At 36.2% G+C, this 288,358-nt stretch overlaps 2 long non-coding RNA genes and 2 pseudogenes across 4 annotated transcripts; 2 read left to right on the plus strand and 2 right to left on the minus strand.

Moving 5' to 3' along the window:
• The first annotated feature begins 34,827 nt into the window (after positions 1 to 34,827).
• Positions 34,828 to 35,875, plus strand: LOC101148361 (NIF3-like protein 1; annotated as a pseudogene).
• A 10,656-nt stretch (positions 35,876 to 46,531) lies between these two features.
• LOC129531640 (uncharacterized) lies at positions 46,532 to 174,755 on the plus strand. The gene is made up of 3 exons (XR_008676940.2): positions 46,532 to 46,637; positions 146,080 to 146,175; positions 174,707 to 174,755. It is a non-coding gene; the product is annotated as an uncharacterized lncRNA (long non-coding RNA).
• On the minus strand, positions 95,743 to 113,066 carry LOC115933557 (uncharacterized). Of its 3 annotated transcripts, none has more exons than XR_008676937.2 (4): positions 112,972 to 113,066; positions 108,083 to 108,174; positions 102,736 to 102,857; positions 95,743 to 98,154 (listed from the first exon to the last, which is right to left on the minus strand). It is a non-coding gene; the product is annotated as an uncharacterized lncRNA (long non-coding RNA). The 3 variants fall into 3 exon arrangements; XR_008676938.2 differs by lacking the exon at positions 112,972 to 113,066 and adding an exon at positions 110,725 to 110,789; XR_010135185.1 differs by lacking the exon at positions 112,972 to 113,066 and having other exon boundaries at positions 108,083 to 108,466.
• Positions 174,756 to 180,265: 5,510 nt separating the features above from the next.
• Positions 180,266 to 181,045, minus strand: LOC101147998 (farnesyl pyrophosphate synthase-like; annotated as a pseudogene).
• Positions 181,046 to 288,358: the final 107,313 nt, after the last annotated feature.

Raw genomic sequence — 288,358 nt, forward strand, 5'->3', positions numbered from 1 at the left:
GTGAAGACCTTACTGCACATGACTTTCTTTAGAAGCATAGGGATGAAATTACATTAACGACATCATCTTCTGAGAACATCCATTTGACATACTCATTCAGGATATACAAATGCTCACAAACAGTGGGTGGGCCATTTTCCCACAAGTAGTACAAGAGCCTGCCACTTTAGCTAAATATGTGAAAATTACTTGTTAAAATAAAGGACCACTCCATCTATGACACTCAAGAAATAGCTATTAATCACCTCAGCTCTAGAGCATTAAAACACACTTGACATCTATCAGGCCTGTTGGGGTTCTAGAGGCAACATATTCCTTATTTACGTATTTCAGGTAAGTCAGTTTGTGCTGGTGCTTGCAAATCAACCCACATTGAATAGGAACACCTCCAAAAAAGGAATATATGATATTTCCAAATTGCAGTACAACAGGCAATCCCATTAGTGTCCCCAGATATACCTTTACTTCAGGGATTTTAGCCACTTCCTTTCATTCCTCCTGGAGACTCTGTACCACTCATGATGGTCATAAATTTCCTCTGGACTTCTGAGGCATGAAACAATTCTCCTTTGCTCTGCATTAGACATTTTTAGAACATAAGTTTCTGGAAAAATACTGGGCTTTCCTGAAAACACAGGCTTTCACAGACCCTGAGCAATGGCTGACCCTCTGTATCTATCTGTTTGTTAGCCTTGGGTCATGGAACAAGTATCTCCTCAAGCTTAGCATGATGGAGCAAAACCCGGGTTCTCCAGCATACAACACATGTAGTAAGTGGTGCCTCCCCTGTGCTTAGCACCCTGTCGTATGCTGGGTGCAAAAGAGGACTGTCGATTTTCTTAATTCTTTGACAATGTGAGGGGTCCTTTGGGTTAAATTTAGTGAACAGTGATTTAGTCTATTTTCTGTTGCTATAACAGAATTCCACAGACTGGGTAATTTATAAAAATAGAGGTTTATTTACTTCACAGTTCAGGAAGCTGGGAGGTCTAATCCCAGAATTCTGGGAGGCCAAGGCAAGAGGATCACAAGGTCAGGAGTTCAGGACCAGCCTGACCAACATGGTGAAACCCTGTCTCTACTAAAAATACAAAAATTAGCTGGGCGTGGTGGCATGTACCTATAATCCCGGCTACTCAGGAGGCTAAGGGAGGAGAAACTCTTGAACCTGGGAGGTGCAGGTTGCAGTGAGCCGAGATCGTGCCACTGTACTCCAGCCTGGGCGACAGAGTGAGACTCTGTCTCAAAAAAAAAAGCATGACACAGGTATCTGGTGAGGGCCTTTCTGCTGCAACAGGACATGGCAGGTGGCATCTCATAGCAGGAGGGCAAAAGCATGCCAGCTCGTGTATCTCTTCCTCTTATAAAGCCACCACTCTCATGATGGGGGCCTGACCTTGATGACCTTAGCTAATCCTAATTACCTCCTAAAGACCCCACCTCCAAATGCCATCAACATATGAATTTGGAGATTAACTGCATGATACACAAAATTTGGGGAACATATTCAAACCACAGCATTTCACCTCTTAACTTGTGCCAGCACCCACTCAGAGTCCAAAGCTCAGAGTCTTATCTACATCAGATATGGGTGAGATTCAAGGCATGATTCTTCTCATGGCAAATATACTCCAGCTGTGAACCTGTAAACTGAAAACAAGTCATCTACTCCCAGAATGCAATGATGAGACAGACATAGGATAGACATTTCCATTCCAAAATGGAGAAATAGACAACAAAGTAGTGACAGGCCCCAAGTAAATCCAAAACCCAACAGGAAAAACAACATTAAGTCTTAAACCTCCAGAATAATCTTCCTTGACTCCATGTTCTACAACACAGCCTTCAAATAGCCTAATCCTTCGGATTCTTCCAGCCTTTACTCATTACCCAGTTCCAAAGTTGCTTCCATGTTTTCAGGTATTTATTATGGCAACAGCCTCGTTTCTTGGTACCAATGTTCTTAGTCATTTTTTCTGTTGCTATAATAGCATACCTGAGATAGGATATTTTGCAAAGAAAATACATTGATTTCTCACAATTCTAGAGGCTGAGAGGTCCAAGGTTGAGAGGCCATATCTGGTGAGACTTTCTTGCTGTGTCATAACATGGTGGAAGACATCCCATGGCAAGAAAAAGGAAGCATGTAAGAGTCCTCTTTCTCTTCTTATAAGGCCTCAGTCTTATTGGATTAGGTCCCCACCCCTATGACCTCATTTAACCTTAATTACCTCATATAAACCTATCTTTAGATATAATCCCATTGGGGATTATATTTCCAAGGCAAGAACTTTAAGGGGACACATTCAAACCATATCGAGGGGCAATGAGAGTTCATACACTGTATTGATGGCATCCGCACTATGCTTACTGGATGGCTGCTCCTGTTTATTCTCCAATAAAGGACAGACATAGAGATGAGTACAATGAAACAAATATTAGGCTGTCATCATAGCACTGATGTCTTGGACAACAAGCTGCCCCATCTGCACGTTTTTACTTACTTTTGGGCCATTGCCAATTATCTCACTGCTTAGTCTGGCTAATGGCAGCAGTAGCAATTCTTTGTCCAATTTGGGGTAAAAAAAACTCTAATAATTTTTTGCATCATAGATAGCCAAATATAAATGCATGTTACATATATCTATATACATATTAAATTCATTATCCAGACCTTATCATGACACTACTCATCCTCCTTGGAGTTTCAGGCATTTCTGGTAGCAACTGAGGCCCTATTTTCACTTTCCAGAATACACAGTGCTGGGCTCTTGAGTGAAGCACTGAACAGAACTTTCACCTTTCTTACTGGACTAAGTCTACAGGCCATATAAGATTGCTTACTTATAAAGTTAATACTCAACTAAACAAAACATGGTACATTTTAATCATCAGTCAAAAATCATGGGTGAACGATAATAGTCTGATTCCAATTTTTGATGTCAGACTGTTGCTATCATTTAAGTCTCATCATTCCCTCTTCCTTTCTGCTGCTGAACATGTTGGCAAGTTAGTGAAAAATCCTAGGTGCTCCTTCTTTAAACACCTGTGGAAATTTATCATTGTGCAAGCCCCCACCTGAGTGAGAACTCTCACTGCATCCCCATTACCTAAATACCACTGTAAAACCAAGCCAGTATCTCTTCTCTGCTCTCTCAAGCCATGCTCAGACCAGTTTTGAGGTCTGTCCTGCTCTACCCAGAAAGCCTCATTATTCATATAATAAATGTTTTTATACCCTCCTGATGTGTATGTAGTACCATCAGTATTGACATCCAAACCAAATTTAGGGTAGGGATATATCCTGCTTCTTTGGAGAGACTACAACAATCTTCTTGTTTCATTTTTATGAAGACAGTATGATATAGTAAAACAACATACACTTTAAAGTTAGACAAACATGGGTTTTTATTACTGACTCTACTACTTCTTAGCTAGGTAACCTTTGAGCAAGCTGTTTAATATGTTTCAGGCTGTTTATGAGACATAAACATTTCCAAGATCACAGAATGTAGAGCTGATTTCAGATGCACACTCATGTAAATAAGTGAGGACCAAAACAACATTTTCCCACTTAAATGATTTTTTTTTCATTCATTCTGGAACGTGCATGCAAACATGTTCAAATTCTCAATACCAGGTTAAGAAAGAGATTCCATAGAACTAATAATCTTATTTCATGTGGCTATCAACCTTGAAAGAACTTTTCTCACTTTGGCCCTTATACTATTTTCTTCATTCTCCCTCCTTATTGTCATGGCTAATTAACAGCTTCCATCCTTTCTTTTCAGTCCCCAAACCCAATATATACCTTTCTTAACTTTTCTAACACTAGTTTTTAAAGAGTGTTCAATTCTGTTGACCTATGTAGGTGGGCTATAGAACAACTTACAGAGGCTGAGTATAATTTGCACAAGTTAGCAAAGAGATCATTCTCTAGTGGTGGGAGAAAGAAGCTTTCTATTGATATGATCTGGAGAAATGTCAAATCACATAAACATCTCTTCGGTAACATTCAAGAGGGAAGACAAACTTACTGGTTAAGAGGTAAGACTGCATTTCAACCTCTGTACCTCTATTTATTAGCTAAGACTTAGGGTCATTTATTTAATTCTTTTAAGCCTGGGTTTCCTCATCTATAAAATAGGGAATATATTGCAACAACTTAGGACTGATTTGATCATTAAATGAAACAAAGTACTGAAAGTATTCAGCACAATATCTTATATAATAAGAAGAAAATAAATATAATGTTTCATTACTACTCAGTGAATGAATAAGAACACCCCTTGAAGAGAAATTCCCTGTGTCCTCCTCTAGGTTTCCTGCTAGGATACTCTATCTGAATAATAAAATGACAGATTCTTCCATATACACACAGATTGCATCAGAAATACAGGATGAAAGTTATTTTCCTTCTCTTATTAGGTGAAGTACAGCCTTTCTATGCATAAGCAGCGTGTAGGAAAGATTTTTATGCAATAGGAAAATAAAATATCTTGGAATATCCAAAATAGTAGTATTTAAGAATCATTACTATGACCATAACATGTAGTATGAGGATGGTAGCTTTAAAAACATGCCAACAAATGCATTGATATGCCTCCCTTTAAAAGACAAAGAAGGATTTCCCTCTCTTTGGGTGTGGAGTGTATTTAGTGATTTGGTCTATTGAATAGAATATAGCAGAAGTGATGGTATGTTACTACTGAAATTCGTTTATACAAACATTGTTGCTTCAGTCTTGGGTTCACTCACTCAGATCACTTGCTCTGGGGACATAAACTGCCAGGTCACGTCAGGCAGCCTTTCAAGAGGCCCATGTGTGAAAAACTGAAGTGTCTTCCAAGTAGCCAGCAAGGAACTGAAACCTGAAAACCACCATTTGAATGAGGTTGGAAGGGAGTCCTTCAATAGTTGAGTCTTCAAATGAGACAACAGCCCTGACTGACAGGTTTACTACAACTTCATGAGACCATGAACCACAGGTATCTAAATTAGCTGCTCCCTGATTCCTAGTCCACAGAAACTGTGAAATAATAAATCCTTACATCTGTGTTGTTTTAATCTCCTAAGATTTATGGATGGTTTTTTTGCATAGCATTAGATAACTAAAATAGATTGACTTGAGGTTGCTGTATTAATTTAAGTGTAATAAAGCAAGGAATTAGAACAAATAAAGTTAGTGAGAATGGATAGAGAATACCTTTAATGAGAGGTTAGAAATAATCAGCATGCATTGTAGTCATTATCAGAAAAGGTTATTAGTAAATAAATTAATTTTAGCATCTAATTAGATGAAGTAGAGGTATGAATGCTAAAGTTTTCAGCCTAGAAAAAAAAGGCAATGATATAAATTGCTGACTCAATTTGAATTTAAAGAATCACAGCAGTTCTCACATTTGCATTGTGCCAAATATGTGGCTCTAATGATATGGGCAACGACCTCAATAATTTGCAATAACACAGCACAGAGCAAATTGCAACCATATATTTGTTAATAAATATACCTTATATGATAATACATTTTTGTGTGGGCTTATAGATAGGGGACATTTTAAAGGATTTGCTAATATAATCTTTTCTATATTTTTAATGACAAAAACTATAGATATTACATTACAAAGGTTTTGCAATGTGTGTAAGTTATAGACAATTTGAAGTTTAGTGGCTATAGTGTAAAAATTTAGGTTTTATCAGAACATGTATGGTAACCTGACACCATAAAACCATAAGATGAACCATAAAATTTCTAAAAGAGTAACTTCTGAGGGAAGAAATAATCAGTTCATAAATTTTGTGGTTCTGCAATTCAGTTTTGGTTGATGGAGCAGGCTAAAGTTTAAAACTGAGGGCTCATGACAACTGAAAAAATGAGAATTTGCAACTAGTGTTGGTTAAAGGATTGACTTTAACATATACAAACATAAAATGTACATATTCCAACATAGAGTCACCATATTTTCCTATACTGGATAGACCATAACCTATGAAACTTAATGTTTGTTCCCGGAGAGAGGCTATTACAAAATTTTCCCATATATCTATGGTTTCATTTTCTAAATAGAGATTTCAAGAACCTGTATGCTGGAGACCCTCCAGCTTTTAGGGGTCATAAGCCTTGTGCACAAAGAACTGAAGATTTTCATAAGGTAACCCTGCATTCCATGACAAATAATAAATACACCAAAGAAAATATCCATTTATTTACACAGAGTTGTCTATTTTTCCTGCTTTATTGAGGTATAATTGGCAATTAAAAATTGTATATAAAGTGTACAACTTGGTTTGATATATACCTACATTGTAAAATAGTCACCACAATCAAGCTAATTAACATATCCAACACCACAGCTGGCTACCAGTTACCATCTCCTTTCTTTTGTAATGAGAACACATAAGCAAATTTGCAAATTTCTTAGCAAATTTGTTATATACAATAAAGTATTATTAACTATAGTCACAGTGTTGTACATTCGATCTCAAAACTTGTTCATCTTGAATACTGAAACTTTGTGCCCCTTGACCAGCATCTTCCCATATTCCCCTCTGCCTAACTCCTGGTGACCGCCATTCTCTGCCTCTGTGAGTTTTAACTATTTAAATTCCACATGTAAGTGAGAGCATCCAGTATTTGTCTTTCTGCAACAAGTTTATGCCACTTAGTATCATGTCCTCCAAACTCATCCAGGTTGTTCTAAATAGCAGGATTTCCCTTTTTTAAAATGCTGAGTAATATTTAAGCATGAAGTGTGTGTGTGTGTGTGTGTGTGCGCGCGCGTGTGTATGTAGTACTAGTCAGGGTTCGCTAGAAGGACAGAACTAATAAGATATATGTATATATGACAGGGAGTTTATTAAGGAGAATTGACTCACACAATCACAAGTTAAAGTCTCACGATAGGCCGTCAGCAAGCTGAGGAGCCAGGAAGCCAGTGGTGGATTAGTCTGAGTCCCCAAACCTCAAAAGTAGGGAAGCCGACAATTCAGCTTTCAGTCTGTGGACAAAGGCATGAAAGCCCCTGGCAAACCACTGGTGTAAGTCCAAGAGTCTAGAAGCTGAAGAACTTGGAGTCTGATGTTCGAAGGCAAGAAGCATCCAGCACAAGAGAAAGATGGAGGCGGGAAGACTCAGCAAGTCTGCTCTTCTATCTTCTCCTGTCTGCTTAATTCTAGTTGCACTGGCAGCTGATTAGATGGTGCTCACTCAGATTGAGGGTGGGTCTGCCTCTCCCAGTCCACTGACTCAAATGTTAATTTCCTTTGCCAATACCCTCACAGACACACCCAGGAACAATAATTTGCATCCTTCAATCCAATCAAATGTACACTCAATATTAACCATCATATTATATATATACACACGCTTATATATGTAATTATATATGTACAATTTTCTTTATACCTTCATCCATTAACAGATATGCAGGTTATTTCCATATATTAGCTACTGTGAGTAATGCTGAAGTTAACATAGGAGTGCATACATATCTTCAAGATAATTACTCCATTCCCATTGGATATATACCCAGAAGTGATATTGCTAGACCACAATAGTTTTATTTTTAATTTTTTGAGGCATCTCTATACTATTTTTGTGGAGGCTGTAACAATTTACATTTCTACCAACAGTGTATAAGGATTTCATTCTCTCTAAATCTTCAGCATAATTTCTTATCTTTTATCATTTTTGGTAATAGCCATTCTAACAAGTGTGAGGTTTTGTGCATGGGAACCCTTATACACTGTTGGTAGGAATGTAAATTGTTTTAGCCTTTACAAAAAATAGTATGAAGGTTCCTCAAAAAATTAAAAATAAAACTATTGTGGTTTTAATTTGCATTTTCCTAATAGCAAAGCTAAGAACCTTTTCATATATCTATTGGACATTTTTTATTTCTTCTTTTAAGAAATGTTTATGCTGTTTTTTTTTTTTTTTTTTTGGGAAACAGGGTCTCACTCCATCACCCAGGCTGGAGCACGGCTCACTGCAGCCTTGATCTCCCAAGCACAAGTGATCCTCCTACCTCAGCCTCCCCAGTAGCTGGGACTACAGGCATGTACCACCATGCCCAGCTAATTTTTAAAATTTTTTGTAGAGATGGAGTTTTGCCATATTGCCCAGGCTGGTCTTGAAATCCTTGGTTCAAGTGATCCACCTGCCTTGGGCTCCCAAAGTGCTAGGATTACGGGAGTGAGCCACCCTTTTAGCAACTGATTTGCATGAGACCCTTATATATTTTGGATATTAAATCCCTATCAGATATATAGTTCGCAAATATTTTCTCCCATTCTGCAGGTTATATTTCTACTCTGTTGATTGCTTCTGTTGCTGTGCAGAAGCTCTTTAGTTTACCATAGTCTCATCTATTTTTGCTTTAATTGCCTATGCTCTTGGTATCATATCTGAAAATCATTGCCCAGACCAAGTAAAAAATGTTTAAGCTATGTTTTCTTCTAATAGTTTTATGATTTCAGGTCTTATGTTTGTTTGTGATCCATTTTGAGATGACTTTTGTATATGGTGTGAGTTAAAGTTTCAGTTTCACTCTTCTGCCTGTTGATATCCAGTTTTGGCAACACCATTAAAGAGACAGACTATTGTGTCCCTATTATGTGTTCTTGGCATCCTTCCCAAAGATCAGTTGACTGTAGATGTATGAATTTATTTCTGAGCTCTCTATTCTTTTCCATTGGTCTACATTTCTCTTTTTATGCCAGTACTATACTTTCCTAATTATTGTAGCTTTGTTATATATTTTGAAATCAGGAAATACAATGCCCCCAACTTTGTTCTTCTTTCTCAGAAATGCTTTGGCTATTTGGGAATTTTGGGGGTTCCATATGAATTTGGGGGTTATTTTTTTCTATTTCTGGGAAAATGCCATTGAGGTTATGATAGAAATTGCATTGAGTCTGTAGCTTGCATTAGATAGTATGGACATTTAAAGAATATTAATTCTTCAAATCCATGAACACAGGGTACAGAATATCTTTCTATTTATCTGTTTTCTTTAATTTTCTTCATCAGTGTTTTACAATTTTCAGTGTACAAGTCTTCCACCTTCCTAATTATTTCTAAGTATTTTATTCTTTTTGTTGCCATTGTAAATGGGATTGTTTTATTAATTTTCTGTAAAAATATTTCATTGTAACAGAAATGACTAACTTTTATATGTTAATTTTGTATCCTGAAAACTTATGGATTCATTTATTAGTTCTAAGAGTTTTTCCATTGAGTCTTTAGGTTTTTCTATGTACTTCATTATATTATCTACAAACAGAGATAATTGTACTTCTTTTCTAACTTTGATATCTTTTTTTCCTTGTCTAATTGCTCTGGCTAGAATTTTCAGTACTATGCTGAAAAGAAATGGACAGAGCAGGCATCCTTGCCTAGCACTGAATCTTAGAGGCAAAGCTTTTAGGTTTTCCCCATTAATTAGCCATAGCCTTCTCATATTGAATAATCAAGAACCTCCCAACAAAGAAAAGCCCAGGACCAGATGGTCTCACTGGTGAATTCTACTAAACATTCAAAGAAGAATTAATACTATCTCTTCAAATACTCTTCCAAAAATTAAAAGAGGAGAAAATGTTTTCAAACTCATTTTATGGGGCTGGCAGCACCTTGATACCAAAACCAGAAAAAGACATCACACAGAAACAAAAACAAAAGCAATATCTGATAGAAAACCTGTATAAGGTACTGGAAAGGCTTACCTAAGACTTCAAAAATTATAAAACATACTACTATGTTATTTATTTTTGAGCTTATATTTCCCATAAAGAAATATAATTAAATTTCTCCAATGACAAACATAGTTTTACTCGCCTTTTTGGACAGCCAGGTACACTTTTGGTTCTGGTGGTGGGTGGAAATTCTAAATCACATGTTAAGGGGAGAAAAATGTCAAAATATATAAGAAATTGTGGCAGCTACTGAACAACAATAAATCAGTTTTAGTCCTTGGAGTATGTGGCAAAAAATAAAGAATCTCTGGAAAGTTGATGGATTTAGCTTTCTCTTCTTCAGAGCAGATAAATACCTATGTTATCTTAAACATGATCTTACGATCTTAAGATACTATGAAATGCAATGTTATCATTTATAAAATAAAGATATTAAGAATATTCACCTCAAAAAAGTATTTAGAATATTAAGAGTGATGGTATATTTTAAGCACACATCATAGAATCTGGCAGTCACCATAGCACTGGCATAATTCATATATGTAATGTTATCTATTTTATTATTATCACCATTATTAGTAGTATAATTTGTTAAGCAGAAGACTTTAGACAAATTACATTTAGGAGCTCATTTGAGCAAAGAATAATTCATGAATTGGGCAACATTCAGAATCAGGAGCAGTTCAGAGAGCTCCAGGCAGCAGTGTCAGCACTGAGCTTGTATAGGGAAGACACAGAAGCAAAGTAGAGAAGTCATCTGATTGGACTTTATTAATTTTACTTATATTATGTAGTAGTTGCAGCAGTAATAACAATAGTTGGAGTATTAGCAGTGGAGGTGAGTTCATATTTTATATGCACAAAACATGGTGTTAGCCTTTTTTGGACATGGTGTAATGAGGCATTTTTGTTATTTGGGCATGGTATGATGAGTTGGCTACTTGTAATTGGCTGAAACGTGGCTGTTTGTTTTACTCCTAAGTTTGATTTCAGTTTATTTACATGCTAAGTTAAGTTGCAGTTTATCATGTAGGAACTCAGAATACAAAGGAAGCCTCAGGTAAAATTTAAGTTAATTTAACCAATCAATACTCTCATGGTCGTCAATACTACAAAATAGGTATTATTGTTTATTTTGAATTCATAAAGAAGCTGAGGTGTTCAAAGTTTAAACAATTTGCTTATATTCCCACAGCTAGGCAGTGGCAGAATTGTGACATAAATTTTCAGTTTTCCTGACACACAACTCATGCTCTTTCAATACACCATAATACTTCTATCTCTCTTTTCAGAGGCAGAGTAGAATCCATCAGTTGCTCAGTATTGCACAGCTTACCTGTGTTGAGAGTGAGGTTGTCAAAATAGATGTAAATTGCTGAGATAGTTATCATTTTAAGTAGATAGATTTTAAACTACCATGAAGAGTGACCATAAAATTAAGGCAGGATTATGTATAGTGTCTATCTATCTGCCTATCTATCTATATATTACATGTGGATATGTTATTATATCCATATGTATATGAGAGTCAAGATGAATGACAAGCAAGATATGCCAATTGTTGCACTGACAAAATAGACAGTATTATGAAAGCTTAAAAATCCAGAATATATATTTATAATAGCCTTTTTCACCATCTGTCTCACAAGTGTCAGACTTGCTTAGGCGTCTGACATACACAGCTGGTGATAGGCTGCTGTGATCCATCTGTATATATGCCACATGCTAGTTGTTTGACTGATACTAATTTGAGGTGCTTATGTTCTAAAAATATTCACACATCAGTTAACAAGTATTTATTCACTGATATGTGTATGTGAGCATGTTCAAATATCTCATATTTTTAAGTTTATTTCTACCTCCCAAAAGTGTAAATTCAGCTGATCTCTATCTTCCTAAAAAATGTCTTTTAAAAATATTGTCAAAAATTAAGACCATGTTACCATTGCTCCAAATAGTGAGAGTAGACTGATTATTGAAGTATATCACTATTAACTTTGAACCCCATTTAACTCTGAGGATTTGGTCAAAAAATAAAATTTAAGTAGAATAGCAAGAGATTTGGCCTTGCACTGCTTAAAGCCTTTTAAAACCTAATAATAATGAAGCCATGATATGCTCAATGAAAGTTAAACAAGAAGATGAGAATAGATGAGAGAATGGGTAGTAAAGAGATGAATATATGTATTTAACTTTGATGAAGATGAGTATATAAAAGAGTGCTGATATGGTTTGGCTGTGCCTCACCCAAATCTCATCTTGAATTCCCATGTGTTGTGGGAGGGACCTGCTGGGAGGTAACTGAATCATGAGGGCCAAGTCTTTCCCATGCTGTTCTCATGATAGTGAATAAGTCTCATGAGATCTGATGGTTTTAAAAAGAGGAATTCCCCTGCACAAGCTTGATCATTTCTTGCCTGCTGCCATCCATGTAAGATGTGACTTGCTCCTCCTTGCCTTCTGCCATGATTGAGAGGCTTCCCAAGCCACATGGAACTATAAGTCCAGTTAAACCTCTCTCTTTTGTAAATTGTTCAGTCTCGGATATGTCTTTATCAGCAGCATGAAAACAAACTAATACAGTAAATTGATACTGGGAGTGGGGCACAGCCATAGAAACCCAAAAATGTGGAAGGTAATGGGCAGGGGTTGGAACAGTTTGGAGGGCTCAGAAGAAGACAGGAAAATGTGGGAAAGTTTGCAACTCCTTGGAGACTTGTTGAATGGCTATGCCCAAAATGCTGATAGTGATATGGACAATATAATCCAGGCTGAGGTGGTCTCAGATGGAGATGAGGAACATGTTGGGAACTACAACAAGGGTGACTCGTTAAGATTTAGCAAAAAGACTGGCAGCATTTGCCCCTGGCCTAGAGATTTGTGGAACTTTGAACTTGAGAGAGATAATTTAGGAAAACTGGTGGAAGAAATTTATAAGCAGCAAAGCATTCAAGTTGTGACTTGGGTGCTATTAAAAGCGTTCCGTTTTAAAAGGGAAACAGAACCTAAAAGTTTTAAAAAATTGCAGGCTGACAATGTGATAGAAAAGAAAAGCCTGTTTTCTGAGGAGACATTCAATTTGGCTGCAGAAATTTGCATAAGTAACGAAGAGCTAAATGCTAATCCCTAAGACAATGGTGAAAATATCTCCAGGGCATGTCAGAGGTCTTCATGGCAGTGCCCCCATCACAGGCCAGGAGGTCTAGGAGGAAAAAGTAGTTTTGTGGGCTGGGCCTAGGGTCCCTGAGCAGCTTAGGGACTTGGTGCCCTGCATCCCAGCCACTCTAGCCATGGCTGAAAAATGCCAATACAGAGCTCAGGCTGCAGCTTCAGATGGTGCAAGCCCCAAGCCTTGGCAGCTTCCACATGGTATTGAGCCTGTGGGTGCACAGAGGTCAAGAATTAAGATTTGGGGAACTCCACCTTGATTTCAGAAGTTATATGCAAACATCTGGATACCCAGGCAGAAATTTGCTACAGGGCCGGGGCTCTCATGGAGAACCTCTGCTAGGGCAGTGCAGAAGGGAAATGTGGGTCAGAGCCCCCACACAGAATCACTACTGGGGCACTGCCTAGTGGAGTTGTGAGAAGACGGCCACAGTCCTCCAGACCCCAGAATGGTAGATCCAGCCACAGCTTGCACCGTGCACCTGGAAAAGCCACAGACATTCAACATCAGCCAGTGAAAGCAGCCAGGCGGGAGGCTGTAGCCTGCAAAGTCACAGGGGTGGAGCTGCCCAAGACCATGGGAACCCACCTCTTACATCAGCATGACCTGGATGTGAGACATGCAGTCAAAGGAGATCATTTAGGAGCTTTAAGATTTGACTGCCCTGCTGGATTTTGGGTGTGCATAGGACCTGTAGCCCCTTTGCTTTGGTCAGTATCTCCCATTTGGAATGGTTGTATTTACCCAGTGTCTCTACCCCCATTGTATCTAAGAAATAACTAGCTTGCTTTTGATTTTACAGGCTCATAGATGGAAGGGACTTGCCTCGTCTCAGATGAGACTTCGGACTGTGGACTTCTGAATTAATGGTGAAATTAGTTAAGACTTCGGGAGACTGTTGGGAAGGCATGATTGGTTTTGAAATGTGGGGACATGAGATTTGGGAGGGGCAACAGGCAAAATGATATGGTTTGGCTGTGTCCGCACCCAAATCTCATCTTGAATTCTCACATGTTGTGGGAGAAACCTGATGGGAGGTAATTGAATCATGGGGGCAGGTCTTTCCCATGCTGTTCTTGTGATAGTGAATAAGCCTCATGAGATCTGACGGTTTTAAAAAGAGGCATTCCCCGGCACAAGGTCTCTCATTTTTTGCCTGCCACCATCCATGTAAGATGAATGACTTGCTCCTCCTTCATTCCCCCATGATTCTGAGGCTTCCCCAGCTACATGGAACTGTAAGTCCAGCTAAACCTCTTTCTTTTGTAATTTGTTCAGTCTCAAGTATGTCTTTATCAGCAGCCTGAAAGTGGACTAAATACAAGTTCCATTAGGAGAATGAAAAGTATTAGAATTTGAGGCTCGATTCATACTGCTTGTAGTATGTTTCTAAATACTGCAAACAAAATTTGCTCATTTGTAAAATAGTAAAGATAAACTTCCAATTGGATTATTAGATTCATTGAAGTAACACAAGTAATTCACCAAACATCATGTTTTGTACATACAAAATACGAACTAACCACTACTACTATTACTCCAACTATTGTTACTACTACTGCAACTATTACATAATGTAAGGAAAATTAATCATTTGTGATAGAAAATTAAACATAACAAAATCAATTAGAGGTTGATTAAAGAGTTTAATGTAAATAAAATGGAACTAGAAGATATAAGTGTGTTGTAATCTATAAAGCAATAAGAAAAGTGACCAAAAAGTCAATTGATTTCCAGGTATAAAATACAAAGCATTTTCATATTGAGAATCATCAAAAGCTAAATGAAAAAAAAAAATTTTGAATCTCCAAAATTTATTTGCAACAGTAAAATAAATTATGAATATCCTTAATATGGAGAGACTTTTCAACCAACAAGTAAAACACTAAAACTTCCATGTGAAAAAAGCAATATTCCATAAACTTAAAATGTATAGAAACATTAAAAATAGTTGTTGAATACATAAAAATGTTTAACTTTACTAATAAATTAAGGCAGTCAGATTAGCACAATAAGAATTTATTTTCATTTTATCAATTAGAATCTATTGTCAAATGACGTTATACTTAGTGTACAGTAGGTCAGGTTGTTCAATACCTAAAGAATGGGAGTATAAATTTGGCAATATGTATCAATAAATGTAAAAAAGTTAGTAATTTAACTTCTAGCTATCTTAATTTAATAACTAGCAATTCAGATAAATGTCTGTTTCTAAAGTGTTGATCTCAGTATTTTCTATATCAAAAATGAGAAACAAGTCAAATATCCCTGAATATAACAGTAATCTAATACATCATATCATTTTATGTAAATTTATATTATTACATTTGTCCATTACAAAATACAACTACTCATAAGCATGAAAAATTGTAAGTGAAAAAAATGGTTACAATACAAAATTGCAAGAAAGAATCATAAGGCGAAAGGTTGTATTAACACCTATTTTTCCACTTATGACAGGACCCATTTCCCCAAGCTCAACTTCCACTCACAACTTTGTGATTCAATGACACTCTGCAGAAGTAGCTGATGATGCAAATGCCAAAGATCACAGGCGCTGGCCTTGGGGAGGGCCACGCAGAGGAACTCTGCAGAATACCTGTAGGGCAGAGTTGAGGCCTGCCAGTGCCCAGTCAGCACACTTCCCACTCCAGTCTCAGTCAGCCTTGCCTCCACAAACTCTTCTCTGGCTCTCAGCAGTCTAGACTTAGTCTGTGTCTTCAGCTTTAGCGGCTTATTTTTGCCTTCACTAGGAGCTGAGCCTCACTGCTTACAGCAGGCACCGGGCATCTCGTGAGACCACTCCAGCCCACCACCTCTTTCATCAGTAGTCAATGTGGAATTACAGATGATTTTTATTTCCTTACATTATACTTATATAGTATACTCTTTATAATGATCACAAAACTGTGTCTATAATTAGATTATAATTAAACAAAATGTTGGCTTAAGTCCATAGAAACTATTCTGTCAACGCTGGAGTGTTGTATGGACTCTCTACATTAAAGGTACATTAAAAAATTGATGTAAAAATAAATGAAAAAAAATTGATGTGGAGGATTTCTTAATGTCCAAGCCTGACCCCTAAATGAATAACACTGTCCAGCCCTAGTGGAATGAGTGGTCAAAAGGCAATAGGACAAGGACAGGTATTTATGTCCTCATTTGTTTCCAGTGAGAGCCAATTCATCTCCAGCTTGAATGAAGCGAGAACACTGATTTTCTTACAAAGGTTAAAATGAAAGAAAATCTTTGACTAGTTTTTTTGTTTCTATAAACCAACAGAATGAATTGTTTGATTCTAATATGCTGCATAGCAATTACACACAGTGACAAATTGTTTCTTGAGATTGGTTCCAGGTGCTGCACCTGATGAATAATAGAGGAACGCAGAGAAAAATGAACAGTTTTCATTTTTCATAAGGTTTATGTGAACTAAATGATTAGAACATCTTAAATCCAACGCACTGTGCTCGCTCTTACTAGCACACACTCTCTCTCACTCTCTCTCTCTCTTTCTTTTTCTCTCTCACACACACATATACACACACAGAGAGTACAATTAAGGCAGCGTAGTCATGACACATTTTCCCTTTTCCAAGAAGACTTGTGTATTCAGTAAAAACAAAAAGAAGCAATTTTAAAGATGTCATTTTTTAAAAAGGTAATAGTAAATGACACATTCTTTTTCAGCAAAGAAAATAATTGCGTTTGTGGGAGAAAAATGAAGGGCTCTAAAGGTTTATAGTAATTGAAAACAAAAAAGGCAAACTGTGACCTGAAGAAACTGCTACATCAGCAACAATAAAACCCTTCATAGATAATATGACAGCTACATGATATTTTTATATATGCATACATACACACTGATACTATATATACACATACATACATATACATGTGTATGTCTGTCTATATACATATATTTCTTTGATATGTATATATACACACACATATAACTGATATATATGTATGCATATATGTATGAGTATGTATATATGTATATACATGTCTTCCTTCATCAGGATTAATAAATAGCAACCTGATAGAGAACTATATGAAATGCATCATTTTATAATCCCTAGGGGGGATATTGGTATGATATAGGAGCTATCTCTCCTTGTGTATATGGAGAATTAATAAAGATAGATAATATTTTATCTCATTTTACTGCATCATTCACCCTTCATCACAAGAAGAAATTATCACATTACTGTTTGCAAACTAGTTGAAAACTCACATTGGTAAAGTTTAAGGAGTAAGCCAATATTAAGCTGTTAATTTTATGTAAAACATATTGTTTATCCTGTGAAATGTAATGAAAAGTTAGAAGAGAGAGAAAGGAAAAGGAAGTTTTCTTGTGTCTCCATGACTCTTCATTTATTCATTCTCATATTCAGCTATTCAGCAAGTACTCATGGAGCTCCTGCTACATACTTGGTACTCTTCTAGGCCCTGTGGTACATGCATAGGAAACAAAGCATCCAGAAATAGTTATGTTCCTCCACTCTGCTTCCTCTGCACAAGTGTACAAAACTCATATGAAATTAACTCAGGTATATGGACATGGGATTTCATTGTTTTAAAAAATTTTATTGTCATTTAATTTATAATCTAAATCTTTTTACTACTCCACACCACTTAGCCACCTAGTGTCAGGATACCAAATATGGATCATATTACGCACAATGAAAACTTTATTTTGGAGGGCAGTGAAGGAGATAAGGAAGTTGTTTTAGCCTTCACAGATGTCCAAAAAATTTGTTTTGAATATAAAAGATTCAGTAATAAGGCATTCAATGAAGTTTAAAAATATGTTCATGTTTACTTTTTTAAAATGATAATTCTTCCTAAATAAAGGAACTGACAAGTGATTTTTAAAAAATCCTTAAAAGTTCTTGATATGGTTTAGATTTGGGTCCCCACCCAAATATCATGTTGAACTGGAAGAAGGTCCTGGTGGGAGGTGATTGGATCATGGGGGCAGGTTTCCCCCTTGCTGTTCTCATGATGGTGAGTGAGTTTTCGCGAGATCTGATGGTTTAAAAGTGTGTGGCACTTCCCCCCTTGCTCTTTCCTTCTCCTGCTGCCGTGTAAAGAAGGTGTTTGCTTCCCCTTTGCCTTCTGCCATGACTGTAAGTTTCCCAGTCATGGCTTCCCAGTCATGCTTCCTGTTAAACCTGTGAAACTGTGAGTCAATTGAACCTCTTTCCTTCCTAAATTACCCAGTCTCAGGTAGTTCTTTGTAGTAGTGTAAGAATGGACTAATACAGTCATTAAAGAAATAGTTACTCTAGAATATATGTGCTTCAGACATTTAGAACTAAAGTAGGAAAATCTTGTCCATTGGCAAATATTTGATGCCACTGGGAATGCTTTTGTTGTTTTACTGAAAGCTTACATTATTTTAGTAAATTATTTGGACCATGGCTCAAGATAACCAAGCCTCTTTTGTTTAGTTTTATATTCATTTACAAATATATATATATTTTTTATTCTTGTATCTCAGCTATCTTTTAGATTCTTGAAAAGTAGAGCAAAAAGAGCAGTAAAATAAAATTCCTGCCTTTTACTTGGGAAAGACAAATAATAAACAGAATAGCAAGTATTATTTCAAACAAGAGTAAATAATATTGAAATAGTTAGATAATACTGTGACAGGGACATTTGAGCAGAGATCTGAAGGATTTGGGGTCTATCTGAAAAAGACCATTATGAGAAGAGGGAGAGCAAATGCAAAGTCATGAGTCTAGAGGGTCCTTGATTTGTTTCAGATACAGTGGAGAGGCCCATGTGGCTGGAGCAGAAAGAACAAAGGTGAAATTGTGGGAGATGAGGTCAAAGCGACAGATATTAAAGGTGAGGTTCAAATCATATGTAGCTTTTAGTCATTAGAAGACTTTCGACTTTTATGCTGAGTAAAATGGGGACTCACCAGAGTGTTTCAGATGGAGGGACATGATCAGACTGTTTTAGAAGAGTCACTTGGAGTTCTGTGCTGAAAATACACTGTGTCTACAGATAGAGGATATTAATCTGCAATTCATAGGCTTAGAGATGACATTTAAAGCTGTGAAGTAGATTTAATCCTATTATGTCTAGTTATAATGTAGAAAGTCTCAAGTAACTGTTGTTTTTAGGCTAACAACAAAGCACACTGGAACTACATAGTAATTTTTCCCCTTTATCAATCAAAGAGCTAAAAATGCATAGAAATCATAACTTTTTTAGTCTGACTTAATCATAGAGATGAAAATGCATGGAAATCTAACAAAACTATATTTCAAAAAGGTGCGAGCATTTCTTAGGAGAGAAGAGACAGACACACAGCTACTTTCATCCATATTGAAGCATTGTGAAGAGAGAGAACCCAAAATAGAAGTTAGGGATTAAATATTGACCACTTTTTCTCCAAGATTAGTAGCCATTGCAAAGATGTTTACCCTCAATACATTTACTCAACATTGTACCAAAATTGCTAGGCAGTATGATGTAAGTAAAAGAAATACTACAAAGGAAGACTGGAAAAAGTAAAACCTTTTTTATTTTCATACATTAGTATGTAGAAAACTATGAAATATACAAAAAATTCAAATTAATACATGCATTGGGAAGGTTGCAAGATAAAAATGTCAATATAAAAATCAATTGTATTTTTATATACTGGTTACAAAATATGGAGAAAAACAAAAAAGATACAATTTAAATTAATATCTAAAAATATAAAATGCCAAGAAGTAAATCTAAATAAAAATGTAGTGTAGGAAGACTACTACAGTGAAAATTACAAAATGTAGTTGAGAGAAATTTAAGAAGACCTAACAAATGGAAAAATATTTTCATGAATAGGCAAACTTTCTTTTTCCCAAATTGATTTTTAAATCCAGCACAGTCTCAGTATAAATCCAGTTAACTTTTTTCTTTTAAATTTTTATTTATTTATTTATTTATTATACTTTCAGTTCTGGGGTATGTGTGCACAACGTGCAGGTTTGTTACATAGGTATACATGGGCCATGTTGGTTTGCTGCACCCATCAACTCGTCATTTACACTAGCTATTTGTCCTAATGCTATCCCTCCCCGAGCCCCTCACCCCGTGACAGGCCTCTGTGTGTGTTGTTCCTCTCCCTGTGTCCATGTGTTCTCATTGTTCAACTCCCACTTTTGAGTGAGAACATGTGGTATTTGGTGTTCTCTTCTTGTGCCAGTTAGATTTTTTGGGAAGAATTTGATGGGAGAATTCTAAAATATATATAGAAAATCAAAGGGACTTGAGATAGAAAAAAGTCTTGAAAAAAAGAAAAAGTTGTAGAACTTAGAACACCAAATTTCAAATTTTGTTCTAAAGTTGCAGTAAGCAGTTTACAGACAGATCAGTAGAATATAAAGAATAGAAAGTCCAGTAATAGAAGCACACATATATGATTTATAGATTACTAAGCAAGTTACCAACTCAATTAATAGGCAAACATGTCTTTTTAAAGTGTGGTAAGCTATACAGAATATAAAATTGACTCTTTTAACCATTTTTTTTTTTTCTTTTTGAGACAGGTTCTCACTCTGTCACCCAGGCTGGAGTGCAGTGGCAAGATTTCGGCCCACTGCATCTTCAACCTCCAAGGCTCAGGTGATCTTCCCACCTTAGCTCCCCCAGTAGCTGGGACCACAGGCACATGACACCACACATGGCTAATTTTATTTGTAGAGACAGGATCTCACTATGTTGCCCAGGCTGGTCTCAAAGTCCAGGGCTCAAGCTATCCACCCACTTCGGTCTCCCAAAGTGCTAGGATTACTGGCATGAGCCGCTGCAGCTTCACTATTTTAACGATTTCTAAGCATAAAATTTAGTGGCATAGATAGTCACTATCTACTTCCACAACTTTTTTATTATTCCAAACTGAAACTTTTTCCCCGTACAAAACAAATGCTCTTTAACCCTTTCACCCCATTTATTCTGTAGTAACCACTACTCTACTTTCTGTTTCTCTGGATTTAACGTTTGACTTTTCTGGGTATTTTGTGTAAGTGGGATTATACAATATTTGTCCTCTGTGTCTGGCTAATTTCACTTACAATAATTCTTTTAAGTTCCATTGATGTAGCATTTATCAGATTTTCATTCCTTTTTAAGGCTGAATAATATTCTATTGTATGTATGTACCATGTTTTGTATATTCATTTGTCTATCAGTGGACACTTGGGTTGGTTCTACCTTTTGGTTATTGTGGATAATTTTGCAATAAATACAGGTGCACAGACACCCATTGGAGACCCTGCTTTCAATTATTTCAGGTATATACACAGAAATGAAACTGCTGGGCTATGTTTAATTTTTTAAGGAAACATCATATTGTTTTTTACAGAGACTTAACCATTTAACACTGCCACCAGCAATATACAAGGGTTGCAATTTCTCCATATCCAATGACAACTGTTGTTATTTTTTATTATTTTCTTTTATTAATAGCCATCATAATGTGTTAGGATGGGCCTCCATAACAAAATACCACAGACTACATGTTTTAAACAATAGAAACTTATTTTCTCACAGTTCTGGGAAGCTGGGTAATTCAGTTTCAGGTAAGGTCTCTCCTTGGCTTGTAGAAAACCAGCTTCTCACTGCGTTCTCTCACATTGTTTAGAGAGCAGAAGAAGGCAATGTCTCTCTTCCTCTTCTTACAAAGTCAAAGTCCAGGTGAATTAAGGTCCCACTTTTATGCCCTCACTTACCCTTAGTCACTTCCTAAAGATTATCTCTCCAGATACGGTCACGTTGGGGGTTAAGGCTTCAAAGTATAAATTTTGTGGGGACACAATTCAGTCTATGACAGATGTAAAGTGGTATTACATTCTAGTTTTGATTTGCATTCCTCTAATAGGTAATGTTGGGCATTTTTTCATGTAGTTATTGCCATTCTATATCTTCTTCAGAGAAATGTCTGTTCAAGTCCTTTGCCAAAGTTTCAACTGAGATGGTTGTAATTATTGTTGAGTTTCAGAAGTTCATTATATATTCTGGATATTAGTCCCTTATCAGATATATGATTTCTAAATATTTCTCTGTATTGATAGTATCCTTTGACATATATATATATATTAAATCTATATAAAATTCAATTTATCTATTTTTCTTTTATTGTTCACATTTAGAGTGTCATATCCAATAAATCATTGCCAAATTTTATGTCATGAAGATTTTCCCTTGCATTCTCTTCTAAGTGTGATCATTTTAGCTCTTACATTTAGGCCTTGGTCCCATTTTGAGTTAATTTTTGTGTATATTTTAAGTAAGGTCCCAATTTTATTCTTTTGCATGTAGATATTCAACTTTCTCAAAACTTCATTGAAAAGACATCCTTTCCCCACTGAGTGGAGAAACTCCCCAATATAGGGTCAAGTCATTTTTTTTTTTTTTTTTGGTTAGGTTAATTCCTAACTTTGGTATTATTTTTCATGATACCAAAGTCAAAGACTTTTATAACGAGGACTGTAAAACATTGCTAAAAAAACTTAAAGAAAACATATATAACTGTGAACATTTCTCATATTCATAGTTACTCTGTATTTTTGCATGTTGACTTTATATCCTGCTACTTTACTCAATTTATCAGTTCTATTAATTTTCTTTTGTGGAATCTTTAGGGTACTCTACATATAAGATCATGTCATCTATAAACAGAGATCAATTTACATTTTTCTTTCTAGCTTGGTTGCCTTTTATTTGATTTTCTTGCCTAATTGCTCTGGCTAGGATATCATTAATGTGTTGAACAAATATGCTGTAAACAGGCATCATTATCTTGCTCATGATGTTAGGGAAAATCTTTATCTTTCATCATTGAGTATGATGTTAACCGTGGGTTTTTCCTATAGGACTTGCATTATGTTGGTGTAGCTTCCCTCAATTCCTAGTTTTTTAGTGCTTTTGTCATGAAAGAATATTGAATTTTGCCAAATGCTATTTCTGCACCATTTGGGATGATCATGGTTTCTTTCCTTACTTCTGTTAATTCAGTGTATTATGTTGATTGATTTTTATATATCACGTTTCAGGAATAAATTCCACTTGATCATGATGTATAATTATTTTTCTATGCTGCTAAATTTAATTTGCTAGTACTTTGTAAAAGACTTATGCGCCAATTTTCATGATAAATTTTAATATGTAGTTTTCTTTTTTTGTAACGTTTTTGTTTATTGAAACAGGCCTTTTTAACACATGAAAACACAAACCTTGATTTTCATCTCACTTTATACAAAAATTTGATTTATATAGACTATAGACCTGAATGTAAAAACTTGCAAATAACTTCTCAGAAAATAAAATAATAATATTTAAATGATTTTGGGTAGCCAAGCATAACTTATGCAGGACACAAAAAGAACTAACTATAAGAAGGAGGAACTTAAATTCCAAAATTTAAAAATATATATATTCTGGCTAGCAAAATGACTATTAATAAAATTAAAAGGCAAGCCAATGTTCGAGAAATTTGTTCAAAATATATATAGTAGAAAAAGCACCTGTACCCAAATCATGTGAGGACCTTTTGGAAGTCAACAATAAAAAGGCAACAACTCAATAAAACATGAACAAATATCTTCAATGGAACTTCTCTCTAAAAAGAATTTAAACAGACACTAGAATGACTAAAATAAAAATGACAAATAATGGAGCATATTGGCAAGGATATGGAGGAGTTGATCACACATTGCTGGTGGTATTATAAAATGGTTCAACAATTTTGTATAACAGTTTGGAAGTTTGTTGTAAAATTTGTTATATCTACACTATAGCCTAGCTTTTATGTCCTAGATACTTATTCAAGATAAATAAAAATGCGTCTACAAAAACAATTTGGAAAACAGTATCCACAGCAGCCTTATTAATAAGAATATCTAATTGGAAATAATCCAAATTTCCATCAACAAGAGAATAATTAAAATGCAACATATTTTTGAAATTTAATACTGAGTTATCAAATTGATACCTATTGATACCTGCAACAATATGGATGATTCTCAAAAACATTAAACTGAACAAAATAATCCAGGCACAAAATAACACAATTATATTCATTGTTATGATTTCTAAAAGGCAGAATTATTCTAAGGCAAGAGAAATAATAAAATGGATCCCAAGCTTTATATTGGGGCAAAAATGAGGGACTGATTGAAAAGGGAAAGAACGGAACATTCCAGAATGATAGAAATATTATGTATCTTGTTTTTGCTGGTGATTTCCTGGATATACATAATTGCCAAGATTCATCAAATTAATCACTTAAACATGAGAATTTTCTTTTATTTAAATTATACCTTACAGGTAGTGAGAGAAATTCCTTTTCCATTATAGAACACTATGCTACTAAGTCCAAGCTTTCTGAGTATAGGTAACAATTATAAATTCTGTACATAATACTAAAACACAACTGTCTGAGGACTCAGAGAAGCGAGTCAAATTAGGCAGAGTTGGAGGAAAGTTAAAATTTGGGGACTATATTTGATTGAAATGAATTTTCCATATGTGCAGCTTTATCATGAGAGATACCACAGCTGTGGCTACAGCATGGAATTTCCCAAAATCTTCCTAGCCAGAGGAATCAGGGGAAGAAACCTGGGGGAACTAGGAGTTCCCCGTAGAGTGAGGGGAGAATTTCTAGAATGAAGAGAACCGGAGAAAAAGAATCTCAGATTTGGTGCCCACTATATATCTGGCTAAATCCTGAACTATTTATTTTATGGGAAGACAGAAATTCCAGTTGAAATCTGAGCCATTGCCTACCCTAGTAATGGCACAGTAAACAAACTCTGAGAAATTAATCATTTGCTAAAACAAAAACATTAGCACACTTTAAAGGAATACAAGTGAATCGATAGTTACTACTACATAACATTAACAACTTCTAAGATACGATAACAAAAATTTTAAATTGTAAAGAGTTGGAAAAATGCAAACTGTTCTCAAGGGAAAAGACAACAATAGATTCCAACTTATAGATGAACCAGATGTTGAAATTATCAAGCAAGGACTATCAAGCAGATACTATAATGATGCTCAATGATGGAAACTCAAATGTACTAGTATTAAATTTAAAATATGGAAATTTTAGGGAAAATATGCATGTGAATATGAAAGTAAACTAAATACAAATTTTAGAGCTGAAAAATGTTGGAATTAAAGAAAAATATATTTTATGGTCTTAAGAAAAAAAGGGATGTGACAGAGAAAATAACTAGTGAATTTGAAGATAAATTAATAGAAATAATTCAAGTAAAAAAAAGAAAGCAAGGTATATTAAAAGTTAACAAACTTCAGGAACCTGTTGAACAATGGTCTAATTGTTCAAAATGTCTAATATATGTGTATTTGGAGAGCCAGAAGGAAAGGAAAAGGTAAATGTAGCAAAAATAAATTATTTGAAGAAATCATAGAATAAATTTACAGATTCAAGAAGCTCAGCTAACCTCAAATAGAATAAATGCAAACAAAGACATTTCTAGGTATAGAGGCAACACTGATGCAAACAGATGTGGAGTTTCTATCAGGAACCATAGAAGCCAGAAGTCAGAGGATGCAGAAAAAAAAAATTGAAAATTTCATGCTTATTCGTGATTAAAACTCTAAGCAAACAAGGAAGAGAGGGGAGCTTCCATAACTTGATAAAGGACATCTACAAATATGTTATAATATTGAACACCTTCCCCACCCCAAGATTTGGAACAAGGCAAAACGATCTGATGTTACTTGTTCTATTCAATATCTTATTAGGGGTCCTAGACACTATAGTAATGCAAGAAAAAAAAAGTTAAAACAATAAAAAAGTAGGAAGGAAAATGTTCTGTATATGTAGATTACAGAATTGTTTAGATAGCAAATCTTAAGGAGTCTACCAAAAACAAACAAACAAATAAAAACTATTACACTTAATATGTGAATTTAACAAGATCATGTGATACAAGTTTAATATAAAAGAGTTACTTTATGTATAAGAATTAAGCAATCCTAAAATAAAATTTTAAGGTACTTATTTTTCACTAGCTACAAAAGCATAAAATACGAATAAAATTAACAGTTTTGCAAAATCTTTCTACTGAACACCACAGAGCTCTACTTAGAGAAATTAAAGTAGATCTAAACAGATGTTTACATAGATAAACAGATGTTAGAACAGACAAACCATGTTCATCAACTGCAACACAGTGTTGTTAAGATGTCAATTCTTTGCAAATTATCTATCACTATAATCAAGTGCCAATCAAAATTCAAATATAATTTTGTAAATGAAGTTGACAAATGTACTCTAAAATTTATATGAAAATTCAACTCAGATTACCAAAACAAGTTTAAAATTGAAAGAGAAAGTTGAAAGACAAACTACTTGATTTTAAGATTTAAATTAAACCTATAGTAATCAAGAGACTGTGGAATTAGTGAAATGATAGGCATAGAGGTCAGTGGAATATAAAAAAAAAGAACTCAGAAATAAACCCACATATATACAGTATTGAAGATATGTATCTCCAGAAATATATATATATACACATAAATATGTGTGTGTGTGTGTGTATGTATTTTCCCCTAAGGATTACCCCTGTATATCCAGAAATTAGAGAAAAATTAGCTAAGAAATTTGGAAAATGTAAAAAAAAATAAATCTGCAAGCATTAAGCTTACATGAAGATAAAATTTGAAGAAATCTACTAACAACAAATCAAGAGAAATAACAGAAAACACTAACACATGGTCATGAAGTTTAAGACCAACATTTGCGTGAACTGGGTCCAGAGCATGTAGGAAGGAAGGAGTCACAATGTTTGTAGCAGTCGCCATGTTTTATTTGTGGGTCTGTAGTCCCATCTACTCCTAATGGTGAATCATTGCAAATAAAATAACTGTTGATAAGTTTAAATGCATGGTATGCTTTTTGAAAGCATACACCTATGAGTGGTGTTTCCAAGAAGTAATATGTTTTGGGAGAAGAAAAAGTCTTTAAATTGGCAATTTCAGCAAGTCATTTTGTATAATGCATTAAACTTGCTAGGAGATCCAAATGTTACATTATTCAAATGCTACCCAATAAAGTCCACTGGTGTTTTTCAGTGTTTGAATATCCACTATAAGCTAAAATTCTTTATAAATACTGTAAAAGAAAACATTGCAAAGATAAGAAGATGTTATTGTGGAATACTTCGTCAATACTTTTAGAAACTGTCTTAAATTCTGAATCATCAAAGCAAGATTACTTTTTAGGGCAAAGCTAAATAAAGGCAAGCAGAAAACAGTTTCCTAATCTAAAAGAGAAACAAGCTTATGTGTTGGTAACAATTTTCCATTGATCTCTAATGTGTCCACATGTCAAGATAATAGCTCATTTTCTCCAAATAGTATTTTTAAGATGTTTAAATACAAAAGTGTCAGGGAAGACAGAGATATCTCTCCACAAAGGATTTCCTTACATCTCAGGATATTGAAGATAAAAATCTCTCTCACTTCTTTCACTGGTGCATATCTGTTATATTCCAAGGTAATAAAATTAATGTCTCTCTCTGAAGGGGAGAATAGGCAGATTTGCCAATGGCCTCCTATATAACAATCAAGCCTTTCTAATATTAGTGATTCTCTGTCCTAACATACTCCATCGTGTGTATAGACAACAGCCACCCCTCATCACATCATCTTCTAAGGAAAGGAACTAGGGTAACTGACACAGCAATGCTTCTCTGGCTTCTGCTATTGCTCTGAATAACAAGCTGTCTTTTATCTCTGACCCAGGATTCTCAAGTCTTCTGCTATTGCTCTGAATAACAAGCTGTCTTTTATCTCTGACCCAGGATTCTCATGTCTTCTGACATATATGAAGCAGTGCCAAGCTACCTTGTTAGATGCAAGCACTGTAAAACCTCAGACCTTTTACATTTTCTCAAAATATAAACATGTATTCTAAAATTTTAACTTGAAAATTGTTTTAGATTTTTTTTTTTGGAAGAAGAGAATTTGAAAAGAAGACTGAGAAAGAATAGCCAGTGAAGTAGGGGTTCCACCAAGAGATAGTGGTTCCATACAAAATCAAGTTAAATGAGTTACACTCTGTAAAATATTGTTGGCAAACAAAATGTGGGAGGAGATTTGACCATCAAATGTATTAGTATAGGAGCCATTAGCAACTTTAGCAAGAGTTCTTTCAGTGGAGTGGTAGAAATGAAAGTATATCAGGGTGTGTTCAAGAGAGAAGAGCAGAGAGGGAGCTGAGATGGCAAGTATAGATATTCCGATTTTAGAAGTAGGAGAACAGGAGTCAGGAATTTAGAAAAAAAATACCCTTAAAACCTCACTGGTAAGTAATGATGCTGAGATCATCTGGTGCTGTTGGCTCCCATTCTCTTTCCATTATAACGTGTAGCCTACCATACAGAATGTTAGAGCTGTCAGGGTCTTAATTTTCTTGACAGATGAGAATTTAGAAGTCAATTGTGAATTAATAGCACTATTCTGAATCATGATTGAGAGGGACTCTGCATTGGCTAGCTATACTTTTATGTAAACGAAGATATATTAGATTTAAAATGATGGCTAGGTGATTTAGATTTCAATTGACTCTCAGAATTTAGGGTTTATTGCCTAGGGAAAACTCTAATTCTCATATATTATGATTGACTGACTGCTCTTTTGTTATGGGAATATAATTTGATTTTAGTCAGGTTTTACAATGGAGTTTAGCTTTTTTCTTCTTATTTTTTTTAATGTACAGTAGTATCTATTTTGGTCCTTGCATAAATTTTGTGCCAGAATGGCCATCTCAAACCACACAGCTGCTCTCAAATTTCAGTGAATTTTGATTAATGCAACATCTGCCCTGTCTGTCTTGTGCTTGCCCATGTATTAATACCCAGCTTTGTATGGCTCCAAGAGTCTCTCAAGCATACAATAAATAAGTTCCAATGACTTAGAACCTTCTGCTTCAGCTGATTGTAAAAGTTTTTGTTGTTGTTTTCCCTTTTTTGGCTAGTTTAAAATTTCTCCTGTTCTCTCAGAACAGCTCAAATAATCAATGATTAAAATACATATTTCAAAAAGGTTAGTGTTTCTGTGTTTCCCCAAGAAATATAAGCTTCCTCTTTGAAGAAAAAGTAACTGATTTTGAAACAACTTATAGCTAGATATTATAATAGGAGTCTTACGTCAGCTCATTAAAATGGTTTCCATTTCACAGTGAGCTGAAATACTCTATATTGAGGTTATTCTAAAAATCAGAATTAAAAATTTTAATTGTATTACATTACATTTTGCTAAGTATATATTTTTACTACATACTTTAAAACAGTTCAAAGCTAAAAATATTTATAAAATATGATTTTCCTTAATGAGATTTCTATTCAAAGAGGCACAAAGAAGCAAAAAAAGAAATAAAGAACACTGCTAACTTTAATCTTCTACAAGGCAGATTCCATGTGAGCGTTATATTTTAAAAAATCAATCAGAAAAATAGATATTGCTGAGTCAGAATAATTTATGGACATACTAATTTCAGCCTTGACTTTATTTTTCCATCATATATCCTCTTGCCTGTTCTAAGAATTTTGCTGCAGGCCAAGAGCCAAGTTATCAATAGACTACTTGGCAATCTGTTTTTTCTCTTTCAATTTTCGCTCTAACTTTATAGGATTATATTAGACTAGAGAGGTGAGTGGTCAAGGCATTCAAGAAAAAAGAAAATCTCTCTAATTTTTAGAGGAACATTTCTGTAGGTGGATGGTATGGACTGATGGGCCATGTCTTTTCATTTCCCTAGGTTGGCAGCATATCCTCCTGGTGGGGAGAAGTTTGTATGTAGCACCAAGGCAGTCTGAACCCTAGGTATGAGGGTCCCCAGCCTCAGCAAAAAATCATGGGGTATGAGAAAGTGACCAACTTCAATCTCAAAGGTAAGTCTTAGGCAAGAAGTATGTCAACATGGGAGTTCTTATAATCTCAGATGCTCTAAAAAAGTCCCAGCAATGACAAATTGAATTTCACTAACCAGGAAATAATAATGGCTTACAGTCTGATATAATAATATTTCAAGAAAATAAATATTATGACATTTCCTATATGAAGTGTCTCTAACATATTAAGTATAATATTGAAAACTGTTACTAAATTAAAAGTTAAATTTCACACATGAAACGTTTTATGCAATAACAGATCAAATATTTTATTCTCATTTCATATAACCTTCACAATAATCACATGAATAAAGATAATCATTCTCCATTTAAAAAATTTATAAAATTATACTCAAAAAGCTAGATTGCTTATCTAAGAGGGAAAGAATGATATTCAAATTCTGTCCAATTCCTGTCTTTCCACTATATGCTACAGTTTCAAGAAGATACTTTTATTTTAGGAAGTAACCACTATATCACTTCCTCACAAGAGACTTCTATTGGAGTAATAATGCTAGCTTTTCTTTGAATATTTCACTCTGTCTTGCCTCTAAGAGGAGGCAGAGGGGTCCTTTTAGACTTTGTTTCTGAGCCAATCAACCTGTCTATAGAACACACACGTTTTGTGCTACTCTTTCTCTTAAGTTAAAGGAGGCAACTTTTTGGAGGTCTCATGGCTTCTCAGCTCTGACTGAGACCAAATGGGCAACTTAGTTCTTGAGTCCAGAGTTGGAAAGACCATGCACATCCTATCAAGGTTGTTGGGTTTTTTTTCAGTAATGTAACTCATATTTTTATCTCTTTCTTTTGAAAACTTGTGCTCATCTCTTAATTGTTTCCAAACTTATAAAGGTAGAAAGGTATTTGTTGGTCCCCATCAAAGTCTACCTTCTGTGCTTGAGTAGCAACTTTCAAATTCCTTTACTTAAATTCACTCAGTAGCTCTTCATGTGGACTCATTTGGCTGAAAATAGTAGCAATCCAAGTCAATCTAAAGTTGATTAGGAGAAAAAGGATAATGAATAAGATCAGAAGATAGTTTAGTGTGCAAGCAGGTATCAGGAATGCTGAAATCCTGAACTCGTATCTTCTGGTCTTTTATCTGGGTTTATTTTTATGTTGCCTTCGTTACTTTGGCTGTACAATTACTTTCCCCACATGGTGAGTAACATGACCATGATACTCCCAATGCTTAATTCTTTTTTTTTTTCTTTTTTTGAGATAGAGTCTTGCTCTGTCACCAGGCTGGAGTGCAGTAGCATGATCTCGGCTCACTGCAATCTCTGCCTCCCGGGTTCACACCATTCTCCTGCCTCAGCCTCCCAAGAAGCTGGGACTACAGGCACACATCACCACGCCCAGCTAATTCTTGTATTTTTAGTAAAGACAGGGTTTCAGCATGTTGGCCTTGATCTCTTGAACTCATGATCCACCCTCCTTGGCCTCCCAAAGTGCTGGGATTACTAGCGTAAGCCACCATTCCCGGTCAATGCTTAATTCTTTACTTCTGACTTATAGGTCTCATAACTGCAGACATAGTTGCTATCTATACTCCTTCAGATGTTTAGAAAAAAATCCCAGAGAAAAATGCTGACTATTCCAATTTCATTCAGGCACTAGACTGAACTAAGCAATTGTGACTAGTGCAGTTAAGTTTTATAAGAATATGACCGAGCCAATGGTGGCAATCACATAAATCAGGGAAAAACAGACAATCCAAGGGTAACTCATGCTGGTTCCTCTGCCTGACATAATCTTCCCACGTATGTGCATTTCTTTCTCCTGCTCTCTCTCATTTTATTCGGGTCTTTTCTCAGCTCATTTCACATTGAAGAGGCTTCCCTGACTACCCTAACTGAAATAACACCTCTCAGTCTCTGGCTATTTACTTGGCATTGCCTTTCAAAGATAATACACCCAGCATATGCCTAACATATAATAACTGCTCAATAAATATTTGTTGAACAAATTGATGGAACAAAATATAAAAAGAAGAGAAAGAGGAGGGGAGGATCACAGCATCACAAGCAGCTTTCTCTTGTCCTTACTAGTCAGGTTCCTCTATAACTTTGTCACACTCGGAATGTAACATCGTCTCAACTTCTCTGCAAAGAAACCAGTTTTCTTCACTTTCTCAGTGAAATATTTTAAAATTAAAATCTTTGCTTCTGTGATTTTGCCACCACACTCGAAATGCTATCTTTAATAAATATGAAGATATATTTAAATAAAATATTAGTCATTTGGATTGATGCATGGAATTTTATTAAGAATCAAAGTTGTATTCCTAGGTATTTTATTCTCTTTGTAGCAGTTGTGAGTGGGAATTCACTCATGATTTGGCTCTCTGTTTGTCTATTATTGGTGTACAGAAATGCTTGTAATTTTTGCACATTGATTTTGTATCCTGAGACTTTGCTGAAGTTGCTTATCAGCTTAAGGAGATTTGGGGCTGAGACAATGGGGTTTTCTAAATATACAATCATGTCATCTGCAAACAGGGACAATTTGACTTCCTCTTGTCCTAATTGAATACCCTTTATTTCTTTCTCTTGCATGATTGCTCTGGCCAGAACTTCCAACCTATGTTGAATAGGAGTGGTGTGAGAGGGCGTCCTTGTCTCGTGCTGGCTTTCAAAGGGAATGCTTCCATCTTTTGCCCATTCAGTATGATATTGGCTGTGGGTTTGTCATAAATAGCTCTTATTATTTTGAGATATGTTCCATCAATACCTAGTTTATTGAGTGTTTTTAGCATGAAGGGTGTTGAATTTTATCAAAGGCCTTTTCTGCATCTATTGGGATAATTACGTGGTTTTTGTCATTTGTTCTGTTTATGTGATGGATTACATTTATTGATTTGCGTATATTGAACCAGCCTTGCATCCCAGGGATGAAGCCGACTTGATTGTAGTGAATAAACTTTTTAATGTGTCATCATTCTCAACAAACTAACACAGGAACAGAAAACCAAACACTGCATGTTCTCACTCATAAGTGGGAATTGAACAATGAGAACACATGGACACAGGGAGGGGAACATCACACACCGGGGCCTGTCAGGAGGTGTGGGGCAAAGGGAGGGATAATATTAGGACAAATAGCTAATGCATCTGGAGCTGAAAACCTAGATGACGGGTTGTTGAGTGCAGAAACCACCATGGCACATGTATACCTATGTAACAAACCTGCACATTCTACACATGTATCCCAGAACTTAAAGTATAATTTAAAAAAAAAGAATCAAAGTAATGGTTATTGAATATGGCTGATATTATTTAAATAATTAATATTCCATTTATTAAAAGTAATTTACCTGAAAAATTAAACACATTTTTTTTTCTTCCAAAGACATGGAGTGAAACTTTATTGCCATAAATCAACTAAAACACATGAGAGTAGATTTTAGGTGCTCTTGCCACCGAAAAAGAAAAACATGAAGGGTATGTTAATTTAGTTGGTTTTCAGGACCATTTTTTGTGTACAAGCATGTCAAAACATCATGTTATGCAACTTAAATATATGCTGTAAAACATATGACATCTACAAAGGCAGAAGCATAGGACAAGAGAGGAAGGTGGTAACACTGTTGCTGTTGTTGCTAACAATTGATGATGATGAAGACAGTAGTGATTATTTGCTGCTGTTGCTAACAATCAATGATGGTGATGACAGCAGTGATTATGACTAGTTTATTTACAATTTCAATCGAGACTGTCTGAAAAACTTAGAAAATGTATTTGCTATATATAAATTGTAATTGGTTATCCACAAAGATTTAATAAAAATATTACTTAGGTTTTTGTTTTTTCTTTGGAGTGAGGCAGGGAGGGACATTAAAATCATTTAAACAAATAAAGTTTCAAGAAGCAAAAGTGGAGTATTTCTTCAATCTTGGCAGCATCAATTAAATGTCATCATGAAAAACATTAATCCAAATTCACTTTTATTTTTTTTAGTGTCAGCAGTTTTCCAGCTTGTGTTACTGCCTATTCAAATGAAGCTCTATCAATCTTTTAATTCATTCCTCTCTTCTGTGCCTTTGACATAAGACTGCTGTCACGGAATTATCTTTTTGTTAGAAACAAAAATAAAACACGCAAGAAAGAGATATAGAAAGGTGACTTCATGTGTAGCTTTTTGAATTAAAATTTTCATGCTCCAGGTGTGCTCTGAATATTTCCACAAGCAAACAAAATTCTTCTATAGTTGTCATTCCTAAATGTCCACGTAGAGACTTCAATCCTTTCACTCAGATGAGTTTGGAATATCAAGCCTTTTGCTTCACATATTGTTTCTAAAACATGTCAGGTAGTGGCAGGTCCTGGCTAGAGCAGGTTATGACTGTTATGGTGGTGCTTCAGAGAAAGAGGACAAAAAAGAAGATTGGGACAGAAAACTGCCCGCCACATAAGAGCATGGGGCTAACAGGGCAGGAGTCAGGACTCAAAGATTTACTAGCTGTGTCATGTGGCTCTTGACTGACCTAGAAAAGGCTTGAAGTAACACTGAAATGAGGGGTGAGTGAGGCAACATAGAGGGAGCAGTTTGCAGGTGTAAAGGAGCCCTACTAATGTTACTTAACAATCACAAACATAGTGCTTATTCTAGGACAGGCACTGTTTTCAGCTTTCTGTGGAAGTCTTGCAACATTATCTGCTGGGTACTATTATTTCCATTCTTCAGAAGGAGAAACTGCAGAGGTTATGTAATTTGCCTGTGGTTACACAGCTGTGGTTCTGGGATTCAGTTTAGCTTCAGAGTCACTTCTCCTTAAGAGAGGCACTATGCTGTAGTGACTCCCATTGTTGTTAACTGGGACTTCAAGCTATATAGCCTCACAGTTTTCTAATCTGTGAAATGAGGGTGTTCTATTATGTTATTTCCAAGGGCTCTTTCAAATGTAACAGTAAATAACTCAAAGCCAGTGTGGTGGCCCACAAGGGCTTCACTTTCAAACTTGCCAGGTTTAGAAGAATCTAGAGAATGGCGTAGTATCAGGACATGGAATCTGTTCTGCTTAAAGATTCCCTGATCTGCAAATCTCATTATTTCATGGATTTGAAGGCTCTTCTTGCCTCCTTGAATGACTTTGCATCCCTCTCATTTGCTGAGGGTTGTGACAATATTGGATTACTGGTGGAACCAAGAGCATCACATAATATAAACACGCTCTTCCAGACCAATGACTTGACTGAGGGAGTGATGGAGGAGGTGCTGTGAAGGAAGGCAGACCTCATTCTCTCCTACCATCCACCAATTTTCAGACCTATAAGGCACATAACCTAGAAAACCTGGAAAGAACTCCTGGTAATCCAGGGTCTGGAGAATGAAGTTGGTATGTATTTTCCTCACATAGCCTATGATGCTGCACCCCAGGGAGTTTTCAACTGGTTGGCTAAAGGGCTTGGAGCTTGGACCTCTAGGCTGATGCATCCTTTCAAAGCTTCCAACGACTCCATAGAGAGAACCCACCGAAGACCTGGACAAAGTCACGTCTGCAGTGAAAAAGAGTTGTGAATATTTCTGTCGCTTCTTTGTCTCCTGGGATTGATGATGAAAAACAAACATGACTCAGTCTCAGTTATACTCAGAAGACTTTGATGCAGGTAGTGGCTTTTCTCTCCCAGAGCATAAAATGACATCAGAAGACTGAAATTATGTACTGGAGAAGCCTTTGCTTCTACATACTGGAATGGGATGGTTATGCATACTGGATGAATCTATCTCCCTGACAGCCATGACTGAGCAAATCACAAGCCACTTAAAACTATCACATATGTGCTTAGTTCTTAGAGTAGCGAGGACTGAAGAGTTCTAAAGTCAAAGTTGTGGCCCTGTGTGCTGGTTCTGGGAGCAGCGTTCTGCAGAGTATAGAAGCTGACCTTTACCTCCCAGGTGGGATGGCTCATCGTAATATTCTGAATGCTGCTTCCTAAGGAATAAATGTCATCCTTTATGAACTCAGCAACACTGAATAAGACTTTCTTTCTGACATTTGAGATATACTGTGTGCTTACTTGAAGACTAAGATTAATATTATCCTTCAGAGACAAGCAAGGACCCTCTTTATGTAGTATAACGCAGGCAGGAACATCAGGATGATACAGTCTACAAATCGATTGGGCCCTTTCAGAAGAGTGTCTTAAAATTTATTATAATTTCTGATTTGTTACACTGGTTCACCACATGTTTCATAGCTCATAAGGTAAAAACTGAAAAATTACTACCATGTTAAAGAACAAATATTTATTATAAACTCTACAAAAGACTGACTAAAATCTATTTACTTAAAAAACGTCATGAATTGGTGAATACTTTTATCATTCCAGCTTTTTAAATATGTGCTGTAGATATATTAAATGCTTTTGCAATTTAATCCAGGATATATGATTAGGTGGTTGGGTACCAACACATATACCAGTCCTGATAGCCCTGCACTTTCCTTTGTATTTTTTCAAGCTCTATATGATGTTAGTATGTCAATTATCCTTTAAGAAAGTTTCTCAGCTGGGCATGGTGGCTCACGCCTGTAATCCCAGCACTTTGGGAGGCAGAGGAGGGCAGAGCACGAGGTCAGGAGTTCGAGACCAGCTTGACCAACATGGTGAAACCCCATTTCTACTAAAAATACAAAAATTTGCTGGGCATGGTGGTGCATGCCTATAATCCCAGCTATGCAGGAGGCTGGGGCAGGAGAATCACTTGAACCAGGAGGTGGAGGTTGCAGTGAGCTGAGATCATGAGATCATGCCATTGTACTCCAGCCTGGGTAAAAGAGCAAGACTTCGTCTCAAAAAAAAAAAAAAAGTTTCTAAATCCATTTCCTTTTCCTGAGTTTTTCACTCTTGTACTACTAGGAAATACTTCATATACTTCACCAAGTGCTAATTCTGTAGACAGTGGGTGTCTACTTCTCCATTTCTCCATTTGTGCCAGGACTGTGACTTAAAGATTGGATATTCCTACAGTAGTAATGAAGAAGAGTAGGACTGGGTGGGTTAGCACAATCTGAATACTGAAAAAAGTCCTCTAGCAGTACAAAGCATTCCTTTTTTTTTTTTTTTAACCACCCAGGACTCCAAACCTTGGGTTTGTCTTAGTACAGGAAATTAGAAATATCTAGAAGAGATTTATGGGCACTAGGAGGAATTTTCAGAACTAAACAAGGGTAGTGGCTCAATGAATATATTAATTCTTTGTTATATTCATTTATATGTATATTAATTAACTCTGTTTATTGACTGACTATTGTAAGGCACAAGACTAAATTCTATAGGTGATGAATTAAAAAAAATTAATAAACTAACATCCCAGCCTCAAGATTACTAATAAGTAGGTTATACACAATTGGGCAAGTAGAATTTTAAAGTCTCTTATATAGTTTTTAAAAAGATCCCTCATGGGACCAAATGAAATACTTGGTCCAGACAGATCAGAAAGGGAGAAAGAGAAATATCTGATATGTATAGCAAGCATGGAAGGGTTTAGTGTAAACCCTGGGTAAGAGTGGAAGAAGTCAACATCTTGAACTAAATATGTTAAAAAACGTAAGACACTACTAAAGTTTAGAGAAAATCTAGAGCAGTCTGTAAAAGGAATTCCAGTTGACTAGACAGTAGTTCTTAGAAATTGTGGCAAGATGCACTAAGAAAATTTAAAGAAAAGCAATTATGATTAAATAAATACAGCAGAAGTCAGCAATGTGTCCATTAACATGACAATTGGAAAACAAGGATCAAGAGCTACTTGGAGATCCAAATGGGCAACAGGATGATTTCCAGCAGAAATATGGTCTTAAATACAAAGTTTGGTATCAGGGGAGGACTCAAAGTTCTAGGTATCAAGATTGGCTTGAATAAGTTGCAGCTGAAGTCCTAAATATGATAAGGAATCAGGCTGATGATCATCATGCACACTGAAATGCAAGAGAATAAAATAGGGGAAAGATGGTAGTAAAAAATAAAAATGAATCTCAGTCACTTAAGTGTGATAAATAGTTGGAAATAAATACAAATAAAGATCATTAATACTAAGCAATCTGGATATAAATGGTGCTAACTTTCCTGTTATCTGGTACATGACTAAGGCTGGTATATATCCCAGCTCTTAAGATAAAGCTGATCTTTTCCATGACAGTCCAAGCTCCAGCTACAGGGAATTGAGGAATGTTGAAGCCATGAAATAAGATAGTTTCATCAAAGATCTATTCAAAAACCTGGACACTGCCTTTGCAGCATGTATTATCTAGCCCCATCACCACAACTTTTCCCACTCTAACTGAATCCCAATTTTGATGCAAGATTTACTCCTCCACTGTGTGACTCCAGAGAAGTTGAACTCATTCTCAACTCTAGGAATAGTTCTGAATTAGTTGCAGCCAATCAATGGCTGGCAATCCCCAGAAGATTAACATTGATCCAAAGGATCCAACATAACTATGTTAGACCAATTAGACCAGAGTAAGGACTTACATTCCTTCCCTGGGAGATATATATTTTTCTCTCTGTCATGACCAAGAAAGAATGCCCATTGGAGCTACCTGAGGGTCACAAAGAAAACTAGTCTTAGGATGAATCGAATATCCAACATAGTAAAATGGTAATATGGGAAAATAAATTACTTAGTAGCATCATTGAGTCATTGTAAATAAACTTACTCAACCTCTGAACTTTTAGACATGGGAGATAATAAATATCTTTATTACTTAATTCATTTTGATTTTAATATATATTCTTACTATGTAATGTCATTTGTGTTCGGGGTTTTTATTCTTGCAGTCGAAAGCATGCTCACTGATTTTCAAGGTTCATTGGTGATTCAAGTGCTTAATAGTAAATAGTAACAGTGCACATGATTTATCTTCCCTTCCTGAATCTAAGATTCCCCTTCTCATCCAACATTATTTGTTTCACCCCGTTTGATCTGTTCATCAGCTTTTGAAAATGTTCCCTTCAGGTTTTAGAACAATTTTTCCTAATCTAGTTAAAGGTTCAAATATAAATGCCTTTGAGGGCAGGTTAGGTAATGAAACGTGTGGCATTTGCCAAAGGTAAGAGAAGAGACTATGCTTTCAACTTCAGGTTGAATTTGGTGGGCCAAAGGCAGCACTTTTCAAATTAAAAAAAAAAAAAACTAATAGAATAAAATACAATAGATCAATCAGAACATACCCCACAAATGTAGTAAGCAGTAAACACTGTGTATGTGTGTGTGTGTGTGTAACAGACAGTTTGTGTAACAACACAAAATGTGTCTCTTACTATAAAGATACGTGCACATATATGTTCATTGCAGCACTATTCACAATAGCAAAGACATGGAATCAACCCAAATGCCCATCAATGATAGACTGGATAAATAAAATGTGGTACATTTACACCATGAAATACTATGCAGCCATAAAAAGGAACAAGATCATGTCCTTTTGCAGGAACATGGACGGAATTGGAAGCCATTATCCTCAGCAAACTAATGCAGAAACAGAAAATCAAACACCATATGTTCTCATTTATAAGTAGGAGCTGAATGATGAGAGCACACGGACAGATGGTAGAGAACAACACACACTGGGCCCCAACTGGGGTTGGGGGGATGGAGAGTGTCAGGAAGAATAGCTAATGAATGCTGGGCTTAATGCCTAGGTGATGAGTTGATCTGTCCAGCAAACCACCATGACACACATTTAGTTATGTAACAAACCTGCACATCTTGCACATGTACCCCTGAACTTAACAATTGAAGAAAGAAAAAAAATATCTTTCATACTGGACACTTTCACAATTTAAAAAACACTGAAGCAGATGAAATATGCTCCATTTAAAACCATCACATTTAAAACAAATACATAAAACACTATCCTAGGAAAAAAAAATTTTAATGCAGGTGCAACTCATCCTAGATACAACCATCTTGTGACTCCAAGTGGAATTCTGCATGTATAATACTAATTTCTATTTATGTATTTATGTATTTATATTTGAGATGGAATCTCACTCTGTCACCCAGGCTGGAGTGCAGTGGTGCGATCTTGGCCCACTGCAATCTCCACCTCCTGGGTTCAAGTGATTATGCTGCCTCAGCCTCCCGAGTAGCTGGGATTAGAGGTGTGTACCACCATGCCTGGCTAATTTTTGTATTTTTAATTAGAGACAGGGTTTCACCATGTTGGCCAGGCTGATCTTGAACTCTTGACCTCAGGTGACCTGCCCACCTCGGCCTCCCAAAGTGCTGGGAATACAGGCGTAAGCCACTGTGCCCAGCCAGTCATTTCTATTTTAATTAAAGGTGATCGAGAATATATAATCTGGAATTGAATTATACTGAATTTGCCAGTATTCATTACATTTCCACCACAACCTGAACTTACTGAGATAATTATAGCTCTATTACCAAATCACCTTTATTTATATGGCGCCATTTCTCACTTTTTCCCTAAATATTTTTCAAATCTTATCACCAGGTTACAACTTGATAATCTTCTGATAAAATGCTGTCTTGTCAAATATGGAACATCAGATTGTTTTTACTACTTTTAAAGTAAGATATCCATCAAAAATGTGTTAAGATACTTTGAAGGCCACATTATGTACCAAAACTTCCTGATCTCCTGAATTATTTCCTTTCAGTAAATATACACTGTTCTTGCCCACAGGTAACCTGAAAACAGATACTTTTATTTTCCTTTAAAAGAAAACAATGTGCATTGAAATTATTTATCTAATATGCATTTTATAACCATAAAAAAACTGTAAATTCCCAAAGCTCTCATAAACATTATAATTCATGAATTTTATTTCCAATAGCATTTTAAATCAAATATTTGAAATATCTAATATAATAAAAATCAGTTTATACTAGAAAATTTCAAAAATAGTCTCTGAATCTACTCCCTTACTAAATGAGAAGATACTTGTAGCCTAGTAAGAAAATATCTTACTTTTGTTTTATTATAAAATTTTAAAAATTAGAAGAAACAATATACTTGAGAAATAGAATCATGAGCTCATCATACCAAAGTGTTTCTTATCTTTTCATGACAATTTTTTTTGCCTTCTCACTTTAGTAGGGTCAATTTTCTTCATTTGTAATTCTCAAGATGCATTGGTTTCATTTTTGTATATGTACACACAAACACCCTTAAATATAAATACCAAATTCAGAAGAATCAAACGGATAAATTTAAGAAACTAAAACCATGGAAGAAAAGACCAGTTACCACATTTTACAAATGCTCTTCTGAACACCTTCTCTGACCATTCACCTCTATATACTCTATATACTATCCCAAATATATATATATCTCATGCCACTTGGTCTACAAGTTCTTCTTCTAGAATTCTCTGAAGCAATCAATGCTAATATTTTCATGAAGATGGATCCTGCTATCACCGTTTTGGAGTCAGGGAGGACTCATCCATAGTAACTGGGATCATCTTTTGGATATTTCAGGAAAAATGTTGATTTAAATTTGTTTGGATGACCAAGCATGGTGGCTCAAGCCTCTAATTTCACAACTTAGGGAGGCCGAGGCGGGTGGATCACCTGAGGTCAGGAATTCGAGACCATCCTAGCCAACATGGTAAAACCCTGTCTCTACTAAAAATACAAAAAATTAGCCCGGCGTGGTAGCGTGCGCCTGTAGTTCCAGCTACTTGGGAGGCTGAGGCAGGAGAATTGCTTGAACCCGGGAGGCGTAGGTTGCAGTGAGCTGAGATCGCACCACTGCACTCCAGCCTGGGTGACAAGAGTGAAAATCTGTCTCAAAAATAAAATTAAAAAAATAAATAAATAAATAAATGAGTAAATTTGCTTGGACTTGAAGCTTTTTTTTTTAATTATCTTTGTTTTTCTCACATTTATTTTTTTGATGCTGGGGGTTCCTTGAGTGATGAGGATGTTTTGCTAATCTCTTGATAATAATGCTTCTGTTTCATCTGGCTGAGACCTATTGCCATGGTTTTCTATTTCTCGAGAACGTGTGAAATCTGGGAAATACCTCATTCCCTGCACTGACTATTCTGGCTCTAATTTTTGCTCCAGCCTACTGCTTCCATACTCTTTTTTTTCTTCTCATGCGTTTTCTGTTCCTTTCTTCCTCCTAAGCTTTCTTTCCTCCTTTTCAGGCTCATCTTTCCATTAGAATCAGAAGTGCTTGGTGAGTAAATTCTTTACTGTTCCAGTTTTTAATTTCAATTTGCTTCCTGCTTTTATGGCCCCCAAGAGAGTCAATATAAGCTTTGTAGCTTTTCGTCTGTGTCTTTAGTCTAATTTTCAATCATGTTTAGTTCTGAGGTCTCTGCTGGCTTTACAATTTTTATCAATCCTTTAAGTCTCTATAGTTTCATCAGTTCAAAGTTCTCAAAATTTCTTCTGGGACATACCATTTAATGAATGAATTTGTCTATTTCACTTCTGACATGAACACATCTAAAGAAGCCTGAGATTGTGATTCTGATAGAACTTTGCTTGAGGCTTCAGATTTCGGCATCATTTAACTTTGCAACCAGTAATGCAAAGGTCTCTGCCTTCTCATCAATCTTCCCAGCCTTTATAATTTGATTCAGACACTTCTCAACCAGGTCAGCTGAATGAAAGAATATGTCATCATCACTCTCATAAAAGTCTTCATCTTCCCAGTTCCGAACTTTCTTTTTCTGATATACTGCCTCCTGATGCAGTGGGAATCTCACAGTACAGAGAAACGAACAAGCTTCGGCTGACCACTGGATCTTTGTTTCCTTTTTTCTCTCCTAAGTGAATGGCTTCAGCCTGGCGTTGTTTTCCAGATGAATCAAACCTCATCCTGCAGAGCCAAGACCTGCCTGTGCCCCGTTTATCAAATTCATATTCTAATTTCTCTCTTCCTTGGTTTAAAAAAATGGTGGGGGAGGTTTGTTTGGTTATTGATATAAAAGACCTCCCTTTTCTCTGAAAACTCTTAGACAGTAAAGTTCTCTTCAGCTTCAGCTTTCACAATATCTTCTCTCATTCTTCGTGGACAGCCCATCTCATCGTTTTTACTTGTATTTATTTTCCTTCCAGAGGCATCCATTTCTTCTTCTAAGTCTTCTACTCACATCTTCTCCAACATCTTTCATTGCTGCTTGTCTAGTTCCTTCAACTGCGCTACTGTTCACTTGGATTCAGTCTTTCAGTCTTCTTCTGGTCCTTGCAGGATAAAGTACTAGTGATGTCTCCCAAGCAAAGAGCATGCCCCTCATGGACCCAACAATAAGTGCACTGTGGGATACCAGTTTTGCGGAGAGAAGTGTCATCCATGGGTGTTTCACAAATCACTGAAGCAATGGCAAGTCCTTGGTGATACCATTACCTTTCAGGGCCAGACACATACTGCAGCTAGATGGTGCCTCAAAAAGCCAGTGACTCATCCTTTTCAATCTATGGGGTCTAAGGATGGTTCTTCTCTTCAGAGTGTCTAGGCTGTAGGGAGTGATGGATCTGCCGCTAGGAAAAGAAGCTGCTGTGGGTGGGAAGATGAAGCTGCTCCTCTTCTAGGTTCTACTCTCCCCTACTGTCTTGCTAGACATCAGGTTCCCAGGAATCAGGGTACAGCAGCACCACGGACCTTTCCTTCTTTACCTCCTCAGGTTTTGAGCAACTGGTAGCCCCATGCCTTCCCCTGCACCACCTGGACACCCACCAGGCTAGCTTCTTGAAGTCACCATGGAGTGTTTCGATGCCAGAGAATATGTCTGAGAGGAGAGATCATAACTGGTTTTTGATTCATCAGTTCTCTCAAAAACAGCAGAAACAAAAACATCAAAATCAGAGCTTATGTTCATTTGGTAGTGTCATGCAAGACATACATATTGTATTTTTTTCCAAGGATGGAGTTTGATTTGACTTTTTCAGAATATTTCATATGTAATATCCCAGACTGGAAATCATTTGGCCCTTAAAACTCTTTTTGTGTAGCATTTATCCTTTGTAATGGGATAAGAAATTTGAATAAAGCTGGCATGTTGGGCTTTAATATAAAGTAAGGGCTATGAGGCAGAAAAACAATTACGTATTCTTTATTTATGTTTTATACAAGTAATACCAATCACATTCAGTTAACATAAAATATAATCTTAAAAAGGTAAATATTTATTTAAACTTGATATATGAGAACAAAAAGTGCAATCTCTTCTACTGACATTGTTGGTATGAGAAGATGAGGTCTTCTCCAAGCCCACATATGGGAAACTAGTACTACAAGTTAAAATGTAGTAAGTTAACATGATTTATTATTAGTTTCTATGTAGGGGAAAGCTAGCTATGAGGTTTTATCAGAAGCATTAGTCTTAAACTCATTCTGTTGGCTATTCCAAAACATTAACCGTGTTTTCAATTTTTGCTCAAAGCCTATACAACCCATGAGAAATCAGAGGCAGAGACACTAAGAAGATCTGCCTTAAGCTTAGACAGGATTTTGTCGGCACTTTCCCTTGCTCAGTAACACTCTTTTATACCCACTTCACAATGAGGCAAATGTCACGTACAAATTCAGAGCAATTGAGCCTCCTGGAACAGCAGATGGGTGAGGGAAGTGTCCTTGGATGATGTCCCTGAAGCTGGTGGGAACAACCTGCCTCTATGGGGCTGTGTGTGCCTGTGAAAATGCATGCATGGCCAAGTATGCTGCAGTGGATCTGTGATGATGGGGATCTCCACTGTATAACTCCACAAGCTCAAGTTTGCAGGACTCAGCCAGGAAGCCAGGAATCTATCTCTGCTCACTTGCACTCATATAGGTTAACAGTGTTTGCAATGTAGTATCTTTCTCCTTAGATACAGTGCCCTGTGAGTGTACCACCTGAGCTCCTTCAACAAGCAGCCTTCAGAGTGATGGATGGGGACTTTACATTATTTTAAGCATATACAATAGAGCCATTTCATTCTTCCTCCACTGGCCGTCCCATGAATTATTGTCTGAGTGCTTTGGTATCTTAGTGTAAAGCCAGAGCTTGGAACATTGTCCTAATTTGCTGTATCTTAGGCATAGTGTGGCAGAAGCCCATCCAAATAGGAGACAGGAGACCTAGGTTTTGTCTCCACTCTGCTAGAACTTGCAGTTTGTCCTTGGAAAAGTTACTTCAATTTCTTTGTGCGTGTTGAGAAAACTGGGCTCAATGATCTCTAAGTGTCCTTTCAACTCTGAGATTCTGTAGTGGGAAGAGCTCATTGTTAACACAAATAGGATTTCTGTAACTCAGGAGTTGTTTATGTGGAATGAAGCTGGAGTTTTGCAATGCTTTGTTTTATTTCTAATATTTCTTTAGACCTTATTTGGTTTATTTGGTCTAATATTCTTAACTACATTTCATTGCCAATATATTTTCTGTATAGAAGTAAATTATCCTGAATTTTTATCTGTATGACATCAAATATATTTGACTGAAATTCTAACTGTGTCCCGAATTGGTGGGTTCTTGGTCTCACTGACTTCAAGAATGAAGCCGGGGACTCTCACAGTGAGTGTTACAGCTCTTAAGGTGGCGCATCTGGAGTTTGTTCCTTCTGATGTTCGGATGTGTTCGGAGTTTCTTCCTTCTGGTGGGTTCGTGGTCTCGCTGGCTCAGGAGTGAAGCTGCAGACCTTCGCGGTGAGTGTTACAGCTCTTAAGGCAGCGCTTCTGGAGTTTTCGTTCCTCCTGGTGGGCTCGTGGTCTCGCTGGCTTCAGGAGTGAAGCTGCAGACCTTCGCGGTGAGTGTTACAGCTCATAAAAGCAGGATGGACCCAAAGAGTGAGCAGTAGCAAGATTTATAAAGAACAAAGCTTCCATGGTGTGGAAGGGGACCCCAGCAGCCTGCTTTCATTCTCTTATCTGGCCCCACCCACATCCTGCTGATTGGTAGAGCCGAGTGGTCTGTTTTGACAGGGCGCTGATTGGTGCATTTACAATCCCTGAGCTAGACACAAAGGTTCTCCACGTCCCCACCAGATTAGTCATATACAGAGTATCCACACTAAGGTTCTCCAAGGCCCCACCAGAGTAGCTAGATACAGAGTGTTGATTGGTGCATTCACAAACCCTGAGCTAGACACAGGGTGCAGATTGGTGTGTTTACAAACCTTGAGCTAGATACAGAGTGCCAATTGGTGTATTTACAATCCCTGAGCTAGACACAAAGGTTCTCCACGTCCCCACCAGACTCAGGAGCCCAGCTGGCTTCACCCAGTGGATCCCGCACCGGGGCTGCAGGTGGAGCTGCCTGCCAGTCCCGCGCCGTGCGCCCGCACTCCTCAGCCCTTGGGTGGTTGATGGGACTGGGCGCCGTGGAGCAGGGGGCGGCGCTCATCGGGGAGGCTCGGGCCGCACAGGAGCCAATGGAGTGGGTGGGAGGCTCAGGCATGGCGGGCTGCAGGTCCCGAGCCCTGCCCCGCGGGAAGGCAGCTAAGGCCCGGTGAGAAATCGAGCGCAGCGCCGGTGGGCTGGTACTGCTAGGGGACCCAGCACACCCTCCGCAGCCGCTGGTCCGGGTGCTAAGCCCCTCATTGCCCAGGGCTGGCAGGGCCGGCTGCTGCTCCGAGGGCGGGACCCGCCAAGCCCACGCCCACCCGGAACTCCAGCTGACCCGCAAGCGCCGCGCGCAGCCCCGGTTCCCGCTCGCGCCTCTCCCTCCACACCTCCCTGCAAGCTGAGGGAGCCGGCGGCTCTGGCCTTGGCCAGCCCAGAAAGGGGCTTCCACAGTGCAGCGGCGGGCTGAAGGGCTCCTCAAGTGCTGCCAAAGTGGGAGCCCAGGCAGAGGAGGCACCGAGAGCGAGCAAGGGCTGTGAGGACTGCCAGCACGCTGTCACCTCTCATATCTATGCTGACTGATGGAGTCAAGTGACAGGTAAGTTTTCTCCTAGACTCTTGGATTCTACAAGGATTGGATCAGGAAAACTCAAGGTAGGGGCACCAGCACATCTCTACACCAAGACTGTACCAAGCACCCACCATTATTCCTGGGCACATTTCATAGTGCACAGGTGGGTGGGGGAATTGGATGGTGGCACACACAAAGCACAAACAAAAAGCATACTTTTTATTATATTTAGATCTAATCCTTCACATGTGAATTACATATGAAGAGGAAACATAGCATAAACTGAGTAATATATGTACACTAAAGGTTTACCCCTTCTTCATTTGTGAATAAATATGCAGAGAGAGATATAGAAGACAGAATGGGAGAAAATAATAAAAGATTTTTACTCGTGGAAAAGAGTAGCTGTGCAAATAAAAATAGTTTAACAAACATGAGTCTGAGTCAGTTCGTTTTAGCATCAAGTAGATAGATGATAAATAGGTAGATGAAATAATTTTGGCTACTAACCAGCTTTAGAATACAAATATATTCTTTTTATTATTTTGATCAGGTTTAAATTTGCACCAAAAACAAGTTATGATTTTTTAATTGAAATTTCATTATTGACTAGTATACATAAATGTAGGTTTAATAGATGATTGCAGTGGCTAGTAAGGAACAGCTAATTCTTTCACCAGGCATAGCTTTTTCTTGAGTAATTATTTTATAATTAGTACTAATTTATAGTAATGAAATGTCTTCCTAGTGAAGGAAATACTGAATAATGTATTGACAGATAGCAAATGTTGAATAAATGATTGAGTATAATTTGAAAGCAATAATTAAATTCATGTTAGTTTGACAGTGAAATACATCGTGTACAAAATTTTTGGAATACATGGCGTTTTTTACAGAAAAATTATGCATTTGTATTCCAAACACAGAGATAGAAATACTCCAAGTATATGATAAAAACAGTATATTTTTCTGCTGATGTAATGTATGTTTACGATCTATGAAACTAGGTGAACATTTCAAACATTCAATCTACTTAACGTTATTAAATATTATACAGCTTAAAAATATATTCCATATTTGAACAGCTAATGATGATAATACGGTTCATCATTAGAATGTCACAAGTCAGGGCATGACTAAAGTAAGGAGCTAACTAGAAAGTTCTGCCCTAGATTTATTTTAGCACTGATAGTCAGAAATAGGTTGCCTTTACCAGGTCCTATCATTTCAACCTATGGATTTATTATTAAGGTGTTTGTATTATCACAGATAAAAATACATATCTATGTTTGTATGTAGCCTAGAACAAGAACTAAAATATAACAAATTAGAGAACAAAAATTATCTATATTATTTACCAAAAAGATGTTCTGAAGAGAACAACAGAGAACAAAATATCTCATGTGTCTCATGTTCTAATTATCAGTTTATCAGAGGCATTTGGGAAAGCAGAGGATCACTGTGAATTGAGGCTGTTGAAGTTGGCATAAAAAATTATAGCCTCTGGCCAGGCGTGGTAATCCCAGCACTATGGGAGGCCGAGACGGGTGGATCACCTGAGGTCAGGAGTTCAAGACCAGCCTGGCCAACATAGTGAAACACCGTCTCTACTAAAAATACAGAAATTAGCTGGGCGTGGTGGCACACTCCTGTAATCCCAGCTACTCCGGAGGCTGAGGCAGGAGAACCGCTGGAACCCAAGAGGCAAAAGTTGCAGTGAGCTGAGATCGCACCACTGCACTCCAGCCTGGGTTACAGAGTGAGATTCTGTCTCCAAAGAAAAAAGAAAACTATAGCTGCTGAGCTGGGATTCAGTGGGTATGTAAGAGTCACAGGGTAAACAGATCTACCCTGGATTTTGTGAAAAATATAAGCAAAGGGAAGTAAGCACAGCTTGGAGTACCACCATCTAATAGAAATGTCAGCCACAAATGCAAGCCACATGGGTAATTTTACATTTTCTAGTGGCCACATTAAGAAAAGTAAAAACAAACAAGTGAAGTTAAATTTAATAACATATTTAATGTAACCCAGTATATTCAACATATGATCTGAACTAGTAATTAATATAAAAATTATTAATGAGATATTTTACATTTTCAGACAATGCTTCTGAAATCCAGTACGTATTTTATACTGATAGCCTGTCTCAAAATGGACTAAGTGCCCTCCAAGTGTTCAATATCGACATATGGCTGGTGAGTGTGGCAGGTCAGCTTCATTCACTCTCCTCAGGCCTGACTGGCTGTGTATTTTCATAAGTGAAGAATTTTCTAGTGAATTCATGTGATGCGTTCATCAGAGAATAAGAAACGCAAACCATACTGATAGTTTAGAATAATGTACACATTTTATAAAAGGCTAAGCGAAAAGACCCCTGTCTCGTTAGGCCTCTCTGCTGCATTTGCCACTGTAGACTACTTCTTAAAACTACCCACTGATGCCTTCTCTCCTATTTCAGTGACGAGTGCACATTTTGCTTCTCAGTTAGGTCCTCTTTTTCTGCCCTTCAGTGTTAGTGTTTTACAAGGTACTTTTTTTAAAACCCCTTCTTTGTTCTCATTCTACAGGCTTTCCCAGGAGTATTTCAAGCTCTCATATATGCTGATGTTACTCAAGTCGTACCTCTAAGCTTTGCATCTGTTTTAAACTCTTCACAACCTCATCATCCTTCCTTTGCCACATATTCCTCTAGTCCATATTTCATGTTGTCATCACCATTTGTTCAATTAGAAACCCGATGGTGAGCCTTGATACTTCCCACACTCTTGCTAATAATCAGCAAATCCTGCTTATTTTACCAACTAACTATATATTGGTCCTTCTGTTCCTACATTTCTACTAAAACTGTTTCACCTCCTTTCCCTACTATCTATTTCTTGGAATGAGGCAAAGATCTTCATTGATTCCCTGTTCCGTTAATCATATACCCTCAAACCCATTCTCCCAACTTCTAACAAGGGGATGTAAAATGAACGTCGATCATCTTTACTCTCTTGCTTAAAACATTTCAGTGGCTGCCACTGCCTAAAGAAAAAGGTCCAGGGCCTCTAGTCCTCTTTATTCCCTTGTTCTTTAATTTTATTCCCTTATTACTTTCTGAATCAAACTTCACACCCTATCAATACAGAACTCCATGTAGCTTGCCACAAACATCAAGCAGTGTGTGCCTATTGAACCGTGTGAATCATGTTTACATATCTCCTTTTGCCCTCCACTTTCTTCAGCCCTGGACTCTTATTCAGCTATCAATAGCCCACATGTGTATCAAATCAATTTTTAAGGGTTATAAATTGACCACCATCAAAAACTGCTTCAGACTAAAATGGATTCTCTTGTTACAGCTATTGCAGTATTCAACATATATATTAAATTATCTTATGTAATATGGCTCCACCACTAAGTTGTACATATGTAGAGGGTAGTAATCAGTCATGTCCTATCTACTTTTGTATCTCTGATATATAGCACAGCGCTTTTTATAAGGATTTTCTGAACTCAACTGCAATCAGGCTAGAAACACAACCATTTTGTATGTTCACTCTCACATACAAACTTGTGTTCACATGTACATGCAAACAGAGTCAGGGCTACTTAGGTTAAACACAACACATATGAAGAGACCAAAATATTTTGTCAAATTAAAAGTTGAATATATGTGACAACGATGCAGCTCCCACAAAACTTGATTTGTGTTTCGACTGCCTTATTTAAAAATTATATGACACTTTCAACTCTAAAATTCCTTGTCTGCACCTGAAACATTGCGTTTAGTTCTTGGTAAACAGACACAAAAAGAGCCATAGTGATTAGTGTTGAAATATCCTCATACAATCCACGGTACCAATTAACCTCTCTAACCCTCAGTCTCCTCACCTGCAAAATGAGGAAATTAGGCCTCTGAGAACCTTCTTGGATCTCAGATTTTTTTAATTAAATGCCGTGTCAAGATAAGGAATAAAGAACAGAAGTAGAGTGAGAGGAAATAAAACAATACTTGCTTACCTCTCAATGTGTGCTTCATGCACCTATTAATACACAGATACATCATTTTGATTAAAACAATTTTATGAATCTAAACTTTTCAAAATGCATGGGTGTTTATATGACATTACAGAAATACAGGAGAAAGTGAATATGTTTTATTCTTTATAAGTCCAATAGATATTAAGTAACAATGCCCATAAACATTAATAATCTTTGTTTTATTTTTCTATCCCCAAGATAGAAAGAGTTGCTCTAAGATAATGTTGAATCTGAAAGGAATTTAATTCCTTATGTGGCCATTCCCAGAAAATCAATGGGATAATGCTGAGGTGTCAGTGCACTTTCATTTTGTTAGTCATGTCATGTATTAAAATCTTCATATTATTGTATGTGAAGTTCTGAGAGCCATTAAAAATATATGAACTCACTATGGCCTTAAGTGGTACCTAGAACATTTTTGTGTGCATTGTTAGTGTGCAATAAATTATTATTAGCTGAATTATGAACACTCTAGTAAAAAGTGTTCCATAAAGCATAATGGTATAGTTTTAGAAACATCACCAATGACCAAAAATACACTGAAAAGCAAAGTTTATGATGACAGTAGATAGAGTGGTCTGTGCTATTTTGGCAGTTTCTGTAGGTAAACATTAGTTTAATTAAATATTCTTTTATGTAAAGAGCAGTATTTATTGAAAAGATGCTGACAGTACAGTATGAATAAAATAAAAATAGACAGCTCACTCTTCTTTTCATCCCATGTCCAAAATAACTTCCTGGATGAAACCATTGATCATAGTTTGGTATGTAAAGATCTCCATACTTTCTGTGTTCTTGTAATGGGATGTCAAGTGTAACTTTTCCCATTCTACTGGAATTATTAGAAGCCGGAAGTGAGAGCAAAAGGTTACATGCTGACAATTAGAGCAAATGTCTTAACCTCTCTGATCTTCAGCTTCTTCATGTATACAGTGGGAAAAATAATGCATTTTCTTCCTAACTCATAGTATTTTTTCTTTTAATTGATATAATGCATGCAAAAGCAGTCTATAATTATAAATCATTACATAAATAGGGTATTATTCTGATTTATGTAGAATGAATATAATGCCACAATATAATGCCACAATATAATGCCAAAAACAGGCAAGGAGTCCTTTAAACCTATAAAAATATAATAGGCTTAAATACATTAATTAATTTAAATGTAAATTTTGTGTTGAAATAAGTCAAAATGCCTGTTCAACTGAAGAGCTTTTACTAAAACCAATATTTTTTAATATTTCAAAAACTATTTATGAAATTGCCATATATTATATAGCCTTTAAAACTTATAATGTTTTTTCTCTTGTTTCCAAATAATCCATTAAGTGAACTTTAGAATATAATCACATGCTGTACATTACCCTTATAGCAATAAAAGGCATGGACAAATACAGAAAATAATGTGCCTAAAATGGAAATAGTTGCAATTAGCTTGTGGAACTGCAACTTTTCAACACTTTACAAGTTTTTTGTTTAAAACATGTATTATTGTGTATCTCTTAATTTAAATACAGGGAAAAGTGAGAGAAAATCGAAGTTCTAGATGTTACTTCTTTACTACTTCTACTATACTTCTACTATACTTCTTTTACTTCTACTGTACTTCTACTATACTTCTTTTACTACTACTTCTTTACTATAAGGAGATAAAAAAATCTGCATATACCCATATAAGAAGTTATCTCAATGATCCTCTTTGTCTTACTTTGTTCCGAGTGTTATAACAAAATGCTATAAACTGAGTGGGTTACAAACAACAGAAATCTGTTTTTGAAAGCGTAGAAATCCAAGTTTCGTGTCTGGTGAGGGCCTGCTTTCTGATTCACATATGATGTCTTCTTGCGGTGTCTTCCAGTGGCAGAAGGGGCTAGCTCTCTCTCTGGAACCTCTCTCATAAGGGTACTAATCCCTATCATGAAGGCGGAGCCCTCATGACCTAATGACTTCCCAAAGGCCCCACCGCCTAATTACCATCACCTTGAGGGTTAGGATTGCAACATGTGAATTTGAACACTCAATCTACAGCAGTCCTATCATAGCACATCTCTAAAAACATAGTGGGAGTTAAAGGGGGAGAGGGATTCTTTCCATAGTGGCTTTGGACTTCACTAATACTGTTTATTTGTCTTTGCTTTTTAACATTATTTCTTCAAGACCAGAGCTCACAGTAGCTTGAAGAATTTTGAACTCTTGCTCAGACCCTCCTTAATTTGGGACAGGAAATGTTTTTTAGCTTTGTAGGAATCATTACCATTGGATACAGTGTTTGAAGAAAAATCGTGTTTACAGAAGTGTCTGTTTTCCTGTCACTTCTCTTCTTTCTGTCAGGGACATAGAGAGGACCAGGCCCAGACCTACCTTCCCAAAAATACAAGTCTAACAAAGAAGGCGAAAGACTTGGATGTCAGCATGTCAGCATGAATACTGTCTTCAACGCACGCATGCCAGCTAGATAGAGTCTTCATTCTTCATGTTAAAATTGTAGCAGCTGTATTGAGTGGGGGGCTGAGGGGACATAGCATGGTGAAAGTTGAGGCTGAAGGGGTCAGAAAAGCCTAGAGCAGCACATCCAGAAGCTTCAGAATTGTTCTGTGGGAAATAAGTAGCCATGGAATGGTTGAAACAGGAGGTCACCCAAGCAACCAAAAAGGATAGGCCAAGGAGGGGGCCATAGAAACAGGAGAACAAGAATCCCAGGGATTGGAGAACACTAAGTCCAGTCAATTTTCTTTGCATCTAGGGAAACTGAGGGCAAGAGAGGAAAAGAGACTTGTCCATGGTCACCAGTTGGCTTCTGAGGTTCAAAATAAGGGGGATGGGGAAATCCAAAGAAGATCTGTTCTTACTCTCTGAAAAGGACAAGCAAGTGATCATGGGGTCGCTAATTGGAACAACCAAGGACTAGATGGGCCACTTTGGGGGTTTGGTGGGTGGGAAACGGCAGCAGCAGGAATGTTTATTTTGATCAGCTTCTCTCATTTCATCTCCTCCTCCTACCCTCTCCCACTGAGAAAGCTTCCCTATGTGCTGGCTGTAGATGCCACCCCTCCGCCCCAACACACCTGCCCTGGCCCCACACAGCCACAGTGCTGGGTCACTGCCAAGGCACAGGACAGCCAGATGATTCATGCAAATGGCAAATCTACAAAGAGTACATTTCTGCTCTTAACTAAGGCCTGCAGAGGCTGCAGCAGCCCAGAATCCATCTCCATAAACATCTTCCTGTAACTCCACCTCCTTCAGACTGCAGACAGGGTTAGCAGGTCTGAAAGGGGGCAAAGCAGGGGCCTGCAGGGCCCAGGCATCGGGGTCAGGGTGGCTGTGCCCTGCTGCTGTCCCAGCCTGGGGAGATGCTGCCTGTCTTCACATCTGATCGCTCCCATCTTCCATTAAGCTCTGTCCATGGGCTATTTGTATTTTACTTTTCAGTTGAACTGAACATTCAACTTAGTAAAACTATATTTATCACTACATTATGTTTCAGGAATTTTAGTTTTATGTATATATAATGCACTAGATTAAATTCCAAAAGCTGCCATTTTAATTGGATTTAAATATTACCAAACTTTATGAAAAACTAGAAATTTTCTTGTTCACAAATAGCCAAAATCGACAGGGATGATACATAAAATAGCCTTAAAATGCTATTAAAAGCACATCTTTTCCCAGATAATTTTACTTCATGAGACTGACCTGGAACTCTGATCTCTATAATCTGTCTAGTTTTTAGATACATTAATGTTTAGTCTTTAAACTGGACAAAAAATATTGTGAAAGATAATTCCAAAATCAGCCTGTAACCCATTGCATCTCAGTGGATTTGGCAGCCTGATCTTTTCTCTGGTGTAACCCTGGCATCCCTGGTTTATTTAATTCTTTAAACTTTAATTAAAAAACAGCAGGAAAAGCCAAGAAGATAAGGCAGATGAAAATCCCTTTATAGCCTGAAATACAGTGAATACCAGTTTGAGAGAATGAGAACAAATTCTGTTCAAAAATGAATGTGACCCATGAAAATGTATTTCTTGTGGTCTATCATTTTGCAGAGAAAAACCATACCAATCTTTTGTCTTGTTGCACTAGAAATATCAGAATCAAGCATCTGAAAAACTTGTTTATCAGAAATACAATTCTTTAACCTAGCTTTTTCCCCCTTTTCCAGTATTATTTAAGCTTGTTGTTAAATCTACTGTATTGTGGTGTCAGGTTCATAAGCTTGCAATGCAATCTCCACTGAATGATGTGGCCGTTTCAATAATGTAGCAAATATGAGAATTTTGCTGTTGGTTTGTTGAAGGGCAAATTAACCTTCTAGCAATCTTCTGTGATATAGAAGTGATCTATTTGTAATAAAACTATAACCTGAATTGGGATCCAGAGGTTAATAAAAACAAGACACACTACCTAGCCCAGTGCCCTGTACATCAAATGCATTGAATACATGTTTACTGCATGTATAGATGAATAAATAAATAAGTAAATGAAAAAAGAAAGTGTTTGGGGAGGAGGAAAATAAAATAATGACTTTTAATACTAAAGAATATTTCTAGAAATTAATCTTGATAAAAAATTTTTAATAATTTCCATCTTTTCCACTGGTATAGTTAGTACATTTTAAGCTCAATTTCTTTATTGGGATAGACAAATCAAATATGCAGGTTTACTTATTTGGTTGTATTAACTTATTTTCATGAACCAAGCACAATTATGGACCATCACAACAAGGCAGTTTTGCTGTGTCTCACAAGGAGAATTTTTGGAAGGACCAGTGGTCCCTGAAAGTTTGCAAACTAGAGGCAGAAAACAAGGAAAGAGTGAAACTATAAATCACAGGAACAAATGCATTCACCCAGGACATGCACTCTGCTTTTTCCACAATAGAGTGAAACAGCTGTCTTCTGTGTTTACCTTTCCTACTGTTGGTGGCATTGTCATTCTCCCAGTCATCCCATCACAGAACTTGGAGCTCATTTTATAGCTTCCACAAAACACTGCCTGACTGCTTTAGTTTGTCTTCTCCCCTGGAAATTCTGGCTTAAATTTTTATACCCCAAGAACATAGTTCCTTTAAGAGAAAGGTTGACTCTCTGACCCATGCTTCTCCTTCTCCCTGAAAGTTGTATAAGTTCAGGTAGTTTTGAGTCATGCCAGGGTCCAAAGACCTTCAAAGAACAATTTATCTGTGACCACTCTATCTTCACTCCACCTTATTTGTTTGATGCTCTTAGCTGATCTTGATTTCTGACTTTCTTACAAACCTAGCTTTGTCTCAATGTTCAGACAGGTGTCCCCCTGCATTCTGCTTATTCCAGGGTGGAGAACCTAAGACACTGCCCTTCTTGTTCTGATATATGACATATGTGTTCTAATATATGACATATCTCCTATCGTTTTTCCATGACTTTACAATTGCTGGTGGCACACCCCCTGGCGTGTTAACCAGAACTCATAATCTCTGCTGAGGTTATCCTGCTGTTCTTTAAGATCCTTCTTTAAGTTATATCTACTAAAGTCTCCTATTATGACTCCACAACTCTTCGCAGCTCTTTTTATTTTTCTCAGATGCAAGTGAATATTGGTCTCTTGTACTAACTAGTGTCAGTGTCAATGGTGCAAGACTGGTGATGGAGTAATAACTGGTGCTGTAATTGTCATTTTCTGAGTACCAAAAGATGTTTGTGTGGTCCTGAAGTCTTCAAGTGCACTGTTCATTATTTATATACTAACTAAATAGGACAATTTTACTCCTTAAATAAGCATATAATGTTAGGATTTATAAAATAGAAATGCTTCAGTTGTGGAATTCAGATTAACTTGTGTCATTATTTACTTCTTCCATAGGTGCACAGTAATAGTACTAGCAGCAGAATTGCTGTTATGTGCAATTGAGACATCCCACACACCTTTTCCATATTGATATGGGTCATCAAATATACCCAATGTATGATGAGAGACTTTCTGATTATTCATCATTATTGGGTCGACTGCTGCTCATAGAATTTTGCTTGTATTTTCTTTATTTGCTCTCACAAATAGAACCTATTAGCAGGATTTATTACTATCCTTGTTTTGGAAATGAGAACAATAGAGCAAAAAAGACTTAAGTAATTCACCTAAGCTCACACTATAAGTAATTGAAGAGAGACAGGAAATCAAGCAGTTTTACTGGAGAGCCAGTGCCCTTAAGCACTTTACCTCATAGAGTTTTTTTCCCTGTATGCCAAGGTTTGTATCAAATTCACTATTGGCTTATGTCAATTTGGCTATTAATAAATATTTTTTGACAGTAATGATGAGAATACCAAAAGATATCACAGATAGTTCTGGCAGCAGGAGAAAAAAAAGAAAAAAAGAAAACTCAAGGCTGTGTGTGTGTGTGTGTGTGTGCGTGTACATAAGCCAAAAAGCAAACATTACTTAGAAAGTTAATCAATATTTTGTTAAGCACCTAGTAGACGTTGGCATTGTATTCACTGGCAACCAAACATAGTTGCTTCCCTGAAACAGTGTCTAGTCAAGTTAGGGAGACAGTCAAAAGTAATGTTTTGTTCGTAGTAGAGGTGTCATAGGACACCTTATGAATCATAGAGCATTCATAGCAAGGAAGGCTTCTGGCCATACATAGCAGGGAAGACTTTTGGAAGAACAAAACAATTAAGCTCAGAACTAAGGAGATAAGTCAAACTTTTTCACGTTAAAGGGTCCTGATGGAGAGTGATCAGTCCATGCAGAGAGAGAAAAAAGTGTATTGGAAATTGTGGAGGGTTGCTGTTGTGCAAAGCAGGAGTGACAGGGAGGGGTCGGAAGTGATCTCCTATTTATGAGATATTTTTATAACTTTCTATGAAAATCCCTCATCCTCTGGGAATGAGTCTGTAGAAATGGTGGGCACAAGTAACAGTGTTTTTCCCACCTGACTCTGCCCTGTAGCCACTGTTGATAGATCTAAGGGTGGGCAAGTGACCCAAAGTGCCACATTTGAAGTCTTTCCTAGGATTTCTCAAACTGGCACCAATAAGAGCAAAGCATTTCCTTCCCAGTGATTTGAACTTCTAAGTCAGTGTAACATAAGAAGTCTTTGTTTCTTCTCATAGAATAGAAGATGATTTGGAGTAAGAGAGAAGCAAGAATAAGAAACAAAGTGAGTACTGGAAAAATGTTTCTCCCGAGAAACAAGGTCCAGGAGAAACCGTGGATATTTATGATGCTCCAGGTTTATCCTTTCAAATTTCCAATTTGCCTAAGTGTTTAGGGTTGGATTCTTGCTCCTTGAACCCAAAGAATCAAACAATAAAATGATTTGTTAAATTGGTGCAATGTGTGTTGTATGTGTGTGAGACTGGAACCCTCTAAGAGCTCAAAGTGGCAAGGGGCAGAGATAATATAAAGGTATGTTTTCTAGTTGGTCAGTACATATCACAAGCATAGAGGAAAAATGTTGATTTAGGACAGAACATCCTGAAATAAAGAAATATCATGAGATCTCTTCTTAAAAGAGCTTCAGAATTTGTTTTTACTATCAGAAATTCTTTGGTGGCAAAAGCAATTCACAACATCTGGAGCAGAATGTAAGCCATAAGGCAGACATAACCTTCCCCTGTACTTAGAGTCAAGGTACAGAGAATGTTCGTATATCGCTTACCCTCACACATGTGTAGCCTCCTTGATTGTCAACCTCCCCCTCCAAGCAATACATGTGTTTCAGCAGATGAATCATACATTTATACATCATTATCACCCAGAAAGCATAGTTTACCTTATGATTCACTCTTGGCCATGTACATTCTGTGGGTTTGGATAAAGGTATAATGACATGTATCCACCATTATAGTGTCATACAGGGTAGTTTCACTGCCCTAAAAATCTACTGTGATCTGCTTACTCATTTCCTCTTCCCCCAACTTCTGGCAACCATTGATGTTTTTACTCCATAGTTTTGTCTTTTCCAGAATGTCATATACTTGGAATTATATAATATGTAACATTTTCAGATTAGCTTCTTTTACTTAGTAACATGCACTTAAGTTTCTTCCACGTGTTTTTGTGGCTTGATAGCTCATTTCTTTTTAGCACTAAGTAATATTCCATTGTCTATGTGTAGCACCATTTTTTAATCCATTCATCTACTAAAGAACATGTTGGATACTTTCAAGTTTTGGCAATTATTAATAAAGTTATAAGCATTCCTGTGCAGGGGTGTGTGTGTGTGTGTGTGTGTGTGTGTGTGTACACTAGTCTTCAACTCCTTTGGGTAAATAGCAACGAATGTGATTAGTGAATTATATAGTAAGAAAATGTTTAATTTTGTAAGAATCTGCCAAACTGTCTTCCAAAGTGGGTGTACCATTTTGCATTCCCACCAGCAATGAATGAGAATACTTGTTGCTCCACATCCTTGCCAGGATTTGATGTTGTCAATGTTTTTGATTTGGGCCATTCTACTAGGTGTGTGATAGTATCACACTGTAGTTTTAATTTGCATTTCTCTGATGATCATATGATGAGGAGCATCTTTTTATATGCGAATTTGTCATCTATATATCTAGAATAGTGAGCCCAGAAATAGACCCACATAAATACATACTTTCTCTACTGGTCTTTGACAAATGAGCAAAGGCAATACAATGGGGAAAAGGTAGTGTTTACAATAAATAATGCTAGAACAACTGGACAACCACACTCAAAAAAAAAGTGAATCAAGACACATACATTAAACCCTTCACAAAAATTGACTCACAATGGATCATAGAACTAAATATAAAATCCCAAACTGTAAAACTCCTAGAGGATAGCATAGAAGAAAATCGAGATAATTTAGAGTTTGGTGATGACTTTTTAGATACAACATCAATGGCATGATCAATGAAATTAATAACTGAGATGGATGTCATTATAACTTAAATTTTCTTCTCTGTTGAAGATATGTCCAAGAGAATAAAAAGAGAAGAAACATACTGGAAAAAAAGATTTGCAAAAGACGTGTCTCATGAAAGACCGTTATCCAAAGTACAAAAGGAAGTCTTAAAAACCAAGTTACCAAAGAACACACTTTAAAAATGAGCCAAAGACTTTAATGGGTACCTCATCCATTATATGATTACGTTAGGCATAATTTGAATTAGTTTCCTTAGACACAGATTTTACTCTGCTTAGTGTCATTAAATAGCCTAGTGTCTTCTGACACTGGGAAGTGCTCAGAGATGGAGGTGTGTGCTGTTACTGGAACTAGGAGTCACAGAGTCACAGAGGGTATTTTCCTCCTCTACAGCCCAGTTGTATCTATTAATGTACTTTTTACCCAAATGGCTGACTTTGCTTGCCCAACACAGAAAAGTGGTGAGTTAGAAAAGTGAATCAAGTTCTGATATTCAGTAAAGCCCGAATTGAGAGATGGAAGAGTAAGTGTTATTGTTGAAGTGGTGGAATTGGAGCTGAAGATGAACTTGTCAAGGAAGCCCCTTGAAGTGTCTTTGGAATACATGCTAGTTGATGTGACCAATAGACAACTGATAGATAGATGGTGTCTAAATCTTCAGAAGTGATGTGGCCGGAGGTGAAGAATCAAAACTCGGTGCACGTAGATGATAATTTCTGCAAAAGGACTGTAAGAGATTGCTCAGGAGAGGACACGGCACATCAACAAACTGGAGAAGGGCAGGCATGACCAGCCTCTTATTAATATAAACAAAAATCTCTTTTTTAGGTTTCATGGAAGAACTGCGTAATCTTTAATAATAATAAATGTGCTCTTTTAAACATTTTTACTGAAGACCCTTGATGTTTTCATTCTACTATGACATACACACCACTATCTTCTTTTGTCAGGAGCCCAGGTGAAATCTAACCACCCATGACTAAAATAGTGAATTTAGGAAATACTGTCTTCACCTTCTATGTCCATTACTTTCCTGACTAATTTCCATTCACTGGTATCCTTCTTTGACTCCCTGTCTACCTAGAATGACTACAAAGTAACAAGCTTGGGAAAAAGCTGATACTTTTAGTCAGATAAGTCTTCCAATGCCTTTTAAATGATACTGCAAAGAAAGCTGTAGAGTTTCCCTGGGCTTAAAGCCAGCTCTGCTAGCATCCTTCCTAGACTATTTTATCTAAAGACATTCTCTCATTGGATACCCCTCTGTTTGAACACATTTCTTTAGACTTGGCACAGAAATAAAAGAAAGATTTCACATGGCATAGTAAGCTGAATAATGGTCCCCAACGGTATCAGGTCCTAATCCTTGGAAACTGTAAATGTTACTTAACTTGGGGGAAAAAAAGTGTCATTTCAGATGCGATTAAAATAAGAATTTTGAGATGAGGGGGTTATCCTTGATTATGTGGTTGGTCCCTAAATGTCACCACAAGTATCCTTATAAGCGCAAGGCAGAAAGAAATTTGACGTATACACAGAAGAGAAGACAATGTATACATGGAGTATAGAGAAGTGATATGGACATACATCCAGGAATGTTGGCAGCCACTAGAGGCTGGAAGAGAAAAGGAAGGAGACTTCCCTAGAGCCTCCAGAGGAAGCATGGCCCTGTAACACCTTGATTTTGGCCCAGTAATGCTGACTTTGGACTTCTGGCTTTCAGAAAATGTGAGAGAATAAATTGCTTTTGTCTTCAACCACGAAGTTTGTCGTCTTTTTTTACAATACCCACATGAAACTAATATACATGAGACCAAAACCTACCTTTTATGTGCTTCTCTGTCCCCTTTGCCCATCGTTTATATCTAGTTGGTCTTGCTTTCTATATGACCTTCCACATGTATTTATGTAAATTTTATTTTAATTGCAACCTGTCTGTATTTCAGATTCAGCCCTGTGCTCTGTTCAATCCACAATATCATCCTAGAGAAAAAAAGAAAAAAGAATGCATGAGGAGCAAACTTTATCAAGCAGTAGCCACTCACACTAAAAATGAAAACAATAAATCGGTGTGTATTTTTTAGAAATAAAATTGTTATTTAAAAAAATTCAGGTTAAGTTAAACAAGAGTTAGATATTCTATAGTAGAAAAATTATTAGTTCCCAAGTTTTCAGTTATGATTTTGTAATATGTGATCTTTCCCATAGGCACTTGAGTTTTTGTTTGCATATTGTGACAGTCAGGGTGTCAGTGATAGCAGATATGCATGTAGCAGGGTCACTGGTGCTTGCCAACTATTTTAATCCTCCAAACACACATTTCCTGGCACCCTTTCATTTAAGTATGCCATGCCCATGTCAATGAAATATAAGCAGCAGTTACACATGTCAATCTTTGCCTGAGGCAGTTAAATTTCTTAGGGCTATTTTCCAGGGGCTCTGCTTCTCTATAGCAGTGACCAAGGAGAGCATGGGTAGCAGACAGTGTATTTGGAACATGATGGAGCCTCCATCAGCCAGAGGGTGAGTCCTGCTGACCTGTGTGGACCTGTAATGGGAGAATTAAATTTTCATTGTGTTTAACCACTTTGATTTTTGTGCTGGCTATTGCAGCACATCCTAGCCTACTGTGATAAAGGGAGGGTGTTTCTTTCCTGTTCCTAGGTTTCTGAGAATACTAGTGTTCATATCGAGAACTGGTAAAGAATTTGAACTTACTTATGATTTCTTAGTAACTTCTCATGAAAGAAATTCAAAATTCAGAAGAAAATACCTCATTAGCTTAACCTGAAATTTAGCACAATCTGAGATAATGAGAAATAGTGGATTTTAAAGAACGAATGAGAGTACATAATTTATATGCAATAGTATATACATGTTCATAAACACATTTTAATTATGACTGTGAGACACATACACTCATCTTATATTCCTTTCAACAGGTTTAAACTCTCAATTTCTTGCCAAAAGTGGTAGCTGGAAAATGTTGTTTTTAAAAAGTACAATATAAAAAATGTTGTTTTAAGAAACTATAACGCAACTTGTTTTGCTTTAAGTAACTACATTGATAGAATTTTACAAATCTTAGGAATTTTAAATAGAAAAAGTCTTAGAAGTTTGATGATGTATTTCAGTATTAAAAGTTATTTTCGTTATGGTTAGTAATACACTTGAAATAGAGCTATACAAGATCATGGTTAATAATATATGCATAGTAATAGTTTTATGTCAAGATATTTTAGAGACAAAATATTGCTAATATAACTAAAATATTTGACTGATTCATTTAGCTAAAACAACAAACTGGTTAGGAAGATTGACTTTTTATGTACGGAAAGATAGTTACTAATTCATCATATCTTCTGAACCATAGATAATCTGTAGTTTCTTGTCCAAGAATTCCACATTAAAAATGTTCTCATTGAAGTTCTCCATCAGATGTGAAAGCTTACAGAATTCTCCAGAGAGCTTTATAACAATCAAACTTACAACCGCTTAAACAATGTGTCATTATTTAAAATCTTTAATAGTAAATATGAAATGCACACGATTGAAACAGAAAATAGCAAGCAGAAATCCCTCAGGAAGTTGACTATAGGGATCATTCTGGAATAGAAAAATTTAATGATCCATAAAAATAGAATAATAATCAAATTTCTAGACATAGGAAGACATTAATATAATTATAGCAGAGGTACTAAGAAGATCATAGTACTGTGGGGAAAGGCAACTGTGTTGATAAGCAAGTAAAATCATTATTTTGAAACTAATAAAAATTCTTCCATTTTATTGAAAGTCATGTCTATCTAAAATCTATTTCTATTAAAACTTAACTGGAAATCTGATCTATGAGGTTGTGTGTGTGACTGAATTGCACCAATTTCCCACCGGATGTATTGCAATGAATATATATAGCAGTATTTCAAAGTCAACATTTATTTATTTTAAATAATCTTTAGTGTATTCAAGGGCCAAAATGAAATATCAAAAGGGATATTGAAAGATAAAATAGCTTACACAAATGGAACAAATTGAGGTGAGAAGAAAGTATCCCCTTGATTCCCTTCATCTTGTATTTAAAAGTAACAAATCTGAAGTCATTTAGTAAAACACATTTCCAGCTCAACAAAATTCATACATAATTTTCACTTCCATATGAGGCTTCTTATATTCAGTCAGTTTAATTATCTACAACCCTTGAATGACATTTTTTAATCCTCTGTGGTTCACTGAAAACCCTTGTAAAATATAACTAAGTAGTGTGTTCATTAAAATGTCAGAAACATTTTCAAGTCCAAGTAGTACAGCATATTATTCCTAAATGTAGTAATAATACAATAACTATGCCAGGAGGGTGTAATTAGCAACTATTTGAATGAACAATTGTCTTAAATTATTCAGCATCTTCATGCATAGCATCTTAATTAAGAAACAAAATTATTTTTAAGTTCATCCATAGGAAAAAATATGAAAATAAGCTTAATAAAGAATGCAAGTTGGATGAGCCTATTTAATATGTTTTATACATAAAGTAGCTGCAATTGTTTTGACAGGACACTTCAAATGTCATTAATGTTGACAGAATATTACAGTTTACACAGAATTTCAAAAAATGTGGCAGTGATTGTATTCTACTTGTATCTTCACTGTAATTGTTGAGAATATAGAATTGAGAGTACCAATTGCCATATTCGGTTGAGTGTGCATTAACTTTCAACAGAGGTATAATCAAATCCTTGGGTGACAATCTTGTATCTCTTCATCACCAGACCTTGCTCAAGTTTTGCTACAGGGGCTACAAAGACTATTGTTGACACATATGTGAGTTTTCCAGGGGCTCTGCTTCTGGAATCATACAAAACATGATCACTAACAAATATAATAATATTACATTAGAAATTAATAACATTAGGATATAGAGCAAAAGAAAAGTGAAAACATATATGAGTCATTCAGATGGCTAGCATTCCTTAGCAGCTACTGAGTGAGTTTGTATAGGAGTAGATGTTATTTTGAAACACATAAACATCTTGAGCTAAAACTTCCTCTCTTGCCTCTGCCTGAAAAAGAGAAACTGGCCTTGTTGCCTCTCTGTTTACCCTACCACAGTGGCTGGACTATCTTTAGGAGACCATCATGTTCCCTAAGTAAAGAAATTTCTCCCAGTCTACCTTAAGTAGCTGGATTTTGAAATAATTACAGTAAATGTAGGGGCACCAAAATGTTCCATAAATAGACTAAACACTACAGTGAAAAGAAAGAGATTGAGAAACTAGAAATTTTAAAAAGGAAGATACAATTATGTATTATATTAGAGAAACAGTTTAAGGATAATACTAATTGAAAATATAAGGGTATCATTATGATACCCAAAGCACCAACAATAACAAAGCTGATGCAACTGATGTAGACTTCAAAACAAAGAGGGATATTTCATAATGACAAAAGCATCATGTTATCAAAAAGACACACTTCTAAATGTGTATGTACCCCCCCCCAGAAAAAGCTTTAAATGCATTAAGCAAAATTTGACAGAACTTAAGGAAGAAATAAATCAACAAACATGATTAAAGACTTTAACATCCATCTCCATGAATGATAGAACAAGTCAAGGGTAAAATAAAGCAAATGTATAGGATATTTTAAAAATGCAATCAACTAACTTGGCCTATTGACATTTATAGAATATACATCCAGCAATCAAAGAATACACATTTTTTTCTATTGCACAGGAAATGCTCATTAAAATAGATTATGTTCGGCTATAACATCTCTAACATGCATCTTAATATATTACAAAGGATTGAAATCATACAAAACATGATCACTAACAAATATAATATTACATTAGCAATTAATAACATTAAGATATAGAGGAGAAGAAAAGTGAAAACATTTCAAAAGAATTCGTTAGTCAAAGAAAAGGAAAAAGGAAAAATATAAACATCTTAAAAGAATGTGATTAAAATATAATATAAAACATTTAGGGGTTACAGCTAAGGTTTAATAATTAGAAGAGATGTATAAAATCAGTTATCCAAGCTCTTTCCTTAAGAAGATAGAAAAAGAAGAATAAAATAAATGAATAGTGTCAGAATAACAAAATTTTTTTATGAAGAAAAAAGGAAACCTCGACCCCTTACCTCAGTTGATAAACAAAAATTAGTTTGAGATGCCTCTTAAACCTAAACATATAAGCTAGGACCATTATCCTTCTAAACGACAACATAGGAGACTATCTTTTTCACTTTGGGGTAAAGATTTCTTTAACAGAACACAAAAAGCACTAATTTTGAAAGAAAGAAAAAAGTCATATGGAATTTCATCAAAATTTAAAATTTCTGCTTATCAAAAGTTGCCATTAAGAAAATAAATAAGCCACAGACTGTAAAACATATTCAGAGTTCATATATCTTCAAAGGATTCATATTCAAAATACATAAAGTCATTTAAAAAAACACTTAAAAGACAGCCAGCCAAAATTTGAAATTAAGCCAAATATTTAAATGAACACTTTACAAAAGAAGATACATGAATAAGCAATATACGCATGAATAAGTGCTCAATATCATAGTCAATAGGGAAACACATATTAAAAACACGAGATCCCATTTCACATTCACTAGAACATTTAAACAGACAGACAATTCTATCTTAACGTCAGTGAGCGTATGGAGCAAATGGAACTCACATCTATTGCCATTGAAGAACAATCGGTAACTTCCTATAAAATTAAACGTCACTTGACCACATGACTTAGCAATTCTATTTTGGGGTATTTACCTAACAAAAATAAAAACACATGCCCAGAAAAGAGATGTGAAAAAGAATGTTTAAAGTAGCCATATTAATAAATAGCTAAAAATTGAATCAAACTCCCCCCCATAAAACTCCCACAAACAACAGAAGAATATACAAACTATACAATCAAATATTACTCAGCAATAAAAATCAATGGACTACTGATACATCTCAAAATAAAAAATGGTATAAGGTTAGACACTCAAGTATACTCACCCTGTGATTACACACACACAGATACACAAGCATATATATTTGTAGCTATAAGTATTAGAAAGTGGTTGCCTTTGGGAGGGATTTAATTCACTAAAAAGTGGTCTTGTATAACTTTATGAATAGAAATACACCAATACACACTATATACATGTAGGATAGCAATCAAATGCATATATGCAATAGTCAGAACTCAACTTGGATTCTTAAAATCTGTGCATTTTATCATATAAAATTAAATCAATAAAAATTTGAAACTTGATACGTGAATTAAATTGATACATCCAATAAAAAAGAGAATGACTAAACTGAAAGTGAAGTCAATAAATTTATAGTGACCTGAAGCACAGAATAAATATACACACAGAAACACAATTTTATATATATATATGTGTGTGTATATATATTTATAAAAAAGCATTTGAAACATATAGGAAACAGAGAGGAAAAGGGATAAGGCTGGCAGTTTTCTTATCAAAGGAATTGATGGAAGCAAACAGACAAAAGAATGTCATTTTTAAGTACAAAGAAAATCATTGCCAACCTAGTATTAAACTGATACCTAACAGATAAAAATTAATTTTCAGAAAAACAAAAATAAAGAAATTTATTGCCAATAGGCCAATACTAAAAGGATTATTAAAGGAATTTCCTTAGAAAGAAGAAATGTAATTTGACAGAATCATGAAAATGCAAAAAGTAAAGAAGAGTAACAGAATGCTAGCTGTAAGTGACTATTGTCTGTAAAAAGCAATAACAAAAATGTTTTGTGGAATATAAGATAAATTCAGAATCAAAATTCACAACAACAATAACATAAAAGGCAGGAATAATTCAATAGAATTAGAATGTTCCAAGGTTCTAACACTGTCAGAAAATTTGTACATGTAATAAAGCAATGTAAGTACAACTACAAGGTAGTAAGCAATGTCTATTGTGCATGTGGTAACTTTAGAGTAATTCAATGTACACAATAGTGCATAAAAATTACAAGTATAAAAAGCAAAAAGAAAAGAAAAAATGAAATGTTAGAAATTTTCAGTATTCTAAAAGAAGGAAGAAAGAGACAAAAGAACTTAAAACATGAGACTTGAACAGAAAGCAAATAGTATAATGGTAGTTATGAACCAAATATATTAGTAATGACATTAAATATAATTAGACTACTAAAATTAAAAATATATTATTGTAATAATAGATATTTCTAAAATCTCAACATGTATTACTTAGATCCCTCTAAAATATTAGTAAATTGAAAAGTTAAAAGCAAAAGGATAAAAAATGTTATACAATGCAAACCCTAAACAAAAGAAAGTGGCTATAGCTATACTAATATCAGGCAAAATTATTTCAGTCAAAGGTTTTACTAGAGATCAACATGGATATTTCAGAGGGATAAGGGTATTAATTCTCAATAAAAAATAGCATTTAATATTAAATATGAAGGTATCCAATCATATAACCTTAACAATATAAAACTATAGAAATTTTTTCAAGATAATCCATGTTAAAGCATCTAACAGTGTATAAGAAGATGATGCTCAAATGTTCATTCTCAATCACTCACATAAAATCAGAAAATAATTGGAGTTCAGGAGTACTGGGATGTGCCTCCTACTCTGCAACTAGCGGGCTGTTAAGATTTCTGTCTCTCAATTTAATCAATCAACAATTGAGTGATTTGATCCTATGTAGTCCTAACATTTCATGATTCTAAAGAAGGAAAAGTACTAGTAATGTTTCAATGGATTATATAAAAAGGCATTTTGATTTTTGTTAGAGAACTACCTCACAAGCTCTGTCTCACAAACTCTGGAGCAATGTGGTAGCATGAGATAAAACTTGGTGTTAACATTTCTGTACACCGACTAGCCTCCAAGTTTGGCAACAGTGAGATGCTGGAATTTGTGGTGCCAACTCACACTGGCTCTATTATGTATTATACTCCTGCTGTGTACCATCCCAAATGTTCAGAAGAAAACACTGAAGCTCAGGGAATTTGGTTATTTGTCTAAGTCCTGATGGATACCAGGGCTTCTGAGTTCTCATCTCCCTAAGTAAATTGTCTCAAGATTTAATTCAAACGTCTGAAAAATTTCATGATCAATTAAGTTGTTAGAACGATTCTTAATTTGTTTCACAGAGAAAGAAGATTTTAGAGTTCAAGCATTCCTTATGTAATGTATCTATCCAATCTCATTTGATAGACGTTGACATTGATTGACTGGCATAGAGCGATTGCTAATAAATGTTTGTTGACTGCATTAATGTGGTATAATTGAGTAACAAGGCACAGAGAGTTCAGATTTGGCCACCAATTAGCTATGTGATTTCTGACTTCAATTCCCCTAATTATAACTACTTCAAATTTACTAGTTTCAGATACTAGTTTCAAATGTCTGTGATTGTATAAATCTAAGTGACTTGCCCGAGGTCACTTACCCATCTGGTGATAGAGCTCGTACTGAGACCTGCTATTAAAATAAGTTTTCTTTTAAAACAATTATCTTTCATGCCAACTACATTTTTGAACTGCAGAATATATGCTTAAGGGATTCATTTTATAGTATTGGCTGCTATTGATTCCTCAAGCCAGTTTCAATGATAACAGCCTACAGTGCCATCTTCAGATTAAATACTGCAGCTAGGACTCCAACTAGCACATAATGCCTAGTGGAGGACCTCCATTTACTACACCTTTACTATGTGCAAGAAAATATTCTAAGTGTTTCACATTGACCTCCTGAATCCACACAATAATGCTGGGGGTAAGTCCCAGTAGTACCTCCATTATACAATAAAAAATCTTAGGTACGTGTATACACACACACACACACACACACACACACGTTGCCCAAAGTTATATAACTAATAAATGCCACAGTGAGTATTTCTGTTATCATTGTATAGTTAGTTGTTTTGTTTTAGAATCAGGATAATAATTACATTGCTTTTCCTAGCAGGAAAGAAAATACAGTGCATATTAGGACAGTTTTAAAAATACAGACTTTATATACAATAAACAGCTATAAGACTAAAATCCTACATGTCAGACTGAAGTAAGTACTAAATGCAGATTTTAGATCAGTAATAGCAATCGAGGGTTTAAAACATTTCTGCTGCACTTGTAACTGTAAATAGATGCGGTGAAGGAACAAGTCTAGGTTAACACAAAACTATTTCTCCTTCCCTCAACTCCAAAATAGAAAGGACATTTTTCAAGAATGAGAAGAAATGAAGCTTTTAGTTTTGATGAAATCAAGTGTATTCAGAAATCAAACGTAATGCATTGTTTTAACAATCCATTAGACTAGTGATTCTTTCCTCTATTGCACCTGACATTCTTTTCAAAATATCACCAAATGCTGACATGCCATCATTTGACAGAGATTGCTTGTCAAAAATGAAATATATTCTTAGAGTGTCTTTCACTAATAACAGTCCTCACAGCTGTGAGAACAAGTAACAACGTTCCACTCCTCCCATCCTCTTTTATTATCTCTCTTTTCTAAAGTGTCAACTTGCAGAAATCTTTAATATGTGGAAGATGGCTCTATTAAACCATAAACACCCCTAAATTCATAAGATGGCACAGCCCACTGAAATACCAGTAAGTTAAGAATGAGGTGTATAGTTCAATGCATTAGTAAAAATCTGCTTATATTTTTCAAAACCTACCAGCTAATCTATTTTCAGCTTGTAATATTTTCATTCGAAAAGGACTTTGTACATTTCAGTTAGAAACAAACCATTAAATCGTGTGAGGATTATTGCATAAATAATAAATGAACAGAAAAATTGGGTCATTTAATTTTCTTCACAAAGGAATGGACTCTGGATTAATATTAGAAAGTTCTTTGGAAAGTGAAATTCACTATTTTGTCAAATAATATTCACAGTCTTTCTGTTTTGATTTTCCAAAGCACCCATAGTGTAATTTTATAACCTGCATGCATCTAAATATGCATGCATATTTTAAATACAATTAAATAAATTTAACATAGTAAATAACATTCTTTAAGAACACAAAACTTTTAAAGGCACATGTTTGCTAAATAAATATATTAGAATGCAATCACCTTATATTACATTAGCCAAAAAAAAAAACTAGGTTTAAACATGACACACACACACATTCATACATACAAAAAAAGTTTAAATCAACATTATTCATAATATTGAAACATAGAAAATAAGCCAGATAGAGACGGACTGATTAAACAATGCTGGTATTTATTTAGCAAATGGCAACATAGCTATTAAAATAATGGTATAGATCTGTATTTATTGAATAGGCAATTTTATGACATATTACAAGATAAGTAAATCAAATTTCTTTTGTACATGGATATATAGATATAAAAATGGCATAGATATATATTTTGTTTTATAGGCTGATATCTGCAGTCTAACAATTTTTTAACTCCTGTATCAGTTTGGGTTCACCAGAGAAGCAGAACAAGTAAAATAAATGTGTGTGTGTGTCTGTGTGTGTGTGTCTGTGTGTGTGTGTGTGTGTGTCCGTATAGAGCGAGAGATTGTGGGGAGAAAGAGAGAGTAGGGACAGAGAGGGAAAGAGTTCAAGGAAGTGGCTTTTGTGATTGTGTGGGCTGGGTATGCAAGTCTGAAAACTGTAGTGCAGACTGTCTCGAAAGGAAGATCACAAGTATGCTGGAAATCATGTGCATGGCCAAAGCTATTTTCCCACAAGGAGAATTTCTTCTATTCCCTCAAGAAAAATTCAGCACTACTTTGAATGTCTTCCAACTGATTAAGTCAGGTCCATTTGTGTTATCCAGTACAGACTCCCTTACTTAAAACCAACTGATTAGGGATTTTAATTACCTCTGCAAGCTCCCTTCAAAACAACTAGACTAGTGATTAATTGAATAAGTGAGGGCTAAACCCAAATTAAATTGACACATCAAAAAAGAAACCACATCTCTCAAGCAGTTATCATCTCTTGCCTGGATTATTACAATAAGCTCCTAACTGGGCTCCTTGATTCTGCTGTTGACCTTATTTAGTTTGTTCTTTTCACTGTAGCCATAGTGATTCTGTCATTACCAAAGACAGATAATGATACCCCTCTGCTCAAACCCTCCAATGGCTTCCCATGTTGTTCAGAGTGAGAGTGAAAGTCCTTATTACATATAACAGAAAATCTTTAAAGCAGTGAGGGAATAAAGATGCATACATAAGAACAAAAAAAGCTAAAGGGAAAAAGAAGCAGAATTCTCATCTGAAACTATGTAAGCTTGATACCATTTGAGACATTTTTAAAAGGTTGAAAGAAAAAAATCATCAATTTGTAATTATATATCCAATCAAAATATATTTCAGAAAAAGTCTACATACAAACAAAACAGGGAATTCATTAAAAGGAATTCTTGAGGCAGAATTCAGAGCACATAATTGTATCTATATAAGAAAATGAAAAACTGGAAAAGTTAGAAATAAAGATAAATATAAAAGACACTGTTCTTTTATTCTAGTTATTTTAAAAGGCAACTGATAATGATATGCCAATGCATGCCCATCAGTTGTAAAAAATACATCGATCTGATGGAGGAAGTTTATGGGAGGAGGGCTATACATGTGTGGGGCAGAGGTATATGGAAAATCTCTGTAAATTTTGTTAAATTTTGCTGTGAATCTAAAACTGCTCTAAAATGAAGGCTATATTTTAAAAAGATAACTGACTGTCTAAAGTGTATATAGTAGCAATGTATTCAAAGTTTATAGCATAAGAAAAATAAAATGTATGACAATGATAGCAAAAAAGATGGGAAAAAAGATTTGGAAATATACCGTAACAGTTATGCACTACATAAAGCCATACATTATTATTTGAAGGAAAACTATGATGAATAAAAGATATATATTTTAAACCCTAGAGCAACCATAAGAGTAATGGTAAAATAAATTTTAAAATAATACTAAATACAAATAAACAAAATAGTAAAAATAATACTAAAATGAATAACACTGAAATAAATGAGAAGCCAATGGTAGATATAAAATAGAATTATTTAAAAATACTCAACAAACTATAAAATCTTTTTTTTAAAAAAGGGAACAAAAAACAGAGGGAAAAAAGAGTAAAAAACTAGGAAGATGGTAAAATTCAATCTAACCATAGCAATAATTATAATAAATGTAAATGATCTAAACATATCAATTGAAAATAGTCAGTTTTCTAGACTGAATTACAGATCAAGATACAACTCTATGCTGTCTATGTAAATGCACTTAAACTATAAAGATATGGATAGATTGAAAGCAAAAGAATAGAAAAAGATATACCATATAATACTATGCAAAAAGATGCTGGAATAGCTATACTAATAACACACGAATCAGACTTCAGCACATGGAGCACTATCAGAGTTAGTGTTATTATACAATGAAAAAAGTATCTATTTACCAAGAAGACATAACAACCCTGAATGTGTTTTTATCTGAAAATAGAGCTCCAAAATTTGTGAAACAAAGCATTATAAAACTGAAAAGGGATCAGGCACATACACAATTAGCTGAAGATCTTAACATTATTTTTTAGTATTTGATAACAGAAATGTAAACAGAAAAGCAAAAAGGTTATAAAAGATGTGAGTGATACTCTCAATCAATGTAATCAAATTATTATTTATGGAACATTTCATCAAACAAAATCAGAATTAACTACTTTTCCAGTAGCTCATGTAATATTCACCAAGATAGATGCTATCCTGGACCTCAAATCAAAAATCTGCAAATTTTAATAAATTGAATTTGCCCAAAATGTTCTCTCCTACCAAAATTGAATAAAAGTAGATATTAGTAACAAAAGAAATAATTGTAAAATTCCCAAATCATTTTTCTGAAGAACTCATTGTTCAAAGAATAAATCATTATAAAAATTAGAAAACATTTTGAACAAAAAAAATGAAAATGAAACATAAAAATGTTGGTATAAATTGAAAGAAGTGCTCAGAGAAAAATTTGTAGCATTAAATTCCTATATTAGAAAAATATAAAAACCTTAAATCAATAATCTATGTTTCCACCTTAAGAAACGAAAAAAGGACTATAAAATTAGTGCTAGAGCGAAAAAAAAAAAAAAGAAAAAAGAAAATAAACAATTATAAAGACAAATGTAACAATGCATTGGTAAATAGAAAAAAAAAATGAGCAAATTCCTTGAAGGACACAAACTACCAAAGTCTATGAAAGAAGGGTTTTTTTGGTTTGTTTTTTGAGGGTTTTTTTTTTTTTTTTTTTTTTTTGAGATAGGGTCTCACTTTGTCATGCAGGCTGAAGTGCAGTGGCATGATCACAGCTCATTTCAGCCTCAAGTTTCTGGGCTCATATGATCCTCCCACCTCAGCCTCCAGAGTAGCTGGGACTATAGGCATGTGACCACCATGCCTGGCTAATTTTTGTATTTTTTTCTGTGTATGGAGACAGGGTTTCACCATGTTGCCCAGTCTAGGCTCAAACTCCTGGATTCAAGCAATTCACCCGCCTTGGCCTCCCAAAGTGCAGTGAATACATGCACCACAGCACCTGGCCTTATGAAAGAAGATATTAATAATTAGAATAGTCTTTAATGATGGTTATTAAATAAATTGAATTTATAGGCAAAATTCTTTCAAAAAATGGCAGAACAAGACAGCTTCATTAGAAAATTCTACTACACATTTGATTAGAAACAGTTACCAATTCTATATAAACTCTTCCAGAAAACAGAAATGGAGGTAATATTTTACAACTTATTTTATAATGAGAGCATTGTCATTATCCTAAAGTCAGACAAATATATTACGAGAAAACTACAAACTAAATATATTATAAAAATATATGCAGAAATTCTCAATAAAATATTCATAAATTAAATTCAGCAAGATAAATTATAAATTAGATAGATCGATAAATGGATAGATAGATAATACATGATGACCAAGTGGAATTTATGCAGAAGTGCAATCTGATTCAACGTTAAGATTTCAATGGTAAAGAAGAAAAAGAAGAAAATGCATATTTATCATCTTAGTAGATCCAGAAAATGCACCTGGCCAAATTCAATATCCCTTCATAAAAAAATACTCTCAAACTAAAAACATTTTAGCAAACTAAAAAAATTTCTTGTCCTGATTAAGGACATTTACAAAACTTTACAACTGACATCACACTTAAAGTTGAAAGCATGAACACTTTCTAAGACGGAAACCAGGAAAGGAAATTTGCTTTCACCACTTCTATTCAACATGGTGTTGTTGCCTTATTTTATATAAGGCATAAAAAAAAGAAATAAAAAGTGTGAAACTGGAAAAGAAGAAATGAAATTAGCTCTATATTCAGATAACATGCTGATTGTCTTAGAAGAATTTGCAAATGTTACTCTACCTGATACACGGGTTTTAGCAATGTCACAGAATAAACAAATGGTTAGGGAGAGAAATTACAGTACCATTCAACATAACACCAAAAAAAAAAAAAATCCTTGAAATACTAAAGTCTGAATTTTTGAAAATATTTTCAAATTTTGTAGGCTAAACATTACAAAACACGAATGAAAGAAAATAAGCCTCAATAAATTACAGTATATCCCATGTTTATGGATTGGAAGACTCAATATTGTAAAGATTTTACTTCTCCTAACTCATCTGTAGAGTCAATGCAATCCCAATAAAAAAACTAAAGCAAATTTTTTAGTAGAAATTAGCAAGAAGATTCCAAAATTCATATAAAGAAGCAAAATATCTGGAACATCGAAAGTATTTTTTAAAAAGAAAAGCAAAGTTGAAAAACCTATACTCATGTTAAGTAATTATCATAAAGCAAAAATAATTGAACCAATATCATATTGACAAAATAATAGGTACAGAAATCAATGGGACAGTAGAGACCAGAAATTGATCTACAAATATACAGTCAATTGTTTTCCTGCAAGTGCGCAAAAGCAATTTAATGAAGTCTATTCAACAAATTATACTAAAGTAATTGGACTTCAACTTACCAACAAATAAATAAATCTTAACACATATATCACAACTTGTTAAAAAATTAACTGAAAATAGATTTTAGACCTGGATTTTGTATCTAAAATTTTTAAACTTTTAGAAGAATATTTAGGAAAAACAATTTTTGACCTTAGGTACATAAAAGTTCTAAGCTATAAGACATGAAATACAAATCATAAAAGACAAGCTTGATAAATTGGACTTCATAAAAAACACGTACGCCCTTCAAAAGTCATTGTCTCAAAATAAAATGACAAGTCGCATACTGGGAAAAAATAGTTGTAAAACATGTCTGACAGACAAAATTATAGGGGAAGAAAACATCACTAGTTACAAGAAGTTAGTGCTAGTTTGGGGACTGGTTGACTGCAAAGGTGCATAAGGAAAGTTTTGGGGAAAATACAAATATTTTCTGTATCATGATTGTGGTGGTGATCACAACAGTATATAGTTTAAAATACTACATAACTAACCACTAAAAGGAACAAGTTATACAGCATATGAATTTCCTTTTTTTTTCTTTTCTTTTCTTTTTTTCTTTCTTTTTTTTTTTTTTTTTGAGATGGAATCTCCCTCTGTCACCCAGGCTGGAGTGCAGTGGTACAATCTCAGCTCACGGCAACCTCTGTTTCCCTAGTTCAAGCGATTCTCCTGCCTCAGCCTCCCAAGTATTTGGGATTACGTGTGTGAGCCACCATGTCCAGCTAATTTTTGTGTTTTTAGTAGAGACAGGGTTTCACCATCTTGGCCAGGCTGGTCTTGAACACCTGACCTCATGATCCACCTGCCTCAGCCTCCCAAAGTCCTAGAATTACAGGCATGAGATACTGTGCCTGGCCGTGAATTTATTTCTAAAGTTTTTTTTTTATTGCCAGTGTATTAGGAGATTGATTTTTAAAGATTTTTACATATATGACTGTTTACTTGAATTTCAACAGACACAGAATTCTTAGTTATAAGTTATAGTGGGGGAAAAGTGTCAAACTCAATTCTAAATTTCTTGTTTTGATCCGCTCAAAAAAAATGAGAAAATATCCATTAAAAATTTCTTGCGTGACAGATGATCTGCTACACAATTTGACTCTATTCAATATCTTATCAAAACCTTGAAACAATTTTATTAGGTCTTATGGCCATTTTTAAAGATATCTAAAACTCAAAAAAAGTTAAATAGGATTTTAGTGGTGATTTAATGTCTCCGTTCTTGTAAAGTGAAGTGGATAATACTTACTTCTCAGGGCTTTGCTGCAGATTATTCATTTAGAACATTCTTCAACAAATAATTATTAAGCAGTTTCTATGTGGCTGGCACAGGTCCAGAACTAGGAATGAAGAAGATGAGAGAACCAAGGTCTCCTGATCATGAAGTTAAAATGCTAGTAGAGGAGACAGACTATATTCAAACAAATGAATAATTTTAAGAAGTAGATATATGAAGTTGTGATAAATAATGCGCAGAGAATTGTGACAAGAAGGGCAGGTTTCTTACTTTCTATTCAATAGTTAGGAATGTCTATCAGAAAGTGACAGTCAACAAAGATATTCAAGATGCAGCTAAGATTTTGGCTTGCACAGCTAAGTGGATATTGGTGGCATTTACCAAGATGGAGAAAACTGTGGGAAAGGCAAGTTTGGGGGGGAAATTAAAAGTTCACTCTGGGCTTGCTATGGGCTAGATAACTTGATTACTGCTTTACAGGTAATCTTACCTAATGAAAACATCTTTCTCTGAACTCAAAACTCATGACCAAATGAAACTAGGGTCTAGATTTACCACAAATCTGCATTCTATAAGTAGTGAATGTCTTATGAAGCATCAATATTATAAATTAAAAAATTATAATTCATGTTAAAAATTTATGCATCAAGTTTTCAGGAACCATGAAATATATATACCAATAAAATGGAATAGCAAGATATTCTGGGTATGAGATTAACTACTAAAAATGATCCCAGCCGCTTTAGCTTTTACAGTGTGTAAGTCAACTCAGGTTGCCATCACAAAATACTATAGACTGGGTGGCTTAAAAAAAACAGCAATTTATTTATTCATAGTTCTGGAGGCTTGAGGTTCAAAATCCTGGTTCTGGCCAATTAGGTTTCTGGTGAGACACTCTTCCTGGATTCCTGATTGCTGCCTTCCCACTATGTCTTCACAAAACGTTTCCCTCCATCTGTGCACCCTTTCAGGGATGGAGCTCTCCGGTGTCTTTTCTTATAAGCCCACTATTCCTATCAGGTCAGATTCCAACCCTATGACCTCATATAACCTTACGTATTCCCTGTAAGCTTTATGTCCAAATGCAGTCATATTGGAGATTAAGGCTTCACCAGTCACATGAAAATTGGGGGAGGAGGGATACAGTTTTGTCCATAGGTCCAACTTTGTTGTTGCTTTTGTTATTCTTTTGTTTGAAAGCCCATAAAATTCTTGCACAAATAACTATAAGTTTAAATAATTCTATATCAGTTATTTTAAATCCATTGACAGCTTTACTTACATTGCCTTCAACAAATTATAATTTTCAATATACATCAATAAGAAAACTGTTTATGACAGCTAATTAATGGAATAGTACACTGAAATTTTAAATATGTATAAAACATTTCAGTGTCCTGATTTTCATATGTTATATATGAAAAAGGAAATGTTCTTATACGGAAAAATTATTTTTTCTTACAGTACAAAAGTTGAAGAAATCCTAAGTTGTAAAAACGTATCCTAATTTCTCTTTATCTTTTTCTCTCTCTTATAATCCGCTATTCACCTAATTGTTAGTATTAATATCTAAAGTCAGAAACTTTGTAATTAGCAAAAAAACAAAACAAACAGAAAACTCTTTACACCTATATTTTAAAATAAAAATGTAAACAGATATGGCATTTCATTTGCTATAAATACATTTAAGATCGACTTCAAATTTTCTCACCCACACCGAGAAATGTTATCTTGCAAGATAAAAAGAAAGTAGCTATTAACTGACAAATAAAAATAAGGTACTAGATTTCAAATTTAAATGTGTGATAGTTGTATAGTTTGTGTGTGTGTGTGTGTGTGTGTGTGTGTGTATTGAATTATTCTTGAATCCATCCGTGGTGGTTAATTTATATGCCACTTGACAGGACCATGTGGTGCCCAGATATTTGGACATACACTTTTCTGACATTTCTGTGAGAGTGCTTTGGATGAGATGAACACTTACATTGACAGACTGAGTAAAGCAGAATGCCCTCCATAATGTGGATGCACCTCACCCAATCAGTTGGAGGCCTAAATAGAACTAAAGGCCCACCCTTCACAGCATAAAAGAAAATTATCCTTCCTGGTAGCTATCAAACTGAGATATTGGGCTCTTCCTGGTTCTACAGCAGCTCCCAACCTTTGGACTCTAACTGGGACATGGGCTCCACAGATTTTGGACTTCCAGTCTCTATCATCATGCAAGAAAATTTCTTCTAAATCTCTCTTTTTCTTTAGAGGCAGAACCAATAAAATATATGTGAGCCAATTTCTTCTAACACTCTCTTTCTAGAGAGAGTAATATATATATCCAACTGGTTCTGTCTCTCTGGAGATCCCTAACCAATACACCAGCCCCATGTCTGCTTTTTTCATCAAGGACTGCAGCTCCTATTTCCATGTAATGCATATCAGGTATCACTAGGATTTCCAATTGTCAAGTTGGAAATTTATTATATGAAAGGAATTTAAAATTGATTAGCAACTTATTAAAATGATGATTATATAGCCTCCTAGAAAAGTCAGGTTTTAGTTAGGAAGTGGAATGAATAAATAGAAATTTACGTCACATTCAGTAATACTGGAGTCAATCAACTTTTGTTCTTGCAGCTTCTGTTTCTATTTTCATCCCTGTAATCTTGCAAATTGTTTTTTATTCTTTTGCCATTTTAATGAATGCTGGCATAAAGATTTCCATTTTAATACAAGTTTTATAAGGAATCCATTTTATTTAATGGCCAGTAAGGTAGCATCATTCTATAGCTAAAAAGTGGAAACTTCCAAACTGTGATTGTTGTAAGTTATGTAAATTAGTTAATAAAATATTAACCTAAAATCACTACTAACTTGTATCATGTGTACTACCTCAGGGGTCTTTTAACTTGTCTCGACATATCCGGTCTTGCTGCACTCCAACTAGTTATTCAGAATACAAGCAAAGTGGATTTTTCAAAAGACTAGTTAGATCATGTCAAGCCCTTGTCACTGGTTTCATACAGTTCTCAGGGTACTTCAGGCATTCTTTACACAGCCTGACAGTCTGCTTATGTCTCCAATTGTTTTCTCTCCTCCATTTCCCTGGTCTCTCAATCTAGTCAAGGCTCTTTTTCTTGCTAGACTGTGCCATTGTCAAGCTTCCCAATTTTCTACATTTCTGCTGCTCCCACACTCTTTTCATAAAATGATTCATTCTTCAGATTATTCCTCAATTTCCCTTCCTTAGGTAGCATCTTGTCAATCTCTCCGAGTCATACCTGCACAGCATGGTGTACCACAACTTGCATAGTTTTCATTTATACTTGTCTGATTTATGTGTCTCCTTCCCACTGGATTGTAAACTCTTTGGGGGCATCAACATGCCTTTATTGTTTTTTTTTGTCTTATTTTGCCATCAAATTATTAGTGTCCACACAATCCTTGGCACATACTAAATGCTCAATAAACAACTATTGAGAGAATAAATAAGTAAATCCCATTGGTGTACAATCTACTCAAATGATAACCTAATTTGTCTTAAAAGTTACAAGAATTCTAATGAGAAAAAAACTCATATTGTGAGGGTCTGATGTGAAAAAAGCCACATTACTTTAAAGCATCAAACTTAATTAAATCTGTTTTAATACATATAAAATAATACAGCATTTAAATTTTAAATAGACCTAGAAGTTAGTGTGTAATTTGAGTAATTTTTAGTGATCAGTAAACTTTTTCTTCCTAGACTTTTTTCCCCTCTTTTTACTCATTCATGAATATAACTAAATAAATATAAAGACATATGATGAGTAGAAAGAACAAAATAAATACTCAATAGACTGTGGGGGAAAGCTTAACTTTAAAAAAATCGTATATAGGGAGAGGATGTAAAAATTAATATTTTCGCTAAAAGTTCGTAAGCTATAGGTAGTAAACCCACAGACATAAAAAAATTGCTATTGGAGCAATATTTTTCAAAGCACTATGATTTAAAGTTTGGGGTGAATTTTTTATTGTGACTGAGAGTGTATCAAATAAGATAAGGTATTTTGCAGTACTGGTAAAATAAAGTACTTGAATATAAAAATAAATGTCACATGAACATACTTCAAATGGAGCAGGAGCCTACTTTTACATATTCTTTTTTCCTACTCTTTTTTCATCTTTTGTTGAGCAAAAATTACATTTGCTAATAACAAATGCACATTCACCAGTTACTTTATGTATAATAAAACATTTTGGATAGTGAAAAGAGAAAACTATACTTTATCAGTCAGAATCTAGGGAAACCAAACTGGGATTTTTCTATCAGAAAATGTTAGAAGTCTGTGGGGGCCCACAGTGGACTAAAGCAGCGGGCTCTGTTTTAGTAGCCACCTCCTATCTATTGCTGGAACAGGACGTTTATATGTTTGTTCAGGTGAGCCTGCTTCACAGGTGGGCTTCCATTGAATCCGAATTTTATCTGCCTCCTGAGCTAATTATAATAACTTTAATTAGGTTCAAACTGGTGTAGACTTCTTACCAAAATGTATCACAGAAACTTCCCGCTTCTCCTCCTTGTACTAATTATGACATTTGTGCACAGCCTTGATTCTGTCCTTTCTCTTTTTTCATCAGCCTTGGTAAGTGCTGGAGATTCCTCAAATGTGACTTCACAAAAAAACTGTGGTGAACAGAGATTGAGAAAAGTTTGTAGAGATTGCACTTTATAGAATCTGCTCATTCACCTTGCCTTGTTAGTTCTTAAAATTGGCTACACATTTTAACCTCCTGGCAACTTTAAAAATAATATATGGGTCTCATCAGTAGAGATTTCCATTTATTTTGAGAAGGGTGTGACCTGAAGATCAGGATAGAAGACTCTCTCTAGAGGTTTTTTATGTGCAGCCAATGTCCAGAATTATTGCCTGGAATATTTTTTATTTCAATTTCCTCAACTCACAGGTGCCCTTAATTTGTATGTTTTTGAGTTTGATATAAAGAAAAATTGATATTTCATTATTACAGCTAATATTGTTATTAATGTATTTCTAAAAATCTGTAACTTTTGAAAGTGCAATAAAGGAATTTGTGATGTTAATCATTCTTAGAAAATATTGTAGGTAATAGGAAATGCTTAGAAAAATATAGGACTGAGAGCTCACTACATGTGGAATCAGCAATAAAGCAATGTCTTGATTTATAGATGGAAAACAATCTGAAGAAATTATTCCATAAGTATTGATGCTAACATATAAACAACTGTGAATATTTTATGGAAAAATGTGCAGATTGTTTCATCCCGCAGTACCTACCCTTACCATTAATTACTTATGAGGGTTGTTTTATATACCTTTATTTGTTGGATTTATGGATATTCATTTTGTAAATTTATTTTACATAGGAGAAAGACAAAGGCATTGCAATTTAACCGTTCATTCCAAAAGGAAATGTTGGATTTGCACTTATATAAAGCCAAAGGGCTTTATCAGTTAAAGAATAAATGTTTGTGAAATACATTGAAAATGTATAAAATTAAAAGTAGAAATACTTTTTAACAAAGAGAACATCCTTGAATATTAATGCCTATGCATAAGCTATCAACATTAAGCATATTTTTAGTAAGGTTGGCCTGGACAGGTCAGCACTTAATGGAAGATTTTTTAAATCCATATGTAAGGAAAATAATGGATTTTTCTAAGTATAAAGATATAAGTAATCTGAGAATAAATATTAAGTTCTGATTACTATATTTAATAGTGAGTGGAAAAGTAGCCATTCATAGTTCTCAGCATAGTCTTTATGACTGCTGATATTGAGTGTCAACTTGATTGGATTGAAGGATGCAAAGCATTGTTCCTGGGTGTATCTGTGAGAGTGTTGCCAAAGGAGATTAATATTTGAGTCAGTGGACTGGGAGAGGAAGACCCACCCTCAATCTGGATGGGCACCATCTAATCAGCTGCCAGCATGGCTAAAATAAAGCAGGCAGAAGAAAGTGGAATGAGCAGACTTGCTGAATCTTCCAGCCTTCATCTTTTCTCCTGTGCTGGATTCTTCCGGCCTTGGAACGTCAGACTCCAACTTCTTCAGCTTTTGGACTCTTGGATTTACACCAGTGGTTTGCTGAGGTTCTCAGGCCTTTGGCCACAGACTGAAGGCTGAACTTTCAGCTTCCTTGCTTTTGAGGTTTTGGGACCCGCACTGGCTTCCTTGCTCCTCAGCTTGCAGAGGGCCTATTGTGGGACTTCACTTTGTGATCATGTGAGTCAGTTCTCCTAATGAAATCCCCTTCATCTATACATGTATCCTATTAGTTCTGACCCTTTAGAGAACCCTGACTAACACAGTCTTGATCCTTGATAGAAGGAATAGAAGATGCAGGCAATGCTGCTTCACGTTTTAGCAGATTCAGACATGCAGTAAATATTCTAGTTGCATCTGTCTCCTCTTGGCAAGTTCATTCTTCTTCAAATATTGTTGACCCCTCTCCAAATTTTCATTGACCTTCTAAATAGTCTTTTTTCTTCATCCATTTTATCTTTTGTTAAATCAGTAAAAATAATCATAGAAATTAGATATGTCCTCTTATATGGGACTTTGCCTATTTTTTGTTTGTTTGAGACGGAGTTTCACTCTTGTTGCCCAGGCTGCAGTGCAATGGCATGATCTCAGCTCACTGCAACCTCTGCCTCCTGCGTTCAAGTGATTCTCCTGCCTCAGCCTTCCAAGTAGTTGGGATTACAGGCATGCGCCCGGATGATTTTGTGTTTTTAGTAGAGACGGGGTTTCTCCATGTTGGTCAGGTAGGTCTCGAAGTCCCGACCTCAGGTAATCCACCTGCCTCGGCCTCCCAAAGTGCTGGGATTACAGGTGTGAGCCACCTCGCCCGGCAAGGACTTTGCCTATTAGTACTAAAAGCTGCATTGAATGTCCTATTTACATTTTTATTAAAATATTATATTACTATATTCAATAAAAGAACATAGTTATTGGAAGTAGCCAAAAATGGACTTGCAGAAAGTGGAGAAACCTGGCTTGCTGGAACCACAGGGATGGGGGCAGGAAATGGAGTGCCCTACCCAGTCTGTAACTGTGCCACCAATATAGGCTCTGTGGTCCCAGTTGCACTACCTGGTTCGGTACTGGGGATGGCTTTCCCAGCCCTGATTCCATTTGTGTCCCTGGTTACAACAGTCCCATCTACAGCCACAGACTGAGTGATAGGCTAGCTTTAAGTTTGTTTTTGTTTTGTTTTCTTGAGCTTCCTTAATATAATCTTCCAACTCTTCTAATGGACTTTGTAAATTCTGTTTTGGTATTTTAAAGTTCTGATGACTCTTATTCTTTAAAACTTCTTCAAAACAAGCATTATGTTATTGTTTTGTGGCAGCCAAATTTTTTTCTTATCTTCAAGATAATAAGGTTTATTCAACAGTTTCTTCTTCTATGTAATAGCACTAAGACTTTTGATTTCCTTTTTGCTGTTTTTTCAGATTCAGGCTTACCTCACATTTCTTGGTTCACCATTCAGATTTGCTATTGAGGAATTAAAATGTCTATGAGAAGTTCTATGCTGCGTATTGCTAATGGGTTTCACTGGCAGGAATTGGGCTCACTGGCGGGAATTGGGCCCACCTCTTCTCCTTTTTCTCCTCTTCCTCTTCCTTTTTTTTTTTTCTTCTTCTTCTTCTTGGAGGAACTACAGAATATCATGAAAGAAAAAAATTCTATGTGATACTAGTTAGCATGATTCTCAATATTTCTGAGAATATTTTGGCATCATTTTACTGAAGGGAATATAGCTGACAGAAAACCTGAAGGTGATAAGGGAAAATGCTTTTTACACTAAATATATGATGTCTTGCAAACATATTATGCAGTACTCATTTCAGAGTTAAGAGGCAAATCATCCCAGATGTAAATGTTTCTTCCAGGTATCCACTCTTGACTATATGCTAAATAGTTATTTAATGTTTTATTCAGGGTAACCATCAGAAAAGTATGCCTAGGATAGTAAGATTAGATTTTCTGTAATAAAATATTTTAACAACACCATGTTTTATTAATAAGTAAGGTGAAATAAAAGTATAGGCAACTATTTTCTGACATATAAGAAAAACAGGGGTCAATATTTAGCCCTAAATTTACTCAATATTTTGCAAGTATTATTATAGGTACTCTTCCCACTTACAAAACAGTGATTCATGTATTATTTGGTATCCTTTGATTCAAGTGAGAAAAGCACACACTGAACAACGTAGGCAATAAAAATAAATGGATCACCTCTCTGAAAGGCCTGATATTCAAATACGGTCACATGGAAGATATTGATTATATTTGAATATCAAACCTTTTAGAGAGATGATTAAGTTAAAATGAAGCCATCAGGATGGACCCTAATCTAATATGACTGGTGTCCTTATAAGAAGAAGAAATTTGGACACATAGAGATATGCCAGATGTGTGCATGCACAGGAGAAGCCCATGTGAGGACAGGGTGAGAAGACAGAAGACGGCCACTTGCAAACTAAGAAAAAGGTTGCAGAAGACATCAGACTTACTGGTATCTTGATCTTGGACTTTTAGCCTCCAGAAATATGAGAAAATAAATTTTTGTTGTTTAAGCCACCCAGTCTTTGGTATTTCATTATGGCATTCCTAGCAAACTAATTCAAGTTCAGTGATTGGCTTTGAACCCTGACTCCCCCTGTGGCCATGGGAGCAAAATGTCATAACTGTCAGTTTCCATTAGAGGCATGGGTATAGTGGTGGCAAGAATAGTTCTATAAATTAAAAAAAAGGGGGAAAGAACATTTCTGGGAAGGAGAAAGGAATCCTCAGCAAACAAAAAAAAAAGTCTGTAATTTATCTAATAATATTAAACTATATGGTAAGGATTATATTTTTATATTTGAATTATGAAATATTCAAATATAAATTATATTTGAATTATGAAATATTCAAATATAAATTATATGTGAATTATGAAATATTCAAATATAAATTATATGTGAATTATGAAACATTCAAATATAAATTATATGTGAATTATGAAATATTCAAATATAAATTATATTTGAATTATGAAATATTCAAATATAAATTATATTTGAATTATGAAATATTCAAATATAAATTATATTTGAATTATGAAATATATCACATATGAGTAAAATCATAAAAATGGTTTGAATGACAATAATAAAATGAGACACCATGTACTCACAATCAAGATAAAGAAATTGAACATTACCAATGTTTGAAGTTTATTATGCAACTTTGATCCTATATTCTTTCCTCCCACCATTGCCTTGAGAAATAGTCATTATCTTGAATATTTTGCTTTTTATTCCCTTTCTTTTCATTATAGTTTTATCAAGTAACAGAGATAGATAGATAGATAGATAGATAGATAGATAGATAGATAGATAGATAACAGATTTGGTCTTACATCTTTTCATATTTTACTTAAATGGAACAAAACTAAGTATTCTTCTGAAATATTCTTGTTTTCTCAATAGTATGAGTATTAAATGCATGCATGTTATTGCATTTAACAGTAGTTTGTTTCCTTTTGTTTAATACAATAGGGAAATTGTGTAATATTCCATTGTATTAATGTGTTGTAATATACTCACAGATTTTCTAGGATTATATCTAATTTTCTGTTTTACAAACAGCACTACTCTGATTCATATGCCTGCCTCCTAACACAAATATACAAAAGTTCTTCTGCCATAAATCTCTAGGGCTAGAATTGTGGGCTGTACAGCAGTAACTTCTGACCAGGAGTGATCTTGCTCTCCAGGAGACATTTGACAATGTTTGAGGACAGTTTTGACTGCCGCAGCTGGAAAGGGAGCAGGAGGAGTGTTAGTGGCATTTAGTGGCTAGAGGCCAGAAATGATGCTAAGCATCCTACAATACACAGGGCAGCCCTCTACAGCAAAGAATTATCCAGCTCAAAATGTCAATAGTGCTGTGGTCGAGAAAGCCCAGTTCAGAAGATGTGCACCTTCAAATTTGTGGTCCTACTGTTTTACCAGAAGGCCATAGCTTATAAGAGTTCCTTTTGCTCCATATCCTGTCAATATGTTATATTGACAGACTTTAATTTTTTATAATATTCTTCATTTTCTGAAGTCTTTGAGAGTTTGACTCAATTTTGTGTTGTTTTCTTGATGACCCTGACTCTTTGTGATTTTTTTCATTGGTTTTGTAGTTTTTTTATATCTGAACTTATGCATGGTATTTTCTTACAATACAATTTCCCATCTTTCCCAGGCCCCCAGCTTTATATTTTGCCTCGTGTTTAGAACTATTAGAAACTAAAGCTCTCAACTGGCCTGGGCAACATAGCAAGACTCCATCTCTATATAAAATTTTAAAAATCAGACTGGAGTGGTGGTATGAGCCTGTAGTCCTAGCTACTCAGGAGGCTGAGGTAGAAAGATAGCTTGAGTCCAGTAGTTTGAGGCTGCAGGGAGCTATGATCACAGCCTGGGCTACACAGTAAGTGGGACCCTGTGTCAAAGAAGGAAAGAAAAAGGAAGGGAGGAAAGAAGGAAGGAAGGAAGGAAGGGAGAAAAGAAAAGAAAGAAAGGGAGAAAAAGGGAGAAAGGCAGAGAGAAACTAAAGCTCCAGGCCAATAGGGACAGCAGCAGCTGCAATTAAGGGAACCAGCCACTGAACCAGCTGCAACACTTGTGATTTGCTCCAGATTTATGCTTTCTTTATTTATTTTATTTATTTCTCTCTACTCCATGTAATTTATTTCCTTTTCTTGGCTGTGAATTTATAAATATTTAAAACTATATTTTATTGCATATTTTTGGTGTCTTATACTAAGCAGATTTCACCGGCTATCTAGACTGTAATAGTAGCTGAAATAAAAGTTTGGGATCATGTCTTAAGCTTAGGTCTGCATTTTGTAAAACTCAAAGTGGTATACATAAATTGCATTTTACATTAATGCTATTTTTTCTCCTAAAATCCTATGGTACTTACTAAATGTAAATGTTTTAGACCTTAATTACATGTTTGTAAGGCATAATTGAATATGCATAAATATATTATTTGCTGAATGTCCAGAAGATCTCCATTACCATCCAAACTGCCACTAAACCCTAACAAATGTACTGTTATACTCAAAAGGTATGTGAATTTTATACCAGATCTTCTCTCTATCGTCTTTCTGCAAATTCCTTCATTTGTACTTTCATCATCTCTCTCTTTGGTCGCTGAAAGAGGCTGCTTTTTTCTCTCCCCCAAAAAGGGGCCATTTTTTTTTCACTCTTTTGCATGACTTATCAGTTACCTGCAAGATTGACCTTTGTTGTTGAGTCTATCTAGACTGAGAACAGATCAGAACACATTCTTTCATTCAGGTGACCCCATCTCAAAGAGGAAGCAGGGAGGCTGAGCCATGCATCCTCCTTCTCAAAACTTACGCAACTACAAATGAGAGAAGAAACTGAGAAGGCAGAGGAAAGAAAGAGCATTGTGTTACTGAAACACAAAGCGGGGAAAAGACTTCCCACTACCTATGTTTTGCTGTTTTTGTTATTTTCCCTAGTAAAATGTTTATTTCCAAGACTGCATTGTTTGAAGGAAAAACCATATTTATTCATCCCTGTAACTTGTATATCAACCCTTTATGTAGTATTCTGGCTAATATCGTAGCCTTTAGAGCTAAAATAAGAGATTTTAAATCCCAATTTTTTCATATGTAACATAAAGATAATATCATACAATATTTTTACAAAGTTTACATAAATTAATATAAATAATGCCCTTTTTGAATGGCATATAATAAGCCTCAGGTAATGCTAGTGAGTATGACATATATTTAATTGTTTTCTACAATTGATGTATAAAAGGCTTCCTTTCCCCATCTTCCTTTGTTCCTTTCAAGAGTTTGGATTAAACAATTTCAGATATTTTGTTTTGAAGGTTGGCTCGAATCAAATGATTAGGAAGACAGAGTAGAAGTTCGGAAAAACTTGAGGAAAATGGAGAAATAGTCCAATATGAACATGCGAAGGAATAGAAAATCTTCCTTACTTTTCTGACTTTGGGAAATGAAGTGCACTAGTTAAGTAAATTTTCATCATAACTGAGGCTTAACTGATGGTCTCAAAGGCTGTTGAGGAGATTTGCAAGCCTCCAGGACACTCTCCTTTGCCACCTTCCAAAAACACTGATCTCTGAAATTCTCAGTGCAGTTGACTACAAAGCAATCACTGATAGTTAACTGGAATTCAAATCTCTTAATGGTTTTCTTCCCTTTGCAATGTATTCTATTATTTTTAAAATACCACTCATATCAAAATGGGACCTTAAAAAAGACAATCATGTATTTGGGCTGTGTGTTCATTTTTAAAAATTAGAGAAAGCAAAAGGGAAGATTTATGATAGCCTGAAAGGTATGTTGTATTTTGGTGTTGCTTTGTATTCCAGTTCCATGTGTGAAGGCTGGGTGTCTTGCAGGTAAGGTATTGTAGAGAAGCAGCCAGCTGCCCCACCAGCTTCCTAAGCTCCCAGCCAACAGCACTACACATGTCTCCACAGAATGTGATGGAACAAGTGGAATCTTAGCACTAGGGAAATAAAAAAGGAAAGAAACAGGTATGCAAGGAAAGAGATAAAAGCCTGAAGAATGGATTAGATGAGATTCCTGACTATTTATCTCTCTTTATTGAGTCTATGGTGAATGTCAGACTGTTTCTTTAATTTTCCCCATGCTCCATTTGGCAAGTACAAAGAATATTCTCTGTAAACAAGGGTAGAAGCAGTTTCTGTTTACAGGTACCAAGGAAATAAAGGCAAATAGACCACACAATCATGCAGTAAAACATAGGGTTCCTTCACCAAATATGATGTGTGAGTGTATGTGTATACCTGATTGGGAAAATGTATAAGCAAAATGTTGGTGAACCTTGTAAGTGATTAAATTTCATGTTAAAATAGTTTTATTTGCATCTTAACATGCATGCCTATTAAAACAATTTGCCTCAAATCTTGACTATTTAAGGGTCAAGGATCAATCAGTTTGCCGATAAATGTTGTTTAGGTTGAGCAGACCTCTGAAATGAATTCACCTTCCCGTGATGACTTAATAATTTGGAAGTAACTAATGAATATTTCACCAAAGTGGAGGTGGGAGGAAAGAGGTATAGAGAAGAGCATATCTGCACCCCTCTAAAGCTGATTCAAGGACCTGGAGCCTGAGACTCCAGTAGTTCCCGTGTTCAAAGAGACTGGATTCAGCAGGTGCCACAAGACTGAGCCTCCCTGCAGAAGTGAATGGCTCCCAAGTTTCTTCTCTGTGTTAACAAGGTCAGTGAAGTTAACCAACAAGCTGGTTAGATATTGATAAAGTAAAATTTGATGTAAATTTAATTTTAGAGCATTATAAATGAGGCTGCATTTTCTTAAGCAAATGTTTGAATTAATACCGAATGAATTGTAACTACATTTTAAGATCCATATTGCATAGTATATATAACTCCTTATATTTAAATATTAATATACTGTAGATGACTTCCAAGCCTTATGCTAAAGCCTAATAAAAAGCCCAAAAGTTTTCTCTTAAATCAAAAAGTTGCTGCAAATTATTTCAGGTTTGATGCCTTTTTCAAGTACATTTCAAAAAAAGAGCCTGTATTAGTCTACCTTTCTATAGCAGTGGGTTTTAAATGATGCAAAAGTATGGGAAAAATCCAAAAGGAAATTCAGCAATCTTATGTGAAAATTAAATCTTTTTGTATAAAATATGAATTAGAAAAGCAACATTTCACAGCATTAGTTTCGAGTTTTAATTCAGTTGGAGGAATCAGAAAGGGCTTATTGTCTTCAAGGGGAGATGACCTGAAGGGGTTGGGCAAAAGGGCAATGTGACTTAGAAAGAAAAAGTGATTACATTAATTTTAATGGCACAATAGCAGTTTTCAATAAGCTTTATGACAGCAGAAAAGATTGATTTTTTTTTGTGCTAAAACGTGCAGTGTCCTAAACTGCATTTTGCCAGAAGTCTAATACCTATAATTTATTGTATCCCATATTCTCAATGTTAAAACAGGAAAGAAGGCAAAAATCTGAGGGCTTAAAATATAATGGACTATAGATTCATTGCTAAAACTCAATTGGAGCTGAAAATTTCCTTTTAATTTTGAAATGCACTTAACAAGAATTAAAAGGCACAGGAATAGCTGTAAAATGGTGTCAGGACAGTGTGTTTCCCACATTCCTTCTGTAAGAAATGATTTGAGTTTCCTGAGTCAAAAAGTGGGAGTAAAGAGCCTTGAGCTTAAATAGAAGACATGCTGTTCTGAAAGAGAACTCCAGTCTATTTGAAACATTTTGCTAGGCTATGAGAGGGCAGGAACCACATTATTCTCAGGTAAACTTACTTTCCAGCCTAGCCATCAACATCCCCCTCTTGTTTCCTGGTCCTTGTTTATAGCCTGCAGTCAGAATTACACTCCAGGTTTTCTCTGCTATTCACCAATGCCTTGGACACTACAAAATGTTTCTTTTTGGAATTTTTTTTTCTGCCTATCAGATATATGGTCTTGGTAACCATAGTAATGATTTTGATTGAAACTTTAAGGAAATATGGAAAAACCTAAAAATCTTATCCAGAGATGACCTAGATCTTTTGGGTTTCTTCAAGCTTAGTATAAGCCAAGCTTGTCCAACCCACGGCCCACGGGCTGCATGTGGCACAACACAAATTTGTAAACTTTCTTAAAACATTATGAGATATTTTTGCAATTTTTTTAGCTCATCAGTTATCGTTTATGTTAATGTATTTTATGTGTGGCCCAAGACAATGCTTTGTATTCCAATGTGGCCCAAGGAAGCCAAAAGATTGGACACCCCTGGTAAGCCATCACTATAAAGTAGCTGCTAAAAGTTATATAAATAAGACTGTCAATAGACATTATTGTTCAGATGAGAAGTAATATTTTATGCAATGTAAAAGGGACAATGATAATTAGAGTACCTTCAAAGGAGCAAAGAGGATAAAAAGTTAGAAGTCATGCCATGTAAAGATTCTCTTAGAATCCCCAAAGTGCCTTCTGTTGAGAAAAGATTTGGGAGAAGGTGGTGGAAGGGATTAAAAAGCAGCTTCATATACCTGAACAGTTTTTATTCAGAGAAAGTGTTAGCGTTCTGGTTAGCTTCTGATGGCAGGTCCAAGACAAAGAGGTGGAAGTTAGGAGGAGGCAGGTTGTTACTCATTATTGAGGACAGTCAGGGTTGTTTTGTGATAGAAGGGATAGTTTCAAAACCATATGATCGCCCATCACTGGAAGTCTTCAAGAAGAAACTAGATGTTCTAGGGGAGTAAAATGATTCTAGTAATGACATAATGACAACACAAATGGTTTTTTACTTATCCTTAGCACCTAGTCATTGTGGTTTATCTTTTAGACTTACCAAAAGAAGAAATTGTTATAAAAAAAAAATTGTCACAGTTTTATTTTATAAACATGTAATTATAATACGTCTCACACATGTATCACAGAATACCCCCAAATACATAATTTTTTAATTTAACAGATATTTATCCAACAGCCATTATGTCCAGGTATTTGGCTAGATGGTAGGGATAAAATAGAGAACAAGAACAAAAAAGGTCCTGGGCCTGTGGGGATTCTCTTCTGCTGGCGGTAGTCTCCTGTTTCATAAGCAATAAGCAAGGGAGGGTTACCTGTTATTATTGAGGCACTAGATAAGCATACTAGCTCAGGGGTTTGTGTATGTAGAAGCAGGTGACCTATAAAGTACTTTTTCTGAAGATATAAAATCCAAGTGAGTCATGCAGGCTAAATGGTAGGCTAGCTGGATGAAAGGAATTGAAGGGTTAGAGAAAGGGACTCAACAAGAATATTTCAGGCAGAGGGAACAGCATTTGTGAAACCGCAAAGATGAAAAAGGAGTGAGAGACATATAAACACCACATGTGTTTTAGGAACTAACAGAAATTCAGTAACTATATGACAAAGCTCCCTGACACCTACAACTTTCTTTTAAACATTGCATCACGTTGCTGAGCACATGAGCTGTTAAATAAAATATTTGTTGTATAAAAATGGACTCATAGGTATCTTGAGTGGGGAGATTGTGTTAATGGTAGTTAGAGTCTTACAAAGGTTAAACAAGGAAGATCACATAGGGCCTATGATATAGTTTGGATCTGCGTCTCCACTCAAATCTCGTGTTGAATTATAATCCCCAGTGTTGGAGGTGGGGCCTGGTGGGAGGTGATTGGATCACGGAAGTAGATTACAAGCGAGAGCCACTGCGCACGGTGGCTTCAGGATTATTTTTAAAAACTGAGGTTCAGTTAAGAGAAAAAAGAAAAGAGAGGCCTAATTACACATATTTAATACTATGGAGATGAATGGGCATTTAAAGAACATGGGTTATCATTTCATGCACAAAAAGACACCATTTGCTGAATTATACCCAACATAGGTAAACAGTTTCCTCACAGAAATAGTTTTCTCTTTTTAAACCCAGGATATCATTTGAATAAAAGAAAGGGTGAAAAAAATGGACAGAAGCTTTCTTTTTTGTATTTATTACTTTTAATATTAATCTCAGTAATTGCTGTGATAGATTTATTCCTGATAAAATGGTGGATTCTTTGTTTTCAGAGTTAACTTCTTATTTTCTTTTTACATATATATTAGTCTTTCACAGGGTAGCCAATTAATCTTCAGCATCAAATTAGCAACCCATCAAACATTTGTGTCATTAAAAACAGTCACTGGTAAATCTAGAATAAAGTGGTGCTTAACTAAATTCATTCCTAATTCGGAATCATTGTTCATGTCAACTCAAGTTAATTCCGCATCGATATAGTTGACTGATAGAATTATCATTTATACCTCACTTCTAATAAAGAATTTGATTTGTTCACAATAAATAATGTATCCGCTACTAGGACATTCCCTTTAATCTTGCATTAAAACTGTAGCTAAGGAAAGCATCTTAATGTAGTAGGATGCAGCTAGCAGAGGCAACATAGAGAAATGATATTGCAACATCGCGACAGATAACAAAACAAACTCTTCAATGCAAGCATAAGAAAATTTAAATGTCAATACTCATGAACAGTATTGACATTGTATAGTAGAATATGGATGAATTATAAAAGGGGCACAGTCAAATTAATATAAGCCTATCACTTAGCTGTTCAGTGTAAAACAATATAACAAAACAATTGTTATTTGTTATACACATATAATATTTAGATCAATTATCTCCCAAGGTTTAAGTGATCATTGTCATAAATAGATACTACAAATCCAGCATGCTGATTTTCATTTATACAGACTCAGAATACTAAGATCCAGTTCAAGAGCCATCTCTATCCTAGGAAAACAATTTTCTTTGTGGCCCAAGTCCCATTTTTCCATCCATCAATTTCAACTATCATTCTGGAAATCTTAGTTCTCTTTAAATTTTGTTCAATTTACATTTAGAACCATTATGGGGGATCATAGGGAATTCTGGAAGAAGTCTTATATATAGAAAGAGCTCATAATCCTAAGAGTTATGGGAGCTTAGAAAAATACCTTATTATAGGGGAAATTGTGTGCTCCAGAAAGATTTCTTTAATTTTGAAATTTTATGCTTTAATAGTCTAAAACAGGCATAAAATTCAGTGATAGCAATATCTTCAGGCCTCTAGTTGTATATACTTCATTGTACCCACTATTTTTGACACAGATTTTTACATTTAAAACTCTATTCTATATTTTAAAGAAGCGTAAGATTAAGGATGCATAGATCTGAGCTGGGAGGTGATTATTATAAGCAGTCATACATTTACTTTCTCCTAACTCAACTGTATACACTACCAATTTAGTTCATTATGAAAAACTTAGATACCCTAAAATTAGGCATAATAATTAAATAGTTAAATTAGTTAGACATGGCAAGTGGTTATTTATTAATTTCACTATTCCTTTAACAATTTAGCTGAAGTTTATCTGTAAAGAAAGTAACTTTTCTTGGCCAGATGCAGTGGCTCACACTCATAATCCCAACACTTTGGGAGGACAAGGTGGGAGGATCACTTGAGCCCAGGAGTTTGAGACCAGCCTGGGCAACATGGTGAAACCCCATCTCTACAAAAAAAAAAAAAAAAAAAAAAAAAAAAAAAAAACACCAAAAAAATTAGCTGAGCGTGATGGTGCACACCAGCTACTCAGGAGGGTGAGGCTGAACCCAGAAGTTTGAGGCTGCAATGAGCCATGATCGCATCACTGCACTCCAGCCTGGGTGACAGGGTAAGACCCTATCTTGAAGAAGAAAATAACTTGTCTTCTCAACTATAACTATTTGTTTACCCTGAAATACAGTTAGTATGAAAGGAGTGGAATAAGTTGCAGTTATTTTCAATAGTTTCCAATGAGTTATTTGCTTGCTTGTCATTTGGTTTTCTATTTATTTGAGAATCATAATGAACCTACAGAGGTTTATATATTCAATATGTTTTAGTACCTGGCATTTATTATTATTTTTGTTTCTCAGTCACATCTTTGGTAGATATGAGCCCTTTCAAGTTGGTCCCTCTGTCCATTTGACAAAAGCTCATACAATTTCTACCCCAATCTGGAATTAGCCATTCATCAAAGGAGCCATTGTTCCCTTTGTGGGGATAGCACTTAGAAACTATAAACTGGGTACAATAATAGGGAATGATATGTGTATTTTCTCATCATATTTTTTCAGGGTCCATGTTGATAATTTTTGGTGATAATTTTTTTCCAATACATGTATTATAACTGCTATAGAAGCAAATATACTCTTTGTGCTTTTTAATTTATTGCCCTTAATTCATTATCTAGTTACATTTTTCTAAATTATTTTCATTATCATCACTTCAGGAATCAACAGAAGTACACTATATAAGTTCAGTATATAACGTAGAAGTAAATTATTAAACTCATTTTACCTAAGAGTAAAAAAATCAGCTAATATCCTCATTAATGAAAGCTCTAAGATTGATAATATCACAAAAAAAGAAATGAGAAGGAAAGGTTGCAAGAGCAAATTTTAAAAGTGAAGTGGTAAACTGTATGCTCTGGAAGATGGTAATAGTTGCCTTCAATGCCTCTTTTCTTACCATTTCCCTGGGCATTGGCAGTTACTGTAGCAGCAACATATGTGATTCTGGTCCAGGATCCTTTTTTCTTTATAAAAGGTAACTTAAATAATTTTTATAATTTATTTAGGGAAAGACCCCCCTATAAAATGTTCCTTTTGCTATTCCAATTGGACCAAAATTAAAACAATGCCAGAAAAAGTCTCAGAAAATTTAAAGCTTGAGAAGACATTAAGAAATATCTAGGCAAACCCTTGAAGAGGAATCTGGCAGTCAAATCATTTGTTACTATCACAAAGCACAGGGATCCAGCAGTATCACGAATTCAGCTCATGCTTCTCAACCATTACATGTTCCCCTCTAGTGAGAAAACAAACTTATTTGCTATGTTGTTTCAGTTTTTTATATCTCCTAAAATACTATAATGAGAGAATTGGCCTTACTATTTCAGGTATTTTTAACAACCATAATATTCTCTTCATATTTTAATATAGTTTCTAAAAGTATGTATAGAATACAAAAATTAAAAGATGAAATACAACTAATCCTGGCCAGGTGCAGTGGCTCATGCCTGTAATACCACCACTTTGGGAGGCTGAGGTAGGCAGATCACTTGAGGGCAGGAGTTCAAGACCAGCCTGGGCAACATGGCAAAACCTGATCTCTACTAAAAACACAAAAACTAGCTGGGATTGGTGGTGCACACCTGTAATCCCAGCTATTTGGGAGGCTGAGGCAGGAGGATCACTTGAACCAGGGAGGCAGAGGTTGCAGTAAGCTGAGATCATGCCACTGTACTCTAGCCTGGGCAACAGAGCAAGACTGTCTCAAAAACAAACAAACAAACAAACAAAAACACAGAAATACAACTAATCCTAAAAATAGTGTCTGTTATCTGAGAAATTTCTATAGTGTGTAAATATGTAATTGTTACTTAACTAGGATGTTTTTCTTTCTTAAGACACGTTCACAATTCTGTGAATCATCATTGCTTTGTTTGCAGGAGATATGAGTAATCACATTGTGTTGTCTTATTAAACAATTTGGAAAGTGACCCAAATTCAATCACTGACATACAAAAAGAAAATTTCTTTCCAGATATCAGTCTGATTTTCATCCTTCAAAGAACACTCTGACATTTTATGTTGATAGTTTAGTAGAAATTCCAGAGCCCAAGGCTGTTTTACAGCAGCTGCTTTATTGATCCAGACCACATTTAGTTATTTGTCATAGTCTTTTCTAGAAACTTAACTTGCTTGTGTTCAGAGGTGGAAGAAAAGAGCAACAAATACTTGTTGTTGCCTCATAGCAAAATAAAGTGCAAGCTCTGCTATTATCCAGTGACTTGAGATTTTCACCATCTTTGATCAAATATTTCAATAAAGTACAGATTTTTAAAATTGCTTAGTGGATAAGCACTACAGAAAACAATGCATTATAAGTTTAATGATATGGTCTCTAGATTTACATAGACAGAATACTTTATGAGCTATGTAAATCTTGGGCACATTCCTTAGTGTCTACAACCTTTAGTTTCCTCATTTGTAAAATCAGTATAACAATAGGTGCTCTGTAATAATCTTATTCTGAGATGATGCATGTACCATGACTGGCTCATAAAAAATTTTCAATAAGGATTAGTTATAATTATTAAAATTAGTAATGTAGAGAGAATTATACTACTAATGTTAATAATAGCCGCTTCCCATATCAACTCAGTTCATTGGTTTACATGAAGTTTCAGAAAAATAAGTCTTAAAAAATTTATTATTATTAGTTGGTGATAAAAACTGAAGGTAAAGAAAAGGAATTAAAATGTGTTCGGTGTGATAAAGGTTGTTTTCGCAAGTTTCTTGGTTGTATCTAATTTAATCTTTCCAAAACCCTGTGAGATAGCTATTAACTCAAGGTCACATAGCAGGTTTCTTTTCATAGTCAAGCTCATGGTAGGTAAAATAAAGGCAATAATGCATTTAGAAGAGATTATACATATTCTCTACTTGGTGGCTAGCTTATGCATGCAATGATCACAAATGACAATAGATGTCCCAACTCAATACAATAATTTCTTTAATGTAAATTCTCTCTTGTTCATGACCAGCCTGAGGAACACAGTGAGACCCCATCTCTACAAAAAATACAAAAATTAGTTGGGTGTGCTGGCACACCTGTAGTTCCAGCTAGTTGCTCAGGAGGCTGAGGTGGGAGGATCGCTTGAACTTAGGAGGCAGAGGTACCAGTGAGCCAAGATGGCACCACTGCACTCCAGCCTGGGCAAAAGAGCAAGAATCTGTCTAAAAGAAAAAAAAAATCCCTTTTAAGTAAAATAAGTGTATTTCCTTTTAAAGACAAACATTCAAAAGAACAAGACAACCAATAATTATTTAATTTTACCTATGTAACATGAAACTTATAGCTGCACTCTAACTCCACTATTTAACTATAACTAAATACATTGTTTATATATGCATATACACATATTTGTATGTATATAGTGAAAGTGTGTTTTTCAAATTCAGATACTTCTGCAGTAAAATTTGCTGCTGAGTGCCTGCGAGAGTCCCAGGAAGTGTGTAGACAAATGTAAAATACCTACTAACACTAGAAAAGAGGTACGGACAAGGTGGCCAGAGAAATTCTGATATATCTCAGACATTATATCCTCTAAAACTTGCAGCATAAACCTGAAGTGAAGTCATTTAGATGACATATAGTATTAAGGTCTTTAATATTTAGACATTTGAAGGTGCAAAGAATTTTCACTCTTTTAAGAAATACTGGTCATGTTGAGATCTTATGGAGAAAATATATCATTCTTTTACCATGTTACAGGCTGTGCTGCATATTTTGATACTCAAATTAAAATTTTAGGTTCCCCATATGACATACTTTAAAATTAAATAATGGTAATGCTAATGTATTACTCTCTTACATTGAGTCAGATAGGTTCTAGGTGAACACTATCTCTGTTAGTCCTAACTATACCATGAGATTATCTATTAATATCATAGTCTTGTACTTGAGAAAAACTAATATTGAAAGAGAGAAGTAACCCAAACAGGTTCACACAGATAATCAGTGTTGGGTTTGCTCAAACAGAAGAATTTGTGAACATTTAAAACTAAGAAATGACAAAGCAGAGGAAAATAAAGATTAGAGTGTGAGATTTTGCACAAAACTCGAACTGAACAATGTAAGTATCTAAAGCATTTGAAAATGATAGTCACTAAATAGGAAGTTTAAAGTTATAAAGTATTATACAAATTAGAATAAATACAATGATACATTCAGGCTTATGCAATATATTTAATAAAGCCTTAACTTTGACTGTACTTCTTTGCTTTTGGAGATTAAAAAAGAAACACAGTGTGAACCCTCTAATGATTTCAAATATTAGGAAGGTCATACACAAATGATGGAAGAAGGGCATAAAATTAAAATTAAAAGATAAAAAAAGAAAATGTATTGACTTTTAAGAATAGTGTCATCAGAGTTCAATTTTACAGACACCATTAGAGACAGTGTAAGTACTTACCTTCCAAATCTAGTACTCTCCAAAATGAAAAGCATGAATGAAGGAAGATCAATACAGAACAGATTATAGCAAGAAAGCACTTGGCCACTTCAAATAAGTGCCAGCCTCTGAGCCCAAACTAACTAAATTCCAATACACCAAAGGAACTGAAGCCTGGTGTTCTTTATTTGCCATATATTAAGTGAAGTGTCAATGACCAAAAGATGAGTGTTTCATAGCATTTTGAAACTCAATTTCTACTGCAAAGAATCTAGGAAAATTGGAGGCAAGTTGTAATACAGGAAACAGGCAAGAAAGGGCAATCCTGAAATCTATTTTGTGAAGATATTCTTCAATCTCTGCCACATAATGAGGTAGAGATTTCCTCTGTTATTCTATTTTTTTCATGTGTAGGTTCTTATTGTATTGCAATTATTAATTTTGTAGTTAACCTTTGATAATACACACACACACACACACACACACATTCTCTTTCACAAGGACATATAGAGTATCAGTTTATTCTTGCATATTTTGTAGGATGTGGGTCCTCAAGATTGGAAATCTTTGTCAGAAGACAACAAACAGTGATTTAAATAAGATTGAAAATTTATTCTACTTTTACTTCAAAGTCTGAATTGGTAGGGGGGATAAGCCACCAGGGGATAAGGGAGCTCTCCTCCATGAGGTTATCCAGGAACCCCAATTCCATGTGTTTTTTTCATTCCATCATCACTTAAAGTGTGGCCTGTCTCTTCATGGTAAGGACCAGCTGGCTCTCACTGTGTCCACAGTTTAGCCAGTGAAGAGGAGGTGAAGCACAAGTTGCTTTCTTTTAAGCTTTTGTGACAAACGGCACATATCCCTCCACACTCAGCTTCTACTGAGCAAAAGTTAATTACATGAGCATTTCTAGCTGCATGGTGTATACATTAGCAAATGTAATCTCTAGTTAAGCAGCCATGTGACTGTTAAGTGTAGGGGATACTGTGCTTAAGAAACGGGAATAGGCATTAGGAAATCAATGAGCCATCTCTGCCATATCATAGTAAGGAAAAAAAAATTCCTAAAGGCAGCATAATCTTATAAGAATTATCTGGGTCAAAACAATGATGATTTTTTAAAATTACGATGCATTACAGTTTTTGGTTCCTGATAATGAGTCCACTACTATCTGTTCCCATTCTGCAAATCCATCTACCTGTTTGGCAACTCCCTTGCCCACAAAAAGAAGTATATGTCAAGGGATACATCAGACATAAATTCCTGCCCTTATACAACTAACAGACATCACAACTATCAAAACTTCCCAATGGATTAAGCTCCAAATCCTACGTATGTAAGGAAATGCAGTATGGAGAAAAAGGAAATCTTATGAGAATAGTTCTTTAGAGATAAAATTAAGAATCGTATTTGTTCTTTAATATAATTCTCATTTTCTTTAAATTTGTGATTGGACTCGTTGATTTTTAAAATTTCTAACAGATCTCCTATTCCATTAAATAATACTTTGATATCTTTAATGATTTAGTGTACTGCTAGAGAGGTTAACTGCTTAAATCTAACATTTTTTAAAACAAATTTGCTAACACTTTTAAATATTCACTTTTATTTGAGACACAGTCTCGCTCCATTACCCAGGGTGGAATGTAAAGGCGTGATCTCCGCTCACTGCAACCTCCACTTCCCAGGTTTAAGCGATTCTCCTGCCTCAGCCTCTGGAGTGCTGGGATTACAGGCGCCCATCACCACACCCGGCTAATTTTTTGTATTTTTTGTAGAGATGGGGGGTTTCACCATGTTGGCCAGGCTGTTCTTGAACTCCTGACCTCAGTGATCCACTCTCCTTGACCTCCCAAAGTGCTGGGATTACAGGTGTAAGCCACCACGCCCAGCCTAAATATTCACATTTTAAGGCCGATTCCATGAATTAAAACAAATGCTCATGTGAAATCATTAAGTTTAGTGGTATTAAGATGATATAAACATATGTCTATTTTTTAACTGAATCTTTATACCAGATTTAATTTCTTTTTTGTTGTGTTCTATAAAGTAAAAGGTAGTACAAATAATTATATTGTCCACATATAGTGACTCTATAATTTCCACTCGGAGCCTATTAGAATACCTGACCTCGAAGATGCTGTTAATGCAGTTTTGAAATTTAATTTTCATGTATTGATTTTCTCCTAAGGGATAAGAACTATTCCAAATGGAAAATATGATTTGTAGTTTATGCTTTACTAGTAGGAAAAAAGTCTAGAGCTAATTTTAATAAAATAAGATCTGATTATAAAATAAAATTAAAATCAGAATTAACTTATATTTGTAATCATGCTGGTTGTTGGAGTAAATCAGTTAAGGTCATTTGGGCAGTTGATTAATGCTTGGGGAAGGGGTGAATAATGATCTGCTTTCATTTGAGATATTGTTTAAATTAAGACAATTGTTTCACCTTATAAAATTAATCTCTTCATTGAGTAAATAGAGTTACTTAGCACAGTTTACAACATTGTTAGAGAAGTAAATGAGATTTGTAAATTATCTTTTATAAACCAACATAACTGGTCTTGGAGGTGGAAGCACCATTATGTTTTTTATAAATTAATGTAACTTAAATAAGTGAAATTGTAAAGAACATCTCTGAGCACTCAGACATCAAAATCATCTCTCCTTTATCTTAGCACCCAACCTTCCTGGGATCTTATTGTTGTACTCTAGTCATGTGTGTGCTTCCTTCATTATTCATTATTCTCTTCAGTGCCAAGTACAGTCTATGAAACATGGTAGGCACTCAACAAGAATGTGTGAAATTAACCTGAACTGGATCTTAAAAGAATGGATGAAGTTTAAATTACAACTCTGCATTATATTCACTAAAATATAAAATTTTACCTATCTTGTATATTTGTATATCTCTTGTATATTTGTACAGTTTCTTTATGACCTAATACTCTTTTCTCTTATAAGCTAAGGGTAAATTGCTTTGTTAAAGTGTCTTTTAGCAAATTTGGACTTTTACATTATTATTATTAGTCATACTGGCTTTATTTATTTTTTCCATTGAAATAGTTTTCTATTGAAATCTCTGCTCTGGTATATACAAGGAGGGGGATTCTTTCCCAGTGTTTTCTGATCTCTTCTGCTTTTCACCGCATACTTGGAGCTTCTTACTTAATCTGTGCCATCCCCATGTTTCTGTCCAAGGGGAATGACAGTGTCTTTCTGGAAGCCCCAACACTTTTCAATGCCTGGCATCTAGTAGGCACTTGCTGATAACTTCAAAAAATACAATAATCATAAGTTACAAAATTTTATTTGTATCATGATTTGGGCAATACTTACCATTTACAATACTTACCAATTATGAGACAGCTAAGAGAGACAATAATATAATACAGAAGAAGGGAATATATCCTGATATTGGCCACAGAAGTTGACCCTGAGATTCACCTTGGCAATGTGTCCACTGAAGATTTCAATCTATAAGTATATACAGTGTGATTATTCTGCTGTTTTCCATCTATGCTGTTCCCAGGAGCAAAGCACACCTGCACTGAGGCCAATGTACAATTTTGTGACGTTATTAAAGCCTTTCCCTGTGTTCAGGACATCCTTGAACCCTTCTGGCAGCCAGAAAGAGCTGCTTACGGCACTCTTTCCTTAAGGGACTGCCAACAGAATAAAGAAACTCAAAGTTTCTTATTTTTATGGCCACAGAATGAAACTTGCTAAGGTTTATTATTTATAAGATGTAAATATGGAATTTGTGTGCAAAAGGTCAGAAACAATCATCTATATATATTCCAAGCAAGTTAATCTTAAATGTAATTTTTTCAAATTCAAAAGAAGCTTATTGAATTTTGATGAAATATAAATGTTTTAATTTACTTAATTTAAGACATAAGGTCTATTTTTCCTCTCATGAAAGACCAGTATAATTTAAACCATCCTTTTAAGAGCTGATCTGGCTTCACTTTTATAAGACACCATTTTCAAATTAAACTTTTTTATATCTTATAAATATGTCTAGACTCCATCAGTGCAATGTTTTTAATGATTCAACTGATTCTGTTTACAGGGTAGAACCCACTCTTATTTCTGAATTTCACATCTGAGGACACTTCATTACATTTCCTCAATAGTGATTTCCTGCCAACAAAATCAACCAACTGATAAAACACATTAAAGAATTATTTGTTATTCTGACAACTGGCTTGCTTGTAAAAATTGCAATTAATTCTTACTTACAGTTTTATTGCCAATTGGTCTTCCCCTTGTGAACAATCCCTTTAATTTTATCTTTAAAATATTTCTGCAGTTATATAATAAACACAAACTATGACTTAAAAACTTCTAGTTTTTTAAACGTTAATCAGAATTTGTAAATTGCATTTCAAAAATAGTTTATTTGAATTCAATGTGTTAGTTGCTGCGCGATAACATAATATTTGGTCATACAATGCAAAACAACATCACAGATGCAATAAATCTAAGAGGAACTAGGTGGATAAAGTAAGATCATAATCACTATGTACACCTAAATGTAGAACTTGCATTTTAGAAGAGTTGTTGTCTGTTACACAGCTTCTCGGTCATGACTCAGAGCCTCACCCTATGCTTTCTCCCTGCTTGATTTCCCTACAAAATCCTACCTTTCAGTTGGTATTTACTTATCATTTCCCTCAAACTGTAGCTCTTCCAGAAAGTATTCCTGGCAGGCCTGTACTGTAAATGAAAGCTCCTAAAATCAAACACTAAAATTTCAAAATGTGAGGCAAAGCAAAAGGAATAAAAGCAATCAAGCCAACATTCTCATCTCAGTGTGCAGGAACAATGGAGAAAGGCAGGGATTCTGTCAAACTTAAGATATTCTGGCCCATTCCAGAAGACTACTTGCTGCTTCCCTCTCAGTAGGACCATCTTGTTTACGTAATTTGTGGGTAGCAGAGCAAAATAAAGATGCCGAGCCCCTTGTTCGAGAAGCAGAAAAGGCTTTTTTTCCTTTTTCTCTGTGGTTTCTCTCGTGACTTGTTATGGTATATTGTTGTTTAATTCTGTACTCCTTCAGGCACAGAAATACTCATAGGCCTTGTGCAGATCCTTCCAATTGCCAAGAGTGTGGCCCAGCGACTTGGTGCCTGGAGTGTGCATGCCTGACCTTGACCCTCCTTGCACCCACGCCCAGGCCTCTAAAGAGGATGGTTGGTGACTAGGGTCTCTGGACAGGGTCAAGGAAGTGGGCACGGCAGCGAGCCGTGTGGCTTAAGCAGCCACACTTAAGCCGAAACTCCAAGCTTCTAGTGCATGCTCAGTTGCCCCACTTGGCTTCACTTACAAAACAAAATTTCAAAGATAAAGTTACAGGCCAGGCGCCGTGGCTCATGCCTGTAATCCCAGCACTTTGGGAGGCCGAGGCAGGCAGATCATGAGGTCAGAAGATCGAGACCATCCTGGCTAGCACGGTGAAACCCCTTCTCTACTAAAAATACAAAAAAAAATTAGCCGGGCATAGTGGCGGGTGCCTGTAGTCCCAGCTACTCGGGACGCTGAGGCAGGAGAACGGTGTGAACCCGAGAGGCAGAGGTTGCGGTGAGCCGAGATTGCGCCACTGCACTCCAGTCTGGGCGACAGAACAAGACTCTGTCTCAAAAAAAACAAAAACAAAACAAAACAAAACCAAAAACAAAGATAGTTATTATCAATTCCAAGGCAGCGTCAAACCCCAAGCATGGGACATACTTCCGGGCATGGATCCCTGTGGGACTGTGTGGTTCATAAGCCCATGAAACAGGCCCTGACTCTAGATGGTTGTTGTAGGAAGATTTGTGAGGAAGAGCTGAGTAGGAGAAGGGATGAGTGAGTAGAAGTAGGGATGGAGGATGACATCATTGACATTCAGTCTTTTCCAGATTTGAGCTGGGTCTTAAGGCTAGAATGATGTCACTGTTACATCCTATCTCATAACAACACCAGTAAGCTGTGATCTTCTCAATCACTGACACACTACAGATTAAGGAATGAAATCAAAGGATATACTGAATGGCTAGTTGGGCCAAGTGAGGCCATCTGTTTCAGCATGATCACCAGTAGCTACTGGGAGCTGCAGAGCTCCAAGTTGCCAGCTGTGAGCAGAGATTATTATTTTCTCACCATTATCTTCATCAGGGGCCCTGCTGGTCTCAGTGCTGCTTAAACCTCCTGGTGTTTAGGATCGGCTTTTAAAATATGTTTTAAATAAAGTATATGTTAACACTGCACATACTGGGAAGAGTTGTCTCTTGGGTTGGTAGCGTTGCCTTCTTCCAATCAGTGTCTTTTTCTTTTTTTCAAAACAAAAAATCTTTCCCTCCTATGTTTTCAGGCTGTAATTGTTTCCCATTGTTTTTAGATTAAAGTCTAATTGTTCTTTGCAGATATCTTTATTTAGCTTTCCTATATTCCTCCTATATGTCATCTATATTCACAATCTCTCTTAGGAACCACCGTTTGCCAATATCATAACCCTTAATGATGGCACATGGCCTTTTTCCTTACATATTATTTTCCCTATTAGTTTTAAGCCCTTGAAAGGAAAAATGTTCTCTTATTTATTATTGAATCCCTAGGGCCTCATGGTGACTGCCACATCAGAAGCTCAATAAATATTAGTCGAGTGAATGAATATTGATTTAAGAATTTTGCCTATGGAGCAACGTGTACTATAAGCTCATGAGATTTTGGAGAAAGAAAACACTAAGAATATTCATTACAGAATGAAATGCATCATAACCCCAATAGTAGCAGCTGGCACAACTGCTTCTCTCTCTATTCTCCCTACTTGGCACAACAGTGGAGTGGGTATGGTGATTGAATGTCCATCAGCCCAGCTTCATGATCTTTTGGAGCCATTTAGACTCCTCAACAGGCTCCATCAATGGAAGGTCTGCTGCAGCCACAGCTGCTACTCTTTCCACTTTGAAGGCTGCTTTCCATCGCATTGGCTGGATCACATCAAAGGCACTTTAAAACATGGGAGCAGCTGCTGTAACATCTGCCACAACCTGACAGTGGACCTTTCCCAAGAAGGCTTATCAATTTTAAAGCACTTTCACAGCAAAATGCAGAACAAAACGAAGAATCTGAGAGCAGAGGTGGCTGTACTAGATATCCAATACCTTAAAAATCTGTGCCTGTTTGTTCAGCTTTCGTGTACTCACTAGTAGAAAGTGCTTTCAAAGAACAGTGATCATAGTTACAGCTACCATGTACCTGGCTTTGACTCTGTTAGTTGATATTTATGGGGGGATAGTATGACACCACACTGAAATATAGATCACTGTTGTCCTTTAGACCAAAATTGTCAATATTTTAGTTTTCCAGGTCCAGACCTCACAATTTTTCTGTGCCTATATACAGACTGTAACAGAATTAATATAGTAAAATCCACAAATTAACTGGTTCTTTTATTTTAAAGAAAGGGGCTGGGCCTTGTGGCTCACATCTGTAATCCCAGCACTTTGGGAGGCCGAGGCAGGAGGATTGCTTCAGCACAGGAGTTCGAGACCAGCCTGAATAACATAGTGACACATCGTCTTTATTTTTTTTCAGAAAAGGAAATTTTATATCATTAGAACAAATGGAAAAAATGAACAAAATTTTCATAAATAGAAACTATAAAAATAAACAATGGAACTCGATGTAATCAACTAAAAATGAACATGAAAAACAAAATTTAAAATAAAGAAAATAATAAGATAATCTGTGGCAATATCCCTTTTATCTTAAGACAAATGAGAAGATCTTTATTAAGAATAAAACTATTTATGTGCATGTATATGTTAATGACATCTGAGAATTGCATCTCACATGTGTATTCTTTTGGAAAAAAATATTTAACCATCTCCATGGATAGAGTTGTCGTAGTGGAGGACATTACTGCCCCACTCCTCTGGGGGAGTTTTTAATAAATGGACATTTTCCATAAACATGCCCCAGCCTCTCTTAGCCTCACAGTTTTCTTTGCCATAGGAAAGGTAGAGAAATGTATCCAGGTGGGGAGTTGTCTTAAAAACAATATATGTGTAAATGAATGTAGAAAGCCACTTCTGTCTTTTTCTTAGGAGCAGGTATGGCCTCAGAGATCTCTGCTCCTCTTGGGAAGTATATCTCTTCTGTGGCATCTGTTCTTCAGAGATGCCGGTGGTATCAGAGGAATAAAGATTTGGCTCTGCTAATTTGGGGGCTGGTTTTCTCCATCAAGAACCTGGTCCTCCTTCAGAGTTAAGTATTATTTAGTTTCAGCAAGAAGTTTGTTAAATATGACTAATATTGAGATATAATATGGGGCTCAACCAATTAGCTAATATTGTTTTAAATTATGTCCTCCAGTCTGAAGTACTAAAAATAATGTACTGATTTTCTATCTGTTGTTTTTTATTTCTCAAAATTGTTCAAAACCGAATGAGAAAGAGGGCCACTATTTTGGGAAGTGGTCCTTTGTGACTCTCAACTTACTGAACAGTAAGAACTTATTTCTGCTATGTCCCCTCCAAAACTCATGTTGAAATTTAATTGCCATTGGGAAGGTATTAGGAGATGGAATTAAGAGGTGATCAGGCCATGAGGGCTCCACTTTCATGTTTGGATTAATATTGTTATTGCAGGAGTGAGTTAATTATCATGAGAGCAGGTTGTTATAAAAGTGAGTTTAGGCCTCTTTCTCTCACCTGTGCTCTCTTGCCTTTCCACTTTCTGCCATGGGATAACACTGCACAAGGTCCCTCAGCAGATGCCGGTGCCATGTTCTTGGACTTCCTAGCTGCCAGAACCATAAGCCAAATAAATTTCTGTTCATTATAAGTTACTCAATCTGTGTTATCCTGTTATAAGCAACACAAAATAGACTAAGACAATTTCTAACAAGAATAATATGATTTTATTGAATTTCCTTACTCCCATAAACCAGGTGAAATGATTTCTAGAATCATTTTTTCTTCTGAATATGTTCATTTATTTGGTTATATCTGAAAGTTGATGGTAGAGATATTTCTTATCTGCTCCTATCTAATTTAGGTAAATATTTAAGGGTAATTTATCAAGGTTTTACAGTGCTTCTCTATAATGTTAAAATAGTCTCAGGGAATTTTGCAGATAAGTTAATAATGAAGTAATTCAAAGAGCAAAAATGTTTAAAACACTTTTGGTTTATCGTTCCTGTAAACAGTTCAAAATAATTTCCTTGACTCTGAAAAACAAAACAAGTATCAGCAATATTCCAAGCAAAAGTCAAAAAGTTTGCTTCAGCTTTCTGAGTTCAGTCCATTTAGTTAACTCTTGTTTTGCTTGATATTCTTGAGCATTTCAGCTCTTTATGTGTCCTGTACATTTTCTTCTATTCCAATGTTACCATCTCCAAAGTTACCAGACGCCTATATTTGAGAGTGCCTGTTAAAGTCATATAGCTTATTATAAACCATCTTTTGAAAAGGACTAAAACAAGACAATTTTCTGTGAATAGAAAAATGTCCAAGGTACTTACAGTTAGAAACACGATGGAAAAAGAAGTTTGGTTATCTCCGTGGTTTACAATAACTTAACATAACAACCTTTATTACGATTGGTAGCAAATACTTAGACATTAGAATTTTAGAAGTCCCATACAATTTTGAAACATATATTAGCATTATTTACCAAGATATAACCTAAAGAAGATTGAACATCATTTTGGCAATCCATGTACCTAAACATGTCAAATAACCCTGTTTACCTCTCTTTTCTGGACACTTCAGGGGCCCTCTGAAGTATTCCAAAAGCCAAGTGCCAGGGAAGACAGTTTTGAAACCAAAGTTTGATTTTGGGAAGGCTGTCAAACATGTTTGAGGTTTAAAACACTTGATATTATGAAACAGAGTTCCAAATTGCCATTAAGTTATTTATTTTGCCAAAAGGATGACTCAGAAATTTCAAAGAAGCAAAAACCTTTTATAACCTTATAACCCTTTTGAATTTAGTTAATATGTTGAACCTCTTCTGCAAGATTAATTTCCACAATTCTCCACCACTTGTTTGAACCTTCAGCTTTTTCCTAATTCAAACAATCCTTTAACCCTAAGCAAAAGTATACATTTCCATGCCTTCTTATAATATTTTACAAAAAAAACCACATTTTACTGTTCTTACACATCTTGCATATAAATCTATTTCCCGTAGTCTCAATTACATCTTGGAATAGTAACTCCTAGCAATTTTTAACTTTTAAGGTAAAAACTTGGTAAGTTGTTTAATTGTGTGCTAGGTGCAGCCAAGGTTTGACTCCCAGCATAATTAAGAGCGTGGTTATTTCCATATGTCCCCAGGCCTTACCAATTGTGAAGCCTTCAAGTCAAATAGTTCTCAAAACCCAAAAAGCAGTTTTTAACCTCAAAACACTTAGAAAACCTTGCATCTCACCTGCATTTTACCAATAGTCTTTAGGGCTGTTTTTATTTCTCAGAGATTAAAGTCATGTGAACTGAAAGGTACCACAGCTTTTAACTTCCCTTAAAAAAAATTTGATCCAAGTTCTTGTCTTTCTTTAGGCCAAATTAATTAGCGCACTTTTTACAGATATCACACACAGTACCCACACAGACAGGCAGAAGAAAATCCAGTCGCTGGGTGGGGCCCTTTAAGAGACAGGAGTAGGAAAACATGCAGATATTGGCCAGAGAGGGCTCATCCCCTAAGGCAGGATTGCTAAACAAAGTCCTGTCAAGCAGTTGTGGGCCATGTCCCCAGGATGTGTAAAACAAGATGGAGGCTTACAGCACAAACCATACAGACACAGGAAGCATACCAGATTGGCCACAGGCCAAGACTAGCCCTAGAAATCCTTTTTCACAATTAAAGCTTAATAGAGAATATACACAGGGATTCTTATCATTCCTTGCCTAGTAAAATGTCTTCTAGAAATAAAAAAACTTGCTTAAACTTAAATGCTGATATTGTGGAGAAGAGGAAAGAAAAAAGGTTTAAAAATGCCTGTGGAAGAACCTCTTATTCTTATGCAAGTGTTTCTTTCCTTCACCAGGGAGAGAAGTGTAATTGCTGTGGGTTGGAGCTGGGCTCCCTGACTGTGGGAGGAGATTCCATGGGCACATGGTAGAAAACGCCAGCCAGCCTTCTGCAGCGCCTTGAGCCATGTGTCCCAGCCCTGGCAGGGAGGGGACAGTGGCAGGGAGCTGCTGATCCGTCCTGAAACAAAAGGAAAAGGCCATGGAAACGCCCGGCAGCTATAGGGGTGGGGGCATGGTTTCCTCCACCCTCTTAAGTCCAAAGATAAAAGGTTTAGAAGCAACGGTGAGAGGTTTTGAGTCCCCATTTCACTCACCACTTCTCCGCTTGAGCCCCCAAGTTGCACGTCAAAAATGTTGCAGAACTTTTCCTTAATTCAGCTAAAGACGGGGTTCTTTGTCCCATGGCCATGAAAATTCAGGCTGCCAAACAATTTGAACCGTGAGTAAAACAGGGTTTTAGTGGGTGAAGAGGAAGAAAAGGGGGAAACAGGGACAAAGCCAGACTCCCTACTACAGGGCTTCCCACCTGGCTTTTTGAATCACAGTTTACACCCAGGAAGAGGAGGAACCACGCTCTTTGCTGCAAAGGGCACACATTTCCTGAGGCTCCACCCCAGGGCACTGGCCGGTTGGAGTTTTTCCAGGGACTCCCCTCCCATCTGGCTTGTCTCACCAGGGCCCAGGGTATAAAATATCTGGTACAGTAATGATAATTACAGCACTTTCCATATATTGGTAGCTGTCTAAGTTCTAGAGAGTCTCCTTGAATTTTGACAACAACCCATGAAATAGGTATTCTTATTTTTTTCTTTTTACAAGATTAAACCAAGGCTCAGAAATGTGGGATGGAAATGGACAGAGGACTTCCCATGTACTGAAGGCAGACTGAGCAAAGGCTTAAGAAAGCACATGGCATACACTGAGGGCCAGGCAAGAAATTCTGTTGAATTAACTAAGTGAATATATTAATTGAGATGCTGAAGTAACTGAAAATCCAGACACATGGGCTTAACCTGTTATGGTAGACAAGGGGAAGGAAAGGAAAGTAAGTGACTTTAAATAAATTTATTCTATAAGTCAGGCAGAGAATTAGGCACATTAAAATGTTGATTCTTTTCATTCTCATGATACTCTGCCAAAGAGATATTTTAATTTCTATTTTATAAAAGGAACAATAGAATGTGAGAGAGTTTAGCAACTTACTCTCAATCACACAAGTAGTAACTGATAGATTTTAGATTTAAAATATACCCCAGAGTGACCCTATAGCAAAGTGGAGCAGTTTTAAAGAGGAGTAAGAAAGAATAATTTCAGTTTGAGTAAAGCTGCATTTAAGGTGGCCATATGTTATCATGTGGCAAAATCCTGTTTATTAGTGGATTGTAGTACTGTAGCACTGGTCAAGGCTTAACAAGAATACTTGACAATCATATCCTAGTATAGTAGAAGATACCATATCCTCATCCTCTTCTCCTACCCTATGTGCACCTCAAGAATTCATTCTCCTCTTCCCCATTTTGTAGCAATCAAGAGGTTTACATGGATTAAGTTACCCTTCACTCCAGAGAGTCCCTTAGCTTCATGAAAATTCTGTCTTCATTACTGCAGTTACTGGGTCAGAAATGAACCAGTGTTTGGAGAGCACCGGCACCATATTCTAATTCAAGGGTGGTCCCATCAGTGTAAAGCTCAAAACATTTATTTGAAATTTTAAAAACCTCCCACCCACCACACCCTCTTCTCTGTCAGAATGATCACATAAGCTTGTTGCTTTTAGAACACTCTTCCTACCGTGGGAGAAGTCAGGCAGAGAATGGAGCAAATACAAAGACAGCAGATCCACTAAGCCTGAAAATTAGCCTATCTTTGGAAGTTTTCACTGTCCAAGTCTTTAAATCCACCAATTAATTCATTACTAAATCAATTTAGATTGAGTTGTCTTAATTGTAAAAAAAAAAAAAAAAATTCTAAAACCAAATTTGACCTATTGTATTTTTATAAGAAACAGACCCTAAAATGTGAGCCAAGTTGGGAAGTAGGGCAGAGGAAGTGAATAGCTACTTAACCAGGAGCCAAGATAGCCTTAATATTCTAATCAGATCAACTAATCTTTAAAGAGGCCTCTTTCTGACTCTAGGCCACTGGCCTCCCTATTTCCTAAAGCATTAACTTTACAACACTTATAAATTCTTTCCCTTCGAGATGTGAATCATTTAGAAAGTCCCCTGCCAATGTTACAACCCAGAAATGTCTTTCTCAAGGACATGAGAGATATCCCTTTTATTTCTAATTTTAAAAAAAAGATTGATTGATTGACTCATTCATTCATTCATTCATTTTTGGATACAAGGTCTTGGGATGTCACCCAGGCTGGAGTACAGTGGAGCAATCACAGCTCACTGCAGCTTCCAGCTCCTGGGTTGAAGTGATCCTCTGGCCTCAGCCTCCAGAGCAATTGGGACTACAGTCACAGACTCCAGGCTCATTGTTGGAAATAAGAGTTTGGAGTCCCAAAGAAAACAAGTACTTAGACAGAGAACATATCAGCAAGGCAAATTTACCTCTGCAGAAGGGTGTGTCTTGCATATGGAGCAATGGTGAGAGCATACAGAACAAAGAAAGCAGGGGTTTTTATTATCTCTAACACAGCTTCTGCTTCTGTATCTTTCCCCTTTTGGCTAGGGTTGGACTGCACAGTCTAAACTAGTTCCGATTGGCTTAACATTTAAAGTTTCTTAGATAAGGTAGGCACATAAGGGAGGTGAGAAGAGAGAGAAAGGGGGTCATTTATGGGGGACTAGGAAGGTAACCTATTCCCTAATAAGGAAAGGAATGTGGACTGGGGTTGTAGCAAGTTCAGGCATGCCTAGGCATATTCAGACAAGTTGGGGCACAGCAAAGGCAAAGGGGTATTTGGAATTACAGGATAAAGAATGGGGAAACTGGATAAGCTGTTCGAAGAGGAAACCTAACTTTATCTAACAATTTCCCCCTTTTTGATATTTATAATTTTTTCTCTTCAAACCTTTTAAACATCTTGACTTTGTTGTTCTGCCTGATCTTCTAAAAGAAAGAGCTTATCTGAATAAGGCAAGGGAGAATTGAGGAAAGTTTTGGTGAGAGGTGTCTCAGTAAGTCTTTGTATTAACCCTCGAGCACAGGGTATGAGGCAACATCCAACAAGAATTAATACACTTTTAACAATTGTCAGGGAGGTGACTATTGAAGTTACTAGCTTTTTCCACCCACCGAACCACTTTTTCATGAGGCTTGTAAAGAGGTCATCTATTCCGGAGTTTTTAGACAATTCATCTCATAGAGAGGTAAGGCCCTGCAAAGCCTTTGTAATTGGCCCAACTGGGACTGTGTTGTTAGGGATGAAAGTACAACACTGGGTTCCGATCATGACCCAAACTCCACCTTTCTCTGCTACTATCATGTCTAATGCCATTCTATTTTCCCAGGCCATTTGACTGGTGGGTCCTAATTGTTCAGCTATTCCTTTAATGGCATCTCTGATATAGTTAACAAATTGTTGCTGGTTATAGTAAATGTAATTTATCCAATCTACATTTTTATTAATACTTACCCACCAGAACAATGTAGATTGAAACCCTGCAGCTATTTGGTTTCAAGCATTAAATTCATTTGGCAGTCCTCGTGGAATCCTGATGGCATCTATATAAACTTGAGGATCAAAGGACTCATGAGGGGTCTCTCTCGGTTTACAGCATTTTGCTTTTACTTTCTCTGGTTGATGAAATGCCAGGGTGAAAGGGATAGCCAATTGAATTAGATCACAAATTCTGCTCCAGTTACTTGGCAGAGTGTCCAGCAGGGTCCACCACAATATCACCATACATCGACTTGGGGATGGCTAAGGGCTGACTGATGGGTAAGCTCTTGAAAGGGCCTAAGCTCTTTGCATACCTTTAACTCTCCGAGGAACGCTGTTTTCCTCCTGTCGTGAGAGACACGAGGTAAACTTGGCATTGGAAGGTGGAGGCTGGATGGCCCCTGGGGCCTGACCCGCAGGGTGTTGAAATTCTGGGAACAGCAGAGAAAGAGCTTGGCACAATTTGTCTTCCCAGGCTGTGGGATCTTGAAAAAGAGCTACCATACAGCTGCCGCCCAGTCAGTGGGGAGACTGTCCAAGTGGAAAGGGGACGATCTGGGCCTCTGGTCTACCATGCGCACAAGTGTAATGGTCGCTTAGGGTTTGGACGGAATATTTAATCCATTCTAGCCAGGCATTTATATCTTGGTATCCTGTCTTAATTGCTAGGGTTTGTTTTAGATCTTTTACTTCTATAATGAACACTTTGGTTTTATCTTTAGGTACAGGAATAACAGGTGTTTTTTTCAAAGCTGAAGCTATTGGGGATGGAGGAGGAGGGGGGGGAAGTGTATCTCAAAAATGCCTATAGGGTCTCTCTGTTAACATTGGCCCTATACCATAGAGGTGGCTGAGGGCGGGCCTAGGGTCAGTAGAGGTAGGGATAGTAATGGAAATGAGGATGGAGTTGCTTTGGTGAGATTGGCAATCAGCGGAAGTAGTTCCTTTAGTAAAATGAAGGTGAGGTTTTAGGGAGGTACAGCCTTCTGAGGAAGCCTAGCCCTAGGACTGAGTAGTCCAGAGAATATTGTACCAGGAATAGCATGGTAGCCATTTATAAGGAATTTTACAAGGATTAGGTTGAGAATGAGGTGAGCACTAAGGGCAAAGATATTTTTCTGAAGAGGCTAGTTGCCTTTGACTTTGTAGGTCTCCACAGGGTGTGGCTAAGTAAGCATCACACGCAATAGCTTGGGAGGGAGGCTGACCTGGTTTACCTTGATAGTAAGGTGGCTGACAGTGGAGTGAGGGAAGAAGAAGAGACAATATAAGAGATATAAGACGATTAGTCTTTTCTTAGCTTTAGTTTGGTGGGACTTGATCCCAGAACAATGGCCTATGACTCTAAAAATGGTGGAGCTTTCTTGACTTGGGTATGGTGAGTCCACCCTCTTTCTGCTGTTCAGACTGTGGTCTCAGTAGTTAGAAGCACTAGGTAGGGACCTTCCTAAGCCGGTTCGAGTATTTCTTCTCTCCAGCTCTTAATGAGAACGTGATCTCCAGGTTGATGCAGGTGTGCTGGGAACTCCAGGGGTGGTGCCTGTGCTAAAAGGCCTTTAGTTCTGAGGGACGAGAAAGTGCAAGATAGACCAAGTATATAGTTTTGAGAAATTTATCTTTCATTTTAAATGTAGGAATGTCAGCAGTGGAGTGTAAATAAGGTAACTTACGTAGCATTTCATAAGAGGATAAGCTGACATTTTTCCGAAGGGCGGCGCTGAGCCTTAACAAGGCAGTGGGGAGGAGTCTCTAAAACTAATTTGGTTAAGTGGCTCCTTAGAGTTTGGTTCATTCTATATACTCTTCCTGATGAAGGTACCAGGGAGTATGGTATTCCTATGTTATGTTTAGTACTAGGGCTAATTTCTTAATGACATGTGCAGTGAAATGAGTCTTATTATCTGAATCAGTATTTTCTATTTAACTAAACCTGGATATAATATTCTCAGTTAATGCTTTAACTACATTACTGGTGGTTGCACTTGAAAAGGGAATAGCCTCTACCCAGTGAGTCAGGTGATCTACTATCATTAGTAGGTACTTTAGGTGACCTATCTGGGGGCATTTTGGTGCAATCAATTTGGACACTTTGGAATGGCTTTAATCCTGGGTCCCTTCCTCCAAAGGGTGACCTTCTTAGAGTTTGCTTATTCGTTTTTTTCTTTTTTTGTTTGTTTGTTTGTTTGCTTGTTTTTTGAGACGGAGTCTTGCTTTGTCACCCAGGCTGGAATGCAGTGGCCGGATCTCGGCTCACCTCCCAAGTGCCCCAGCCTCCCGAGTAGCTGGGACTACAGGCGCCCACCAACATGCCTAGCTAATTTTTTGTATTTTTTAATAGAGACAGGGTTTCTCCACGTTAGCCAGGATGGTCTTGATCTCCTGACCTCGTGATCTGCCCTCCTTGGCCTCCCAAAGTGCTAGGATCACAGGCATGAGCCACCGTGCCTGGCCTTGTTTTGTTTTGTTTTGTTTACATATTAGGCAACTATCTCTAACTTGTTTTGCCAGAATATAAATTTTTATACATCCATAGACTCTGAGAACTGCATTACACGTAGCTTGGGACTTAGGCTGAGGAGTGGGGAGATGGTGGAGGCGCTGCTGGCCAGGCTCAGGCTACTGCGAGGTTGGCTCTCCTCCATCAAGGGTCAGCTCTGGGGTCCCAGTGACAGGGAGAAAGAGGATGGTGTGGGTGCTGCAGCACTCAGGCAGCCCCCCGCCTCCTTTGTCTCCTAGCTGCTGTCTCCAATAGTTCTCAATCTCTCTCCTCACCTGCTCACTCGGACTTTTCATCTCTGTCTCCTGTCTCTTCCTCTCTCTTCCTTCTACACTCTCTCCAGTCTCACTTTCTGTGTCCCTCTCTGATCTCTTGTCTCTTCCAGTCTCTCTTTCATTCATTTTCTCCCTCTAATCTTTCTGTTTCTGTCCAAATCTTTCATTTCCAGACTCACAGGGTTTCTTCCTTGAGTCTCTATCTCATTTGCACTCTCTCTCTCTCTCTCTCTCTCTGTTAAACCCTGTTTCCTCTCTCCCTCACACTCAGCCTCTTCCTCTTTCTCTCTGTAATTTCCCTTTTCACTTTCTCCCTTCTTCCCTCTCCCAGTTTCTCTTTTCTCTCTTCTTACATATACTTTTTGAGTTTCTCCTATTTCCTTTTACACTTGTGAAAGGTCTGGCACAACCAGACATTTTACTTGAAGACAAAACTACTCTCTTTTCCTCTCTTCTTCTTTTAGCTTACTACCATTCATTTTTCTTCTTGCTTTTCAGACAACACTAAAACTTTTAACAAAATCTTTGAGGTGGTTTTCTTTCAGTAGTCTAGAATCCACTGAGTCATTTCATGGGTCTTTACCCTGAAATGCTACATTTTAAAAAAAATGGCAGTTTTCTTAATTGGCTCAAAAAGAGTATGGCTTGGTTTTACTTGGTAAAGTTAATGTGTTTTTAAAATATATATATATACACACACACACACTTTTAAAATATTATTTATTACTTTATTGCATAAAAGAGCTAATTATCAAACAAAATACAAAAAGTTTAGCAATCATCCAGGCTTCATTTTATGAATGTTCAGAGAAGAAATAATTTGTACAAAGTTACAGTAAGTTTGTGACAGGTCAAGGTCTACAAGCCAAGACTCTTGACACCCAACTTTGTTTTCTTTCTGCACAGAAATTTATGTTCTTTCTGAGTTCTTTCTGAATTAGAATTGACTGAGTTCTTGATCCTTTTCTCTCTGTCTCCTTGGACCCCTTTTCTCTGCCTAAGTATGTGTATATAAGCAAATATATGAGAAATGCCATCCAACTCCTTTCTTTCCCTTTCTTTCTTTTTCTTTCTTTCTTTCTTTGTTTCTTTCTTTCTTTCTCTTTCTCTTTCTGTCTCTCTTTCTCTCTTTTCTCTCTCTCTGTCTTTCTTTCTATTTCTTTCTTTCTCGCTCTCTTTTTTTTAATTTTATTATTATTATACTTTAAGTTTTAGGGTACATGTGCACAATGTGCAGGTTAGTTACATATGTATACATGTGCCATGCTGGTGTGCTGCACCCCTTAAGTCGTCATTTAGCATTAGGTATATCTCCTAAAGCTATCCCTCCCCCCTCCCCGCACCCCACAACAGTCCCCAGAGTGTGATGTTCCCCTTCCTGTGTCCATGTGATCTCATTGTTCAATTCCCACCTATGAGTGAGAATATGTGGTGTTTGGTTTTTTGTTCTTGCAATAGTTTACTGAGAATGATGATTTCCCATTTCATCCATGTCCCTAAAAAGGACATGAACTCATCATTTTTTATGGTTGCATAGTATTCCATGGTGTATATGTGCCACATTTTCTTAATCCAGTCTATCATTGTTGAACATTTGGGTTGGTTCCAAGTCTTTGCTATTGTGAATAATGCCACAATAAACATACGTGTGCATATATCTTTATAGCAGCATGATTTATAGTCCTTTGGGTATATACCCAGTAATGGGACGGCTGGGTCAAATGGTATTTCTAGTTCTAGATCCCTGAGGAATTGCCACACTGACTTCCACAAGGGTTGAACTAGTTTACAATCCCACCAACAGTGTGAAAGTGTTTCTATTTCTCCACATCCTCTCCAGCACCTGTTGTTTCCTGACTTTTTAATGATTGTCATTCTAACTGGTGTGAGATGGTATCTCATTGTGGTTTTGATTTGCATTTCTCTGATGGCCAGTGATGATGAGCATTTTTTCATGTGTTTTTTGGCTGCATAAATATCTTCTTTTGAGAAGTGTCTGTTCATGTCCTTTGCCCACTTTTTTGGTGGGGTTGTTTGTTTTTTTCTTGTAAATTTGTTTGAGTTCATTGTAGATTCTGGATATTAGCCCTTTGTCAGATGAGTAGGTTGCAAAAATTTTCTCCCATTGTGTAGGTTGCCTGTTCACTCTGATGGTAGTTTCTTTTGCTGTGCAGAAGCTCTTTAGTTTAATTAGATCCCATTTGTCAATTTTGGCTTTTGTTGCCATTGCTTTTGGACACATACACATTTTTATTCAGGAAGAAAAATTATTTAAACACCTGCCAATTTGAAAAAGCATTAAAGTAAAAAAGAAAAAGCAAATGCTAAAAAGTACTTTACAATTAAAAAATTAATCAGCCGGTTAAATGAATGTAAAATAGGAATGTACAGTGAAAAACAAACTAATATAAAGCATTCCAGCTGATAAAATTAAAAACCTACTCAGGCTTATAGTTTGTTTTCTAAGGAAGTTATGATTCAATGTAAATTTTGAAATACTCTAAACATACATTCCATGTAGATTTTGAGTGCCAATGTTAAAATTTCAAATTTTGCCTGCAAGGCTTATCAAAGAAACACTGGTAGAATTCCAGTATTTGCAAAATTTTAAGTTTTGGTGAATATTGTAAATATTACAATTGGTATTAGAAAGCCATCGTGAATAGAAATAAGAGAAATCTTATTTCATAAATATTTTGTTTGACTAAAAATACCAGGCTTGCATGTTCTAAATAATTCAAGAAAATATCTTTTTAAAAAAGAACTGCAATTTAACAGTTATCTGTACGTCTTTAGCTGCTATTTAAAAAAAAAAAGATAACTTGCGTATGTAGCAATGGTGAGAGCACACAGAACAAAGGAAAGCAGGGGTTTTTATTATCTCTAATGCAGCTTCTGCTTCTGTGTCTTTCACCTGTTGGCTAGGGTTGGACCGCACAGTCTAAACTAGTCCCAATTGGCTTAACATTTAAACTTTCTTAGATAAGGTAGACACGTAAGGGAGATGAGAAGAGAGAGAAAGGGGGTCATTTATGGAGATACTAGGAAGGTAACCTATTCCCTAATAAGGAAAGGAGTGTGCACTGGGGTTGTAGCAAGTTCAGGCATGCCTAGGCATATTCAGACAGGCTGAGGCATAGCAAAGGCAAAGAGGTATTTGGAATTATAGGATAGAGAACAAGGACACCGGATAAGATGTTTCAAGAGGGAACCTAACTGTATCTAACACTGATCCCTTTGAAATGTAAGCACAAGGAGGAGAGAACCTATATCTCCCAGTCTCTGTGGAAGGGCAGGTGTCTTTCTTTGGTGGGCTTCTTATTCCAAGATGTAAACTATCTCCTGTTATAAAGGTACAAGAAAATTTACTTTTCCTTTGAGTAAAGCAAATTAGCAAACAGATGGCCTATGACTCTTCCCTTTCCCTTCTATGCTCAACTACCATCTCTTAAAAACTCTCCTGCTCTTTGTTTTACCCAAATTGAGCTCCAGCTTAGTTCTAATCTTTCTTTTCTGTTGCAATAGCATTGAATAGTCTTTCCTGCCTGCTTCACTTTGGTGCAATTTTTACTTTGATGCCAGACACTGAAGTCAGCAAGACTTATTAATGATCACAAAAATGTTAATGAAATTGTAGCCTATATTTCTTTGGGATTCAGTAAAGCGGCACTGGTAGATTTTATAGTAACAATTTTAGGATAACTGTGTTTGCAAGCTATTTTGTACATGTTTTAGTAAGGTTCTACTAGAAAGCAAGATATCTTGAAACTAAAAACAAAAATAATGAAATCAAATCTGAAATTGCCAAGAGAGATCCTTTCTGCCTGCAGGCTACAATTCAAGATTATTTGTGGTCCATTAATTTGGAGACCCTGAGAAGGAAAAGCAAACTTCTCCAACTAAAACTCAGGTTAGTATGAGGTAGGTTGATGAGAGAAATACTAGGAAATAGGATTGAAACCTAAGACAAAGCTGACCCCTTAGGCCTTCCCAAGCTTTTAAAGTATTATTTGGCTCACAGAAGGAATAATCTCTCCAGCTTCAGTGAGGCCGGAGGGCAAATGACTGCTTAGCTGTATCTCCCCACCCCAAAGCCTTATTTCCAAGGCAGACTCTATGAATTTGTTAGATTCTAGAAATAGATACTAAAATGTTGTTCTACAGAAATTTTAAGTTAAATTTCCAGTATTTTGAACTTCAAATGTCTTTGTATTTAAGATCTCATCATCATGTCAAAACATTATCTAGTTTGTATACTCAAAGCAGTAGTCCTATTTTTAACCCACATAATTGTGGCTAGGTTGTACCATATAAATTATATGTTACAAAACCTCATCCATCCCCATTCTTCAGTAAAGGATATGAGTATTAAAATCTTAAGTGTTCTGCATATTTAATTATAAAATACCCAAGTTATTTATTCAGTTATAATCTATTATGGGCGGAAAGTATATAATCTGCCTGATGATTTCCTTGATAAATGTATTTGTCTTTTTAATGAGCTTCTTTGTTAAGGTGGTTAGAATGATTAATGTGTTAGAGCACATCATCAGTAACCTTGAAAACCAAAAGTCAATATTTGGGAAAAATCCTTACGCAGTGAAATACAGTGCTTAAAACTGCAGAAATCTCCATGGGGTTGCCAGCCAGTTGATTAGCAGACATGTTTGACATGTTGCTATTTAAATAGGATTAAGTGTATTGGGTAAGTGATGTGGGGGAAAAGACAGGCATGGGGAGGGGCTTTGAAAACCAATTATAACACAAGAATTGATAAGCTCCATTATCTCCAAATGGATTTGATAGTTCAGATTACTAATTGCCCTGTCAGTATGCCTTGAAAGTATAGCAAAAGAACCATAATTTGCTCAAAGAAAAAATACTTAAAAGGAAATATGCTTTCCATAGCATATTCATAACTGTCTTTCATTTTAATCAATTGCTTGACCCTAAGGGTTGCACACGACTTTTTTTTGTTTTGTTTTCTATGGATGAGAAATATTTATTCTAGGATATAATCATTTGATATCTTGGGGAGTTACAGAAAATAAAATTCATAAAATATAAAGCAATAAAGCAGAACAAGAAATTAATATTAAAAATGAAGATTAAACATTTCTTGTCAGTTGTTTTGCAGATTTCTTCTGAGCCTGCCATTACTAAATGTAGCCAAATAAAATGTACCTGACACCACACAGATTCACTTTTGCCAAACTTTTTCTTTTTCTACTTTTTCTGCTCTCTTATTTGCTATGTTTGTATATAAATTCTTCCATACAGAACATATTCATATAAAGACAAAAGAGGACAGGACTGCAAAGATATAACGTATTTGTATTTTTGTAAAACTGATTTTCTTTACATTTACAATTTTGTTAAGACCTCAGGTGACAGAATGAGTTGTAATTTCATGAAAAAGATATACTCATAAATGGTTAGATAAATTGCTAAAGCCTTTTGAACTAATGTACACAGGAACTACTGGATTATCTATTTTGCACAGCTCTTTGAGTCAAATATGTCAAACTATTTGGCTTCATGTTTTCAGTAGTGGCAGCTTGAATAGAACTGAGTTGACATAATTTCTGCTTATATTCCATCATTTGAAGACAACATAAATTTAAGAGCATGGAGTCTTGGGCCAAACACTCTGTGTTTGAATTTTGTTTTTACCCCTAGCTGGTTGTGTAACCTAGGAATTGTGACATAGCCTCTCTACATCAGTTTCCAGAATTAGAATAGTACCTTGCCAATTTCAAAGCCAAAGACTACTAGAAAGTACACCTGTGATTAAAAAATAGAGTTAAGTTTATTAAGTCTACTGTGGCAAAAGAGGCAGCCATGTCACAAGGTGAAACATCGAGGCACCTTGATTAAAGGGAGTTAGAAAAGGCTTGTTATTACAGAATTTAATTTAGCAGAATGTTGAAGGACGATGGGGTCCCTTCTGGATTGGGTGCTACCAAAAAATTGGTGTATGGGATCTTGTCTGTAAGGGTCAAGAAAAGCAGATGAGGCTAGAGTTATCATGAAAGAAGTAGCAGTCACTTGTATAAATTGGAAACTGGAGATTTTGGTAATATTTAGTAGTTAAATAGAGTTTGTTTTTATCTTTGTTCAGTCATGACCATGAAATTGTCTTCATGGTTGCAGAGAGTTCTCATCGGATGCTAATATTGTATGCAGTCAACTGTGCTCATCAGGGGAATACCACGGCCTGACTGGTAGTTACTGGGTCAGCTGTTAGCTGACAGCTGTCAGGGATATTTCTTTTTTTCTTTATCTTTCTTTCCTTTATTTTCTTTTTTTGTTTTTCCTGTCTTGGTAAGTCTTTGGGCCAAGGGCTGATAAAGCTAGGCTGTAAGGGATTGTTGAGAATTTGCTAACCAAAAAGCTGTGCAGGTAATATTTTCTCTAATTGAACTAAAGTTAGTCTTTCCTGTTTCAGGATAAGTTATCAAACTAATTTGATAATGGCTACACAGTAACTTTTAGGACTCTGGGAAGAACTCATCAGCTAACTGCCGTACAGGCCTTTACCAGAAACAAAATGAGTATTAGTTTTCATAATAGAAGCCAGAGGCCTAGATGACCAAACTCTGACTACAAACCATATTCCACAGTTCAGATGGGTCTTTTTCAGAGTCAAGTTGTTGCTGCTGTTGTTGTTTGAGACAAGGTCTCACTCTGTAGCCCAGGATGGAGTGCAGTGGCACAATCTTAGCTCACTGCAACTTCTGCCTCTGGACTCAAGCAATTCTCTAGCCTCAGCCTCCTGAGTAGCTGGGACTATAGGCACGAACCACCAATGCCCATCTAATTTTTGTAATTTTTGTAGAGATGGAGTTTTGCCATGTTGCCCAGGCTGGTCTCGAACTCCTGAGCTCAAAGCAATCTGCCCGCCTCTGCCTGCCAAAATGCTGGGATTACAGGCGTGAGCCACCGCACACAGCCAAGTGTTTTTGTTTGCTTATTTTTGTTTTAACTGGCCTGTTCATGGACTGTTCCATATAGGGGCACCAAGAAGTTTTTGCTATATCATGCTTTCTCATCTAGCCAAAAGAAAATCAAGGGCTAATGTAATGGTACCTGGTAACACTTGAGAATTAGAGACTGGTTTGTTGGGTTTTCAGGGAAAAGTTGGTGTTTGTAGAATAAGTAGTACTGTAGGATACAGAATGTATCAGGAATATAAAAATCATTTATGGCAACAGGGGAAACAACCTTGTGTACCTTAATGAGAACAGGTTTTCTGAGTGAAGTTAAATAGAACTTACAAAGTAACAAGCTGAGTGTGACATAAAAGGATAGTCCTGCTATTGATAGGGGAATTAAGAAGAAATTACTTAGGCAGATAGTGAGGGTACAGAAGTCCTCAGTAAGGTTTTCCTTTACCTTTTGTCAAACAAAAAGCAGCCCCAAATTATTTTCCTTTCTAACAAAGAGCAGCCTGTAAAATCGAGCTGCAGACGTAGATGCCGGTAGTTGTGCCAATCATGTTCAAGATCGCAGTTCCATCTTCCCTTCTCTTTGTCAGCTGTGTGTACAGTAAGGAGCAGACAAGACGGTCCCGGCCAATGGGGAAAGTTCATTTACATAATAAGATTAGAGTGGGGCAGCCAGCCTTCCCCAAGCACTATGTAAACATCATAACTGATGGAACGAATCTGTGAGCCCTATGTAAATCAGACACCACCTCCTGAAACCTGACTATAAAATCTGGCTCATCTGCCACTGGCTGGCCTTTTCCTCTGGGAAGTTCCCCCTCTCTCTCACTGGAGAGAGAGCTATTTTCCTTTTTCTTTCTCTTCTTGCCTATTACACCTCCACTTCTAAACCTCTCCTGTGTGTCTGTGTTCTAAATTTTCCTGGCATGAGACAATGATCCCCGGGTATCTACCCCAGACAGTGTAGCCACTTCACTATTAGTTTCCACTCTTATAAAACTGACTTTTGATGAAAGGACTGTACTGATCTCGTTAGAAGCATTTTGTTGGCAAGGGATCAAAATCTACTTATGATGAAATTAAAAGTTGGATTAATAATGAAAGAAAAATGTAAGTACTTGAATGAACATGAAGAAGAAAATCAACCTTCTGAAGAATTTAAAGAACATTAGTTGAATTTTGAGCAGCAGGATCAGGTGAAGACTGACACATCAGCAATCATTAGGTTCAGATCAGTAGTTATGATAGGAAAAAAAACTAATAAAAGTTTTGTCTTTTTTTAAGTGGCAGTTAAAATACTATGGGGTGGAAGTACAGAAGAGCATATTGAAAACTCTTTAATTGATTACCAGAGAGCATAGAAGTGTAACAGACAAGAATAGTATTATAGAAAAGAGAAAAAAGCATAAACATATTGGAAAATTCATATTAACTCAACTTCTTGGTTGAAAATTACCTACTTTGTGTTGTCATCTAAACTGATATTTTGAATCAGCTATCTATTGGAAAAGAAAAATCACACTGAACATGATTAGTAAGCAGAAATTGATTTTATTCTGATACTGTTGCAGCAATAGGGGAGAAAGCACATACCAAGACTGGTCACACAATTCTGTGGTGGTGATGACATAAAGAGTTTTTAAGAGCTAGGGTAGGGAGACTCTTAGGCCAGCCTTGGGTGTTTACTAATTTGCTTTACTCAAACAGAAATTAAATTTTATTTTATCTTCATGACAAGAGACAAGTTGACAAGTTGGATCAAGGGGCCTACCAAAGTTAGGCTCTTACCCTCCCACAGAGACTGGGGGGTCTATCTCCTTCAATAATTGCATTTGAAAGAAATTGCTTCCAAGTTCTTGAGAAAGACATTCCTGGATTGTAAAACTAGCAAGAGGCTTTAAAAAGATTTACATTTTAAAGGGACAGACAAGGGATTTTTAATGAAAGTTTTATAATGTATATGACTAGGAAACTGAAGGTTGGGGGCTTAGTGTCGGGGAAAAAAGCTATCTAATAAGTTTAGTAAAACTAAAGGGAATGTTAAGGGAGTCTTGGTCATAACTCCCAGGCTACTTGGCTTCTGGAGGTTCTGAAGGCTACTCAGCTGGAAGTCTCCCAATAGTGTTCAAGCCCAATGAAGTAGAAAAGATGGCTATGTCTTTTTAATTGGAAAAAATAAATCCAAAGATCGATTTCTTGGAGTTTTAGTGCTGTATAAATTATCATGAATTGTTAACAATACTAATAACGTTTTTCTTAGCGATCATTATTAATAGTATGACAAAGTACTTTCCATAGAGGCTGAAGGATGGATCTCTCTCTCTCTCTCTCTCTCTCTCTCCTTTCCCCACACCTCAGGTTGTGCAGGAGCTGTTTATGTGGCTATCTTTAAAAAAGCTCTATTTTTTTGGCTTAAATTATTAGACTTTGTTTGTATAAGATAAGAGTTGTTTGTATCTATATTGGCTTGCTGTAGGATAGCATCTCTGATCAAACACGAGATTCTAACAGGGTATGTGGTAGTCTTTTCTTAGCTCATAAAGAGAAATCTCATAGCATCAAGGCTAATAGAAAGCAATGAAAGTTCTAGATAGCATTCTCTAATATAACATTTTATACTGATGAAAATATTCTTACTTATGCTAATTAATATTGTAGCTATTAGCCTCATGTAACTATTGAGCACTTTAAATACAGCAGGTGCAATTGTAGAACTGGATTTTTATTTTAAGTTTAATTCAAATAGCCACATATGGTGGGTAGTGGCCACCATATTGACGAATGCAGTTTTAGACTTCTTATAGCTTTGCCAATTTTGGTTTTGGAAGTCCATTTAGTCTCTACTTTGGTTTTAAAAGTCCATTTACTCTCTAATGTTGAAAAGGTGTTCAACATTTTTTAATAAAAGTTCCAGTAAAATACAATTTACCAGCAAAGAAAATTCTCAATCCATACTGAAAATAAAAGGAAAAATAAAAAGACCAAAGCATTCTAGAGCATATTTAACATTTGTATAAATAACAGTTCTTTTTTGTTTTGCTACCTGGTAGGCTCAGTAGAAGGCATTTACCCTAGCCATTGGCATTGATTTAACTCCTGGGAGCTAATATTTAAAAAATAAACTTGAATCTGTGATAATAGTGTCTGCTGAACAATTCCCAGTTTGGGTTTTACAATATGATCCATTAACTAACAAAATTGAATCAGGATTATTCCATGGAGTCTACAGAAGTTTTGAGTAGGGTGTAGATAATTTTCTAAGAGGTTAACCAATAGAGAGATTTTTGTTCCTTAAGTGGAGGAAGGAGATTGCTGGTTTCAGATTGTTACAGTGATAGTGATTTGGGGATGGGAAAGGAATCATGAGGATATTAACATAACTCCAGGGCCTTTAATTTATCCCATAGATAGTTTCTGATTGACAATAATGTTTAAAACTGGATATTTAGAAATAATTATTTTATAGACAGTTATACTAGGTTTTATTCTTAAATATGAGAATTTTTTTAAAACCAGTAAAGTATTTTATTACCTTATAAATAGTATGGAAAAGAGTTCTCCCAATAGTTTTAAAGTCATTAAAATTTAGAGAATATTAAAATATTACTTTTGTTTTCCCTACCCTTTCTCTTACCCTTTTTAAAGAAAAAAAAAATGGGAGGTTGAGATGGGAGGATCACAGAAGGTTGAGGCTGCAGTGAGCCATGATTGCGCCACTTCAGTCTGGGTGACAGAGCAAGACCCTGTCTCAAATAATAATAATAATATTTTATTGCTCAGCAGTCCAGGAAGCAAAAAAAATAATTTGGGCATAAAAAGATGTCTTAATAATTTTACTATTCTGAATTTGTATCCAAATTCAGAATTTTTCAGAACAGAAACAATATGAACTTAAGGCATTAGTAAATGATCACAAACAATATTTTGAAAACATACTGCATCAAAAAATAATGATTAATAAGAGCTTTTTTATTGCCTGACAAAATCAAGAAGTTAAAACAACATTTATTGAAATAAATCTGCTATGTAGATAGAGTATAACAAATTTTTACAAAAAAATACATATTTTGATTTTGTGGGGAGCACAACCAATGAAACAATATGCAAATAACAAACATATTAATATCCTGTTATGTGCATATATAGAGATATGCTGTATGTATGAATATGCAAATCCCTTTTTTTACTCTACCATTTTCTGAGACATTGTCTTTCACCACTCCAGGTGGAAAAAGTTCTTGCCTTTACCACAATTATATTTCAGAATATAATAGGAAAGAGAAAGTGAAAGACAAATAGCTTTCTTCATAAAGAAGAAACTTGGAAGTTGCATATATTAATTCTTTTTGCCTCTCATTGCCCAGAATTTAGTCAGCTAGCCAGTTTTTGATATAAGTATGGTTAGAAAGTATACCCCGTAGCCAGGTTTCATGTGCCTTTCTAAAAGCAGCAGGAAACTTGAGAATGGGAGATGATGATGATGATGATGGGATTCTACTGAAAGACAATTCTTTGTTGCATGCTATTAAAGAAGCATTGCTAAATAGCTAGATAATGTCTATATATCCTTATATGTAGTTGTACATACATTCTTTTTACCTCTTGGTGAGTGAAGTTTCCCTTTTAAGTGAATTTACTTTTTTCCCCCTCATCTACCATGTCTTTACCTACTTCCCTTGCTCATAAAAAAGACTAAAATGTAGGTCCAGCCACAAAATGATTCATACCTCATAGCTTCTTTGCACACAGTAAATGCTCAGCCATATGCACAACTGAAGTAATTAAGGAAGTTGTGGCAAACATCCTGCATTGCTGGGTAGCAGCTTGGCTCTCAGTGGTATCATAACATCTCGTGCTGAGCTAAATAGACTCTGAGAAAACAAATGTGTTGCTGGGCAGCGTGAGAATTCAAAGCCAGCTTGACTATTTAGTGTTCCAGTACCGAAGCCAGCAGTCTGTCTACGTACCTCTTTGGGAAAGTAGAATTCTACCTTGGGAGAAAAGTTACATATTTGCAAGTGAATTTCCAAATGTAAAAACTGTGAAAATATTGCCTTAGAATTTATATTACTTTTCACTGTTACTGGCAAAGAATTTCTTCCAGGAGGGAATAATTTTACAAAAAATTATGATAGTTTTCTTGAGAAAACAAATCTCTCCTAAATATTTTTTCTGTTTTAGGGTTCTTAACTTCATCATACAAGCCATTTCTATATGTTTATTCTAAACCTAGCCCAATGAGAGAGCTGGCAGTAAGGCCATTCATTGCTTCTTCTTCTTGTCATTTTTTTCTTTACAAGATGTGCTATCAAAAAACCATTTAGTGATCAAGTTCTGTATGAACTGAAAATTACATAAATAGCAGGTAAAAATACGCTTTAAGTTATAAATTCCAGACCAGGCATGGTGGCTCACACCTGTAATCCCTGCACTTTGGGAGGCCGAGGCGGGTGGATCATGAGGTCAAGAGATTGAGACCATCCTGGCCAACATGGTGAAACCCTGTCTCTACTAAAAATACAAAAATTAGCTGGGCGTGGTGGTGCACGTCTGTAGTCCCAGCTACTCGGGAGGCTGAGGCAGGAGAATTGCTTAAACCTGGGAGGTGGAGGTTGCAATGAGCCGAGATCACGCCACTGACTCCAGCCTGGCGACAGAGTGAGTCTCCATGTCAAAACAAACAAACAAAATATAAATTCCATAAGGATAGAGGGTTTTTTTTCCTATCTTGTTTAATGCATATCCAAGAATATTGTCTGCTTCTTAGTAATCACCCAAATATTGTTTAATGAATCTCAGAGATTGTTCATACAAAATTCATCTCATAAGTGACTGGAAGCATTCTGTCTTAGGCTAAATCATGTTCGTTTCTTATGGAGTATACTTTTTAAGAAAGGTGGAAGTTCTAGGAATGGAGGTTTAGAAGTGGAATAAGGAAGGCTGGATGCAGTGGCTCATGCTTGTAATCTCAGGACTTTGGGAAGCTGAGGCGGGCAGATCACTTGAGGTCAGGAGTTCGAGACCATCCTGGCCAACATGGTTAAACCCCGTCTCTACTGAAAATACAAAAATATTAGCTGGGCGTGGTGTTGCATGTCTGTAATCCCAGCTATTTGGGAGTCTGTCCAGCCAGGGCGACAGAGTGAAAATCTCTCTTAAAAAAAAAAAAAAGGAAAGTGGAATAAGAGGAGCGGGTAGAAAGGGATGGTATCAGGTGCATTAATGACAACCAGTGAATATACATAGGAAAGGGAACTGCTCCACAATGAACAACTAGAAACTTCCTCTGGCCTGTGAGGTAAGTGAAAGCAATGTTGGCATTAATTATGTTTACATCTATTTCTATAAGATGAATAACATTCCCAAAGGAGGAAAAAAAGGGCTGGGTGTAGTGGCTCATGCCTGTAATCCCAGCACTTTGGGATGCTGATGGGGGAGGACTGCTTGAGTCCTGGAGGTCCAGACCAACCTTGGCTACATAGGGAGACCCCATCTCTACAAAAAATATTAAAAATTAGCTGGGCATGGTGGCACATGCCTGTAATCACAGCTACTTACGAATTAGATGGTAGGATCACTGGAGTGCAGGAGGTGGAGGCTGCAGTGAGGTGTGAGACCCTGTCTCAAATAAATAAATAAATAGCCCAGGACTTCTCAGGAGTTGTAAGAGTCTGGGTTTCTTCCATTTTTGGAGACAACTACTACTATATTAGAAAGGTCAAAAGCTATCAAGAGGGTTTAAAATGCAGTGTATTTAAAACGCTTATATTGAACAGAATGACATGCTTGGCAAAATACACACATACCAACATACATGAAGTTTCTATACATATGCTTCATTTGAAGACAAAGACAAAGTTCACATCCTGAGCCTGCTGTGAATGTGAGGCACAGGCCAAATAGTTCTTTGGCACCTTCTCAAATAGACCCTGCCCCTGGCAAACCGCTCATTCCAACTCTCCTTTCCGAAGTCTTCCCTGATACTCTGGGTAGACTTGGGTGCACTTTCAAATCTGTTTTTTTTTTTCTTTTTAAAATTTTTGCGTAATAACATACAAATCATTTTAAGTTTTTGCTTCCGTGTCTATTCCTCCTTATTAAAAAGTCTGTGAACACAAAAACAATGAGCAACATAAAATATTCTTCTCCCCTGTCCAAAGAATGAATGAATGAATGAATGAATGAATGAATGAATGTATCTTGTCCCCAAGTTCTTTCTCCTTCTTCTGAATTTTCAGTTCTATTTAACTCTCCCAAACAAGGATGATGCCTATGGCTTAGTTTGTCAGAATAGACTTTACTATCTAACTGCCTGCCTTTATCTAAACACTCATTAATATTATCAGAAACATTTTAGTATCATTCTTCCAAGTTAAAATTTTAAGAAAATATTTTTGTCACATTCACTTGATTGTCCAGAATGGCCCTTTAGCAAAATTAAATGATCCAAGAAATAATTTCATTCAATATAGAGGAACAGATCAAAGTTTGAAATAGAATATTTAAAACTGAAATGCAATTTTTATGAGTAGTATTTACTTACACATGATATGTATGCAGAAATTCAAGAAGTGATATATTATGTTTCTCCCTGGGGCTCCACAATAATGATATGGAAGCTATGCTCCATTGTGTGGGAATGCTTTACTGTGACTCATTCTGAGCCTCTGTATATTCCTACACTTACAAGCTGCATAATAAAAACACTAATTTTTGTTCTCATCAATCCATCCCTGACTTAACTATGGTTTGAGTACTTAGGATATTTGTATTCTTCTGTCTCTTCTTTATTCTCTGAATTTTGGTATAGACATTCTCTTTTCCATTTATAATAAAATGAAAATATTACACAGTACAAAAGAAAATTTATGTGGGTTTTATATGAAACCTATTTTTCTCAATATACCAGAAAGCTAGTGTACACTAAGCTGGCATACCTTTTTTTTTTTTTTTTTGTATTCTTTATTGAAGCTGAGAATGGCTTTTCTTCATCTATGAAAGGAACAGAAATCTGAAAAGGCTCAAGTTCAATTTAAAGCCCAGGATGTAAGCATTTTGAATGGGTATTAAATGGAACAAAAAAGCTTTTCCTCATTTCTCTTGAATTTGTTATTATTTTTATTCTACTAAAAACGTGTGATTGATCTCTTCTCTGTACCAAAATAATCATATATTGCTTCAGTCAGCAGGTGAAAAAGGGGGCAGTTTTCACAAAATGGCTTTATGACCAGTTCTATAAATACCTACAGTTTGTCTTCCTTGAGACTGTGCAGTGTCAGATGACCTGGCAAATGCCTGCTAAGGGCAATATCTGGATCTATGCTTATGTGCCTACATTAACTACTTGCAGGGGTTCATCCCCACAATATTCACAAATTAAACTGAATTACACATTTGTTCCTTTACTATGCCCTTGACTTTATGAGCTAATGAGAAAAAGTTAGGTATAGGCAAATATGACTTTAGAATTCATTGTAACTCTTAGATAAATTGACTTTTCTAGTTACTATTAGACTAATATTTTGCTTGGACATTTACATACTAATTGATCAGGAGCATGGGGAGGAAGAGAAGAATTTTAAAGCATATTTTCTGGCAAGAGAATGACAATTTAATATTTAACTTTGCATTGAATCAATCTTAATCTTGTGCTGCAGGATGGATTCCCCAGGAAACCAGTCTCTGAGATGAAGATTAGTGAAAATGAGATTTACATTGGAGGGTGTTGGAATAAACACCTGTGGAAGGGAATAAATAAATTCCACAGAAGGAGGAAGTCAAGCTGTGGTGTAATCTCAATAAAGACTCAGTTGACCTTACATGGAGTTCTATTTGCATTGAGGAGAAGGAGCTGGGCTTGTTGATCATACTGATAGTTGTTATTGGATAAGGACGGACTAAAGGTGTAGCCTTGGGCACAGTAGCTCTCTAAAGTTAAGGCAGACCCTGAAGGATTGACAGCTGAGGGCTCCCAAAGCTGGGGGAACAAGTCCTTCATTTTTGAAACAGGATCTGGGTAGCACAGTGTCCACCGCAGATGGGCATGCCATATGCTGTGAATTAGTCATGTCAATTGTCTCCATTTAGATTCAAAAAGAAAAATGTTACAGGAAATTATGTTAGTAGTTTAAAGTTCATTAAGCAGCATAAGCAAAATTATTCTGGTCAACAGTATACCTATTATACTAATTGCATTTTCTGTGGTATTTTGAATAAGAAATAATTCGTGGGTTTTTTTTGTTTTATTTATTTATTTATTTATTTATTTATTTTAGTATTTATTGATCATTCTTGGGTGTTTCTTGGAGAGGGGGATGTGGCAGGGTCATAGGATAATTGTGGAGAGAAGGTCAGCAGGTAAACACGTGAACAAAGGTCTCTGGTTTTCCTAGGCAGAGGTCCCTGCGGCCTTCCGCAGTGTTTGTGTCCCTGGGTACTTGAGATTAGGGAGTGGTGATGACTCTTAACGAGCATGCAGCCTTCAAGCCTCTGTTTAACAAAGCACATCTTGCACCACCCATAATCCATTTAACCCTGAGTGGACACAGCACATGTTTCAGAGAGCACGGGGTTGGGGGTAAGATTATAGATTAACAGCATCCCAAGGCAGAAGAATTTTTCTTAGTACAGAACAAAATGGAGTCTCCTATGTCTACTTCTTTCTACACAGACACAGTAACAATCTGATCTCTCTTTCTTTTCCCCACATTTCCCCCTTTTCTTTTTGACAAAACCGCCATCATCATCATGGCCCGTTCTCGATGGTCACTGTCTCTTCGGAGCTGTTCGGTACACCTCCTAGATGGGGTGGCCGGACAGAGGCCCTCCTCACATCCCAGACAATGGGTGGCTGGGCAGAGGCACTCCTCACTTCCCAGATGATGGGCAGGCGGGCAGAGATGCTCCTCACTTTCCAGACGGGGCGGCCGGGCAGAGGCGCTCCCCACTTCCCAGATGGGGTGGCTGGGCAGAGGCGCTCCACACTTCCCAGATGGGGTGGCTGGGCAGAGGCGCTCCCCACTTCCCAGATGATGGGCGGCCGGGCAGAGGCGCTCCACACATCCCAGACAGGGCAGCTGGGCAGAGGCGCTCCCCACTTCCCAGACGGAGCGGCCGGGCAGAGGTGCTCCCCACTTCCCAGATGGGGTGGCCGGGCAGAGGCGCTCCTCACATCCCAGATGGGGCGGCCAGGCAGCTGCGCTCCCCACTTCCCAGACGGGGTGGTGGCCGGGCAGAGGTACTCCTCAGTTCCCAGACGGGCTGCCAGTCAGAGGTGCTCCTCGCCTCCCAGACGGGGTGGTGGCTGGGCAGAGGCGCTCCTCACGTCCCAGATGGGGCAGCCAGGCAGAGGCACTCCCCACTTCCCAGATGGGGTGGCGGCTGGGCAGAGGCGCTCCTCACATCCCAGACGGGACGGCTGGGCAGAGGCGCTCCTCACCTCCCAGACGATGGGCGGCCGGGCAGAGGCGCTCCTCACCTCCCAGACGGGGCGGCCGGGCAGAGACGCTCCTCACCTCCCAGACGGGGCGGCTGGGCAGAGGCGCTCCCCACTTCCCAGATGGGGTGGCTGGGCAGAGGCGCTCCTCACATGCCAGACAATGGGCGGTCAGGCAGAGATGCTCCTCACTTCCTAGACGGGGTGGCGGCCAGGCAGAGGCACTCCTCACTTCCCATTCAGGGCAGCTGGGCAGAGGCGCTCCTCACTTCCTCCCAGATGGGGCAGCTGGGCCGAGGCGCTCCTCACTTCCCACACGGGGCAGCTGGGCAGAGGCGCTCCTCACTTCCTCCCAGATGGGGCAGCTGGGCAGAGGCGCTCCTCACTTCCCACACGGGGCGGCTGGGCAGAGGCGCTCCTCACATCCCAGACGGGGCGGCCGGGCAGAGGTGCTCCTCACATCCCAGACGATGGGCGGTCAGGCAGAGACGCTCCTCACTTCCTAGACAGGGTGGCGGAATTTGTGTTATTTTTGCAATAAGCATGTTAGAGATTAAGGAAATAAAGATGAATGAGATAATAACATAAATCTTTCTAACAGAAAGAGTTTACCCCAATCTAACAGAGTTTAGAGGAGACAGGATGGTAACATGAGTAAGTATTGTGTAATGATGGATGTTTATACGTAGGAGCAGAGAAAATGTTAGGACTTTAGAAGAGTTCAGAATTCACTGTAAAATAAATGCTTCATACCTAAAGGGCATTTGGACTGGGCTTTGATGAAAGAAGAGTGATATGGTTTGGGTGTGTCCCCATCCAAATCTCATCTTGAATTATAATTCTCATAGTCCCCACATGTTGTGGGAGGGACTCCATGGGAGGCAATTGAGTCATGGGGGTAGCTACCTCCATGCTGTTCTTATGATAGTGAGGGAGGTTTCATGAGATCTTATGGTTTTAGAAAGGGATTGTCCTCTCTTCTCTCTGCACTTCTCCTTCCTGACACCATGTGAAGAAGGATGTGTTTGCTTCCTCTTATGCCATGATTGTAGGTTTCCTGAGGCCTCTCCAGCCATGCTGAACTGTGAGTCAATTAAACCTCTTTCCTTTATAAATTACCCAGTCTCGGGTGTGTCTTTATTAGCAGCATGAGAACAGACTAATACAAAGAGGGTTTGGTTATTAATAATAGATACTGCCTAGATGTGGCAAGGTATTATAATTTAAGTAAAATAAACAAATACATGAGTTCAGAAAGAACTGGCTGTAGAAGATAAATCAGTATGGTCAGAGCAAAAGGTGTGTGACGGTGAGAAGATGATGATAGAGTGGGTCAAGTTAGGCTGAGGACAAAGAAAGATAAGCCCTAGCTTTTAGGTGTAGGAATTTTAGGTTTTTCAGTTGTAATGAGTGAAAAGAAAAAAATAGTGTCAAAATTGTCAACTGAGACTTCTATACTCTGTGAAAATATAATCCAAATATTAAGACAAAATAAAGATACATAAAAAACAAATCAAGATAATTCCTTGCTAGAAGCCTTTCATTACGAGGAGTACTAAAGGAAATTCTATAGGCTAAGGGGAATTAATTCCAGAGAGCAGGATGGATCAACCAGACAGAATAAAATGCATTAGCTACTACAGTGGTAAATATAAAGACCTTTTTTACTTATATTTCCTTAAGATTATTGGCAATAAAAAGCAAAAACAATATGTTGTGAGTTTTACTATATACATATATAAATAAAACAAATGACATCACAGATAATTGACAGGATAATGGAATTACTATTGTAAAGTTAGTACATTGTAAATGAAATGGTATAATGCTAATTCCAAATAGAATGTTTTCTGTTAAGAGTGCATTTTGAAATCCATAGCAGTGTTTCAGAAGGTATTTTCAGATCCCTAGCAAGTGTTTCAATAGTGGGGTGTCTTGACTTGCAACATCAGCATTACATGGGAACTTGCCAAAAATGCAAATTCCCAGAATTTTTTAATACCTACAAAATTAGAAACTTTGGAAAGAAGTAGTGCCCAATCACTCATATTTTAATAAGTTATCTACTTTTTTCTGATGTATGCTAAGATTTGAGCATCAGTGTGGGTATGAGCCCAGGCATTGCCACAAACCGATGAGGGTGTTTTTTATTGATTTAAATAGTCGGGAAGGCCATCTGGTAATGCATATGTTCATGTCACATTACCAGTTTCCCTGATAATTTTTTATCCATAAATTTACTTGAAATTTAAATTTGCAAAATATGCATTAATAAATGCAGAAAGATATTCATTGCACATGATTTACAATGTCAAATACATGGAAACTATTCTCAGCAGAAAGGAAAATGTTAGATCAAGTATAATACAGTCAAATTATTCTGCTATTAAAATGGATGTTAGGCCTATTTTTGTGGACAGGAAAAGCTGTCCAAAATATGTTATTCAATTAAAATACGGATTGCAAAACAGTATGTGTAGTGAAATTCTATTAATGCAAATATGCATCTGTTTATAGCTTGGATAATTATATTTCTGGATTTTAAAATTATGGTTGTAAAGATGAGTTTAAAACATGGTTAAAAGAAAAAAAGCAAAGAATTCAAAAGAGCCCAAAATGAAAATTTTTAAACAAATCATCTAACCTTGAATTTTCCTTCCCTGAAGCTAATTATTTGTATTATTTTATTTTATATATATTTTTTGAGGTGGAGTCCCGCTGTGTTGCCCAGACTGAAGTGCAGTGGTGCAGTCTCAGTTCACTGCAATCACCCTCCTGAATTCACAAAATTCTCCTGCATCAGCCTCCCAAATAGCTGGGATTATAGGCATGCACTACCTTACCCATACTCAGCTAATTTTTTTTTTTTTTTTTTTTTTTTTTTTTAGTAGAGACAGGGTTTCACTTTTTTGGCCAGGCTGATCTCGAAATCCTGACCTCAAATGATCCACCTGCTTCCGTCTCCCAAAGTGCTGGGATGACAGGTGTCAGCCACCAGACCCGGCCTTAAACAAATTATTTTAAATGCTTATCTTAGATCTATAGTCACTTGAAAATTCTAATATGCTTATATCTCTATGTCTTGATTAATCAAGTTTAGACAGTAAACATTGAATCTCTACTTCAAAAAAGAAAATATTAGTTCATTTTTGTCTTCCTTAAACTACATTCTTCCCTTCTCTACATTTATTCAATTTGTAATTGTTTCTTGGATCAATTAGCTTAAAATTTTTAATTATGCACTTCTGCTTCTGATTCTTGACCAGTCAATTTTAGGCAGCTAATTCCACAATATATAAAATAAAAAGTAGCAACTTAGATTTCCTTCTTTCTATTTTCTTCCTTTCATGTTCAACTTCTGCCAACTCTACCGTTACTTTTATATTGACAAGGTTTAGAACATGTACTTAGAATTTTAGAATAGAAATTTTGATCAAACCTTTGTTGATTGTTCTACTTGCTGTGCAGAAGGTTTTTAAGTTGAAGGTCTTAGATTTATGTATTTAATTGAGTTTTATGTTCATAATTTATATGAACATATGTTTAATTAAATTTTATGTTCATAGTTTGATTTAAGATTTGGAGATTAATCAATGAATGGCATTCAACATATTGATTATAAAGTTCAATTTTCTTTTCTTTTCTTTTTGAGACAAAGTCTCACTCTCTTACCCAGGATGGGGTGCAGTGGCAAGATCTTGGCTCACTGCAACCTCTGCCTCCTGGTTCAAGTGATTCTCCTGCCTCAGCCTCCCGAGTAGCTTGGAGTACAAGTGTGCACCAGCATGCCCTGCTAATTTTTGTGTGTGTTATTTTCAGTAGAGGTGGGATTTTGCCATGTTGGCCAGGCTGGTCTTGAACTCCTGGACTTATGTGATCTGCCCCCCTCGGCCTCCCAAGGTGCTGGGATTAGTCATGAGCCACTGTGCCCAGCCTAATGTTCAATTTTCCATCAAGTAATTTGATAGGATGGATCTGTAGAGAAGGAAATATCACCCTATCACCCTGTGACACTAACCTAGTGCTACTTCTTTATATTTATTTTTATATTTTCAGTTTTTGTGGGTACACAGTAGGTATACCATATTTATGAGGTATATGGGATATATTGATACAGGTACACGAAGTGTAATAATTATATCATGGCAAGTGTGGTATCTATCACCTCAAGCATTTATCATTCCTTTGTAACACAAAGATAAACCAATCATATTTTTACTTATCTTAAAATGTACAATAAATTATTGTTGACTGTAGTTACCCTCTTATGCCATCAAATGCTATATCTTATTCATTCTCTGTGATTATGTTTTTGTACCCATTAACTGTCTCCATGCCCTCCCATCCCCCACTACCTTTGCCAGCTTCTGGTAACCACCATTCTGTACTTTATCTCTGTAAGGTCAGTTGTTTTAGCTTTTAGCTCCCACTAGTAAGTGCCTGGCTTATTCCACTTAATGTAATGACCTGTGCCTGGCTTTCTATGCCTGGCTTATTTCACTTAATGCAATGACCTCCAGTTTTATCCTTGTTTTTGCTAATGACAGGCTCTCATTCTTTTTTTATGGCTGAATAGTACTCTACATGCAATAGTTGTGTATATATACCACATTTTCTTTAACCATTCATTTATTAATGGGCACTCGAGTTACTTCCAAACGTTGTCTACTGTGACTAGTATAGAAATAAACAGGGGAGTGCAGATAGCTCTTTGATATACTGATTTCCATTCTTTTGAGTATATACCTAGCAGTGGGATTAGTGGATCATATGATAGTTCTATTTTTGTCTTTGAGGAACCTCCAAACTGTTCTCCACAGTGGTTGTACTAATTTACATTCCTTCCAGCAGTGTAGGAAGACTCCCTTTTCTACATATCCTAACCAGCATTTGTTATTGCCTGTCTTTTTAGTAAAAGCCATTTTAACTGGGGTGAGATGATATCTCACTGTAGTTTTGATTTGCATTTCTCTGATGATCAGTGATGTTGACCTTTTCACATACTTGTTTACCATTTGTATGTCTTCTTTTGAAAAAGTCTAAGATCTTTTGCCCAGTTTTAATTGGATTGTTAGATTTTTTTTTTTCCTATTGGATTGTTAGATTCTTTTCCTAATGAGTGCCTCCTATATTCTTGATGTTAATCCCTTGTCAGATGGATAGAAATAAATATTTTCTCCCATTCTGTGGATTGTCTCTTCACTTTGTTGATTGTTTCCTTTGGTGTGTAGAAGCTTTTTAACTTGATGTGATTCCATTTATCCAATTTCCAATTTTGTTTTGGTTGACTGTGCTCATTGGGTATGACTCAACAAATCTTTGCCCAGTCCAATGCCCTGAAGAGTTTCTCCAAAATTTCCTACTAGTAGTTTCATAGTTTGAGATCTTACATTTATGTCTTTAATCCATTTTGATTTGATTTTTGTTTATGTGGCAACAGACAGTGGTCTAGTTTCATTCTTCTGTATATACATATTCAGTTTTCCCAGCACCATTTATTGAAGAGACTGTCTTTTCCCCAATGTATCCACTTAGCAGCTTTATAGAAAATGAGCTCACTGTAGATGTATGGATATATTTCCGGGTTCTCTTTTCTATTACATTGATCTCTGTTTCTGTTTTTATGCCAGTGCCATGCTGTTTTGGTTACTATAACTCTCTTGTATAATTTGAAATCAGGTAATGTGATTTCTCCAGTTTTCCTTTTACTTGGGATAGCTTTGACTATTCTCAGTCTTTTGTGGTTCCACATAAATTTTAGAATTGTTTTTTCTATTTCTGTGAAGAATGTCATTAATATTTTGACAGGGATTGCAATCTGTGGGTTGCTTTGGGTAGAATGAATATTGTAACAATATTGATTTTTTTGAATTCATGAACATGGAATCCTTTTCCATTTTTTGTGTCTTCTCTTCAGCTTATTTAATCAGTGTTTTATGGTTTTCATAGTAAAGCTCTTCCACTTCTCTGGTGAGGTTTATTCCTAGGCACTTTATTTGTAGCTATTTTCAATGGGATTACTTTCTTGATTTCTTTTTCAGATTGTTTGCTGTTGGCATAAAGAAATGTTAATGACCTTTGTATGTTGATTTTGTATCCTGCAACTTCATTGAATTTGGTGAATAGTTCTAATAGTTTTTTGGTGGAGTTTTCCAGTTTTTCCAAATATAAGATTATATCATCTGCAAACAAGGATACTTTCACTTCTTCTTTTCCAATTTGGATGCTATTTCTTTCCCTTGTCTGATTGTCCTAGCTAGGACTTCCAGTACTGTGTTGATTAACAATGGTGAAAATGGTCATCCTTGTCATTTTCCAAATCTTAGAAGAAAGGTGTTCAGTTTTTCCCATTTAGTATGATACTAGTTGTTGGTCTGTCACATATGGCTTTTATTTTGCTGAGATATTTTTCTTCTATAGTCAGATTTTTGAGGTTCTTTATCATGAAGGGATGTTGAATTTTATCAAATGCTTTTTCAGCATCAATTAAAATGATCACTTGTTTTTATTCTTTATTCTGTTGATATGATATATCACATTGATCAGTTAGCATATGTTGAACTATTGTTGCATCTGTTGGATAAATCCCACTTGGTTATGATGAATGATTTTGTAATGCATTGTTGAATTCAGTTTGCTAATATTTTCTTGAAGATTTTTGCATCAATGTTCATCTGGGAAATTGGCCTAAAGTTTTCTTTTTTTGATATAACTTTATCTTGTTTTGGTATCAGGGTAATACTAGCCTTGTAGAATGAGTTTGGAAGTATTTCCTTCTCTTCTATTTTTTGGAATCATTTGAGTAGGATTAAGATTGCTACTAGTTCTCTTTTACATGCATGGTAAAGTTCAGGAGTGAAGCCATCAGATCCTGGGCTTTTCTTTGATAAGAGATTTTTTTTTTTTTTTTTTTTGGCTTCAATCTCTTTACTTCTTATTGGTCTGAATCCAAAATTCAGGTTTCAGATTTCCTCACGGTTCAATCTTGGTAGGTTGTATGTATCTAGGAATTTATGCATTTTTCTAGGTTTTTCAATTTATTAGCATATAGTTGCTCACAGTAGCCTCTAACAATCCTTTGAATTTCTGCAGTATTGGTTATAATGTCTCCTTTTCCATCTCTAATTTTATTATTTGGGTCTTTTCTCATTTTTTAGTTAGTTTTGTTCAAAATTTGTTGATTTTATTTACTTTTCAAAAAAACAGTTTTTTGGCCTGGCACAGTGGCTCATGCCTGTAATCCTAGGACTTTGGGAGGCAAAGGGGGGTGGGTCACCTGAGGCTAGGAGTTCAAGACCAGCCTGCCCAATATGGCAAAAACCCGTCTCTTCTAAAAATACAAAAATTAGCAGACTTGGCAGGCTGAGGCAGGGAAAATTGCTCGAACCTGGGAAGCAGACATTGCAGTGAGCCAAAACTGCACCACTGCACTCCAGCCTGGGTGACAGAGCAAGACTCTATCTCAAAAAAATAAAATCTTTTTTCATCTCATTGATCTTTTGTGTTTTTGTTTCAATTTCATTTATTTCTGATCTGATATATATTTCCTTTCTTCAACTAATTTTGGGTTTGGTTTGCTCTTGTTTGCCTAGTTTTTAAAGATGCATTGCATTGTTAGGTTGTTTATGTGAATTTTTTTTTCTTTGATGTAGATGCTTATGACTATATACTTTCCTCTTAGTAATGCTTTGGTTGTATATCATAGATTTTGTTATGTTGTGTTTCCATTTTCATTTGTTTTAAGAAACTTTTAAATTTTCTTCTTAATTTCTTTTCTTCTTTTGTTTTGTTTTGTTTTGTTTTGTTTTTAGATGGAGTCTCGCTCTGTCGCCCAGGCTGGAGTGCAATGGAGCCATCTCGGCTCACTGCAACCTCCACCTCCTGGGTTCAAGAGATTCTCCTACCTCAGCCTCCTGAGTAGCTGGAATAACAGGCGCATGCCATGATACCTGGCTAATTTTTCTATTTTTACTAGAGAAGGGGTTTCACCATGTTGGTCAGGCTGGCATCAACTCCTGATGTCATGATCCGCCTGCTTGGCCTCCCAAAGTGCTGGGATTATAGGCGTGAGCCACCGCACCCGGCCTTCTTCTTAATTTCTTCATTGATCCACTGGTCATTTGGGAACATATTGTTTAATTACCATGTATTTGTATAGTTTCCAAAATTCCTCATGTTATTGATTTCTAGTTTTATTACATTGTTGTCAGAGAAGATACTTGATATAATTTCATTTAAAAATATTTAAGATTTATTTTGTGGCCTAACATATGGTCTATCCTTGAGAATAATCCATGTTCTGAGGAGAAGAATGTGTACTCTGCAGCCATTGCGTGAAATGTTCTATAAATATCTCTTAGGTCCAGTTGGTCTATAGTACAGATTAAGTATGATGTTTCTTTGTTGATTTTCTGCCTAGATAATTTGTCCAATGCTAAAAGTAGAGTGTTGAAACCTCCAGCTATGATTTTATTGAGGTTTATCTTTCTCTCTATGCTAATTCTAAGGGTAACTGGAAAAATCAAAGTTATGCCACATTTCTAAGTAGTACATATTTTGAGCACAATTTTTTTTAGAAGCTTTTAAAATTTTTCCTGGGGTTTCTGATTACCTTACCTTTTCCCTAAGCGGCTACTTTTATTATATTCGTAACACAGACATTAAACATTTAAGCTATTTATCATATGGAATCCATATTCTTCGAAAGGGCATCAGCGTTAGAGGCTTATACCTTTCTGCCTAAGCATGAAATATTTGCTCCGGGGATTGGTTGCATAGTTAACTATTAATCTAGGATTCTTTTCGCTTTATTTACTGCTTCTTTTACATCTCATACTTTCCTTTTTTGGGTTCTTTGTTTTTAATTATTTTTCAAAATTTTTTTCTAGTAAAAGAAGTTTATGAAAGGTAAGCTTTCTGAGATTATGTAGATATAAAAATTGATTTTATCCTTATTTGATCGTTATGCTGACTGCTTATAAAATTGTGGGTTTATAATCATTTTCCCTAAGTATATGGAAACATATTTCTACTGTTTTCTAATGTCTGATATTGCCAATGAGAATTCAGATATCAATCTTAATTTTGTTCCTTTATAGGGACAGTTTCCAAAAGTCACATTGTGTCTGGGATAGTCTTGTGTCACTCTTACTGTTCTACAAGTATTTTAGAAGCATCACTTTAGCTATAAAATTATCCAGGATTGGATTATAAATTACATAGTCATTCCTTTTAGAAATTGTCCTTATATTTGAAGTCATTCTTTTTAGAAATTGTCCTTATATTCTGAAGGTTTATGAGGTCCATGTGGGCCAATTTTTGTTTATTGTATTTGGCACTCAAAAGTATCTGTCATTTGAAGATTTATCTTTAACTATTGAAAATGTTATTCTATTTATTTATTAATATTATTGTTTTATTATTGTACTTCATGTTCTCTATTGTCTCTGTAATTCAAATTTATTGACTATTGGACCTCTTAAATTTATTAGGTTTGTTATCGTCTTTTTTTCTATTCTATTCCTCTTTCACATCTTATGACTTACTGCTTTTAGGCTATATGTTCTAAAATTTAAAAGTTTTTATCTTTATTCTTTCAATTGCTTTTTATTTTCAAGAGTCATATTTTAATTTTAAAGACTTCCTTTCTATGTTACTTTTATTGTGATAGACTTCTAGGTTTTCATGTATTATATATGAATATCTAAAGGAATATTAATTAAATTTTTTGGAAATTGTTCTTTTACTTTGGATTACTGTTTTCTCTCAGCTTAGTTATGTTCTTTATTTATTTGAATTCCTCCTTTTTTTCTAGTTTTCTGAAATATCTGTTGTACCTTGGATGTCAATTCTTACTTCAAAATAAAGACTAAAATAACTCATATTAGCTGTTAGCTTCCATTTTCTCTGTTGCCACATAGATAAGTTTTTGTCTTCCTATATCTGTCTTACCCCTTCACCTATAAAGAATTTATTATTAATAGAATCTCTGCTTACACAGACAAGCACTTCAACTAATAGCTTTGCTTTATGGTGTATGGCTACACAGCAGGCAGGCAAGCACAGTCTTCCCCAATTCTAGAATGTACTGGGTTTGCTCAGGAACCTTGATAACTGAAAAGCCCACTGTCTCCCAAAGGTAATAAAATATATACATTGTTCTGGCTTTTGCCTGGGAATAAAGACTTGGCTGTGAGTCACTCAGCTTATACAGACAGCAAACACTGCTAGCCAACAAGACTCTTCCATAGACCCTTAACTTGATTAATCAGCCTTTTCTAGTCAGCCAAGTACTTCTGCAATTCCTTTGTGAGACTGATGAGTGTTTTTACTCTTCAGGATCCTGAAAAGAAAACAAAGCCACTTCCATTTTGTCTTTCTTAGGAAACTTAGGAACATTTTCTGTACTTTTGCCTCCTCACTTCTGATGATATACCAACACCCTCCCATCTTCTTTCCATTTTCCACAAATCCAGCTACTGCTTTGGTAAACCAGTAACATCCCAGTTCCTTTTTGTCTCTGTTGTGCATTTAAACACTTGTGCACTTTTCGTTATTTCAACAGGATTTTAGGAGAGAAGAAAGGAAACATTCCATCTTAAACTATTCCTTTTTTTTTTATAAAGAACAATATTAATATTTTAGGAAAAAAGGTCTTATGAAAGAATGAAGATTTATGCCAAAAAGTATGTGAAACTCTTGTTAAATAAATTTAAGAGACTGCTCTACTGCAGGACTTTTTGGAGCATTTAATAGGGCATTTTTCAAGGACAATTTTTATATACAAGATTTGCTAGGGTAATTCAAAAGCTCTTTTAATATCATGCAATGTTGATAAGACAAACAAAAAGCCAAAGCAATTACATTAACAAACTGAAATGCAGCAAAATTTTTTAAGAATAAAAAAAATTAAACTTAATATAAAACTAAGTAATACTAGTAAAGAAAATGAACTATGAGAATCTTGACATTTTACACTAAATTCCAATTTAAGTTTTATTAATACCTTTTCTAGTTCTACCAAAATATATGATTTTATAAGTTAGTACTTGAGTAACTACATGCAGTTAGGAAAATGTTTTATATCCAGTCCTTTTTGCTTTCTAAAAGAGGGCTGAATGACAATATAGATAACCTCAAGTGAATTGCGAGTTGTTTTAAATAATAATCCAAAGTTTTGGATTCTGTTTAAGCTCTCTGCACTTTTTTCAGATTCTGTGAAAGTAGTTTCCTTATGAGATTTCTGTTTAGATTGGAAATTCAATGGGAAAAACTGGTTGACAGTATTTCAACATTTCTAGTGCTGGCTTCACTTATTATCTGAAAGCACTGAGGGATCAACAATAAAAAGTAGTGAAAATGGAATTTTGATTTAACTTTTTTGAAGTTCTAAAAGGTTTTGACTCAAGGCAAAATTTGGAGAAATGGTGGAAACCTACTTTAGCATATGTATTTATCCCCTGTTGATCCACTAAAAACAAAGTCACAACAAATCAATAAAGTTACCTAAGTATTATTTCTAAATTATAGTTAACATTTTAAATAGAATGCTTAAAATGAAATTTAAGTCTGATAATAGAATCTTAAAACATATATGACAAATCTTTTAAATACATTATATTTGATATGTATTTGTTTAAAATCATATCACTACTGTATTTAATTTATTCTGATCTCCAAATGACAAACTTCTTTGTACATAAAGTTACTGGCAGCATCATTATTTTTTATTTTGTAAGTTTCTCTATGTCAGAATATTATGAGAAAAATAACACTACTTTTTAACAGCATATTAAAATATTTGGTGGAAGACGCTATTTTGAGTACTTTCATCACTTACCCCCACACAATATACACAAAAATACTCTAAAGAAAATTTTTAAATTATCTTCTCTCTTAGATATGGAAAGTTTACAAGACTGACCTGGAAGAATTCAGAAACAAGATAAACAGCGACATCATGAACAACCACCACCACCAAAATGAAAGCATACCAGTCAGTATAACTTTGTTCACAGCTGATCAAGATCACGCCCAAATATAAGTATTGCATATATAACCCTAGCCCAGCTAGCCTTTAAACCATTGAATGGTGTTGCTTGCGTTGCTGTTGTTGCTAATAGTTGATTTCTTTTTTTCACATTTCCTGGTTTATTATAAGGGATATTACAAGGGATACATATGAAAAGATGCATAGGGTGAGGTATGGGGGAAGGGGCATGAAGCTCCCTGAAGCCTGACCTCTTGGGTTTTTATGGAAGCTTTATGAGGTCAGCATTCCTTCCCCTGGGTTATAGGGTAGGACCCTTTCTGGGAAAGGTCTCATGACTCACAACCAGAAAGGTGGAGGAAGATTAAAGTCCTGCATTGGAGCGGGTAAAAGGAGGGCAGGAGAAGATCTGAGCATTCTGTTTTCTTTTTTTTTTTCTTTTTTTTTTTTAATTTTTAATTTTTTATTTATTTTTTATTTTTATTTATTTATTTATTATACTTTAAGTTTTAGGGTACATGTGCACATTGTGCAGGTTAGTTACATATGTATACATGTGCCATGCTGGTGCGCTGCACACACTAACTCGTCATCTAGCATTAGGTATATCTCCCAATGCTATCCCTCCCCCCTCCCCCCACCCCACCACAGTCCCCAGAGTGTGATATTCCCCTTCCTGTGTCCATGTGATCTCATTGTTCAATTCCCACCTATGAGTGAGAATATGCAGTGTTTGGTTTTTTGTTCTTGCGATAGTTTACTGAGAATGATGATTTCCAATTTCATCCATGGGAGCATTCTGTTTTCTAAGGCCTAAAGCACCCAACGTTGTAACAAAAGACTACGACAAGGGTTCTGGGAGTTATAAGCCAGTTCCTGGCATATGTGTTTTATATGTTATATATTATATATACACATATATTACGTTGTATATACATATAAATATATATTTGTGTGTGTGTGTGTATCAAATAACACCACAGGCCAACCTCTAGTTTTTGAACATGGATCCTTTCTATGAAAAGAATATACACCGTCATTAATAATTAGTCCAGTCCATTACATTGTATTAATGTCTTCCAGGGTGAGGCCTCTCAGGTTTGTAGCTTTCTTTTGATCTCGTAAGTTTCCAAAAACTGCAAACACTCAACACCAGCCTGTGAAAGCAGCCAGAATGGAGGGCTGTACCCTGCAAAGCCACAGGGGCAGTGCTGCTCAAGGCCATATTCACAAAGATACAGCCCAAGAGGTGGGACCCCATCCAGAGTCCATGGAGTCAAAGGAGATGATTTTGGAGCTTTAAGGTTTAATCACTACCCTATTGGATTCTGGACTTGCATGGGGCCTACAGCCCCCTTGTTCTGGCCAATTTCTACCATTTGAAAAGTGTGTATTTACCCAATGCCTGCAATCCCATTGTATCTAGGAAGTAACTAGCTTGCTTTTGATTTTACAGTCTCATAGGCAGAAAGGACTTGCCTTGTCTCAGATGAGACTTTGGATTTGGACTTTTGGTTTAATGCTGGAATGAGTTAAGACTTTGGGGGACTGTTGGAATGGCATGATTGTGTTTTGAAATGTTAGAACATGAGTTTTGAGAGGGCCAGGGGTGGAATTATATGGTTTGGCTGGGTCCCCACCCAAATCTCATCTTGAATTGTAGGTCCCATAATCTCCACATGGCGTGGGATAAACCCAGTGGTAATTGAATCATGGGGGCAGTTTCCCCCATGCTAGTCCTGTGATAATGAGTAAGTTTTTACAAAATCTGATGGTTTTATAAGGGGATTCTTCCTTCACTTGGCTCTCATTTTCTTCTCCTGAATCCCATGTGAAAGAGAATGTGTTTGCTTCCCCTTCTCCCATGACTGGAAGTTTTCTGTTGCCTCCCCAGCCATGTTGAACTGTGAGTCATTTAAACCTCTTTCCATTATAAATTAACCAGTCTGAAGTATGTCTTTCTTAGCAGCATGAGAACAGACTAATACAGCAGGCAAACATTTTTCTTGCATTTTCCTCATTTTTGCAAGCTTCTGCCTCTCTGGTGGAAATAATTTCCAGAAGATTTAAATGGGCGACCTCACACCCCACCCCTCCCCACCCACTTCATTTTTCTCTTGTTTTCTTTTTGAAAGCCAGACATTAAACACTAGGGCATTCAAAAGCAACTACATACATAGGAAAAATTGAAAGTGGCCATGTATCCGTAGGGAGACGTGCAAGCTCAGAAAAGACCTGAGAAGACCTCAAGTTTACACCTTCAGTCATTAGCACATAGACAACCAAAACAATTTAAAAACTTAAAACAATGAACAACAATAACAAGAAAAGAGCAAACCCTGGACAAAGGGGTAGACTCTGATTTTCAGAATTGCCATATGAATAGATTCCAATGTTTATTTTTCAACAAGGCATACAAAGAAACAGAAATGTATGACCCACTCAAAGGAAAAGAATAAATCAACAGAAACTCTCTGAAAAAAGGCCTGAGGGCCAATTTACTGGACAATCACTTCAAAACTACTGTCTTAAAGATGCACAAAAAACTAAACAAAGAAAGATGAGGAGAAAGTCAAGAATATGACGCATGAATAAAATGGAAATCTCAATATAGAGGTAGAAAACCATAAACAGAAACCAAAAAGAAATTATGAAACTGGAAAGTACAATAACTAAAATGAAAAATTCACTAGCAAAATTCAAAGGCAGATTTGTGCAGGCAAAAAAGTGGATCAACAAACCTGAAGACAGAACAAGGAATTACTGGTCTGAAGAATAGACAGAAAAACTTTGAAGAAAAGTAAACAGAGCCTAAGGAACCTAAATCACCAAGCAGACCACCATACACATGAGAGAGTTCTCCAGAAAAGAGAGAGAGAAATAGGCAGAGAAAATATTTGAAGATATAATGGCTGAAAACTTCCCAAATTTTAGGAGATATGATATAAACATTCAAGAAGTTGAACTAACTCTAGTAAAAAGAACTCAAGGAAACTCATATAGAGACAGAGCATGACCAAACTTTCAAAATACAAAGAAAGAATCTTGAAAGTAAGAAGAGAGAAGTTATTTGTTACATGCAAAGAATTTGCAATAATAAGATTAGCAGCAGATTTATTATCAGAAGCTATGGAGGACAATAGGCATAGAACTGATATATTCAAAGTACTAAAAGAAAAAACTGTCAACAGAATCTGATATCCAGCAAAATGTATTTTCAAATGTAAGGGGCAAATTAAGCTATACCTAGAAAATAAAACCTGAAACAGTTTGTTATCATTAAATCTGCCCTGCAAGAAATGCTTAAGGAAGTTTATAAGGGCAAAAGGACGCTAGACAGTAATTCAAAGCTGTATGAAGAAATAAAGATCTCAATAAAGGTAAATACATAGAAAATTATAAAAACTAGTATTATTGTAACAACTGTTTGTAACTCTGATTTTTGTTTCCTACAAAATTTAAGAAACTAATACATTTTAACTGGGTCAATAGCTTCATGACATTGGATTTGGGAATGTCTTAGACGTAATACCAAAAGCACAGACAGAAGTAAAAAGAGACAAACTGGATTTCATGAAAATGAAAAAGCTGTATATACTAAAAGACAATATAAACTGAGTAAAAGGCAGCCTAACCCACAGAATGGGAGGAAATATTTGCAAATCACATACAGATATACCGTGTTTTATTGTGTTTCACTTTGTTGAGTTTCACAATATTGTATTTTTTTACAGAAATTTTGTGTCACCCCTGCATCAAGCAAGTCTATTGGTGGGATTTTTCCAACAGTATGTGCTCAGTTTATGTCTCTCTGTCATATTTTGAAAATTATCATAATATTTCAAACTCTTTAGTATTGTTATATCTGTTATGGTTATCTGTGATCAGAGATCTTTGATGTTACTATTGTAATTATTTTGGAGCATCATGAACTGTGCCCACACAAAATGACAAACTTATTCACTAAATATTGTGTGTTCTAACTGCTCCAGTGAACAGCTGTTTTCCCATCTCTCTCCCTCTCATCTCTCCTCTTCCCTGAGATAAAACAACACTGGAATTAGGCTAATTAATAACCCTGCAATGGACTATAAGTTTTCAAGTGGAAGGAAAAGCCACATTTATCTCACTTAAAACATAAGCTAGAAATGATTATAATGAGGAAGACATGTCAAAAGCTGAGATAGATCAAAAACGAAGAGACTTGGGGGCCAAACAGCCAAGTTGTGAGTACAAAGGAAAAGTTATTAAAGAAAACTAAAAGTGCTACTCCAGTGAACACATGAATGATAACAAAGTGAAAAAACCTTATTGCTGATAAGGAGAAAGCTTGAGTGATCCAGGTAGAAGATCAAACCAGCAACAACGTTCCCTTAAGTCAAAATCTAATCTAGAACAAGGCTTCTAATTTCTTTCAAATCTCTGAAGGCTGAGAGAGGTGAGAAAGCTGGAGAAGAAAAGTTGGAAGCTAGCAGATGTTGGTTCCTGAGATTTCAAAAAAGAAGTAATTGTCATAATAAAGATGTAAAGTGAAGTAACAAGTGCTGATGTAGAAGCTGCAGCAAGTTATCCCATGATTTAGTTAAGAAAATTGATGAAGGTGGCTACTCTAAACAACATATGTTTAATGTAGACAATTCAGCCTTACATTGATACCAACTAGGGCTTTCATAGCCATAGAGGAGAAGTCAATCCCTGGCTTCAAAGATTCAAAGGAAAAGCTATATCTGATGTTAGGGGCTAATGTAACTGGTGACTTTTAGTTGAAGCCAATGCTCATTTGCCATTCTAAAATGCCTATGGCCCTTAAGAATTATAGTAATTCTATTCTGCTTATGCTCTATAAATGGAATAATAAACCCTTTATGACAGCAAATCTACTTGCTATTTACTATGACTTACAGAATAGGTTAAGCCCTCTATTGAGACCTCCCTTTCAAGAAAAAAAGATTTCTTTCAAAATATTACGACTTATTGACAACGCACTTAGTCACCCAAGGGTTCTGATGGAGATGTAAAAGCAGATTAATGTTGTTTGTATGTCTGCTAACACAACATCCCTTCTGCAGCCCATGGATCAAGGAGTAATTTTGACTTTAAAGTCTTATTATTTAAGAAATATATTTCAGAAGACTATAGCTGACATACATATTGATTACTTGGATAGATCTTGGCAAAGTAAATTGGAAACCTTCTGGAAAAGGTTCACCATTCTAGATAACATTGAGAACATTTGTGATTCATGAGAAGGGGTCAAAATATCAATCTTAAGAGGAGTTTGGAAGAAGCTGAGTCTAACCCCCATGGATGACTTTGAAGGGTTCAAGTCACTGCAGATGTCGTGGAAATGGTAAGAGAAGAAGAATTAGAAGTGGATCCTGAAGATGTGACTTAACTGTTGCAAACTCATGATAAAACTCTAACAGATGAGTTGTTTCCTATGGATGAGCAAATAAAACAGTTTTTTTGGAATGTAATTTAATTTTGGTGAACATGCTGTGAACATTTCTGAGATGGCAACAAAGGATTTAGAATATTACATAAATTTTGTTGATAAAGCAGCAGCAGTGTTGAAGAGGATTGACTTCAATTTTGAAGCTTTGGGTAATATGCTACCAAACAGCATGGCATGCTACAGAGAAAGTTTTTTGTGAAAGAAAGAGCCAATGGATGCAGGAAACTTTATTGTCTTATTTTACAAAATGTTTACAGCCACCCCAACCTTCAGCAACTACCACTGTGATTACTCAGCAGACAACAACTTGGAAACAAGACCCTCCACTGGCAAAAAAAGTATGCCTTGCTGAAGGCTTAGATGATAGTTAGCACTTTCTAGCAATAAAGTATTTTTTGGCATATTTAAGGTATCTACACTTTTTTGACATAATGCTATTGCACATTTATGGTATAGTGTAAACATAACTTTTATGTACACTGGAAAACTAAAAATTTCATGTGATTCACTTTATTGCAATATTTGCTTTATTTCAGTAACCTGAAATGATACCCACAATATCTCCCAGGTATGCCTATATCTGAAAAAGAATAAATATCCAGAATATACAAAGAACTCCCAAAGTTCATTAACAGCAAAACAAAGAGCCCAATTCAAAAATGGACAAAAGATTTGAAGAGGCATTTCTCCAAAGATGATATACAAATATTCAATAAGCACATTAAAAGATGTTCAACATCACTAATCATCAGAAAAATCAAATAAAAACTATAATGAGATACCACCTTTAGGTGCCAACCAAAATTTTTCCTTGCACCTCTGAAGTTTCACTAATAAATCAATTTAAAAAGCACAGATTAATGGGAGAAAAAGCACACAGAACTTATTAATGTGTACACTGGGGCCTTTAGCATGAGAACCCCAAAGACTCAGGGAAAATTGGCCTCTCTGAGCATGCATTCCTTCCTTCTGGATGTGGGGCAGGGCCCTCTTTGGAATGGAAGTCTTATGACCTACAGTCAAATAAGGTAGGTCAGATTATTTTTTATAGCCAGTTTTTACACAGAAAGGCAGAAGGCAAGTTGTTGGTTTTATGATTGCCATGGGGTAAAAGACTGTCTGGTTTCTGTGACCCATCTTGGGGAAGAGAGGTCCTAGTTCCTATGACTAGCCTTAGGTGAAAATAGGACTGAGAGACAGGAGAGTGAGAGAAGGCCAGAAAAAAACTTTTGCTTCTGAAGTCTTCATTTTGCAGTATTATTTTCTGAGTCTCAACACGTCTCTCCCATTAGGATGCTACTATCAAGAAACACCCCCAGAAAATAAATGCTGGAGAGAATGTTTAAAAGTTGGAAGCCTTGCACACTGTTTGGGGGAATGTAGAATGGTACAGCTACTGTGGAAAACAATATGGTAGTTTCTAAAAAAAATTAAAAGGAGAATTATCATGTTATTCAGTTTTTCCACTTTCTGGATATATATCCAAAATAGTCAACAGCAGGATCTTGAGGAGATATTTGTACACCCATGTTTATAGCAGCATTATTCATGAGAGCTATAAAATGTAAGCAACCTTAGTGCTAATTGATAAATAGATAAAAGAGATGTGGTATATACATAAAATATTATTCAGTCTTTCAAAGGAGGTCAATTATTACAAATGCTATAATGTGTATGAACCTTGAAGACATGTACTAAGTGAAGTAAGCCCATTGCAAAAAGACAAATACTGTATGATTAACTTATATTAAGTACTTAGAGTAGTCAAAATCATAGAGACAGAAAGTAGAATGTAGTTGGTAGGGGCTGCAGGGAAGTAATAATTGTAAATATAAGTGATAGATAAATATTTACAATTATTTTTAGGACACTAGGACCATAGGTGAGCCCTGTGCAAATAAAGGGGAAAGTCTTTTACTTAAGTCTATTCACACTGGAGGATTTCAGTCTGACTTTCAATTTTAAATGTTGGCTCTGTTTAACAAAATTTATATTGAATTTACAAAATGTCAAGCAAGAGGCATAGTGCTGAGAATATAAAGGTAAATGTAACAGTCCCTGTCCTCATAGACTTGTGTAGAGAAAAGACACAAGAACTTATACTTGTTTACTGAAAATGCTATAGGAATTTTAATAGCAGAGACAGATGCAAGGTAGTTTGGGGGAGGAGAGGAAGGATACCTGGCCAAACCTGAGTGGGAGAGAAAATCAACAAGTGGGCTCCTAGAAGATATAAGGAGATTTTAGCTGAGCTAAAAATAATACTTTGTCCTTGAAAAATTAGATCATAGAAATGAGTGTCAAAGGGCTCTGTTGAAGTGTCTATAAATAAGATTTTTTTATAACATTGATTTTTTTTTTTTTGGCCCACACATTGCTATCCTATTCTAAGGGTATATTTAAAGTGTTGACTCCATTCCAAAAAATCTAATTGCAATTTTGGCTTTAGCTATGTGTTTTTGGCATTGTTTCTTCTTTTTAATTTTCATAGTCCAAATTCCTACAATACACAAAATATATGAATATTTATAAACAGATTAATGGCTTTCTTGATAAGGATTATGAACATAGTTCCCATTATGAGCTTAGTCATTCATTCATTCAGAAATATTTATTAAGCCCTATTATGTGTCAGACATTACCTCAAAATATAATGACTTCTAATCCACAAGATGTTTTCTCTTTCCTAGGTAAGATTATTAAATAAATATATAATACTCTGCTTAATAATATGGGCTTTAAAATATCAAATAAATTTATGAAATTACCTATAAAATATTGTACATACAGAAATTTAAAATCTAGTGCCCTGAATTTCTTACTTTTTACGCAAGAGACTTGGGTTAGACAGACAGTAGTAAGAAGAGCCTAGAAATGGGAAAGATAAAAATGTGTTATCACAAAATAGTAAAGTTATTTTTAAGAGATGCAGAGACTGCAGCTGGATGTTTGATGTTATAGGGAAGCAAGGGAGAAGTTCATTCCCAGAACACCTTTTTCATCCTGTGATTGTCTCTGAAATATTAAGTGAGGAATTGAATCAACTGAAATGTTGAATTAGCTTGAAAAGATTCATGACCCTACAATGCTGAAAATAGGGACTATATTTCTATTACTCAAGGTTCTCTAGGGAAACAGAACCCACAGGATAGGTATAGATATGTAGAAAGACATTTATTATGAGCCATTGGCTCATGCAGTTATGGAGGCTGAGAAGTCCCATAATCTATTGTATGTAAGCCAGCGGCCCAGGAAAGCTGGTGGTGTGGTTCCATTCCAAGCCCATAGGCCTTAGAATCAGGGGTGCAAATGGTATAAGCCCAACCCAAAGCCAGAGAAGTACGAGCTCCAATGTCAGAGGGCAGGAGAAAAAGGATGTCCCAACTCCAGAACCCTTTCTGGAGAGAGACAAATTTGCCCCTTTTCTGCCTTTTTTGTTCTTTTGGAGCCCTCAATGGATTAGATGAGCAGTCCCTAAACTTTTTGGCACCAGGGACTGGTTTTCGTGGAACACAGTTTTTCCATGGATGGGGGATGGGAGGGATTGGGGATGGTTTGGGGTTGAAACTGTTCTACCTCAGATCATCAGGCATTAGAGTCTCATAGGAGTGTGGCACCTACACTTTACATGTTCAGTTCAGAATAGGGTTGGTGCTCCTATGAGAATCTAATGCTGCAGCTGATCTGACAGGAGGCGGAGCTCAGAAGGTAATGCTCGCTCACCTCCTGCTGTGTGGCCTGGTTCCTAACAGGTCACAGACAGGTACCAGTACGAGGCCAGTTGAGGACCCCTGGATTAGATAACACCCACCTACATTGGTGATGGTGAACTTCTTTACTCAGCCTACTACTGATTCAAATGCTAATTTCTTCTGGACACGCCCTCATGACACACTCAGAAATAATGCATTACTAGCTATTAGGGCGTCCTTTAGCCCAGTCAAGTTGACACAAAAATCAACAATTACAATACTTAACAAGAAAAAGCACTTTCAGGAATAAGATAAAACAGTAGTTTCATGTATGTTTCCCATGGACACAGTAACTTTCTGCAAATGCATCAAAACATACTCATAGAAAGAAAATCAGCACCAAGGACAAGCCAAAATCTCAGACATAGATTAAGATTATGGTTAGACCAACCAATATTAGCTAACTGAATAAAATATACATGGGCCAATAAAAGTCTGATTCTTACCTGAAAGCTTACATGAGAATTAATTAGAGGAGGATTAAATATTTTAAAATGAAGTATTAAACCATAAAAATGCTAGGAAATAACACAGATGAATTTTTAAAATATAATCTTTATTTGGGAAAATTTTCTAATTATGCTTTAAAAGCTAAAAATCATACATAAATGCACATAACTATATAATACATTTTAAATGTACTTGTTTTTTCAAATGACTAAATATATGAAAAATCATTCCAACTCAAAATATATGAAAAATCATTCCAACTCATTATTACGCATAAAAAAATTAAAACTAAAAATGAGGTATCACTACATATCTACCAGAATAGCCCAAGTGAAAAAGCCTGATGATTCTTGTTGTAGATGTAGATCCATTAGAACCCAGTGAGAGTTTAAATCTGTACAGTTACTTTGGAAAACTCTGATATTATCCTATATATTTGATTGAGCACATATCCTCGGACCTAACAATTCCATTTAAAGTATATACCCAACAGTGATGTGTGGAAGAGTGCACAGAAGAAACACATAAGAGTTATTATAGCAGCATTATTTTTAATTAGCTTCAAACTGAATATAACTCAAAATTTCATTAATAGTATATGTATGAATTTTCTAATTTTCAAATTACGTATCACATATAATAGATATAAATGCAGTACAACTTCATGCATGGATGAATTTTATAAACACAATACTGAACAAAAGAAGCCAGACGCAAATGACTGCATAATATATAATTCATTTCTTTAAAGTTCAGAACAGAGGAGGAGGAAGGCGTTGTGTTTAGGAGAAGAATAAGAAGGTGAGAGACTTCTGTGGTACTGGTCAAATTCTGTTTCATGATCTGGGTTTTGGTTATACAGATACATTAACCTTTTTATTATTTTTCAAACTGCATACTTATGACTTGTGAATTCTTCTTTATATGTGTTACACTTACATTGAAATGCCTGAAAAAATTCCTAAAGTGACAGACATTATAGGGTACCACGTATTTAGCCAAATGACTAAATTTGTGTCTAAAATTTATATCTTGGAGCATTAAACCTCAATGAAACTATATTTGGAGACAGAGATTTTAAAGAGGAAATGAAGGTTAAATGAGGTTACAAGTGTGAAGCCCTAATTTAATCTGACTAGTGTCCTTATAAGAAAATGAGGACACACTAGAGATACTCATGCATAGAGGAAAGGCCACATGAAGACACAGTGAGAAGGTGGCTCTCAGCAAGCCAAGGAGAAAGGCCTCAGGAAAACTTCACTTGCCAGCACCTTGATTTTGGACTTCCAGGTTTCAGGACCATGAGGAAATAGGTTTCTGTTGCTTAATCCACCCATTCTGTGATATTTTGTTATAGCAGTGCTAGCAGACTAATATAATGACCAAGGGAAAAAAGTATTAGTATGACATAATGAGCATGTATATTCCTATTACAGTATATATAATATGGTATATTTATTACACACACACACACACATATATATAATAAACTGAAATATACAACATAGTCTAAGGATATTTTTCCAAGAGAAGAAAATATATTTAAAATATTTTAGTAATAATATATATTTTGGCAATAATAAAATAAACACAATAAAAACAACTTGAAAAAAGCACTTGGCTGTGTCATGCACTGTTCCAAGCTGTTAACACACATCACTTGGCTGAATTACATAAGATCCCTGTATAGTACATATTATTGTCATCCCTATTTTATGGGCTAAAAAAGCCAAGATTCAGAGGAATTAACGAGCTTGCCCAAGTCCCCATATCTATTGAATGGTGAGGCAGGGATTCAGCCTCAGCAGCCCAATTCCAAAGTCCCTGCTGTTGAGCACTTGTGTTTTGCTGCATGTATAAGTATAAACAATGAAATGCCATTTTTCACCAGCTATATAGATTGATCAAAAGATACAAAGCCTCAGTTATGCAGGAGGAGTAAGTTTTAGTGATCTGTTTCACTGCATGGTGATCACAGTTTATAAATAGTATATATGCTACAAATTGCTAAAAATAGGTTTTTAATGCTGTCATCACACACAGAAAAAAATGATGGTGAGGTGATGAATATTAGCTTAACTGAATATTTCTACACTTATATATAGATCAAGACATCACATTGTATTCCATAAATATACACAATTATTGTCAATTTAAAATAAATTGATTAATTTTGAAAACACATAATGTTCAATGTAATGGCTTTTTGGGCAAGAATATTAATTGCTAGGAGATTTTTAAGGACTATGACATAACAGTTTATATCATGTCATTATTATTATTTTATTATTATTATTTCTTAAGACAGAGTCTCACTCTGTTGCCCAGGCTGCAGTGCAGTGGCACAATCACAGCTCACTGCCATCTCAATTTCTTGGGCTCAAGCGATCCTCCCCATCTCAGCCTGCCAAGTAGCTGGGACCACAGGTGCAAGCCACCATGCCTGGTTAATTTTTTTCTATGTTTTGTACAGCTGGGGTCTCACTATGTTGCCTAGGCTGTACTTGAATTTCCAGGCTCAAGCAAGATCCTCCTGCGTCAGCCTCCCAAAGTGCTGGGATTATAGATGTGAGCCACCATGCCTGGCCATTAAGTCCTTTTAAAATCACACAGACAAAGATAATTACCACAGTGTTATTAATAACAAAAAAGTGATATAAATATTCATCAAATGATAATTGGTAAGTTAAATTATTATATATCCATTAAAACAAATGCCTTGCATCTACTAAGCATGATATGACTGATTTATATTTATTGACAAGAAAGCATATCCATGGTTTATTGTTCCAAGTAGTATTTTGTTCATTGTATTTTTTTCTACAGTAGGTATTGTATCTTTTTAATTCTTTTTTATGACATCACTAAAGAGATGGTTAAAAGGTACAAAAATTGGGTTTGCCTCAGAGGATAATGAATTCTCCATTCATTCATTTAAGAAATATTTACTGAATCCCACGACATTGCAAGCCTTCTGGGTTTTGAGGCCACAACACAGAAAAAAAAATCCCCTCATTGAAACTTTCATTACCAGAGATATTCAAATAGCATCTGAATGACAACTTGGAATACGTGGTTCTTTATGTAGAATAATTTTATTTTTGGTAATTAACCAAAAAGATTTTGAGATGTCTTCCATCCAAAGGAGTTTCTGAATTTATATTTTAAGGAAAGACACAATTTCAAGCTTTAAATGATCTTTTCCTGCTCTTTGAACTTCCTAGGGCAATTTATTTGTCAGGAAAAGACATTGAGCTATGGTTTTACTACAGAGTTTCAGCTTTAAAATGTGTTTCTAAGATGATCCAAGCTTCATAACGAATTCAACCACTAAAATGATAGATATGTAACTGTGAGTATATAAATACATATGTGCATAGGATATTCATATTTTCCCAAATGAGCCACAAGGTGGAAATTGCTAGGTAATAAGAGAAATAAGTCCTGGAACTTGTTATAGATAATTTTGCAATTGCTCATCTTCTAGAAGAGCTAAGTAAATCTTAGTTTAGAATTATTATAAATAATAGTATAGTTGGAATGTCAGGAAGTTAATCACTGTTCACAAGGTTCTTTGGCATTAATTTATCACTTTAACCTTAGTTCCTATTTCTTTTCTTTTTTTTCCTTTTTAAAGCTTTGATTTGTTAATTGAGGAATAAGTCTGACTTTCTCTTAATAGGTTAAACAACAATGGTGATAATCTTCTGAGTTCCTTAAAGTATTTTAATATTGCTTATAAGAGATGTATTTCAATTAAAATATTGAAACCCTAAATATAGCAATCTTATAATGGTCATTATTCACTGTTACTTTGGCTAAGATATAAATATAAGGATGGATCTTTTTTCCTACCTCATTTTTACTTATTCACTCATCTGTTAAAAAACATTTCGTGAGTGCTTACACATGCCAAGTATTTCTCTGGGCATACAGACATAAAAAAAGCAAATGGTTGCATCATGGAGCTTTTGTTCTAATGGGGGAAACACCTAGTGAAAAAATAGAATTATTTTTGATATCTTTGGAAATAAACTACATGTAACTTCTGTTGCTTTATTAGCTAGCATGATGTGTGCACATTAAATTCATTATTTCACAATTTCTCACAAACTTTGAGATAGCTATTACAGGGATAAGGCAATATTCAGATGTTGGCTATGAGGGGTTAACTGATCCACAGTGTAAGGGCAAAACTGGTACTAAATCCTGGTTTGTCACACACCAAATCTCATACACCTTTCCACTGTGCCTTTTGTTATAAAAGTTAACTGAATAGGTTTACCTGAAATGTTCTTTTAAAACATGCTATTGTTTGACATGTGTGTAATAAAAAAGAAAAACTACCACTCTTTCTTTTTTTTTTTTTAGATGGAGTCTCACTCTGTTGCCAGGCTGGAGTGCAGTGGCACGATCTTGGCTCACTGCAACCTCCAACTCCCTGGTTCAATAGATTCTTCTGCCTCAATCTCCCGAGTAGCTGGGATTACAGGCACGTGCCACCAAACCCAGCTATGTTTTGTATTTTTAGTAGAGACGAGGTTTCACCATGTTGGCCAGGATGGTCTCCATCTCCTGACCTCATGATCCACCTGCCTCGGCCTCCCAAAGCGCTGGGATTACAGGTGTGACACTCTTTTTTTTTTATTATTAAAAACATATATTTATTTTAGAAAGACACAGAGGCTAAAATTTAAAATAAAACTTACATGCAATTCCATATCCCAGAGTTAGTTACTAATAATAGTTTGGTATACATCCTTCTAGCTACATAGTTATATTAATATATTATATAATTATTAGATGTTAATAAAGTTTTATAACCTGATTTTTTTACTTACAAATATAGACTGTTTTCATTTTAATAAATATATGCTCATTCTATCATTTTTGGTAGCAGCATATTATTTCATTTCATTAGAGTCTGTTATTTTCCTGTGAAAATACCAAAACATTTACCTAAAATCAATAGCTATTTACTTATTTAGGAAAACTATCCTTGAAGTAGAATTTATCAATTAGAGGATATGAATCTTTTTTATATTATTGAACAAATTGTGGTTCTGAAAGTCTGCACCTATTTACATACTTATCTGTAGAGTATAAAACTGCCTGCTATAGTTCAGTAATTATAGTTTTTTTTTTCATTTTGATGTAACTGCAATGGTATCTAATTATTAAAATCTTGCGTTTATTTATTTCACTCAGCAAATGGCAATTTTGGGTGTCCTTCACTCTAGGTACTGCTGGGTGCTGAGGATACACTGGCAAACAGGACCAGCTGCATCTCTACTCTCACAAAGTTTCAGTGCTAGTGGAAATAAACCAAGATATCACAGTTACTATTGCAAAGAGATCAGGATTCAGAGAGGGTAGTACAATGAGCTATGGGAATGCAGAATGAGGCCACCTAATTCAGTTATGGGTTGAGGGTATCAGGGAATGATTCTCATAGAAAGTGGAGATATAAAGGTTAAATAGAAGTCACTCATGCAAAGTCAATTTGGAAATGTTGGCTGTAGGCTTTACGAGGAGGAGGGAAATGCATGCATGAAATACCTGGTAAATGAACCAAAGAAATTGGTCTGATTGGGTCCCAGAACTCTTCTCATAGCATATAGAGTCCTACAAAATGTGTCACAGATATCTTATCATAGCACATTTAGTGTTACATAAATGGATTATAGAGTTCTCACCATAGCATATACAATGCTACATAAGGGGTCATGAGCTCTGACCATCACATATAAAGTGCTACACTACGGACCTTCTGAGATTGAATTTTGCACTGCTCTCTTCCTTCCTCACTGCACTGGCCTTCTTGATCAGGCTGTGTGAGCTCCTGCATTAAGACCTTTGCCTTTGCTCCTCCCTGGATGTGGGATCTTTTTCTCCTAGTTTTTCTCCATTCATGACTTCGTGCAAATTTTACTTTATCTTTAGTATTCCTAAATGACTCAATCCACTGCTGTGCTCTATACACACATCTGGATTTATTTCACATTGCATATTTATTTGCTTATTTATATTTGATTATCTCCCTCCTACCCAATCCAGAATTCATCTTATCAGAGATTCTGTCTTTGTTTTTATTTCTGTTTTCCCAGGGCAAAGGGCAGTGCTGGGCACATAGCAGAACCCCATTACATTTTTGTTGAATGAATGATTAGAGCACAAAGAGTAGGATTGCAGAATGGCTATAAACATAAAAATAATAGAGGAGGCCAGTAAAAAACTCTTTAAATAAAAACAGGATAAAATTCTAGTTTGAACAGCAGTGAAGTGAAGGATGGTTATGGAGAAAAATAACTCATTGTAAAGAACTGGTGACAGAAAGATGTGGTGGGAAAGTCAAAGTACAAAGTCATGGGTGAGGGCAGGATTTCTAACCCATTGATAGAAACATTAAGAAATGATGTAATTATAAGGGAAAATTATTTAATATTTGAAATAATTTCAGACATACATTAGTTACACAGAACTTTCACACAGATTCTGCAAATGTTGACATTCACTACATTTGCTTTTTTCTCCTCTCTCTTTCTACACACACACACACACACGCACACACACATAAATCCCTCTTATTTTGTAAGTATTCGAGATTCAGTTGTTTTTTTTTGTTTTTGTTTTTGTTTTTTTTTGAGATGGAGTCTCGCTCTCTCGCCCAGGCTGGAGTGCAGTGGCACGATCTCAGCTCACTGCAAGCTGTGCCTCCTGGGTTCACGCCATTCTCCTGCCTCAGCCTCCCGAGTAGCTGGGACTACAGGCACCTGCCACCACGCATGGCTAATTTTTTGTATTTTTAGTAGAGATGGGGTTTCACCGTGTTAGCCAGAATGGTCTCGATCTCCTGACCTCGTGATCTGCCCGCCTTGGCTTCCCAAAGTGCTAGGATTACAGGTGTGAGCCACCGCGCCGGGCCTGAGATTCAGTTTTCTACGTGATACCCACGACTTCAAATATTCCAATGTCAAGATGAAGAATACACTGTAATACAGCCATATTTGATGTATCAAATTTGTAAAGTGACATTGATACTATTTGATTATATAGTCCACAATCGTTATTCATATTTTCCAATTGTCCAGACAATAACCATTATCACCACCATCACAGCAAAACCTAGTACAGGAACTAATACTGAATTATACATTGCATTTATTTTGCACATTTTTAACTCTCCTTTCATTTGGAATAGTTGGTTTCCTTTGCCTTTCATAATGTTGAATTTTTTGTAGATACCAAGCCAGCTAGTTTGTAGAGTGTCTGATGTTACTTCAGGATTAGATTGAGGTTTTAAATTTTGGGCAAAAATAAGAACGATAAAATAAAAAGATAAAAAAGATATTAGTTTGAACATACTATTGGTGAAGTTAACAGTGGCAGTTTTATCTACTGTGAAGTTTCTATGTTTGTCTTTATATAATTAACAAGTATTTCAGAAGGTAAGTTATCAATGAAGTAAACAAAAAAGAAAAAGAGTGTGGGCAACTGTATTAGAGTTCTCCAGAGAAACAGAAACTATCTATCTATCTACCTATCTATCTATCTATCTATCTATCTATCTATCTATCTATCTATCTATCTATCTAATCTATCTTCTATCCATCCACAAATATATGCATATATAATTTTATAACAAGGAATTGACTCACACAATAATGGCACCAAGAAGTCCCAAGATCTGCATTTGGCAAGCTAGAGACCCAGGAGTGCTGAGTATGTGGTTTCAGTCTGAGTTCAAAGGTCTGAGAATCAGGAGAACCAATAGTGTAAGCTCCAGTCCAAAGGCCAGATAAAATAAGTATTCCGACTCAACTTAGACAGAAGGAGTCTCCTCTTACCTGACAGAAGGTCAGGTTTTTAATTCTAAATAGGCCTTCAATGGATTTTGTGAGGGCCACCACATTAGGGAAGGCAATCTGCTTCATCAGTCTACCCATTAATTTCATACAGAAACACCCTCACAGACACACCCAGAGTAGTGATTGACCAAATCTGGGCACCCTGTGACCCAGTCAAGCTGAAACGCAAAATTAATTAACCATTACAGTAAATAGTGTTAGTTTATTACCTGAGTTTAAAAAGATGAAAAATCAAGACTATCCTTTGCTTTTATCAAAAAGATGTTGTGGATTGTGGCACTGTGAGTACAGAAGCTAGATTCCAACGACTGAGGGGAGACCAAGAAAATGAAGACAGTAGGTGTTTACAAACCAATAAAGTTTTTGTTTTTGTTTGTTTCGTTTTTGAGACAGTATCTTGCTCTGTCACCCAGGCTGGAGTGCACTGGCGCAATCTTGGCTCACTGCAACCTCCGCCTCCCAGGCTCAAGCCATTCTCCTGCCTCAGCCTCCTGTGTAGTTAGGACTGAAGGTACATGCCACCACGCCATGCTAAGTTTTGTGTTTGTTTGCAAAGACAGGGTTTTTCTATGTTGCCCAGGCTGGTCTCGAACTCCTGAGCTGAAGTGATCTGCCTGCCTCAGCCTCCCAAGGTGCTGGGATTCCAGGCCTGAGCCACCATGCCCAGCTCCCAAGAAAGTTTGTAGTGAGAGATAGAACAGAAACAAGCCATTGCCAGAGGAGAGGATGAGATGTGGGATCAAGAGAATATGAGGTTTTTTTAAGTTTATCTATTGTTGTTTTTTTCCCCAGTAGAAGAAGGTTTATACATGCTTAAATACTGACAGCTGTGGCAAGTAAAAATGAAAAGAGGTTGAATATTTCAGATAAATAGTATAATAGATGTAATGGAGATTCTGACAAACATAAAAGGGGATGTGATTCACATCAATGGGGGAGGAATTTGCTTTAAGCAGAAGAGTAAACACACATTTTACATTACCAGGATGGAAAGAGTAAATGTAATACACAAGCAGATTCATTGGTCTACTTGGCTCTAGGAAACAGAAAATTTCTTTTCAGTGGCTCTGGCTTTGTGAACTGAGATTTAAGATCATATTCCAAAAAAAAAAAAAAATTCCCTGTGGCTGTCTAGGATTGCAACTAGCAGAGCTAGAAACAAATAAAATGCCATATGTAAATAATTATGTACAAGAATATGTTTTTTTTTTATTTTTTTATTTTTTGGAGACACAGTCCCACTCTGTCACCCAGGCTGGAGTGCAGTGGCCCCATCTCAGCCAATTGCAATCTCCACCTCCTGGGTTCGAGCGATTCTCCTGCCTCAATCTCCTGAGTAGCTGGGACTACAGGCATGTGCCACCAAGCCTGGCTAATTTTTGTATTTTTTAATGGAGGCAGGGTTTTGCTATGTTGGCCAGGCTGGTCTCAAACTCCTGACCTCAGGTGATCCACCTGCCTTGGCCTCCCAAAGTGCTGAGATTACAGGTATGAGCCACCGCGCCTGGTAGATTATGTGCAAGAATGTTTAATCAACATTGTTATGATAACAGAAATTCTGGGATCATCGTCAATGCTCATATTTTAAAAAGTTTAAGTGAACTATATTACAATTATCTCAAGAAATATAAAACTACTATAATTAAGAGTGAAGTTGATTTGGAGAGACTTCTATGATGCAGTGCTGAGAAAAGAAAGCTATATAGGCCAATATAATGTGATCTTCATTTTTTAACTGGCAAACAATGACAAAGAACTACATAGTCATAGGCATTTTGTGTGTGTGTGTGTGTGTGTGTGTGTGTGTGTGTGTGTGTGTGTGTGTGTGCATGCTATAGGTACTATGACACTGGAGTAAAAGGGTGTAGAGGAAATGAATACACGAGATTGTTACCAGTGGTCACTTTGTCAATAGCAGTTAAAGGGGAAAAGCAGAGTCATGAGAGAATGGGAGATAAAGGGTAATTATAAAAACTAAAAAGTGCTGTAAGGGAAAAATATATGATAAAGACCCATCTATGCAAAATTATTCACATTTATACATATGCTTATAAGAACATCACAAATGTTCGAATTGTGATTACTGCTGGGCGCAGTGGCTCATGCCTGTAATCCCAGCACTTTGGGAGGCCAAGGTGGGCGGATCATGAGGTCAAGAGATGGAGAGCATCCTGGCCAACATGATGAAACCCTGTCTCTACTAAAAATACAAAATTAGCTGGGCATGGTGGCACATGCCTGTAGTCCCAACTACTCGGGAGGCAGAGATTGCAGTGAGCCGAAATCCCACCACTGCTCTCCAGCCTGGCGACAGAGCGAGACTCCGTCTAAAAGAAAAGAAAAGAAAAGAAAAGAAAAATGGTGATTATTACTGGGTGCTGCGAGTATTTGTTAACTTTTTCTTTGTAACATATACTCAATGTTTTATTTTTTATTAGAAACTTTTTTTATATAATGAGAAAAATAATGTATGAACCAATTTCATTGTGGAAATGCAAGTAAATGATTTTTTCCAGTATACGAAAGCCATTTATTGTTATTACATTTCCCAGACTCCTAGGACTTACAGTAGTATTTAGTTAATTGATGGGTTTTCCATTTTTTGAGACAATTATGCAGCCTGCAAAAATGATAATTTTATTTGTTATTTTCTTCTTTGTTTCTGTTTCTCTCCTGTAATAGAACACACAGCACCACTACTATGTCATATGAGGATAGCAGTAATGCTTAGCTTGCCCAACCTTAATAATCATGCTTTAGGAGCACATATGTAAAATGCTTGGCTGTTTGAGGTAAATTTACTTACCATGTTAAGGAAGTAGTTATCATTCTTAGTGCAGGAAGAGTTGACCACAATTATTGTTGTATTTTACCCATTATCAGATTATTTTTGCTTTAGTCTACTAACGGATGAAATATACTAATAGGATTTCAAATGTGAAATAATTGCAACATTTATAGGATAAGATACATTATTTTGAATAATATTTTTAATGTACTGCTGAGTTGCTCTTATTTACATTTGTTTTAGGGTTTACGTGTGAGATTGGTTCATTTTCAGCATAATAATATCAGTGCTTGTGATTTACTCTATACAAAGGAAAGCAAAGAGACTGCGTAATACTTCTCTGAATTGCCTGATCTCTTAACTAAAATGGATGTACTGTTTCATCGTTTTGGTCATATGAATGCATGGCTCTGGAGCTGCTAGTAACCTTTGACATTGTTGATTTTTCCTTGACATTTCATTATGTGATACAGATTAATGCTACTGTTTTTATGTTCAAAAGACATTATTTGTTACAACAATAAAGTGAAAGTTATTTTCTGTAAAAAAAAGTTTCTAAGTCATTTAAGTGTTTCCAACTTCGCACAGAATTTAAACGAATGAAAATTTCCTGAGATTCACATAATTGAAATGTATAAGCCACAGGGTGAATAAATAAATCAATGGCCAAATAGCCCTAGTAAAGAGCAAACAGAACTATTGAGGCAAAAACACAAAGTTCAGAAAGAGCATGCTTATGATTCCTTTCCATGTTTACTCAAAAGGTTTATTTTTGAAAGTTTACCATATGTAATTCTCAGATATCAGTATAAGCTAAAAATGCAAGTATAAAATTTCTAGGGTTCTCTACAGAAAATAAAAAAAAAACATGATTTAAAATAATTAGACCAGGCATGGTGACTCACACATATAATGCCAACACTTTGGGAGGCTGAGGTAAGGGGAGTGCTTGAGCCTGGGAGGTTGAGACTGCAGTGAACTGCAGTCTTGCCATTGTACTTCAGCCTAGGTGACAGAGCAAGACCCTGTCTCCAAAAAAAAATAAGTAAATAAATAATAAAAATAAACAATGGCAACAACAACAAAAATTCAAAAAGCCAACCAAACAAAAAACCCAAAAACCTAAAATAATTTCTAAGAATATAATATTTACTAATATAGTATACAGAAAATTGCACCATAATCTTCATTAAGAATGTGAAATTCTATGCTTTTTTTTTCAGGTTGAATATCAGCATTGGCATAGCCTGTGATTGGGACAGTACACTTTAAAAGGTGGATGTGATCTATTGAATCTGTGCCACCTAAAGTGTCAGTCTCTACTAATTTGTAATGAAGTTTTCAAATAAAATTGATTTTCTAGTAGGCATTTGCATATACAGTCAGATCCTTCTGTGCAAAGGATTCAGATATGTTAAGCAGACACATAAAGTTAGAGTTAAAAATTTTAAAAAAAAGTTTTTTTCTGTTGAAATTGCTATTTAGATAGTTTGAAATTTAAATACATGGCTGGGCACAGTGGCTCATGCCTGTTACCTCAGGACTTTGGGAGCTGAGGGGAGCAGATCACTTGAGGTCAGGAGTTCGAGACCAGCCTGGCCAACATGATGAAACCCCCTCTCTACTAAAAATACAAAACAAATTAGCCAGGCATGGTGGTGCATGCCTGTAATCCTAGCTACTTGGGAGGCCAAGGTGGGAGGATTACTTGAATTGGGAAGGCAGAGGTTTCAGTGAGCCGAGATCACGCCACTGCACACTCCAGCCTGGGTGACAGAGCGAGACTCCGTCTCAAAAAAAAAAAAAAAAAAGAAAAAAGAAAAAGAAAATTTAAATGCATTTAAATTATGCTCCATTAGTTTTTTTCTAATGCCTAAATGGGGATGGTATAGAGGTCTCCAACAGAAGTCATCGCCTTTTTTTATTTTTTCATTTATTCCCATCAGTTGAAACACTAATGTGCCTATGACTCCCAAATATTTATCTCTAATTCTGACTTTTTCCCTGCTTGCTAGACTCACATAACTTGAATGTCTCATAACTGTATCAAATTTAAGAATTACAAAATACAACTTCACCCCATGAATTATTCTAAAATTGTGTATCTCTGAAAAAGTAGCACCAAAAACTTGTATATCAATTTTTATCTCTTGGTCTTCTTCACTTTCTTATGTATTTGATGTATCATAAGGTTATTTTAATTGTACTTTCTAAATAATTTCTCAAATATGTTCATGTTTCTCCATCTGCACAACCATTACATTAATCCAAATTACTATCCACTCTTACTTGGACGAATAAAATATCACCCTTACTGGCATTTAAGATTTTGATCTGAACTACCTATGGCCTAGTCCACAAACAAAATTTAGAGCAATCTTTTAAAATCATCTACAAAATAGCAAAACTAAGTTGTATCATGTTTCTCTCCTCCTTAAAACTCTTATCCCAATTATCCCAAATAATATCCCAGTTATTGAGATTTGATTATCCCACATTGTATACTTGTATTAAAATATCACACGTACCCCATACATAATCTATAATAATGTATACATAAAAATTTAAAAATATATAGTTAACATCCTAATACACTTTGAATTCCAAACATAGTTTAATCCTACATTGTTCTGCAAGATGTAGCCTCTGTTTTTCCACCTTCTTTTTATTTCTTACACTAACTTTCCTGGTGACTGAACTCCATTCACCCTACATTGACCTTTGCATTGTGTCCTAGCCCAGTTCTTTCCCTCAAGGACTTAACTCAGTCACCCCTCTGAATCTTCTGCTAGCTACTCCTTCCCATCCTTCAAGTGCAGCTTAAACCTCATCTCAAAGAAGTCACCCAGGAGTGCGCTCTCAAAAGCATAGTCACACCCTCTTATGTTCTGTCTTCTCTATTACTACAATCACATTTGTTCTTTTCATTTTACTTACCACAATTACTAATTAGAACTTTATATATTTACTTATGTATCTGTCCTGTATGCTGTTCAGCCTGGGTGACGGAGCGAGACTCCGTCTCAAAAAAAAAAAAAAAAAAAAAAAAAAAAAAATACAAGCTGGACCAAGAAGATGAAAGTCTTAGTTTTCAAAATGTAGGATAGATTTATCTTTACACATGTAATCTTTAGTCAGTAATTTTATGAGTGAATGACTTAAAAATTGTAAGTACAACTGCAAAAAAATGGTACGTAATAATTATTAATACATAAGTAGTTCTCTCAGGAAAAAAATGGTAGGTAATAATTATTAATACATAAGTAGTTCTCTCAGGAAAAAACGACCTTATGAGTGTACAGTTTCTGGACTCTCCATTCTGCTGAATTAAAAAATTTATTCATCCTTACATCTCAATGTTTTAATTATAGTAGCTTTATGTTAAGTCTTGATACCTGGTAGTGTACGTTTTCCAGCTTTGTTCTTCTTAAAGATTTTCTTAACTACTCTTGGCTCTTTTCATTTACACACACATTTTAAAATAACCTTGTTAATTTCCAGAAAAATTCTGCTGGAAATGTCTATTTTTTCATGAAGTCATGGATCGCTTTGGGGAGAATTGACATATTGCTATTGTATTGGTAAAGATTCTCAGAGACACAGAGCTGATTGGCTATATAGAGAGATAGCTGTCTGTCTGTCTGTCCTGGGGGAGAAAGAGGGGAAGAAAGAGAAGGATTTTAAGGAATTGACTTACATGATAGCAGAGTCTGGTAAGTCAAAAATCTGAAAGGAAGGCTGGCAGACTGGAGACCCAGGGAAAAGTTGATTGCTGCAGCTTGATTCTCAGGACCATCTGCTGATAAAATCCATTTTTCTCTGGACAGACAGTTTTTTCTCTCTTAAGACCTTCAACTGGTTGAATGAGGCTCACTTACATTATAGAGGGTAATGTACTTTACTGTACTTTATTCAAAGTCTACTGATTTAAATGTCAATCTCACCTACAAAAATACCTTCTTAGCAACATCGAAACAAGTCTTTGGCCAAATATGGATGTACCATGGCTTGACCAAGTTATCACATAAAATTAATTACCCTAAGTCCATCCATTGTCAACTTGGCACATCTCCTTAAACCATACACATCTCCTAAACCATACTTGATCTCTAAATAGAGACAATAACAAGATCATAGTTCCATCTAACATGCTACAACTATCCTGCATATAACTGAAAACGCATTAACCCTTTCTCTAGAAGTGGATGCAAAGTCCATGAATGAGATTCACTTTTCTGTAATATCCTGTAACTATGTTACTATGATGTGACATTAACAATACTTAAATAATATGGTAAGGGGATGAAAGAGGGAAGAAAGCAAAGAATTTTACTTAATACACACACATATATACATACAAAACAAATATACTCATAAAAAAATGAGGAAGAAACACCCATAACAATGACAGTCCTTGTTTTTGTAACTGGTAATGTGATTGTTACTGATATTTATAATTACTTTCTTCTAGTAACCATTTTGTATTCTCTTTGTTCTCAGCAAGAATTCAGCTGGTTGTGATTCTTTACGTGTATTTTTTTAGTTATCTTTTCATTATCAATTTGTAACATAGTTCTTCTCTAGCCAGAGAAAACATTGAATTATTTTTTATCATTTGAAATTTGTTGAGTCTCGCTTTATGGTCTAACAAATATTTGGTTTTAGAAAACATTCCATAGGTACTTGAAAAGAATGTGCTCTGTCATTGTTCGGCATGGTATTTTTACATAACTCTATTAGATACAGTTTGTTAATTATATTGTCCAGATCTTCCATATACTTATTTTTGTCTGTTCTATTAGTAATCAAAGAGGTATTATAGAATAGAGATCTCTCATTTTGATTAGAAGTTTGTGCATTTTTCCTTTCTATATTTTCACATTTCATCATTCTGTTAGTTTTTGGTTTGTATGCATTGAAACTATATTATTAAGTATATAGGAATTTAAAATTATTAGTACTTTAGGTAAGAATGTTCCTCTTTATCTGTTATTAGAAAGAATTTTCTTCAAAAAGTCTACTTTATCTTGTATACTGTAGCTACATTAGAAATTTTGCTTTTATTAGTTTTGTATGGCGTATTTTTCCATTCTCTTATTTTTGGTCTTTATGTGTTCTTACATTTAAAGTAATTTTTCCTCTAAGCAGCATATAGTTAGGTTTAATTTATCCAACATTAGTTGAATCATTTTTTTGTATTAGCATTCAATGTAATCACTGATGTATTTGGGTTTGCAACTACATTTTACTACTTTTTTATTTGACTAAAATGTTTTTATTTCTCTTTTCTCTTACTATTTTGTTTTTTCTTGATTAATGAAGTTTTTATTATTCTGCTTTTCTCTTGAAATTGGTTGTCAGCTATATATTTATTTTACTACTTTTTGATTGACTATTACCCTACAGATATTAAGACACTGTAACATTAAATCTTAAAACACTCAACTTCCTGTCTTTTCTATGCTCACCCTATTAATTCATCATGTCTATCTGTTGAACTATCGGAATTTCTGAGTTAGCACAAATTTTCTGTCAATATTTAGAATGAAAAAGCTTCTATGAAGTGATTACAGTTTATCCTTATACATTCAATATCATATTTGAGTATCTTTTCACTGCTAAAAATGCAATAAATTCAAATTGATATGTAAGAAGTGTTTTAAAATGATGTTTATATAACAAATTCTAACTTTCTCATTGTTAATAATAGTTTAATATTAATTACCTTTATTATATAGACTAAAAAATAAAATAGAACACTGAACTACTCAAAAGTCATTACATGCTTATGAAATAATGTGTGAGTGCTATCATATGATTAATCCCATACACATAACATTTTCATGCTTAAGTGAATTTTCCCATCTTGAGTAAATAATTTCCTGCAATAAAACAATAAAAACATCTAATTTTAACGTGGTTAACTTTTTCAATTTGCTCGATTTCAATCAAAATCCAATTGATTTTATTTGTTTCCACATAAATACCCATGTTTATTAATTTTCTAGTGACCCTTGTTAACAAATTTACCAAGCTTATTCCAATCCAATCTATTATCAGCAAAGCACAAGAGTGATCTTTTCGATGAAGTAAGTCATGTCCCTTCATTTGCCTGCTTTAAGCACTTCAAACATTTCCAACTGACTTTAGTGTATCATGCTTTGGGTACAAAGTTATTCACCACATATTCAGAAACTTTTCACATGCTGTTTTCCCATTCTTTTCCTAGGCAGCTCTTCTCTTCCTTCTAGACTCTGCTATATTATCTTTCTCCTGCCTAACAAATGTAGTTATTTTCTATTCTGTCACTCTCTATTCCACAATCCTAAATTGTTATTCACAGCATTTTACAAAATTTACAAATGTACTGATTTCTAGTTTGCATATTTGATGTCTATCATGCACAATATTATGAATATAGGTATTGAATTGTTTTGTTCATATATATATATGTATGTATGTATGTATACAACCTAGCATAGCACCAGACACATAGATATATGCAAATTATTTTTGAGCTCTTTGGAAAAGTGAAGGCTGGAGATTATACTTTTAGAGCCATCACTACAATACCTAAAATATTGAGATTAGATGAGTTAGTTTAAAAGATAATATACCATGAAGTAAATACAGAGAGCTGAGACTCACTGTGACCTTATTCTTTGATTAGGGTAGGTAAGAGTTAATAAGGTTAAAATTGCATGTATATATACTCAAAAATAGTTCATTCTATTTTATCCTCATAAGGGAATATATAGAAACTGTTATTTGGAAAAACTGAAACATCTACAAAGAATTTGTTGACCATTCATCTTTCAAATGATTGCTTAATTAACTAATGGCCATTATTTTTATTACAATATTTATTTAGTATACCACCTGATGCAATAATGCAGTATTTGCTAACTATGTGAGTTAGGATAAAGTTCAGTTACTGAGGAACCAATTAAGAGACCTTAATAATATAGCACTTTTCTGTGCTATAGAACTAATGACATTAGTCACCATTTTTTTACCTTTCTGCTTCACTATCCTCAAGGTCATCTATGATTTAGGTTGGATACCAGAACTCCAGGGTTTCTAAAAGAAAAAGGGCACAAAAGAAAGTAAAAATACCCATGTTCCAGATAAAGTTTTAAGGAGCTTTACTTGAATCACTACCCAATAACATTTTACATCTCATTGTTGACTCCTGACTACAACGAATACTGAAAAATGTAATTCTTTAGCTAGGAGTTTGCCACATAAATAAATAAATAAAACAGAAACTCAGGTTCCAGTAAAAACTAAGATGGGTAGAAGGGTAAACCAGATATAGGACAGAAAAATAACAGTATCATGTGTGTAAGACGTAACGATTTTGAAAGATGTCACTTTAGAAGTACTTACATATAAAACTCCATACCTCTGGCAAAATAGAAATATTTTCTCAGATGGTGAGAGCTAAAAATATGCTGCTTATTAAAAGAAATCCAGTAAGTATTTTATTTTGAGATTTTGTTACCATTAATTTAGTATTATTTTCAAGTTATATGTGAATCATAATTGCATTTATAATCTTATATTTGTTGATTATTATATATTTAAAACTTTTTTCCCTATCTTATTAAATTTATTTTACTCTTACTTTGACCTAATGGGATTCTGTTTAATGGTGCTGTGGAAGAAATTTACACTTCAAATAATTTCATCATTTTGCAATTTTTAAGAATCCAACAGTTGAAGCTGTTTTAGAAGATCACTATAATAGGCTCAGGAAAGTGCGTGCATAGAGTAGTTTATTTGGCATACTGGGTACCAAGTAGTACATTTATTTAACTTCTCAGCGCTTCATTGGCATTTTGGTGAAAAGAGGTGACGGAGGCTATTTAATTAACCTCAAATATTTCATTGGCATAAGAAACTGGATCATCTGCCAGAATCATTAGCAATTTATAAGCTGAGTTCAGCAGCAAATGGTCATAAATTCAATCACATGTAACCTTTCCAGTAAATGACACCAGTCAATTGAAATTTATTATGGGGGAAATCACAGACTTTGACATTCACACTAAATACCTAGAGCATTAAGATTCCACTTGCCAGAACCCTAGATATCACTTTGTAGATTATGTTCAGAATTTTAAAATGCAGAAATGATGAATAAGAACTAAGCAGTTCATCTGACTGTTATCAAGAAATATGAGAGGTTCAATATTTGATAATACTTCATTTTCTTCAACAGGACGAACTTATACTGTGGGACCTAGAATGATAACTCTGATTACTGAACAGTAAGTGTCATAAAACATTGGTGAGTACATTTTGGTATAGTGTAGAGTCTGGTGAGGGAGCTTGCTTGGCAAGTTTCCACTAGGTACTCATGATGAATAACCTGAAAAAGCAATCAAATTTCATTTTCTGCATCTTTAGTGGTAATGTGAGGTTATACTTAAATAAGGTAGAGTGTAATTGATTTTAGAAACTTGATTAAATTATCAATAGCCTGGTATAAATATAGCCTGAATGATTTTAAACTAAGAATACGTTTGTTTTATAGTCTTGGGAATGTTGGAGAAGTGAAGAAGAAGAATAACCGGAGGATTACATCTATAAGATATTAACAACATTCAATATCGGTTGTTCGATGCACACACTAATATGATCATTTTGATTTGTTAAATTCAATATACTGCCAAACTGCTTCATCAAGTTTAACTTTTCCAGTAAATGACAGAAGCTAATCATTATTTACTAAGTGAGAGCAAAGTGCCTTGACAATCACGATTAAGTGTGTTTTCCAAACTTGAGATTTCACTTAGTAGACAGGGCAATCAGTATTTGTGACACAGAGTTAGTGAGTAAACACTAACAGAATTTTAGGATGGCTTTCAGATGCATCATATGGCAAAAATTTAAAGTTGTTTTGGAAGTCAATCTTGCATCATTACACAACATCTGACATTCCACTGAAATAGCACAATTAAAAAATTGTATCTAACGGGCGCGATGGCTCACACCTGTAATCCCAGCACTTTGGGAGGCTGAGGCGGGCGGATCACAAGGTCAGGAGATCGAGACCACCCTGGCTAACACGGTGAAACTCTGTCTCTACTAAAAAATACAAAAAAATTAGCTGGGCGTGGTGGTGCGTGCCTGTAGTCCCAGCTGCTCTGGAGGCTGAGGCAGGAGAATGGTGTGAACCCGGGGGCAGAGCTTGCAGTGAGCCGAGATTGTGCCACTGCACTCCAGTCTGGGTGACAGAGCAAGACTCCGTCTCAAAAAAAAAAAAAAAAATTGTATCTTAATATTGGCCAGTATAGAATTTGTTCAAGCTGATATTTTAGAGGAACAGTTCAGAGTAAAATTCCATTAGTAATACAACCACAGACAGCATTATAGCTAAGTTAGATGCATATTTTCAATTAAAAAGACATAATTAATATACAGAAAAATCATTTTAGCTATGAGTTGTATATCTGTACCAATTTTACTTTTTCTTGCTGAAGTTAAAACATGTTTTTAATAGAATAAATATTTGGAAATTTACTTTTTTACTGAAAGGAATTTTGACAGTAAGGATATTTTTATTTTAATATATTTCATCTTTAAAATATGAAAAAGTAACACTGTCATAAAAATTGCATGAACATATATTTTGGAAATTGAGATTATATGCTGACTTTGTTCCACACAAGAAGACAGTAATTCAGTGATGTGGTTCCCAGGGTTAACCCAAAGCAATTCACACCACGAAACATGTTACACACCAAAGCGCCCAATTTAGTGACATAAAACAATGTTCTTTTTATTTCCTTATAATTTTTTTTGGTCAGTCAAATGTTTTTTTTTGTGTGTCTTGACCAACACATTTTGATCTATACTGGGCTCTTTTATGCATCTATAGACTCATCTGGCAGTTTGACTGGCAGATCTAGTTTAGGGTGATATTCTATAATTGCCATACTCATATCTGACATATGTCACCACTGGCTGTCAGCTGGGTACATCACTTCTTCTCCATAACGGCACTTCATCTTCCAGAATGCTAGTTTATACTCATTTATATGGATATAGGGTTCCAAGTCCAACAAGAGAGTAAATCCTAGTATGCAAATACTTTGCAAGTGTCTGTCTGCATTATATTTGATAAAGTTCCATTGGCCAAGCAAGTCACATTGAAGAGCATAACAAGCAGGTAGTGAAAGATTTTAGTTTTTAAAGATGTTTTATACCTAACAATTCATTCTTTATTATTTGCCATTAAGATACATGGACACTAAGGAAAAACATGGACAATCTTCTATTTTTTTCTTAATATTCACGTAAAAAAGAAAAACAAATAATATACTGAAAATTCAACTTTTGATTACTTTTTCAGAGTTAAATAGTTAGCAATCAAACAATTTATTAGAAGCTTGTATCAGGTAAAAATAGGATATTTAGTGTAAATATGATTTTCTTTACGGTCCTTGATACATCTTTTTCACCATTTTCAACTGAAATATATATGTAAACCTAGGGGGTAGGGACCACAATCAACTGCAGAGAATCTTCATGTAATCATAAGATCGACTGAGTTAAATAAAATAAATCAAATCTGTGAGCAACACATAATATTTGTTCAGGATTAGAATAAAACTATCTGCATGAAAAATGTTTAGAAGAACCTCTATTCATCCACAAATATCTTCTCCTTGTCCACAAACCAGGGTTTGTGCAAGCCTGGAAATTAAATGGCATACCCTTTCCTGAGTGTTACTATTCCTGAGTGCTACTAGGCCAGGGATTTGGCCTAGGTCCTGTTGCTCACAGCACAGAAAGCCAGTCACTGAGACAAAGAGTAGTGCCAAGGAAGAAGGCTTTAATTTGGTGCTGAAGTCATGGAGACAGGGAGATAAAATCTCAAATCTGTTGCCTCAGTCGACTAAACTTAAGGGTTTATACAGCAGGGGGAAAATATAAGTATGTGTGAGAAAACAGGAATTAGAGAAGGATAAGGGAGAGGAGTTGATTAACAGGCACAGGTGATCAGTTAGGCAATCATGAGGGGTGAGGGGTCAAGCATCTCATTGACCAGATGTGGCGATCTGGTGAGTTTCAGTTCCTTGATACTGTCTGGGAAGCCTGATAGTTGGTTTCTTGGAAAAGGAACTTGGATAAGACAAATGTAAGTCTCTCAAGTTTTAAGACTCTGAAGGTCAATTTTTATGTCTATTCAAAAGAAACCATAAACATGAATTCTATGCGACAGTGGGGCTGGCTTCACTGTCTTTGAGGTCATAAAGTACCCTTTTATTGGCCTTCTCCTCAACTTTACCTCTTGCTTTGACAATTATTTAGGAAATACAAACCTCAGGGAAAATAAGGAAAAAAGGAAGTAAGATGAGTGAGAATGAAAAAGCATTCCACACTGCCAGAGAAGAAAAAACTCAGACTGCAATAGATTTATTTATATAAATAAATTTGTGTTTATCTAGATGATTATTTTTGTCCAGATTTCTTATTGCTACAGAACATCTTCTAGAGATGTCCTTTATAATACTTTGACTTAAACAATTAAATAGTCATAACAGCTATTGGGCTAAAAAATGTTGCTTGGCCATCACCCAAATAAAAATAGGGGTGATGAATTCTTTCTTACAGTAAACACCAGGGCTGGGCAGTTACCAACTCATCTGAGATTGAATCAACTGTCAACAACTTGGCTTATGATGAAGAAATCACCACAAACTAATCCATCAAGTACACTATACACATGTCTTCCAGATGAATCTCTCTAACATGCAACTATGACAGCTTGATGGCCTTTAGTGGTATTTAATTGCCAAGCTCCTAAAACTGATTTCCAATATTCTCCATGATCTGGCTACATCTCTCCTCTCTAGCCTGATATTTAACTATGCCGTCCATCAAGCTTCACTTTCCAAGAATGCTAAACTATTGGTGATTCTTGCCTCTGTTCTTTTGTTCATATTTCTCTCCATCTTGAAATTACCTGGTGCCTTCCTACATTCTCTCTCTCTCTCTCTTCACTTCCTTAAATTCAAATTTAATTTTATTGGATTCAATTCACTTCACACAACTCAGTATGTTACTTCTTTACCAGGGGACTGTCCTTGAACTCTGTGGTCTGGGTTAGGAATGTCTTCTCTTGACTGTCATAATAACTTTTATCTGTCACTGTTCTAGATTGTTCTTACCACATTTTATAATTGTCTGTTATGCAGTATTTCCAATATATCCCTCCCTATCTCTGCCTCCACTGGGATGGAAACTTTCTAATGTTAAGACTCCCAATGTATCTTTATGTCTCCAGAAATAACACTATGATGAATGCAAAGGAAACAATGCATAAACCTTAAGTAAATGAGTAGAGAAAAGCTGTGACTAAGAGTAAAAGAAGATGGACAAGCTGGAGAGTGTGTAAATAGACAAAGTCTGTGGAAAGCAATTTGAAAATATGTATTATGAATATTTAAATATTTATAATTTTTGAGTCAGTAATTCTACTTCCAAGATTCTAAGTAGTCTAAGAAATATGAATAGATGCTATACAAATATGCATATAAAACCTATAACAGAACTATTTTAAAATGCTAACCACTTTAGATAACCCAAATGCCCATGAATACGAAAAATCTAACTCAATCCTGGTATATACATGTGATGAAGCATGGAAATAACATTTTTAAAAGAATATTTAAGGATATGAGAAAATGCTCTTAACACAATAGCAATTCCATTTTTGATTCCTTTATTATATTTCCCAAAGTGTTGCCTATATAATGTTGATTTATTATCTTTATTACTCTGAATATTAATTTAATCAGCATAAGTTTGAACATTGTTCTCTTTTCATTGATTTTTTTCTATTATACAGTGATTCATGTCAATCTTTAAAATCAGGCATTTCTTTAACTCAGGAAAGCTTATGTCTATTTTATCTTTGATTACGGCTTTTCTTACATTTGTTCTAATATTATTTTTAGAAAATATGAACTTACATTGGATTTTTCTCTTATATAAATATCCATTATCTTATTTGGATATTTTCTGCTTATTGGCTATTTTTCTCTGACTTCTGGATTCATTTAACACATTAAAATTGAAATCAAGATTCAGATTTTGTTACAGAGTCACTTCTGCATATTGTTATTTCTGGTAAAAACCACATGTACAATGGCATTTTAGTTTCCTTTTATATTTTTTACTCATTCAGCTTTCTTATCCCCTTCCACATTTATGGATACCTTTCCATTTCAGTCATTATAATATAATTTTGTTCATGTGTTTAATAGAGCCCATAATTTATTGAATTTTACAGAAAAAAAGTACTTTCCAAAATTTGTCTTGTGTTTTATAAATGGAGTTTTCCAATAAATCTGGAATAGACTTTTTCTATTGCTTACTGTAATGAAGTTTTTATCAAGTTTTATTTTCTCCCAGTCTTGGAGAAAAATAGATAATATGCTGCACATATACAAATAAAATGTTGTTGCATCTTTCTTGCTGACGTCTCACTGTCTACCTGGTTGAGCAAAATCTTGACAAAATTTTCTTCCTCTTAGATTTTAAATTATAGGTTTAATTGACTTTCAAACCATAAGTACAATGTTTAATATTAGTAGCTATTGTTTAGCTAGTGTTAACACTATTGGATTGAGAAAAAATGTTCTTTTACAGGTTGCTGTGCCTTCTATGCAGATAATTTAATCTTAGATTATTATAAACTGTTTATAATGCTTCTTACTCAGCAACATTAACTCTCAGAGTATCCTGATCCTATATCCTATAAACCCATTTATGCTACATACTTGCCATCAATTCCTGCCATGTACATGGCTGCACCTACAGGAAGGTAGAAGGAGTAGAAAGCTGTCTTGTACTTGACAATAGATTTGTGCCTCTTTTCAGTGAATCTGCCAAGATCCACATTGCCCTGGGGGGCTGTGATGAGGTCCAGGGTCTGCCTCATCTCAGTCTGATAGGAACTCTGCGGGAAAAGCGCAGTCAGGTTCAGGTAATAGGGCTGCTCCTGGCAATAGATCTTCAGCAGGTGGTAGATGCAATAGATCTTCAGCAGGTGGTAGATACATGCTTCCAGAAGGATAACATCATTGATGGCATCTAAATCCATGCCTGGCTTCTGATACCAGCAGATCTGTCCCCGGCAGGTGAAAGATGAATCCATGATGTCATCTGCCACCAGGAAGAAAGCTTGCAGCAGTTCCACACACCAGCCCACAGTCAGGGCCCATTGGAGACTATCAGCAACCTGTTTCCTTGGCTCCACCAGCTCCTGGAACGCTACTAGCACCATCAAACCTCGGTGATACTTGCCTTCAATGGCATCAAACCTCCTTGAGCTGGGCAATAGCATCTCCTGTCTCTGGGTACCCCATCTCATCCTTAGTCAGCACCCTAACAATCTGGGAGAAGTGCTGTACAAAATCCTACTTTTCTTGGGCATAAACATCTGATTTCTGGTCTCATTCATTCTGAGGGAGGAGCAAAGGGCTCTGTTCCTGGATGTGGGTCTCCATGACCCTTTAATAGACTTCCAGGATGTTTCATAGTACATAGTCCTGTACTATGAAGTTGTTAATGGGACATGAGAAGACCTGTGATGTGGCAGGGCTGGTGGTGGGAGATGAGGGTCAGCATCTATAAAGAATCGCTATGAACCCTATGCATTGTCATGGTGGTTGAAAAATACAGGTACATAATTAATTTTTTATGGGAACACTTTCCCAATACTGAATCATGTGATTATAACTTTCCTAAGCTTATACCTTGTAGTTAAAAATTTCTGTATTTACATAATTATTTTCTTAAACCTATTATGGAGACTTAACCAGGCAACCTAATTTTTCAAATATTCAAAATGGAAGTCAGAATATTCCTTTAAATAATTATCATACCTAAATGTATTTTTACAATATTAGAAACTTTTATCAATTAAAATGTAATATGTATTAAAGCAATGAAAGAAAAATGTCCCTTGTAGTCACCTCTAAAGCTTTCTACATATAATTAACTGTGTAACTCAGTGTCAAAAAGCAAAGTATATCAGTCAGAATCTTGAGTAATTTATGACTGAAATTCTGAACAATGCCTAGATAGAGCAGAAAATAGTGACTATAAACTCAGTCCTTGCTCTGAATGCCCTTGCTTTAAAGATTTAAGTCCCTAAAATGATACAAATTTCATTTTGGATATTTAATTTCTTTTTTCTTAAGTAATAAAATATACATAAGTAATGTGGCAGAGGTGATGATGAATGACTTAAAAGAGATAATCCTCTGGAGAATAATGATAGTTTATAATATTAATGTTATAAGCAGTGAAGACCGAAAAAAGGTTAGAGGCATAGCTTATGTCTTGTGACTTCCTATGATATTTATTGATATAAATGCTATAGCTGTTCTTGGAGTTTGAAAATCATTTCGATGATTGGTTGCCAATCATAGATTAAGAACTATATTTCATATTGATGGTTACTCAGTTGAGCTGTATACACAGCTTTTAAATTTAGATTCCTTTGCTACAACCAGGAACAGAATATCTAGGCTTAAAGTATAGATATATCTAGTTTTATCCCAAATGACAAGGTACTTTTCTCCCTTTAGTGGCTGTAACCTCAGTGCCTAGAACAATCTGCAACAATTATGAAAAGTAGTTGTTGAATAAATCAGCAAAATTTAGGAACAACGTTTTTATGGATCACATCTTTCATTTATTAGAATGCCCAAACATGCAGTAACCACCTCAATTGTTATATGTTTGTTGCACATCATGCTATTTTCTTTGTAAATCCTATTTTTAAATGGTACTTCTTGAAGTTCTTTATTGACTTATTACTTCTCTTTTTCAAAAGTTAGGTATCCTCCCATATTTTTCTACTTTATAGGGACAGAGCATTAATTACTCACCAACTAATTGATAATTCAATCACTTTGAAAGTTTCACTTCATAAGCATTAGCAAGAGTCATGGCTGTGGATTATAGTTATAAAATCTGTAGCCAAAAGTTATGCTAAAGAGTGTTGTATGTTTAAGAAATAACATGAAGGTGCTCTTTGCCCAGGGCAGATAGCAACACCCAAGCATCTGCCATTTACCAGCCACCACTGCTGGAATAGTTCCTCAGGGTAGATGTATGCACACAAACAACTGTAGCAGATAAAGGAAGATTGAATAATATATAAGTTGTAAAGTTTTGTTTTCAAAGCCCACTCTAGATTCCTAATGAACTAGGCTGCAGCATGTGAATACTATTAGGTTGGTGCAAAAGTAATTGCAGTTTTGCCATAATACTATAGATATAGCCTCGAACTGATATTGACTAGCTTGCTTTTCTCCCATTCTCCCTTCATAAGTTTTTTAAGTCTTGCTAAGGCTGAAGAAAGGCCAGTCTATTGAAAGGCAACAGGTGTGCAGTGGGAGGGGCAGGCAAGACGGCCCACTGGAAGCAGCTGTGATCAGAAGACCCCTTCGAAAAGAACTACAGTAGCATGTGAATCCTTCACCAACAACTGAGGTATCCAGGTTCTCTCATCAGAACTGACTAGGCGGCTGCCATGACCCAAGGATAGGACATAAGAGCAGTGTGGTCCTGTGGCCCACCTGAGTGCCACTCGGGGCAGAGGACCCCCTACCCCCACCCCACCCCCTTCCAAGGGAGGCAGTGAGTGAGCACTACCTAACCGGGGAAACCATGCCTTTTCCACAGAATTGTGCAACCCACGGATCAGAAGATCACACTCGTGAACCCACACCACTGGAGCCTAGGCTCCCAAGCCCAGAGCCGCTCAGATTTTCAACAGCCTCTCAGGTAGAATCTGTTTAAGTCAGCTGAGTTCCCTAGGGGAGGGGCGACCAGTACCATAGCTGCAGCTGGCTGCTGTCTAAGCAGTTTGAGCCCCTTGTGGGGAAGGGCTACAGCCAACACTGGGACTAATAGCTGCCTAACACACCAAGCTCCCTGGGTGAGGGAATGGCAGCAGCCATCTCTATAGCTCCAGGCCATGCTTTTCCCCTGCTGGAGTTAGGGAGTCTCAACAGTTTGGTCCCAAGAGGTGTCCTCCACAGCCCAACACACCAGCTGTGGCAGACTCTGGCCAGAGTGCCTCTTTAGCCCTGACCCTGACCCTGACCCTGACCAATCCCTCCTCACTGGGCAGGGCCTCCCTGCAGGAACTCCAACAACTCCAGCCAGGGCCTCAGGGACAAAACTCTGATCTCTATGGGCCTGAGCCCCTAGTGGGAGGTGTGGCCGCAGTCTCTGCGGACAAGCAGATTTACTCTTTCCTCCTCCCAGTTCTGAGGAATCCGGGCAGCCCAGATAAGTGGGTTTCCCCCCAGAGACAGCACAACCCCTCCACTGAGGGACAGTCAAAGTGCTTCATTAAATGGGTCCTGTTCCCTGTGCCACCCAACTGGGTGAGACCCTCCAACAGGGGTTGTGCCCTTTGAAGTCAGAGATCCCAGAGGAAGGAGAAGGCACCCATCTTTGTTGTTCTCCAGCCTCCTTGCTCCTCCCAGGCAAGGGAGCAAACCAGATGAAGAGGACCTGAAGTAAACCCCCAGCAATCCGCAGCAGCCCTACAGAAGAGAGACCTAACCACTGAAAGAAAAACAAACAAACAGAAAGCAACAACAACAGCATTAGCAATAACAAAAAAGTTCCTACAAAAACCCCATTTAAGGGTCTGCAGCCTCAAAGATCAAAACTAAGCAAACTCATGAAGAAGAAAAAGAATCAATGAAAAAATGCTGAAAACCCAAAAAGTCTCTTCTCTTCCAAATGACTGCAATGCCTCTCCAGCAAGGGCAGAGAACTGGATGGAGAATGAGATGGACAAATCGAGAGAAGTAGGCATTAGAAGATGGGTAATAACAAACTCCACTGAGCTAAAGGAGCATGTTCTAACACAATACAAAGAAGCTAAGAACCTTGATAAGAAGTTAGAGGAGCTGTTAACTACAATAACCAGTTTAGAGAGGAACATAAATGACTTGATGGAGCTGAAAAATACAGCAAGAGAACTTCGTGAAGCATACATCAGTATCAATAGCCACACTGACCAAGCGGAAGAAAGGATATCGGAGTTTGAAGACCACGTTGCTGAAATAAGGCATGCAGACAAGATTAGAGAAAAAAGAATGAAAAGGAATAAACAACGCCTCCAAGAAATATGAGACTATGTAAAGAGACTGAGACTATGTAAAGAGACTGAACCTATGACAGATTGGAGTACCTGAAGGAGAGGGGGAGAATGGAAAAAGCTGGAAATCACACTTCAGGTTATTATCCAGGAGAACTTCCCCAACCTGGCAAGACGGGCCAACATTCAAATTCAAGAAACACAGAGAACATCACTAAGATACTCCATGAGAAGATCAACCCCAAGAAGCAAGATCACTGGATTCTCCAAGGTTGAAATGAAGGAAAAAAATGTTAAGGGCAGCCAGAGAGAAAGGCCAGGACACCTATAAAGGGAAGCCCATCAGATTAACAGAAGACCTATCAGCAGAAACCCTACAAGCCAGAAGAGAGTGAGGGCCAATATTCAACATTCTTAAAGAAAAGAATTTTCAACCCAGAATTTCATATCCAGCCAAACTAAGTTTTATGAGTGAAGGAGAAATAGTATTCTTTCCAGACAAGCAAATGCTGAGGAATTTTGTCACCACCAAGCCTGCCTTGCAAGGGCTCCTGAAGGAAGCACTAAATATGGAAAGCAAAAACCAGTACCAGCCACAGCAAAAACACACCAAAATATAAACACCAATGACACTAGGAAGAAACTGCATCAACTAGTGTGCCAAATAACTAGATAGCATCATGATGGCAGGATCAAATTCACACATAACAATACTAAATTTAAATGTAAATGGACTAAATGCCCCAATTAAAAGACACAGACTGGTAAATTAGATAGAGTCAAGAACCATCGGTTTGCTGTATTTAGGAGACCCATCTTATACGCAAAGACATACAGGCTCAAAACAAAGGGATGGAGGAAAATAAGAAGGGCATTACATAGTGGTAAAGGGATCAATTCAACAAGAAGAGGAAACTATCCTAAATATATATGTACCCAATACAGGAGCACCTAGATTCATAGAACAAGTTCTTGGAGACCTACAAAGAGACTTAGACTCCCACACAATAATAGTGGGAGACTTTAACACCCTACTGTCAATATTAGACAGATCAATGAGACAGAAAATTAACAAGGATATTCAGGACTTGAACTCAGCTCTGGATCAAGTGGACCTAATAGACATCTACAGAACTATCTACCCCAAATCAACTGAAATTCATTCTTCTCAGTACTACATGGCACTTATTCTAAAATTGACCACATAATTGGAAGTAAAACACTCCTCAGCAAATGCAAAATAACTAAAATCGTAACAAACAGTCTCTCATAACACAGTGCAATCAAATTAGAACTCAGGATTAAAACACTCACTAAAAACCACACAATTACATGGAAATTGAACAACCTGTTCCTGAATGACTCCTAAGTAAATAACGAAAGTAAGGCAGAAATCAAGAAGTTCATTGAAACCAGTGAAAACAAAGAGACAAAATATCAGCATCTCTGGGGGCACAGATAAAGCAATGTTAAGAGGAAAATTTATAGCACTAAATGCCAACATCAGAAAGGTAGAAAGTTCTCAAATTGACACCCTAACATCACAATTAAAAGAGCTAGAGAAGCAAGAGCAAATAAATCCAAAAGCTAGCAGAAGACAAGAAATAAACAAGATCAGAGTAGAATCAAAGGAGATAGAGACATTTAAAAAACCCCTTAAAAATCAATGAATCCAGGAGGTGTTTTTTGAAAAGATTAACAAAATACATAGACTGCTAGCTAGACTAACAAAGAAGAAAAGAGAGAAGAATCAAATAGACACAATAAAGAATGATAAAGGGGATATCACCACTGATCCCACAGAAATATAAACTACCATCAAAGAATACTATAAACACCTTTACTCAAATAAACTAGAAAATCTAGAAGAAATGGATACATTCCTGGACACATATACCCTCCCAAGACTGAACCAGGAAGAAGTCGAATCCCAGAATAGACCAATAACAAGTTGTGAAATTGAGGCTGTAATTAATAGTCTCTCAACCAAAAAAAAAAAAAAAAAAAGCCCAGGATTAGACAGATTCACAGCTGAATTCTACCAGAGAAACAAAGAGGAGCTGGTACCATTACTTCTAAAACTATTCCAAATAATTGAAAAAAGGGACTCCTCCCTAACTCATCTTATGAGGCCAGCATCACCCTGATACCAAAACCTGGCAGAGACACAACAAAAACAGAAAACTTCAGGCTAATATCCCTGATAGAAATCTATGCAAAAATCCTCAATAAAATGCTGGCAAACTGAATCCAGCAGCACATAAAAAAAACTTTACCCAACATGATCAAGTCAGTTTCATCCCTGGGATGCAAGGCTGGTTCAACATATGCAAATCAATAAACATAATCCATCACATAATCAGAACCAAAGACAAAAATCACATGATCATCTCAGTAGATGCAGAAAAGGCCTTTGATGAAATTCAACATCCCTTCATGTTAAAAACTCTCAATAAACTAGGTACTTAGAGAACATATCTCAAAACAATAAGAGCTATTTATGACAAATCCACAGCCAATATCATATTGATTGGCAAAAGCTGGAAGCATTCCCTTTGAAAACCGGTACAAGACAAGGATGCCCTCTCTCACCACTCCTATTCAACATAATATTGGAAGTTCTGGCCAAGGCAATCAGGCAAAAGAAAGAAATAAAGGTTATTCAAATAGGAAGAGAGGAAGTCAAATTTTCTCTGCAGATGATGTAATTCTATATTTAGAACACCCCATCATCTCAGCCAAAAAGCTCCTTAAGCTGATAAGCAACTTCGGCAAAGTCTCAGGATATAAAATCACTGTGCAAAAATCACAAGCATTCCTACACACCAACAATAAACAAGCAGAGAGCCAAAGCATGAATGAACAAACATTCACAAGTGCTACGAAGAGAATAAAATACCTAGGAATACAACTTACAAGGGATGTGAAGGACCTCTTCAAGAACTACAAACCACTGCTCAAGGAAATAATACAGGACACAAACAAATGGGAAAACATTCCATGCTCACGGATAGGAATAATCAATATTGTGAAAAGAAACTATCATCAGAGTGAAGAGGCAACCTACAGCATGGGGGAAAATTTTTTCAATCTACCCATCTGACAAAGGTCTAACGTCCAGAATCTAGCAGGAACTTAAACAAATTTACAAGAAAAAAAAAACCATCAAAAAGTGGGCAAAGGATATGAACAGACACTTCTCAAAAGAAGACATTTATGCAGCCAATAAATGTATGAAAAAAAGCTCAACACCACTGATAATTACAGAAATACAAATCAAAACCACAATGAGATACCATCTCACGCCAGTCAGAATGGCAATTATTAAAAAGTCAAGAAATAATAGATTTTTGCGGGGCTGTGGAGAAATAGGAACACTTTTACACTGTTGGTGGGAATGTAAATTTGTTCAATCATTGTAGAGGACAGTGTGGCAATTCCTCAAGGATCTAGAACCAGATAACCATATGATCCCACAATCCCATTACTGGGTATATATCAAAAGGAATAGAAATCATTCTACTATAAGGACACATGCACACGTATGTTTATTGCAACACTATTCACAATAGCAAGGACATGGAACCAACCCAAATGCCCGTCAATGATAGACTGGATAAAGAAAATGTGGTACATATACACCATGGAATACTATGGCAGCCATAAAAAGAAATGAGATCATGTCCTTTGCAGGGACATGGATGGAGCAGAAAGCCATCATTCTCAGCAAACTAACACAGGAACAGAAAACCAAACACCGCATGTTCTCAGTTATAAGTTGGAGCTGAAAAAACACATAGAGGGGAACAACACACACTGGGGCCTGTGGGGGTGCATTGGGGGAGGGAGAGTGTCATGAAGAGTAGCTAATGGATGCTGGGCTTAATACCTAGGTGATGGGATGATCTGTGTAGCAAACCACATGGGCACACGTTTACCTATGTAACAAACCTGCACATCCTGCATATGCACCCCTGAACTTAAAATAAAAGTTGATGGAATAAACAAATAAATAAAGTAAAATATGGTAATGACAAAGGGAAAAGAGTTGCTTTTGCTCTCTTTAAATAAAAAAGGAATGCACTTAAAAAAATAAAAATAAAAAATAAACTATTTCCTCTGGCTCAAAGACTGAAGAATGTTAGGCTGCCTATCTCAGGAATTCTAGTGTTGAGGTGATGAGAGACAACCCTTATGATTTTCTCATCCCGTTTCTAATGTGAGGAATATTCAGCACCTCTGTTTCTTCCTCCCTACTCCAAGCCAAGCTGGTCTCTCCTAAACATCACTGTTCTAGCTTCCTAACTTCACTCTGTTTTCTCTCTTAATCTTCAGTCAATACAAAAGTTCAAGTCATCTCTTCAAAATATATATCAGCATATCATACTGTTTTCTATTTCAGTGCTTTTTGATAGTTTCTCATAATAATACAAATAAAATCTAGTGTCCTCAGTGTTCTTTTATACTGTGGTCCCCGGCAACCTTCCTAAATATGTTTTCTATTTCTCTATGGTCCCTTCTGCTGAAGCCATACTAGCATTCTTCTCAAACAGCCCAGTCATGTTCCTATCACAGGGCCTTTGCATCCACCATTGCCTCAGCCTAGAATGCTCACCCCACAAATGTTTGCCTCACTCACCCTTTCACTTTATTTAGTTCTCTGCTCAAATGTCACCTCCTCAAGGAAGTCTACTCCAACTACCTTAACTATACTAACCCTCCCATCTATTCCCTTATATTTCAGATATTTTAGTTTTATCTTATATTTTGGACATTTTATCTAATACCTAATAATATCTTATAATTATTATATAAAAGAATATTACTTATTCATTGGTTTATTTACCTATTGTTTAATTATCTCATGAAAATTTAAATCCCATGAGGACATGAAGTTTAATTTTTTGTGTTATACATATATTTGTTCACTGTAGTATTTTCAGCATGTAACCTTGCAGATATTTCAGCCTCAAAAATTGTTTGTGGAATAAATGTCCTAGCCACTTAGACAATAATACCAAGAGAAAATTCCTCAAACAACAGCTCCCATTTTTCCCCACATTAGAGGAATTTGCTGTTTAGGTCTCATGTCTTGTAAGTTGTTTTGGTTAATGAGAAAACGGTAGTAATAAAGACCCATCAATGTCAAAGTCAGTGTATTTTCCAGGACTTAGTACTAATTTTACGGGAAAAAAAATCAAATAAGTTGTAGAGAGAAAGAAGAAGATAAGTGTTGACAAAGATTTTGGTTGTTTTGAGAAAGTAAGATCAGAGATTGAGGGAAGCAACTGGGTCACGTGAGCCACTTGCAGTCAGATTGCTAATTACAGGTTTAATAGTTACAATTTGCTTTGTCAGGCTGTGCAGGGTGGCTCATGCCTGTAATCCCAACATTTTGGGAGGCTGAGGTGGGTGGATCACTTCAGCCCAGGAGTTTGAGGTATTAGTCAGGTATGGTGGTGCACACCTGTAGTTTCAGCTACTTGGGAGGCTGAGGAACAAGAATCGCTTGAACCCAGGAGGAGGGGGTTGCAATTAGCCGAGATTGCACCACTGCACTTCAGTCTGGGCAACAGAGTTAGACTCTGTCTCAAAAACAAAAACAAAACAAAACAAAAAAACCCCACAACATTCTGCTTTGTCTTGTGGCCTCCCCCATAAGGTCATGATAGACCGCAGCTACCCATTCAAAATTTGGATCAGATGTCGAAGCTGATAACACCTCACACACAACACGAGGGTATAAAGCTTTATTACTCACCTACCAAGTCTTTCTGGAGAGGGCAAGGTTGCTCCCAAAGAATTGCTAAAATGACTTCAGAGAACCAGGGATACTTGGCTTCAGATTTTTTTGGTGGTTAGAAACTAGGGCCAGGCGTGGTGGCTCACGCCTGTAATCCCAGCACTTTGGGAGGCCAAGGCAGGTGGATCAGGAGGTCAGGAGATCGAGACCATCCTGGCTAACACGGTGAAACCCCGTCTCTACTAAAAATACAAAAAATTAGCCAGGCAAGGTGGTGGGCGCCTGTAGTCCCAGCTACTCAGGAGGCTGAGACAGGAGAATGGCATGAACCCGGGGGGGTGGAGCCTGCAGTGAGCCGAGATTGCGCCACTGCACTCCAGCCTGGGCAACAGCGAGACTTCATCTCAAAAAAAAAAAAAAAAAAAGAAACCGGGACTGGGCCGATAGTACCTTAGGTGGGTAGTAACCAGTGTGGTTTAAACCACTCACCATTGGCAAAGAAGAGAGCATCTAGGCTTCTAATTAAGCTTGTGAGGCACAATGAGATGAGAGATTGGTAAGTCTTAAGGGCTGCCAACAGCCAAACATCAAAAAACGATGTCAGGTTCTTTATTAAACTTTGCCACCTTTTTCTGAAATTTAGTTTTTTATGTTGTGAGATTTTTTAATCCTCTTTTTCTGTTGTTTTTCAAATGAAATTTTCTAATACAATTTAATAACCACTTCTTAATTATTTAAAATAATGAACTTAAGTCACAAATATGAGTATCTTCCTGGATTTTTTATTTTGGTCTTTTCATTATTATGCTTTCCAGAATCACAGTATTTTAAATATTATAATACTTTAAATAGCATATTATACTGTTTTACATATTTCATGGATAGTGTATTTTTTCTTTTCTTTTTTAAATGTTTTGGCTATTCTTGTGCTTTTTATTATTAAAAACTTTAGAATCAGCTCCTGCATTCGTCAGATTTAAAAAGCTATTAAATTTTTAATTGAGATATCATTGGATTATATGTTAATTTATGAATATTTGATGTCTTTTTGCTATTTAATGTTTATCTTCTGATATGGTTTGACTGCGTCTCCACCTAAATCTCATCTTGAATTCCCATGTGTTGTGGGAGGGACCCGGTGGGAGGTAATGGAATCACGAGGGCAGGTCTTTCCCGTGCTGTTCTCATGATAGTCTGTTTCAGGAGATCTGATGGTTATTTTAAGGGGGAGTTTTCCTGCACAAGCTCTCTTTTTTTTTTCCTACTGCCATCCATGTTAAGACCTGACTTGCTACTTCTTGACTTCTGCCATGATTGTGAAGCCTCCCCACCCATGTGGAACTGTAAGTCCAATAAACCTCTTTCTCTTGTAAATTGCCCAGTCTTGGGTATGTCTTTATCAGCAGTGTGAAAATGTACTAATACACCTTCAAAATACAGTATGCCGCTCCCCACTTATTCAGGTCTCTTTTTGCATCTTTAAATGGGAAAGCATTGTCTTGGTAGAGGGCTTGTTCCATTCTTACTAACAGTTATTTCCTTATGTGTTCTAATAGGCTATTGGCAGTATATCAAGAAACCAACACTTGATTTGAGTTGTTTTTCTATTTGGTCTAATTATCAAACCCCTATTAGTTTGTAAGTTATGTGACTTAATTATTTTGGAATTTTAAGCTAGGCAATATACATATAGTGCATGTTTTGAGTCTTCTCTTCTAAAAATAGATCTCATTTTTCTCTTTCACATAGCATTGGCTAGGGTCTCAAGTACAAAGTTGAATAGTCAGGTGCTATAGTCTGAATGCTTCCCCAAATTCAGATATTGAAACTTAATTCCACTGTAGTGGTATTAAGAGATGAGGCCTCTGGGAAGTGATTAATTCATGAAAACTCTACCCTTGTAAATGGATTAGTGCTTATAAAAGAGCTGGAGGAAACTAGCTTTGGCCCTTTTTTCCTTCTATTCCTTCTGCCATGAAAGACACAGTGTTCATCCCTGCAGAGGATGCCACAACAAGGCACCATCTTGGAAGCAGGGAGACTGGGCCTTCACAGACACTGAACAGGCCAGTGCCTTGATCTTACACCTCCCAGCCTCCAGAACTGAAAGAAATGCATTTATATTCTTGATAAATTACCCAGTCTATGGTATTTTGTCATAGCAGCACAGACTAATGAGAGGTGACAACGTGCTATCAGCCCTCGCTCGCTCTCGGCACCTCTGCAGCCTCGGGGGCAGCTCTGGCTGCGCTGGAGGAGTCCTTCAGCCTGCCGCTGCACTGTGGAGGCCCTTCTCTGCGGCTGGCCGAGGCCAGAGCCGGCTCACTCTGCTGGCGGGGACGAGTGGAGGGAGAGGCGCCTGTGGCAGCCGGGGCTTCATGCGCTGCTCGCGCGGCAGCGGGGGTTCTGGGTGGGTGCAGGCTTGGTGGGCCTAGGTGTGGCCAGCCGGCGCCTGCTGGGCTTGATGGGGGACGAGCTCCCTCTGGGCTGCCGGTGCCGGAAAGTCCTGCAGCGAGTGCCATTGAGAAGTGAACCCCGCTGGGCTTCTGGGTTGGGTGGGGACCCAGAGAACTTTTCTCGCCAGCTAAAGGGTTGTAAACGTACCAATCAACGTTCTGTGTCTAGCTAATCTGATGGCGACTTGGAGAACTTTTGTGTCTAGCTACGGGATTGTAAATGCACCAATCAGCACTCTGTGTCTAGCTAAAGATTTGTAAATGCACCAATGAGCACTCTGTCAAAACGGACCAATCAGCTCTCTGAAAAACGGACCAATCAGCTCTCTGTAAAATGGACTAGTCAGCTCTCTGTAAAATGGATCAATCAGCAGGATGTGGGTAGGGCCGGATAAGGGGATAAAAACAGGCTACCCGAGCCAGCTGCCGCAACCTGTTTGGGTCTCCCTTCCCTTGGGGAGGCTTTGTTCTTTTGCTCTTGGCAATAAATCTTGCTGTTGCTTGATCTTTGGGTGTGTGCCATCACTGGGGAGGTCTGCAGCTTCCCTCCTGAAGCATTTACAACTGAAGTGGGTGAGACAAGGAACCCACCACAAACCCAGTGGGAGGGAGGAACAACTCCAGATGCACCTCCTTAAGAGCTGTAATGCTCACTGCAAAGGTCTGCAGCTTCGCTCCTGAAGCTAGCGAGACCACGAACCCGCCAGAAGGAAAAAACTCTGAACTCGTCTGAACATCAGAAGGAACAAATTCCGGACACACCATCTTTAAGAACTGTAACACTCACCGCAACGGTCCGTGGCTTCATTCTTGAAGTCAGCCAGCGAGACCAAGAACCCACCAATTCCGGACACACTAAGACGTCTATCAGGTGAGAGTGGGCAGGCTTGTTTACTACTGCTGACGCTAGCAGAGAGGTTCCTCATATGACAATGGTAGATATAACATCATTTTTGTTTTCTAGTAGACAATCTCAACTTGTTAAAGGAATGTTATTTTTTATTCGTAGATTAAGAATTTTATGCAAAATAAAGGTTTAATTTTGCCAACTGTTTTTATTGTATTTTTGTATCTTTTGAAATGATATAACAGCATATTTTTCTTTACTCTGTTAATATAGATAATTAAGTTAATTTTAATGCTGTATTCTCAAGTAATCCATACCTCGTCAAATTCAATTACTCATTTAATACTAGTGGATTCTATTTAGGCATTTTGCTTATGTTTAACAAGTCGGTTTATTGTTTAGAGATGGAGAGTACTTGTGTCAGGGTTCCATCAAGGTATAGAAAATATACCAGTTATTTGATTACAGGAAATTTAACGTACAGAATGATTAATAGAACATGGGTTACTAATAATGAAGGTTGGGGTAAAAGAGGACTGTAAGTGGTCCAGAAATAGCAAGTGCAACAAAGCAGCTACTATTTTTAGGCCAGGGAAGAGAGTCCGATAAAAGAACTAAAGAGTAGGAGAGCTGCCACCCCTGAAACAGATACTCTCCAGTGGTAAGACTCAGATTTCTTCATCAAGAAAATGGCTACCACAGTAAAATGCAACCTGCCAAAGATGAGAAAACTCACCAACAGTCATAGACCAGAGCTAATTTCTGTAAGTGGGATACATTACCTGGACAATGTGGCTGGTTAGAGATAATTGGAAAGACCCGCTGGTGAGGAGAGCATGGCCCAAGGGCACCGCTAGTGCTCAGCAGCACTGGCAACTGGGCTCTCAAATTGTATAATGATAACAAAAGAAAGTCAGAAAGCAAATCTTTCCTGATGATGTTGCCTTGCATCAGCCGACAAAGGAGGAAAGTTTGGTGTCCAGACCCAGTATCACAAAACAGGGTAAAGAAGGGTGGATATGGGGCTGTGAAAAGACAATTTGGTAACTGGCTAAGACTGCGTGTTTGTTTTTTGTTTTTTTGTTTTGTTTGAGACGGAGTCTCGCTCTGTCACCCAGGCTGGAGAGCAGTGGTGCGATCTCAGCTCACTGCAAGCTCTACCTCCCGGGTTCACGCCATTATGCTGCCTTAGCCTCCCGAGTAGCTGGGACTACAGGCGCCTGCCACCACGCCTGGCTAATTTTTTGTATTTTTAGTAGAGACGGGGTTTCACCATGTTAGCCAGGATGGTCTCGGTCTCCTGAGCTCGTGATCCGCCTGCCTCGGCCTCCCAAAGTACTGGGATTACAGGCGTGAGCCATCCTGCCCGGCCTTGTTTTTTTTTTTTTTAAACTATTGGTATATTTGTTTGTGTAGATAGCAAGTAAATGCTAGCTATATAACAGGAGTGAGAACGATTTTTAACTTCTGTTATGATTTAAATTATTATGCATAGCACTTATTTATTAAAGATTAGAATAAACAACACAAAACTCTTCTGGTGGCTCTGGACTCTAACTGGATTTAATCACTGGGTCTGTTACTAAATGCTTGAGAGAACTTAAGTATTTAATCTCTGTGTCTCATTTTAGTCTTCTTTAAAAGTGAGAATAACATGAGTAAACTCATTGCTGTGGATGGCTTTCCTCATGAGGCAGACTCTGGGATGAAAAATAACATGCCAGAAGTATTAGGACTACTGATGGGATCAGAGCAGGTGAAGGCAAAGAAAGGGAGGGGGGTTGGCAGAGGGTGAAGTTTTACTTCAATGCCAGAAAAGAGTGTGACTTTGGCTAAGTTGCTCCCCTATGGTTAAATGGTTCAGTGCATATACCTTAAAAATAAAATTAGGCAGTTACTTACAGGTGGAAGAAGCTGAATTTGTCCATTGAACCTAAGAGGCTTAAGACAAATCAATAGATGCTAAATACATATACACACATGCATACACACACACACACGTGCACACACATATACATGTGTGAGAAACAGGAGTGGGAAAAGTAAGTATAAACTTTACAGTTTTTAGTCAAGAAGTCAATTTTTTTGTGAATCATAATATTAAAACATAAAATTGCATGTGTTAATACTGATATGTATATATTTGAGTGGTGTTTTAGATCTGTGCCTCACAAAACTCTGTATGATGGTTATCTCAATCTTCAGATAAGGAAATTAAGAAATAGAGAGGAAAAGTGATTTTTTTAAAGATTACAAGGCTAGAGAGAAGTATATTCAGGACAGGAAACCAGGTATTCAGTTTTTCATGAATCTTTATCCACTGACGCTTCTGTTTGCCAAAAGTGTCAGACACATATGTATGAATTAAAAAATGCATTTTACTTCAGAGTTCAATATAAGTAATTTTGAAATACATGTAATAGTTATATGTGATTCTCATTTATTCCACAATTATAAGAAATGGGAATACCTAATGAACTGATTCATGTTTTTTTCAAGCTAATGTGAAAATATAAGTATTAGAATGAATCTCTCACAAGAAGTTTCTTTTTTCTGAGACAGGGTCTCACTCTGTCACTCAGGCTGGAATGCAGTGGTATGATCATAGCTCACTCAGTCTCAAACTCCTGGGCTCAAGCAATTCTCCCACTTCAGCCTCCAAAGTAGCTGGGACCACAGGTATGTGCCACCATGCCAGGCTGATTTGAAAACAAAAAAATTTAGAGATGGGGTCTTGCTGTGTTGCCCAGGCTGATAGCAAATTCCTGGCCTCAAGCAGCCTCCCAAAGTGCTGGGCTTGCAAGTGTGCACCAACACACCCAGCCTGGAGGCTTCTTAAAGAAAGATTATTCATTTTTTCAGTAGTCCAAAATGACAATTGCATTGTAATTTTAGGTAATCTGTGTCAAGTTAATTTAGGTTATTTAAAATTTCTCTGAGAAGTAATTTCTGCTAGAAGCTTTTAAAGTAGATTGCAAAGAACGCTATTCCTCAAAATAGAGGAACAGTTTATATTATCTGTTCATTTTCTTTCTTACTGGCATGAATATTTGAAATCAATTTGTAACAAGCAACATGTCTTGAGTTTTCTTTATTTGCTACTTCCTATCTAGACACTTCATAGCCCCATGCAAAGAAAACATACACTCAGTTAAACCACATATAGCATGCATCAATAAATCCATGCTGAAATTATCTTAGAGATGAGAACTTATGATATCTTCACAGAAACTATAAAATAAATTATTGCTTTGATCTTAGGTTTGAAACACAAGGACTGACTGCCAGACCTTTTTAGAATGTTGAAAACCTACAAGTATTGTTCCAAAATGTTGCTTTGTTTAGCTATATAATATATAGATTAGCCAGGAGTAGACACATAAGTACAGTATGGGCACTGTATATACATTAGTGAGAAAATGTTTTTCCGTACATTTTCACCCTGCAGTATTATGGAATAATTACCGTTATTCATTCTTAACATAAAGGTAGAATCCAGAAAGTTTCTCCCTATTTCTAGCACTGATTTAATTTGCTGATTTAATTTGGAGGGCATAAGGACAATGAATGCATGGTGAAAAATGTTTATGAGTGTGTAGGAATGTGTGTGTGTGCGTAGAAAAGGAAAGTTGTCCTGGGGAAAAGTACTGGATTAAAAATTTATTGATTGTTGCAGGAGGGAACTGTATTGCCAGGTCCCTGGGTGTGGTGTGAAGATTGTTCTCTACAAAACTCTAGAAGGCACGATTTTCATCAGATTCACAGCCAGCTTGGCCATATGCAGTATGCCTGTATTAGGTAGCCATGTTTATTGCCCCAAATACTACCGAGCCATAGGCAATAACCTGGCTTGCTTTTCTGTAAAAATTATGTTGTTAAAACTTGACTACCTTATTTAGAAGTTTGTGTTAAATCAAGTTTAGCCTGAAGTTGCTTTCTTACGTATTTTAAGTTCAGCCTAAAGGTCTCTCTATATGTGTGAACTATAACCTAAACGGAGATATAAACAGACTGTAACCTATTCTTGTGCCAGTCACCGAGTTTTGGCCAAAGGGGGACAACTGTTCAAACCGTGTTCAAATAAGGCAAACATATAAACAATCTGGCTGTTTTTCTACATCATGTCTTTTTTTGTTGTTGTTGTTTTGAGACAAGATCTCGCTCTGTCACCCAGGCTGGAGTGCAGTGGTGCAATCTCAGCTCACTGCAACCTCCGCCTCAGCCTCCAGAGTAGGTGAGATTACAGGCAAGCACCACCACGTCTGGTTAATTCTTGTATTTTTAGTAGAGACAGGGGTTTCACCATGTTGGCCAGGCTGGTCTGGAACTCCTGACCTCAAGTGATCCACCCGCCTTGGCCGCCCAGAGTGCCGGGATTACAGGTGTGAGCCACCACACCTCCCCATGTCCATTTTCTGCAGGCCACTTTCCTTTTTCTGTTTATAAATCTTCCACCACGTGGCTGTGCTGGAGTCTCTGAGCCTACTCTGATGCAGGAGGTTGCACAATTCATGAATTTTTCTTTGCTTGATTAAACTCTCTAAAATTAATTTGCCTGAAGTTTTTCTTTAAACAGTATAAAGATGGCATTAAATTTAAAATAGGCCAAAATGTTTTGAAACAAACCTTAAGTGAATGTCAACCTTTCACTGAGATCAACACCACAAAGGTGAGGTAAGACTTTCAGCATTAAGAAATGAACCAAGAAAAGCTGGCAATAAAAACAATAAACCACTGTCAAAAACAAAACAAAACAGTAGAGCACCTAAAAAAGGGGGGAGGGGAAGAGAAAAGAAAAGATAAATAGATAATTATATGCATGGTAAATATTATATTAAAAGTTAATGGGTGCAGCACACCAACATGGCACATGTATACATATGTAACAAACCTGCACGTTGTGCACATGTACCCTAGAACTTAAAGTATAATAATAAAAATATATATATATATGAAGCATTTATTAGTGCATATCCTTTGTGAGTAAAGATTAAAATCTGGCCTACACTAATGCAGGCTAATCTCAGAATGACTTCACAGCAGGAAGGAAACCTAAGTAAGACAGAAAAGATATACTTAAATATGAAGGTAAATGTCCTAAAGAAAAGAAACACAATTTTATGAGGTCATAGAGTATAGGAATCTGTCTTAATCTGAGTGTCTAGAAAGTTCTGGACAGCCATTGAGCTGAGATTTGTCTGGTGAGTAGGGATTAACTGGGCAAAGAGGGGTGATGACATTGGAGGTCATTTCAGAGAGAGGTAATCCACATTCAGAGCTGTGATGGGAAGAAACATGGCCTGTCTGAGGAAGTGGAGAGAGACCCATGTGACGGATGCTCAGAGAACCAGTTATTGAAAGAAGAATGGGCAGAACTACATGTGAACAAGTGGTTCTTATGAACTTGTTTGGTCTGTAAATTAAAAGCAATAGGGTAATCAGAGAGAGTTTTAAGTTGGGTAAGGTTTGACAGTGGTTTGGGGATGGGGTGTATTTCAAATGGTAAGTTCCTCATTTTGAAAATATGACTATGAATACAGTACAGAGAGCTGCTTTGGCAAGGAAGGTATTTGGAGAAGGCAAAGGTGGTTGCTCCCTTGATTGCAATTTGTACAGGGATTACTAATTCTACATTAGTACTGTTAGAATTCAAGAGATGTTAAGATGGTAGTAAAAGATTTGGCACTGGATCTCAATACAAGAGTTGATAGGAAGACAAGATTTCTGGCTTGTGCATCTAGAAGTTTGGTGATGCCATTTCCTAGGACATGAAACACAGAAAAATGACCAGGTTTGAGATAGGAAAGGATGAGATGTATATTAGGAGAACAGTTTGGGACTTGTTGAAAGTAAGGATCTTTATCAGGTATCTAAATGGAAATGTCTATATGAGTCTGAACTCAACAAAAAAGATTTTGAAAACTATATAAATTTGCTAGTTATTGGTATGCAGAGGGTAGTGAATCACTGGTTTGAATGCAATGACCTATAGAGAGGGAGAGCAGAAAGGAGAAATTAGTCTGATACTAAGCCCCACAGAATCTTAGCTTTTACTGGCTAATTAATGGGTGGGGAAGGGTGAACCAATGGTGCCTGAGGCGGGGCCAGACAGCTTGAAAAGTAGAAGCCAAATGAAGTCGGAGTTTCAATAGGGAGGATGTGGTGAATAGTGTCACACAGTGCTCTGGACCCCTTTATGATGAGGATTGAGACATATTCCTTGGCTTCCTACCCAATTCAAAACATTTCCTCCGACTGGTGGAGGAAGATTGTTATCAGTTAAAATACAGCACGCCACTTGGAACTGGACAATACAGAGTTAAAGAGATATATGGATTATTGGTTTCCTTAGAAAAATGAGAAGGTATAATATTGGGTCTGAAGTTTTAACCAGTTTCAGGAGTTCACTTAAGAAAACTTGGGCTCCTGAATGACTACTGGGTACATAACGAAATGAAGGCAGAAATAAAGATGTTCTTTGAAACCAACGAGAACAAAGACACAGCATACCAGAATCTCTGGGACACATTCAAAGCAGTGTGTAGAGGGAAATTTATAGCACTAAAGGCCCACAAGAGAAAGCAGGAAAGATCCAGAATTGACACCCTAACATCACAATTAAAAGAACTAGAAAAGCAAGAGCAAACATATCCGAAAGCTACCAGAAGGCAAGAAATAACTAAAATCAGAGCAGAACTGAAGGAAATAGAGACACAAAAAACCCTTCAAAAAATTAATGAATCCAGGAGCTGGTTTTTTGAAAGGATCAACAAAATTGATAGACCGCTAGCAAGACTAATAAAGAAAAAAAGAGAGAAGAATCAAATAGACGTAATAAAAAATGATAAAGGGGATATCACCACCGATCCCACAGAAATACAAACTACCATCAGAGAATACTACAAACACCTCTACGCAAATAAACTAGATAATCTAGAAGAAATGGATACATTCCTCGACACATACACTCTCCCAAGACTAAACCAGGAAGAAGTTGAATCTCTGAATAGACCAATAACAGGAGCTGAAATTGTGGCAATAATCAATAGCTTACCAACTAAAAAGAGTCTAGGACCAGATGGATTCACAGCCAAATTCTACCAGAGGTACAAGGAGGAACTAGTACCATTCCTTCTGAAACTATTCCAATCAATAGAAAAAGAGGGAATCCTCCCTAACTCATTTTATGAGGCCAGCATCATCCTGATACCAAAGCTGGGCAGAGACACAACGAAAAAAGAGAATTTTAGACCAATATCCTTGATGAACATTGATGCAAAAATCCTCAATAAAATACTGGCAAACCGAATCCAGCAGCACATCAAAAAGCTTATCCACCATGATCAAGTGGGCTTCATCCCTGGGATGCAAGGCTGGTTCAATATACACAAATCAATAAATGTAATCCAGCATATAAACAGAACCAAAGACAAAAACCACATGATTATCTCAATAGATGCAGAAAAGGCCTTTGACAAAATTCAACAATGCTTCATGCTAAAAACTCTCAATAAATTAGGTATTGATGGGACGTATCTCAAAATAATAAGAGATATCTATGACAAACCCGCAGCCAATATCATACTGAATGGGCAAAAACTGGAAGCATTCCCTTTGAAAACGGGCACAAGACAGGGATGCCCTCTCTCACCACTCCTATTCAACATAGTGTTGGAAGTTCTGGCCAGGGCAATTAGGCAGGAGAAGGAAATAAAGGGTATTCAATTAGGAAAAGAGGAAGTCAGATTGTCCCTGTTTGCAGATGACATGATTGTATATCTAGAAAACCCCATTGTTTCAGCCCAAAATCTCAAGCTGATAAGCAACTTCAGCAAAGTCTCAGGATACAAAATCAATGTACAAAAATCACAAGCATTCTTATACACCAACAACAGACAAACAGAGAGCCAAATCATGAGTGAACTCCCATTCACAATTGCTTCAAAGAGAATAAAATACCTAGGAATCCAACTTACGAGGGATGTGAAGGACCTCTTCAAGGAGGAGTACAAACCACTGCTCAAGGAAATAAAAGAGGATACAAACAAATGGAAGAACATTCCATGCTCATGGGTAGGAAGAATCAATATCATGAAAATGGCCATACTGCCCAAGGTAATTTACAGATTCAATGCCATCCCCATCAAGCTACCAATGACTTTCTTCACAGAATTGGAAAAAACTACTTTAAAGTTCATATGGAACCAAAAAAGAGCCCGCATCACGAAGTCAATCCTAAGCCAAAAGAACAAAGCTGGAGGCATCACACTACCTGACTTCAAACTATACTACAAGGCTACAGTAACCAAAACAGCATGGTACTGTTACCAAAACAGAGATATAGATCAATGGAACAGAACAGAGCCCTCGGAAATAATGCCACGTATCTACAACTATCTGATCTTTGACAAACCTGAGAAAAACGAGCAATGGGGAAAGGATTCCCTATTTAATAAATGGTGCTGGGAAAACTAGCTAGCCATATGTAGAAAGCTGAAACTGGATCCCTTCCTTACACCTTATACAAAAATCAATTCAAGATGGATTAAAGACTTAAATGTTAGACCTAAAACCATAAAAACCCTAGAAGAAAACCTAGGCATTACCATTCAGGACATAGGCATGGGCAAGGACTTCATGTCTAAAACAACAAAAGCAATGGCAACCAAAGCCAAAATTGACAAATGGGATCTAATTAAACTAAAGAGCTTCTGCACAGCAAAAGAAACTACCATCAGAGTGAACAGGCAACCTACAAAATGGGAGAAAATTTTTGCAACCTACTCATCTGACAAAGGGCTAATATCCAGAATCTACAATGAACTCAAATTTACAAAAAAAGAACAAACAACCCCATCAAAAAGTGGGCAAAGGACATGAACAGACACTTCTCAAAAGAAGACATTTATGCAGCCAAAAAACACATGAAAAAATGCTCACCATCACTGGCCATCAGAGAAATGGAAATCAAAACCACAATGAGATACTATCTCACACCAGTTAGAATGGCAATCATTAAAAAGTCAGGAAACAACAGGTGCTGGAGAGGTTGTAGAGAAATAGGAACACTTTTACACTGTTGGTGGGACTGTAAACTAGTTCAACCATTGTGGAAGTCAGTGTGGCGATTCCTCAGGGATCTAGAACTAGAAATACCATTTGACCTAGCCATCCCATTACTGGGTATATACCCAAAGAACTATAAATCATGCTGCTATAAAGACACATGCACACGTATGTTTATTGTGGCATTATTCACAACAGCAAAGACTAGGAACCAACCCAAATGTCCAACAATGATAGACTGGATTAAGAAAATGTGGCACATATACACCATGGAATACTATGCAGCCATAAAAAAATGATGAGTTCATGTCCTTTGTAGGGACATGGATGAAAATGGAAATCATCATTCTCAGTAAACTTATCACAAGAACAAAAAACCAAACACCGCATATTCTCACTCATAGGTGGGAATTGAACAATGAGAACACATGGACACAGGAAGGGGAACATCACACTCTGGGGACTGTTGTGGTGTGGGGGGAGGGGGGATGGATAGCATTGGGAGATATACCTAATGCTAGATGACAAGTTAGTGGGTGCAGCGCACCAGCATGGCACATGTATACGTATATAACCTGCACATTGTGCACATGTACCCTAAAACTTAAAGTATAATAAATTAAAAAAAAATTCATGGGGCTATATACATAAGACTTGTGCACTTTATCATGTATTCTGGAAAAATCAATACAATTCAAAACAAATAAATGCATTTCCACTTTGTTTTTTAAAAAAGAAAACTTGGTAGCTACAGTAGGCACACAAATTCATATGTCTAGCATTACACCTAGCATTTATATTTTCATTAAAATGTAAAATCATTAGGAGAGGTATTAACTTACTAATAAAAATGGTTGATTAGTAATCAGAAGCATTTTCATGAAAATGATAGCAGATGCATATTAGATTCTGAGACAGACAAAATATGCCAAAGCAAATCAGTTTGGGTGAATTGTTCCCTCATCAATTCCTGTTTTAAGGCAGAGTTATATATTTATTGTCTCAGAAACAGACTATAATGATTAAAGGTGAATTGGAAGAGAAATAGGAAAGTAAGTGGGTAGATTATAGGTTTTTCCTAGTAAAAACCTTCTTCTCTTTTATAAGTTAAATGAAGAGTGGAATTGTTCCTGGGATATAGGGACTTAGCATCTCTGCATCAGTATTTGTGGATGATAAAATATCCTGTTACTATAAGAGTGAGTAGGAAACAACCTTGTCTATATCAATACCATCTTTATATGATTAATTCATCCCGTGAAAAATATACCCCATTCATTCTAGTAAATATAGTAATTTTAATAAGATAGCATATTATAATAATGTGGAAAATAAAATGATACCCAATTTCAGAGACTTACTTACATATCTTTGATGGGTATTGAGATCAGAATGTAAAATAACTATGCTAGAAGTTTCTTCTTGTTTATGAACTAAAGTTGTTTGGATAACCAAGTAAAAATGTGTCACTGAATTACATACTGTGTTTATACAAGACACACAGATGAAGTAAAATATATCATAACACATGAGGCAAGAAACTTAAAGATGCATGATATTGCTTTTCCCATAGTCAGAGAAGCATGTAAAATATTAAATTTCTCACAAGTGGATTCTCCATGATCTCTTCCCTGTTCCTAACCTGACTTCTTATTTTCAAATCTTATCTCCCCTCCAGTATGACATTTTCTTCTAATATTCAAACCTTCACTCACATTTTGGAAAAAAAGTCTCCCATCCCAACTGTGTATCACATGTTCTCCTCCTAGAATATACTCCTGACATCTGGAACAGCTGGAAAATAACAGCAGGTTTTAACAGTACCATTAACAGTCCCCTGTGGCATCGTCAGTCCCACAAAATATTCTAGGGCAGTACTCGGTTGACTCTCTCCCCTAGCATGATTTCAGACATTTTCACCCTCACACTCTCCCAATTTCTCTGATTGGACTCTTTGAATCTTTCCCTCTACTGTGGTTTCACACACACATTGACACTCTACGTGCACACACATATCAGTTGCTTAAACTTAAATTGTTGAGTTTTACATCTCTCTTCTACAAAGACCATACTTTCTCAATGAAAAACATTAATTTTCAGAAGTAGTCCAATCCAAAGCCATATAAGGTGATAAAGAAATTGTTTTCTGACTATCACATACTTCAAATATTCTAAGCAATAGATAGTGATTCACATTTGTATATATGTAAGTCCAGATTCTTCATTCCTGGCTCTTAAATGAGGCACTTCAGAGTACATATTGCTGAGACATAGGGGCTACTACCTGGGCTACATATGCAATTATTTCTAATAATACTGTATACTAGGTTCTGATTCTTAATCAGGGGCCCGCTTCACATTCAGGCTGTGAAGCGAGGGAGGTTCTGTTGCAGTTACACGTGTCTTCACACGTAAGTGAACATGAGGCTTCACGTTCTCCAATATTTTTAAATGTTTTTCTAGGCTCTATAGGGCAAATTGTGTTTGATAGGATTCCTTTTCTGTCACCACATAATTGATACTTTACACATCTTCAGGGTTGATTCATTCTTTAGTCATTAATTGATTGTCTCAAATTGTTATTTTGTTCACTTAAAGTTTGGCTACTGTTCATAGGTTGTTTTATAAATGAGTGAATTGGAGTAGAGTATCTTCAAGCTCTTTTTTTATTTTCTTTCTATATGATTTGTGCAGATTGATTTATACACTCACCTACTTCAGTTATCGTTACACAAGTTTGGGCTCTGCCTTTTTAAATACACTTCTTTTATCTCCTAACAGTACTAATGCTCCCCATTCTATTCCAGCAAACCAAGCCCTATGAATTCCCAGGTATTTTTTCTATATTCAAAGAATTTCAATTCTCACTGGAAGAAGACAGTTGAATAGCAGCAAGGGTATATTTCCACTGCTTTCTGATCAGTTCCTGTAAAAGAAAAAATGAGAAATTGTCATGTTCTGATAGTGTTCAGTGATTTTGAAACAATTTTGCTTAGGCAGATACCAGGCTGACTGCATAAAAATCACCAAAGATGATTTTTAAAATACAGCTTCTCAGTATCTCAGTAGGTCTGGAGTGTGGTCCAAGAATCTATATTTTTTAAAGCTCTTCCAAGCAATTCTGATGCGAAGCCAAATTTGAGAACCTCTGCTATGCTCTGTTTGCTTCAGTTTGCCATCTAGCAGATTGCACTGTTCTAAACTGCTTCATCATTTAATATACGTATATGCACATGAATTCCAAAGTTTGTCACTCACTATCGATGAAATCTTGGCCAATAAATTTAACATGTGAGTGCTTTAGTTTCTTCATTAATAGTTATTTTTAAGCATAAAATGAATTATACACATCTAAAATGCTTAGAATGATGCCTGAGATAGAAAGATGTTAGTATTTTCAGTTTTATTAATCATTTATTTTTTAGTCATCAGACATTTACGATGAATTTATAAAATTTCAGGCATAGCTTTTCAAACCTGGGGAATAGTAAATAAAGATCATCCATCCCCCTTTGCTGCTGTCCCTAGAATTGTAGTATGAAAAACAGATTTATAAGTAAATAATCAAAATTGATGTGTTTGGATCAAAGACCTAAACATGAGAGCTAAAACTATAAAACATTTTGAAGAAAAATAGGGGAAAAATTATGACATTGGCATTAGCAATTTTTTTGGATATAATACTAACAAAAGAAAAAATAGATAATTGCACTACTTCAAAAACTTGTGCATCAAAAGAGACTATTAATATAGAGAAAAAGCAGGGAATGGGAGAAAATTGTGCAAATCATATATTTGTTAAGGGATTCAATCCAGAATATAAAAAGAACTACAATTCAACAATAATGACAATGACATAAACCTGATTAAAATATAGGTAAAAGATTTGAATAGGCATTTTTCATAAGGTATACAGATAATCAATAAGCACATGAAACGATGTCTAACATACTGGTCATTAGAGAAACACAAATCAAAATCATATCAAAATGAGATATCACGTCACACCCATTAGACTGCTATTATTAAAAAAAAACAACAAATGTTGACTAGGATGTAGAGAAACTGCTTTCTTGATGTCCAGAGTCATTTTAATCTGCATATTTCTGGTTCACAATTAATTGTCTAAATTATATGTAATTTTAAAGGACTACTATCAAGGGAAGAATCTTATGTTAGAAATTTGTATATTTTCAATGATAACTTCCAAAATGCCTATGACAGATCATAGTACAATAGCTTTCAAGTTAAATCTGCACAGTATTGACTGTGTAGCTTCCAGTAACAGAGTTTGTCCTGCTTATTGCCAAGTGGCATATAGACCCCAATATATGACCAAATAGGTCTCTAGAGCTACAACTATAGAAAAAAAAGTCTGCAGACATAAAAATTAGGGTGAGAATGGATGGGGAAAGAGTTACAAACTTGGTTTTGGTTTACTCTGAACAGGTGATTTTGGTTGTAAAACTTACTAAAGGCGAGAAATGTGAAAACAATGAGATAACATCGTATACCCATAATAATGGCTATTATCAAAAAAGGGAAAGAATAGTAAGAACAGATGATAGTAAGTGTGATAATTAATTTTACATGTCAAATTGGCCAGGCCACAGTACACAGACACTTGGTCAAACACTATTCTAGTTGTTTTTGTGAAGGTATTTTTTAGATGCTCAAAGGCTAAATCAGCAGACTTTGAATAAAGCAGATTGTCTTCCACAATATGAGTTGGCCTCACCCAATCACATAAAGACTATAGTAGAAAAAGACTGAACTCTCCAGAGGAAGAAGAAATTCTGTCTTTGAAGTGAAACTACAGCATTAACTCTTCCCTGGCTCTTCATCCTTTCAGCCTACTATCTTGCAGATTTTGAACTTGCTAACTTCCACTATTGTATGAGACAATTTCTTAAAATCTCTTTTTCTCTCTCTTGCTCACTCGCTCTCTCATCTCTCTCTCTCTCTATATATATATTTATTTAGATACACATGTATGTATATGTGTGTGTGTATATATATATTTATGTGTGTATATTTTTAAAAAATAATTGAGTTTTGTGTGTGTTGAGTGTCTGTGTGTATATATAAATATATATACATGTATATATACAAATACATATATACATATGTATATAAATTTATATGCATGTATATATACAAATACATATATACATGTATATATACAAATACATATATACATGTATATATACAAATACATATATACATGTATATATACAAATACATATATACATGTATATATACAAATACATATATACATGTATATATACAAATACATATATACATGTATATATACAAGTACATATATACATGTATATATACATGTATATATACAAGTACATATATACATGTATATATACACACGTACATTCTATCAGTTCTGACACACATACATTCTATCAGTTTTGTTTCTCTGGAGAATTCTGCCTAATACCATGAGAACATGAAGAAGTTAGAACCCTTGTGCATTGCTTGTGGGATGCAAAGTGGGAAGCCACTGTAGAAAATGGTAAAGCAATTCCTCATAAAATTAAACATAAAATTACCATATTAATCATATATCCAGCAATTCAATTTCTGGTTATATACCAAAAAGAAGTGGTAGCAGGGACTCAAACAGATATTTATATACCCATGTTTATAGCAGCATTATTACTATAACCAAAAAGTAGAAGCAATCAAGATATTCACTAACAGAAGAATGGACAAACAAAATGTGGTATATACATACACTAAAATATTATCCAACCTTAAATAAAGAGGAAATTCTGACATATACTATAACATAGATGAACCTTGGAGACATTATTCTAAGTGAAATAAGCCAACTCTAAAAGAAAAAAAAACACTGCATGATTCCACTTATATAAAGTATTTAGCACAGTCAAATTCATAGAAGTAAGAAAGAAGTACAGTGATAATTGCTGGGAGACAGGGAGGGAAAAATAAAGAGTTGTTAAATGAGTATAGAGTTTTAGTTCTGTAAGATGAGAAGAATTCTGGAGATGGATAGTGGTGATGTTTACACAGCAACCTGAGTGTAGCTAATACCACTGAACTCTATGTCTTAAAATGGTGCAGGTAGCAAATTATGTACATTTTACCACAATTTTTTAAATCGAAAATAAGTTTTGGTATAAATATATAAAAACCATATATTTTAAGAATTACTAAAGTGGCAGTGTTGTCACTATTAAATGAGAAGGCAACAAAACAATTATTTAATGGGTACATATTTTCCATTTTGCAAGATGAAAACAACCCTGGAGATTGGTCACACAACAATGTGAATATATGTAACACTACTGAACTGTACATTTAAAAATGGTTAAAATGGTAAATTTTATGTTCTGTATGTTTTACCACAATAAAAACTCAACTATTTAAAAAAAATCAATGTATATGGAATTAAAATGGAATTAAATATAAGGAGCTGTGGGTTCACAGAAGAAAGGAACAATGAATCTTGCTGCATAGGATAATGTGGGAGAACATTCATCTCTCCTTAACAGAAAATACAATGATATTAATATTATGTTTTAAAGGATTAAGAAAGGAGCACTGGAAGAACAGAGAGGATCCATGCGCAGTGTTCAGAGTCAAGTGAACATTTTAACCAATTAAAGTATTTCAATAATTTGGAGTTTGACGGTGGAGGATGCTCAAAAATGGTTGAAAAGATTGCAGGACTCCTTCCTGCCCGTCCGCCCGCCCTCCTTCCTTCCTTCCTTCCTTCCCTTTCTTTCTTCTCGCTCTGTTGCTCAGCTCACTGCAACTTCCGCCTTCCGGGTTCAAGAGATTCTGTGCCTCAGCCTCCTGAATAGCTGGGATTACAGTCACGTGCCACCATGACTGGCTAATTTTTAAATTTTTAGTAGAGATGGGGTTTTGCCATGATGGTGAGGCTAGTATTGAACTCCTGACCTCAAGTGATCCGCCGACCTCGGATTCCCAAAGTGCTGGGAAGACAGGCGTGAGCCACCGCGCCCGGCCTTATTTCATTTTCAAACCTGCATGATCACATGAATTATTTTGGAAATTGTTTTAAAAATACAGTATCAGGCCCTGAGACACTTCCCTCATCCTGAGTTTTCTGGAATAATTACTCAGTGTCTTTCACTGCTTGGCTTATATTCCTGTATTTTATTATTATTATTATTATACTTCAAGTTCTGGGATACATGTGCAGAACGTGCAGGTTTGTTACATAGGTATACACGTGCCATAGTGGTTTGCTGCACCCATCAACCCATCATCTACATTAGGTGTTTCTCCTAATGCTATCGCTCCCCTTGACCCCACCCTCTGACAGGCACCAGTGTGTGATGTTCCCCTCCCTGTGTCCATGTGTTCTCATTGCTCAGCTCCCACTTATGAGTGAGAACATGCAGTGTTTGGTTTTCTGTTCCTGTGTTAGTTTGCTGAGAATGATGGTTTCCAGCTTCATCCATGTCCCTGCAAAGGACACAAACTCATCCTTTTTATGGCTGCATAGTATTCCATGGTGTGTATGTGCTACATTTTCTTTACCCAGTCTATCACTGATGGGCATTTGGGTTAGTTCCAAGTCTTTGCTACTGTGAACAGTGCTGCAATAAACATACATGTGCATGTGTCTTTATAATAGAATGATTTATAATCCTTTGGGAATATACTCAGTAATGGGATTGTGGGGTCAAATGGTATTTCTGGTTCTGGATCCTTGAGGAATTGCCACACTGCCTTCCACAATGGTTGAACTAATTTACACTCCCACCAACAGTGTAAAAGCATTCCTATTTCTTCACATCCTCTCCAGCATCTGTTGTTTCCTGACTTTTTAATGATTGCCATTCTAACTGGCATGAGATGGTATCTCTTGTAAATTTTTCTGAAGTTCTTTGTAGATTCTGGATATTAGCCCTGTGTCAGATGGATAGACTGCAAAATTTTTCTCCCATTCTGGAGGTTGCCTGTTTTCTCTGATGATAGTTTCTTTTGCTGTGCAGAAGCCCTTTAGTTTAATTAGATCCCATTTGTCAATTTTGGCTTTTGTTGTACCATTGCTTTTGGTGTTTTAGTCATGAAGTCTTTACCCATGCCTATTCCTGAATGGTACTGTCTAGGTTTTCTTCTAGGGTTTTCATGGCTTTAGGTCTTACATTTAAGTCTTTAATCCATCTTGATTAATTTTCAACATCTTGAGTTAATTTTTGTATAAAATATAAGGAAGGGGTCCAGTTTCAGTTTTCTGCATATGGCTGGCTAGTTTTCCCAATACCATTTATTCAATAGGGAATCATATCCCCACTGCTTGTTTTTGTCAGGTTTCTCAAAGATCAGATGGTTGTAGATGTGTGGCATTATTTCTGAGGCTCTTTTCTGTTCCATTGGTCTGTATATCTGTTTTGGTACCATTACCATGCTGTTTTGGTTACTGTAGCCTTATAGTATAGTTTGAAGTCAGGTAGCATGATGCCTCCAGCTTTGTTCTTTTTGCTTAGGATTGTCTTGGCAATGTGGGCTCTTTTTTGGTTCCATATGAAATTTGAAGTAGTTTCATATTCCTGTTTGTTTATTTTAGTGGTTTTAAAAAATTATGGTACAGTACATTGTCTCAAACCACATTTTGAAAGTAAGCAAAGTAAAAGTAATAAATGAATGAATGAACAAATGAACAACAACAATGAAAAAGGAGGTGTTTGGAGATATGAGCACTGGGTTGGTTGGTTTTGCATTTTAAAGGTATACTAGTTGTTTAATATCTCTAGGAATTGACTAACCCTTGGAGAGACACTTCCCTACAGGGTCAGCAAGGCTCCAGATATTAAAGCATCAGAATACAGAGAATAAAATATATGATTAATATAGTTATATATCAAGGAAACAAAACAAAAATCTCAGTAACAAGATAGTTAAGAGTGTCACATTCTAGCACTGTAAAAATAGATGCTCTTTTAGATTAGAGATGACATTACTAAGCTCTTTCTGTCAGGTAATGAGGTCAAACTGAAATTGCAATTAATTTAGTTGGGATTTGAAGTTTAAGGAGAGAGAGCAAATATAAACTGTTCTATAAATAAAGCTAGTTTTGAAGACAGAATGCTAGGGTAGGATCTAGAAGGGGAAGTTTCTCCTTTTTTTCAGAAGAAAGATTTGGATATCCTTAGACTAAATAAAAAATCATTATAAAGGGAGAACTGTGAGATAGAGGAAAGTGTGTATAATCTCTGGAGCAAAGTTCTGAGTGAAGAGGATCTGAATCACAGGTGGAGTGGTTAGATTTGAGTAAAAGAAACAATCGTTTCCTTGGGTGCAGATGTACTTGTGCATATGCCTATGTGAATGTAAATGAGATCATTAACTTCTGACAGCCTCTATCATCTTTGTGCAGTAGATGAAAGGGAATATAATGACAATTTAAAAGTTGAGGGGAATATGAGTTTCTTAAAGTGGCAGGGGAAAAAAGTGTTGGCAATAGTCCAAATAAAATTGAAAAATATAAATTTGTAGTCACTCCAGTGTGCATGATTCTGCCTTTTTTTTGGCAGTCCACAGCAGTCGATGTAAAATATTCTGAGGGTGGATTCTTAGCTACATTTATAGTTTGCGATTTCATGAATGTGGAATTATGGACGCGTATGTTAGGAAAGGAAAGCCAGCTAGGGCAGAGATAATGATAAATCTAGGTGAAAGAGGTCAAAGAACAAAGTACTTTGAAAGGTAAGAGACATAGGAAGATTAATGAAGTATAAGAGCTAACAAAAGTGTTCAAAACAAAATACTGGAGTTTAGACTCTGCAAGGCAATAAACTCCAACTTGTATAAAAGTAACTCCATCTTTGCAGTTGTACAGGCCAATCCTTGAAGTCACCCTTGTCTTCTCTGTTTCTAACATAGCTCCATCCAATCTCTCAGTAATCCTTCAAATACATTTAGATCCCAACTACTGAGCACCATCTCTCTTAGATTAATTAGACTTTCTGCTTCCACCTTGCCTTCCCAGAGTCTAGCCTCAGTCTGTAAGCTAGCGTAAGCATTTTTAAAAAGTAAATTCATGTCACTCCTCTGTTCAAAACCCTGTATATATCCCCATTTCACTCTGAGTGAATCTTTACAATAGCCTCTCTGACTTCACCTTCTACAATGCTTCTTCTTGCTTAAGTTTTTCTATCGTTGTTGCTATTCCTCAAACTCAGCAGGCATACTTTCTGATTTGAACTGGCTATTCCTTCTCCTTCAAATAATCTGACAAACTTCTTCACTTCTTTCAAGTTTGGGTCCAAATCGTGCTTTGTGACCACTCTTTTTCCGTAAACTGTCCCATTCACCTTTTCTCCTTAAGCTGCTCTTATTTTTTCTTTTCCTTAATAGCACTTTTTTTACCTCTAACATATATAATTTACTTAATTATTAAAGTATTGCTTATCATCTGCTCCCTCTCAGTAGTGTGTAGGCTCCTAGAGAGAGGAATATTTGTTCACAAATCTATCCCAACTGTCTAGAATAGTGAATGCCACAGAATTGTGTTAAATTAAAGCTTTTTCAGTTAGTGATTTGGAAAAGTTGAAGTAAAGAAACAATGACAATAGGCACCTGGTTATTTTCCTACAAGAATGAATAGTTCAACAGAGATTTCAGCATAGATGAATTTTGAGGTATGTTTAGACGCCTTCATGCTAGACACAGGAGAGGTAGGTGCTTAAGAGATGTCAGCATTGAGCAAATAATAGATGATTATATACAGATCAAATGAAATGACAGTCAAGCCATAACAGATTGAATGAAGATATTCTGTGCCTTGTTTACCTTTTGCCTCATTTAGGTGCTGCTGTTCTGTGAATGTGTCCCCCAAGTTCATGTGTTGAATACTTAATACCCAATGCAGAAGTGTTTGGAGGTGGGGCCTAATAAGAGGTGATTAAGTCACGAGGGTTATGCTCTCATGAATGGATTCATGTCATTATTGTGGGAGTAAGTTCATTATCACAAGAGTGGGTTGTTACAAAAACAATTTCAGCTATCTCTTGCTGTCACACTCTCTTGCCTTTCTGTCTTCCGCTGTGGGATAATGCGACACAAGGCCCCTAACCAGATGCTGGTGCCATGCTCTTGGACTTCCTAGACTCCAGAACCATGAGCCAAATAAATTTTTATTGTTTATAAGTTATCCAGTCTCAGGATTCTCTTATAGCAACACAAAAGAGATGACAGATAGATGGCTTTGCACATACATCATGGAGTTACTCTTTTACATGTATTTTATATGGTAGAATATTTTGCTTTATTTCATTTTCTGCAAGATATTGGGATAACCTTTGTCATCTCAAAGACAAGCTAAAAAGTTGTAGAAAGGAAACAAAAGTCAGAAAATCTTGGGTGTAAAATAATTTCTGGATTAATCACATTGTCTTGTTCTTTTATTTTGCTTAAATGAAAAAAAAAATGATTCCAGCTGGAGTAGAAATTCAGAACAATCCAGAATAAAAGAACAATTTTCTGATTCTGCTACAAAGAAATGAATTACACAAACGATTGCTTTCACATTATCCAGGGCAACATTATCCCATCAAAAATCTGTGTTATTCAATTCTTTTGTACTCTTTAATAAACAAAACCTGCAAGTTTATAAAGTTACATAAAGAATATATCACTATCATTTCAGGCAATGTGGTATTACAACTTACAAGAAATGCCTGGGAGCATCCCACTTGCACCTCTTCAGAGACAGCTTATTTTCTATCTTGAAGACTATAAAGTAAAAAATGAACATAACAAATGTTTCAGTTTGTTCCCTAGACATAGTGTAAAGCAAAGGTAATACATAACCGTGATATAAAACATGGCAATCTCTTTCTTAAGGTGTTCATATTTAGCAATATCTTTGAAGTTTCATTCATTAGGCAAATGGGGAAACCAGGACTATTATTTCTCCTGAAAATAATTTTTATTTAAGCACATAATGTAGAAATCTACATCGTTATGTGCTCTTATGTCCTGTTATATGGAGGGCAACTGCAAGACATCTCATTGCATTAGGCTGCAGACCATTAACTAAAATCATCAGAACCTACCCATTCTTTTTTATCAGAATGTAATAAAGGCATATATTCTCCCACAGGTTTTGGTTGTTCTCCAAATATTTCCTCTCTAATATTTAGTGTTTTAATTTGCATTTCCCTAGTGGCATATGATGTCGATTATCTTTTCCTATGCTTGTTTTCTATCTATATATCTTCTTTAGTGAGGTCTATCGATCTATTGCCCATTTTTAATTGGATAATTTGTATCCCAGATGTTTAGTTTTAAGAGATCTTTGTATATTTTGGATGCAAGTCATTTATCAAATATATGTTTTGCAAATATTTTCTATCAGTCTCTGGCTTGTCTTTTCATTTTCTTAACAGTCTGTTTCACAGAGCTCAAGTTTTTAATTTTAATAAAATCCGACTTCTCAGACTGTAGTTTCTGTCTTTCCTACTTAGCGGCTGGTGGTGAATTTTTGGACTTTTAAAAAAACTAATTTGGGTTCTCTTTTTCTGAGTGAGCTAAATTTATTGATCCTACTTCATTCATCACGTTTCTTGTTGACTATCTGTTCCTTTACATCCATTTTTTTTCCTTGATACATCTTCTAATATCCCCCAAACCACTCCTTTTTCAATCCTTTCTATTTGCTATGTATGTTACAATTTTATGAAATTCTTTAGGGTTCATCTTTGAATGGATAGATGGATTATGAATTTTGCTATTTCTTGCCAAAATCTTTTTAAGATTGGCTGTATAAAGTAATTAGATACATTTAATATTATTTTTCAGATTTTTTGTAAAGATAAGCTGCCTCTAATATCTTCTCTCATTGTCATGAGTATTTAGAAATATATAATTTTTTAGTTGTGATATTGCAGATAAAAGCCACTGCTATTTCTCATGTAGAACTCCTCCTGCCTGCATCTTTTTAAGCTTAATGATAGCCACCCAAGCATTGAAATAAATTTCTACTAGCAACATAGTTGAGGAGGCCTCAACTTTCCAGCCCTAAGAGTTAATATAAAGCTCCCATTCTTATTCTGTGAATGAGAAAAACTAATATGTTTGTGAAATTCAACAACATGAATATTACGACTCATCTTCTCTCCTGAGATAGTCACCATTCATAAGTTTAATGGAACATAATATTCAAGGTGTGACTATATTTATATCTGTATTAGATATACCATTTATTTATATATTATCCATTTATAAATTGATGATAAAGACATAGGTAAATATAGGTACAGAAGGCACTTTTCATGCCTAGCATACTGAATTCATTTTAGTTGTGTCTGAAATGCACATTAATTCATGGCACAATATTTCACATTTTCCTTTTCTAATGATCCTACTTGAATCATTTGAAAATTCAGGAGATCAAAAATATTCCTTCATTATTGGTTCAAAAATAATGATAAAAAGGAGTATGGGATGGGTAGATATGCAATTGAGCTGATGAGAAATAACCTGAAGAGAATGTCTTTAAAAAGTAAATACCTTAATTTAAAATTATTTTATTGCTAAAAATGCTAACAATCATCTGAGACCTTAGCAAGTCACGATTGTTTTGCTGGTGGGGAGTCTCGCCTTGATGTTAATGGATGCTGACTGATAATGCTGGTGGTTGCTAAAGATTGGGGTAGCTGTGGCAATGTCTTAAAATAAAACGACAATAAAGTTTGCTGCATTGATTAAATTCCTTTCACAAAAAATTTCTTTCTCTGTAGCATGCAATGCTGTTTGATAGAATTTTATCCACAGTAGAACTTAAATCAGAATTAGAGTTGACTCTTTCAAACCCTTCTGCTGCTTTATGAACTAAGTTTATGTAATATTCTAAATCTTTGGTTGCCATTTAAAGAATGTTTACACCATCTTTGCCAGGAGATCCCATTTCAAGAAACCACTTCCTTTCCGCAGCCATAAAAAGCAGTTTCTCATTCATTAAAGTTTTGTCATGAGATTGCAGCAATTCAGTCACATCTTCAGGATCCGCTTCTAATTCTAGTCCTCTTGCTATTTCCATCACCTCTGCGGTGATTTCTTCCACTGTAGCCTTGAACCGTTCAAAGTCATCCATAATGGTGGAATCAATTTCTTCCAAATTCCTCTTAATCTTGATATTTTGGCCCCTTCTCATGAATCACAAAGTGTTCTTAATAGCATCTAGAATGGTGAACCCTTTCCAGGAGATTTTCAATTTTCTTTACCCAGATCCATCCAAGGAATCAATATCTATGTTAGCTATAGCCTTCTGAAATATATTTCTTAAATAATAAGACTTGAAACTCAAAATTATTCCTTGATCCATGGGCTGCAGAATGGATGTTGTGTTACCAGGCATACAAACAATATTAATCTGCTTGTACATCTCCATCAGAGCCCTTAGGTGACTAAATGCATTGTCAATAAGCAGTAATATTTTGTAAGAAATCTTTTTTCCTCAGTGGTAGGCCTCAAGAGTGGGCTTAAACTATTCAGTAAGCCATGCTGTAAATAGATGTGTTGTCATACAGGGTTTGCTGTCCCATTTATACAACAGAGGCAGAGTAGAATTAGTATAATTCTAAAGAGCCCTAGGCTTTTTAGAATGGTAAATGAGCATAGGCTTCAACTTAAAGTCAACAGTTGCATTAGTCCCTAATAATAGAGACAGCCTGTCCTTTGAAGCTTTAAAAGTGGCCATTGACTTGTCTCTAGCTATTAAAGTCCTCGTTGGCATCAGTCTAAGGCTGACTTGTCTACGCTGAAAATCTGTGGTTTAGTGTAATCACCTTCATCAATTATCTTATATCATCTAGGTAACTTGTTGCAGCTTCTACATCGGCACTTGCTACTTCATCTTGTATTTTTGTGTTATAGAGATGGCTTCTTTCCTTAAACCTTGTGAACTAACTCCTGCAAGCTTCAAAATTTTCTTCTGAAGCTTCCTCATCTCTTTCAGGCTTCATAGAGTTGAAGACCGATAGAGTCTTGCTCTGGACGAAGCTTTGACTTAGAGAATGTTTTCACTGCTTTTATCTTCTATTCAGACCATTAAAACTCTTTTCTTATCAGCAATAAGGCTATTTTGCCTTCTTATCATTCATGTGTTGACTGGCATAGCATTTTTCATTTCCTTCAAAAATTTTTTCTTTGCATTCACAACTTGGCTATTTTAAGAGGCCTAGATTTGGCTTGTCTCAGATTTCAGCACGACTTCCTCACTAAACTTAAGTATTTCTAGCTTTTAATTTAAAGTAAAAGAAGTTTGACTCTTCCTTTCACTTAAACACTTAGAGACCATTGTAGAGTTATTAACTGGCCTAAATTCAATATTATTCTGTCTCAGAAAATTGGGATACCTTAGGAGAGGAAAAGAGACAGGACAATGGCCAGTAAGTGGAGCAATCAGAACACACACATTTGTTGGTTAAATTTTCTGTTTTATATGGGCATAGTTTTGACACCCTGAATCAATTACAATAGTACTAGGTTGGTACAAATGTAATTGCAGCTTTGCCGTTAAAAGTAATGACAAAAACCGCAATTACCTTTGCATCAACCAAATAGCATCGAAAATCACTTATCACAGATCACCATAAGAGACATAATCATAATAATTTTAAAAAGTTTGAAATAGTGTAAAAATTACCAAAATGTAACACAGAGACATGAAATGAGCACATGTTTTGGAAAAAATGGCGATGATAAACTTGTTCTGCACAGAATTGCCACAAACCTTTAATTTGTTAAAAAAAATACGCACATACAAAATATTTAAAGTGCAATGAAAGGGAGCACAATAAAATGAGGTATGCCTGTAAACACATTTAAATAAGCACTAACACTTTCCATCATTCAACAATGTTTAATGATAGTAGTATATGTTTAGTTGTGTATATTTTTTATTCTTTTTATAAATGAAGGTGGAAATACATTGAATATAATTTAAAAGTAGGTCCTATGAGTTTTGTTTTTTGGTGTCCTATAACTTCTAATTACAACTGTGAAACATAAAATCATACTAACTATTTTATCTTTTAAAAAAAATAGGTGCCATGAAGGTTCAAGAAATGGAAGGAGACACTTTCATTTCTTTCCTTTGGAGTGCATTGTCTTTCATGTTTCTTGTAAAGGTACAACTTTCATGTAAATTTCAGTGAACATATTCTTTGATTTGTATCTTAAAACCATCTCTCCAAATCGAAAATGACCTTTGAAAAATTGTCTTTTGATATGTTTTTTCCCAAGTTGCTTCGATACAGAATTCTAGAATTACACATTGAACATTTACTTAATATTTGTCATTTTTATTCCTTTATTCTATATCACATATGTTTCTGAATTATGCTCTAAACAAAAGAAAGTTGGTAAACAAGAAAATTTAAAATTTGATCAAATAACAAATTGAGTCTCTTCATGTTCAATAAAAAATATTTTTAAGAGCCTGTTATGATTAAGTCAGTGTGCAAAACACTAGTGCCAAATATTTAAAGACTGAATGCCTAATAATTAAAGGTATAGCTAGTACAATATAGATGTAATTCAAAAGTATTTAATAAGTACAGTATGGAAATTATGATGCTAAGCAAGACTGAGATATGGAAAATTCATACCCAATTGGGAATTCCTTTTCATGAAAGAGCTATCATTTGAACTAAGCACTAATTATAGACAAACTTTAACAGTAGAAAAAAGAGGAAAGGATTCCAAAGAGTTTAAAAACTGATCCCTCATGTATCTATAGGTTTCCTGAAGATAGTTCTGCAGCATTTTGATTATCACAGGGAGATACTCAGAATTAACACTAATTCTCCAAATAAATCGATCCTCTGAAGACTGTTGGCTCTTAGCAGTTGCTAAAGCCAAGTATTGTTGGAAGTTTGATTAGAAATCAGGTCCTTTGACTACAAGAATTAAGAGCTTAATTTTGAAGTTCATAATTCTTAATTTATATCCCTACTGTTATTAATATTTATTCATTCATTTATCTATTTATGAAATATCCAGTGCTTACTATATGCTGGAAACAGTGGTGTGAATAGATATTTTCTCTTACATGCTTTGCATTCTCTTACATGAGAATTAGAATAAGAGGGGTAAATGTTAGGAAATCAAAGGAAATGTTTACAATTAGTAAAATAAAACAGAAGTAGGGTGGGGCATGCTGGGGAAGGGGAGGTGGCAATTGACAATTTTAAATGGAGATGTCAGAGAAGGCCTTCCTAAGAAGGTAATAATATTTAAGCCAATATTTGTTGGAAGTAAGGGAGTTGTTCAAGTAGACATCTTTGGGGAAGAATGTTCTTGGCAGAGGTAACTTCCAGCTGGCTTAAAATCTCTAAGGAGAGAATGTGCCTGTAGGGTTTAAGAACCAACAAAGGGAACCAGTTTGTGCCAAAGGGAGAATGGGAGAAGGACAAACAGATCAGATCAGAGAGGCATTAGGGACAAAAGATGTAAGTCTTGTTGGCAGTGTAAAGGTTTAGGTTTTGACATTGAATGAGATGTGAACTCTTGGAAGGTTCAGCTCAAATAGGGAACATATTTTGACTTCCGTTTTTAAAGTATCATGCTGATTGCTGTAATGAAAATAGACCATAGTGGAGCATGTCAAGTAGAAGTTTGCAAGCATTTTAGGAGATGATTGCAATAATCCAAGCAAGAGATAATAAAAATTTGAACCAGCCTGTAAGCAGCAAAAATATGAAAATAATGTGTCTTCGTATTTGAGCAATGATGGGGCAAAAGTATGATCTTGGAGCAAGTGCTTTATTTTGAAGCCCACCTGATAATGGAAAAACTAATATGCTGACATAAAAACAAATTAAACAACAACAAACAAGGTTCCTCAAGGATGACTTGAAATCTGTGGAATATAGAACAGTTGGAATTTAAAAGAGGTCAAGGTAACAAGACATGCTCAAAGAGTAATTATTAAAGTGATTATGCACACATAGTGTGTAATGGAGAGTTTAGTCAATAAAGTAATTCGATATTTATTTAACAAATATTCGTTGGGTGCTTTCTGTGTGGCAGGCCCAGATCTAGTTGATAGTGATAGAATCAGGACACAAGGCAAAACATAAATCTGTTGCTTTAAAGTTAAAAATCTAGGCCAAGAGGATCATGAAGAAAATTTTCAACCTATGTTCATCTACAAAGTCATGTCTTAAGCAGCATATATGGTTCCAATACTGTATCAAAAGCATGCACACAGTTAAATTCATAATCGTTATACAAACGTCTTAAATGTATAACATTCACTCTATTGATTCTAATAGTCTATTTTAAAATATATTTAAAAATTTTTTTAAATTCTTGCTTTGAACAAAATTTTGTTAAAAATGTACCATATGTTTGTCTTTCCCCATAAAAAAAGCTTTAAAAATATATATGTGTATATATGTATATACATATATAAATATATATTTATACATACATATATACATGCATATCTGTAGCCGTCTGTGTATCTATCTATCTATCTATCTATCTATCTATCTATCTATCTACCTATCTATATTTAAGATGGAATCTCACGCTGTCACCCAGGCTAGAGTGGAATGGTGCAATCATGTCTCACTGCAACCTCTGCCTCCCAGGTTCAAGCGATTCTCATGCCTCAGCCTCCCGAATAGCTGAGGTTATAGATGCGCACCACCACATCTGGCCAATATTTTGTGTGTGTGTTTTGTCGTTGTTGTTGTTGTTTTGTTTTTGAGACAAAGTCTCGCTACGTTGCCAGGCTGGAGTGCAGTGCCGTGATCTTGGCTCACTGCAACCTCCGCCTCCCAGATTCAAGCAATTCTCCTGCCTCAGCCTCCTGAGTAGCTGGGACTACAGGCACGCACCACCATGCCCAGCTAATTTTTTGTATTTTCAGTAGAGACGAGTTTTCACCATGTTGGCCAGGATGGTCTCGATCTCTTGACCTAGTGAACCGCCCGCCTCGGCCTCCCAAAGTGTTGAGACTACAGGCATGAGCCGCCACACCCGGCCATTATTTTGTATGTTTAGTAGACACAGGGTTTCACCATGTTGGTCAGGCTGGTCTGGAACTCCTGATCTCAAATGATCCACCTGCCTTGGCGTCCCATGATGTTGGGATTACAGGCATGAGCCACTTTGCCTGACCTAAAATATTATTTGTTTTCTTTTAACACTCTCTTAACTACTTAGGCAAATAACCCTGCAGTCTTCTTCATGTTATTACTTGTCAGGATCAAGATAATTTAATACCTATAACTATTTTTATGTTGTTTTTCTTTAGGCCAAAAGAGGCATTAAGACCAAGGGTTGTCAATATGAAATTTTGAGAGTTTGGAGCATAGTTTTATTTTACTTGTATTACTCAACTACTTGTGACATAAAAATTCATCTTCTGCTCCTCTGTCTATTCACTCAAACATCAAGGTTCTGTCAGATTTTTTTCACTTTAGATCTGTATTTTAGTATTTTTAAACATATACTGGTTAGATATATTTTTGTGCAGTGTTCCTGCTGTAGCAATTACAATGTGAATACGAAGAATTTAGCTTCTGTTCCTCATTGGTATGTGAGTATACCTTTTTCCTTTCTGTCAACTTCCCATATTTAGGCAGCTTCTTATAATAATGACATGATTATAAGCTCTACATTAATAGAGTCCTGTATAATGTAAAAATTCTCTAAGTTGCACTGTTTTATTTCACTTTCCCTTAGTGTCCATAGAGGTGAGGGGGAAAAAGAAACCACTCAGGTTATTACTGGTGGCAGAGCTGGATCATTAACCACAAGCCCGTAAGTTTCAGCATACTATTTTCCATATTATTTTCAAGACAGTTTTTAAAAAGATCATTTGTAGAGATAGTTATGAAAATAATTTAAAGCATAAATAAATCATACCTTCTAACTTAAATTTATGTAGATACTTATGTGGTTCCAAACATCAATATTTTTATTCCAAAATATTTATTGAATCTTTGTTAAGCATTATACTTGGCTATCTACAGTAGAGATATATATACTGATGTGTAGGTAAACATTTAACAGTTGGCTTTCTGCAAGGAGAAAAGCCCTTATTTGAAGTTTTTGTGGTCTTTTATATAAATACTATGACTATGGTTGATTTCAAGCTATCAACTTGATATTTACTGAATGCTAACTTTAAGAGAGATGTTCACAGTCAGCTCTGGAAAGCTGGTTACAAAATCTGGTTCCAGCTCACGCTCAGAAAGATGACCATACAAAAGGAAAAATAGGATATTGACAAAAATAGACCCTGCCAAAACCTCACAAGGCAGTATATAATGTACATAAGAGAGTTGTGGAAAACAGTTTAAATATTTCAAAATGGAAATGCTTGAACTCTTGGTCTGACATTATAACTTTGAAACAGTGAAGAGTATCCTACTATTCTTTGCTTAAATTACTTTTTCTCTTCTAATTTCTAGCATGTTGCTGACTTGCCACAACTTAGGGTTTTTTTTTTTTTTCTTTTTCTCTTGGACAATCTTTTCACTTTAAAATTGCTTTTTCCCATGAAGTAGCTTTTTTAATTTTTATTTCCATTTAACCATAGAGAGTTATAAATTGGCGCTTTACTGTTTATCAATAAGAGCTCTATAAGCCAGTCCACTGCTAGGAAAGATATGGGACTGAGGTCTGAGATTGATTTTAGTTAGTATTTATTTAGAATGATCACAGAGAACATTTCTTGACAAAAAGCCCATTTCAAACCCTTAAGAAAAAGTGAAAAACTTCATCTTTCCTGCCTAAAGGTAGCTGCCGATTTTCAAAAAGCATCAGCATTGTAGCTCTATGGTTTTCCTATTTTCTGTGGCAGAAGAGGAGCCATAATATTTATCCTGTCTAACATGACCCAGTGTGATCCATCTGCTTTCCTGCCTAAATCTCTTTCAAAAATTCTCTGTAGAATTTACTGCTACCTTGGAGTCACATTGAATTATACATAAGAACATTTTCCCTCTACACATCTGCTCTAAGTGGTGAAATGCAAAAAAAAAAAAATGTTTTCTGCAGTATATATGTAATTTAATATTTGGCCAATTTTATTTTAAATCTTCTAAATATTTTTATTGGATACACTTAAATATGGGGCATTGTTTGAGTTCTTTTTCATGGCCTCTTTGATTGCTACTATTTTAAATATTTGTGCAACTCAAACTCAAAAGAACAGAAACAAATTTTTTTTCTACATTGCAATCTGTTCTGGCTTGAAAAACATGCAATATATTTTTAAATTTGGTGCCTGCCACTATACATTATCAGAGATGAGTGTGCATAACCAAGTTTTCATGTTCTACTTAGTGTGCTGATAATTCAGGTTGGCTGTTTTATCATCACTTTAACTTGTCTAGGCCACCAAAGATCAATGAGAACTTGAAATTAACTGCAGGTAGCTATTCAAAAAGCATATTGTTGCAGATGTAAAAATGTGTGTGTGGTTATGAAAAAGAAAAGTCAATTCCATTGTATTATATCATGCATACATCCCTTAAAATTGCTTCATCAATATATAATGTGTGGCAGAAATAAGTAAAATAAACAAGAAGCATTCTCCTTTTCTCTATTTTTCTGCCATTTCATATTAGTTTTAATGAAAATACTTTGATTCAGTACATCCCGTGGAGACTAGAAAAAATATTTCCCTATAGATTTTGTTGTTCAATGGTTATTAAACAGACACTGGATAGCTGCATTTTTTTCTAAGACATTGATTTCACTATTATTATACTTCAGTAAAGTGGGATTTGTAGAGCCATATTTTCATCTGTATAATTCCAGGAAGAGGAATGCTTGATGAAAGATTTATGTATTTATTGAGAATGACTAAGGAGATATTTTGTAGTTTGTTAAGAAAAATCATGTATTAATAAAATAAAATACTGTTTATTTCTGAGATGCCAATGAAAGTGGAAAACATTACAGAGTGTAATATCTTAATCTTTTAAAAATATTTTGTTACATTTCTTATATAAATCAGAACAGAGTTTATTACTTGATTGTATTTTATCTATTTGAGATTTTAAAAAGTATAAAATCAACAAGCAAATTTAAATGCCATATAAATTTAGAATTGTACCAAAAAGTAACATTAAATGAATATAGAGAGCAAGTGCAAACAAATATTATGATAGAGCAGAGTGAAAGAGAAATGCATTTGATTTGAATATAAGAAAGAGCCAAAAAGGCAATATCTGGCACCTACTCCACAAATTCCTAGAGCCATACTTTCCAAAGTCTCCATTACTGAACTTGGTAGCTTATATATCACTAGTAATAGCAATAATCATTTAATTTGTGAAAAATACTAGGTGCTTAGTAAATGAAGAATATATAATGGGTTTTATCTCTTAACAATCAAGTAAAGCCTTTGTAATAATCAAGAGGAAGAGCATAATTTAAACAATCTTTAGGCCAAATTAATAAAATGCTCAGAAATGTTATAGGGAAATTAACTGACTTCAAACTTTAGTTATCTTTAAACTGTTTTAGAAGCAAGTAAATATAACTAGACAAGCAAAAATATCCCAAATCCTTTATGGAATTTTATGGGTTAAAGGAAGACAAAAATAAATATAAGAGTAGAAGGTTCTGGTTCTGTTCTTTAAGCTAAGAACATTTCCTTCAACCCTAACACTTCTTGTTCTTTCAAAAGAAATTGGAGTACTTTACAGATTGAACAAATGTTCAAATTTTAGGACACTATTTACTAATGGAAGTAGTCTGTACTTTAAAAGGTCGTGTGTGTGTGCGTGTGTGTGTAGGTGTGTGTGTGTATGTGTGTGTGTTATATACAGAGTCTCTCTTTGTAGATAGGCCCTAATGTGCTTCTCACAACTTTGGATGTCTGCCTATTCATTTAGCCAAATAAGCGCTAGCTTCCAAGAACAGGATTTGAGATCATATGTCATCACCACTTAGACAAAGAGGCCAAATTGTGTTCTCCAACCAATATTTACCAGAACTTTGATAGAAGGATATTAGAAAATAGATAGTAACAAAGCAGCGCTTCGTTCCTTTTTTGTTATAGCTCCCTTAACAAATTTACAGATGTGAAAGCATTCACACCATAGGTTTTAGGCATCCTTAGGTCAACTAGCCAGCACCCGAAATTACAGCGAAATTTTTCCTTTTCTACTTCAGGCATTAATTTATAAATGTGTCAGCAAAGACAGCTTATTCATTAGCACATACATGCCTCAAGATTCAGTTACACCAAAGGGTCACCAGGGACTAGATTTCAGAAAATTGTCCAAGAGTAAGGAGGTATTTACTTCCTCATCTTATCATCTCTTGAAATTTTACATTGAAAGCAGATGCCGATTGAATTGCTGAGACCTGACACCTCATTAAGATGAAAATAAGGACAAGTGTGAATAGTAAGTGGTAGAATAGTGACCTAGCTGTTGGAATTCAGTTGATAACTTGTTAGCATCTCATCTTGAAGCCCAAAGCCCTGGTGATGTTGTTTAACATTTTGGGTAGCCTAAAAATCATTTGTGGCTAATGTTACACATGAAAACAAAATGTGTGGGTAAAATGCATCTCATCTATTCATTTTCAGGAAAGCAATAGAAAAGGATAGAGTCACATACGGCATAGTCACATATGGTAGATGGTTACCACTTTGATTCTGCCTCCTGTGAAAACATATGCAACTGATTGACACAACAGAGTGTACACAAGGGGTGGCCAAGAGGAAAACAGGGATCATGCGTATGTAAATAGCATTGCACATTAGCAGCTGCAGGGTTGGGATATTGGCTCCCGTGGCCAGACTAAGGTACATAGATTTCTGACTTTCTGTCTGCCAGAGGTCAAGAGAGATACAAAGCAAACAAGTCAGTCCTGTTTTGGCAGGTGAGACCAGAGATATAAATAAAAAATAATCAATGAGGTTGTGAAGGGAAAATGGTCTTTAACTTTCTCAGAATTATGCAGAATAAAATGAACAGTTTATTAGAGTCTCAGAACTCAACATTTTATTAGATTTGCACTAAATTATTTTGCTGTGATAAGAATAGAATATACATACAGCACCTAGATGCTATATACACTAGTCCTCCCTTATTTGGGAGGAATATGTTCCAAGACCCCCAGTGGATGCCTGAAACTTCAGATAGTATTGAACCCTACATATTCTATGCTTTTTTTCTATATATACATATGATGAAGTTTAACTTATAAATCAGATACAGTAAGAGATCAACCATGATAATAATAAAAGATGACAATTATAACCATATTTGAGCATCACTACTCTTGTGCTTTGGGATGATTATTAGGTAAAATAATGATCACACTGACACTGAGATACTGCCACGATCTATCTGAAAAATGAGATGGCTCATAAATGACTAACAGGTGAGTAGGGTATGCAACATGGATACACTAGACAAAGGGATGATTCATGTCCCCGGTGAGGCAGAGCAGGACAGTAGGAGATTTCCTCAAGCTCCTCAGAGCAGTGCACAATCTAAAACTTTTACATAGGTTATTTCCGGAATTTTCCATTTAATATTTTTGGACTACTGTTGGCCACTGGTAACAGAGACCACAGAAAGCAAAACCTGTGAGAAGAGGGAACTATTGTACACATAGAAAACGTGAGCTATTGAGGAGAAATATTTATAATTTATTAGTAATCAAAACTAAAAAATAGTTTTTCCTCTATTTTCATTTTGAAAGTTTTTTGAATTGTACCAACAGTTTCAACTTTTTCTTTACAAGCTAGTAAACAATGGTGTCAACATATGTTTTCTGTTGGCAAAAAAATAACACCAAAAAACCAAAAAATTGACATACCAGGTAGAATACAATGACTGCAGTAATATTTTTACCATTTTGAGATTTATTTTTAGTCTAATTTACTTTAAACATGACAGCCATCCATTTCTGTTCCTGATGTCTTAACTTCATCTGCATTAATATAATCTTCATTATTATCCATAAAATCAGAAAATAGTAATGAAGTCAGTATATCGTATATTGTAGCATAGTGATGTCACTGTCTTTATGTATTTTTTTAGTGGAGTATTATTTATATGTAGAATACAGTCTTACACAAAACCTGAATACATAAACATGTAAAAACAAGGCTTTTTAAATAGAGCAAGTCAGAAATACATGTACTCATTCTGCCTGTCTCCATGAAACTATTGTTTGGAAAATTACATACTGCTATCTTAGAAAGATTGGAAGTCACAGATACCAGTACGCTTGCAGCCACTGAAAAATATGTCACGCTCTGTGTAACCTCAGTCTCCTCATCAGTAAACTGGTGCTAGAGGATGGAGGAGGGAAATTTATCAAGAAAAGCAAATCAGACGAATTGAAGAAACCCTGTTGTGAAACTATTTAAGTATTATTTTTATTATTGCACATGAAAGTTGTGAACAACAACAACAAATGCTTCACTCCTTTTGTGACACTGATGAGTCCTTAGAATGTAGCATAGACACATGCACACGTATGTTTACTGCAGCATTATTCACAATAGCAAAGACTTGGAACCAACCCAAATGCCCATCAGTGATAGACTGGTTAAAGAAAATGTGGCCATATACACCATGGAATATTATGCAGCCATAAAAAAGGATGAGTTCATGTCCTTTGCAGGGACATGGATGAAGCTGGAAACCATCATTCTCAGCAAACTAACTCAGGAACAGAAAACCAGACACTGCATGTTCTCACTCATAAGTGGGAGATGAACAATGAAAACACATGGACACAGAGGGGAACATCACACACTGGGGCCTGTTGTGGAGGATAGCATTAGGAGAAATACCTAATGTAGATGACAGGTTGATGGGTGCAGCCAACCACCATGGCACTTGTATACCTACGTAACAAACCTGCACGTTCTGCACATGTATCCCAGAACTTAATGTATAATTAAAAAATAATAATAATAAATATTTAAATGGAAAAAAAAGAAAAAGAATGTAGCGTAAAAAGAAAATATCAGCTGGGTCAGAATAGTTCCCTCTATCTAATACAGATTTTATAGGACTTGTCCATACAGAGGTAGAGAGTGTCATTGCCCTATTAATTATTCATGAATGTGTTTGTCACAGGCTACCCTGAGAATCATAAAAACATTAGAAACAATTATGTAGAGACAGTTTTAGAGTGAAATGGTATGCTGACTAAAACCAAATATAAGGACTCTTTCTCTGTTTCGTCAGTGAATTGTTTCCTCAAAGAAAATATGGGAAATCTGTTAAACATTTTATGTAGTTATATTGTTCTAATAATAAGATAAAAACTAAAAGTTTTGGCTATTATGATTGATATTGCCTTAAATGTTTATTCCTGTAGATGAGGAAGAGTTTCATTGTGAATAAGTTTTCCAGTGCCATGTGTCATGTGTAACAGAAACATATTAAGTAAGCAGACATGATACACCCACATAGCATAAATTGATATAATGTGTATCAGGTGTTTGTGAGGGAATGCAATACAGTTCAAGCATTCAACTTTAGCGTAAGTGAATCTTCTGAAAAAATACATCAGAGACTTGTATAATGAGTGCTAAAACAAATGATACAACAATATGTCCCATATTGATGAAAACATAGTATTCTTGGCTCACATTCTCTGCCCGATCTCATTTGTATATGAAGCAGGTTGAATTTTTTTATCCTCAACAAGGAGTTGTTGTGAGTGGTTAGGAAGTAACTACCTTAAGATAATTTGATTTCTCAGTTCCACATCAATTGGGTATGGTACTTTTCACTTTCTTTACCCTTGAACTTTTGGTGGCATTAGGGATGTCTAAAAAATGTTCTGTGTCAACCTAATAATAATATTTTCTCATAGTTTATGAAATTGACTCTTTTGGATCCCACTTATTCTATCTTGTCCTTATTGTATTCACAATTCCTGCTGAAAATGCCTACCACAGTAACTCATCTTTCCCTGAATCTTAGGAATATGCCATATAATCATGTGAACATTGTGGAATCAGGAGATATTCAATTGTAATAAATTTAAACTTCATTTTCATGAATACTGACTGACATTAGTTGTTTGGGGTGTTAACTCTGTATCCTTAAATTTATGAGAAAAATATTGGTACAACTCCTGGCAGGCCAGACAAGGGTTGGTAGATGTAAACAGGTAAGCAAATATTCTGGAGAAGGTAATAACTGATTTTGCTGACCTTGTTAGAAAACACTTGTTTAATTTGTGCAATGAGCAACATATTATATTTCTTTTATTTTTCTGTCAGAGGTGGCTGACATACTTTCACTGTTGAGCATCTTTTCTTGGCCATTATTAAAGTCATATTTTCTTTGGTCAAAAGATGTGCGTGCTGAACTTTACAAAAAAAAATACAATAACCTTTATGAAATCACCCAAGCATTAATGGTGACACCAATCATGCTACTCACTGTCAGTATTCTCACTGTGCTATATTAGAAAAAAAAAATGGCAGATGAGGTTGACCAGAAGTATACTTCCACTAAGGCTATGCTTTATCAAGTGTTTTGGTCTTTAGGAATAAGTTTGTTAAGACAAAGTTATTGGCCCCACGAACAATTATGAAGACAGCACATTTTGATTAGTTCCCTCTGTTTATTTTGTTTGAAGATAGACTAACAGCATCTTTATACATAACAAGGAAGGCAGAGTAATTGATCAATATCTTCAGATATGAAGTAGCAGTCATTTTACTTCAACCTGTATGTCAGTTAATTTTTACTGTGTGACAAACTATTCCAAAACTCAGTATTATGATATGACAACAGTTTATTTGCTTACAATTCTGTGGATCAGCAACTTTGGCTTAGCTTAACTGGTTTGGCTTATCTATGTCGCATGCAGTGTTGGCTGGGTTCGCTCTCACATTTGTGATCAGCTAGCAACTGAAAATAGAAATAGGTTTTTCTATTGCTTATATGTCTGATGGTGCAGTGGTTGTTACCAGTGATAACGGAGTTAAGTAGGCATATCCCACTCATCGTCTAGCAGGCTAATCCAAGCTTGCTCACATTATTGTAGTCACAGTGTTTTCATGTGCAGCCAACAGAGGGCAGTTCCCAATGTATAAGCACTGTTTGAGCTTCTTCTTGCATCACACCTGATAATGTCTCATTGGCCAAAGCGAGTCACATGGTCAAATCCTGATTCATAGGGTGGAGAAATTAACTGCATGAGATGGAGTTACTTCTCCATCTCATGGGGCATACTTCAAGTCACAGGAGCAGCTCCAAGTTACATTACACAAAGGCATTCATATAGGGAAGTGAAAAATTGGTGACCATTTTTGCAGAGGATCACCACTCAAGTTCTGGATTATGAACTACAGTGATGAGTCAGACTGCATGGATTTGGATCCTAGTGTCAGCATGTACTATCTATTTTAACTTGGACAAGTTCCTAAACCTCTCTGTGCTGAAATTCCCTCATATATTAAAATATATAATGTTATAGGATCTTCTCATAGAGAAGATTAAATGAGTTGCTTCTTGTGGTTGTTTGAAGAGTGCTTGTGCATAGTAAAAGTTCGGTAAATGTTATTATTCTCTTAGCAATACAAATAACTAATATGTGTTATCTTTAAAGTCTGGGAAGCACATTCCCATCTACATAATCTCTTCCTTTCTATATCCACACATTGCTTGCTCTTATCTGGATCTGGGATCTTGCCCATCACCTCTTTATTTTTCATATTCAGGTTTATTTTGTTAATAGCCAACTGTAGTCTTCACCAAGAGTTAAAGATGGAGTTTTTTAAAAAAGGACACCCTATATTTAAGACCCTGGTTGATGTTTTGTTCCTTTGAGCACGCCAAACCTGTTTCTAACTCAGGGCCTTTAAACTTGTTCTTCTCCGTCTGGAGCACTTTTACCCTGTTCTCCCCGTGGTTGGTGCCATCTCATTATTCAGACAGCATTTCAAATATCATTTCCTCACAGAGGACTTCTCTGCTCGCCATACCTAAAAGAGTCTCTCCTCATGAATTAAATTACCTCACTATCGCATGACCAGTTTTATATACTACATTGCACACCTTACTCTCTAAAACGTTTATTGTCATCTTCCCCCACTTGAATGTAAGCTCCATTCGTGCAAGAATCATCAGCGCAGGTATCTCTAACCCCCACAAGAATGCCCTGTGTGTAATAGGTTTTCAATACATATTTGGCAAACTTATTGAAAGCACACTGTATTCCTATATGCCCCAAAGTCCCTGACATTATACACCTTGAGTGGGTTCTTGGTAAACGTCTGTTTAATAAAGGAGGCAAAATTTATTCAGTTTGTCAGTTTATTGGCATATTATGGAGGTCACTACTTATATAGGGGATTTTTAAATTAAAAAACAAGTAGCTAAAACATCAAGCTAGAAATGATATTAAGGACTGAAGGAGACTTGTATAGTACAGAACAAAAGTAATGGATGTGCTTGAAAGCAATAATTCAGTTAGGTCTCTATTATCTGTGCTAATGAAGAGGAGCAATGAAGCAGATTATCCATAACAACAGATAATGAAAAACTATTTGCATTTAGCTCTGGGATGCATTATTCAGAGTCCCTACCTTGTAAACATGTTCTGTTCCAAAGGTCATTTGTAAATAGGTTATTTTGGACTCAGACTACATTTCCTAGAAAATAATATAGCTGATTTATAGTACTAAAAATATTTAGGAACTAAAGAGCAGCTAGAACGCCATTATACCATTTTAGTAAGAAAAAAGCCTTTCGGTTTCCAAGTAGATACGTCTGGAAGCTGTTCTCACTAGCCACAGGTCTGCTTTCCCCCATCCATCTTGAAGAAGCAAAAACTTCTCTTCTGCTTCCACTACTTTCAACTCCAAATTAAAGTCTCTGGTAACTATACTCCAAAAAGGGTTGTGGTAGGTGGTGGGGGTAGATTCTGGGATAGTATACTGGGGCTCTATAGTAAAGGTCTGCAGGTAGTAGACAGACATTATCAGAGCTGCTCCAGTAGCTTTGTGAAGACTCTTTTGGAATGGGAACCCATGGGAGATAGGCAGCCCCCTTGAAGTCAGGTGTCTGACACCCCTTGAAGTCAGGTGTCTGACATGAGGAGATAAAAAGATCTGTGACAACTAGCTTGATATTGCTCAATACATCAAATTTCGGATCAATTCTAGAAGGTGTAGCCATAAGAATAGGAGATAATAAAGTTGGAATTTTGTGAAAAGGTAGCATGCAAAGTGACAGACAATGATATTTTAGCAATATAACCATATGTGAAAATAAGTCTGAAATTACATGCATTATGACACTGTGTATAAAGTTATTGTTATTTTTTTTTCTTGAGACAGAGTCTCCCTCTGTCGCCCAGGTTCGAGTGCAGTGGCACGATCTCAGCTCACTGCAACCTTCACCTCTTGAGTTCAAGTGATTCTCCTGCCTCAGCCTCTGGAGTAGCTGGGACTACAGACGTGCAGCACCACACCCAGGGAATTTTTGCATTTTTTAGTAGAGATGGGGTTTTGCCATGTTGGCCAGATTGGTCTCAAACTTCTGACTTCAAGTGATCCACCCACCTTGGCCTCCCAAAGTGCTGGGATTACAGGCGTGAGCCACTGTTCCTAGCTGACAACTATGTATAAAGTTAAATACAACTAAAATAACTAAAACTTTTAGGATATATAGATGGAATAAAATTATATAAAAGAAATCAAAGGAATGACAGATCTGGAGATCAGTGTGACAGCTGTCAGGGTGGGAGGAGAATGGAATTTGAGGACCATATGGTTAAGTGCAGATTTTTGTCAAAGACCTAATTTAGTCCTGGGTGCTTTTTTCTATCCTCATAATACTTATTCCCTTATAGACATTCTCTTATTTTATTTTTATATTCTTTGGCTCTCCTCTATAGTGTACATTTCTAAATACATTATTTTTATTTTCCAGATTTATTATGATGCTCCAGGCACAGACAATTAATTTTAAGTGTAGTGGCAAGAATAGGTGTCATTGACTAGGTGATATTTGGTCAAAGTTTGAAAAAGGTTAAATAATTAGTCATGATGATATATGAAGAAAGAGCATCCTAGGAAGTAGGAACAGCTACCCCCAAGGTCCCAAGGTGGAGCTTTCCTGAATTTTTTAAGGAAAGTCAAGGAAGCCAGTATGGCTTGAGTGAAGTCTGCAAAGGAGTGAGTACTAGGAGATCAAGGTAGAGAAAAAACAAAGAAGCCAGAGCATCTGGGACCTTTCAGGCCATTGTAAAGCCTTTGTCTTTTACTGTGTGCACAAGGGGTGTGTGTGTGTGTGTGTGTGTGTGTGTGTGTGTGTGTGTGTGTGAATGTGTAGGTATGTGAGACAATCGAGGTTTTAAGCAGATGAGTGTTATGATGTAACTTATGTAGTAAAAGACTTACTCTGGACATTGTGTTGAGGAGAGACAGTGTTGGGGTGAGAGGCAAGGCTGGAAGTAGCCCAAGTAGAATCCGTTAGGAATCTATTATAAAATTTGAGAAATGAAGATGGGCTGGAAAGGGGTAGTAGTGATGGAGGTGTTGAAAAGTGGCCAAATTCTGTAGGATGTGAGAAAAAGAGAAGAATCGCAATGATGGTAAGGTTTTTGGCCTCAGCAACTGGAAGACTGGAGATGCCATCTGCTGAGATGGAGAAGACTATGAGAGGCATAAATTTTTAGAGAGACAATCAGGAGTTCTGTTCGAACACACTAAATTTAAGATTTTTATCACATATTAAATAAAATTTAAGTTGGGTAACATAATATGTGAGACTGGAGTTCAAGAGAGAAGGAAACCTAGGCCAAAGAAATAAAATTGAGATTTTTTTGGCATTATGGATAATATTTACAGTGTTGGGCTTGGATGAGATCATCATATGTTATCAACCACTATGTAAATTATCATTGGAAATTGAAAAACAAAATTTAGCTTTTATATTCATTCTTCAGGTTTGAGAAAATCTTTTCAAAATGAATTTTATTTCCAATAACCCTTTTCTACTATCTCCCATTATAGATACTTCATTCGGGTTTGTTTTTCATTTATATTGTTTATTTATTTGTTCCTATGAGGTATATTACTTCTCAAATCTAAGTTTCATTGCCTGTGGCCTTTTGAATGCTGTCAGTGATTCACCCTGGTAAAATAAAACTTTATATTTAGAACATGGTCCTGTTATCTGTTATTTTATTGTCTAATTCAAATTCTTTCTTCACTGGGAAGTGAATTGCTTCATCTCTATTTGGAGTTGTAATCTGAACTCTAGAAAGAAACAAATCCTTCAAAGCCATTAGGAGGTTGACACATAATCTTACCAGTAAAGGGAAAGGCTGCACAGCCAATTGACTGTCTTCTGTTTACTTAGTTTATTGACATTGTGTTAGTCTCAGAAAACTGGCATATCATTTTAAGGGAGGCTTTGTTTCCCTAATCTTGTATCCTACACAAGATCCCCAGAGTAGTAAACACTGTGTAGTACCCTTAGATGGAGAATTTTAAAAAATAAAACAAGATATTGTTTGAACAAACATTCAAATTTCTAGTAGGTAAACATCTGTTAAGGTTTATTTTTTTGATCACGTGAATTTTCTAAAGATCCCTTCTGCTGAATAATATTATTTTTATATTCATCACTATCTTTAACCACATGCTCAAATTTCTTTCACCAATAATGCTGCTCCTTGACCAGTTTTACTCCGAGTATTTTACATGTATTTAGGATATTTTTCAGTGTACTTTTTAATATTGATGACAATATCAGATCTTTGATCTGCTAATACATCTTGATACATATGCTTTTGAACTTATTTGTAAAATTGATGTCAGTGTATTAGAGTTTATAATGGGAATCGGCTCATATGATTATGAGGCTGCAAAGTCTCACTATCTGTTGTCTGCAAGATGGAGAATCAGGAGAGTGGGTGGTGTATTTTGGGAGGTGATGATGGTATAAGTGAGTCCAAAGGTCCGATAACCAGGAGTGCTGATGCTATGCCCTAGGGCAGGAGAAGATAGATGTCCTAGCTCAAACAGAGAGCATTCAACCTTGCTCTACCTTCTTCTATTTGGGCCCTCAATATGTTGAATGAGACCCTCCACATTGTTGAGGGCAATCTCCTTGACTCAGTCAAATGATTCAAACTCTAATCTCTTCCTGAAACACCCTCACAGGAACACCTGAAGGTAATGTTTTGCTGCCTTACTGGACACCCCTTAACACAGTCAAGTTGACACATAAAATTAACCCTCATGGTTGGTAAATAATTTTTAAAGAAATTTGCCTAGAATTAAAAGTACATTGTTAGGTGTGTTTATTATCCACCTATTTAAAAAATAGTCGCTGTAATACTAAAGGATGTACCATTGATTTTATTGTTATCAGATCACCACATAATAAAAATTGACTTCTCAGACTGTAATCATTTCTGCTTAGCTTTTCGAAATGTGGATTCCATATTCATGTCTATTTCATTGTGCCTTCTATATTTCCTTCAAAGCAATGCATTTAAAACTACCGAGTTGCTACTATTGCCGTGTATTGGAAATTTGCAGAAAAGTCTAGGATGAAATTGAGAAGAAATCAATGCACAGATACAACTGGGGAAGATTTAGCCTTATAGACATGGTTTTAGTAGTAGTGTTGTAGATAGACTATGAGTCTATAGATCGCAATTTTTAATTTATTATCTATGTCACCTTGAGCAAGTACCTCATCTCTCCCCTCTTGGAGTCTTTTTAATAGATATAGATTTTAGATATGTATATATAAGTATACATATGTTAAGAAGTGTGTATTTTTATATATATATATATATATATATATATATATGAGATAGGAAGTTAAAATGCACAGTTGAATATAGTCAGGTCTGGTTAGATAGAAGAGTACAAGTGGGAAAGCCAGTGTTAAATGTAGAGTTAGAGATGTTGAACTTAGTGGAGACAGCTGTGAGGGCACATTGGCAGATGATGACTATATTGGTCCATTCTCACACTGCTAATAAAGACATACCTGAGACTGGACAATTTATAAAGGAAAGAAGTTTAATTGACTCAGTTCAGCATGGCTGAGGAGGCCTCAGGAAACTTACAATCATAGCAGAAGGGGAAGTAAACACATCCTTCTTCACATGGTGGCAGGAAGGAGAAGTGCCGAGCAAAAGAAGAAAAGCCCCTTATGAAACCATCATATCTCCTGAGAACTCATTCACTATCACGAGAACAGCATGAGTGTAACTGTCCCCATGATTCAATTACCTCCCACCAGTTCCCTCCCATGACACATGGGGATTATGGGAACTATAATTTGAGATAAGATTTGGGTGGGGACACAGCCAAACCATATCAATGACCCTGATTTCCATTCTGATCTAGGTGTTTTAGATAAGAACTGCCAGCAGGAAGTCAAGCATATTGGAAAGTGGTCATCCTAAGCCAAGACCCTTGCAGAAGAACAGAAGGCCAAAGTCTTGAATGGACAGTGCAATTTTGACCTCCCAGATATTTTTAATAATGATTTGGTACACACTTGACTCTGAACATAATGACGAGAACACACTATCCAAGCTACTGGAGCAGGCTATGAGTTATCCTGAAGATGTAGTTTTGTTTTGGTTCTCTTTAGTACTCGATAGCCAACAAGTCCAAGACATGTCTCATCTTAGTGTTGTTGTTGACACTCATTCAGAGATCATGCTTGAAGGAAAGACCTCATCAGCCTTTTGTGGGAGAGACTTTGGGCTAATTATAGCATAATACTCTATTTTTAGAAAATCTCTCTTTGAAAGTTTCTGTCTGCGGTACCAGATTTTGCCATATTTGTGTACTTACTTTTACTCTTTTCAAATGTTCAAGTTACATAATTCTACCTGGCATGTAAAATATATGTAATTTACAAAATGGATGTAGTAGTTTATATTATCAAAAAATGATATGATTCTTAGCTCAAAAAATGTCTTCTGCACTTTTGCCTCTCTCTGCCTGTATCATTCTTCTCCAGATATTTTCATTACTGGTATTTTATCGGGCAATTTCTTGAAGATTCCCTTCTTCAAGGCCTCCATTGAACATCTATTTAAAATTGCAACATCCAGCCCCCCGACACTTCCCAATTATGTGATTTATTGCCATTCTCGACTTATTTTATCTCTGTATACCTTATCACCATCAAATATAATATGTTTATTTGTTTTGTTGTCTATCCTTTACCTCACAGAAATGATAGTTCCATAAGGCTGTTTTATGTGGTTCTTTGACTGCTGTAGACTCAGGACCTAGCATAGTGCCTAACGGGTGGTAGTCACTTAAAACAAATGTGGTAGGCGACCAAAATATGTGTGCAAACAACCTATATGAGACCTTTCATAGACTCATAGAGCTACTTCCAATGTGGTCCAGGTGCCAGAAGCATCAGCATCACTTAGGAACTTTGCTTGTTTTCCTAATACAGCCTTGTTTGGATATATAATTGTTCATATACCAAACAATTCATTAAAGTGTATGATTAAATGATCCAGAGTTGTACAACTATCACCTTCATTTTAGAATATGTTCATCACTCCCCAAAAAACCCATACCCATTAAGTCACCTCTACTTTTCCTCAACTTTTTCAGTTCTAGGCAACCACCAATCTACTTTCTGTGTCTATGGCTATTTCATATAAATGGAATCATACAACATGTGGTCCTTTCTTGTGGCTTCTTTCACCTAGCAAAATGTTTTTGAGTTTTGTCCTTGTTATAGCATGGATTAGTAAATCATTCCTTTTCACTGTGAGATAATTGCCCATTGTATGGCTACACCACATTTTATTTATCCATTCATCAATTGATGAAAATATGAATTGTTTCCACTTTTTGTCTATTATGAATAGTGCTACATTCATGTATACATTTTTGTATGGACACCTACATATATTCACTATCTTTGAAAGCACTTAATTGCAAAATTTTTATTCAGTTTCTCAAGCATCATTTGACATATTACTATTTTTACTAGCTTTATTGAGGTATGATTGACAAAATTATATATATGTAAGGTGAATTATGTGATGTTTTCATATGCATATACATTGTGAAGTGATGACCACAAGCTAACATCCATCACCTCAACTAGTTACCATTTGTGTGTGTTTGTGTGTGTGTTTAGTGAGAACATTTGAGATTTTCTCTCAGCAAATTTCAAGGCTACATTATTAGTAACTATCATCATCATGCTGTATATTGGATTTCCAGAATATATTCATCTTGCAATTAAAATTTTGTACCCTGTGACCAACATCCCTCCTTTTCCTCCACTTTTCAGCCCCTGGTAACTACCATTCTACTCTCTGTTACTGTGAACTCAACTTTTTTTTTCAGATTCCACATATAAGTGAGATTATGCAGTATTTGTCTTTTTCTGTTTGGCTTATGTTACTTGGCGTAATGTCTGCCGGGTTTATTCATGTTATCACAAGTGGCAGAATTTCTTTATCTATTCATCTCTCTGTGGACACTTAGATTAATTCCTTCTCTTGGCTACTGTGAATAGTGCTGCAATGAACATGAGAGTGTAGATATCCTTTTGAGATGCTGACTTCATTTCCTCTGGATATGTACCCAGAAGTGGGGTTAATAGTTCAAATGGCAGTTCTGTCTGTAAATTTTTGAGGAACTTTCACACTGTTTTCCATAATAGCCATACCAATTTACATTTCCACTAACAGTAATGCAGACTTAACAGTCCAATCCAGGAGGTACTGAATCAGAGGCTGATTTTAACAAAACCCTAGGGTGAGTTGCTCATTAAAGTTTGGAAAGCAGGTATGGAGTAGGTACTCAATGAATGTTTCCCAAACCTAAATGCTATATACTAACAGCTGTGGGCTAGCAAAATGTACATAATTATGGTCTTTTATAATTAATGCAGTTTAGATTAATGAACAAAGAGAAGCAATAACAGAAGGGAGCACTGGGCTTTAAATGTTTAATGTTTTAGTGTGTATCATTTCTGATTCTCCTGAAATTCCGCATTCAGGTTGAATCATTTGTTAGGCATAATCTTGTGATGGAAACACTAAAGGAGATATGAAGAGGAAAGGACATTTTAATTAAAAAATCAGATGTTATTTGCCATAATTAGTGGAGATAATCACCCATTAGTCAGTCAATAAACTTAACAGGAAGTATTTTTTAAATAATTAAGATGATTAAATACAGGATTAAAAAGTTGTGAGAGTGAATGCCGTATGTTTTTATTGTTTCAACTCTTAGTGTTTTTTTAGTTATTTCTAAATCCTGTAAATGTAAAAGTACAACAATAGAGGCACTTTTAGAAAGTAAATTTTTTTTCTGTCTTACTTGGACTGGTACCTATTATTTTCTACTTTGGGCTGGTACCTTGAAACACTGAAGGCAGAGAAAAATGGGAATAATTATAGTAGCAAAAATGTTTTGAATGAATAAACACATCATTATATCAATCAATCAATATGAGCCCTTAGATACTAAGGTGAGGGCATTGAATATTATGATTAGCATTAAGTCTTTCTGGGAAATAAGACCATGGTGAGTTTTCAACCTAAATCGTCCTAGGAAATAAGGAGGAGTAGCTGCCCTGTAGGCTAGAGGGAGAAACTGCCAATGAGAAAGTGGGTGCAACAGAGAAAACCTCTTTCCAGTTGTATACATGCTGGCTTCTCTCTCTACATCCAAGAATACTCTGAATATTGCTTAAAGGACCATACATACTTTAAAAACTGAACCATATATAAGCCTACTCCTATGTATTTTCATATTAAAAAATTTACGTGTGCACATTTTCATTTTCTTTTTTCCTCATAGTATTTTAAGAACATTTCATGAACTTGAAAAAACACAAATATAATTTTGTAAATGAACATCATGTTAATTTATGTTAAATTCAATGCTGATTTAATTTCAATTATAAAATGGGCTAGAAAGAAAAAGAACAAATGAATTAGTAAAGTCTAGGGCCTCTTTTTACTTATGTCATTGGGGCTAATTTTCATGTTCTATCTTTGTGTTAAACAGGTCTTTCCCTTAAAAGATATCTAGTTTATATAAATGACACAGTTACACAAATGATCCATGTATCTACCATAAAAGGGTAGGAATGTGCAAAAAATAAATTACACAGTGTGTACACAAATCTAGAATTTTCTGATCTTTCTGGTGAGAAAAGTGTTGATTAAATGACTTTTTACTAGTTAATAATAAATATAATTTTCCAAAATAAGAAATCTGAGCTAAATTTTTGCTGTGATAAAATTATGATCACCTATGAGAATAAATAATTACTCTTTTCACAAATATTTTATTCATTTGCAGTTGTCACCTTTTACATTAAATGATTTGTTGATGGCTTTATTCCTCTATTACTCTGGGGCATATTTCTGGAAGAAGGATATTAAATATGGACATGGCCAAATTTTGCAGCTAAGACATTGTGCATTTTGTAATTTCCATATGCTGTATCCAAACAGTCCAGAGGTTTTCTTCCAGTAACATAGTTACTCTCATAGTAAATGTCATCGTGTCTTGTTTTTTAAAAAAATTTAAACAATAGAAGTAACATTACCCTGTGTTTTGGTAGAACTGAATTTTCAACATTTAAGTGTGTTTTCTCCATGACAAACTCTTACATTTCTTAATTAAATATTAAAAAGTAGTTGGAAATAATCAGTGAAGTTACTACTACGGAGATGACATTTCAGAAAACCTGTATATCCCACTCTGTTGCTGCTACCTTGCTCTCCCTTTACCCTTACCAGATAAACTCTAAAGTTGATAGTAAATGCTTTTATTTTTCTACCCACAATTACTTTCCCCACTTTTTCCTTACTAAATAAACCTCTGTTTCATTCAGGTATTGCCACTTTCTGTGTGACTATGTACAGGGTAGGTTTATCCCAACCACAGACTCAGTATTTGAGTCCTAATTGACCTCAGCCAATCATTAAAGATCCCACCTTCATTGCCATTGATTGATTTGGGTATAGTTGAAATGCAGTTGTTGCCACTGAAATGTGATTATGTCTGCTGGGAGATTTCTGATAAAGATTTCCTCCCCTTTTAGAAAGATACAAAGGAAGAGACAATCTCTATTTCCCAAGAATAGGCATCCTATATCAATTCTCTCCCCCAACCCCCAGGATTATGGAATTATCCTTCCCTGGAAAACCAGAACAGAACATGAATCACCAAAGAATCTGTATTTTCTGTTGACTTCATCGGGCCACTTTTCAACTGCCGCACTGGGAGTAGCATGGAGCAGAGCTTCACACATTCCTTAGAGCTCAGTACTCTTCCCACTGAGATTTGAAAGTCTGATCCTCTTCCTAGTATTCTATCAGAACAGCTCATGCAAAGGAGCCGTCCAAAGACAGACATGGAAAGCTTTCTGTCAAGATAGTAAGTGGGTACTTATGTGATTCCTTGGAAGGAAAAAGAAAGAGAGAGACCTGAGTATATTTGCATCCCAAGTGTGCAGGGCAAGCCATCTTGTTACACCTATCATCTATTTCAGGTCAAACCTGATCCTCTTATCTTGAGAATATTAACATCTTTTAAGCTGGAAGGCAGTGTGGGATAGTAGAAAGAGCATAGATTTCAAAGCAAGACAGATTTGGAACTGGCTCCCAACTCTCCCATTTAAAAGACCATTGACCTGGTGTATGCTTTATCTCTGAGCCTCAGTTTCTACATTTATGAAAAGAAAAGAACAATACTTAACATATCAGATCGTTAGAAGGATTAAGAGATAATTTATAAAGTGACTGGCACCTCAATTGGCATATAGGAAGCAGTTAACAAATGCTAGTTATTATAATATGTTAAACCTAGTGATGTCTCTGTAAAATCAGCTGTAAAGAGAGAGATTTCTATGCTGTTATTTATTGTCAAGGAGGATTTTTTAACCAAATTTTCTTAGTGACTGATGTGTTTCACCATCAAATTATTCACATAGTAAATATCCCATATTTAATAAATTTTAAAACAAAAAAATAGCAATAATAACTACCATGATAAAAACATATAATCCATTACTCATTTAGAGATCTAGAGAATCCAGAGAAGTGGGGAAGGAGACAGAGCACATTACTAAACCATGTGAACAATTTGGATGGAGAACTGAAAAAAAGCCTCTCTCTTCCTTGCCTGAGTCTCTGGATGGTGTAGACATTTACTACAAGAGTCAATCTGAGGATTGCCGCATATTTGTGGGGGTTCTAATGCTCTTCGTTTTGTTCCACTCAGCTCTCTAATATGCTTTAAAGTGGAGATGAGCACCAACTTTCAGTGGCTGCTTTCATTTACAGGAATCAGCACTGTATCTGCAGAAATTCTTCCGGGAGGATGGTTTTGTGTTTGGGCCCACTGTTGATGCAAACGTGTCTCTATTTACATGATATGCTGATCATTTCAGTTGGAAGTTGCTAGTTAGAGAAGATGTACTATCACTTTCTCCCTGGAACAGCCTTTCCCCCACAGTTTACCTAATTAACTCACTTATCCTTCAGGCCTCAGTTCAAACCTCAATTTCTCTGGAAGCCTTCCATGACCTCCAGATGAGGTTAGGTCTCATACCACATTTCCATAGCTTTCTGAACCATACAGCATTTATCCCACTATGTAATTTTGTGTATGTGCCATTGTTTATTTAAGATATATGTTTCCTACTTGAGGGAAAGACGTGCGACGGCCAAGGCAGGGTCTGTTTGTATATCATTGCAACTGGACGGACAAGTACCATGTCTAGAAGAGAGTGGGTACTGAATACATATTTTAAATTAATAAAGAAGTAATGTTAAAAAAAACCTGAATAAAGTGAATGAATCAATGAATATCATACTTCATTTCACAGAATAGCCAAATCCAGGAGCACTCCTTTATGTGAGCATAATGGTCAAAACCTGGAGCCTATGAGGTTAAATCCTGGCCCCATAACTTGCCAGCTGAGTGTCAAGAGGCAAACTATTCAATCTCTTAGTGTCTCATTTTCCTTATCTAAACAAGGGAGATAATGATATTGCTTCCGCCCAGGGTTGGTGTGAGAATTAAAAGAGTGTGTGGCACACAAAAAACACTAAATACATGCACACCATACATACCTCCCCTCTTTCTCTCTCTCGTGGAATTCTCAGTGCCAGTGCATTCAATCATTGGTATTTAAATGCACTTATCCTTGGCTTGCATTAGTGTAAATACTTTATGTAATCTGTTACATATGAGTGCAAAGCTTAGAACTGCTACAGAACTCTTGCAAACATGAAGGAAATTGGCTAGAGCCAGAAGCACAGGTGAAAAGGCCCAGAAGCACAGGTGAAAAGGATGAAACGAACCTGGAACTTAAATGACAAAATTGGGTCAGTGACTCAACCAACACTGGATTTATTATCTTTTGCAACTTCTTGACATGTGATGTGATAAATGTCCCCACATACAAGCCACTTGGTATTAGAACTTCTGTAATATTAAGCGAGAAGCTTTCTATATGATATGATTAGACCAGTCTAGTCAGCTACTTTCTGATAATATCCAAGTAGTTGAAATCTCGTGGAGATAATCTTAACATCTAAAGTGGTTATCACCTAATTTGTTGGATCTAATCCCTTTTGGACTCTGTGCTTCTTTGCAAGCTTTTTAGGTTTTCCTTGTTCTCCTTCTTCTAGCCTCCTATGTGGTGGTTGTAATTGTCTGTAATTATCTGCTTACTTATGATTCCTATGAGTCTCCTACATTAGAACATAGGCTACCTGAGAGCAGAGACCACACTGCTTTGTTTCCTACTTGATATCCAAGTAATAGCAACACACCAACAATACCAAAAGGCACACCATATGAATGAATAAGTTCAGTCTATACATCAGAAATAATCCACAGCCTATATTTATGGATAATTAAACTCATTCAGTTAGGGTAAAATTATGGAGGATAAGTTTCTTATCAGGTCCTATCCAGACTCCATAACATGTAATTTATGGACTTAAAAAATGATTTTTTAAAGAATGGTTTAAACATACAGTAAAGCTTGAAGAAGTAAGTTATAATTTTGAGAGGAATAATTGCCTTATTCCTTATTCTCTAGATAATGAGAGTGCCCATCTCATGTAATTATGGTGAGGATTAGGCAGAATTGTACAAGTAAAGCACTTACAGGTACAGTAAGCACTCAACTTTGGTTAGCACTAATTATTACCATGTATAGTTAAATATATATTAGATTACTTAATTCAGTAATACCACAAGGAAGTTAGCCTTGTTTCTTTTTTCTTCTTCTTCGTCTTTTTTTTGTTTTGTTTTGTTTTGTTTTTTGAGATGGAATTTTGCTCTTGTTGCCCAGGCTGGAGTGCAATGGCACGATCTCGGCTAACTGCAACCTCTGCCTCCTGGGTTCAATCGATTCTGCTGCCTCAGCCTCCCTAGTAGCTGGGATTACAGGCATGCACCACCACATCCGGATAATTTTGTATTTTTAGTAGAGATGGAGTTTCTCCATGTTGGTCAGGCTGGTCTCATACTCCCGACTTCAGGTAATCTGCTCGCCTTAGCCTCTCAAAGTGCTGGGATTACAGGTGTGAGCCACTATGCCCGGCCGCAATTAGCCTTATTTCTACGGTACTGGTGAGAAAATTGAGGCTTAGAAAAATCAGCAACTGGCTCAAGGACACAATCAAAGTTACTAGTGCAATAAATATCATGCAACTCTAAAGTGGCTTCTGTTTCTACCATGCCACTCTGGATAAACAAGCTATAGCCAATATGATACAGATAGTAGAAGTGCTACTTCATCTCTAATGACGTAAATGTCTCCTGAAAATTGAAAATTGAGTGAGTGAAACTATAGGTTACCCAGACAAACTGTATGTAACAAAGGTAAAGATACACATTTTCAAGGAATTAAAACAATTCTGGAAGTTGGCAAAATGTTTTATTACTCTTCCCCTCTTATTGGATTATCTTGACTTAAGCTTACAGCTATTTCTCAGAGACATACCACCAACTTAATAATTTACTGGGAGCTGTTGTAATTTACATGTCAGTGTCTCTAATTTAAACAGCAATGGTATGTACCTTTTTATGCATGAAGATGAGCTCTTCGTTCTTAGCTGGGAGTTTGTGTCAGCAATCATTTAGATTGCTCAAATATAAGATTTGCTGATGTGAGAAAATTCCAAGCTGGTTAATTGCATCAAATGTTTAAGTGAAAAGTATCTTCTTTACAACCCTCAACTGTCATCAAGGAGGGGGCTAAGTACAATCTGAACTCTCTTTTTGCAATTCTATAGTGACAAAACTGCTGACCTGGTTGTTCTTTCATCAGCTCATGCTGAACCCAAAATGAAGAAAATAAAATACAAATTTTGAATCTTTATGTAAACATCCAGATGACATATTCTGCAAGTAAGGCAGTTTTGAATAATAAAAACTTTTGTACAGAATTTTACATTTTGTCATGTACAAAAGCTTACTTCAAACATTATGCAAAAGGAGATTGAATGTTCTTTCCCAGATGTAGCACATTGTTTTGGATGACCCAGCCCTGAAATCTGCTATGATTAGTAAATAGAAAATGACTTTTTATTACTTTTCTAGTTTTTTCCACAGGAACACAAGTCTACAAATGTATTTATTAATTATTATGCTCTCTTTATATTTTCTCTGACCACCCTAAAATAAGATACTGAAGTATTTTCCTCCATAAATGAGAAAAGGAAACTAATGAATCCATTTAAAGTAGTAGTCATAGGCTTTAGAAAACATCAGAACTTATACATTACATGAAATTCAATTATCCCTCCTTCAAACAGAAGATAAACACCATTGAATTTAAATTCCTTCTAGACCCCTTCTGTAGAACCCAAAACTTAACATTTCTCTCATTCTTGAAGTTAGTAATATTAAGACTATCTCTCTCACAAGCTAAATATGCTTTCTGTTTTTGGGTGTCACTCTCAATTTTTTTGAAACAATACATTTTTCAGTCTTACTTTAATTCATCCCTTCTCATCCATTTCTCATCCATTACATTCTAGCATTCATATCTATCCCTTTGCCACTGAAATCAATCTCACTAAGTCAGTGATATTCCCAAGTTTTTAACACAAGTTTCTGTCTTTGGTTTTCAGCCTAATTTTTTAGATATTACTACCAATAGAATTGTCTCCTGGATTTCCTCAATATCTTTGCTATTTCTTATCGTTCTATTCATTAAAAAACACATTGATTAAATGGCTACTCTGTTAGTCATTCATCTAGACACAAAAGACAAATAGTAAAGAATGGCCCTAACAGCTTGGATATGTGTCCCTGCTCATATCTCAAGTTGAATTGTAATCCCCAATGTGGGAGGTATGGCCCCATGGGAGATGTTTGGATCATGGGGGTGGATCCCTCATGGCTTGGTGCTTTCTTCAGGATAGTGACTGAGTTCTGGAGAGATCTGGTTGTTTTAAAGGGTGTGGCATCTCCTCCACCTACCCTCTCTTTCCCACTTGTTCCTGCTTTTGCCATATGACATGCTTGCTCTCTCTTTGCATTCAGCCATAACTGTAAGCTTCCTGAGGCTTCCCTAGAAGCTGAGCAGATGCCAGCACCATTCTTCCTGTAAAGCCTGCAGAACCGTAAGCCAATTAAACTTCTTTTCTTTAAATTACCCAGACTCAGGTATTTCTTTATAGTAACGCAAGAACAGCCTAACATAGGCCCCAACTATTTTGGCGTGCAAGCATAAATTTTACAATAAATACTTACAATATAATGTCATAGTGTTATAAAGGCAGTATGTACATGGGTCAATGGGGGTAAGAAAGAATCAGCCTCTGATTTTTTATTGGAAAAGTTTCTCCTCATGATTTATTCACTTGCACATCTTCAATATATACTCATATTAAAAAGCTTACTAATTTTTTTGTCTTCTGCTTGGAACACCCTCTTGACCAAAAAATGCATATTTTTAACTAGTATTTAATACTATCATTTGAATATGTTGTAATCATCTTAAAAGGAACATGGAATTCCTGAATTTTAAAAAAAAATTAATTAAGAATGAAAAAAGTCTTCTACTGTATAAAAATCAATTCTACAAGAAGTGTTAAATTTAATGGAGAAACATTTCCATTAACATAAAGAACCAAAGATATGGCCAGGTGCAGTGGCTCACGCCTGTAATCCCAGCACTTTGGGAGGCTGAGGTGGGAAGATCACAAGGTCAGGAGATCAAGACCATCCTGGCCAACATGGTGAAACCCCGTCACTAATAAAAATACAAAAAAATTAGCCGGGTTTGGTGGCACGTGCCTGTAGTCCCAGCTGCTGGGGAGGCTGAGGCAGGAGAATGGTGTGAACCTGGGAGGCAGAACTTGCAGTGAGACACGATCACGCCACTGCACTCCAGCCTGGGCTACAGAGCGAGACTGTGTCTCAAAAATAAATAAATAAATAAATAAATAAATAAATAAATAAATAAATAAATATAAAAGAACCAAAGATATATACCATTATTTTTAATTTTAAATATTCCAAAAACAGATTCTAAACATTCCAAAAAAAAAAAAGTTAAAATGCACAAGTTGTGTGGGAAGTGATACAATTCAAAAGAGTCCATTGAAAAGCTACAAAAAACAAGAGCAATTGGTCAATTACCAATTCAAGACCAACATATAAACATTTGAGCTCTCATATCCCAAAAATGATATGAAAAATTGTAACAAAACAAAAAAACCCAATAAGATGTCAAAGAACAATCCTGAAAAAAAGGAACACTCATGCTAATATTATTTTTCAATTTTATTTAGCATGTAAAATAATACAAAAGTTGTTTTATAGAAATACACTGTATTCTTGGAATGTAATACTCAATATTGTGACAATGTCAGCTCTCTGTAAATTAAGCTATAAATTAAATGAAATGATAATTAACATCCTAATTGAGGCCTGGCACAATGGTTCATGCCTGTAATCCCAATACTTTAGGAGGCCAAGGCAGCAGGATCACTTGAGGCCAGGAGTTTGAGACCTGAGCAACATAGCAAGACCTTATCTCTGCAAAAAACAAAATAAAATAAAAAATTAGCTGGGCATGGTTGTGCACACTTGTAGTGCTAACTACTCATGAAGCTAAGGTGGAAAAATTGAGTACAGTGAGCTAGGATTGAACCACTGCACTCCATCCTGGATGATAGAGTGAGACCTTGTCTCTAGAAAATTCATTAATTAATACTAATTGAATTTTACAAATTATGACAATAAAATGAATCTAAGATTTTGTATTGGAAGACAAATACAATTGAATAGCCAATATTTAAAAAATTATAAATGGTATATTCATCCAAGTATAAAAACATATAATTATTTACCAATCTAAATATTGTGATATTGACATGACAATACAGATACAAGTAAATAAAAATAGAAGGTCCAGAAAAGAGTGGGTGTTAAGACAGAGGGAGAGAGAAAGCTCTTAGAATGGAATTTTGAATCAATGAATAAATTATAAAATATTTAGTAAGTAATGTTTTAACAATTGTCTACTGATTTGAGAGAAAAAATAGATTAATTTGTGTTTCACACCACAAATAAAAACTTTAGATGGATATGAAGTAGAGTATCAAAAATAACAGCAAAATCAAATTTAGTAGAAGATTTTTCTTTTTTATATGGTGTGAATGAGGAAAGATTTTTGGAAGACGGAATAAAATGCAAAATAATAAATGATAGTTTAAGAAAATTTAGGGCTGGGGGCGGTGGCTCACTCCTGTAATCCCAACATTTTGGGAGGCTGAGGTGAGTAGATCATCTGAGGTAAGGAGTTCGAGATCAGCCTGGCCAAGATGGTGAAACCCCATCTCTACTAAGTATACAAAAAATCAGCCAGGCGTGGTGGCGTGCACCTGTAATCCCAGCTGCTCAGGGGGCTGAGGCAGGAGAATTGCTTGAACCCGGGAGGCAGAGATTGCAGTGAGCCAAGATCACACCACTGCATTCCAGCCTGGGCAACAGAGAGAAACTCCATCTAAAAAAAAAAAAAAAAGAAAAGAAAATCGAGAATTTGTATAGATTAAGATACCATAAACAAAGTTAACAAATAAGTGACAAATACCCATAAGGTACATATAAGCATGTGTTTAATAATACATGAAGACCTCCTCTAAGCCACCATGAAAATAGAAAACAAAACATGAAATCAGTGGCATAAAATAATAAGGATGTGAGTGGGTAATTCAGCTAAAAAGAAAACTAACAACACAACTCGTGAAAATGGTCAATGAATATTCAAAAAGATACCCAAACTCACTGGTAATTCAAGAAATTAAAACCATAAAAATTAGGCAAGAAAAAGAAATAAAAGGTATCCAGATAAGAAAGAAGTTAAATTGTTCTGTTTGCAGAAGACATGAATTTATGTATATAGAAAACCCTGAAGACTCAACCAAAAACTATTAGAACTGATAAACAAGTTTAGTAAAGTTGCAGGATATAAATTCAGCATACAAAAACAAGTTGTATTTCTATATACTAAAGATGAACTGTCAAAAAATAAATTAATAGAGCAATCTCACTTGTAGTAGCATCAAAAAGAACAAAATACTTTAAAATAAATTTAACCAAGGGGGTAAAAGATCTGTACACTAAACACTATAAACATTGATGAAAGAAATTAAAGAAGGCTCAAATCAATGTAAAGATAACCTGTGTTCATGGATTGGAAAAATTACTGTTGTTAAAATGGCCATATTACTCAAAGTGATCAACGAATTCAATGTACTCCCTATAAAAACTCCAATGGCATTTCTCACATAAATAGAAAAAGCAATCCTAAAATTGGTATAAAACCATAAAATACTCCAACTAAATCAATCTTGAGAAAGAACAAAGCTGAAGGCATCACGCTTTCTGACTCCAAGCTATATTAAAAAGCCATAGTAATCAAAACATTGGTACTGGCACTAAAAAAAAAAAAACAGGCATATACACCAATGGAACAAAATAGAGAGATCAGAAATAAATGCATACATATATGGCATACTATTGTGTGACAAGGGCATCAATAATATACAATGGGGAGAGTCGCTTCAATAAACAGTGTTCGGAAAAATGAATACCCACATGTAGAAGAATGAAATTGGATCCCCACTTTACACCATGCACAAAAATTAACTCAACATGGATTAAAGACTTAAATGTAAGACCTGAAACTGTAAAACTCTTAAAGAAAAAATAGAAAAAAACTTCCTTGAAATTGGTCTTGGCAATGATTTTTTAAATATGACACCAAAAACACAGACAACAAAAGTAAAATTAAACAATTAGGACTATATAAAGCTAAAAAGCTTCTGTATGCAAAGGAAACAATATAAAAAAGCAACTTACTGAATGGGAGAAATGCAAACCATATATCTGATAAGAGATTACTGTCCTAAATATATAAGGAACTCATACAACTCAATAGCAAAAAATCAAAAACAAAAACAACCATGAATACTGCAATTAAAAATGGGCAAAGGATCTGAAAAAAAAACATTTTCTAAAGTAGACATACAAATGGCTATCAGGTACTTGAAAAGGTGCAAATACTACAAAATGCTAAAAAATGAACATACATATATAAACATATATATAATCACATTGAATTTCAGTGAAATAGAAAAAATCTAAAGGTTGATCAAAAAGAAAATGGCTACATAAATGATTCTGTCTAGCCAAGTATAAAAAACAAAACAAAGCAAAAGGGACCTTTTTACATAGAGATGTGCAATAATTTCCATACATTTAGTTGAACTGTCTAACTGTGATATTCATGGAAAGCAAACCCTGAAGCAAAAATTATATGCTACTGTGCTATTAGAGAGTGCAATTCCAGCAAAGTCGGAAGGACCAACACCAGGATGCAGGGTGGCACTTGGTGTCCATCCCCAATAATTGCTTGATCTCCAAAGACGGTACGCCCAGAGAAACAACAACTTGTCAGAACACGATGGCTCATTCTGGGAAAGAAGGCAGAAGATTTTAGTCATGAGCTCTCGTCTCCCATATCTCAAATATTTGCCTCAGAAGTGTCAGTCCCACTGCACTCCTGTGATATGCGTGTGGACACCTAGAGAGATCTGCTTCAATGACAGCTTTAACAAGGATGCCAAGAGCCAAGGGGTGAGAGCTGTGGAGCAGGCAGGAGACAGCCGCTACTGGGTTGTACCTGCATGGAGTTTGTGGTCATCCACACATTGCTGGTTGCCTCAGTAAAGTCTCAGTCAGGAGATCACAAGCCAATGGCCTAGGGGAAAAAGACTGAGAGGACCATAGGGGGAAATAAGATTAATGTAACATGTATGTTGGGGGTCACTTAACTTTCAGATGCATGGTCACATAACTTTTAACAGTGCTTACCTCTGAAGAGATTAGATTTAAAAGGAGAAAGTAAAATACATTTTGTTTTATATACTTGTCAAATGACTTTGGAAGATGTTTATGTACTATTTCAACACAGTTATATTTTTAAAAGAATAATGTATACAGTTTTGCATACTCAGATGCCTAACTGCAGGAACAATTAGGCCAGCTCTAATTATAAATTTGGTTTATCTAAAACTTAATTTGCCGTATCACCCACCACTGTTTTCTAGATTACTAGCATCATCATAGATCCAACAACCAAAAATAAAAACCTTAGTGAAATTCTCAGTTCTCTTCTCTCTCTCTCAATCCACACATAGTCAGTAACCATGAACGTTGAACTTCAACCAAACACATGATGGGTCAAAGCAGATATTTGCAAAGTCATGTAGATGAGCCAGACCAGTTCCCAGTTGCAGCAGGCTATCATTGAATCATATGTGTTTACATTTCTAAAGAAATAATGAGTCATGCAGAAAGCAGTGGCACAGGTCAAGAAACATTCACAGGTTTATTTACCTTTCTGCCTTACTTTCCCCATCTGTAAAATGAAGGTCAATGGTAGTATCTGCCCTATAGAAACCACAGTAACAGAGATTAATAGTGCCAGTGCATTGCCTACAGTGTTCAGGAGAAAATCTATCTCGACAAGCACTTAATGTCAGGTGTATTGAATTACAGCTGCAACAACTATTACCATTACAACCCTGATCATGGATTCTTACTAAGATCCAGGCATTTTTCCAATTGCTTTACACATATGCATAAACACTCTTAAGCATCACAAGAATCCAGTATGTTAGTAATATTGTCATTTTACAGATGGGAGAAGTGATTCCCTGAGATACTAGGTATCTTGGTCAAGGACAAGCAGTGACTAAGTGGTGAAGCCAAAGTTCAATTCTCATTGAGTCAGGCTTCAAACTCTGCTCTTCAATGGTCATGGCTGCTCCAGTCTAATTATTGCAGTATGACTGAGTAGCAATAATCTCTATGCCAAATTGCCTCGATATGGACTAATGATGTTGAATTCTCAAGCACAGAGAGCTAAAGAGCCAGAGCCAGATCCTCGAACCTGTTGATCCCTCAAAAGTGTTCGCACGACACTGGGGTGTGGGGCATAGCAGGTGCTCTCGTGTACAATAGCATCTTGTTTTTACCTCTTGCAAAAATGTTCACTTTAACGATACGGAACCAGTGGTTAAGAACATGGACTTTGGAGTCAGCTGCCTGTAATCAAATCCTGTCTTCCTCATTTATACTGTTTGTATGACCTTGGGGAAGTTCCTTTACTACTTTGTGCCTCAGTTTTCATAATTGTTAATAGAGCCCATTGTATGTATATACATAAACTAGATAATGAGCTCCTCGAAAGCAAGGACATAATGCTTATTGTGCTCTGTACTTCCAGAACTCAAGACAATTGCTAGACTATACTAGGTCCATCATAAATATCGGTGGGCTATTGAGTAAATGAAATGGAATAGGCTGTTTCTCTCATTCTATCCAAACTACTTATCGTTTAGAATCAGCTCAAGTTTTCCTCCTGATTATTCCAACTTTCATCACTAGATTGCTTCGCCATCTGTTCTTCATTTATACACAGTCATGCAATTCTACATTTTCAAATGATTGGAGGTAGCTAATTTATAAAGCTTTCTTCAGAACTATGTGCAATCTATACTATAAAAATCAATCTTAATTTAGTGCTAGCTGATTTGGTCACCACTTTATCTGATCAGTTCCACTCCTTTCCACTCCAACTCAGGTTAAATGTTCATTTCTCAGGAAAGGTTTCAATACCCACAGACTAGTGTGCAGTCCATATGTTGCCTTCTCATAGCATGCTGTGCTTATTACAATTGTCATTAAATAACAATTTGTATAATTGTTTGTTTAACGTTCATCTCATCTCTTGCATTGTGGGCTTCCTGAGAGCAGGGGAATTGTATGGCTTACTATTTTCTGTATCCCCAGAGTCAAGTACAGAACCTGTACTTGGGAATGCGCAATATATCATCCTTGAATATATTCTCCTAGGCAATGCTTTGGCAAATGACAACTTTCAAGTTTTGGGTTTTTTGTTTGTTTGTTTGTTTGTTTTTTCCTCAGAATCTTCAGTGTAGGAGAAGTCTGGATTGATTATAACCTTTAAGAACTCTGTGCTATCACTGCACATTATTTTAAAACAAGTCTTCCAATAAAGAAAAGCATACGCTGAAAAATACGGCTTCTCCCTTGGGAAAGTTTGGGTAGCCATTTAGACCAGCAATAAAACGATGCACATGGTAATCTAAAATCTAGATGTATTTCATAGAAAACTCAATATTTTTTCTAAACTGCTAGATAGAGCTTCAGTAATTAAAACATAAAGAATATTAAGTCATAATTTCTTTCATAATCACAAGAATAATGTTGTCTTCTTTGTACACTATTTTTAAATTGAGCATTTAATCAGTTGCATAGGACAGTTTATGCAGGAACAATGCATGGGCAACTCTATTTGTCTATCCATCTATCTATGGAGCTGTTGAGCAATCTATCTAAATTCTATTACAAAGAATGGTTGGGGAAAAGATTCATAAATGGACAAGATTAGTTTAATTCACTCAATTAATTTATCAATTTATAAATGGTCTGTTATTACATGGACAGTAATTCAATTGCATCAGCACTTTGGTTTAGCATTTGGAAACTGAATATTCCAACCAAAGTATATCTACAGTTTTCAAAATCAAGTATCAAAATGATCTTAAAAGATAATCGATATAATGAATAAATAAAGCTTAACTGGAGGAAAAGTTTCCCAGACATCCATTAATCTCAGAAAAATAACAGAAATGGCCCATTAAATGTACATAATCAAGTTCCACAAAGAAAAATGAAGAGAGGACTAAAATGTTTCTATTAAAGACTTTCTTTCAATGACTATTTTAGGCCAAATAACAAATTGTTATTCTGAGATATGGCTATCTTGATTTAGACATAAAATCAATCATCTCTATCTATTGACAACAGGGTTGACATACTGAATTTTCTCATCGTGTTTGTCTTATTTTTACATATGGTAATTACAAGTTAATATTAATAAAATAATATGCATAACGTCCTGTCTAATCTTCTCTTTGTAAACTGAAACACTGCTTTTTCTCTCATTAAAATTTGAGTATGTCATTTCCTTTGAACACATGTGCCTCCTTTCTGCCTAGGCTTCACAGGACTAAAAATATTCCAGGGCCCAGAATATTAAAGGAATTTAGTAGACCAGTGATCTGATTTTTTTTTTTTGGGGGGGGGGACAGGGTCTCACTCTGTCTCCCAGGCTGAAGTGCAGTGGCAGGATCTTGGCAAACTACAGCCTTTGTATCCCAGGCTCAAGCAATTCTCCTGCCTCAGCCTCTTGAGTAGCTGGGATTACAGGCACCTGCCACCATGGGCAGCTAATTTTTGTATTTTTTACTAGAGACGGGATTTCACCATGTTGGCCAGGCTGATCTCGAACTCTTGACCTCAAGTGATCCACCTTCCTTCATCTCCCAAAGTGCTGGGATTACAGGTTTGAGCCACCGCATTCGGCCTGATCTGATTTTTTAAAAAAATGAATTATTATGGGAAACGCTTCTAAGTGGAAAAAAATATAACAACTCAGACTGGAGGAAGAATAGACTAGTTAATTCTTAAAATGATTGTAGTGAACAAAAGAAAATAGGAGCCAGGTGTTTAGTTGATATGATACCAAGTAGATCTCTTTTGTGATCCTGGTTACTTCATACAGCTCCATTGCATGATCTAGTTTCATAATTTCTGGAAAACTGTGCTGGAAGATAGGGATGGCTGGGGAGATCTGGGAGAGAAAGGGGTTAATGGAGGACACTCACACCATCCCTGGCCACTTAGTCACTGGTCAGCCAAACACATGAAACAGAACTTTTTTTAGTCATTAAAAGCTGAGATGAGCTATTGGCTATCAGGGCAATCTAGAACTGCCATTATTACTCACTTATAGACTTCATAAGAAGTAGTAACACACTTAATCCAAGTGCTGGAGTGGTCAGGAGAAAACTGCATCACTGCACTTTATCTTTGGCTGTGTCCTCACCCAAATCTCATCTTGAATTGTAGCTCCCATAATTCCCATGTGTTGTGGGAGGGACCCGTGGCAGAGACCCCCACTTACTATTCTCATGGTAGTGAATAAATCTCATGAGATCTGATGATTTTAAAGGGGTTTCCCCTTTCACTTGACTCTCATTCTCTCTTGTCTGCTGCCATGTGAGACATGCCTTTCTCCTTCCACCATGATTGTGAGGCCTCCCCAGCCACATGGAACTGTAAGTTCATTAAACCTCTTTTTCTTTATAAATTACCCAGTCTCAGGTATGTCTTTATCAGCAGCATGAAAATGAACTAATACACCCTCCCATTATTGTCTTGGCTGGAACTAAGGTAATTCCTTTGATTACTAAGGCTCAATACATGGTAGGCACACCGTTGCATCGGTTCAAAAGGCATATCCTGGACTTTTTATTAGTTGTATTAAATAGGTATGAGGAAAATTTTAGCAACTTTGTAATATATTATTCTCATGTGTTTACTGGCTATTTTCTCTATTTCCTTGGTGTGTTACCTATTTTCTTCCTACATCAGATATTCAATTTGATCATATATGTCTTAATTTTCATTTTTAATAACCTCTATCTTAATGCTAGCGGACTATGTTAAATTTACATTTTATCAATATTTCATTGTCTTTGTGTATTCAGTATTGTGCATTAATAAGCAGTAGCATTCAAAGTTCACAGATTCTTTTTATTTAATGCAACAAAGACCACTTGTTGACCATCACTTGTCATGAGTTTGGTTTTATAAGGAACACAGTAAACATAAATCTTATGATTTTCAGGAAATCTTTCACTCTGAGATTGAAACATGTTCCATGAAAACGAGAAACAGATGTGCAATTGAAATATAAAACTAAATAAATTTAGAACTGCAATTTAAATCCCTTTATAAACCCAGATCAATATATAGAATGTATATATTTTTGAATTTTACATTGGTTTTTCCTTTGCTCTTTTCTCTTGAATGCTGTTACATTTTTGCTCAATTAACTGAAATTATACATAATATTTTAAATTATTTAATTGCAATAAATCTCCTCCTACACAGTCTTAATTGGCACAGGCTAAATGGAGAAAATAATATGCCTTTTTTTATTCATGCTCACCAAAACATTTCCTTAGTATTTGCAGCTTTGACCACAGGTGACTTTTAGGTGCTGGGCTTTTTGTTTGATTATCAAGACGATAAGCCTCCTACACAAAAATATGTGTTAGATCAAAAAAGGTGAAGGGTAGGACTATGAGGCATTGAGGATTTGTTTCTGGACTTGTAAGGCCTCAACCTCAAAGACAGAACTCAGCAGTATTAGAGGGGAAGCAGTATAGGGCAGTGTTCATCCTGGATCAGCCCAAATTAGATGTCCAAAAGGAAGCCATCTATGCAGAACCTAAAGCTGCAGGAAAGTGAGCCTGCTAAGTCAGTTCATATGAATGAACAGAATGACCAGGATATGTTGACAAGCAAAGACAAAGGAACTAGATGGGTAGAAAGTTAAAGAGGAAGAATATAAGGAAAGTGGATGGATGATGAATATGATACTTGTGTTGCTAAAAATGATTTTTACAACCAAGAGAGTATTGAAAAATAAGCCAGGCAGAGTGTGTGCTTGCAAGAAGTTTGGGGAGGCAATAGCATGAACTGACCTCAGTAACATTACAAGAATTTTCACAGGTAAAGATAAAAGGGTTTCTGACTGAGGGAACAGCAGGATCAAATTTGTGGATGCCTAGATGTGCCTAATCTCTTCATAAAATACAGAAAGTCTAAACTACTGAAGTCTAAAGGGGAAAGAGACTAGCAAAAAGTCATGTTGAGAAGGATCCTGAATTCCATACTGCAGGCCAGTTTCTGTCTGCAACCTGGAATCATCTAAAATTTCTGGAAGAATCAAGTGGACATCACTGATACTTATTTTAGGAAATAAGCTTTGGAAACTGCACAAAGAGTAAATGGGGGAGGTGAGAGTCTGGGTGCAGAATCACAGTAAGACTATACTGCAGTAGACAAGAGAGAAGCTAAGTGCCAGTGGCAAAGAAAATGGAAAAGGAACAGTAAATATGATGATGATAATAGTAATAAGTACTTATTCAGTTATTTAATAATGACTTAAATAGAATTTAATAATGTGCCAGGCTTTACCACAGAAACTTTAGACATATTAACTCTTTGAAAAATCATAATAGCTCTGTGTTTTAGGTACTATTATTATTCCCATTAACACATAAAAGATTGTGGGACAATGAAGGTAAGTAATTTGTCCAATTTCACACAGCTATTTAGAAATGAGGAACAGAAGATACAGCACGTACGATAAGTATAGGGAGAATATTCTTTACATGTTTCTTGTATTCCTACATGTTTTAGAACAGAGATACTTATTCCCTTTTTCCCTGTCTTTCAAAAATGTTTGCATCTTCTATCTCCTTACAGATAGAGATGGCGTCTCCTGTTAGGGCAAAGACTTGGTGCTTTTGGTTGCATATACCTTATAAAAGACTTGGGTTTCCAAAGATCAGAATTCTTTGACTGTGAAACAAACTCACTGTGTGTCCAGCATCCACCTGAGTTTTCTCTGCACCACTCCAATGTGACTGAGGAGTCAAAGGAAACTGGTGTGAACATGAAGCTCATGCTGCCTGCTGTGCCATCAGTAGCAAAGTTCTTTGTGTCTGATCCTGGAGTCCTGTGTCTTCTGCAGAATCTGTGAAATTGTAGCCAGCTAACCTGTTAGCCTGTAAGATGATAAAATCTCAGATCCTTCACAATTCTCTATGATATGGTGATTTACTTCTTGACTACAGGGATGAAAAATATAAGAAATTGTGACTAACACTGATATTTTCTTCAGGGTTCTTTAGAGGTATCCTCCAACAGCCATGGCAGTAAATATTCAAATGAGAACATATTTGTGGAGAAGACAAATATTTTTGTACATGTTTAATTTGGGGTGCTGTTGATGTATCTTTGAAAATAATGTCAATGAACTAGATATGTTCTGAAAAATATGAGGGGTATCACATCTAGAAGTATGCATTTGGTAAAAAAAATATGCATAGAAATAAAAGATAAAATCACAAAAATGTCTAAGGTTATTATTAAGTAGAACTTAGAGAGAAATGATGGCTAAGGACAGAATTTTTAAAAAGAGGGCATCAATTGAAGCATGAGCAGATGTGGACAATTTAAAGCGGAAAATATTAGGGAAACAGAGGCAGACCCCAGAGAGTACAGTGATCTAGAGGTCAAGAGAGAAGAGCATTTAACACGGAAAGATAAGATATTCAGGTCAAATAAGGTATAAAGACAGAGGAGGACTTGGATAGAAGAAAAAATTGGCAATGATGTTCTCTCTTTTATTGGGTGCTATCCATTCAGGGATTATGAATGTTGCAGGCAGATTGCCTTCAAGGTGTATCTTGGTTGAAATAAACAGCACCAAGCATTAAAGCAACAGTATAGAACTTCCCGGTACAGATTAAGAGTATAGGTTTAGTGAATCCAGAAGGGTAATAGTCTGAATTCCAGACAGATTGCAGGCACCTGAAAAAAAAATATCTGCAGGTTAGAGCTCCAAACATATTGTAATCTTAGATGATACTACTATTTCCAGGAAGCCTTGCAGAAAATAAGATTCAAGGAAAATATTTGATTATTTCTACATATACGGAACAAGCAACTATTATTTCTCAGACCATTACAGGTCCTTAGAATACAAAACTGAATAAGACGTCATTCCCTTAAGTTGATGTAAACCACCATTTATCATGCAATGGAAAGTGATGTATTACTGACCAAAACAGGATACTGTGAAATCATAGGGAAAAGGCTCTAACTTTTGGAAATCTGAATAGAATACTCCAAGTAGTCAATGCTTGCATTAGATCTTTATTTGTTTCCAGGATGAATATGGCAAGTAAAGCATTTCAAGCAACAACTGCAACTCATGAAAGTGCCACAAGTCATGAGAGAACTAACATTCAGAAGATTAAATTAGTTCATCAGAGTTGGAACTTTCATTGAAAGTGTGAGAAACGACAAAGGTAAGACTTGATGGCTGGTTGCACCAAAACATGGCAGGTCTAGCATGTTGTGTTTGAAATCAGAAATTTATTCAGTAGGTTCTGAGAAGCCATTGAATTTTTTAAAATAAGGAATAAAGTAAGATTTCCATTTTAGAAAGATTGTTCTGACAGTATCTTGGGAAGGGAGTAAGAAAAAATGACAGAAAAGAATTAAGACGATTATCATCTAATTGAGTGATAATAAAAGGCAAAACTACTGTAATCCCAGCACGTTGGGAGACCGAGGCGGGTGGATCACGATGTCAGGAGTTTGAGTCCAGCCTGGGCAGCATGGTGAAACTCCGTCTCTACTGAAAATACAAAAATTAGCCAGGCGTGGTGGCATGTGCCTGTAATCCTAGCTACTCAGGAGGCTGAGGCAGGAGAATGGCTTGAACCAACCCAGGAGGTGGAGGTTGCAGTGAGGCGAGACTGCGCCACTGCACTCCAGCCTGGGCAACAGAGCAAGACTCCGTTTCAAAAAAAAAAAGCAAAACTAAGCAAACTAAGCAGCAGCAGTGGAGATGGAGGGGTTTGGGAGGGTTTCAGTAGTTAGTCCCCACAGGATGTGCAACTGATGGAATATAGTCAAGAAGTTGTTTCCACGGAGGGAAAGATCTAACTGTTGGCTTGTCAAGTTAAAGAAATGTCTTTTTAGTTCTATTTAACCAACTTTTTAAAAAAAATAAGGAATGGATATTGAAATTTACAAAATCCATTTCCAATTTACAAGTGGTTTGATGGGTTTTCTTCTTGATTTTAGAGATGTGATTAATTGCATTAATAAAGGAACTAAACATGAATTATACGTAGCATTACTGGCATTGGCCTCACATACTCATGGCTAACTTTAATTTGTCACATACTCTTGTCAGAACCATCATTTAAGCTAAGCATCTTTAATGAGACCTGTAATGTAACGTTTCCCTCACACATTATAGAGATTTTTGTTCTTGAAAATTTGTCAATAATTTCATATAAAAATGTTACTTATTTTTCCCATATGTTTAAAAATGTGGTTTAAGAATCTGCATTTTATTACTATATTAAAGAATAATATAAAATAGAATGAAGAAATTTATATATTCAAATGTTACACACTGAATTAGCAAAACTAATTTCTAATTGACTATAAAAGGATAGAATATTCAGTAATGTCTTTGTTATATTGTCCTTTATTATTTCTAAATATTTTGACTACTGTAGTTTTCCAACTCTCAGAAAACATTATATATGTGCCTATACACACACACACACACACACACACACACACACACACACAGAGTGACATATACATACACCAGTATGCATGTGTGTGTGCATGTGTGTGTTTATATAATATACAGAGTGACAGATATACATACACCTATATGTATGTATCATGCGTGTGTTTATATGCATAATATATACAAAGAGTGACATCTATGTGTGTGGATATACATACATCTATGTGTTTGAATGTGTATATATATATAGTAGAAAAGTAGAGAATGCTGTCAGACTTCTTCCTTAAACAACATAAAGAGACAATGTGGATAGAGACAGGTTTGCCTATTCGCATTTGAAAAGCTAAGAAGTTTGAAAAGTTACAATACAAAGTAGCGAACTTTGTCCATTTCTGACTAGTTATAAAAATTTTCAAGGGCCTCTACTCTTTACAAATTTGTTGAATCTTCTTCACATGTAGAAATTTTGATTTGACATCAGGGGTTGAATACAAAACTACTGCTCTAAATAAATTGGAAAGAAAATCAGCTGTCTACAGGATTTGGGACACCATCACGATGCTCATTCCTAAAGTGGCCATTCACAAAATGACTTTGGCAGAAAACAGAATCTTTTAGAAAACAGCTTCAGGAAGTCATTTAATTTGAAGGAAAATAATCGCTTCTCAATCTGCACCGTGCACCGTGCACCGTGGGACAAGAAGGAATGCCGGTTAAGATAGCAGCACATCTCTGAAAAGCTAAGGTTTTGTTTCAACCTTTGAAAATGAAATTATGTGTCATGCTGAAGTTTTATATTCATCAATTACTTCACTAATTCCAAGCCTGTGGTCTGCTTCGGAATACACATAGAGCACAGCATAATCTCCACTGGGCAGTTTCACATGATGTTCTTGTGGCTTAAGTTACAAAAGATCATTCAGATGGAAAATCCCCAATGGATCGTCTTATCATTCAGAACACAGACTCCATTCAAGCCATGAAATAGGTTTCAAATTCATTTCTTAGCATTTCCAGGCGTACTTCCATTGCAATATTATACAATTTTTTGTCTAGTTTTTCTGCCATCACCTCTCACACATAGCTTTATTGATTCTATGACAAATAAGTCACTCAGCTTGTAACTACCATGTTATTTGAAATTTCTATTCAAGGTTTTCTGGACCATTCTCCTTTACAAATAGAGTCACTTTCTTATTATTTATTCTACTGAATATAACAAAAGTGGATACAGAGGAAGTGATATTAGCTTTCCCAAGTGAGGAATAAAACTGACTTATGTTCTATTCCTGGTTCAGTTATGGAAGGAAGATTTTGCACATTCAAGATTTGTGCATCTTCCTGCCTTTTCCTATTTAAAATGTAAAATTACAGCATATCATAGTTATAAATATGGTAAAATTATTAAGTTTTACTACTTTGAACAAGAAAGCAATATGGATCTCTGGATAACTATCTAAGGGCAAATTTTATAAAAGCTTGGTCACAAAGTAATTTAAGAAGTAATTTTCTAACACCATCTTGCAGTGATAAAATGTTGACTCATATTACTGATCATGTCTACAAACTGTCTAAACATCTGTTTATAAGCAATGAAAAGAATTGGTTGAAAGTAAGTGAATGGAATTAGAGGAGTATGTGGGTAAATTAAATAGAAAGGAGCCGTGAAAGAGGAATATCCAGGGAAACAAGATAAAGGAAAGATCAGAGCATTGAATGAGAGTTATCTATTTATCTGTGGAATATGTACTCTGCACCTTGATGGACCAGGAACTACAGAAGGCAGAAGGCTGACTAGGGGACTATTTCTGACCTCAAGGAACTTACAGAGAAGTGCCTGTGTGTGCACTCAGAGTCGGGGGGTAGAACTGACTCTAGTAAAAATACGTTAGAATGTAATATGATTTAAGCTGCCCAGATTTCAGAAGAGTGAATGGACCTATTAACGCTTATGGAATGCATACTTGCAGCAACAGAGACAGATCCCAGAAGTTATGGAACAGGTGCAGAAACCTTAGCTGTAGAGCCAGCAGAGAAGGGAGTATGGTCAGAACGGTAATGAAAAATATGCTTTTATTGAAAAGAGTACATACAAAGTTAGAGATTTAAATAGGGAAATGCTGTATTCCAGGACGAAGTCTTCTGTGACCCAGCTGGAGCCATGTTGGGCACAGTGGGCATGGCGAGGAGAGGAGGAGAGCAGGAAACTGCTTCTGAGAAATATTTGCTTCCAGTTGGCTGGAACACTTTACCAATCAGCACAAAACGGCAGGCTGTGTCTATAGTCTAGACATCTCTGATCTATTTCATAGCTGTAACCTCACATTGCTTGGCTTGGTTGCTGTCTTCAAAATTGATGACTCTGGTTGCAAGTATGTCTGAAAAAAGGCCAGCTTAATACATCGTTTTAATTCTATCATAAAAATAAATGTAAATAATTAGACATTCATGTTCTCTACATAAGAAGGACAGACTATAAATACATATAGGTTCTCTCAACTAAAGAAGATCTTAAGAATTATGCAGCCCAACTCCTTTATTTTTCCAAATGGAAATGTGAATTAGTGAATAAGTATTCACAGTAGTGCATTGACTTGTCCACTTTCCCACAACATTTGTAGCAAAGTAATGAATTTACTCCCATAGTAACTTAAAAGTTTTAAAAAAAATTAGTCAATCAATCAATCTATCAAATTGGTCATTTGGTATATCTGATCCAATGTTCTTGAAGACTCCTTCACCCTTGGCCCCAACCAGAACAATTTTCAATTTTCTCCAGTTGGAGAAAAAATTAAAACCAGACTCATTTGGTTTAAAACAGTTTGGACACTTAAGCCTTTCCCAGTGTCTTTAAGAGAATTGTTTCAGTGTTTCAGATTTCTGCAAACTTCCTCCTCTTACCCATGGTAAGAACATCCTTTTGCCCATGGACTGAAATACTTCTGAGATTAAGTGTGCTCTCACTTCTTTAGCTCTCACTCACTACTTTGACCTCTTGATCATCACTGACACTCTAGCAATGTGGCTTAATTCGGAGAAAGGTTTAATCCACTGGGTTGTCTTCTCTAACTTGGTCAGGATCTAGCAGTAATCAGTGGCTGAGTTGACCTCATTTTTTCTTTTTTTTGAGACAGGGTTTTGCTCTGTCACTCAGGCTGGAGTGCAGTGATGCAATCATGGCTCACTGCAGCCTTGGCCTCCCAGGCTCAAGAACTCCTCCCACTTCAGCCTCCCAAGTAGCTGGATCTACAGGTGCTCACCACCACACTCACATAATTTTTTTATTTTTTGTAGAGATGGTTTGGCTATGTTGCCCAGGCTGGTCTCAAACTCCTGAGCTCAAGCAATCCTCCCACCTCAGACTCCCAAAATTCTGGGATTACAGGCCCAAGTCACCATGCCAGGCTGAGAGTTGACCTCATTTTAACTCCTACTTGTACTGTAGACCTCTCTGCCTTCCTGTAATATCCTCCCTCAGACTCCTGGTGCAGGTAGTTCATCTGCAGAATCACCAACAAAATTGGCCACATGGCAGACTATCCAATTCCATTTAGCCACCTCCAAAGTCCCTCCTTAGAACATATAGCTCTATTCATGCCACACAGGAAGAATGACTCAGATACTGAACATCAGCCCTCTGTCACCACACTGTGCCACTGTGTTTCCCCCGATGTGGCCACCTTGAAGCTGTGCAGGGCAGTCATCCAAAGCAAACCCCTTTCAGAGTCCCAAACATTATTCTAGTCAAAAGCCCACATCCTTAGCTTTTCCAGACTGCCTGTTTGGAGAGAAAACATGAAAACTCATGTGTCATCTGCCTCTCTTATTTCCTTTCTCATATTTCTGAAAGTCTCCCAGCTCTGCAGCCCCATAAGAAGAGCTTCAGACTTTTTCTTTCTCTACTCTATCCTCATTTCTTAGAATAAATCTGTCCCAAGGCCTACCCTCATTGATGGGCAGTATAAAATCTGCATGTTAAAGAAGAAACACCTTCAGCTGAGACTTCTGGATTTGACTTGATATTCTTTAGATAATCTTTAACATCTTACTGACTGCAAAATTCTGCTTGGAATAGTAATTCTCTTTGCACTTCATTTATAACAGTCCTAATCTCCTGACCACACTCGTGGAAAGATGGATGTTTCGGGCCCACTAGGAGGAAAATCAGGAGCAGCATGATACAAAAAAGTGATGGCACAACCTCTGTGGGGTGATGAGAAAATTAATTAATTAATTAAATTCAGAATTGGTACATTTCAGGGACTGCAATCCTACCCTGTATTCTAAAATGCCATGAAAAGTATAAAGAAGCAGTTATTTCATATGAGAAGAATCAATCTTTGTTAGAAACTTTGTGTCCTAAGACAAACTTATGCTTTTCACCATTCGATAATCTTCCATCTGAGCTTACCTGTTTTGTAGGAAAAACAAATAGGGGTATTATGACCTGAAAAAACAATTTATTCAGGGGAGTTGGAGAGGGTAGAGAGTGGAATAAAAGTTGAATGATAAAATATGAAACCAAGAGAAAACTGGGTCAAGATTAACAAGTGGAAATGAGTAGAAAAGCAAGAATGATTTTTTAAGGGGCTTGAGAAAATTGAACATTCTAAGACAGATATATAAAGAAATTGGAAAGACTCTTGGGAACAACAGGAAAACAGCTGGAAATTATTTTCCTATAAAGTAATAATACTTTCCACATAGGAAGTTGGATTTAAGAAACTCTATTTTTCATAGAGAGTCTATATACCTTTCTTAAGGGGAATCAATGGTAGTCCAGTTAGGGAATTATGTAAATCTATCAAAGAACTGGAACACTTTTATTATTATGTGATTTGAAACACAGCACATGTGGCTTATCTAACAAACTTAGTAGAGCATATTCTTTAGAGTGTAGTGTCATTGAAATGCAAATGGTATTTGCAATGCAGAGGAGAAAGGTTTGACGTTATTGTTTTGCCCTTTGAGATACAGTGTGTTCCTAGCAGGCTGTTCTTTACCTTGTTTGGAAACCAGTTAACACAGCTTCTGACTACCTAAACGCTCTGTATGATTTATTTTTGGTCTGTACGAGATTTTAATTTTATTACTTCTTTCATTTTTCCTGGTTTTCTTTTTCTGATAAATATTCGCTGGAGTTTTCTTGAAGTCTAATGAAAGAGGATATGTTAGCCTTGCATGTTTTACTAGATACATAACCACATAAAATATTTTGTGCTCATACATTTACTCAAAAATATTCATATAGTACCCGGTCCTTGCCAAGACCTATCCTAATCTATGATTTATGTAATTGGAATAGAATGAATGGCCCCTGACATCATGTGGTGTAAAGTCCACATGGGAGACAGCTATTATTCAAATGTCATGTGACTTTGTGCCAGAAGTACACCAATGTGAGAGACCCGAGTAAGCATAGTGGCATGGGACATTATTGTCTAGCATTTTAATTCTGCCTGAGCTAACAGATGAGAGACACATATCATGGAGCAAATATCATAAATATGTTTCCTTTTGAACGATCAATTTAAAAACTGTGCCTTTTCTCTGTATAGTCCTGAGCCAGAGCACATTGTTTAGTCAGAAGCTTTTGTACAGGACTTAATTATCTGGTGGTCCTGGGCATAGACTCATCTGGAAAAGAAAACAATTACAATAAATGATTCTCTAAGATATGTACATATTGGAAATAACAGTTTGCGTAGCAAAATCTTAAGATTTCAGTGGTAATTAAATATACTACAAATATATTTAAAGACTAGTGTTATTAATAAAAACCACAGTCTACTGCCACCAAGTGGACATTAATTTAGAGACCCCATTACTTTATACTTAGCCACACCTTTGGTCTTGGAATATCTCTATGGTTCCTGTGGAAATCAAAGTGATAGCCATGAAACAACATTCTCATCAAGTAGGCAGCCCTCACAAGCAAAGTTCTCTCTGGACATAAATTGTACTATTTCTGCAGACTCTATTCCTAATGCAGTGTCTTTCTCTTCTTCATAAATGTTCTTTTTGTTACCCCAAATAGCAAAAATGAAAAACAAAAACAAACAACTTTTCACTTGCACTATAAAATTTAAAATAGAAATAATCTAATGTTCTGCCTGTACCTGACACTCAATGTGTTTAGTAGATTTCATTACAGTATCGCTGCTTCATCTGGTATTTTGCTCCTCCTTTATGGTTCAACAGCTTTTCCCTTCTGATTTCATATACCATTGTCTAAAAATCCTCATTGCTAGGTCCTATTAACCTCTAATTTCCTTTTCCTCTGAATGATTTTCTAAATGAAACAACAAGACATTTTCTACCCGTGTCTCTGAGATATCATTCTCATGACCCCAGAAAGTATGCATTGATAATATCTAAACAACCTCATTGCTTCTGTTAGATCTCACCATCTCTCAGAATTGCTGCATGATCAAGCTCTTCAATTCAGAAATTCTTCTTTCTGACCATAGCCTTCTATGATTTGATTTCTTAAGCTCCCATTTTACTTAGTGATGCTCTTTTCACAAAGAACACACTCTTGGGTGACTGGGGAGGTGGGGAGTGACTCATCATTTTTGGGTGGCTAATTTTGTTTAGATGAGTATAGGACTTAAAACTGGGACCTGAAAGATGTCATTAACCAAGTCAGAATACCTGATTTCAAGTGTAGCTTACAGAATTGAGGCTACACAGTCAGAGCTTCTTGGATAGGAATGAAGACCCCCTCTCCATTTGTTTCTCATTTTGACTTTTGTTTCTCTTTCCGTGGGACAGATCTCTTTCTCTCCTACTGCACACAGGCTACCTCCAGTGACTAGGGAAGATTACTATTACTACCAGCATCTCAGTCTAGCAATCCTCAGGGGTAAAAGTATTTCCTCCTATCAATGACCAAATAACAACCCCAGGGGACAAAATGTGATTGGTCCTGCTTGGGTCACATGCTTATGCCTTGGACCAATCATTGTTGCCAGGTAAATGAAGTAATATATTTGGTGAGGCTTGGGTCATATGTTTAGTTTTTGTGGCAAGGGCTCAGAAGGGAGGGAACAGAAGAGTTTACCAAAATGATTAGATAACCCACTTCACCAAGATCACTAATTTCTTTTTGTAAAACAACTTCAGGGGCTGCTTGATCTGTCACTCATGGAATTTCTGCCCTATCCTCTTCCCTTTTCCAGAAGGAATCCTTTGTTTAGCCATAATTTATGCTGTTTTATACTTTATCTCTCTTTCAAATTTTCCTTTAGTTTCTAATCATAGAAAACTCAGCAACGTGACTTCCCAATCCTAAATTATCAAGAAAATATTTGAATTGCCAGCTCTTCTTTTGAAGCAACTTGAGAGCCACCTTTCCCCTATCCCACCCTAGTCAAAGGAGAAAGAATTACTTGATAAAGCACACATTTATTGAGGGTGGCAGAGATTTCAGGTGAAGTAGCCGTCATTGGCTTAATCATGATCTTCAGGATTCTCTCTCATTCTACTCAACTGTGCTTTCTTCCCCAACTTTGATCTGATAGGCATTTCTTTGAGGCTATTGTGAGAATTTGCAATTTCATAATCATTTAGGGGCTCTTTAATTGTCTCCCAATGATGAGCTTTTGAGAAATTGAAATTGAAATGGTTTGAATCAACCTAAAATTGCAGAAAACTTTAGTTTTATTGGCCTCCTCTGTGCCACACTTATGCAAAAAAAAAAAAAAAAGTCTCTACAATACATCTGTTAGAGAACAATTAGATGACCAGCGAGTTCACATCAATTTATTAAAATTAAATCACTAGGACATATTAGGAAACAATATTGTCAACCTCCGGTATTCTCCTCTCTGGGTCCTAAATTTATAACCTTTTAGGGCAAATTGGCTGCTCCATTTTGGATTCTGCCCAAGGCTCTCTTGATATGTAGACATTTCATTTGCATACAGAAAGGCACACTGCATGACTGGATAAACCAACCATCTGGCCTAAGCAATTTATCTGGATTATTACTGAACTGTACAAAACTATGTAAATATATATTCCTAAAATTCCAATTGCTCCCTTATCCATCTGCCTTACTGCCTTTCCCTTCAGCAACCCTGACTGTAGAAAGGATCATTTGCTTCCTCAACCCCTGACACACAGACACATGGATACATATGCACATATCTTCCTGCTCTATTGACTGTTGCTAGTGAAAGTAGAGTCATAAAGCCAGGCCAGTTGGTCCACTGCCAATTTATGCTGGTCAGACTCAGTCAGACTTCGTAGCTGATTAACATGCCTTTTACTAATCTCTAGTTAAATCCCCATCACATTGTCTCATTTTTCTAAATGCTCATTCCAAAATGTTTGCATTCTCTTCCAGTCCTGGATTTCTTATTCTCGAAGGTAATCTATTTTATAAACTCAGCACCAGGTTTGAATAAATAGTTTAATGCACCTGTGTGTTATTTTTTGACATTATAGATAACTTGATATAGGAACTCATTATATGACGTGAGTTTAGTTTTTTATAATTAAACTGTGGTTGTGTGTCTAAAGTTCTTTTTTTTTTTTTCGAGATGGAGTCTCGCCCTGTCGCCCAGGCTGGAGTGCAGTGGCACAATCTAGGCTCACTGCAACCTCTGCCTCCTGGGTTCAAGCAATTCTCCTGCCTCAGCCTCCTGAGTAGAGTAGCTAGGATTACAGGCGTTCTCCACTACACCCAGTTAATTTTTGCGTTTTTAGTAGAGACGAGGTTTCACCATGTTAGCCAGGCTAGTCTTGAACTCCTGACCTCAAGTGATCCTCCCACCTTGGCCTCCCAAAGTACTGGGATTACAGGCATGAGACTCTGCACTTGGCCTAAAGTTCTTAATTAAAGGACCTCTTTAATTATTATTAAGCAAAACTGGATTTAGGAGATTCCAAGTGATATCTTTAATTCACTACTCTATGTCCTTATTAATAAATACATATTTAAAAAAACCTATACAATATAGTGTATTTACAGCATGGAAGAGCAGAGACTCTGAAGCCAGACTGCCTGAGTTCAAATCCTGACACTTCTACTCAAATATGTGTGAGTGACTTTGGGCAATTTACTTACTCTTTCTGTGTTTCTATTTACTCATCTACAACAATAATTTCTACCTCATCAAATTAAATTAAAAAAACGCTTAAATAGTTAACATTTGTAAATAGCTTAGAAAACTCTACATTTAAAAAATAAACATTCCTAACCCACCTTCCACAAAAAGAAAGCCCACCTGCTTGGTCTTAATCTGTTGATATATAACTTTATTCCACACTTGGACTTAATGTGTTGATATATGACTTTATTCCACACTTATTCTTTCATCACTGGTGCAACTCCTGAAGTTAATACCCACTTTCTCACCACAATTCACTGACCCGACTCTTTTTACAGGCAGGTCTGCGTTTGAGGAGTTGCATCATCAATTTGGTTTATTTCAGTAGATGAATACATTGGAGTTTGGGGTAAAAGTTTTAGCCAATAATAATGCGTAACCATTTGGCTGCTTTTTTATATATCTCACTACAACATTGGCCATGGCCAGTGGCAAGCTGAGGATCCAGGACATCCAGCATCCAGGCTACGTGCTCTCAGGGACACACCTATCAATACTGCATCTCCATGTCTTCAACTCCCAATTCTATCCACTACACTACCCACAGAAATTTGTATTCTACCCATAGTGTTCCACCGAAACTGTTTTTCCAAAGTTATTGATGGATAATCTAATAGTTAAAGCTATCTGTCTTATTTTTACCACATCATTAGAACTTTGTTAGTTCCTTGTTCCTTAGATTTTATAACACTCTCTTAATTGTTGGAGTATTTTTCTCATCCTTTTTTTTTTTTTTTGTCATCTTTATGGGCTCTTCTTTCTGTGCCCCCTACTTAGACCCTTACTTCACTATATGTTGAAATCCCCCTATTTATTCTGCCTTTAATCTCTATTCTTTTGAAACTGCAAATTTAGGCTCAATTTTCTTATTCACTCCCAAATTACGGCCATAGCCCAGTGGTAATTATGCCTGTATCATTTTTTCCCCAGATTACATCATCACGATACTAAATAGTTTATCTGCACCTCTAGTCTCATCCCTTTCAAAGCCCTAAAGTAATCTACCTAAACAAATAGTGCTCTCATGGGTCTAAATAACCTATAGAATAAATTGTAAATTGTATAATAGAGTCCACATGACCCTCCACATTCTAGAATCTTTCTACCCCCGATCTTGCTCTGCAACATTTCTTGCCTTGCACATTGCTCTCCAACATCACCAAACATGTGGTACGGCTCACAAATAACACATATTGTTTTGTTTTGCTTTGTTTTTAAACCTCTTGCATTTGTATGTCATCTTCTCTGCCTGGATAACTTTTCAGTGACTTTATCTGCATCCTTTAATAAGATACAGTTTTCACATGTCAATTCCTCCAGCAGCTTCTGATCAGCCTGTCTCCCAAGCCTGGGCTAAATGCCTTCTTTCATTGCTCCCATGGTATCCATTTTATGTATTTCGTGGGATATTAATTGAATCTTACTTAAACTATACTCTTAATACTTTAGGTGTTCTTTGGTGGCAGAAACAATCTATATATATACATATCCCCAGTTCTTCCGAAGCACTTGTCCTTTAAAAGGCACTCCATGATATTCATTGAATGGATGAATAAATGATTCAATGAATGAATAGTTGCATAGGGGCAGCAAAACTCTCAAGAAATTGACCCTTGAAATATACTCAGTGATCTCCTTCATGAAATTCTAAAACCTTATTCAGTCCAAAGACACAACGCTAGTTATGCTGCCCTCGTGTTTCTTCCATACAGAGACAATGAGTCATGCCGAATTACAGCTCTTAAGACCTTACAGCAAATGCACAATGCCCTGTAGGACATTCATCTTTCATACTGCATTGTATTTTTAAATGATAATTGTTGTCATAAATGTTCTTACTCACATTTCAGCTAGTTAAAAAATTTGCCTGCCTCAATAAAATGAAAGATGCCAGATTGTTTACAGATGAATTAATCATGACATTATCTCTGAAACTTTTAAATTACATCAATTACATTGCATTTAGCATCACAAATAACCTGCATATTAAACAAATGGAATCTTTTCTCCTATTAATAAAGATTAAATCATTAACTACCACTACTTGAATAGCAATGTGACTGCAGTCGTTGGCTCCCAAGACAGAGAAGAAATCTTACTCTGTCACAAAGTATATGCCATCCTTTCAGAGACATCATCGATCTTTGTGGAATTTGGGAACATTCGTTTTCTTTAGGAGTGTTCATCTATGGATTGATTATACCATTTCGAAGTGGTAAGCTGCCTAATGTTGAGAGCTCAGGAGCACTATGTAGAATAATTCCACATTCAAAACTCCAATGCTTAGGCATCTTTGTGAAGCATAAGACAAGCATGTCTTTTCGGTTTCCAATTTAACTTTTTATATACTTAAAATATTTGGATTTAATTGATCCATGTCTTTCAAGCAGTGGTTTTCAGATGTCTAAATCAGGTCAGGTAGAGCCTTCAAATATTATGTTCTGTCCTTTTTGTGAATTCTGCATGACTATACAAGAAAGACAGAAATCATTAAATAAAAATGTTGTTAAAATATACTGGTCTCAAAATATTGGCAGAAGTAGCCTTTAATTTATGTTATCAAGTTAATTTTTGTTACTCTTGTGAACCCGAATATCTGAGACAGGTCTCAGTTAATTTAGAAAGTTGATTTTGCCAAGGTTGAGGACATGTGCCCATGACACAGCCTCAGGAGGTCCTGACGACATATGCCCAAGGTGGTTGGGCATGGCTTGGTTTTATACATTTTAGGCAGACATGAGACATCAATCAATATATATAGGATGTACATTGGTTCCGTCCAGAAAGGTGGGACTACTCAAAGCAGAGGTGAAGGAGCGAGTAACCATTTCATGCCTTTTAAAAGGGTAGAGAAAACTGAAAATGGCGAGATGCAATACAAGTTAAACTTTGGGTTAAAAAAATTAAAATATCTTATAATTTATTAAGTCAACCAACCACTTAAGAAAATTTCATTGTTCTAACCAATTCTTAGGAAAACAAAACAAAAAAAAAAATGAAAGCCTTTTAAATAAACACATGCGCCCGCACGCGCGCATGCACACACATACACACACACACACACACACACATCTCGGATGTTAGCTTTTAATTAAGCTGACTTTTAACCATTGAGGTCCTTTAAAAAAAACTTTTTAAATCTCATTACCATATTTCAGCTAGGACAAATTGCTGCTATTTCAGAAGTACCAAGTATCAAACCAGAAAGGGCTTGATTTAGGAACCAAACCCAGACTGTTGTGGTGAAAAAAAGAAAGCAGAACCTTAGCTATGGAACTGCAGCATGGGGCGACAGCCATTGCTCTTTCAGTTTGGCCTGGCTACCAAATAGGTGGCCTTGTTATGTAAATAAAGCCCCTTAAGTAGTCAAAATCAAAAATCTTTCCTTTTTTTTCCCCTTTTGCTGGCTGTTTTTCTCCCCCCACCACCCTATCTTTTCTTTTGTGTGTGTGGGAATTTAGCCACTTCAGAGGACTTGTTCCCCATAATTGGAAGCTTTCCTTCGGATTTGTTCAATTCGAATATAGAGTTGGTCAAACCCAATGGAAAAAAAAACTGAAACAATAACAAAAACAGAAACAAACCAAAGTTAAGCAAAGCAATTGCACAACTTACACGATTATGGAGGGCTCTAATGGTAAGGAGAAATTAAGACCAGCTGGTTGTTAAGCTTAACTTTAGCAAGACAAACCCCAATTCAGTTACTTACCTAGGGATGGGTATCAGGTTGAAGACTGCTCTCTACCATACTAGAAGCAGGAAAAAACTCAAGCTCATTTTCCCTGCTGAATGCTAGCTCAAACTCCTTAAAGGAGTTACCTGCCTTCCAACGTCAAGGAAGCAGGAAAAACTTGCCTTCTTTGTCTTGGAAGCAACTAAAACTCCCCAAAAAAGGAGTTGTACAGCAAAATAAACTTTAGATCACAATCACATTTTGGGAGATCATGAATTGTCCTATTGGTTTGAGCCATAAAGATAGCTCAGGCTGGTACCAAACACTGATAGGAGATTTGCCAAAGGTCAGGGGCACCTCCACTCAGGATATCTTCATGGGTACCAAAATGTGAACTTCGAATATCCAAGACAGCTCTCAGTTAATTTAGAAAGTCTATTTTGCCAAGGTTGCTGACACATGCCCATGATACAGCCTCGGGAGGTCCTGACGACATGTTTCCAAGGTGGTCAGACCATAGCTTGGTTTTATACTTTTTAGGAAGATGTGAGACATCAAGCAAAATATGTAAGACGTACATTGGTTCTCTCCAGAAAGGCAGGACAACTTGAAGCAGGGAGGGGGCTTCCAGGTGAGAGACAATTGGTTGCATTCTTTTGAGTTTCTGTTTAGCTTTTCCAAAGGAGGCAATCAGATATGCACTTATCTCAGTGATCAGAGGGATGACTTTAGAATGGGAGGCAGGAGGCCGGGTGCGGAGGCTCACAACTGTAATCCCAGCACTCTGGGAGGCCGAGGTGGGCAGATCACGAGGTCAGGAGTTAGAGACCATCCTGGCCAACATGGTGAAACCCCGCCTCTACTAAAAATACAAAAAATTAGCTGGGCATGGTGGTTGGCACCTGTAATCCTGGCTATTTGGGAGGTTGAGGCAGGAGAATTGCCTGAACCCAGGAAGCAGAGGTTGCAGTGAGTCGAGATCATGCCACTGCACTCCAGCCTGAGTGACAGAGCAAGACTCCATCTCAAAAAAAGAAAAAAAAGAAAAAGAAAAAAATGGGAGGCAGGTTTGCCCTAAGCACTTCCCAGCTTGACTTCTTCCTTTAGCTTAGTGATTTGGGGAACCAAAAATTTTTCTTTTCACACCCTTAATATATCATAAAATGTTAATAAAATCAAAGGCCCTCCAAAATCAAATTCCTCCTATGATCCCTAAATATAAAATTAAATCAGAAAAAAGACAATTACAACATATAGCTAAAGCTATAAAGGAAAGTTCTGGCACCACACCTTCCCTTAAGTGTAGGATTTCTTTGACAGAACATGAAAGAAGCTTCAATCTTAGGCCCTTGGAAGCTGCTCCTTTGGCTATTCTTTGCAGCCTCCAGTTTCACCTTACACAAATTTAATGGGCTTCTTAGTAGACAAGAGAAAGGAAATTTAGAACAATTGGCAACCCCAAACACCATAGAACTATAATTAAGACTCTGGCAAGAGTGAAAACAAACATTAATTCCCAGCCACTCAGCGTGTACCATAGGTGTTCAGGTTTTGTATCAATTAAAATATGGCTTGGATGGATTTAGCCTTGATAGTATCCTATTTTCTCCCCATTCACTCAGATGAACTTCTTCTGAAGTCTTTAAGAAAGCAGGATGTAAGAAATCAAGGAAATAAAATCTAATGAATCTAATGTTGGTGCACAGAAAGCCCCTGCTACAATTAAGTTGACCATAGGTGCCAGCTTGCTCAGTTGATACCTGTTTGCTCAGTATGAACAGTGATAACATCGACTTTGGCTCAAAGGTGTGTCATTTCAAATGATGTTCCATGGTCACTTAAGATATAGTCCTTGCTAGTGTAACTGCCTTTGCAAAAATTACAATAATGGCAAAATAATGGCAGTGAAGATCTTATCTGGCTAAACCCCATCTTTCCTTTGGCCTTCAAGCTGCCTTTAATTATTCCTGGGCTTAGGCCAAGATAACTTTGGGAGCCATTTAGTTTATAGTTTAAATGATAATAGCCCTTCCCCAAAACTCAACCACCTTTGTAAAGTTAATGAGACGCCACCAGGCTAGGTGGATGGAGAAGCCTGAATTCTGCTAAGTGTAGACATAAACAGTTGCCAGCCATTATATACAAGTGTTCACAAGATATGCAACTTCCCCAATTATTCCTGCAGATAACATCACCATTGTGGAACCTAAAACTAGCCTTTTGAGATATCTTTTCAGGTTTTTTTGTATGTTGCACACCAATGGCTCCGCCCGGACCCACCAACTCCTCCTGTGGCCCCACAGAGACGTGACTCAGCATGCAAGAGGACCATTTCCCACATGGTTATGCCTCCAACCAATCAGCAGCAAGCACACATTGCCTAACCGCCCAAACCCCTCCCCACAAACTACCTTGGAAAAATCCTGGCCCTGGAATTCTCTGGGAGACTAATCTGACTGATAATAAAACCCTGGTCTCCTGTTCAGCTGCCTCTGTGCAAATTAAAGAGTTTATTGCAATTCCCCTGCCTTGATAAATTGACTGTATCTGGAGAGCAGACAAGAAGAACCCATTGGGCAGTTACACTACAGCAGCAACATCACCCACTAGAATAACCATGGTAACAGGCATGATGCTGATGTAACAGCTAAAACGAAGGTCTCCTCAAGGTTACCCTTTAGCAACGTTACCTATAGCAACAAGAGCAATAGTAGGAGCATTAAAGTATAGAGTTGAGATCAACACTAGTGGCTCCTGAAGGCAATCTTTCCAGTGCCCTGATTTAGGAAAGCCTGGATCATGCCACAGGAGGAGGAATAAGGGTGAGAGATGTCGCCAACTCACTTGTGCACTGGTGAGGGCTGAAGACTAGAGACTAATTTAAACAGCATGTAGGTCACAGCTGGTATCTGAGAGGGAGAGAGCCTTTCCAGGGTTTATCCTTATGAATCTTTTAGATTTTGAGCATGTGAATCTAGATGTATTCAGGAATGAGAATGACATTCAAATGATATTAAAAAGAGCATGCAGAAAACCTAGATGGAAAGAAGAAAAAATGGTTAAATATGTTATAGTATATTTCATTCCAAATATTATACAAAGTAAAATTATTTTGTAAACATTGTGACATGAGGTTCTAGTTCAAGAAGGCTGACTAGAGACTAGACACCAGTTGCCATAAGAGGAACCAAGATTACTTACTTGTAATCATAACTCAAATAGAATATCAAGGGGAAAGTGTTGGAACCTAGTGGAGAACTCACAGGAAGAAGCTGGGGCACAGAAAAAGAGAAAAGCAAGAGGCCGGCAGAAATCAGCTGGGAGCCCCAAGAGACTGGTATTTCATCAGAAAGATAGGTGGGAGTGTGTTGGCTCCCCTAATCCCTGTGGCTGACTTCTGATATCTGAACTGTCAGACAGCTCCTCTACCTTTGTGAGCCCAAACACTGATATAGGCTGGTATAGACAGCAAATTGGTGACTTTTTGAGGGCATTATCAGACTACCAACTCCCTGCAGGTTATTCACCCTCCCTCTAACTTGAGGAGTGGTGACCAGGCACCATACTTGTGGTGAAGCTATCAGATAACTGTGTCTTACCCAGGGAATCTCAGCCTTTGTGTCTCCATATCATGGGAACACCTGCAGACATTCCCTAGTGCCTGCTCAGATTATGTCAGCAGCAAAGGACTGGCTGGACCTAAGGAAGCTGCAGAAGTTCCAGGGGTCTATCCCCTGGGGAGGTAGTCTGTCCCTGGGGAGGGAGTGCTGCTCCTAAAAAAAGGGAGAGTGCAGTTCATGAAGGGAGCACCTCTTAGGACAAAGAAAACCAGATCATGTGCTTTTCAGTGCCCAGGTGTTCCCCGTTTGTGAGCTGTAAATGATGGTCCTGCTTCCAGCAGAGATACAGGTGCTGTGGCTGGCTCTGCAAGGGAGGACTGTAGTTCCATTCCAGTGGCCAAGCAGCCTCTGTGCTCAGGCCCAGGCATAGAGAGGGGTACTTCTACTCTCCCTCTGCTCACTGCTACAAACACAGCTGTGGCCACTCCCATAGGAAGTTGGCACAAGCATGCTGGAGGACAGCATTTCTGAGGTGACTAGGGGTAGCTGCATCCCCACTGGCAGTGTTCACACTAGGCCCAGAGTTATGTGAAAGGTGGGGCCCTGTCCCCTCTCTACACAAAGCACCAGTATTCCTGTAGTGGAGAGCTAGAGGGTTTTGTGTCTGGGGCCGAGCGGGGAGGTTCTGTACTACAGCCATTTTGACAATGAGCTTACAAGGCAGGTGTCTTTTATGGCCCTTGGCAACATTGCAGCCCGGATATAGACAGGAGTGTCTGACAGAACTGTGTGTCCTGAGTACCAGGATAAGGGTGTGACAGAGAAATGGGTCATGTTCCTGCCTACCCAGGCAATAGAGCTGGAGCAACCCCACCCCCATACCCTGAGGATATCCCAACACATTTCACCATGAGCTTCCCAAGCACCTCCGTGAGGGCTTGTGCTTGTGCTTGCCAGTGGAGGATCCAAGGGTGAGCTTGTGCAGTCCAGCTCCAACTAGCCTCATACCCTTCTGTGGAGCTGAGTGGGAGCCCAGGCCACTGAGCATTCCGCAGACCAACCCATTGCCTGAGCCAACAAAGAGCTTCCCCGTGTAAACAAAGAACAAGCATCAATCCTTCCACTACCACCACACTTGGTTCTTACATGAAAGAACCACCTACTGGCTTGGAGGTTAAACTATACAACCCAATACTAAATCTGCTGCCACAAGTGTACAGTGCATGGGAACAAGATAAAAAGCTTCTGGAGACCTCCACGATTCTGACCCTGCAGGAGGCCATGAGCCTGCTCACATGCCCCAGTGCATTGCTACTACAACGAGCATTTGAGAAAGTCACCACATTAAGGATATCTACAACCAAGGCTCTACATACGGAGTCTTTACCACAGAAAGCACTCAGAACCAAAGCCAAGTGACCCTATGGAACATACATTATAGTTACATCCTCAAGGGAAGAAAAAAGTTCCTTCCAAATAAAAAATTCAAAAATAAGAAGGGGAAATAATTTCTCCCTATGAGAAGGAACTAGTGAAACAATTCTGGAAGTATGAAAAAACAGAGTGTTATTACACCCCTGAAGGATCACACTAACTCTTTAGCAAAAAATCCTAATGAAAATCAAATCTTTGAAATATCAGATAAATAATTCAAAATATTGATTTTAAAGAAGCTCAATGAGATCCAAGGGTAAGCTAATAAAAAAATACAAAGATATCAGAAAATCAAATCAGGAAAATGATCAAAAACTTGCCAAAGCAATAGATATTTTTTAAAAAGACAACTTCTAGAAATAAAAAGTTCATTGAGGGAATTAAAAAATACAGTAAAAAGCTTTAACAATTCACTAGGCCAAACAGAAGTAAGAATCTCAGAGCCACCATGGAATACGACTCAGCCATAAAAAATGTGAAATGATGTTACAATTATGTCGTTTGCAGGAACATGGATGGAACTAGAGGCCATTATCTTAAGCAAAATAACTGAGAAACAGAAAATCAAATACCAAGTTCTCACTTATAAGTGGGAGCTAAATAGCATACACATGGACAGAGAGAGTGGAATAGGCATTGAATACTTGGGAAGGTGGGAGGGTTAGAGGAGGGTAAGAAATGAGAAATTACCTAATGGGTACAACGTACACTATCAGGGTGATGGTTACATTAAAAGCACAGACTTCACCACTATGCAAAATATCCATGTCACAAAACTGCGCTTGTGCTCTCTAAATCAATTTTTTAAAAATATTGTGAAATTATATAGAAAAGTAGTTAAAATGTTAAGTGAATAAAATATTTTACATAAGCATATGAATAATATCATTATGGCTATATTAAAATGTATTCATGGAAAAACTGGAAGAACATTAATGAAAATGTAACTAATGATTATCTTTTAGTAGTAAAAGTATGGGTGGAATTTCCCTAAATTTTACTTTTTTGCATTTTCTTAATTTTCTTGAATAATCTATACAGTTTCCATAATGTAAGCTTCCAAAATGAATCTTCTACTTTGGTTGTTGTGCATCTATTGAACAAAACTCAAAGAAACAATAAGCAGATTTCTGTCCAGGTTCTGTCTTCTTAAAGCTCTAAAAGGATTTTTTTTTAAATAAAGGACATTTCTCTATTCCATTAATTTTTTTCCACTATCTTCCTTCACAGAAAAAAACTCTCCAAAGAATCGTCTACACCTACACCATGTCTGTATTTTATCATCTGCTTCCAGCTTCCTGACCTGCTTAAATCTGACTTCTCACTTCTTCTGCCCTTGTATGGTCATGAGTTACTTCAGTGTCACTAAATCCAATGAACACTTTTTCAGTACTATCACTTGATCTCTCTCTTCTCCTTGAAACATGGATTTCATTAGGTTTCCATGACACCAGGCTTATGATTTTTCTCATACTTTCGTGTTTGGCACTTTTTAGTCTTATGTGTCAGCTTAATCTTTTTTGTCCAAACTTCAAATGGGCAAAAATTAAATGGTCAGTCATAGACTCTTCTCTCACTCTATAGTGTTGCAGAGATTACAGTATCTATCTCCATCACTTTAATTATCATAATTAGGTTGGAAATTCACATATTTGTATTTCTGACATAGTTCTCTAGCCTCATTTGCAAATACCCAACTGTCTACTCAACATGTACACTAAGATGCTATCTATGTACTGCACCACAATCTGCAAACTGAAATAATGTCATTGGCCCCCTTCTAATAAGCTCCATCCCTGATGTCCTTTATATTGCCGAATAATGTAGTCATCCACCCAGTTGCTTAATAAAAAAACCAGCAGGTTATATTTGTTGTCTCCACCTCATCTTCAAATTTATTCTAGCACCAAGTCCTGTTGATGCTATGTCACAAATAAATCTTCAATTTGGCCACCTGTCTGCATCTGCCTTGTTGAAACCAAACATAGTTTTTATGCTCACAACCAAAACCATCTCCTAATCCTCATGATGTGTCACAACATCAGTTTCATGGATCAGCATTTCAAAAATAAAATAAAGTAGAATGGAATACTATAGAAGAGGAGAATGGCAAAGAGGAGAGAATATTGTATAAATTGTTAAGCATTTTTATAAAAATTTTGTTTTAGCTGCAAGTGTGCTATGTGCTACATGTGGTTTGTTGTAAAAACTATTGTTATTTTTGTGGGTAGCATTAACAACAGACCAGAAAAACACTGTCCTAACTACTATGCTTCTGCTTTGCACTTTCTAATCTGTTCTCTAAATTTCCAAAAATGCTACAAGAATAAACTTTAACAATTGCAGATTTGATTATGCCATTCTCCCGTATAAACAGTCCTTGTGCTTTCCTAGTGCCTTTTGAATAAAATTGAATTTAAATGTCAATTTAAATTCTGCACTATCAGGCATCTTCCTCTCTCTGAAACTTGCAGGACACTGTTCCTCACTTTCAATAATAGAGGAACATTGATCATCTTTGTGTTCAGAAACATTCTGCATTCTCTGGCCTCTGGTCTTATGTTCTGTACTCTCCTTAAGATCTGTACCCGTTTATCCTTCAACTCTCAAGATCTTCCAGTTATGCAGATCTCAGCTTCCACATCACTTTCTCCTGAAAGTTTTACTGAATTTATTCAGATTCTTTTTCCTGTTTTGTGTTCTAGTAGCCTGTTGCTCTTAATGTTGTTAAACTTAATATGTAATCAGCCTGCACCCTGTACACAGCAGCTGACTTCCTTGAGGACTGTGAGTTTTCCCTGGAGAGTGGTTACTGTCTTGTTTGCTAGACCAAGTGCTCAGCATAGTCTCTGCCTTGTAGTGAGCACTCAGTAAGTGTACACTGAATAAATAAATGAACTTCATGAAAAATATGGAAGCCACCAAAAGAAACTCTTTGTATTTCCCATCATAAAATCTACAAAAAATACACTTATCCATACTCATTTTTTTTCCTCTCTGAGTATGTGTATTTGCATATCCCTTTTCTCATCTAAGGTAATCATGCAGTGTAGTGAATCCCATCACTATCTACCTCTGAGATAACTCACTCTATTGATTATACCCTTTATCTCATTTGTATTCATTCTTTCCATTACTCCTGGATCTTTCTGGTTAGATTTTATACGTTTATAATACTTCCATCTTAAAACAATCAAATAAATGAACAAAACTCTCGAAACTCTAAATCTCCCTTCAACTACCAATCAATACTAATTTTAAGAGTTCTGCTGAAAGGAGAGACTTGCACAATTACAGAAAGCTTATTTGGGAGGTGATTTCAGAAAGCTGCAATGAATGAACAGAAAAGGAAAAAAGGTCAACATAGGAGCACTGTATCCTGGTCATCACAATGGGACCTTCTAAGAGAAAAGAGAATACCTTTCAGAACTGTGTGCCTGAAGGATGGCATGCAAGAGCATTTGTCCACTAGCTCCTCTAACCCAGAGATTAAGAGTCCCTTAATCTCTGGGTTAACACCACTGAACGGCAGAGCCATACCCTTTCACTCAGCAGCAGAGTAGGCTATCAGACAAAAGCAGAACAGCTCGCAGCATGCCATTTGGGACTCTCCAATGTGTTTCAATCTGAACTCATGACGTATCACTCTACTGGCATTACTCTCAACACTGGCAACTTGTAGGAGACAAACAGAATGATATCAATGAACCAGCACCAAACATCACAGTTCAATCAGTGGCAGCACATGGTGCAGAAAAGCAGTAGTTTAGGAGATGATATGGTGGTCCAGTCTTGATTTTCTCTGGCCTTCAGCAGTATTTGGCTCAGTTGCCCACGTACTTCTTCTCAAAACACCGTCTTCCTTTTTTTTTTTTTTTTTTATTTCCATGACATGATTTTCCTTGTTTTCCTGAAATTCCCTTGTGGCTTTCTCAGTCTCCTATGCAGATTTCTGCTACTTTAAACATTGAGGTTTCTTAGGATTAGGACCTAGACTCTGCTCTTCACATTTCATTCTTTCATTTTTAATGCTGCCTAATTGTTCTATAGCTCTATTATCTTTTTTTACAATTACTTGTTTAATGTTTGCCTATTTCACAAGATTGTTATTTCCAAAGCACCATATTTTTCTCAACCCCATCATAAAGCACAAAGGAGAAATACATTACATCTACTTAATCAGGAGTCCATGGTTTTCGGCCCTACTACCCTCTGGACCTGCCCAATTGCTCTCCCATTCACAGTTGCCTGTCCTTGTAGAAACTAACCACAGGGAAAATAGGGCAAGCCTATGATTATTCGGCAATATATATTACTATTCTCAGCAGAGTGCCAAAAGCCATTTAAAGCCCAGCTTCAGAATCATTTTCAAACACTATTTGGCTCTTCACAGTGATATTTACTCATAAAATAACCCCATCTTCCATCATCAGCAAGTAGTGAAGTGTGATTCAAGCATCATTGGCTGGATTTTTGGTTATGGAAAAGATGGAACAACTCCACTTTTTAAAAAAGTGCAAACAATATAATAAAAGTATTAGATGATTTCTGAGGGAAAAAAATGTTTTTTTCCTGTTCAGTTTTTATACATTATAAACAGGTAAGGAAAGCCCATCTAGGACTTGGAAATGCTGACGAAGCAAAAATTGCTGGTCAGTTAGGAGACAAACAGTTCCTTCAAAAGAAAAACACCTCTTGTGACCCTTCTTTTGTTGTGATAAAAGGTTTGCGGTGGTTATAGGGGAAGTGATGCTTACTAGGTAAAAAATTAATTATATTCAAATGTGCATGTGTCATGGGTGAGTGGACTGAAGATTTTCCTGAACCAATGTAATATTTTGATGAGCATACAGGAAGACATATGTACGTATACATTTTGAATATTTACTGAGGCAGTTTATTATCTCTAACTAACTTAGAATATTACATTTAATTATCTAGGTAAAGCAATGAACTCAAAGCCACCAATAGATTATTGGTGTATATAAATGCAGAGTCTAAAAATAGCTAAGCCATCATAAATATTGTTGTCATGATTTATTAATTTAAAGTACTAATGAGTCATTAAAACTCTTCTAACTAGCCTCTGTCATCAATCAACAAATATTCACTGAACAGTTATTAGGTATCTTCATGCTCCCACTTTGCTATAGAATAGCACAGAAAGGAAAAGATAACAAGAACCAATTAATTCTAGATAGGAGACTAATCTAAAATTTTGAATTACTTGCCTTGGGTATGGACATTGATCTTAGGAAGGAAAATTTAAAAGACCAAATTGCTTTACAATTTACTGCAGATATTCACAAACAAACAAAGCTGCTAATTAATGCAGTAGCCATGCAACAAATAAAAGGGATTGGGCATGGTGTGAAAAACAGAATAAACAAGTATTCTGTGCTTCTGAAGAAAAATCTGTTTCTAGAGGAATCTACCATTGTTTTGGTGCTACCTTTGCTCTGACAAAAATGATGAGACTTTTCTCTCCTAATTTACACTTCTTTTTCATTCTTTTCTTTCTTTTTTTTTCTTTTTTTGTGTGTGAGACAAGTTCTCTCTCTGTCACCCAGGCTGGCATGCAGTGGCATGATCATGGCTCGCCATAGCCTCAACTTCCTGGGTTCAAGCCACCCTCCCATCTCAGCCTCCCAAGTAGCTGGAGCTACAAATAGGTGCTACCACACCCAACTATTTGTTTTTACTTTTCATAGAGACAGGGTCTCGCTATGTTGCCCAGGCTGGTCTCAAACTTCTAGTCTCAAGTGATCCCCCTGCCTCAACCTCCCAAAGTGCTAGAATTGCAGATAGAAGCCATTGTGCCCAGCCAAGTTTCATTTTTTAACTAGGCTAATTCAAACTGACTTTTGTTTTAAGTGACATGAGGATAAGCATTTTAATATATGGTGATCGCAGGCATGTGATTAAAGTGTCAGTGTCCCACTACAAAATTTTTATACTACATTTTTCCCAAAAAAATACCTTTTCATCAAAACATTTATTTACTTTATAGATAGACTATTTCCTTATATTCAAAAGTAAAGGATATTATGATTTGACAGAATATCTAGTGAAAACAATAGTTAATTAACTTCTACCCTATCCATGTAAAAGTGTTATAATAAATATAAATATCCTCTGTAAAAGCACACATTTTATAATTTAAAAATGTTTTATAAATAGTTCATCTCTGTGTTAGTTCATTTTCATACTGCTATAAAAAACTGTCTGAGATTGGGTGATATATAAAGGATAGAGGTTAAATTGATTCACAGTTCAGCATGGCTGGAGAGGCCACAGGAGACTTACAATCATAGCGGAAGGCAAAGGAGAAGCAAGACATCTTCTTCCCAAGGCGGCAGGAAGAAGTGCTTAGTGAAGGGAAAGAGGCCCTTATAAAACCTTCAGATCTCATGAGAATTCACTCACTATCAAGAGGACAGGATGGGGAAAACGGCCCCCATGGTTAAATTACCTCCACCTTGTCTCTCCCTTGACACGTGGGGATTATGGGGGTTACAATTCAAGATGAGATTTCAGGTGGAGACACATCCAAGCTATATCAATCTCCTTAATAATTGCTACATAGATTATAAAACATCCCAATCCCCAAACTGTATTTCAATCAACACAATTACCAAATTACCAATAAAATAGAAAAGTAAAATTTCCTATATGAATCTTTATGTACCAGTGCCAGAAGTTTTAGCATTCTTCTTTTGATTGTGAATAAGTGGAATTGGTGGAATTGTAATTAGGGTTGCATGGTAAGACAAAGCTCATGGTAAGACAACTAACGTGGGAAAAAACGTAAGGCATGAGGTTTTTCTCAGTCTCTTGATAGATCATTTGCCTTTCAGTGCCTCGAGTGAGAAAGGAAAAGCTATAATGGTGTATCATGTTGCGATGTGATGGTCTTTGGATGCGTAAATATAGCTAAGCTATAGACTGCAGTAATCAATCAAATACATACAAATCCAGCTGTTGCAGTAAGGTTTTTTTTTTGTAGCTGTGATTAAAGTTCGTAATCAACTGACTTTAACTAAGGGAGACCATTCTTGATAATGTGAATGGGCCTTACTCAATCAGGTGCAAGGCCTTAAAAGCACCGCTAAGGTTTTCCCAAAGAAGAAGAAATGTGAGCAGGACTTTCCCCACCCATACCACCATGGCCAAGTGTTCTAGCCTGCCCTGTGAATTTCAAACTTGCATCTCCAACTCCCACAAATGTTTAAGCCAATTCTTTGCAAAAATATTTTAATGTATATCTCCTACTGATTCTGCTTCTCTGGTTGAACCCCTGACAACTCCACATCATCTTGGTTGTAGAGGAGGAGGCCAGACACTTCAATGTAAAGAAGCCACAGTCAGGTGGTTTCTATGGGCCTTGACATAATTAATAAGCCATGTTCTACCTCCTCAAATGGTGCTTCAAGCTTAGCTTTAATCTTTGAAACTATTCAAAGAGAAAGAACAGTAGAAAAAAGCTGAAAAAATAGCTTAGGTAATGTATAATAATTTTTTAATGTCATCTTGAGTAGAAAACTACAGAACTTTTTTGAAAAATCTTTCTGACTGATGTCTCTATAGAGTTCTGTACATTTTACTCACTCATTGATAAAAAATAACCTATTGGGCACTGGGAAGGAGAAAGATAATTCTCCTGAACCTAGGTCAATAAATTCCTAAACACCTTTTCATTTTATAAAGCATAGGTGAACTCCCATATTAAAAGGGATTATTTGTATTCAATAATCAAATTCTTTTAAATAAACTATTTCTCTATTACTGTCTTCATTTACACTTAAATTGATTTTTTACATGCACATATGTATCTATATGAATATACATATGGTACAAGGGACATGGCTGTGCTTTGGTCAAGGATAGGCTGAGGTAGGATATTTACATCAGCGACTTTAGAGCATAGGCATATAACTCCACTTGTTATTACAGCCATGTAGCCATAACATGGGAAGGCCATCACTTGGCTCTACACCAGTATTATCTGTAAAATGTATAATTGCCCTGTTAACACTGTGTAGGTGCGTTGGTGCCCACAGAAAGAGAGTCAGAGGTGTCTGTCTTTGCAGACAGACAGAAGGGAGCCAGGAGACAGCTTGGCTCACTCATGCCCAGAGAGAGAAAGAGCTAAGCTGCTGACCCTGAAGGCAAGGGAGAGCTGGACACGCAGCTGTGTGTGGGGGCCGCCGGACTAAACAGTCAAGACAGGGTGAACAATGTGAGAAAAAGCTGTTATGAGAGCTGCTGCTGAATAAAATCATCTTTCACTGCCTACGGCCCCTAGAGTGTTCTTTTTGCTCATTCACCCACTCCCTCCAGACCTCAGGATGGGCTGGAACCCAACCCCAAGCATAACAATTGGCATAGTCGTGAACCTGACATATGTTTATGCAATTTGGCAAATATATGGATTTGAGAAATTATGCTAGGGTTAAGGATTGTGTGCTCCATCATGATTATGTGTTCCATCATAAAACCCATGACCAAAAAATAGATAATAAACTGATTTATACATATGAAAATATTTGAAGTCTCATTGCACCTGTCTTATAATATCCCTTTCTCAGGACTAATGATATGAAAATTCAGGATTAAAGATCAAAACCCATAAATCATAAAGAAAATGACACCTGTTTTTTCTTCTTATAAATCATTTTCCAGTATAACAGTGCACTGGATCAATCCATCATGACTGAAGCTAAATACAACATTAGTTTCCAAAGATATGCACAGTTTTAGTACTCCGCAAAAGCTCATTAATTTTCTTCACAGGTATTTGAGAATACAACCATCATTGGTGTAATGAGCGAAAGGAATTTACTAGAACATCTTGATTTTTATTTTAATGAGGAGAAAGGGTAAAGCATATAGGTATTCCACCGATCTGATTCACAAACACCTCCAAATTAGGAATGTTGTTGTATTTGTTATAAAAAGACAAGTTTTTTAACTAAGCAATATTTTCTAAAGAAACTATTATGATTAGGGCCTGAAGTCCCTGAACTATGTAAGTGTAACA

This window comes from Gorilla gorilla, chromosome 1, assembly GCF_029281585.2.
Source record: "Gorilla gorilla gorilla isolate KB3781 chromosome 1, NHGRI_mGorGor1-v2.1_pri, whole genome shotgun sequence".
Taxonomy (NCBI): domain Eukaryota; kingdom Metazoa; phylum Chordata; class Mammalia; order Primates; family Hominidae; genus Gorilla; species Gorilla gorilla.